Consider the following 262,604-nt stretch of genomic DNA (forward strand, 5'->3'; position numbering starts at 1 on the left):
ATTCATCTATTGAACTTTTTAAATTTCTGCTATCATATTTTGAATTTTTAAGAGCTCTTATTCTCTGGATGCTTCTTTTTATAGCTTACTCTTCTGTTTTCTTAGACACTAGACTTATGAGGTTTAGGATTTTCTTAACAGTTGTCTTTTGCTTTCTGCATTCTCAGCTTTCCCCTACTGTGGTTGGTTTGGTGGTTGGTGATGTATGTCTTCATCTTTCATATTAGAAGCTCCCCTCTGATGTCAAGTGATGCTTAGCTGTTTGTTCAGATTTAAGAGTAAAGGCACCAAAATGCTGATTTCAAGTCCTGAGTGTCTAGGTGGGGCTCATCTGCCACTGGTCTTCACAGTAGGGTGATCAGGTGCCCTGCTGTTTCACTGGGGCAATACTACATGTCAATAGGGCTTTTCTCTCTCTTGGCCTAGTCCTTTTCCCCAGAGAGGAAACTTCCATTCTTCCTTCCAGCGGATGTAAGCTTGTCTGCCATCATTCTGGCTGTCGGGTGGGAAGCTGTGTTGAGTGAGTGGGGGTTTACCACTCACAGACTTTCACTTTGTGCCCATTTTCAGTACAGTTCCCTGTTCCCAACTGTGTCTGGTAACTCTGAACCCAGAGCCCCTTGGTGTGAACTCCACATCTTCTTCCACTGGTCGGGGAAGGTAGTCTCCTGGTTGTGCAGGGCGGGAGTGGACCTCTGGGTGTCTCACTGCCCCTCAGAAGGACAGCCAAGATATACCTCCTATTTTCAGCCCCACCTTCTGTCCCCATCTTCAGGGGTACTCCAACTGGAATCCTGCAGCAAGGAACCCACTTGCTTCTTCTTATTGCACACCACCTCCCCTTTCAGTTTTAAATTTCAGCCTTCTCCGCTCTTTGAAATCAGTTACCACTGACTTTCCAGCTTCTAGAATTTTCTTGACATCTGTCATCTGTCCCTGTATCCTCTCCAGTTCTTTGTCCTTGTGGATATATGCTTTTTCAGTTGTAAGTTCTCTGCTAGCATTTTGAGGCTTTGGGGAGGATGTGGAAATAAATGTGTTTTCAATGTCACTCCCTGCCCACTCCCTCCACCCCCCATGTGGATGTAGTACCTGAGGGGAGGAGCACGGAAAACCACAGAGAGTCTGCAGGGCCTCACTTGGGTCTGCGGCAGACTTTGGTTGTCAGAGGCCTCCCTACGGCTGGCCGACTGTTGGACACAATATTCAGTTATGTGGTGAATAGAGAGGAATTCTCCATGTGTGTTTTCAGACCAGGGGCACTTTTGCAAAGAGCAGCAGAGAAAGGGGCTGCTGAACTGAAGAAAGGGATTCAGACTCAGCTGGAGCAAAGGTCCACTGGAAAATTATGGACGGCCAAGATCTGGATGAATCTCCCCCACCTCATGTTCCCTGTTAGGAGATTTCATTCCAGGGGAGGAAATACTGAGTGCTCCTGAGGAACAGCCCAGGAGAGCAGAGTCCACTAGCAGCCCCGGCTCAGACTCAAGGAGTACTGGTATGACTCCGGCACCTGAGGCCGGATCCCTGAAGTGGGAAAACAGCACATTTCTCATCCCCAGAGCACCTCCAAAGTCCAGAACCTGGTTAACAACACCAGCCACCTTGCTTCCCGAGTGAAGCAGATAGCCACAAACAGGAGAGCTTCGTCTCAGACAGGATGCTAACCTGCCCCTTGCATCTAGCAACCAAAGTCAGAGGGGGCAGAATCTGAAAGAGGAGAGTGCAGAGGGCTCTGTGGCCTGGGGTGGGGGGCACTTGTCTCAGAGACAGCTGAGTATTTCCCGGTGCAAATTCTGCAGATTCTTACGAGCGGATCCCAGGACATGGTGGAACTGCTCACCCTTGTCTTCTGGTTGTGAGTGCCCTGCAGTCACGCTGACAAGTGAAGAGAAGCCTGAAAGAGGTGGGAAAATGGGAGAAGGGCCTGGAAGAAGGAGCATGCTCTGGATTGTTTTCCAACACCACCAAGCAATTCTCCGATTCTCAGTGAACACTAACTGGGTGTTCCACACTTGAACTCAATTCTGACACTGTCTACCTAGAGAGAGCAGCAGATCCCACAGGCTAGAGGCTCAGTCCTATAACACGGGCCCCAATTCAGACACCATTTGTAAGTCCAGGTTGTCACCTGGACTTCTGACCAACTGACTATAAATTGGAGGTTTCCACAACCCCCTCCTCAGGTGTGATAATAGCTCATAAAGCTCAGGGAAACAGTTACTTACGTCTCCCAGTTTATTATAAAGGATGTGACAAAGGATACAGATGAACAGCCAGATGAACAGGTACACAGGGCCAAGTCAGGAAATGTCCCGAGGTCAGGAACTCCTGTCCCCATGGAGCTAGGGTTCAATACCCTCCTGGCACATGGATGTGTTCACCAACCCAGAAGCTCATCAAATCTTGTGGAAGAGTTTTTATGAAACTTAATCTGCAGTCCCCCCAGCCTTTCCTTAAATGGGTGGGCAGAGCTGAAAGTTCCAGTCCCATAATCAGTGGTCTTTCTGGTGAGGAGTTGACTAAGTAGGGGCCCCACCCTAAGTCACCTTATTAGCATAAACTCAGCTGTGATTAAAAAGCCTTGTTATAGGGGTGCCTGGGTGGCTCAGTCAGTGAATCATCTGCCTTCAGCTCAGGCCATGAGCCTGGAGTCCTGGGATCCAACACTTCGTGGGGCTCCCTGCTCAGTTGGGAGTCTGCTTCTCCCTCTCCCTTTGCCCTTCCCCCCACCCTGCTCATGCTCGTTCTCTCTCATGCTCACTCTCTCTCTCTCAAGTAAATAAATAAATAAAATCTTTTTTAAAAAAAGGGTCTTGTTATAAATAACAAAAGGTACTCCTCTCACTTAGGAAATTACAAGAGTTTTAAGAGCTCTGTGCAAGGAACTGCGGATGGAGACCAAATATATTTCTTATTGTAGCACACAGGCCGACCCTTCATCTGCGGTGATAGCTGCTTCTGCCTTCCACGGGGTGCCGTGACTCACATCAGTGAGGAAATTACTCTCCACACAACTCCCTGTATTTCATGCAGGTGGGTAAGGGAGGGACAGGAAAGGCTGGGCAGCAGACGCTGTTGGTGCTTTGCCCGGTGCCCTTCGGCCCCCTGGGCTGTGTTTTATGCAGGCTGGCTCACCCATGCTTTCTCTCCCCACGCCTGCACCTGCAGGTCTTGGTAGAGAGCCAGAGAATGTATGTGCCCCTAGGGCCAGTCGTCAGCCAGTGACTGACAAACGTAGGGCAATAGTCCTCCCACTCTCTGGCTCCCTGGTGGGGGCAATTTTAAGGTGTCCCCAGAGTTCCCATGAGGGACTGAGCCAGAGCTACCCTCCTTAGATGTTGCTTGCTGTCACATCTTTGCTTGGCCTCCTTTCCACATCCGACACCCCCCCACCCAGTTTTTTCTGGGAAAGCTTAAATAAATAATTTTCATATGAATCCTCTTCTCCAAGTCTGCTTCTGGAAACTCAAGCTAAGACAGTCTCATATTTCAGAGTCCTCTCTGGTTCTTTGCTACTAAAAATGGAAACACAGGGTAGCCCTTTGTTTACAAAGCACAGTGAGGATGCCACAGGTGTGAAAATGTAAACCCTAGATGAGGAAAGGGTGCAGAATTGTTTCTTCACATTGAAGGGAGAGAACTGGGCTTCTGAAGGGTGCCTGGCATGGTAAGGAGGACAGGAAGCTGGGAGCTTGAGGCGGAGCAAGGGCTGAGCAGTGGGGCAATATGAAACCTCTCTATTGCACCACGCCTTCCGAAAAGGCTCCTCACGCCCCCACCCCCCACCCCCGCCGTGGGTTTGATGTCTAGAGCAGGGGGAATCCAGTGAAAAGCCTTCAGTGCCGACCAGAAGAGCAGGATGGGAAGGCAAGGTGCTCCCGAAGCTGAACTCATTCTGTGGAAGCAGCAACCCTGAGCCAGAGAAGACTAAGGAAAACATAATCCACTAAATGTGCACTGCATCCCCCCCAATGTGTGCGCATATACATGAACACACGCCAGTCCCCCAAGAGGTGGAAAAGCATAAGTACCCCCTCCTCTGAGATCTGAATAATGCATAAAATTACAAACCTGAAGTAACTAAGGATAAGTTCTAAAATCATCCCAAGAATATACAAAGCCATCTTCAACATCAGGACAGCAATTCTCAGTGTAAATTTGTAAGTTGACTCCCAGGGCAAACAGGAATTCACAGAAGGTGGGGGATACAATCAGCACAAGCTAAGGCAGTGGGGGTATCTTAGAACATGACATCCTCCTCCCTCCTATGACCTGAGCCCCGTCCCTGCTGCTTCCAGTCCATGACAGAGCCAGGGCGGCCCTGCGACGTCCTCCCCTGCCCTGCTCACCCAGGGGCTCAGCAGCCTGTGCAGGTAGCCCTGCCCCCCCTCCGCTGGCCCTGCTGCCAGCCTCCTTCCTGCATGTCCAGGGTCTTCACAGTGGGCACCCTGAGGTCAGTGAGATCTAATGCAGTCAGGGAGCTGGGGACCTGCCTCTGAATCCATTCCCATCTCTGATTCTTTTCTCCTTCCAAGTCTGTATTCCACGAATGTTTATTCACCACATGCTACTGCCCAGGAACTGATACCTTTGTTCTTTCTATTCTCTTTCTATTTGTTTGTCTCTCTCCCTGACGCCATCCCTGCCTCTCTCCTCCTCCTTCCCCTCTTTCTATCTCGACCTGACTCCCTCTCCCTCTCCCTGTCTCCCTCCCAGTCCTGGTCTCTTTGAATTAAATTGTCCTGCATCTCCGGAGACAGATGACAGAACACAGTGGACAGCACCCACAGTAGCTGACACGTCACAAAACAGTTCGTGCTCACAAGTCCATTTTCTCGCTATTACGAACAACCGTGTAATGAACATGATTTTAGATCTTTATCTACATCTCTGATTAATTCCTTCAGGAGAGCTCCCTAGGTATAGTATTTTTAGGTTAAAGGGCACTGGCATTTTTAAGGCTTATGATATATTTGGAAAAAAATTTTTCAACAATACTGCCCATATAACTGGACTTTTTTTTTTTTTAGATTTTATTGATTGATTGATTGATTTACTGAGAGAGAGAGAGAGAGATAAATGGGGGAGAGGCAGAGGGACAGGGAGAATCTGAAGCGGACTCCATGCTGAGCCTGAAACCCAATGCAGGGCTCAATCTCCCGACCCTGAGATTATGACCTGAGCCGAAATCATGAGTCGGACGCTTCACTGACTGAGCCACCCAGGTGCCCCATAACTGGACTTCTTTAAATTCAATCTCAGATTTAAGATGGGGTCACACATGTTTTTCCAGGATCCCTGAAGACACTCACATTCTGAAATATCTCTGTAGATTGACTGGTTTGTAGAGGGCATGCCTAATCCTCATTCTGCAAATTTAAATACTTGTTTGTTGATTGGTCCAACACACCTATGTCAAACCTGTGCCAACTGCTGGTAATGACCCTGGACTCGATTCTGGTGATTTAGAACCCTGCCAAAATCACAGGTGACTCCTTCCTTCACACTAGGCTCAATTTTGGCATTTGATATTTTACAAATCAAAAGTAAGATGAGAATTTTCTCACAATGTGAGACAAAATGTCATAGGTCATTCTGCCACCTGTTTATTCCCTGCCCAGACGATAGTAAACAACATTCACCCACAATGCCTTCAGTCTCTGCTGGTCAACACCTCCTCTTTTTTTTAAACACGTAGACAGCATTGAATGCCCTAAAGTTTTTTTTAATAATTTTTTATCGTTATGTTAATCACCATACATTACATCATTAGTTTTTGATGTAGTGTTCCATGATTCATTGTTTGTGCATAACACCCAGTGCTCCACGCAGAATGTGCCCTCTTTAATACCCATCACCAGGCTAACCCATCCCCCCACGCTCCTCCCCTCTAGAACCCTCAGTTTGTTTTTCAGAGTCCATCGTCTCTCATGGTTCGTCTCCCCCTCCGACTTACTCCTCTTCATTCTTCCCCTCCTGCTATCTTCTTCTTTTTCTTTTTTCTTAACATATGTTGCATTATTTGTTTCAGAAGTACAGATCTGTGATTCAACAGTCTTGCACAATTCACAGCACTCACCATAGCACATACCCTCCCCAATGTCTATCACCCAGCCACCCCATCCCTCCCACCCCCCACCACTCCAGCAACCCTCAGTTGGTTTCCTGAGATTAAGAATTCCTCATATCAGTGCCCTAAAGTTTTTAATCACTGCTCGCTATAAACCGAATGTTTGTGTCACCCCCAAAATTCATGTGTTGAAACTCAATCCTGAATGTGATATTAGGAGGTAGGGCCTTGGGGTGATTATTTCATGAGGGTGGAGCCCTCATGAATGGGATTAGTGACCCTGATAAAAGAGACCACAGAGACTTCCCTCACCCTTTTCATCATGTGAGGACACAGGAGGGAGAAAGAGGGAGAGAAGCAGACTCCCCACTGAGCACAGTCCAACATGGGTCTCCATCCCACGACCCCAAGATCACGACCCAAGCTGAAATCAAGAGTCAGATGCTTAACCAACTGAGCCACCCGATTCCATGCATTTTGGACCTCCTTGGACCATTGGCTACCGCATTATCATGGTAAAAAACAGGCATACAAGAGACAAAGCCCAAAATGCAAGCACATTTTAAGCCTCTGCTCACATCCTATGTACTAATATCCCATTGGCCAAAGTAGGTCATATCACAGAAGCCCAAAGTCAAGGTGCAATAAAGTACATTGCATGGAGCTGTAGTGAAAAACTAATTATTTGCTGAATAATCATCTAACCTACCACAAGTTGGACCTTGGACAACCAAGGGATGTTGTTCTAGGGAGAAGTGGGAGGAGTGAGTGTTCCAAAAGAGGAACAACATCAGGAAGGGCAGAGAGACACAAGGATGTGTGGCACATGTAGGGAATTGCAGGTGGTTCGAAGGACAGAAGCCCAGGACACTAGTGAGAGATGTTGAGTGTGTGCAAAAAGCTGCGTCTGGAAAGAAAGACAGGAGCCAGTATCTCAGGATGGGAGGAAACCCAAAAGCTCTGGATAGATTTGAGCAAGGTAAGAGATCTGTCCTCCCTGTTGGATTTTCAGGGGACTCTTGCCTTGGCTCTTGAGGTCTCTACTTTCTGGCAGGAAAATCCCCTTCCATCACCCCTCTGTGCTCTCTACGGAACCAAAATTACCTTCACTTCACTATCCAAGTGAGGAACTGCATTAATTCTCCTTTTTCTCATCAGCTCCCATGCCCTGCATAGCATCTAGTAAATGTTTACTGGATGTACCCCCAAAAGTGTAAATGACTGGGAATTCTTCTCTCAAAATTATTTTTTTCTGAAAAAGGCATACTTATGGAAAGAATGTCACAAAATGGTGACTCTGAAAGATGCACTGCCTGTCAGCAGAAATAACCACCTTCACATCTTGATGATGGCCTTCCAGATTCTATACAATGGAATTACATAACTGGAAGCATACATTGTTATATTTAACCAGCTTTTTTATATCAGCTCAAAACATAACAACTCGAAACATAAACCTATCACATCCTTCTTAATGTCTGCATTGTGTTTTGTTGTATGGCTATGCCATTTATTCAATCTCTTAACTTTCACCGCTAGAAATAATACTCTGAAGATATCCTTTCAAATACATCTTTGCCCCCGCTCTAGTTAGTTGTCTAAGCTTAAATTGCTAGACGTAGAATAGTTTGTTCAAATGCATACCCACTTAACCTTTTCATACATGTCATTAAATTGCATGTCAGGATGGTTGTATCAACATGCAGTCCCATTTCACACACTTGACATTGCTGGATATTTTATATGTTGCTAATATGAACAATTTTATTTCATTGTTTTTATAATGGAACAATGACTTCTTTATTTCTTTGTGAAAAAATGTGTTTTTAAATTAGAACTCTCCCAGCTGAGCTAACAGCATATGTGAGGGGAGGACACAGATATTTTAGGAGAGAGGAATTATTAAGTTAGAAACAGAAATTAATCAATTAGAAAGTAAAAAATAAGTAGACTTGATAAATAAAACTAGAAACTGATTCTTTGAACAAGAGCTGGGGAAAAGAAGAAGGAAAGAAAAAAATAACTATCAAGTACAAGCAGAAAATAAGAGATAAAACATGCAAAACACGGTGCCAGATATAAGGAATAGGGTCTTTCCTTCTACATACAAAGAACTAAAATTTATTAGAAAATTCTATATTAAAGTTTATGTTAATGCCTGACAATTTATCAGAAATGGTTTTCCTTGAAAATATAAGTTCCTAAAATTGATTCTAAAGAGCCTATATACTAGAATTTATCAAAACCCATTGATAAAATGGAAAAATGTCTCCAAGCAGCAGAGCCCCAGATGGTTTTATGAATGACTTCTAGGAAATCTTATTTTAAATACCATTTCTATGTTATTTAAACTAGACATTTAAAGTAGCATAGGAAAAGATGTAATTTGTAATACAAAAATGCAATGCATTTTATAATACCGAAGACTAACTAGGCACTTACAGATATGAAAGTCTTAAATAAAATATTCGTAAGTTAAATTCAGCAGTGTATTAAAAGAATTGTGTACCTTGATCAAGTAGTGTTGATTCCAGGAAGAATGATTAAGAAATCTGTGTTGAATCAAGCATTCTGTAATACATCAGATGGTGAAGGGAAAAAAGCATATGATCATCTCAATATATGCCAAAAATGCATTAATTAAAGCACAGCATCTATTTCCAATAATGATGACAATAACAATGGTGATGACAATGATGATGATAAATACATTAGTAAGCAAAGAAGAGAAGGGCCAAGGATACTTTCTTTTTTAATCAGAAGCCACAAGCGGCAAACTTAATGGTAAAACATTAAACATTGGGAGTGTTTCAATTAAATGAGATGCTCACTGTAATTGCTATTAATCAAAATGTTTCTGAAGTCTCAGAGCAATGCCATTAGTGAAGAAAAGGGAAAAAAGGAATAGATTTAAAAAAAACAGCAAATTAAATATATGTTAAGAAAAAAAGAAGGTAGCAGGAGGGGAAGAATGAAGGGGAGCAAATCAGAGGGGGAGACGAACCATGAGAGACGATGGACTCTGAAAAACAAACTGAGGGTTCTAGAGGGGAGGGGGGTGGGGGGATGGGTTAGCCTGGTGATGGGTATTAAAGAGGGCACGTTCTGCGTGGAGCACTGGGTGTTATGCACAAACAATGAATCATGGAACACTACATCAAAAACTAATGCTGTAATGTATGGTGAGTAACATAACAATAAAAAATTAAAAAAAATAAATCCTTTGCCCATTAAAAAAATAAAATAAAAAATAAAAAATAAAAAATAAAAAAACAGCAAATTATCTTTAATCCCAGATTATATTCTTTTCTTCCTAGAAATTCCATGAAAACCAATTGAAAATATTATGGAAACTAATAAGAGATATCAATAAAGTGGGGTGTTTGTTTTGTTTGTTTTTGAGAGTGAGAGAAAGAGAGAGGATGCACACACACGAGCAAGTAGGGGGGGAGGGGCAGAGAGAGACAGAGAGTCTTAAGTAGGTTCCACACTCAGCTTGGAGCCCACTGCAGGTCTCAATCTCACAACCCTGAGATCATGACCTGAGCTGAAACCAAGAGTCAGACACTTAACCCACTGAGCCACCCAGGCTAAAAGTGGTTTAACATAAAAAATAAATAGACAAATCTACAACTTTCTTACATAATAACCATAACCAATTAGTAAGTATAATGGGGGAAAAAAGGAGATTCCAGTCATAATTGTAACAATAACTGTAGAATACCTCTGTATGACTATGATAAAAAAATATGACATATGAAGAAAATATATGACATATAAATAAAATATCCCTAAAGCAAAAACAAAAACCTAAAAAAGTTGGAGAGAGAGACCACGTTTTATTTTATGGAGTTAATGCAGTTTCAATTCAAATCCCTATGGGATTATTTTTGGAACTGAAAAGATTGATTCTAAAGTTGTCTGGAAGAAGGTATGCTTGAAGCCAAGAAATTTTGTGCGGGCTCTTAGCCACACAGAATAAAGACTACATTTCCCATTCTTCCTTGCAACTCAATGTGTTCATGTGACTAAGTTTTGACCAATGAAAGTGTTTTGTTGCTGCATCCAAAAACCTTTCTTTATAAATGGCTTACCTGCATCATTTGCCTTCTCTAACCCCTTTCCCTACCCTGCTGCTTGGAACATGATGATGTCTGAGGATGAGGATGTATAGGCTGAACCTTGAGAATGAAGGTCAGTCTAATAACAACATAGTGGAATGCTGGAAGGATCCTGGTTTCTAGAGGTTTGCATGAAAGAGAAAAACCACATCAGTTCCAGATTGCCTATATCTGGACCTTAACATGAACAAGAACAGACTATCTTATTTAAGCCACTGTTATTCAGGGTTTTCTTCATTCAAAGGTGAATCTAGCCCTATTATAATATTATAATAACCTTTCATATTTTCCCCATGCTTATATAATTGTATTCAGGTCTATATAAAGACATACATGCAAGTTTTATGTTGGTTTCTGTAATTGTTTTGTGGGAGAACACAACTTTCTTCATCTTGTTTTCCTAAGTCTATACAACCTTGTGAAATTTTCTCCACTTCAATTAGTATAGCTCTAATACATATTTTTTTAAGATTTATTTATTTATTTTGAGAGAGAGAGCACAAGTGGGAGGGGCAGAGGGAGAGGAAAAGAGAATCTCAAGCAGACCCCATGCCCAGCACAGAGCCCACAACCCCGAGATAACCACCCGAGCAGAAACCAAGGGACACCCAACCAATTGCACCACCCAGGTGCCCCTCTAATACGTATTTTTTTAAAGATTTTATTTATTTATTTGAGAGAGAGAGAGAATGAGAGATAGAAAGCACAAGAGGGAAGAGGGTCAGAGGGAGAAGCAGACTCCCCACTGAGCAGGAAGCCCGATGTGGGACTCGATCCTGGGACTCCAGGATCATGACCTGAGCCGAAGGCAGTCGCTTAACCAACTGAGCCACCCAGGCACCCACTAATACGTATTTTTTGATGGCTTTAAAAAAGTATCAAAATTTATTCCCTCATCCTCTCATTATTGGGCATTTGCTTTGTTTCTGATTTTTCTCTCACCGTTCACAATGAAGTACTTAATAAACATAGTTTCTTGTCTCCTAGGAGTAAGCCAACTGGATGAAGGGGTATGCATTTTAAATTTTAATAGATGTCACTAGATTACTTTCCAGAAAGACTGAAACACTTACTTTTCCATCAACAATGTATGAGAGCAGCATTTCTCAACATCACCAAAAGCAATAGTTCTTTTTTATTTTTTAGCAGTCTGGTGGATGTACAATGTTGTTACCTCAATTTGCTTCTCTTTCACTCTAATCAACATATCTGGTAATGTAAGGCTCCTCTCCCTTCTTTTCATAGTTTTCAGACAACAAGATGACTTAATCCAGTTTAATCAAAACCCTATGGGATTAAAAATGGAATTATAATAAATTGATATATAAATTTTGAGAAAATTAAATTTTTTTGTATCAAACTTTCCCATCCAAGAACATGCTAAAGCTTTTTATTGGGTTAGTTCTTTTATGTCTTTCAGTAAACTTCATAGTTTTTTATTTAGCTTTCCCTATGCCTTTCTTGTTAAATTTATTCTTAAATATTCTGTAGTTTTTGGAGCTATTATAAATAAAACATTTTCTCATTTACATTTTTAGGTATTTATTGGTAAAATAGAAAAATGCTATGTTTTTTGTATATTTATCTTATAACAAGACACCTTATCAAATTATCTTATTCATATAATTATATTTTTTTACTGGAACCTCTTATATTTTCATATTAAATAATAGCATTAGAAAAAAAGATAATTTTAGTTCTTATTTCCAGTTCTTATGTAAGTTATTTCGTTTTCTTTTTTGGCATTTTCTAGGACCTCCAATAACAAGATAAATAATAACAGGCCAAGTTTCATGGGTTTTTATTCCTCTCCTTTAATTGTTAGTGCTCCTGTACGTCTACCCTTTGTTGGACCACTTCACATCTTACTGAAGGGCAAGAATAATACTTGATTTGCCTGACACTCCATCTCTATCACCCAAAATAGGGCCAAGAACATACTATAAAAATGAAAAACATATATGTATTTCAAGAAGGAGAAAGTGGCCAAATGTTGAGTTCTGTTAAGATCAAATAAAATAGGAATTCAAAAGTGCTTTTTAGATTTAACAACAAGTTCATTGATGAACTTAGTGTTGGCATTTTAGTGGAAAGAGCGGAAACCACAGGACAGAAATTTTGGACAGCCTCTGAGAACATTTTGTGCAAACATTTGGGGGGCGGAGCTCTCCTAGTGCTTATGGGACACTGAAAACATTTCAGGATAGTGGAGCTCATGGTGCATATGGAGAGCTGGGAGCTGAGCAAAAACCATGCTAAGGACTTTGTGCTTCAACTTGGGGCCCATGGGTAGCTATGGAAGAATTTAAACTAAAGAGTCACACCATTAGAATTGCTTTTTAGAAAGATCATACTTTCTAAAGAAATAGAGTACTATCAGGGCGCCTGGGTGGCTCAGTCGTTAAGCATCTGCCTTCGGCTCAGGTCATGATCCCAGGGTCCTGGGATCGAGCCCTGCATTGGGCTCTCTACTCAGCGGGAAGCCTGCTTCTCCCTCTCTCACTCCCCCTGCTTGTGTTCCCTCTTTCACTGTCTCTCTCTCTGTGTCAAATAAATAAATAAAATCTTAAAAAAAAAAAAGAAATAGAGTACTATTTCCTGAATTTACCCATTCCTCTCCATCCTTATTTGCATTGCCTTTCCTTGGATCACCTTTCCCACTCCCTCCTCACATGTGGATTGCTGCAGTAACCTCCTGGTCTCTTTCCATCCATTCTTGTCATTCCTCTATTCATCACACCAGCCTCCAAGTTAATCCCTTTGTTTTGTCTTCTCTTTTTATTTTGTTTTTCAGACTAATCTTTTCTAGATTACAAATCTAATCATGTCATTCTTCTGCTTAAACTACATAATGGGATCAGTAAAGCACCGTCTTGGCTTCTATGGTTTCTAGCCTTCCCAGGTGAGTTCCCAAGGGCATCAACATCCATCTTTTGGTTGGTAGAATTTTTGTCTGGGGAATGACCTATTCTTGGGTCTCCTAGGAAGAAAGCCAGTTTCTGCTCTAGGAAAACAGAATTTGATGAAGATCCAGTGAACATCCTTTGAGGTTTTGGGTGCAGATTTCCTCAGAATTGTTTATTCTCCCATCCTGGAACCAGTTCAAATGGTGCTAAAAGCTGGTAATGGTGCTTATCCCATTCCTCTGCTGAATGTTCCCTATAGGAGCTCCTGATGTCTTCATGTCTGCTGGAATGACAGGATGAGTTCTCTGGAAATCTTCTGGTCTGTAGATCTGTGTCTGGAAAAGGAATCAGGAAGATTTGGATGGGGCTTGGGGAAGAGTTCTTCTTAGAAGACTTCACAATCAAAGCAATTCAAGACTAGGATTCAGTAATAATTATGGTGACAGCATGGCAGCAGGATTGTTTTCCTTCCATATCTTCCTCCCTTCCTCCTCAAAGCCTGGCACTTCCTGAGACCAAAATAGTAGAGGTAGTGAGACTTGATCAGATTCTGAATATGTTTGGAAATAGGGCTGATGGGATTTGCTAACAAATTGAATGTAGGGTGAAAGAAAAAGAGATGGATCCAGATGATTCCAAGGTGTTTGGTCTGAGCAATTGGAAGCAAGGAGTTGCTATTTATTGACATGGAGGAAGCTATAGGATGAGCAAGTTTTGAAGAGGTCTAGAATTTAATTTTCGACATGTTATATTTGAGATGCTATTAGATATCAAAGAAGGACATCAAGCAGGTAGTTGGGCATAAAAGCCAAGGGTTCTTCTCCAGGGAGAAGCCTGGATTGGAGATATAAATTTGGGAGTGTTTAAAGCCATCAGACTGGATGAGGTCACCAGGAAGTAAATGGAGATAAAGAGGGGGAACAAGGACAGAGCCTGGGGAAATCCAACATTTAGATAGGGAGATGAGGAAGAACCAATAAAGGAAACTAACAAAAAAACAGTCATTAAAGTAGAAGGAAAACTTAAAAAATGCAGTGTCATGGAAGCTAAGCATGGAAAATATTTCTAGGAGCACAGAATCATCAACTGCCAAATGCTGCAGATAAGTTGTATTAGTCCCAGTAGAAAAGACTGCTGTAATAGAGACATTGGAGACATCCCCATATCTCAGTGGCATGCGCAATATAAGTTTATTTCTCACCCACGTACAATATATTCAGCAGCAGAGGAGAAGGATAAAAGGAGGGGAGAAGCAGCTCTTTGCTCCATGAAAATATTCAGGGTCCATGTTGACAGAGGTTGAATTATTCAGCTTATGGTTTCAAGGGTACTCAGGGTGTCAATGTCCAGCCAGTAAATGGGGGTGAGAGATGAGAATGGTACACAGAAAGTGTAATGGTAAGCGTCTATCAAGAAATAGAGGGCACACTCAAGTTGGGTAGTTTTAGAAAGGTTGTTTTTTTTTTTAAAGATTTTATTTATTTGACAGAGAGAGAGAGCACGAGAGCAGGAACACAAGCAGGGGGAGTGGGAGAGGGAGAAGTAGGCTTCCTGCCAAGCAGGGAGCCCGATGTGGGGCTCGATCCCAGGACCCCGGGATCATGACCTGAGCTGAAGGCAGACGCTTAATGACTGAGCCACCGAGGCGCCCCTAGAAAGGTTTAATAAAGGGATTATTTATAAAGGTAGGAACAAGGGCAGGAAAACTGTAAAAGGATTTCCATAACCCTGAAATGATTGATAGTCATAGCTGTTACTACCCTAGACTTGAAGAGATGAGAAAAAGTAATGATTAGTGGGCGCCTGGGTGGCTCAGTCGGTTAAGCGACTGCCTTCGGCTCAGGTCATGATCCTGGAGTCCCAGGATCGAGTCCCGCATCGGGCTCCCTGCTCAGCGAGGAGCCTGCTTCTCCCTCTGACCCTCCCCCCTCTCATGTACTCTCTCTCTCTCTCTCATTCTCACTCGCTCAAAATAAATAAATAAATCTTAAAAAAAAAAAAAAAGTAATGATTAGTGAGCCAGGGGAACAAATTCCCTGACTTCCTTCCTCTCTGCCTCCAGTCTCCTACAGGTACCTCCCAGTGACTCAACCCAACCAGAAACAAGAAGGCTCATTAATAAAATCCCTAAGGCTAGGATCCTGAGGCCCAGAGCAGGATGGAGAAAGGTGAAGAGGTGATTTGGAGGAGCAGATATCCAGCATGGGCTCTCAGGCTTGGAAGGCACTATATCCCTTCCACCCACATTCCATTGGCCAGAACCCCATCCTATGGCCACCTCTAACTACAAATTAAGAAATCAAGTGCCCAAGAGGAGGAAGGAAAAGATTTGGTGAACAGCATACCCCTCTCTACCTCATGGCCACTGAGAATTGACCACTGGATTCAGCAATATGGAGGCAATTGGTGATCATGATAATCCAGTCTTGGTTAGAGCTGTGAGTGTGAAAGACTAATGGGAGTGGATGCAAGAGAGAATGGGAGAAGAATCGGAGACAGCAATTGCTAACAATTTCTTTCAGTCAGTTTTGCTGAAAAGGGAATCAAAGCAAAAAGGTAATAGCTGGAGGGTTGTGAGATCAAAGGGGTTTGCTTTGTTTTTCACAGTGAAGAAATAAAAGCATGTTTTATGCTGATGGGTATGTTCCAGGAGAGAGAAAAAATTGATGATGCAGGAAAGAGGGCAAATTGCTGGACTGATGTCCTTGAGGAAGCAAGAAAGGATGAGATTTAGCCATAAGCTGAAGGTTGGCCTTAGAAAAGAACCCAGGCAGTTCATCTATAGGAACAGTGAAGAAAGCAGAATGTATGGACAGAGTCCTGGTAAGGCAGAAATGTGGTGGGGAGCTTATTGAAGTTCCTTTCTAATCATTTGTATTTTCTCAGTGTAACAAGAGGGAAAGTTAGCTGAGAGTGAGTCTAGAGGAGGAATTTTGGGGGTTTAAACAGAAATGAGACAGTACAACATAGTTACCTAAGATGATGTGAGAAATGATACCTGGAAGTTAATCTTGCCAATGGAGATGGTCCAGTTTTCTCTGGGACAAGTGAAAGCCTCTGGCCCTGCCTTTCTCCACTCTGTCTGTAGACCTCTCCTTGTCCTAATCCAGCATCAGAATTGGATAATAAGTATATATATAGAGAGAGAGCACTTACCAGGTCCAAGCCCTGCTCTAAACACTTCACATGTATTTAGGCATAGTAATGCTATGCAGTAGGTATTCCTTTTTTTTTTTTAAGATTTATTTATTTATTCGAGAGAGAGAGAGTGAGGCAGTGGGAGAGGAAGGGAGAAACCCCAGCAGACTCTGCGCTCAGCACAGAGCCACACATGGGGCTCAATCTCATGACCCTGAGATCACTTCCTGAGCCGAAACCAAGAGTCAGACACTCAACCGACTGTGCCACCCAGTTGCCCCGATAGTAAGTACTACTGTTATCAACTCCCTTTCATAATAAGGAAACCCATGCACAAGGTAGGTAATACAGTAGATGCCTGAGCTGAATTCAACTCAGGCAGTCTGGTTCCAGGCTCTTGAATCCTAATTCTCTATACATACTAGATGTGTCAGAGATAATCACTAGAGGCGGCTGGTCTTGAGAGAAGGAAATAGAATTTTGAAAGGGCAAGGGGCTGCAGCCAGGTAGGTGGGGATGAGATGCTGTGCTTAGGAGAGGATTGGTAGGGACTTGCTGCTGGGAGACAGGCGGCCACATGGTGACCCAGGGAACCTGGGACGCATAGCCAGAGCCAATATCAGAAGTATAAGGACAAGGTGAATAGGCATGCATCAGTCAGCATAGAACGTTGATTTCATGTTTTTTTTTTAAAGATTTTATTTATTTATTTGAGAGAGAGAGAATGAGAGCCAGAGAGCACGAGAGGGAAGAGGGTCAGAGGGAGAAGCAGACTTCCTGCTGAGCAGGGAGCCCGATGTGGGACTCGATCCCGGGACTCCAGGATCATGACCTGAGCCAAAGGCAGTTGCTTAACCAACTGAGCCACCCAGGTACCCGATTTCATCTTGATGTAATGTCCCTTGGTTTCTGTGTGTTGCACTGGCTGACAGATCTGCTGTGTTTCCACCTTGGAGGGCATGGTGCTGTGGTGGGAGTAATAATGATGATGTGGTAAAATAGCTCCCAATCAATGCATGCTTCATCAGTGAACAATGAACTTCATGAAGACTTTTATCAGCAAAAAACTCCATCAATCAGAAAAGAACCAAACATTTTACTTACATTACATCATTTAATGTTTATAGTACCCTTGTGGGGTACATATTGTCATCCCCATTTTCAGATAAGGAAAGTGGGGCTCAGAGAGGTGGTATCTCTGTCCAAAGTTACATGGGTAACAAGGCCTGAATCCCAGCCTGTTAGAGTCAGAAGCCTGTGCTGCTACACGTACCAGCTGCCTCTCTATTTGGGGATGAAGCACCAGGAGCCTGAAGGAACCCTACAGGGCCCCGAGGGCCTCTGGGGCAGGGCCCCCCGGGTGAGAGGGACTCCCTTTAATGAAGGCAATTGAGAAACAATCCTCCTCTTTATTTGCCTGTAACAGGGGCTCAGAAAAGCTAATTATCTTCCTGTGAACCAGTTAACTATTCAATTTTCTCCATTTGGGTAATTAATTATCAGAGTCAAGTGCAGGATCCAACTAATTTTAGAAAGATGCAGCTGTAGGGTCATCTGGGGGACAAACTCAGCTGAGAAAGGAGGAAGCACAGGCAAGAGGCTCTCTCCGCTGTGGCTCAGAGGGAGACAGGGAGAGGGGCCTCAAGCTGGCTGGAGTGGAGGGCATGGGGAAGTGTACCTAAGGCAGGCTGGCTGGGATTCCCTCAGCACCAAAGAGCAGCAGAATCAGGGGCATGGGCCCAGGAGGGCAAAGCAGCTAACGCAGCTGCCAATATCACCTCATGGAAGAAACGGGGGCACTTCTTCCAACCCCCAGCTGCTCTGGGTCCTCTCTCCTTTTTGAGGGACCCATGGGATCTGTCACCCCCTCAGTCCTCACATTCTCACTTGGATCCAGCTTATAAAGATGTTAAGCCACAGAGAGAGAGAAATCTTAGTTCCCGTCTCTGGCTATCAACTCATGTTAACATTGCTAACATTGATCAGGAGCCGGGCATAGCTCATACCAGGGTGGTTTAGGTACAATGACTTTCCTGTACTACAGATGAGAAAACAGAGGCTCAGCAGTTTGTTCGGGATCTCATGGTTAGCATATGGCAGAAACTGGGATTTGAGCTCAACTCCCAAATCCATGCCCTCACCTTCTCTTAAAGTGACATGCCATATGTGCAATTTACTGAGCAGCACCATGGTAAGAACTGGAGTATTTGGGACAGCAAGGGTTGGAGGAGCACTTGGTTCACTAAACTGAGTCAACTGGTCAAGGATGTTCAAACCTTCAGCAAGCTCCTCAAGGGAAGGGACATTCCAGTTGCAAAAGCAGCAGGTCTAGAATTCTTGCCACTATGTGCCACTATGTGCCACCATGTGCTCGGGGGGGGCATCAAGAGAGAATGGAGAAGACCTGGCTAGAGAGTCTGTCTCTGGGGTCAGCTGCTGGGGGGTCAGGGTTGGGGTGAGGATGATGATGATGATAATTTTACTGAGCACTTACTATAGGCCAAGAACTATAATAATCACTTTTACTGGGTTGGTAGACTCATTTAATCCTTATGATGATCCATGAAGTGGTCATTCTTATCATTCCCATTGTACAGATAGATAAACTGAAACACCAAGTTCAGTTCCTTGCTCTTGGGTGAGGAAGCTGAATTAAAATCTGAGCAGTTTGTCCCCACCACTCCCCTCCCAGTCAACCAAGCCCTGGCAGAGTGTCAGAGAGAGCTGATAGGGAGGCCACCCCAAACCATGGACAGCTCCCCATGGTTGCAGAGCCATGTTCCTGGGACTGGTTCATGGTACCTTGTGACTACTACCAGTGTCTACCCTTTATGAAGAGCTCTGCTTTCTTGCAGAGGGGAATTCTCCTTGGACTGACCCTTAGGGACCAGGTGCTCTGGCTTGATTCAAGTCCCTGACAAGCCCTGTGGAGTTGGGTCCTGAGCCAGGAATATCCCTCCTCACTGTTGTGGAGACCCATCTTCTAAGATGCAAGAGTTTTCTCCATGGGGGGGCCAGTCAGAGAACTGCTCCCCACATCAGCCCAACAGTCATTTCTCCTGTCCAGCCCTGCTCTTTCTACATTTGCCATTACTTCCCACATCCCATTTCTATGGGAAAGCCAGTCCAATCTGCCTTAGCTTCTCCATCTGTGCTTCTGTCATCCCTGCAAAAGCCCAGGACCCAAACAGGACCTGCCCAGTTAGGTCTTCCTCATTTTGCCAGCTCTGATAGGCGTTGCCAAGTTCAAAGCCAGGCTCCCTGGCCCAAGCTGCCGGCCCAGAGCCCCAGCAGGTGCAGCATAGTTGCTAAGCAACATCTCCAGATCTCTGTGTGTTCCTGTCACATGATTATCGTTGCTAAGGAAACAAGTCCTCTGGCATCCCAGGACGCAGCAAGGCCTAGGCAGTGGTGTGTTACCTGAGGCCTAACAAAAATCTTCCTGTCCCATGTTCCTGACAAGTTCTGAGTCCCTAACTGCCATAGGGGACTACCAGGTTGATCCTTGCCTTTTACCCAGGCACCGGCTCTTAGAAGGGAATGTCCAAACTGCAGTCTTGGTCACTCACTGGGCATCCATGGAATCCAGTTCTTAGGGGTGGCCAGTATTAAGAGAGGCTTTTAAAGAAATATATTAATACACCAGGGTTCAGAAGATGATCTTATATCACCAATTCTCCCACTTCTATCCATAGATTCCACTGTAAAGGCAGAATTTGGGTTTGAATTGGAGGATGGGAAAGGTGAGGAGGAGTAGTGGAAAAGAGGGTTGCAGTGGGATTCCAGTACCATAGCAACAAGAGAACCAGAGAGGGTTTTCCCCAGTGTCACCTCCCCACACCTGCAGCTCAAACACCGCAGGTCAATGGATGCCATGTCATGGGATGTCACAGTCTTCCTGGAGGGCTTGCGTCCCTGGATTCTCCAGTCCAGACTTCTTGGAGTTCCCTCCCCAGGACTGGCCCAGAAATGAGATGGAAATGAGGAAATCTTTCTGAAGGACAAAAAGACAGAGAGATGGATGATAAGAGACAAAATATGAGAGAATTTGAGCACCAGTAAGAAGGTGCAACAAGGGATGTCTGGGCGGCTCAGTCAGTTAAATGTCTACCTTCAGCTCAGGTCAGGATCCTGGGGTCCTGGGGTGGAGTCCCGCAACGGGTGCCTTGCTCAGCGGGGAGCTTGCTTCTCCCTCTCACTCCACCTGCAACTCCCCCTGCTTCTTGTGCTTTCTCTCTCTCTCTGACAAATAAATAAATAAAATCTTAAAAAAAAAGAAGGTGCAACAATTGAATAATGGGAATTCCAAAAATAAAGAACAGAGAGAACAGATGGAAAAAAATTATCAAGAAATAATAGGGATGGGGCGCCTGGGTGGCTCAGTCGGTTAAGCGTCTCCCTTCGGCTCAGGTCATGATCCCAGGGTCCTGGGATCGAGCCCCGCATCGGCCTCCCTATTCCGCGGGAGGCCTGCTTCTCCCTCTCCCACTCCCCCTGCTTGTGTTCCCTCTCTCGCTGTGTCTCTCTCTGTCAAATAAATAAATAAAATCTTTAAAAAAATAAAAATTAAAAAAAGAAATAATAGGGATATATTGAAAATAACTGAAATATCCTGGAAAAGATAGGCATAAGTTTCCGGTTCAAAGATTCCAAAGAAGGGTCAAAAACAAACACTGAAAATATTTCTACCCTAAGTCACATTTTTGGGAAGTATCAGATTCCTGGTGACAAAGAGAAGATCCTAAAAGTTTCCAGACAGTAAAACAATTTGCATAGAAAATGATCAAAAATTTTTGATTATGATCAAAAATCATAATGGCATCAGACTTCTAAAGAAAAAAAGATAGAAGACCACGCAGCAATGTCCTCTAAAGATCCAAGGGAAATTATTCTATCCTTTCTATTATGGCTGTTTTCATTTCCAAGACCTCTTTTTGATCTAATCGATCCCCCTTTTAGAACACACCCTGTCCTTTTTCCAAGGGGGCAGCATCCAATCTTGTCTCCTCTATTTATTGTCTCAAATTCCTTCAAATTACAGCCGTTAGGTAGATAGTTTGTGTCTCTCTTTCACATTGGAGGCTTTCCTCAAATGTTTGAGGACATTTAGTGGTTGTTTGGATGGTTTGATTAGTTTTAGGTGTAGAAGTTTAGGTTGTCTGATCATATTTAAGAGTAAAGTACTAAGGGGAGCCTGGGTGGCTCAGTTGGTTAAGCGTCTGACTCTTGATCTCAAATCAGGTGTTGATCTCAGGGTCATGAGTTCAAGTCCCACATTGGGCTCCATGATGAGCATGGAGACTACTTAAAAAAAAAAAAAAAAGAGTAGGGAGTAGAATACTAAAAAGTACCAGTCAGAAGCTCTTTGTACTTGGCTTGGGCATGTGGTTTGTGAACATCTCTGTAAGGAGATCCCCTAGGGTCTCTTTGTTAGATCCTTCTTCTTAAGCTGGTAGGATTCCCCAGAGAGATGGATTGCCCACTTTTGCTTGGAGGGTATGATCCTGGCAACCAGCACTCTTGCTGCTGTGAGGGAAGAAAATGGTGGGAGTTTCAACATTCAGTATGCAAATTTACATCTAATTCCCCTGCTTTCAGCAGGGAAGACCCCTACCCTCAATTGTACCTGACATCCCCAAATCCAGAAGCCCTCTTTTACCTTATCCAGAAAATAAACCTTCTGCTGGGGTTATAGAGAACCAGGGGTCTTCGTCTTAGACTTTAAATCAATCTTCCTATGTAGCCCCATCCAGTGGTGTCTCCAGTCCCTGAGCTTTGGGGGTTTCTGCCATGAAAACAGGTTGCTGTTTCTTGTCTTTTCCCACAACCAGTTTAGGATTCAGATTTCTGGGTCTCCTAAGCTAGCCAGCATACATTCATCTGATTTCCAGCTTCTAAAATTTTATTGCTACTTGGGAATATTGTCTCCTCTCTCACCCTCTTTGTCTTTGTAGATCTAAACCTTTTCAAAATTCCTGCACTTATTACTTTAGTTGGGTTTTGGGAAAGAAGGTTAGTAATCCACTGCCCTTGTCCACACTGCCATCTTGAACCAGAAGTCTTGATGTTGATTAATAACTAGTATGAAAACATGTACATCCGGACCGGCTGGGTTTGAATGCAGGCTTTAGCCTCCTGACTCTTGCCTGTACTCGTTGCCTAACCATGGGTAAGTTATAGAAACGCTCTAGGTCTCAGTTTCCTCATCTGTAAAACAGGGATAATAATGGTACATACTTGTGGCACCTGGGTGGTGTAGTCGGTTAACAGTCTGATTCTTGGTTCCGGTCAGGTCATGATCTCAGGGTCCTGGGATCGAGCCCCTTGTCGGGGTCTGGGCTCAATGTGAAGTTGCTTGGGATTCTCTCTCCTCTCTCTCTCTGCCCCTCCCACCCATGCACTTTCTCTTTCTCTTTCTCAAATAAATAAATCTTAAAAAAATAATAATGGTACATACTTCACTTGACTGTTGTGAGCTCTAGAATAAGACATAGTAAACCATTCTATCAGAAATTGTTGTTGTTGTTGTTGTTATTACATTGTATTTACTATATGCCAGCACCTGTGGCAAGGGCAGTGGGTCTGGGGAAACTAAGATGAACATTCCATTTGAGCTTCCATTCTTTCCAGCCCCAAAACTGGTACGACCAGTTTTCCCACTCTGGTCTATACCATGTAAATACAGTACCTGTCCTAAGTAAATTACAAGCAGGTGGAAGTTCTAGTTGTGCAAATATAGCCGGTAACAATGTAAATAGAGTATTCAAATGAACTGGAGGCCAGCAATGGCTAGGCAGTTGCTTTCAAATATGGTTCCATTGCTTCTGTTTAAGTATAGTGGCCGCGGGCATCATTTCCCACACGACTCACTCACACATTTATTTCTGAGCATCCAAATCATGTCTGTTGCTTGTTTTGTAGGGCAAATGACACCATCTGGACAATGGAAACAGCAACACATGCTTGGGGCAGTGTCCGCCTCCCACCCCAATGGCTTAAGCAAAGTCTCCTCCCCCCTTTCATTGAGCTTCCTTTGAGTTTCCTTTCTTCTGGTCGGTTAGGCTTTCATCTCCTCTCTCTGCTCTCTGTCCCACAGAGCAGGCAGCAAACCTGCAGGTTCTGTGATCTTGCTGCTCAGCTTAAAACAAAAAACAAAAGCAAGAAAAAAAAACAAAAAAACAAACACAACCAACTCTGTTGCAGTTCCTCAACTTTCCCTTCTGGAAGGTATGAGCCATCAGCTTTTGTGAAAGTAGCTGCTACAAGGTCTGGAAATCTGGAGGAAAAACTGAAGAGGGAAAGAAAGACAGAGACCTGGGGAAGAAGAGCGAGGAAGGGCAGGAGGGAGGGAGGGAAGGAAGGAGGGAGACGGTAGGCCAGCCAGCCCCCAGGCTGAACGAGGGCTCCTCCTCGGAGAAACAGGGCTTCTTTACCACGAATGCATGGACCATCGAGCTGAAGATGGCTCGATGTTTTTTAAGTGATAGCAATTGGGCCAGTCCTGGAAGATGCAGTTATTCAGGCTATTTTTATCTAAATGCCTTACCACCCCCTCTGCTTTGAATGTTCTTCATCTGATAACCTGTATTTTGATGGCTCTTGCCCCTAACTTCAAACACAGAACTCCCATCCCCAGGCAAGAATTTCAGAGCAGATCATTCAGGGGCCCAGGGGTGTCTCACATTGTTTACAAGCCTGGGAGGTGACCCAGAAACATTGCAGATAGATTCTTCTTTGGCTCTAGCTACCCTCCCATGGGTACATCCTGGCTTCCTCCTGACACGGCCACCGATGCTGAGATGCCCTGGGGTAGCGGGAGCATTGTGCCGTGGGAGTGGTGGGAGCGGTGGGAGCGGTGGGAACCGTGGGAACCGTGGGAACCGTGGGAACCGATGGAAGCCCAGCAGCTGCACTATGCAGGAGGAAAGGGCTTTCTGAGCTCTCTAGCGCAGGAATCCTTCTAGGTTTCCCATTGATGTTTTCACTTTTCAGGGTTCAGAACTTCTTTCTCTCTTTTTCTCTCTCTCCTCACCCTATCTGAAGATTCAGATATGTATTCATTGGACACCGATCTCCTGTCTGAACTCAGAATTGCCTAGGATGAGGGCCTGGTTCACTAGGTCATCTTCTCTGGTTCCCTCATTGTTTAGGGTGAGTTTTCTCCCGGGAAGCCCCTCATAGCCTCTTGCCAATAGATGTCTGGCTGGCAAACCCAGCAGGTCTGTAGAGATATAACCAGATGTATCTTCACTCCATGCGAGGACAAGGTTTAGACCAAGCTGGCATCCTTGTTACCCTCTTAATCCCAGAAAATCCTTCACAGGCCCTTTCACGAACCTGTGCCTTCACCCACTGATTCCACTTGAAGAGTGAAGTTATGATTCTTCTATTAACCAGGGCCCTTGGATGCTTTGTCAGAGCTTGGCTTCTAGGTACAACCTACATGCTAAACAGCCCTGTGGTAATGAGTTCTGAGTACAAACAAAGCTGTTCCAACACACCCTAGGTGTTAACACAGTAGGTAGGCCTATCCTTGCCCTATGCTTTGGCCTCCTGTCTGGGAACCTGCCCCACCCCACCCCCATCTCATCCACCCCAGAATCAGTTGGTTTGAGGATTCCCCTGACAGGCCCCGAGTTATGTGGAAGCAGGCACCTGTCTTTGGCTCAAAGGAAGAACCAAGTCCAAATTCATCATGTGTTCCCAGCCAGTGTCTCCAGCTCTAGCCACTTTATCCTCAGGTTGGCCTCCATGTTGGTTCTTGGTTTCCTGGCTAGAGAGGAAGATTCTCTTGCTTCCTTTTAGGGCCACTTTTTCATGCCCTCTTCCTTATTTTTACTGTGGGCGCAGGGTGCAAATAACACAGCTCTGCACCCGCTCTCACTTTTGGGGGGGAAAGCTTCTCTGCCTGCATTGCATTGGCCTTGGGCTCTTGCTTCCCCCGCCCCCTGCCCCAGGGCCAATGATAAGCACTTAACTCACGCTGAGCCAGTTGGACCCTTTCCCTCCCCTCCTGGATTTTGAGTTTTGCGCAGAATGATCCAAGGACAGAAGTGATTACTGTGTAGTGCAGCTACTGCAACCAAGCTTCCTAAAGAGACTGCAAATTCCTCTTCCCTAGATCTCGAAGCTGCGGGTCTTTCCAAAAGCTAACTATTCAGCTTTTTTGTTTTTTTTTTTTAAACAATTCTCTGACTTTTCCTATAGTCTCCCAATAAATCCCATTTATACTTAAATTAGCCCAAGTCTGTATCTGTTGCTTGCTACCAGAGAACCCTACCGGATTCTACAGGGATGGCCCTTTCTCCATCCCCCACTGTGGCCTGCATGTCCTTTCCTCCTGTTCTCCAGGCTTCTGCCAGTGCCTCCCATGCTCAACCTAGCTGTAACCCAGCTGACAAGGGAGCCTGTGGGGTCAGCCCACTGTGACACAGAGCAAAGCGGGGGAAGGGCAGGATGCATTTGAGAGCAAACAGACCTTGGGCAGCACAGACTTTATCACTTACATTTGTTAAAGTATTATTTAACTTTTCAGACTAAATGAATTTAGCACTTAAATAGCACTTAAGTATTTAAGGTTCAGAATGTATGCACTATTTGATTTCTTATTGAGTTATCACAAAAAATAGGAAAGCCTTCTCTTCTAGAAAAATCTCTACATCTCAACCATGTTCTCAACATAATCCATGAACTTATTCCCTTTCTTTCCTGTTCATGTTGATGGCACTTTCCTTGACTCATAAGTTTATAGGATGAAGGGATACAGTACACCGCCCCCCCCATAGCAGTGGCCCAGCATCCCTACACCTTCAGGCCCTAGACATAGCCAGGACGCGGGGGTGGAAAAGCACATGTCTTTGGGATTCCCAAACAGAGCCGGTTCAGCCACTTGCTGCTGACAAAATGCAAAGGCAGAGAAATGAGTGGTAGTGAAACAAGAAAGGAATTTGTTTCAGTAAGGCCAACACCAGGAAGACAGTGGACTAATGTCTCAAAGACTGCAAAGTGCCAAAAATACTTCCAGGTTTATATAAGGAAAATGTGGGGCAAAGGTTGGTGAGTACGAGCAGGTGGGCAGTGAAGGTCAAGCCCATCATTGTCTTGGGGTCAGTCCTGCAGGGTCTTGCTGGCTCTGGGCAGTCCTTCTTCCTTGAGGGGGTAGTTTCAGTTCCCATCAGGGGACGCTTTCCCCGTAGAGTCTTTTGCCTGAGTTAATTGATAAGCTGGAAAGAAGACACTTCATCAATTAGAAAGTTCGAGGTCAAAATGGATGTGGTAGAAGGACGCCTGGCTGGCTCAGTTGGTGGAGCATGAAGATCTTGATCTCTGGGTAGTGAGTTTGAGCCCCATGTTGGGCGTAGAGATTACTTAAAAAATTTTTTTAAAAAGTCTTAAAAAAAATAAAGAGGTGGTTGAAGTCCTCTTTCATGGAAAAGTCAGAGAACAGGGCAGTTTCTACTGAAGACTGAGTAACTCGGATCACTCAGTCTCCCCCCTCATCCCCCCTCCCAGGCTCCTCCGTGCTTATTTCCCAGCTGCTGTAAGACAGGCTGGCCTCACATCTGAACCCCGAGAAACGGGAGTGGCACAATGACATGACAGCAGCACAGTGACAAAACAGGATTCTTTTCCTTACATAAGGAGCCATTAGCATGTGTATCAACATCTTGTTAGGTGATTTGTTTTAGTTTTATGATTTTAACTATAAAAGCAATATAAGCATGTGGTGTGAGCCCTCAGTTTTATCAGCCTGTGCTGTCTTACATTGAGTTTCCGGCATTCTGGACTAGCTTACGTAATTCTGGGAAAGAGGTCTGGGGCAGCGATCACGCTCAGTCTCCCTAAAAGCAGAGCTGGCCGTCCTCCCTGCAGTCATAAGGAAGTGGCGAGGCTGGGAACTGGAGAGGGAAGGGAAGACATCAGGATGGCCACAGAGTGAGCCCTCGGCGTTTATCACATAAATGTTTAATGGCAGAGTCAAGGGCAGAGACCGGGCCAGGGTCTGGGCCATGGGACTTCCCAGGGCCCCAGCATCCTGCGCTCAGGTGTTGCAGCTGCTCTGTGGAGGGACTGCTCAGTCTCCACCTGTAGTCTCTCAGGAGGGGTAGATGTGCTTCCCTGGAAACCTCTTATAATGAACTTCCCAGTGGAATTCTCCACCTGGACCTTCCAGAGATGCCTAAAACGATGTGTCAACACATGAATTTGTTCCTCTCTGTGCCAAACCTCCCACCTTTCCTATCTCGGGCGATGGAACTCCCCCCCCCACCCCCAGCCATTCATCTGTCTGTATGAGGAACCAGGACATCATCCTTGATACCTTGCTCCCCTACCAGCATCTAATTTATTCTATCTCCCAAACGTCCCGTGAATCTGGTCACTTCTCTCCACCTCTGCAGCCCATCACTACGGTTCAGACCACCACAGGTTATTTTATATTTAATGTTATTTAATGGCCACCTCCTGACTGATGGTCTTGCACAGAATGGTCATGCCTTCACTCACTTCCCAAGTGTTTACCCAGCATCTCCTGTGTTTTGGTGCCAGTGATACAATGGTAAGCCCAACAAAGTCCTTATCCATGGAACTACCATCCTTACAGAAGTCAGTTGTCCTTCCTAAAGCACAAATGTCATCATGTCTGTCTTCAACTTAAAATATATCAATGGCATCCCACTGCCCTCAGTATAAAATCCCAACTCTCTATTACTCCTTCCTCTCCAGCAAATCTCAGCCCACGGTCTGCTTTGCCTGTCTTCCTAGACATGTGGAGTCAATTTCAATTACTTAAAGGCACCAAGCCTTTGCATATTCTGGGACCTCCTTTCCTCCCTCGTCTCTTTGCCTGGCTAACAGCTACTCACCCTTCAGGTCCCAGCTTGACGCTCTCTTGGCCAGGGTTGCCAACTGGGATGAGTTAAGTCATGTTGGGGATGATGGAATTTGGAGGATGCCCAGGATTCCCTGAGACCTGAAACCCATCCTGCCACAACCGCTACTGCTCATTCCTTCTTCCGGAGACTTTGAAAGAAACATGTGCCCAGAGAACAAAGCCAGACAAATGCACACTTTCTTTCTCTGAGGTTCTGACCTCTCGTTGTGCTCGACTGAACAATGTGGAAGATTGCTTTGACCTGGGCTGGAGGGAGACTTAACTGACCTCAAAAGAGAACATGTGCTGGTTTGGGCCGCTCTGCATCTGAGTGCTCCTTCTGTTTGGAGGAATCCAGAGCCTGGCACATTGGAGGCATTTGTCCAGGGGCAGCAGCAATGACTTATTTGGATGGTCCCTGTAGTAGGCTCTTACCTGGCTTTTCTGAGGCCAGTTTTCCAGCCTTCCTATCAGTTCTCCGAGCTACTTGATATCCTTCCAACAAATCCCTTTTCCTTTAGGGTCCCTAGGTACGGTCTCAACTGTTAGAGACCAGAAACCTCGAAGGTTTTAATATCTTTTTTATTCTATCCTCACCATGGGGTGCATCCTCACTCCCCACTCCACTGGTGCAAAATGGCGAAGCCCAAGACAAATATACTGAGCAGGATAGGGATTCTAAGTTCCACAGCTCATCTTGACTTATCCACCCACTCCAGGTTTCCCTTGATGGGCTGGAAACACAGATCCTAAGTGAGAACAAACCTAAGCCATTTCCCTTCTCAAGCACTTGGGAGGAGAAGAAGGAGAATATCAGAAAATTGCTAATCATAAAGGAGGGAGATTCATCCTTCGCCCTGTGGCTCAGTTAGCATCCTGGCCCTTGGCCCATGCATACTGGCATGCCTCCTGCTTGGAGGCAGAGCCAGGGAGAGAGAAGCTTGCACCTCTCCCTGGAGTCCAGCAGCTGTGGATGAACAGAAAATGCTTGTTGTCTTTCCAGGTATCCCATGGTTTCCCAAGAAATGGGCACCGTTGCTTCCCGCCTTTGTCACTCACCATGCTTGTGATTTAATGCTTTTCTATCTCCACTTTTATCTCATGGCTTCTCCCTCTGGTGAGTGTATTGATTTCTCTTACCCCTCCCAAGCATTTACTCTCACTGGGTCACAGCTTCACACCAGGCACCCCTGTCTGCCTGCCCCATGGCCTCTTCTGCCTGGTGACTCTGCACCTCATTGCTTCTGCTCCCTGCCTCTTCTCTGTGTTTCTCTCAACCTACAGGCCGCTCTGCTGTCTGGGTTTATCTCTTAGATCCAAGCGTCCCAAAGATGGTGTGATTAGATCTGTAGGTCACTCCTCATTGAGAGGGCCCTGCCCAAGGCCACGAGTCTCTGGTCACCTGGCTCAGGGAGACAAAGCTAATGGATTCCACTCCAACCCAACATTTCAGACTCAACTTGTACAAACCTAAGCATATCAACTTTACTCCCCCTTCATTGTTTCTTCTGTGTGCCCGAACTGAGTGCATGTTCTACTGTTTTGCTGTAGCAATCTGGTCTTCAAAATGAAGTCCTCCCTATATGCTAGTCCTCCAGATTCATTTCTCTCCACTCCTTCTGCACCACAACTGTCTGAACGTCTCAATATGTAATTCTTGAGATGAAATCAGTTCTTCCTACCCTCTGGCCAATGCTCTTTCCTTTCAACCACACTCCACACAAGGGGGCTTTGTTTGGACTTCTCTGTCTCTACTTGTATCTTCTTTTCTCTACAGGAGCCCAATCTGGAATGCTTTAACATCCTCCTCTACGGGACCATGAACCCTTCTGGGCAGAAATGATCTAGTGATCTTTGGGGCTTGCCCGGAGTGGATATCTGTGAGTATTAAAGACCAACTTGGCAATGACTTTCAAACATACTTCCCCTAGAGATCAGGACACACAGTCCCCCATCCCCTGGTTCAGCAGCTCATTTTGAGGAGGTGTGCAAAAATGAGGGTCCTGGCAACAGCCTGGTGGGTGCCAAGACTGCTGTGGTGTGAATGGATCTCTAGGCTTTGGCCCTGAGAGCACTTCCCTCCAAAGAATGGCAAGCGCAGAGAGGACACAGCTGTGATCTAGGTGGTCCTTTGCCTGGCCTGCCACTGTAGGCTGCCTGGCTGCTTTAAGTGCCTCTCTGGGGGATGAGCTCATTTCTTCTCGCTCTGTTGCTTTTGCTCGTGTTGCTGCAGGACTCCTAGTCCAGGAGTGACTCAGCTGATTTGCCTCTTGACATACTTGAAGTGGTATAGAGGAGGAGCAGAATGGTAGGGGGTCAAGCTGGAAGCAAATTTTGAACCTTATAGTCATGAGGAGGCCTGGCCTCATGCCCATAAGACCATGGAGAGGGCCAGGAGGGCTAGAGCCTGGTCCTGAACTTAACCTGGGAGAACGGCCAGGGCTGGGGTAACTCAGCCAGCTCGGGAAGGACTTAAGAGGTTGCATATTCTCACTAAAGCCCAGGCTCTGAGACTGTCCCACCAAGCAGGCAGAACTCGTGGTGCAAGGGCCCCTGACAGGTAGTACCACGTAAGAGGTCTATCAGGCCCTCACAGTAAGATGGAGACAGGAACTAATCTTCATAGAATGTTGGGGAAAGAAGGAAGCAGATTACTCAAAGCAGCAAATCAGAGTGAGATCTAAGGCAGGAACCAGCCCTGTGAGTCTGGGCATAGGCTGGGTGGGGAGGAGAGACCTCGGGATCAGGAGCCTTATCATTCATTCCCCACCCTGTGCTGAACCCTGGGGATGCAGAGATGACTGAGCAGGGTTCCTGCCCTGCTCAGTAAAGTTGACATGCTTAGGTTTGTACAAGTTCAGTCTGAAATGTTGGGTTGGAGTGGAACCCATTAGCTTTGTCTCCCTGAGCCAGGTGACCAGAGACTCGTGGCCTTGGGCAGGGCCCTCTCAATGAGGAGCGAATCCCGGTTTGAATTTGGTGGAGAGCCCAGACATATAACAAACTACAGTAACACTCGGTCAAAGCTATGGCAGAGGTCAGCACAGGGGCTGTGGAGCACAGAGAAGAAGGACTAACTCTACCTTTTCGGAAAGAGGGTCTAGCGATCCTTCGTAGCAGAGGGAGTATCTGAGGTCCTTCAAAATGGAGGGGAAGTCTGAGGGTCCTTCCTAGTAGAGGGGAGAAACTGGAAGGTCCTTCACGCTGGAAGGGATGGTCTGGCGGACCTAGAGGTGAGTTCGTACTTGAAGGATGTAAAAGTATTTACTAGGTGGAAAAGAGATGGCTGCGTATTGGCATGAGGTATGTCACAGCCAAACCTGTTGGGCACTACAGGTCATTAGATGGGACTGGTACACCAGGTGCATATGAGGATGTGACAGCAGATGTTGTAGATGTTGATGAGAAGCTGAAGAAAGGGCTGCCCTCCTGGTTATGATTCTGGTGATCCCACCTACTAGTCATATGGATTCTCACCCCACAGCTCTACCATCTGACTCAATCAAGTTACAAATCTTCCTCTTAAAGGAGGGGAGATAGGTGATAGCTTGCTCCTGTTTAGTATGAGTTCCTTTCTTCTTTTAAGCATAGGAATCTGACTTGGCTTGGCCTCAGGGGAACAGGGAAACTGAGGCAAGAAGGGAAAGGAAATTGCAATTCAGTGGGCACTCAGGTGTCCAGGACTCATCCCCAAACATGGAACATGCTAGAAAAAGGACAGTATGACTAATGTTAGCCTACCTATTACTTCTGACCTATTTTTGTTGCTTCAAGAATGAGCTGGGGCTATCTAGCCCTGCAGCTGGGTCCCCAGATGTTGTAGCAAGTCAGAGATTAAGTGATGGTCAGAAGAGCCTGAAGACTTCTGAAAAGGCACTTGCATGATGAGAGGAAAGAGCATGGCTTTAGGTTCGAGTTCAAATAGTCCTTCCTAGCTATATGTCTTTGAGCAAGTTACCCAGTCTCTCTGAGCCACTGGTTCCTCAGCTGTGAAATAGGGATTACAGCACCTATTTCCTAGGATTGTTGTGAGGGTAAATGAGATAATTTATATGAAAGAATCTGGCACACAGAGAGTATTCTGCTTCTCCTCATGACCCTGTCTCAAGAAGCCCAAGGAAGGGAGAAAGCTTTATTCAACATGTATAAAGGGTTAACACCTGAAAAAAATATATATAAAGAGCTCTTTTAAATCAATAAGAGAATGGATACTCCAATAAAAATATAGGCAAAAGATAGAAGCAACTAATAAAATAATGCATTTTAATGGCTATTAACCATATAAAAATATAATACCATGTACATATAAATATACAGCCATATATACACACTTCATTAACCAAAAAAGGCAAATGGGAAAAAAAAGAAAAAAGGCAAATAATAACAATAAGAAAATATCATTTCCACTTAGCTTGACAATGTTTATCAACTATTTACTCATAAACACAGTGTGCTGGGGTGCCTGGGCTCAGTCGTTAAGCATCTGCCTTCGGCTCAGGTCATGATCCCGGGGTCCTGGGATCGAGCCCCACGTCGGGCTCTCTGCTCAGTGGGAAGCCTGCTTCTCCCTCTCCCACTCCCCCTGCTTGTGTTCCCTCTCTCGCTCACTCTCTCTCTTTCTGTCAAATAAATAAATAAATAAAATCTTAAAAATAAATAAATAAACACAGTGTGCTTCCATTCATAATTTATAAACTACTTGTATTCTTTTTATGTGGACTACCTAGTCATACCTTTTGCCTATTTTTCTGATGTAGCATTGTTCTTTTCCTTATTGGTTCATAAAAGCTCTTTATATATTAGATTTTAACCTTTTGATTACCATATATGTTACCATACTTTTCTAGTCTGTCATTTGTCTTTTGACTCGTTTATGGTATTTTGGCTGTGCAGAAGTTTAAAAATCGTTAAATGGTCAAAATCATTAATGAATGTTTCCTTGTTAGCTCGGCAAAGAGGATAAAGTTTCACAATACACAGCATGGGAAAGGCTATCCCTAATATGCGATTGTTGGCTTAAGTAGCATGGACTGCAACCACTTTACATTTAGATCTTTTATGTCTCACTGCTCTGATTGATATTTTCTCATTATGTAGTGTTCCTATGTAGACTTGTCTTCCAACATAGATGTGAGCCCAGGGAGAAAATACACTGATCACACAGACTTGAGTATTCTAGTCTTCTCAAAGTTGCCTATCTCATTGAAAATTAATCGACTGTGATCAGGGCACCTGGGTGGCTCAGTCAGTTAACCATCTGACATTTGATCTCAGCTCAGGTCTTGATCTCAGGGTCTTGAGTTCAAGCCCAGTGTGGAGTCACTTAAAAAAAAAAAAAAGAAAATTAATTGACTGTGATCTGGTTTATACATTGGTCTAATGAGTTTTGTTGGTGTGAGTCTGCCCTAATCTCAGTGCTGACAAAATCAGGTCCCTAAGCTATATGTAAGTCCAAAAGTTGGACTCTAGGTTGTGTTAATTCATCCAGAACTTTCTGAGAAATGTCAGTCTCACCACTTTTTCTTGGAGATAATCCCCAACATTTCCATAGCTATGCAAGTATCTTTCTCAATATAAGTGGTAGAGGTGAAGGTGCCAGAAACCCTGTAACTAATAATAATTAATAATCATACCTACCCCCTAATTAAGTATTTTTTAGGTGCCTGGCACTGTTCTTGGTATGTGTAACAGACTATTTAACAGCTACAACATTCCAACATAACATAAACAACATTAATTTCTGACTTACAGGTGAATAAAAAGGGGCCCAGAGAGACAGAGTAACTTGATCGAAGTTACTAAGTCAGAAAGTGGTGCTGCCAGTATTTGAACCCTGGACTGTCTGCTTTCCTCTGTGCTTGTGTTTGTCATAGTTGATTATGATCCTGTCTTGAAATCTCCCTTTAGCTTAGAGATCCTCACTGTTACCTAATTATTCCACTAACTATACCAAAAATAAATTGATAACATTTTTCGCCACTAATTTCTTCATTTCTTTCTGAATTTTCAAATCTCCAGCACTTACAGACACATCTGAGCACCCTGTGGGTAACACATAGGGAACTCCTGCCAAATCCCTCTTCCCGGGAAGTATGGGCATCCATTCTTCCACTATCATCATGGCTGCTGTGTCAGATTTAGAATATAAAGGGTTTCTTGTGCATTGTCTTCCAGCCAGAAGAAGCAGCCATAGGCTGACACATTCCATATGAGGCCGTGGGCCTCCAGGAAAATGTCTTTCTCTTAGTGTTTTTTTTTAAAGTATTGATTTAGCTCTTTATTTTCTGACTGAATATAGACCTTTACCAGTTCCAGGTGGCTTAGTAATGTTCAGATAACTAAAATGGACCAGTCTATAAATGAATTGAGTTATTCGGAAGATATAAAAATACTGTGCAATTTTGTTTTATGTAGTGCTATTTTTATGAGAGTTAGAAAACGTTCTGTAGACAGAACAGTGGAAAACAGAAAGGGAGACAGCATTGTGCCACAGGAAGAAACAAGAGAGAGAAACCTGGAAAGAAAGAAGGGAAATTAATAATTGATTATCACTTACTATTGCCAGTCACCGTGCTAGATCCATCCTTTAGATATCATCTTGTTTAATCTCTACAGCTACTCTGGAACATAGATTTATTGCATCCATTTCATGGATTAGCAAACAGGCTCAGAAAGGTTAAGTAACTTGCTCAAGGGCACACAGCTAGTTCATGCAGAGCTGGGGTTTGAGTGCAGTTCTCTCAGACCCTTGGTGTGCTGGGTACAGAAAGGAAGAATAGATCACAAAACTCAAACTGAAGCCTAGCAGGGAACTGAGGCGATCAAAGTGAAACTGACAGGGGCCCGGAGAAAAGGATGATCACAGTGACAGAGGAGTTTGTGCTAGCTGTTAGTAAGTGCTGTGGTCTCTGAGTCTGAGTCCTGCCCACTTGGAGCAGGGCAGGAGCAGGTGGCTGGAGTGGGTCCCGGTGGAGGTGAGGATGGCTGGAGGGCCTCACCCAGTCAGAGAGCCTGCTGGTTCCAGCACAGCTGAGAGTCTGAGTTAAGGCAAAGAGATGGTTGGGTTGGGCCTGAGACAGGGACCCTGGTCTCTCTAGGATGGTGGGGACACTGGGTTCAAGGGGATGGCTCCTCCCTTTTGGAGGAGCTCTCTCCTTGTCAAAGTCTTACATCAGTAAATCGAGACTTAGTCACCATGGTATCAGTAATGCCCCAGCAACCCATCAAGATCTTTCCTGATGATTTGAGTGAGAAAGCCACGGGAAGCTTTCAATGCATTCAAAAAAACACTTACAAAAAGCACACTTTCTATTGCCAGACATGACTTAAATGATGGGGACCAAATGGTATGCCAAAATACTTTGATCCCTGCTCTTTAGAGCTAGAGTCTGGTGGGGGGAGACAGACACTAATCACATGATCATATATCAAATTCGTGTAAAACTGAAATTTTAACAAGTACTTATTATGAAAGGTACACAATACTATAAGGTATGGCTTCCCTGAGAAAGCAATGCCTGTGCTGTGATGCAGGGAATAAGTAGAGTTAATTACCTGAAGGAAGAGTATTATATTCCAGATAAAGGAATCATTAAGTGCAAAGTTCCCTTGTTTTAAATGGTTCATCCTGGAGGAGGGAGGCTTAGTGCATGATCAGGGCTTTGCACACATTTTACATTCTATCTGGATGTCTCTTTTCCTAACTGGAAACTTCCCTAAGGGTCAACAAGTCCACATTTCAGGGTGAACTTCATGCTTCTGTTTTTAAACATTATATACTTTTCGTTTATTTATGCATATGTGCAAGTACCCATCTATCCAGTCAGATCTCCAACCAAGTATCTATTTATCTGTTCATTCATTACCTATTCATATATCCATTTAATCATCCATCATACCAATTATCAATCCGTGTGTCTGTCTACTCATCCACCAGACTACCATCCATCAGTCCATATATCTATACATCTACACACATTTTATCTCTCCATGTGTTTATATATCCATTTACCTATCATCCACCTACCTATTCATCCAGCCATTTACCCACACATATCCATCTATTCATTTAACCATTCATGTATCCATTTATTCATTTGTCCCTCTGCAACATAATAAGAGATATGTTTCGTCTCTAACCCCAGTTCCTGACACAGAGCTCTGAAAACCCTTATAATTTCCTGAGTGATGGGGGTGATAGAATTGTCTTTCAGAGAGGTCCCAAATCCCTTGGAATTTGCTGGGTGATGAGATTACCATTTGTTCTAATGATGTGACTCTTGGTGGGCTCCTGAATAGCTTCAGGATGGGGACTTGTCACCAGATAGATCAAGCCATAATTGGAAGCTTGAAACTTTTGGCCTCACCTCTCCCCATTTTCTGAGGAGAGGAGAGGGGCTGGAGATTGAGTTAATAATTAATCATGCCTATATGATGAAACTTCCATAAAAATCCCTAAAGCATGAGGTTTATTTTTTTATTTTTTATTTTTTAAAGATTTTATTTATTTATTTATTTGACAGAGAGAGAGACTCAACGAGAGAGGGAACACAAGCAGGGGAGTGGGAGAGGGAGAAGGAGAAGCAGGCTTCCTGCTGAGCAGGGAGCCCAATGTGGGGCTCCAACCCAGGACCCTGAGATCATGACCTGAGCCGAAGGCACACGCTTAACGACTGAGCCACCCAGGCCCCAAGGTTTAGACAGGCTCTGGGTTGGTGAATCCATCCATGTACTGAGAGGGTGGACACCCCGACCACCACAGGAACAGAAGCTTCTGTGCTTGAGAACCTTCCAGAACTTGCCCTATGTTCCTCTTCATCTGGCTATTCATTTGTATCCTTTACCAACTGGTAAATGTAGGTAAAGCATTTCCCTGAGTTTTATAAGCCATTATAGCAAATTCTCCAACCTGAGGAGGGGGTTGTGGGAAGCTCCAATTTATAGCTAAGTTGGACAGGAGTGTGGGTAGCCTGGGAACCCACTACTTGTGATTGGTGTCTGAAGTGGGGGGGAAGTCTTGTGGGGATAAGCCCTTAACTTGTGGGATCTGGGCTAACTTCAGGTAGTGTCAGAATTGTTTAATATGAGGAAAAACTGCAGACATTTGGTGTCAGAAGTGTAATGAGTGGAGAAACAAGTCTTCTTTTACCTTCCTTCCAACCAACCAACCATTTATTTATGTATCCATTCACCCATTCTTCCACTCATTCATCCATCCATCCATCTGTGTATTCATCCATTTATCCATTCATTTAATCATCCAAGTATTCATCCATCTTCCATCCATTTATTTACCCACTGATGTATTCATCCATTTCTATTGCTGCTGTGACCAATTACCACAATCTTAGTGGCTTAAAACAACACAGACCATCTTATACAGATTGTCTCCAACTTATGATGGTTCAACTTAAGATTTTCCGATTTTACAATGGTGCAAAAGCAATATGCATTCAGTAGAAACCATACTTTGAATTGTGAATTTTGATCTTTTCCTGGCTAGCCATATGTTTTACTATCCTCTCTCATGATGCTGGGTAGCAGCAGTGAGCACAGCTCCCTGTCAGCTGGGTATAACAACCAATGCACTTACAACCACTCTGCACCCATACAACCATTCTGTTTTTCACTTTCAGTACAAATTCATAAATTCCATGAGATATTCAACATTTATTATAAAATAGGCTTTGTGTTAGATGGTTTTGCCCAACTGTAAGCTAATGTAAGTGTTCTGAGCATGTTTAAGGTAGAAGAGGCTAAGCTATGATGTTCAGTAGGTTAGGTGTATTAAATGCATTTTTGACCTAGGGTATTTTCAACTTAACAATGGGTTTATCAAGATGTAACCCCATTCTAAGTTAAGGAAGATCTGTAGTTCTAGAATTCAGAATTCCAAAATGGGTCTTAAGGGGTTAAAATTAAATTGTTGGTAGAGTTGTAGTCCTTTTGGGAGAGTTGGTTTTCTTATCTTTTCCAGCTGCTAGAGTCCACCAGCTTTCCTGATCTATTGTCTCCTTCCTCCAAGTTTAAAACCAGCATGTACAGGGCGCCTGGGTGGTTCAGTTGGTTAAGCGACTGCCTTCAGCTCGGGTCATGATCTTGGAGTCCCGGGATCGAGTCCCACATCGGGCTCCCTGCTCAGTGGGGGGTCTGCTTCTCCCTCTGACCCTCTTCCCTCTCGTGCTCTCTGTCTCTCATCCCCTCTCTCTCAAATAAATAAATAAAATCTTAAAAAAAATAAAACCAGCATGTACATGCGCCTTCAAATTTTCAAATCTTCAGAGTTTAAAATCACTACCTATGTGCATCTTCAAATCTCTCTCTGATTGTGTCCCTTCTGCCTTCCTCTTATAAAGATACTTGTGATTACATTGGGTCCATCCAGATAATCCAGGATAATCTTCCTATTTCAAAGTCAGTTGATTAGCTAATTTAATTCCCCCTTGCCATGTAATCTAAGATATTCACAGATCTTTAGGAATTAAGACATAGACATTTTGGGGGCCATTATTCTGTTTACCATACCATTCATCCTTTTATGCTTTAATCTGTCCAGTTTATTCATTAGTTCATCTTTGTGTTCATCTACCAATCCATTAATTTGGTCATCCATTCACTCATCTATTTATGTACCTATGTATCTATGTATCTGTCTATCATTTATCAAGCTCCCCATCCATCCATCCAACCATCAAATTGTCCATTTATTTATCCATTCATCCAACCAGTCATTACTTGCTCACCACCCATTCATCTGTCATATCAGCAATCCATCCTAATTTCATTATTTCCATTTATCCATTCAATGTCCATTCATCTACCAACAATTCATGCATCAATTTATCCACCTATCTAACCATCCATCTAATCATTCATGAGCTACCCTTATCTACCTTGCCTCTGACCTTTTAATTAACTAAATAGTACCCTTTCAAGACCCCAAACACACGTGCGCACATACACACATACACCAAAATTTGGACCTAATGACCAAAACAGGTCATCCTACCTGGTAATTTATTCTCAACCACCTCTTTTTCTGATCCTAACTCCAAATGACTTGGAGTTCCTGGATCCTAAGACTCTCTCAGTTTTGCATGTAGTAATTTGTACTGGCTGCATGCCAGTGGGTCTTCCTGTAATCTTAGTTTATGGAACCCTGCCTGTGTTGACTCTGTGTTGACCCTGATCTGCCCTTCTCCTGGTTATGCCCAGAAGGAGTGAAGAGAATAAGCAAACCTGCCGTATGTGAGTGTGTGCATTGGGAAGGTTCTGGATTAGAGCTGTGTGTCTCAACGTTTTTTCTGCTCTACTATCCCTGCTCCCGATAAGGAGGTTTGAATGAAAGTTATACTCTTCACAGTCTAGGTTGATTTTTTTCCCCAACAAGGAAGTAAGACAAAGAGTACTGAAAAAACTTGTAATATGATGGTCAAAAAAGGATTTTGAGGGGCGCCTGGGTGGCTCGGTTGATTGAGTGTCCAACTCTTGATTTCAGCTCAGGTCATGATCTTGGGGTTGTGGGGTTGAGCCCCGTGTTGGGCTCCATGCTCAGTGCGGAGTCTGCTTCTCTCCCTCTCTGCCCTCCCCCTGCTCATGCTCTCTTTCTTTCTAAAATAAATAAATAAATCTTAAAAAATTTTTTTGAAAATATGAAGAAAAGTCATTTAAACATCTCAAAAATTGCCATTAGATAAGGACAAACTAAATAAATATGGTGCACTTTATTTTTAACAAGTTTTGTTTCCCTCTCAGACTTTTCTCCCGAAGATACTACGAGTAAGGTGAGAAAGCACGTATTACTGAACATAGTGGCAATAACTGCCACATCACCACTCATTCACAAATGCCATCATAATTTACAGTTGTCAGACTGGTGATGGTCTCTCACCACTGGCTGAGCCACAGATAAGGTAGACTGTGGGCTGTGTGACATTCCCAGCACTCAGCTAAAATACCACCCCCTGCTGTGTTGCTCAGGAGAGCACTTTGGAATACAAATAAATAGGAGTGACACTATTATAAGAATACCCACTCCCATTTATTTGTTTTCTAAAAGGTATTTCATTAGAGACAAGACACTTGCCACGTACCTCGTCATTGACCCTGTCAAGGCACAACCACTAAGGACCACTACTGAATGACTGCCAGATTCCTATAGAGTTTTAAGGTAAAAAATCCATGATGGGCACAAGTTTAAACTGGAATGAAACTGTTTGAGCAAATCTTGGTAGACCAGCTCCTGTCCCACAGATACCATGAATTCGTTGAGTGAGCAGAAGTGCTGGTATGTCTTCATGGAGCTCAAAACTGGCCCTTTGGGGGCACAGTCTACACTTTTTCAAAACCATTCAAGGAAGACTTAATGGAAATGTGCTATCAGAGCTTTAGCCAAAAGAATATTTCAGAAATGAATGAAGAGGGGCAGTGCTCTAGCAATTCTCTATGACTGACTGGCAGTCTGGTCTGGGAAGATATCACTTCTTAGCAGTTAGGAGATTCTAGGGCCCTGAATCAAAAGATTTTGAAGGCACTGGCATTCCAACACTGGGACGTCACTGGTTTATGAATAGGAGCTCTGGCCATCACCAAGACGTGTGCAAATTATACATAAAGTGTTTATAGTTTAATGTCTCGTATAAAACACTACTTGAAATCCTCAATAATAATTCTTAGGTTTATGCCAAAGCTCTTTCACATGCTACACCTCATTTGATCCTTACAACAACTCTGAGAAATTGCCTAGACAGGGTATATCCGCATTTTACAGATAATCTAGAAAGTCGATGTCCAGAGATGGCAAACAGTTTTCACACTGCGAGCCGTTCCTAGTTGGAGCTGTTGAGGACAGGAGGGGACAGACAATATAAGGATGCCTACCATGCTTTTCCTCAGCAAAAACATGGAAACTGATTAAATTTAAAAACTGTAGTGCTTTCTTCCTGGAGGGTAAAACAGTGCCGCTTCTTTTATTGTTAGTTTGCAGGTGGTCGTCTCTGAGTTGGTCAGTTACGCTGATGGTAGAATTGTGTTCATAAGGACAAGGATGCCACCACAAGTTGAGGCTTGGTGAAGAGCCTCAGCTTAAGCACGTTTTTACCGCTGAAATTATCTGTCACTGCAGGAAAGTACACTGCTGAGTGAGAATGAAGGATTTGTGAAACTGTTTCAGGGTAGGGTGACTGGTGTTTAAAAAAAAAATCCTGCCCAAGAACATGTGAGGTGTGACTTTTTATAAATCATAGTTACTAAAAGTGAGCACAGTCATATGTATAAACTCAGATTAAAAAAGAAATAAAAACAGTAGTAGTGTTAGACATGCATGAGAGAGCTCTGCAGCACTTTAAGAGTTAAATCAGTCAGATTATATCGTAAGGGACAGAAGCCATATATTACCAGAACTCACTTTAAAAGACAAAAGGTGGCTCAGGTCATGATTTCAGGGCCCTGGGAGCCCCGCATCAGGCTCCCTGCTCAATGGGGAGCCTGCTTCTCCCTCTGCCCATCCTCCTCCCCCCGCCTGTGCTCTCTCTCTCTCTCTCTCTGTGTCAAATAAATAAATAAAATCTTAAAAAAAAATGATTAAAAAAAAAAAGACAAAAGTTCCTTCAGGCCAAAGGCAAGAAGAACGGAGATCGACTTCAGTCGAATCAGTGGAATTAGTATGTTTCAAAAAAGTGAGTCAACAGAAGGGGGAAGGTCTACAAAGGGCAGGGGGAAATGAGGGCCAGAGGAAAGGCTGTACTAATGGAGTAATTAACAATTTGTTGAGCAGTTTTCATGTGCCAAGTAGTTTGAATGAATCATTTAATCCATACAACAACCCTGTGATCGGAATCAAAAAAACTTCACTGGTGGTAAATCTGGGATTTGAACAAGATCTGTTGGCCTCCAAAGCCTGTGGGCTTAACTAGTCTTACCCAGTTTTGTCCCGGGAAAGGGTGCTTTTGGCAGGCCAGGGCACTGCCATTGGCTACACACATTCTTTTATTTCTTCTTTGGAAGTTACTTCCACACACCATGGGTCACTGTTGGGGATCTCCTCAGTGGCAAGCCACAGACACATGATTTTTGAGCTATAAGGGAGAAGAGACTTGACATTGTCCCCTCTCCTTTTACAGATGAAATCTGGAACTTTCTTTCTGCAAACCGCCACGAACACCTCTCCCTCCAGCTCTGGGGACTAAGGTCCTTGGCCCAGGAGGGGAATTCCATTTTTGGCAGTGAGATGTGATTCTAAAGGAATGCGGTTGATTTTATGTGACTTGTGTTATTCCCGGTCTAATCAGAAAACAAAAAACTCCGAGAGGTTAAAACATAAGGACTTTACTTGACATACAGGCCCAGGACCAGCACACCTATAAACAGCCTTGGAATTGTGTGCAAGCGCAGCATTATTGGAAATAAGCACACGGCCTCCTAGGATATTACTTTGAAAGACAAAATTCATTGGGGTGAGAAGTCTTGGCATACTTCAGCTTTCCTGACCTTGACTGAGGCAGATCCTTCCAGCATAGGTTCTCATGGCACCATGTGCCACTCCTTTATGGCACTTAACACTGCTGTGATGTTACATTTGTTGGCACAATGATTTGACTAATGCCTGTCTCTTCCATAGACTGCACACGCTCCACAAGGGCTGAATTTGTGTTGCATTTTCTTCATCGTTGTATCCCTGGCACCTAACACAATGCTGTGAAAGTCAGAGCTAGGCATTCAGTAAATTTTCTTTCAGTGAATGTCTTCCCTTTTAAACATCAATCTCCTTAAGTATCTTCCCAAGAGAAATGAAAACATATGTCCACACAAAGACTTGTATGTGAAAGTTCCTAGTTCCTAGTGAATAAACAAAAGGTGACATATCCATACAATGGAATACCATTCAGCAATAAAAAAAGAACAATGCATTCTACAACCTGGATAAACCACAAAGATATTATATTAAGTGAAATAAGCCAGACACAAAAGACTACATATTATACTATTCCATATGTGTGAAATTTCTAGAAAAGGAAAAATTACAAAGAAGAAAGCAGTTCCATGGTTGCCTGGGCCTGGAGGGTGGGAGTAGGGATTGTCTGTATATGGGAAGAAAGGAACTTTTGGAGGCGATGGAAATGTTCTAAAATTGGATTGTGATGATAGTTGCACAACTGTATAAATTTTCTAAAAATCATCAAACTGTACATTTGCAGTGGTGAACTGTATGGCATGTGAATTATGCCTCAATAAAGCTGTTAATGTTTAAAAAAAATCCTATCTCCTTAGTCATTTTATCCCAACTTATGTTCTATGGAATATTATCTCTGTGGGGCATTGTGCCAGAGACTACTAGTTGAGTCTCTCGACTCTTTAGTGAGAGAACCTCAATTTTTTCTAAAAGATTTTATTTATCTATGATAGAGAGAGCACAAGTGGTGGAGAGGGGCAGAGAGAGAGGGAGAAGCAGGCTCCCCACTCCATCCCAGGACCATGGGATCATGACCTGAGACAAAGGCAGACGCTTAACTGACTGAGCCACCTAGGCTCCCCAAGAATCTCAATTTTCCTTCCAAGGAAATATGGACCGGAACTCCAGCAGACATCTTGGACCTTGGAAATGAAAGCAAAGATGGTGGAGCAAAAATATTAAAGCTTGGATTCCTGACAATCCCATAGAACTGCTATGCCCTTCTTGAACTGCCTGCTTCCCATATTTTTTTATGCAGAACAAAAATAAATTTCAATTTTATTATGCCTTTTTTTCTGTTATATGTAGCCAAATCGAATCCCAATACCAGTTTTAATAGGTATTAAATGAAAAGAGGGTTCTGTGGTCAAATAATTTCGAGAATTATTAAAGTTTAACCAGTTTCACTAATGCAAGACCGCTCAGTTTTTAATATGCTAATGAGCAATGGCAACCTCTAAGATGGGCTAGAGTATGCACAATTTCCTAAATCAACTTGACCCCAAAACCTCTTTTTTTTTTAATCTTTTATTTTTTTTAAATAGGCTCCATGTCCAACATGGGACTCGAACTCAAAACCCCAAGATCAAGAGTTGCATGCTCTACCAGCCAGCTGAGCTAGCCAGGTGACCCCTGAAACTTATTTTTATCGGATCATCTCATGGGATGAGGGGCAATGGGAAATGTTGCCTTAAAAAATTTACATTTTTGCTTCTTCCTTTCTAATTCATACTTCTTCTAGGCTGATCTTTTTTTTTTTTTAAGATTTTATTTATTTATTTGACAGAGAGAGAGAGAGAGTGAGAGCAGGAACACAAGCAGGGGGAGTGGGAGAGGGAGAAGCAGGCTTCCCGCCGAGCAGGGAGCCCGATGTGGGGCTCGATCCCAGGACCCTGGGATCATGACCTGAGCCAAAGGCAGACGCTTAACCACTGAGCCACCCAGGTGCCCCTAGGCTGATCTTTTTTAAAAATAAAGTTGATGATATAACATACCTGTTTAAAATCCTTGAACAATTCCTATAGGATAAAGTTCAAACTCCTTTATGTAATGAATAAGACCTTTTGTGATTTGGCCCTTGCCTTCTCTCTAGCCTCACCCTAGCAATCTCCTTTTCACATCACAAACAATTTGCACTGTTGAGAACTATGCATGTTCTCCCTGGTCTCTTTGACTCTGAACATGCTACACCACTGTGAGTGGAACACTTTTCTACTTGCCACCTTGACTGGTATTCCACCTCTGATCCTTTAAGACCAGGCTGACATATTAACTCCATTCATGCTTTGAGCAATTCCTTCTATGTATCAGGCAACACTCTAGTACTTGGGTTCCAAAGCCAAATAAACATAATCCCTGCCCTGGAGGGATATCAGATCAAATGAAGTTAGACAAGTACTGTATTAGTCAGAGTCTGCTAATGGCCATAACAAACACTCCTCCCATTTCAGTGACTTGGCATTAAGACAGTTCATTTCTCACTCTCGGCACGGTCCATTGCGGGTAAGCACAGGGGTTCTGCTCCACGCAGTCAGTCAGGGACCCTGGCTCATTCCATTGCTACTTTTGGGGGCCTCTAAGTCCTCCACTGGATATTTTTGCATCTGGCCAGCAGATGAGGAAAGGACAAGAGTTTGGAGGCTCATATAGGAGGTTTTGGGCAATGCCTAGAAATGAGATATATCTATCACTTCTGTCCAGATTCCATTATCCAGAATTTAGTCATGTGGGCCTATCTGATTACTGATAAATGTGGTTTTGCTATGAGCCTAGGACGAATATGAAATGGGCTGGTGCAAACAGCCTTTTCTGTGACACAGATATATAAACAAGAACAATAAAGAAGCTCAGGGGCTAATGGAGGAAACAGACAAGTCAACAGAGGCAGGAAGGCAAGAAAGAACATGGTCAGGCAGGATGTAACCTGTATTTATGGAGTTACTATCAGAAAGTTCTAGAACTGCTGGGAGCCTTTCTGTGGCTCCCCTTCAGAGCTCCTAAGAATTGCTCTTCTAGGGCCCTCTGTAAATATGGACATACTATACAGCCCAGAAAGTTGTGCATCCTTGCTGTCACCTCCGAAACAGACCTTTAGGGCCTCTTAGTGCCAACCATCTCTTGTCCCAGCAGCTGCTATGGTGTCCAGCTCTGCATGGGCTCCATTTGACTTCACGAGCTGTATCCTGATAAATCTTTGCCTCATGACCCTGCTGTAAGCCTCTTTTTAAAAAAAAAAAAAAAGATCTTATTTATTTATTTGAGAGAGAGAGAGAGAGAGAGAGAGCACGAGAGGGGGTTGGGTCAGAGGGAGAAGCAGACTCCCTGCTGAGCAGGGAGCCCAATGCGGGACTTGATCCCGGGACTCCAGGATCATGACCTGAGCTGAAGGCAGTCGCTTAACCAACTGAGCCACCCAGGCGCCCTGCTGTAAGCCTCTTAACACTGAGTTTGGGGACACCACAAAGCCCCACTTGGCACCTGTGCATGAACAACTGAAGTGGATCTTTATCCCATGGGAGGTGAGCTGGTGGACAAATTTCCTTCCTTTTCCTCTCCCATAGGCTATGCTATGCTTCGTGTCATGTGGCTTCTCAGAGGATAATCCCTTGAGCTGAAGCCCTCAGCACATAGTAGAAGCCAGATGAAGTAGGGGCCAGATACCATCCTGGTATCGGTTCTTCTCACCTTCCTACCTTCTCCTTTTGCCTCCCGCTTCTGCGCTATAGAATCAAGCTCTGTGTCCTAGAGGCTAAGACATCCCCGCGGATGATTACAGCTAAAAGACACTTAGCGGTCTCAGTTTCCCCTCCAGTGCCTATCTGCAGGTCCCTGGATGCTGGAGAAGTAGTTTTCTTTCCCTTTCTGAAGATTTATTTATTTATTTAAGTAATCTCTACACTCAACATGGGGCTCGAACTCATGCCCCCGAGATCAAAAGTTGCATGCTCTACTGATTGAACCAGCCAGGTACCCCACTGCATAAGTGTTTTAAGGGTCAGATTCCACTAACCCTGTTCAGTTCTGCAGACCTGACTCTATGAAGGTCAAGCCCACTGCCTCTCCTGAGTGTAGCCTCCAGACCTTTCCTTTGCTTGTACCTGTACCATTCATTTGTGGATCAGTTGTGTACTCCTATTGATTTCTTGTTTGGTAACATAACATCTGTATCTCTGTTTGACTTCTTATGTGCTGCAGACTGTTCTCAAGTTTAAGAACAGGAATTACTGTCTGATAAGTTTGTTTCCTTCCTGCTCTGCACCTCTCACTGCTGTCTTTTGCTTCTGTGCCTTGGCATATGCATGTTGCTCCCTCTGTCTGGAGCTCCATTCTTCCCCAAATCATTTATGTTTTTCCCAAATGTTGTGAGTGAGGGACATGATTTTGTAAAGGGAGGGCCACTTAACTCCCATGTAGGACTCACCAAGTCCGTCTCTGATATAACTCTGTGCCCAGCCCCTTTTCAGAAACTAAAGTGCAGAGACCTGAGCCCCATCAGCACTCTTGAGAGTTTTAGACCCTTGATCCTATGTTGGACTGAAGGGGTTGTGGCCACCAATTGCCTGGTCCTGCCTCAGCCTCTGCAGCAGCTGGTTAAGGAGGGCAAGCATGCTGTCCGTCTGAGACAAGGGGAACAAGCATCTCTCTCCATACTCACGCGCCAACAGCTTGGCAGGATTGGAGATCCTCAGGACCAATATGTAAATTTCCATCTTGATCCCAACTAGATTAGGAGCTTCCTGAGGACAGGGATATTGTCTGCCTTTCTGTCTAGAACAGTATCTGGAACACAGTTGGTGCTTAATAAATATATTTTCTTTTTAACGAAGGAAGAAGAGGAAGCTCTTCTGACCATGAGGCATCTTGGCCAGCCTTGAGTCAAATGAGAGAAGTGTACACAAGTGAGGTAGACAGGGGGCAGAGGGCTGCTTTCTCCGTATTTTCAAACTGGAGAAATCTCTGGTGTCTCTGGTGTCTGCCAAAAAGTCAAGAAAGTGGTCCTCAGAAAGGAGATAGGGTCGCAGGATGAAAACCACAGGAACACTGGGGCTTCAAAGAAACTAAAAATATCCTCTCTCTGGGGATACAGTAAGGCTTGGCTATGTCATTACAGCTATTCCTGACAAAGTCAAGCCATGTTCATCTTAAATGTATCCAACAAACTGCTCTTGGAATCACCAGGACTCAGATCATTCCTACTTTGAGGTAAAATGAGCCTCTACAGTCAGAATCTGCCATTTTTTTTAGTGGGTGCTAAAGAAACACCCACAATAGGGCACACAGGGAGGGAGGGGGACAGCTGACTATCACCACGTGGGGAGGAGGCCAGTAACGGGATGGCATAGCTTACTGGGCTAGGCAGGTGGATAACTCTCCCTCCCTTGCTCCATATGTTTTCTTTATAGCATTTTTCACTACCTGCCCCTTGTATTTATTTATTGTCTTTCTTTCCCCTCAGCATGCCTATTCCACGAGTGCCAGGCCTTTGTCCTATTGACTGCTGTATCCCCTCTCTTACATCAGTGCCTGGCCTTTACTGGGTATTCAAAAATTAGCTGCTAACGAACGAATTAAAGAATATTAAACAATTAGTTGAATCTCAGCCATATGCTGGGCCCTGTCCTTGAGGATGCTACTAGGATGGTGGGGGAGAGAGGCCTGAACATAAATACACCATAGCTCGACACCTGATTTTTCCGAGGTATATCAAGGCGCCGCAGGATCCCCGGGGCTGAAAACTCCTGGGGAGTACGGGGGCATTGGGAAGAAGCCCGTCGTGTGCCAGGAGTGCCAGGGAGCCCGGCGGAGCAGCAGGAGATGCGGCTGGAGCCACAGAATGAAGCTCCCTGGCTCTTTGCTTGGCTTCTCGGCATCTTTTCCTGACCTGCGGGACCCTTGCCTCTCCTCGCTTCTGTCGGCGGGACCTTGGCCCAAGCAGCATCTCTCTCTGTCGCGGGACCCCAGCCACATCCTCTCGCACCCTGGGAGACGCCAGCCCCGGGTCTTCCAGCTCGCTAGCCTGCTACCTGCGAGACCTCCACCTGCGGGGGGAACTCCTCCACTACCACGCGCACTCCAGGTCCCCGCCCCCTGCCTGCGGTCTGCGGCGTGCAGGACCCCGCCCCGCCCCCTCGGCCCGCAGGACCCCGGCCCCGCCCCGCCCCCTGGCCCCGCCGCTCTGTCCCGGGGGGCGGGGCCGCGCGCAGCGGCGTCTCCAAGGCGGGGGGCGCGAGGCAGGGGGCGGGGCGGCACCGGCACCAGCCAATCAGCGCCGCGATCACATCCATGCAAATACGAGCACAATGGAGCGAGCCCATCACTCGCCCCTGCAAGCAAGCTTGAAATGGGCTTCCGCCTGAGCGGCAGCCAGGATGACCAATGACTCTGTGTTTTGGGCTGGCGAAGCCCAATGGCGTTGCAGGGAAGGTGGGCCCGAGCTGGGTTAGGGTGTCCTTGCAGGGTGTCTGAGCTAAACTTCACCAAATAATAGCTGTTTGTATTTTGGCTGCTGCAGGAGCCATTTTAGGTAAGTTCTTCTCTTAACTTTTTATTTTCCTCCCTGGCCTCCGCTGGCCGGCCTTGTCCGCGGGTCCCTGGCCCCGCCCCGCCGGCTGGGCTGGGGTGCCCCTATGAATGGAGCTGGGATGAGGGGCTGCGGCGGCGCCGAGGCCCGGCCGGGGTCCGAGCGGGGCCGGCGGCGGGCGGCCTGGCGGAGGGCAGGCGGCGGCCTGAGGCCTGAGGAGAGGAGCCGGCCTCCGCCGCGCCCCGCTCCCGCTCGCGCTCAGGCCGCGCTCGGGCCGCGCTCGGGCCAGGCAGCTGTCCTTGGGAGTGCGCCGCTGCGGGCCGCGCGGAGGGGCGGGGGTCCCGGCAGCCCCCGGCCCCTGGCCTGGCGGGCAGGGGCGGGGCGTGCGGAGGCCCCCCCCCCGGGGCGGGCCGTAGAGGGACCCCCGGGCGGGCCGGGCTGCGCAGCGCGCGCGGCGGGGGTGACCGCTATTCCGCCGCCGCCCCCGCAGAGAAGTTGCTCTATTGGCGTCCTGCGTCTGTTTGCAGGGGTGGAGGAGGGTGGGCTGGTGCCAGGCTGCTGCTCCAGGAGGGGGCGGGGGCCCCGGCGCGTCCTCGGAGCGCGCTCCCCCTCCGCCCCCTTCTTACGCACTAGCGCGCACTCGCCCCGAAAATTGGAACCCTGGAGGTGTCCACCAGCCCCGCAGCCAAGTTTTGTGCATTATTAGATTGCATGCTTGAGCTTAAAAAAAAAAAAGTAATCTGTCCCCTTTAGGGTATTTATTTTCTTCACTGTCAAGAAGTAACGGGAGTCTTTTGCTCCCAAATTTCCAGGGACATGCTTGTCAGATGTGCAGAGGGTTGGCAGCTACTTGGTTTTTAAAAAGACGCTATTAGGAAATCCCCTCACTAGTGAGATAATTGAAATTTGAGTTTGTTTGCAGCTTCAGTTTTATTTGATCCAATTAAAAATACATAAGCAGGCACTTGTATTTGTGTACATAAAGTATTCCTAGTTCCAGTTATGACTGATGTGACTGTGGTTTCGGTAGTGTGGGATCTAATAAGGCAATATAATTCAATTTTCAACTTGTAAGCCCGTGTTCTCCAAATTAGGGTTTATGGACCATTAGTAATCTGGCGAAGGTTTCTAGTGAATCCTTGGCATCTCCAGGCATCTCTGGAACTGTTGTATGTGCCTTACTCCCCACCCCTTCGAAACTGCTCATTTCTGGTGTAACAGATCCACGAACAGAGAAGATACACATTTTAAAATTTTTTATAATTTTCAGAACGTCTGCAGTATTGCCTGAGATTCAATTATTGTTTCTCAAATGGCATATTGGAATACAATCCCGCTAGGCCCTCCGTTTTGACATACTTTATGGGGATATGCCTGGGGTACTTAGAAAAGCCCTGGTAGAGACCACAGTACTGTGCTCCCAAGGCTAATTGTGAGCAGCCTTTCTTATTGGAGATCCGTAGTCACTGACTGTGCACTATACAGTAGTTTGTTGCTAAGCTAAATTGGTAGATCATGTTGGCAACTTTGTGGCATTCTGGCAGGACAAAGAAGATTTGAGATCTATGTATGAAAAACTGATTAGGCACGAATCTTCAAGTACCATGCTTTATGCCAGCCAGAACAGGTGGTTTCATATAAGCAATGCGTGACTGTAACGGAAGGCCTGGGAAAATGGGGAGCGGTAAATGATTAATTTTGGACTTCTTTCTGTCCCAGGGCAGATCTCCTAGATGAATTGTGATGGATTATTTAAACTTTTTTCTTCATTCATGGACTACTATTAAGAGCTAACCTTTACCACTTTTTTTTTCCTTTTTGCTAACTTTGGAATCTCCTTTATAGTAACCAGAATATGATACTGTTTTTGCTGTAGTCTGGCCATGACAGAATAAATCTAGATCTGTTGTGAAATTATTTGTGTCTCCTAGTGCTATTACAGTAGGCCTGGAGTCACATCTTTTATACTGCAGTTATTTCTTTGCTTTTTCTTTTTCTTTTTTATATTTTATTTATTTATTTTTTAAAGATTTTATTTATTTATTTGACCGGGAGAGACAATACGAGAGAGGGAACACAAGCAGGGGGAGTGGGAGAGGGAGAAGCAGGGAGCCCGATGCGGGGGTTCGATCCCAGGACCCTGGGAGCAGGACCTGAGCAAAGGGCAGTCGCTTAACTACTGAGCCACCCAGGCACCCGTCTTTGCTTTTTTTTTTTTTTTTGACATTTAGCTTTTCTGTTGTTACAGCGTTTAGTCGTTCAATGTGATCACTTTTACCACAACTTTTTAATATTCTCTATCCTTATAATTATTTTTATAATTTATTGATATAGTTGGAAGTTCTCTGAACTAATCAGTATATTCATGCCAACCACAAAAGAAGTTGAAAGACCAGTTTGGAGTGAAATGGGAGAGCCACAAGTTATACTGCTGTATTTCTGGATGATCCTGTGGCAGTTAGTTTTTTATATTTACTGATTTACTCTTCTTATAACTATTTCAAATACCAAAGAAGATCTCAGGCAGAATCATCTCTCTTCAGGAACCAAATCTCATTTGTGATTTTTGCCATTATGTTACAGAAAACTTACCAGAAACAGCAGACGTTTGGGCCACTGTGTCGTAGAGATCTCTATGATTTATAGAAGTTTCAAACAAGTTTTTTGGTTTTCTTGGGAGCATGGCGTTGCCCCAAGCAGAGATTGTGGTTATGTCTTCCTGTGTTAAACCATGAGGAGAAAGGGTTCCATGCTCTCAGGCTTGATTCTCACTGTAGGGGCCTACGTTTTTCAGTTTTCATGGAAAGACCTTGTATTAGTAGTGGCCAGATGGAGTCAAACTTGTTCTGAATCCTTCTGAACAGGTTAGAGGATTCAAGGATTCTGCCTGCAAAAATATTTTCAGTATGTGACAATGACTGCATGTAAATCAACTGAGGAGACTAGGTTTTCACTCCCTTCCATCCCTCTTGTCTTCCTGCCCCCCCAGTATAGCAAGGTTAGAAATAGTTTTTATTTTTTTAAGATTTTATTTATCTATTTGAGAGAGAGGGAGAGAGCACAGAGGGAGAGTGAGAGGAAGAAGCAGACTCCCCACTGATCAAGAAGCCCGATGCGGGGCTCCATCCCAAGACCCTGAGATCATGACCTGAGCCAGAGGCAGACGCTTAACTGACTGAGCCACGCAGGTGCCCTGAAATAGAATTATTTTTAATAAATATTTGGTGGTTCACTTTATACTTCATTCCTCAATCAGAGCTTTAGTTTAATTCAGGTGAAAAGCTGCAGTGAATTCCATGGGACTGCCTGCATTCTCCTGTACCAGGTTATTATATTGAAAACTCTTTGAAATACATAAAATAATAGCTAGGGCTTAGATATCTGTTTCCTAGAGAACAGGTTTGGGTTTTTTTTCCCCCAGTAGAATGTGACATACTTGTGAGACAAGCGAAAAGAACTAGCATTGAAATACCTGGTGTGTGTCCAGCACTCAGCCAGGCATTGGGGATGCAGAGATGAAAAAATGTCTCCCATTTTCGTGGTCACTCCATGAGGCTGGACCGAAGCTGAGAGGTGAGGTAGCTTATTTAAGGCCATAAAGCTAGTAAATGTTGGAGTCAGAATTTGAACCCAGATCATCTGGATTCAAAGCACATATTCTTTTCACCAACTACCCTTTAAAGATTTCTTTAAAAGCTGGAGTGTGCTGTCATGTTTTAGTGGTATGGGTCTAAGTTAACTGACCTAAGTTGTTCTACACACTCGTCTATTTTTCCTTCTTCATTTCAAGAATTTGTCACTGAAGAGGCAAATTAGAATACAGTAAGGGCACCCTTAACCCCTCCCCCGCCTTGTCTCCACAGTGTAGGAGAGGTCCTTGTAGGGCACTTAAGAGTTCAGCCTAGCCTGGTACTAATAGCCATGAAGTGCAGCGGGAGAATGCAGTCACTTTTTCCTTGCCAAAATGTTCTTTTCTTTAGTTCATTTTGTGGAGGCGTTGATACCCTCTTGAGAAATTCTGTTACTTCCATAAAAGTCCTGAAGGTAGTAAAATGGAGTTATTTTAAAATATCCATCCCTGTTCCCATTTCTGAACTAAATTATTTGCATAAAATCCAGAGAAAAATGTTTTCTTTTTGCTTGTAGTACCTGTATTCTTTGGTTTTTATAGTGTGTAATAGTGATTCTTTACTTCCTCCCATACTTACTCTTTTTGTCTTTTGCCATCATTGAGACCTTTAGAATCTTTGATAATGTATATGACATTAATAGTTCCTATTCTGAGGAATCTTTTTTTTTTTAAGTTGATGAACCTTTTTTCTTTATAGTCATAATGGAGGACTTTAAATTTTTAGCAAGGGAGAAAACCTGATATTTCAATAGATTCTGTGGTGCTTTTATCCACTAGCTATTTCAGAAGACTTAACCTACTAAGACAGTATTTGAAAATTTTGGGAAAACTAGGAAGTAGAATTTTAAGATAACTTCAGGACATAAATCAAAATATAAGTTGGGTTTGAATTTTCTAAAAAAGTAAAGGGAGATTTCTGTTTTTCTACTCCTTTATTAAAGATTCTTGTAGGGACTATCACTGATCTAATTTTATGGATCAAATATATTATTTTATCAGTAAATTTTAAATATATTTTGAAATTTCTTCCACATTATGTGACCAAAGTATTTTATTTTTGGAATCTCTATACTTTTTTTTTTTTTTAAGATTAGAGAGAGAGAGCGCGCATGCACGTGGGGTGAGGGGTTTGGGCGCAAAAGGGAGAGAATCCCAAGCAGACTCCCTACTGAGCAGGGAGCCCAACACAGCTCCATCTCACAACCCTGAAATCATACCCTGAGCCAAAATCAAGAGTCAGTTGCTCAGTCAGCTGAGCCACCCAGGCACCCCTGGAATCTCTATACTTTTAATTTTTTTAAATTTAATTAATTATTTTTTTAAAAAGGATTTTATTTGTTTATTTGATACACAAGCTGGGTGAGCGGGAGAGGGAGATGCAGGCTTTCCGCTGAGCAGGGAGCCCAACAAGGGCTTGATCCCAGGATCCTGGGATCATGATCTGAGCCTAAGGCAGATGCTTAACTGACTGAGCCACCCAGGCGCCCCTCTATACTTTTTAATTGTAAGATTGTCTTTATATAGAAGGTCAGGCTTCAGGTTAAAAAAACGTCTAACTACTGTGGTAACCTTGGCCTTTAGTTCCTACCTGTTTAGGTTGAGGCTTTTTGTCCTGGGATTCATGGACCCCTTGGTGTGCTCTGGTCTGTGAACTCCCCAAAATAGTATACAAAATTTTGTTTGTGCACGTTTATGGAAAGTGAATCCATTCTTTTTATGATTCTCCAAGGGATCTGTGACTCCCACCCTCCTTTCCTCTACCCCCCATGTTTTCCCATCCCCCCTTCTCCTCCCCACCATCTCTTCCCACCCACAGGCAAGAACAGTATTAAAGGTCATTGATTTAGGTCATTTCAAAAACATTTGTTTTGTATGAGCAAAATCTTTTCCTGGAGGCTGACTTTGTTGGGCCTTTTTTGCCCTTTAGGAGGTACTGTGGTCTCAGTCTGGATCAGTTAGTTGGCCTGGGTATGGTGAAGTACTTCTGCATCACACCGGGCAGCATCTAGGCAAAGGGTTATCCCCAGAATCCTTCCCTGCCTTATGTTTATACTTGGGAAGCTGTTCCATACCCTTGCTTGTGCGCACTGATAAAAGAGTAAGGGTTGGAGCAGGAACCATGAGGGCAATTGCAAAACAGTCTTACAGGGTTCTGGGCCTCTCTGCCTCAACCATCTGCCTCTGCAAATGGGACTGGAGGGGTGGCCATGGCAAAAGCTCCTGACATTTTCTTGCTTTGAATACTTCTTACTCATTCTGTTACAGCTTCATTCAATATGTTAGGAGGAAAAGGGTTTTTTCCCTAACATTGTAAAGAGGAACAATTAAAAAATCCCTCCATTTTTATATTCCCCAGACTTTGTATGTGGTACCTTGCAACTTTTCTGTTAATGTTAATTTCAGGTTGAATTTTTTTCTTAATGTCTGTTTGAGCATGTGAGCTTATTTTACAGATAACATGCATATATGTCAAGTTCTGTTAAACCAGATGTTACCATAGGAAAAAGAGAATCAAATGTTAAAATTCTCAGAGCCTTGTTTTGTAATTTGCTTAAGTAAAAGCCAAGCAAATTGGTAAAACAAAATTCTAGAGTGACAAGAAAATTCTAAAAGTAGTCTCTAGGAAGTGGCCAAACTTGAGAAATCCTGGAAATTTTCTCATAGAAGTTCATTTGTTGAGCCAGACCAGAAGTTGAATAGAAGAAAAATCCATTTCTTTGGTTTGGTATGTAGCTGGAGGAAAACACATTAAGCTTGAGGCAGTTTGGTGAAGGGCATTGACTCCTATGAAGGGATTCTGTTTTGTTGTTCCTTCCTGTAAGTGTATGTGAGCAAAGAAGTGTGCTTGGACTGTTCACTTTGGGTTCAAGGAAGCCATCAGTATTCTAAGAAATTCTTTGAAAGATTATGTCCAGTAAGCTAGCGCAAATCATAGATTTTATTTACTGAAAAATTTTATATAATTTAACACAAAGACGTTATTCATGTTCATTTGTATATTCTGGCGTGACAACTCTTATGAAGTTAGCAGTCTAAATTCAACTGTAGGTTAGCCTGAAGAATTCAAGGCACCATCCTTGTTGACCATGTGGCAGAGTGAGAGATAATTGTTAAAATGTGAAATAAGCTCTCCTAGATCAAGGCTACTCATAGTATCCAGATCTGTGCAGGTCTGTGGACTATTTGTTACCTGTCTGTGATGAAGTAAGTATAGAACTTGAAACATGTCAATGTTTTTACAGCATTTTTTGTAAAATTGATTTGCCTGTTGAGTCTAATAATAAAAAAATGTGAGTTTATAGTATAGTGTTTGTTTTTTTTCTGGTAATTCGTTTTTCAGGTATTTTATAAAAGTATTAGTCCATGACGGATTGAGAAATAACAAAAAGTGTTTTGGTTTTTTTTTAAGATTTTATTTTTAAGTAATCTCTGCACCCACCGTGGGGCTCAAACCTACAACCCTGAGATCAAGAGTCGCACACTTGGGGCTTCTGGGTGGCTCAGTTGGTTAAGCCTCTGCCTTACGCTCTGTTCATGGTCCTAGAGTCCGGCCTCCCTGCTCAGCGGGGAGTCTGCTTCTCCCTCTCCCTCTGCCTCCCCCCACCACCCCAGTTCGTGTACTCTCTCTTGCTCGCTCACACACTCTCTTTCTCTCTCTCAAATAAATAAATAAATAAAATCTAAAAAAAAAGGAGTCACATGCTTTGCTGACTTGAGCCAGCCAGGCAACCCCAAAAAGTAGTTCTCAACCCTGGGCAGCACTACTTAAGGTGATAGGTAACATCACCATTATCTTGCAGCTTGTTTAGAAGTGAACATTTTGGGGCCCCATTCCAGACCGACTGAAATAAATGACTTGGGTTGGGGACCCAGTAATCTTTGTTTAGCAAGCTATAATGATGATTTTTGTGCACATTTAAATTTAAGAAGCGTTGTCAGCACGGTCCAGTAGAAGTTTGTGCTATGATGAAAAATATCTTATATATGTGCAGGACCTACTAGTCATACATGTGGCTTTTGAGCCCTTAAAATGTGGCTGGTATGACTGAGGAGAAGAATTTTAAATTTTATTTAATATTAGTTAATTTACATTTAGTCACATAGTGGCACTGGCATTTGACACCACAAGTCTAGATCCTTTAGGGTCCCCCTTTTAGGGTGGGGGCAACAAAAGTGGCTTTTCCCCCCTCATTTAGAAAATACAGGATAAGACAAGACTATCCTATAGCTTTAAATGAGACTGAGCAAACCATAGAATAAAAGTTGGCACTTGCCCATTTATATTTACCTCTTTTTATCTAAAAGTTGATGTTAAGAAAATAGTAGGGTCAGAGAATAAATTTAGATCTGTGTCACAAAAGGTTTCGCAAACAGCAAGGTAGCTGTTTTAGTGAGGCCTTGTGACCCTTCATGGCTGTGACTAACATGCATGATGTCTTGCAGTATGACTTCTGAAGCTTTTGTCTTTTCCTATAAAGATTTAAGCTTTTAAGCAGAATACTGTAGTTTTCCAGTTCTCAATAGAAAGCACTGATCATTGGGAGTTCTCATTACTTTACACTGGTTAATGGGGGAGATTTTTCCTATGTAACATATTGATGGTTTATCACCTTACTTAGAAGATGGTTTTTCTTTCTATAAAGGTAATCTTTGTTTTCAGTAATATTCACCAAGACTCCCTTGAAAAATTGAGCCTTGTCTTCTGTCCCCTTCCAATATATTTAAAAATTGATTTGTTAAAAGGATTTCTTTTATTCATTCAGGGTTGTATATGCTTCCCTGCCTCCATCCCCATCTACTTGTACTTCATATTTAAACCCCTAAAAATCAAGGATAGCATTGACTCTAATATATTGATCAGTATCCACTGCAGGATTGGAGATTATTTTGTGATTGACAGTAGAAAGAAACATAGCTATAAAAGTAAATAAAGATGCACATGTAGAATCATAGCTTTTTAAAGTGCTGTCCAGACACAGAGAGTCTTTTCTAATTGCACCATAATTTTATTGAATATATTTGCCAGGTTTTAGGTTTTCAGGCAGGAGATTGTTAGTCATCTAGGCAATGACTCTCGAAGCATGCAAGACAGTAGGGGTGTCCCATGTTGTTTATACACTCATCATAGATTCCTTAAAGATCATGGATAGGGCTGCAGGAATAGCACAATTTTTAATGTAGCAGTGTCTGTTGGCTTTGTTTATGGCATGAATTAATGTATTGTCTTCCATTGTTTTTCGTTAAAAAACAGCACCATTTCCCATTTTACTGTAGGGACAGTCTTACGTTCTCAGAGTGAGTGAAGATGTCCTCCTGGCAGGGGCCTCTGTTTAGCTGAAAATGACACAAGTATCACTGATCTGGGGGCCTAACATGTTGCAACATGCTGCTTTGGGCTCTTTTGTTTGACTTTGTTCAAAGAGTTTCAAGTTCTTGATCTCTAGGTACACATTTGGATTACTGCTTTGGAGTCTTCTTTCTTTCTTTCTTCTTTAGAGAGATAGTGCACATGAGTGGGGGCAGGGAGGGTGTGGGGAAGAGGAGCCCAGGCAGAGGGTGGGTGAGAGAGAATCTCAGGATCTCAGGCAGGCTCCATCCCAGTGGAAAGCCGGACATGGGGCTCAATCTCACAACCCTGAGATCATGACCTGAGTCGAAATCAAGAGTTGGATTCTTAACCGACTGAGCCACCCAGGCGCCCCTGCTTTGGAGTCTTAAGGAATTGAAAAACCTAGTCTGTTGGTACTGAGATCTGATAGTTAACAGACCCCAAGTTTAAAATGTTTGTCAGTTCCTTGCTTCAAGTTTGTTCCCATCACTGTCACTAGTTCCCAGAGCTGGGGCTGGAATTTTGTATGAAATGTTACTAAAAGACTGATTTCATAAGCCATGGCTAAATACCAGTCTCCTTATTTACACATAATAGTCCTCCTCTGTCCACTCTTATCCACTGTAATGCAGCATTTCATGCTAGCAGGGCTCTCCCTGGGCACTGACTTTCCCTAGGTTCACTCTTGAACTGAGCTTTGTTGCTACCGTTAGAGCTGTGGTTATTTCCAGTTTAAGCTTTAAGTGTTATCAGGGCTTACATAATTCAGCATCTCAGCTAGATTCTTCTAAACCAAAGCCTCCTTCTGGCTTCTCAGGATTGAAGAAGAGTAGTGTTGGAAGGGACTTTGGAGGCCCTCTAGTCCAATTTCATCGTCTTATGGATGACAGAAAGGATATCTAGTCATGTAAATATTTTGTGAGACCATAGAGCTGGCCTATGGCCAAGTTAGGCTTAGAATTCAATTCTCATTTTACTAAATAGGTCTCTTTCCCTGACTGATGGTTAAGGTCCTAAAAACCTCTGGGGGAGAATTCCCTGAATGGGCACCTGGGTGGCTCAGTCGTTAAGCGTCTGCCTTCGGCTCAGGTCATGATCCCAGGGTCCTGGGATCGAGTCCCACAACGGGCTCCCCGCTCTGCAGGAAGTCTGCTTCTCCCTCTCCCACTCCCCCTGCTTGTGTTCCTGCTCTCGCTATGTCTCTCTCTGTCAAATAAATAAAAATAATAAAAAAATCTTAAAAAAAAAAAAAAAAGAAAAAAATTCCCTGAAGAACTTACAGGGATGGGGCGCCTGGGTGGCTCAGTTGTTAAGCATCTGCCTTCGGCCCAGGTCATGATCTCAGGATCCTGGGATCAAGCCCCACATCGGGCTCCCTGCTCTGCGGGAAGCCTGCTTCTCCCTCTCCCACTCCCCCTGCTTGTGTTCCCTCTCTCGCTGTGTCTCTCTCCGTCAAATAAATAAATAAAATCTTTAAAAAAACCCCCAAAACTTACAGGGATAATATGGGGAAGTTGTGTTCTGAGATTAGAAGTGAATTTGTGAAAGGCTGAATAATTTTTTTAATGTTCTCAAAATAAAGATATCAATGAAATGTTACATGTCTTAAATGAATAAGGACGAATGGTACTATTTTGGTAACTCTTGTTTACTATGTCTTATTTACTGGAAACATTTTGGCATGTCCCTCCCTTTTATATCGTGGTAAAAGGCTTGTGGTACTATTTTGGTAACTCTTGTGTACTATTTTTTGCTTACTAGAGACTTTTTGGTATATCTCTCCATTATATCATTGTGAAATCCTTTGTAAATTTACCTTTGGGTTATTGCAAATAACGTGGATGATGTTTTTTTTTCCCCACATCTGCATACTCATTCAGCTTTTCAATAACTTAGTGTTCTTAGAATAGGTTTTTCCCAGACCCCTCAATTACTGTAATCATATAGCAGCTGCCAATCATTGAGCACTTACTGCGTGCCAGGTATGGTGCTAGGCTCTTTCATAGTGTGGTGGTTGTTAGAGCTGCTCACTGATTCTCTTTTTTTTTTTTCTTTTCTTTTGGGTACATGGTAGGATAGCACTTCTCTGTCACCTTGAAGTTGAGCATGGCTGTGTGACTTGCTTTGGATATTGAAATTTGAGTGCAGGTGATGTGAGACACTGCTAGGCAAATATCCCTTTTTTTCTGAAAGGAATCTGAAGTGGTTACATAATGTAAGCAGTAAAGCCTATGCTTTAAACCAGTGAGTTTTTTAAATGGAGTTTTGACTGTAACATAAACCAAACCATCCTGATGAATATAAATATACGTGGATTCTCATCATTGATCCTCATGGCTAAGTGCTGATATTAGCCCATTTTACAGTTGAGGAAATGGAGACAAAGTAAATTATATTTACTTCTCTAGCAGATCTGGTAGCCCAGGCATTTTGAGCCCTACATTCTTTCTTTCCTTTTCTTTCCTTTTTTCCCCCCAAAGATTTACTTATTTATTTGAGAGAGGGAGGGAGAGCATGTGAGCGGGGCGGGAGTCAGAGGGAGAGGGGGAGAATCCTCAAGCAGACTCCCCTCTAAGCATGGAGCCCGATGTGGGGCTCTATCCCAGGACCCTGACTGAGATCAGAACCTGAGCTGAAATCAAGAGCCAGATGCTTAACCGCCTGAGCCACCCAAGGACCCTGAGCTCTACATTCTTAAGCACTACTTAAGTTTGCTGCCATTCTGTATGCTGTACCAACTCAGTACCCATAACTTCATATCAGAGCTTATGTTTACTTCTCTGTTCCATCCCTTCCTACCGATGCTCCTGAAATTCCAGGTCCAAGGGTCTCTTACCAGCATTTATCTTTCCCAGTGTTGGGCTGCAGAAGCCTCCATTCCTTTTTTGTCGTCTGTTACCTACTTTTTCTGCCTTCTAGAATTCCATCTTTTCCTGTGACGGGGTTAGTTCCTTGCCTTAGATATTCTTGCATCTCTGAAGTTTTCAGAGTAAATTTCTCAGAAGGCCACATTCGGCTGTATGAGTAGGAGGCTGCCCAGCAGTCAGAAGGGCTTTGCAGTGTAGTGGTTAAGGGCATGGCTCTGCAGCCAGACCACCTGTTTGAATCCTAGCTCTGCCACTTACTGGCTGTGTGACCCTCCCTATTCCTCAGTTTCCTCATGTGTATAATAACACCTCTCTCATATAGTCCTTTTGAGGATTAAGTGAGTTAATTTATGTAAAGCCTTGGAATAATGCCTGGCACATTGTAAGCATTGGATATTACGATTTTAAAGAATCAGGCATCATAGGGCCAAGATGAGTGGAGATAAGTCATTACTGATCTTAATCTTTCTGATGTTAAGATATGAAAGGTTTAATGCCACTCTTAATTTAATTTTTCCTTTTCTTTAACAGGGATTGCTGAGCAACTCTACAGGGCACTCTGCTCTGGGGGGGAAATGACCTAGAGCTTGCCCTCAAAGAATTTATAGTAAAGGGGAGATAAGATATACATAAATACCTGTATACAGATAATTATGCTATTGCCAGGTAGTCTATAAATCTATAAAAAGTGTTCTTGAGTTCAGAGAAGGGGGAGGTAGGAAATCAGAGAAGGCTTTGAGTTGGGGCATTTATCCGGTTTGGAAGGGTAGGCAGGATTTGGATGTGGATACTGGGTGTGGTAGGGAGGAAATCGCCAGGTGAAAGGAAGCATTAGATCAGAGGCCTATAATAAACATGTTCGTTCATCCATTCAGCAAATACGTAGTGAACATTCACTATGTGCTAGGTATTGATGTAAGCGCTGGGGATGCCGCAGTAAACAAAACAAAATTCCTGCTCTTAGGGAGCTGTGTTACAGTATTTGAATATACAGAGCCCTAATGTATCAAGCGGTGATAGGGACTAAGAAGAGTGTAACGACAGAATAGATTTCTCTAACTAAGAACAGTACGATTCATTTCTTACGTTTTCCTTAGGGTATCTTGAGGAAACCCAAAGCCGAGCTAAATGGCTTTTTCGTTACACCAGGCCATATCTGTGCTGTTTTCCATGCTCATAGTTCTCTGTTCTTTGTTCTTGGCCTATCTAGGTATTTTTCTTCCTTTGAGACTTAGTTCAAGTCCCAGTGTCTTCATGGGGCTATCCCCCTCTGTATCTGCCAGAAGCACCCTCTTTCCTTTCTGTACTTCTGGTGTCAGTTTTGGCCTAGATAACTAATTTGTCATTTCCTATTTTTTTTTAAAGATTTTATTTATTTATTTGACAGAGAGCACGAGCAGGGGGAGCGGGAGAAGGAGAAGCAGGCTCCCTGCGTTGCTCAATCCCAGGATCCTGGGATCACGACCTGAGCCGAAGGCAGACGCTTAACCGACTGAGCCACCCAGGCGCCCCTGGCATTTCCTATTGAACTGCCTTTGTCTTTTCTCATATTGTTCGTCGTTTATTCCACAAGTATGTGATGCCCATTTATTTAGTAAACAATTTATTGGACTTTCATTTTGTTTCAGCCATGACTGGGCACTGGGAACTTGAAGATAAATGCACATGGTCTGTGCCCTTGAGGAGTGCACAGTCTGTTGGAAGGAGAGAAATGTAAACTGCTACTACAAACATCATGATAAATGTCAAATTAGAGCTGTGTCCAGAGTTTTGTTGGAATGCAAGAAGAGGGAGCAACCATCTACCCAGGGGAGTTGTTTAAGAATTTTAAAAGGAAGAAACTTTTAAATTGGTTCTTGAAAGTTGATTTGGAATTTAACAGTCAGGGACTGGGATTGGTGTCTGTGAGTGTGGAGAGCCTTTTATGCATGGGACGTATCCTGTGAGGGCATGAAGGGGAGTGGTGAGTTCACTGTAGCTGGAGTGTAGTGCAGGGTTGTGGATTTGTGGTGGGTGATAAGCCTGGAGGAGTAGATTGGAGACGTTGAAAGGCTTTGAAAATGATGTAAGGAGTTGAGATTTGTGTGGGCAGTGAAGAATCATCAGAGGTTTTATGGCCAGAGAGTAGTTTGTATTCTATACTTGGGCAGCAGAGGTTGGTTTCGATCAGTGGTGCTCAAATTTTCCTGCACATGAGAATTACTGGAGAGCTTTAGAGAAGACCAGTGCGTAGGCCACACACAGTAAAATCTTTGTCTGGAGGAGGGACCCAGTTGGGTTTTTGATAACTTCCCGGGTGATTCTAGTGTGCCACCCAAGTTTGAGAACCTGCGGTTCGAGAGGTCTGATGACAAGTCAGTAAATGAGGAGGCTGTTGCAGTGGCCTGCCTAGGAACGAAGTCTTTGAATTGAGGAATGGAGACAAGGGAAGACTGAGCCAACCATGTTATTTTTCTTCAATTTTCTCTGTGTTTGTTTTCAACAAAATTGCGGCCCCCAGGGGTGCAGAGTCCAGTCTTTGTGCTTTGAATTCCTCAGAGATTTGTATATAGTAGATTCTCAATAAATATTTGCCTTGATTAAAGTTCGTTTTCTTTTGTTCAAGTACTCAGAGTTGAGTACTTAGGGCATTTTTATTTCATTTGCTTCTTTCCTTTTTGTTATTAAATAGAAATTCCTTTAGGGATGCAAGTGGATGGAAATGAAACTTTTTGGTCAGTTTTACTTCCTCATAATTCCAATTAAAGATTTAGGAAGTTAAAATTCAATAATTCAACAATGAGTCTGCATATGGATTTGGTTTATCCATATGATCTTTCCTTAGTAGTACAAATGAGTAAGTTTGCCTTTAACTCTTGTCATTTGTGTAAAACCCATCAATGGTGATACATCATTTACTTAAAGAATCCCCAGAAAGTATCTAGATTCTTAAAGTATTTTTTTGTAGAGTTTTATTTATTTAAGTATTCTCTACACCCAGCGTGGGGCTTGAACTCATGACCCTGAGATCAAGAGTTGCACGCTCCACTGATTGAGCCAGCCAGGCAAAATTCTTAAAGTATTGTTAAGGTTTATCTCCCACAACAACATGTGGAAAGTGAGCCTTAACACTAGATTCTGTTAATGTGTGTAACTCAGGAATTTATCCATGTGGTATAGAATCTGACTTGCCTGTGCACCTGAAATAATTTTTCTTTGCCAAATATATTTGTTTCTGAATAGGGATAGTATTTAAAAAGTGCTGTGAATCATTTTTATGTCAACTCTTCATTCTCTATTCTAAGACAGGGTAATTGGAACATACAGAAATTAAAAACTTTTTTTAAACTTGACGCTGTTTATACCTCCCCTCCGGCATTTGGTATCTTGGAAAACATCAAACCTACAGAAAGTTATAGGAATGGTACCATTAACATCCATCTTCCTTTTACCTAGCCCTCCTACCGATGAAATTTTAATACTGCAAATATATAGTGTATCTGTGTATGTCTGTATCACACATGAACAAGTAAGATATTTTAACCCTCAAGAACCACTTTTCGTCCACTTGGAGTGATAATGCCCCACTGAAAATGCATGTTTTAACCTAGACTAGAGGCAATCTAATGCCTAGAAACAAAGCAGCCCGAAGAGTCGGCTTGCCAACTTTACTGTCCACAGAGAATTTACCTTAGGCTCGCATCTGGCTGCTGAAATTAGAGTTTTATAATCCTGTTGTGACCACGACTCACAGTAATAACAACACAATATATTGTGCCCAGTGTATACATATATGTAATTCAAAGGTTTTAATACTCAGTATTTATTCTTACTACTTGTGATGCACTGTATCCACTGTATTCTTTTAAAGATAGTTTTATTAAGATAATTTACATACCATAAAGTCACCTGTTTTTATTCTGTAAAATTTTTTAAAAGATTTTATTTACTTATTTATTTAGAGAGCGAGCAAGCAAGGGGCGGGGGGAGGAGCAGAGGGAGAGGGACAAGCAGGTTCGCGTTGAGTGCAGGGCTTGCTAATACAACCCTGAGATCATGACCTGAGCTGAAATCAAGAGTCAGGTGCTTAACCAACCAAGCCACCCAGGCGTGCCTATTCTGTAAAATTTTTTAATTTAAAAAGAAATGCTGGTTGTGATCCGCTGACTCGCAAAAGCCTGACAGCCAGCAGGAAGAGCAATGCCAAGGTGTAGCTGGTCTAGAGACCACGTACATCTACCAGACAGGCAAGAAGAAAGGGGTGGTCAGAGTCCTGAAACACTGTGCTCACAGTAGTCGTTGGACTTTGTTTCAGTAAGTGCCCTTGAACTTGACCAGGCTGGCACTTTTACTCCTTGGTATGGGATGAAGGCTGGAGAGCTCATGGCAGGGAAGGGCTGCAGAGTTTTTTAAGCCCACAGGTAAAACTGCTCTGGTGGCAACCATGGCTTGCTTCTCAGGAAGGTGACATGGGCAACTTCCTTCTTTGATTTGTGTGCCAGCACCCCCTGCCCCACTTAAAAGAAAGAAAGGAAGGAAGAGAGGTTGGGATGGTAGGGGGGAAGGTTGATTTAACATTAGATAGTAGAGCCTGAAATTCTTGTAATCCTCATTATTTAGTGGGTTTATGCATAAGAATAATTGAGGGAGTGACTGTAAGTATCTGTGTATTTGATTAATTTGCTGTCATTAATATGCTAAGAGAGTATAGAGCACTGAGGAAATGAAAAAGGAAACTATCAGGTTTTTTTTTTAATTTAATTTAATTTTATTATGTTAGTCACCATACAATACATCATTAGTTTTTGATGTAGTGTTCCACGATTCATTGTTTGTGTATAACACCCAGTGCTCCACGCAGAACGTGCCCTCCTTAATACCCATCACTGGGCTAACCCATCTCCCCACCCTCCCTTCTAAAACCCTCAGTTTTTTTCTTGGAGTCCATAGTCTCTCATGGTTCGTCTCTCCCTCCGATTTTCCCCCCTTCATTTTTCCCTTCCTTCTCCTAATGTCCTCCATGCTATTTCTTATGTTCCACAAATAAGTGAAACCATATGATAATTGACTTTCTCTGCTTTTATTAGGAGAACGGAAGAGGAGAGGGTGTAAAGAATGAGGTGCAGCTTTGCTCTGTTGGGGTGTATTCACGGTCAGAGGGAAGCCCTGCATATAGCTACAGGGTATCAGCTGTGCAAACATGGACGCCAGTGCTAGAAAGGCCAAGAAAGTAGATTTTGCCCATCTAATTTTGGCCCCAGTGCCAGGCAAGGCAGGAATATGATAGGACCAAATAAAGCTGAGGCATCCCATCCCAGAGAGCAGAATAATTAGAGCAAACTTTTATTGAGTCCTTACTATATGCTAAGGTACTAATCATTTTTATTTTCTCTCATTTAATCCTTTAAAACAGTATGAGGTTATAGATAACCTGTTACTCCCTCATTTTACTAATGAGGAAACTGAGGCACAGGGAGGTAAAGAAACTAGTTCAGGGTCACATGGTTACTTGTTCTTACATGTCATAGAAATACGCAGGGCACTGGAGACCCTGCCTTGAAGTGAGTGAACCCACTGCTTCTCGGGCCATGTCTGCTGTGCCATACCTCTTTTCAGGAGCATGGCGGATCCCATGATCTTCATTTAAGTCATTTAATCTCCAGGTTGCCACCCTGAAGTTCATTCTTAGAGGCTGGTGACCACAATACTAAAAATAACATTGTCCTAGACAATATTTATAGTTTTTTCACTCCCTCTTGAGTACAGACTGTGCCTTATCTGGGAAATACCACTTATTTTAGGACTTTAGAGTTAGACATTTAAATGGTAAGGCTTGTCCAATTTGGTAGTCATATTTCAAGTCAGTTCAGCAGGCATTTACATGCTTCCTAAGTGCCCTGCAATAGACTCGATGCTGGGGGTAATAAATGTGGTCACAGTGTAGTAGGGGAAATAGACAAGACCAGTATTTGAGTTGCAGTGAAACTAAGTAAGTAGAACAGAGAGAGGAACATGGAGGAGGGTAAGGAGATTAGGAAGAACTTCCCAGAGGAGTTAACATGCAAGTTGGGTTTTGAAGGATAATTAGGAGTTTGTCAGGTAGGTAGACAATTGCAGAATAATTAAGTGAAAATTGCTGGAGAGATGGACAGAAGCTCCCTTCTGATATTATTGCCAATGTTCTAGATTTTTAATGCAGTAGAAAGAACTTCCAATTGTAAAATTCCCTTTTTTCCTCTAGTGTCTTGAAATGCCATTGGAATCCCAGCCTTCAGCAGCAGTGCGGTACATCTGGGGGTTATGCTTTGGGCCCCTTGTAAGAAGGAAAGATGCTACCCAAGTAGCACATGCAGACATCCTGCAACTTTGGACAGAAGCAAGTGTCCTTGTTTGAGGGGCTGATGGTGTTCCCTGTACCCTAGCTCTAACCAAGGCTTTGATGGCAGTTGCTTGGTGAACCTTTTCTTCTCTCTTTTTAAAAAGATTTATTTATTTTAGGGAGAGAGTGAGAGTGTGTGTGAGAGAATGCGAGAGCATGGTGGGGAGAGGGAGAGGGAGAAACTCACGCAGACTCCTTGCTGACTGTGGAGCCCGAGGTGGGGCTTGATCCCACGACCAAAAGATCATAACCTGAGCCAAAACCAAGAGTTGGTTGCTTAACCAGCTGCGCCACCCAGGTGCCCTGAGATTTTTCTTTTTTTATGTGAAAATAGTTGATTAATTGTTGTTACTCAGAAGGAATTTAGTCATTCAGCCACAAATGTTTTTTTTTTTGAGCGCTGAGTTTTTGGGGATGGAGGGTAGATGAAGACCATACGTAGAATTTGGGTCTTTGGACTATAACATTATTCAGTAAAGTGTACAGATCTCAAGTGTACTGCTTGGTGGATTTTTACATGTGAATATATCTGTGTAACTACAACATTCAGATCAAGATAGAGAACATTTCTAGCACCCCAGAAGTTTTTCTCATGGCCCTTTTCTAATAATACTTATGCCCCCTCAACCCTCCCCAGCATTATTCTGATGTCTTTTGCCAAAAATTACTTTTGCCTCTTCTTGAACTTTTAAGTGGAATCACAGAGGATGTACTGTTTTGTATCTGGCTTCTTTCACTCATCCTTATGATTGTGAAATTCACCTACCTTGTTTGGGAGCATTGGTTATTTACCAGTCACCCTGCGAGGAAGAGGCCTAGAATAATCACATGTGATTGGTGCCATTGAGTGCTAGCATTCATTTATTCAGTGGACATTTCCAAGTGCCACATAGCGGGTGCTTTGCAAGGGCCTGGCAACCAAAGTTATGTAAGTGCTTGCCATCAAGGGGCTTTCAGTCTAGTGAATGGGATGGGTACTTATGTAATTATGAGAATGAAGAATTGGTCGCCTTTTAGGGGTGAAAGTGGTTTTTGAAAGACTTTATAGAGGAGGTGAAATTTCTGGTGGTCAAAGGATTACTAGGAGTTTTCCAGGTGATCAAAAGGTGATAGCACAGGTGTAGATGTATGAGCAGCATGGTGTCTTCAGAGTCTTTTGACTTTAGGTTGATCCAGAGGTGTAAGAATGCCAAAAATATCACTTTGGGAAGACATTTTGAGGAAACCATTGGTGTATAAATTTGACCTCCATCTTAGGCTGGGGCCATGGGAGATGACCACTCTAGGGAATGGTTGTAAATGTGTCATTGTGGAGAAGACAGGGAATGGAAGTGAAATTTGGTGATTGCTGTAGCTAAGGAGAAACTTCAAGCAGTGCTTTACTCTTGATGTTGAGGAAGACTTAAATAAGGTTAGCTGAAACTACAGAGATCCTTATAATGAATGTGGTATCTTTTCAATAATTGAGATGACTTGAGATGTCCCATAAAGCCATCAAAAATTCCCTGAGGTGGGTGGCTGGGTGGCTTAGTCAGTTACGCATCTGACTCTCGGTTTTGGCTCAGGTCATGATCTCATGTGTCATGAAAACGAGGCCAGGGATCGCATGCAGCCTGATTGAGCCCTGTGCTCAGTGGCGTCTGCTTGAAGATTCTCTCCCTCTGCGCCTCGCCCCACTCGCGCCTGCTCCAATAAATAAATAAATCTTTTTAAAAAATTCCCTGAGGGTGGATTTAGATGCATCGTCTGCCCTCCGTCATGGGATTTTGCGGCAAAATGTGTTCCAGGTGTGTTCCCTGTTATATCGGTTTGCTGGGGCTACCATAACAAAATACCCTGACTGGGTGGCTTTCACAGATATTAATTTTGTCACGATTCTGGAGGCTAGAAGTCCAAGATCAAGGTGGCAGGTTTCGTTTCCTCTGAAGGCCCTCCTTGGCTTGCAGCCCTCCTCCTCACTTTTCTCTGTGCTATGTCCTAATCTCTTCTTAAAAAGGAGACCAGCCATATTGGATTAGGGCCCACTCCAGTGACCCCATTTTAACTTAATTACTTATTTAATGGCCCTGTCTTCAAATATAGTCACATTCTGACGTACTGGGAGTTAGGGCTTCAGTGGAGGGGGTTACACAATTCATTTCATAACACCGATGTTTCAGAAGTTGCCGTAACGTTGTTGGGCTGTGCAAGGGTTGTCACCTGAGAAGAGTGGGGTGGGAGGTGGGCAAGGATAATACCAAGAAAAGCAGGCTGTAGACCAGCCTGGTGTAGCCCCTCTGAGGGCTGGACTTGCTCTTCAGTGGCCATCTCTTGAGTTCATGGCGGCTCATCTGCACACACAGGCCTGTGAGCCTTGGCTGTTATGTCTAACACCATTAAGACTGTAGTATTTTATCAACTAATAAAGGGTAAAAATAAGGACTAGGAAGAGAAGAACCTAAACTGTGAAGACCAGGTGGACATCACAAGATAGTTTCATAGCTTTCATAACTCTTTTTTTGTGTTTGTTTTTTAAGATTTTCTGTATTGGGGGCGCCTGGGTGGCTCGGATGGTTAAGTGTCTGCCTTCGGCTCAGGTCGTGATCCCAGGGTCCTGGGATCAAGCCCCGCATTGGGCTCCTTGCTCGACAGGGAGCCTGCTTTTCCCTCTCCTTCTGCTGCTCCTCCTGCTTGTGCTCTCTTGCTCTCTCTGTCAAATAAATACATAAAATCTTTAAAAAAAAAGATTTTATGTATTTATTTGAGAGAGCATGCATGTGAGCATGAGCGGGGGGGAGTGGCAAAGGGAGAGGGAGAAGCAGGCTCCCCACTGAGCACGGAGCCTGTCCTGGGGCACCATCCCAGGACCTTGCAGCCATGACCTGAGCCAAAGGCAGACGCTTAACTGACTCAGCCACCCAGGCGCCCACTTACTTTCATAACTCGTAATAACCTGTGTCTGTGCTGAACAAATCATATCCCTCTGATCTGCCACCTAACCATTTTCTTTGATTAGGCTGGCATTAAACAGCCTTGGCATTCTCCTTATCAAAACGTTTGAAGACCAGAGAGTTGTTTCTAAATCAGATCACCTCAGTCTTCCTCCTCCTGGGGGCCGGAAATTGTAGAAGGTTTTTATTTTGAATTTTCTCTTGTGGTGGCCACTGAGAGGGTGGTGGGTGGCGATTTTTCTTTCTGTTGATGAAGTCTCTTGAAAGTGCTTTTAGAGGGACACCTGGGTGGCTCATTTGGTTAAGCGGCTGCCTTCCGCTCAGGTCGTGATCCCAGGGTCCTAGGACTGAGTCCCACTCTTGTTTTTGCTCTGCGGGGAGCCTGCTTCTCCCTCTGCCTGCTGCTCCCCATGCTTGTGCTTACTGTGTCTTTCTCTCCCTCTCTCTCTGACAAATAAATAAATAAAATCTTTAAAAAAAAAAAAAAGAAAGAAAGTGCTTTTAGAGAGTCACGCCTTAAATTTGTCAATTTGGAGACAGAACTCTTATTTGGACTGCTTTTGTTGTAATCTGCATTGGAATTCTGCGGTAGCAGATGAGGCTTGTTACGTACCTGATAACTGGAAGTTTTTGGTTTTCAAGGTAATGGTGTTTATTATAATGGTATTATAATGGTCTATGTCCTAGAGTCGCTGTTTGAAGACCCTTTTCCAGAGTTAGATCTTTAAAACTTCTAGGCTATTAAGAGAACTCATACAGAGTTGAATGAGATGTGTTCACTCACACCCACTCATATTAGACCTAGGGTGATGTGAGGCAGGGATCTTGGGAAGTCCTGGCATACCCCAGATGTTTTCATCCTGCATCCCTGTTAATGCCAGTGCAGTTCCATTGCCTTTCTGTTCCATCCTTTAGTGGTGGGCTGCTTGACTGTGAATTCCATTTTCCCAGGATGGTCTGGGTCAGGAGTAAGCATTTAAAAATCTTTGAACAACAGTCAAAGGTAGTGTGCATTGTGGCTCGAATTTGTTTATATTAATGGAATATTTGTGTTGTCTTTGACTGACTTAGCTGTTTACTGAGGAACGAGGTTCTTTTAACAGATTTTATGGAGTCATTGTTTAACCAACTGAGCCACCCAGGCACCCTTTATGGAGTCATTGTTGATTCATTTAACAAGGAGTAAGTTCATTGTTTGAAATGGGTCATAGTTCAAAAGTGTACCTAGCATTTTAGTTACTTTTGAAGAAACAGGACTGTTCTTAAAACTTTCTCTCTTTAAGCCAGTAAACAGTGTTTCTTATACCCCCAGCAAATTAAATGTTTTAACTTTTCAATTTTTTATATTTTGTTTTCTTTCTCTCTTCTACCATTTCATTCTACTCTAATCTTAGATTTGACTCTGTCCACTCTTTTTTTCTTTTTGTGGTTTGTGACATTTTTCTTTTTTACAAATTAGGTCCATAATACTATTCTAGAAAAGTGTTTTTTAACCATAAAAGTGCTGATGGTACTCAAAAGCTCAGGTTATAGAAAATCTGGGGCCACTGGATGGACAGCAGACTGACTTGAAATTCTGTGTACCTTGGTAGAGTGGTGTGCATGTTCTATTGGCATCTTCCATCTGTGGAAATCCTTGAGCATTTGCTGCCATATTTTCTAGCCGTGTCTCAACTTTCTTAAGAGGTTTTTGTTTTTTTTTTTTTAACCCCCCCCTTTAATTAGAAATATTTCAACAAAACAATTCAGATGTTTTCTGACCTCTTAAAGGGGAGAAGGGAGAGATGGAATCCATAGGTTACATTGCACTGGGGATTAGGAGCTCCCAGTGTAGCCTGTCAGTGCTCCTAGAGAATTTTCTTAATCCTTGTGTTTTAGTTAGATCCTTTTAATTGCAAGGAACAGAGATTTAGGCCAAGTTAGAAAAGTGGTGTGAAACGGTGTAGTAGATTGAGTCATTGGCCCCACTTATTCACTCTTCTGTAGTAGTATTTTACATTCATACCCTTGCCATAATTCGTGGATGGAATTATATCCCTATCCCTTGATTTTAGGGTTGGCTGTATGACTTGCTTTTGCCCAATGGCATGTTAGTAGACATGAAAGCACCAGGTTTGCAGCAGGTCTGTGTTGATAGGCTTGTCCTCTCATGCCTTTGCCATCACCAGGAGAACAACCCTGAGTAGCTATAGCCTCTTCAGCGTAGACCTCAGAGTGAGACAGTAGAACAGGGCCACCCCAGCAGACCCGTAGTTTAAAGCAGAGTCAACCCAACTCACATGCCTGAGATTAAAGTTAAATGCTTATTGTTTTATGCTACCAAGATTTTGTGGTCTGTTGTTGTGCAGCATTATTTTGGCAATAGATGACTAATACAGTCATCCTGCTGGATCCAGGACAGCTCCAGGGTCTTTAGTGACCATCTCTCTTGGATGGTCTCTCCTAGTACTTTACCATTTACAGGACTCCCAGTGAATCTGCCCCACTCTTCTCTTCCCACCCACTGGCTTCCTCATTCTACCTTACTGCTTTTCTTTACTTTATAGTTTCTGTTTACGTATATGTTATGTTCTCTCTTAATTTTCCCATGACCAAGGTCCCTCTGGCTCCTCCAGGGTCTCAGTCTCATGATTTCTCAACTTCTACTCCTATTGCTTAATACCTTATTCTTTAGATTTCAGATTTGAGAGGAAATCAGTTTTGCCTTGTAGGGTTTTTCCCTACCCCAGAAATGTCATGTCCTCACTTGTTGGCCTCTTTAGGAATTGGCTGCCCTTGGGTTAGGGGTCTGCCTCTGGTCCAGTTAGATGTGTCTGGGGGTATGTTGCGAGGAGGAATGTGTCTGAAATATGTAGGCACCTAGTACTTGCCTTACTAACAGAGGCTGTGAATGTGTGGAAGACTTAGTGATAAGATAAATCTTTTATCCAGTGTTGTATGTCATCTGGGGATTTTAGTGAGTGTTAAAGCTTGTCAGTTCCTGGGCTCATCAATTCACCCGAGGGGAAGCTTTTAACTTGGCTCTTGAAAGCTTTTAATTTTCTGGGGCTGCATTCCATTTTTCAGTTTCCTAGTTCTAAGATATCAACCTTATAGCATGAATTCTCAGGATGAATTTAAGGGAAATGTGAGAAAAGAGATCATCTACTGGAAAAAGCTGACTCATGCGAAACCTTACAGAGTTGAGAAGCAAATAAGTCCACCTATTCTGAAGTTCTGAATTTGCTGGTTCTTGAAGCTTTTTTGTAGATTCTTTGGGATTTTCTCCATTGATAGTTATGTCAAGTGCAAATAAAGACAATTTTATTTCTTCTTGTTTAATCTGTATACCTTCTTTTTCTTATCTTATTGCATTGGCTAGGACACTGGTATGATGTTGAATAGATGTGATGAGATTAGACATCCTTGCTTTGTTCCTGAGTTTAGGGGAAATGATACAGTTCCATTTACTGTAGGTTTTTTCATCAGTGCCTTTTATGCGGGTGAGGAAGTTCCCTTTTATTCTGAGTTTGCTGAGAGTTTTTATCAAAAGTGGATGTCAGATTTTGTCAGATATTTTTTGTGTTATCTGTTGAGATGATCCTGTAAGTTTTTTTCTTTAGCCTATTGATACAGTGAATTACATTAATTGATTTTTGAATGTTGAATCCTTCTTGTAGAACACGATAAATCCCACTTGGTCTTGATGTAGTATCCTTTTCATCTATTGCTGTATTCAATTCATGCTAGTATTTTGTTAAGAATTTTAATGTCTTTGTTTTGATTTTTATGTTTGCCTTGTTTCTTGTATTACTAGATTTGGTGTCAGTGTAATGTGGCCTCATAAAATGAGATAGGAGGGGTTCCCTCCTCTTGTGTTTTCTGGAAGAGTATATGTAAAATCGGTGTAATTTCTTCTTAAATATTTAATAAAGTTCACCACTGAAACTTTCTGGGCCTAGAGTTTTCTTTGTTCAGAGGTTTTTTGTTTTTGCCTTTTTTTTTTAAGATTTTATTTCAGAGAGAGAGCAAGCGCGAGTGGGGTGGAGGGGCAAAGGGAGAGGGAAAAACAGACTCTCCCTTGAGCAGGGAACCCAACGCAGGGACCCTGAGATCATGACCTGGGCCAAAGGCAGATGCTTAACCGACTGAGCCACCCAGGTGCCCCTGTTGAATGGTTTTTAACTGTAAATTCAATATCTTTAATAGATGAAGGGCTATTTAGATTCTCTATTTCTTCTTAAGTGAGTTTTGCTAGTTTGTGTCTTTTGAGGAACTTATCTGATTGATCTAAGTTATGCACATGTATAGGCATAAAGTTAATATCCTTTTTTCTTTTTTTTTTTTTTTTTTTTGATTAGAGGGGGAGGGGAGAGTATCTGAAGCAGGCTCCACGCCCAGCATGGAGCCCAACACCAGGCTCGGTCTCACAACCCTGAGATCATGACCTGAGCCAAAATCAAGAGTCGGACACTTAACCAACTGAGCCCCCCCGATGTGCCAAACATTATTATCCTTTTAATGTATGTAGGCTTCCTAGAGATGTCTCCTTTTTGAGTCTTGATATTGGTAATTTGTGTCTTTTGTCTTTTTTCGTGATCATTCTGGTTAGAGGTTTATCAATTTTATTGATCTTTTTTAAAGACCTGGCTTTTGGTTTCACTAATTTTTCTCTTATTTTTTTTGTTCTCAGTTTCATTGATTTTCATTTTCTATTATTTCTTTCCTTTTACTTGCTTTGGATTTACCTTGGTCTCCCTTTTTAGTTTCTTAAGGTAGAAGTTTAATTTGTCAGAGGGCTTTTTCTTCTTTTATAATAATTTTTTAATGCTATAAACATTCCTCTATGCACTGCTTCAGCTGCATTCCATAAATTTTCACATATTATATTTTGATGTTCCTTCAATTCAAAATATTTTCTAATTTCCCTTGTTACTTCCTTTTTTACCCAGGGTGGTTTAGAAGTGTGTTTTATTTCCAAATATTTGTGGACTTTTCCAGATATCTTCTTATTAATGATTTCAAATTTAATTACTTTGTGGTCAGAGAATATACTTTGGTGTAATTTCAGTTCTTTTAAAGTTGTTGAGATTTGTTTTATGGCCAAGAACATAGAGTATATTGGTGAATGTCCCATGTGCACTTGAAAAGATTGTATATTAAAAAAATATATATTCTGCTCTTACAGGGTGGAGTATTCTCTAAATGTTAATTAGGTCAAGTTGGTTGATAGCGTTATCTGTATCTTCTATATGCTTACAAGTTTTTTGTCCACTCGTTTTATGGATTATTGAAAGAGGAGTGTCAACTTTCATATATATATATAATTGTATGTTAGGTATTTTATTTATTATATGTTATATATATTTCCTTTGAGTTTTCAGTTTTTGCTTCATGTGTTTTGAAGTTCTGCTGTCAGAGGCATATAAATTAAGGATTGTTATGTTTTCTTCATGAATTAACCCCTTTATCATTATGTGAATGGCTTTCTTTGTCTCTTTTAATATCCCGTCTGAAGTCTACTTTGATGTTAATGCAGTGTCTCTGGCTTTCTTTTGATTAATATTTGCACGGAATGTCTTTTTCCATCAGTTTACTTTTAATCTATCTATGTCTTTAAAGTGGGTTTCTGGGGCACCTGGGTGACTTCAGTCCGTTAAGCATCTGACTCTTGATTTGGGCTCAGGTCATGATCTCAGGGTTGTGAGATTGAGCCCCATGTTGGGCTCTGCACTCAGTGGGGAGTCTGCTTGAGATTCTCTCACCCCCTCTCTGCCCCTGCCCCTGTCTCTCTCTCTCTCTCTCTCAAATTAATACATAAATCTTCAAAAAAAATAAAGTGGGGTTTATGGAAAGCATGTAACTGGGTCTTGTGTTAATCTGTGCCTTTTAATTGGGGTGTTTAAACCATTTACATTTAACATCATTATTGATATGTTTGGAATTAAATCTATCATCTTGCTAGTTGATTTCTGTTTGCCCCATCTGACCTGTACCCCCTTTCTTCTCTTTATTCCTCCTTTCAGATTGAGGGTTTTTATTTATATTTATTTATTTATTAATTTTTTCCCCTTAGATTGAGGGTTTTTAAAATTTCATTTTATCTTTACTATCGGTGTATTCGTTATACCTCTTTAAAAAAGATTTAGTGGTAACCCTAGGGTTTACAATATTCATCATGGTCTCACTTCACATCATATACTAATTCATATTTCACTGACAGCATAAGATCCTCACAACACAGTATACTTCTGGAGTGTGATATTGTTGTCATACGTTTTAATTTGACATATTTTATAAATCCACAATACACTTAATATTTTTGCTTTGACATTTATTTTTTAGAATGATTAAAAATGTGGAAAAAAGGCCATTAAAAAAAAGATATATTTATTTATTTGAGGGGCAGGCAGAGGGAGTGGGAGAGAATCTTAAGCAAACTCCCTGCTGAGCAGGGAGCTGATATGGGTCTCCATCCCAAGACTCGAGATCATGACCTGAGACAAATCCAAAAGTCGGATGCTCAACCTACTGAGCCAGCCAGGCGCCCCTGGAAAAAGGGCGTTTTATATTTACTTCCCTTTTTATCATTTCTGGAACTGTTAACTTCTTTTTGTAGATCCTTATTTTTGTCTGGTATCATATGCCTTCTACTTGAAGAACTTCCTTCACCATTTCTTGTAGGGCAGGTGTGCAGATACTGGATTACCTCAGCTTTTGTTTGTCTGAAAAGCCATTGTTTTGCCTTCATTTTTGACATATTTTTGCTGACTATAGAATTCTGGGTCATGAAGGCCCCCTTCCCCTTTAATAATTAAAAGATTTCATTCTAAGGGCACCTGGCTGGCTCAGTCGGAAGAGCATGCGACTCTCTCTTGATCTTGGGATTATGAGTTCAAGCCCCACATTGGGTGTAGAGATTATTGAAAAAAATAAACTTAAAAAAATAGTTTAAGAGATTTCACTCCATTATCTTCTGGATTGTATAAATTCTGATGACTGGTCTGCTGAAAATGTAATTTTCTTCTTCAGAAGGTAATGTCTTTTCCCTCTGGCTGTAATTAAGATATTCACTTTGACTTTTAGCAGTTTAACTATGAAGTTTCCAGCTGTGTGTTGTTTTTTTTTTATGTTTATTTAGTTGCTTATTTGTTTATATTTGTCGGTAGGGTTCTCTAAGCTTCTTGGATCAGTGGTTTGATGACTTTAATTTTGGAAAGTTCTCAGCCACTTTTTCTTCAAATGTCCTTTCTGCCTTGTGTTCTTCCTCCCCTTTCTGGGACTCCAGTTACATGTATATGATCTCATTTGATCATATCTGAAAGCTCTTCAATATTCTTTCTTTTGTGCACATGCCCCCTACACACTTCTTTTCTCTCTGTGTTACAGTTTGGGTGATTTCTAGTGATTTATCTCCAAGTTCATTGATTCCTTCCTTGATTATGTTGAGTGTTAGGGTGAGCCCAACAAATTTTTCATCTCTGATAACTTAAGAAAAATGGCATCTCTTTTTGACTCTTTTGTACATAATCTGTCTTTCTGTTGAAATTTACAGTCTGTTCATGCATATTGTCTATTAAATTAACTTATTAATCATTGTTATTTTATTTTTTTAAAGATTTTATTTATTTATTTGACAGAGAAAGACGGTGAGAGAGGGAACACAAGCAGGGGGAGTGGGAGAGGGAGAAGCAGGCCTCCTGCCGAGCAGAGAGCCCGACGTGGGTCTTGATCTCAGGACCCTGGGATCATGACCTGAGCCGAAGACAGAGGCTTAACGACTGAGCCACCCAGGTGCCCACATTGTTGTTTTAAACTCCCTTAGTTATAGCATCTGGGTCATCTCTCAGCCTGGTTCTCTTGATTGCTTTGTCTCCTCCCTCCCGTCCTCCTTGCTTTTTGTGTATCTTGTGATTTTTGATCAACTGCCGGACATTAGTGTTAAGAGACTGAGGTGGACATTAAATATTGTTGTTGAGACTTCTTTTACATTAGGGGTAGGCTTTAGGGGAGAGAAATTGCCACATTTGTATGTATAGAATATTCAGGACCTGTTCCAGGACTAGGAACTTTATTTTTTTCAGTTAATGTAGAATTTTGCATTTTTATATCTTTTTCCTTTTATAGCATCCATTGGAGTTATCTTGTCAGGACTTCCCCTTGTAATTGCTTTCTCCTTTATTTTGGCTTGCACTGTATTTGAAATTCTTCCTTAGTTCTGTTGTTTTCCATACAAAGTGATATTTGTTAGCAAGTTTGTCTTCTCACTAGACTATAACTTCTTAAAAGTAGGCAGAGTGTCTTATTTATATTTGGATCTCTGTGGCCTTTTAACTACATTTTATATGTAAATCTTTTTCTGGTTAGAATTGAAATTATCGAGGGGCTCCTGGGTGGCTCAGCCAGTTAAGTGTCCAATTCTTCATTTTGGCTCAGGTCATGATCTGAGGATCATGAGATCGAACCCCACATTGGCTCCATGCTCACTGTGGAGTCTGCTTGAAATCCTCTACCTCTCCCTCTCCCTTACTCATGCGCATGCACATGCACTCCATCTCTCTCTCAAATAAAATAAATAAAATGTAAAAAAAAATAATGCAATAAATACTAGTTGGTGCATTCCAGTTTAATTATTATTAACAGTGCATGTGAGAAAGGCAAATCCAATTTTAAGTTCTTAGAAGCTAAGTTCTTTCAGCAGGAGGACTTTTAATATTGTAAAACCATCTGTCACAGTGTGGATAAATATAACCACTTCTGTATTAATTAAGGAAATAACCTTTGGCATGAGTATTTACAGTAGAAAGGGAACAGAACTGAGTAGTTTCTACCTTACTAGCAATAATATATTCTTGTACCTTCTCTTTTATCCTAGGGACAATGTGCCCTATTCCTAGGGGAATAAGATGAATACAGAAATAGATTTCCCAGATCAGCCTTCCCTGGGACCAAAGGCACTTTATCTTATAGCTCATTTTCAGTTATATATTAAAACTATATTCATCTTTAGGTATTATTTATTGTTTGTTTTTACAGTGTCTTCTTCTTTACCACCATTATTGATCAAATTATGTTCAAATAGATATATAAAGCCCAGGGAGAATCATAGAAAGGTGATGGTAGCCTGGTGAGAGTTATTAAAAATATTTGGCAGACAGCTATTGGGAAAATATTGTTAAGGCTGGTATGGTACAATATTCTGGACTCACGGTTTTCCTTGCCTAACAAGAAGGGGTATAAAACACAGTTGTGGATCAAAGAGGATTATTCTTTGGGTACCCTTGGTGCCTATATCACTGAATCCCTTTATTAGGTTAGTAGTTTCCACATTTAGACAGTATCCTCTTCTGTAAATGCAGTACACTACTATATATGGGACAAGGATAATTATTCATATATTTTTCAAGTTTTGGAAGGAAATAGGTGATATATTTGACCCACAGATACGGTATAATTAGGTAATGTTTTAACTACTCTGATAGCAAGTGTGAGGTGATACTAACACAACATAAACAGTGTTACAAGGAATGGGAGTGGGGAAGGGATTGGAGGAAGGGTGACTGAAATAACTTCTAACCACAGTGAATTTTTTTATAATACCAAATACTATTTTTTGAATTTGGAAAACAATATTTATTTATATGAATGTTGGAGAAACTAAAAAGTATAAAGAGACTAACTGCCATTAAAAAATATGTTTGACCCTGAACAGTGCTAGAGTTAGGGGCCCCGACTCCTGAACATGCAAAAATCCATATATAACTTTTGACTCCCCAAAGACTTAACCAGTAATGGCCTACATTGACTGGAAGCCTTACCGATAAGTCAATTAACGTGTTTTATGTGTTACATGTGTTACATACTGTATTCTTACAATGAAGTGAGAGAAAAGAAGATGTAACTAAGAAAATCACAAAGAAGAGAAAATATGTTTACAGTACTGAACTGTATTTATTGAAAAAGATATGTGTACATGTGGACCCACACGGTTCAAACCCGTGTTGTTCAAAGGTCGACTGTATGTATGTTTTGGTAGTTTCCTTGGACAATTTTTCTGAGTGAAGAGGCTGAAGAGTACATTTTGGTTTCAAGACATCTCCACACCTTGGTAATGGAACATTGCCTAATGGAAAGCACACCCCCACGGGAATATTGTAGAATTTCTGCTGACAAAAGAAATCTGCCCAAAGTATCTCACATATTGTCTTTAGAGGCCACTACTGTCAGCCTTTTTTGTGTTTGTTTTACATATAGGCTTTCTGCAAGTTTTCATGCCTCATGGATGGATGGTGGCCAGACTTAGATTTCGTTATGAATTCCTGTTCTTTCTTTCCCGTAACCTTTGAAAAATGTTTTATTATGGAAAATTTCAAATGTACACACAAGTAGAATAATACAACAAATTCTCATACCATTCTTAATTTGTGTGTCCCTTCTCACTTTCTTTTTGACTTGTTTTAAAGAAAATCTCAGACAGCCTGTTATTTCATCTATAACTATTTTAGTGTTTATATCTATTGGATATGGACTTTATAGAAAAGCACATTATCGTACTCAACAAATTTCTTAAAACCTAATTCCTTAATATTGTCTAATACTGAATCTCTTCCCTTGATTTTTCTCAAAAATGTCTTTTTACAAAAAAAAAATTAAAAAAAATGTCTTTTTACAGTTGACTCTTTGAATCAGGTCCAAATAAGTTCCACCTAATGCATTTCATTGATATATCTCTTTAATCTTTTTAAATCTATAATACACTTTTTTTTTTTTTTGCTTATGCCATTTATTTATCGAAGAAACTGGGTTGTTCCCCTCCCCCACATTATGGATTTTGCTGACTGTGTCCTTGTGTTGTATAACATGTTATTCTTTTTCCATATTACCTGTAAACAGGTAGTTAGATTTGGGGACTTAACTATTTTTACAATCATTCATATTTTTTATTATTCATACGTAGGGTATTAAACTTCCTTTCACATTTGAAGACCACATTTGATTGTCCTACTTTGTATACTAAGATTGATTGGTGGGCTCATGTTGGCCTAGCCCTTTGTTGTCCAGTGTTTTTCCCCCATTTGACCAACGAAATCCATGGGCTAACATTGTGACAGCCTACAGATTTCCAGGTCTGTTCACCTTCCAGCTAATGGTTTTAATTCATTTAATTCATTGCTGATTATGGCCTGCATCATTTATTTCACTATTGTTAACATTTTAAGAAGACTTGAAAAACTTGTAGAAAAGGAAAGGAAAATTTTTGATTAAGAACTTTAGAAAAAAACTGCAAATAAACTCTGAGGTATCTGGAAAATTAATTTATGCAAAGTATTTTTTTCTCTGATTATGGTTAATAAAAGAAATGTCATGTAGAAAAGAATGTTTAAAAGTTGTGTGTTTAGCTAAATTTACTACTAAGTAAATTTGTTTTTGAATAAGTTGTCCTTAAAAGGTTTTATGGGAACAGATTTTAAGTTAGATTCCTGCTTTTGGATTATTATGCATTTGTGAAATATTTTTATCTACATTGGGCTTTGCTGCAAGGATAATAAAATTCTGAGATTACTTTGTTTGGGGATTATGGGTCATGAATCCACATAGGTCATTTGAATCCATGTAGGTCATTTCTTCTCACTGTTGTGGTCACATTTTTTTTTGGTAGGTCTACCTAGAAGACTGTTCTTTATAAAGTACTTTCTGTGTGTCAGAGACACACTGTACTATTTAGTTTGTGTATACTAATTTATTTAATCTCTACATGATTATCATCCCTGTTTTACATATGAGGAAGATGAAGCAGAGAAATTAAGTGATTTGCCCTGGTCATACAACTAATGAATGGCAAGAGCCCAGATTTGGACCTAGATAGTTTGGTTGTAGAATTTATGCTCTTCTATAGCAGAAGGACAGAATGGATTAGGTAGTGTCTCTGTTACTAGAAAAATATTTCAAGTGTATGGTTCTCTGCTAGTGCTGGAGGATAATCTATTTGTATCCATATGTAAATAATCTACATATATGTGTATTTTGTTTGCTTGTTTGTGTATATATATAGAGAGAGGTAACACTTAATGTCCACATGGAGGCACAAATATGTAGAGTTTTCCCTTTTAAGAAGGTCTTTTTTTTTTTTAATGTTATGTTAGTTACCATACAGTACATCATTAGTTTTTGATGTAGTGTTCCATGATTCATTGTTTGCCTATAACACCCAGTGTTCCATGCAATACTTTCCCTCCTTAATACCCATCATCGGGCCAACCCATCCCACCACCTCACTCCCCTCTAAAAACCCTCAGTTTGTTTTAGGAAGGTCTTTCTGACTCTAAGGCCTTTATTGAATCTCTTAACTTCAGATGGAGGTGGAAACAGCCCCCTGACTCTAATTATCATCTTGGGTAGAGGGACTTAGGAGGTCAGAATAGATGGCAAGGTCACAAGGGAAACCTAGCAGACAGCTTCAGGTCACAGTCAGATTCACACAGGATGCTACTTAGGCCTTTGGACCCTTTTTGCCTTGAAGTTCAAGTTGCTTGCTCTCTAACCATCCATCCAGATCTTACCTACACATTTCAGGTTATTTTTGGAGCAGGAAGCCACATAGCTAGTATTCAATACCATAGAAATAGTTTTTCAAATTCTCTAAATCATAATTAAATAGCAGTCATAGGTATCAATTATAGAACCAAGCAGGAGGCACTATGTAGACTGTCTTGTCCCAAGTTTATCTTTGGTCTCTGCTAAGTGATTTTTTTTCTTAAATTGAGGTAATGTGCCTCATATTTTAACAGATTTCAGTAATTTTGTTCACATCTTTTTCTGTCCATCATTCTGTTTTTACTTTAGCAAGTGAATTTATTTCTGCCCGATGTCATTTCAGATGGGAACAATAAATAATTTGAGTGTCATGTTCTTTCACAAGAAAATTTCTACCTTTCTTTAGGTTTTTATGTTTGAACTGTGCTTTTTTGTGTGTTAGTCTGATAAGAGGTTAATCTGGATAAGAAAATGTCTAGATCCTCAAGAATCTGAATGTTGTAAAAATCTGATGGTTTGAACAGTTGGATATCATTGACAGGGATGTGTTACACAGAACTAATGAGGAAGCTTCCTCAGGTCAGGAGCCAAAAGAGATGGATTTATCTAGTGTCTTTCAGTCTGTGTTTGAAGCTTCAAGCAGTTATGTGCCAGTGTACTTAATAGGAAAGGCCTCAAGGGACTGATTCTCTAGGTATATGAGAGAGGATGGGCTTAAAGACATGTTTCTTAATTTTATTTATTCTGTTTACAGATTCAAATGTTGACATTGTATATAATTTTGGTAATCGTTGCATCAGTAATTTTCCCCAAATATAGAGAATTTCTTAAAGTACTTAGTATATTTTAGTAAGGATGTTCATGCCTTCTAAAACAGACATTTCCTGAATCATCTTCTTGACTTCAATGCAGCCCTTCCTTTTTAGTAAGTTTTTCTTGCGGGGAGGAGGGAGAATTTATTACCCAGTTTCTTATTCCCTAGAGAATGGAAAACTCAGTAAAATAGAGAACATAGTAATGTTTTTGCAGGATTCACTTTCCATATTTATATTTCCAAGTATAAAGCAATAGGATGATTTCATTATCCTCAAGTACAGGTAGGACCTGTGCTGGCAAATTAAAGCTTCCAGATCATCTTTGAGAATGAAAAAATAACCTGATGCTCTGGGCATGTGACTGGGGCAGAACACACCACCAGATGTTCCTATATACTCTCACCAGCAACCACGCGTAGGAGCAAGAACAAACAAAAGCACTGTACTCTTGAACCGGAAAAGACAAGCTCCCTTCCTCCTGCAGGATTTTACTTTACCCTCCAGTGCCCTCTACTGACCAAGCTTAACATCATGCTCTGTCAAGGAGAAATGCTTCAAGAGCTCTGTCTCTATCACAGAGCAGGTACTGAAGGGTGAATTTGGAGTTGAGAGGCAATATATTGATAACTAGTACCGAAGCCAGATACAATTACTATATAATTCCAAGATAATTCCACTTTTATAAGGTACAGAAACAAGGAAACTATACTGTTAGAAGTCAGGCTAGTGGTTAACCTTGGTGAAAAGTAGTAGTGACCAGAAAAGAGCATGGGTGGGCCTTTCGTGGTACTAATAATGTTCTTTTTCTGGATGTGGATGCTGGTTATGTGGGTGTGTTCAGTTTGTGCAGGGTAGTTTTTTTTTCTAAGTGCATATTCTACTTCAACAGAAGTTAAAATGTGGTATAGTTTGATTTTAAAAGTAAAAGCTTAAAAGGAAGATCCAGTCTAGAATAGGGGAAATGAAAAATAATCCTGGGTATCTCACCCTTTTCTTATTTTTAAAAACTGGTTTGAGGGTTGTACATCTTTTTTTTTTTTAAGATTTTATTTATCTGAGATACTTATTTATCTGAGAGAGAGAGAGAGCAGGGGAGGGGCAGAGGGAGAAGCAGACTCCCTGCTGAGCGGGGAGCCCCACTTGGGGCTTGATCCCAGGATTCTGGGATCATGACCTGAGCCGAAGGCAGACACAACCAACCAACCGAGCCACCCAGGAGCCCCAAGAGTTGTACATCTTAAAGTCGAAAAACAGGTGTCTAATTCATTCAGCAAAAATATTCATTGCCAGGCTACCTTTCTTTTCATTTGGGATCAAATTGTTAATAACTGAGGCCACCTGTAGAGCAGCTGCTACTTCCTTTTGTTGCCATTCTTCTTACCAAGTCTTTGAACAGCAGTTACATATTTTTTTAATGGCATTTCAGATACAGTGTAAATAAAATATCACTGTTCTCTGTAAGCATTATCTTTGCTTTTATCTTTGTCATGATATGCCCTTCTTGTAGCCACTGACAAATCACCAGATCCCTTTTTTCCTGGCTGAGAGATTTGGAAGCCCACAATGGTAACTTCCGTGTAGGGGTTAATGACAATGGGAACCATAGATGGTTGGTTCAGGAATTGGTGGTGATAGGACAGACTCAGTGTGTGGCTTTTAAAAGCTCTAAACAGAAGCAGCTTAGTACTGTGGTTTGTTCAGGAGTAGTAACGGTGCAGAATGGAAGGAATCCACAAGTTGGGAGTCAGACCTGGATCCAGGAGGTGGATATGGAATCTAGATGGGAGTCACATTCCCAGAAAGCAGAGGTTGCTAAGAAACTCTGGCAGTGGATAGAACTTAGGGTGAATTTTAAAGTGGAGCTAGCTGTTTAAAGCCCAATTGTTATTAAATCAAATTAAAGTGAATAATGGTAATAGAATTGGTATTACCAACTTTTCTGTACAGAGCTTTATGTCTCCACATTAATAGGATAGGAGATTGTTTCCATGCTTTGAATGGCTGGTTATACTCTTACCTAGTGGGGCTTTGACCAGGGTAAGAGTCACCACAAACATGTAACAGAAGGCTGAGAACCTAGAGTGATTCCCTTGCAAAAATTGTTACCTTATATTTCTTGATTTTAAGGCATTTGAGGGTAAAAGAATAAAATAGTGTGAATGGTGAAACTAACCAGTGGGTCTTTCATTTATAAATTCAGTACATGTATTTATCCAACCTATATGTAGGTATTTACTGTATCATAGGCCCTGTCCTAGGCGTTGGCAACTCAAAGGTGAATCTGATGCAGTCCCTAGGCCCTCTGGAGGATTATTATTTTGTCTTCTTCTCTTTGAGGGCTGCCTTTATTATACTTGTCTGTGACATACAGCTTTGTCACCAATTCCTTTAGGATTCTATTGAGCCTTTAAGATCTGATACTTGTATTTCATATCCAGCCAAATGAGTTTCCTGACTTTTATTTACTTCATTTTATTACTAGTCTGGGCTTATACTATGCCACTAATCAAGGGCTTCATTTGCAAATTTAGCATCTTAAGGAAAGGGTACCCATGATTGAAGGTATGGATCTCATTGTGCACATGTACTCCAGACTGGCAGTTTGGAAATTTTCTGTCCTCCAAACTGGTCATCTGTATGTAGAACAGTCTGAAATCACATCACTACAGCTGGTACTCAGTGCTGATGATGGAAGGGAGCATCAGAATGGTAATAAAATATGATGTAATATAAGCACGAGATGACGGGTATTAAGAAGTTTGTATTCCAAAACGGTTGTCCTTTGATCTGAGGATTGATACTATTTGCCAAGTAAACTAACAGGCTTTTCTCTGCAGTTTTCTTATTCATTCTATCATGATTCTGACATCTCAGACCAGTCTTCCTAAAGCAGTGCCACTGTTTTATGTACAGGTAAGTAATTACTTAGGTGTTAGGTGCTAGAAGTCAGTAGTTTTAACAGTGTGATGTTTGCTAATATGTTAATTTAAAATAGGTGACTACATCTATACCAATTTGTAGTTAGGTGAACCACACCTAATGTAGATGGTGTTAACAGATTTTAGTCTATTGGCTTAAATTTGCCTAAAATTGACTATTCTGCTTATTGCCCGCAGTTTCTGCTCTTCGTACCCTACTGCCAGATTTGGAGAACCAGGCAAGAGATTCCTGTTGCCAGCCACCCACCACGCCATTCAGCCAGTGTTGTCTGTGTTTGCTTTTGCCAGAACTTTTTACATATGTGTCAGTAACACAGCATCTTGCTTTCCATATCCCCCCCGCAGAGTGGTTCTGCATTTATCACAGCACTCTTCCTTTTTAGATTTTGGGGAAGGGGGAATTGAGGGTGGGAGAGGATTGGAGAACTGTTTCATCTTGTAAAAAGTCATAAAATCCTTCTCAATTTCTATTAAATTCCTAGATCCTAAGGGAAGGGCAGGAGATGCCAGAGTTGAACAGCTTTTAGGGACTGAAGTCGCTGTGGACTCCATCAGGGTGCAGCCTCCTCCTGGTTTTGCAGCTGGCGATTTCATGTAGGATGTGCAAGTTAGGTGTCAGGATTTTTACCTTAAAACTGGAACGTAAGGAAGTTTATGTCAGATTCAGAATCCATTATTTGTCTTGTCTTTATATGACAGAAAAAAGCTCTTTGGAAACATCTTGGCACTTTATTTTACTTGAACACAGCAGAGTTGTAGAAGTAGTGGGAAAGCCCATCTTTTTAGTGTTAGGAATTCCAAAAATGTAGGTGATAGATGTTTACAGATTGTAGATTGGTTTGCACTTGGGCTGGCTCTTCTGTTTCCTGTAGAATAAAGAATGCTGAGCCTGGATGATCATAAATATGTGATTTTCTTTTATTATTTTTCCCAAAGTAAAAACTCTGCTGAGGATTGTCTGTATTATAATTCTGTTAACATGTTTACTTTGTTTCCCTGCTGTCTTGGATAGCTACCAGATAGACTTTATGCCTTACTATAAATTATTCCAAAACAATTTTGTGTAACAATTCAGGATTCAGATGGAAGGCATTATGAAAATAGACAAAGAATTTAAACAGAATTACTTACAGTTATATATCCCTGAAGATTTTATCTATGTTTATCATAAGAATTACTTCATGAAATAGTTTGTTCCCTTGTTTGTAATGTTATCTGAAGGGTCCATCCATCTTTAAAAATGTGCTTAGCAGGTCTTCTTGACAGTTTTATCAAGCTGTTTTAATTGCTTCCTCTTCACCGGTGGATGGATCAAAACCATCCTCTGCTGTAGCCTGCTTTTTTTTTTTCTTTTGCCATACGGGCTTTCTTTTTTTCCTTTTCTAGACTGTTGTACTTTATCTATGGAATATCCGTCTAACCTCTGCCCACTGTCTGAGTACCCCAAATAGAACATCTCCAAATCCCGACCTCTCACTTACGCTATTTTCATTTGCCTTTCATTTGCTCAAGGCAGCTCGATGTAGTGCTGAGAGCCGAGTCGGAATCCCAGAAATCCAATTCTTGTGCTTTGGAATAATTGTGAGCCTTTGGGCAATCACACTCCTCTGACCCTTAGTTTCCTTATCTTAAGATAAAAGGATTGCATTGCCTGAGCTTTAAATTCCCTCCCTGTTCCTTCAAACTTAGCCTGTCCAAAATAGAACTCATCCATCTCCTCTCCCAAAAGGTGGTTTTTGTCACTGTTCTGCAAATGAAGAAACTGAGACCCAGGGAGATTGAATAAATTGCACAAATCATACAATCCTTGTGTTCAGAACTTAGATATCTTCACTCCCTGGTCTACGGGTATTACTTTCCCCCCACAAAAAGGCATTAAAGTGTGACAAGTCAAAAGATCTTATGTTACTTGGTGAGGCCTGTTGAGAGTGAATGTGGAGTATTATTTGTTAAGCCCTTTGTCTTCCCCCATAAGGTTATAGCTTGAATTTTCAGGGCTCTGAACCTTGAGCTCTACTGTCAGGAGATTGGTTTCTTCAATCCTGTGTTCACTGGTGGGATCATTCCTGATCTGGGTCAGTTGACATGATAGCATATGGTCTAATGATAAAAAAGTACAGTCAGGTTTGACTTTGCAGTGTGATATTTGATATAGCTCTGGTAATGCCTGGCTTTCTTCTACTACTGACCTTAATAGTGATTCTTATTAAGCAAGTTGATTTTCATCACCAGATTAGGAATTAAAATGATTTTCTCTGATTGAAGAGAGCATTTTGAGATAAGTCAGTGATTCATAGAAAACAACGCAGGTTTTAAAATGAGGTACTTACTGGGGCATCTGGGTGCCTTTGGTTAAGTGTTTGAGTCTTGGTTTCAGCTCAGGTCATGCTCATAGGATGGAGCCCTGCATCAGGCTACCCTGTCAGGGCGGAGTCCGCTGGAGAGTCTCTCTCCCTCCCCCTCTGCACCTCCTCTCTTTCTCCCCACTGCCCCTGTCCCTCCGCATGCATGGGTTCTCTCTCTCTTTCTCAAATAAATAAAATCTTAAAAAAAAATTAAAAAAATTTATGAGGTACTTACTATCTGTAGGAAGAAAACTTACACAAAAAAAGATTTTCTTAGCACAATACACTTCATGGCTTAGCTGTGAATTAGATATTGATTTAATAAATAATGCTGATAATAAGTATATTGGGAAGCTAAGACTTCATCTTCCATAACAAGAAGTTATCTGTTTTTGTAAGTAAAGTTTTTTTGGAACACAGCCAGACCCATTCATTTGCATATTGTCTGTGGCTATTTTTGTGCTGCAGTGGCAGAATTGATTTGTTGCAACAGAGATTATATGGCTTGCAGAATGTAAAATATTTAGTATCTGGCCTTTAAAAATATTTGCCACCTCGTATTCCATAGGACGAAGCCAATAGAATAATGTTTAAACTATATTTTTCTTAAGATTTATTTATTTATTTATTTGAGAGAGAGAACATGAACAGGAGGGAGAGAGAATCTCAAGCAAACTGTGCTGAGCGCTGAGCCTGATGGGGCTCGATCTCATGACCCTGAGATCATGACCTGAGCTGAAATCAAGAGTTGGACGCTTAACCGACTGAGCCACCCAGGTGCTCCTAGAATAATGTTTAAAATTGGAAAAATCAGGGCACTTGGGTGGCTCAGTCAGTTATAAGCATCTGCTTTCAGTTCGGGTCACGATCCCAGGGTTCTGGGCTCGGGCCCCACATCAGCCTTCCTGCTCAATGGGGAGCCTGCTTCTCCCTCTCCCGCTCCCCCTGCTTGTGCTCGCTCTCTTTCTCTCTGATAGATAAATCTTTTAAAAATAAATAAATAAATAAATAATCTAATAGTGGTATCAGCATATTTTGCAGAAATATTATGGAAAGGAGTAGAAGGAATGGCTAAAGCTCAAATGATTTCTTCTGGGAAGAGTGAATCAGGAATGGGGATGAGTGGAGTCAGGGGAATACTACTTTTTTTTTTTTAAGATTTTACTTATTTATTTGAGAGAGAGTGAGAGAGAGTGTGTACAAGCTGGGGGAGTGGCAGAGGGAGAGGGGGGAGTGGCAGAGGGAGAGGGAGATCAGGCTTCCCACTGAACAGGGAGCCTGATGTGGGGCCCGATCCCAGGACCCTGGGATCGTGACCTGAGCTGAAGGCAGACGCTTAACTGACTGAGCCACCCAGGCACCCAGATGTTTTATTTTCAAGTAATCTGTACACCCAAAGTGGGACTTGAACTTAACAACCCTGAGATCAAGAGTCACATGCTCTACCGACTGAGCCAGCCAGTTCTCCAGGAATACTACTTTTTTGTGTTAAGCTTTAAGTTATTGAATTCTTTTTTTAAAAAGATTTTATTTATCTATTTTAGAGGGAGAGAGTGCGCCCGCACACGTGGTGGAAGGGGTAGAGGGAGAGAGAGAGAGAGAATCTCAAGCAGACTCCCCATTCAGCGTGGAGCCCAACCCAAGGCTTGATCATTATAATAACCTTGAGATTGTGACCTGAGCTGAAACCAAGAGTGGAACACTTAACCCACTGAGCCACCCAGGTGCCTCGAGATTATTGAATTCTTAAGCTAAGTACTTGTATTACTTTGAAAAAGTATGCATGAAGAATACTGAGAAATTTGATTGGACTGGGAGAACAGAATAAATAGGAAAGGAAAAAAAGAGCCCACCAATTATGATGAAGAAAGCAAGAACTCAAAGCCTTTCCTTTAGTTTTTCCATTTACTCACTCATTCCATAGATAATCATTCGGAAGTCCAAATAGTAAGCTTGATGTGACAGAACAGAGTTCCTTCCCAGAGGATGCTTAGGCACTTAATAGCTGATGGCACCCGCAGACAGGGAAAACAGGAAGGGATGACATCATGGTGATATAGTTACTATAATTTAGTGCATTTCACAAGATGTTTTCAGGGTTTAGGGAAGTAAGGTTAGACATCCCCAAGAACGTGATACCAGAGCGGAGTTTTGGAGGATGAGACTGGAGAGGAAGGGCAGTGGAAGGATTTTCCAGTTGGAGATGGAGGCATAGCCTGAACAAAGAGCTGAGCAAACAGGGCTGGCTTCAGAACGTGCAAGCGTTCAGAATAGTTGGATGAATGCGGGAAGATAATGTCAGAGCGGGAGATGAGGACCAGGGGTCAGATTGCTTATGCAGGGCCCTTTGCTGTGAGGAATTTGTATTTCTTTCTGAAGACACTACAGAGATACGATCTAATTTTCTTTACGCTTTAGGAAAACATACTCTTGGTGCAATGAGGGATGGGATGAAGGTAGGAGGCATGAAGAATAAAGGCACTTATTAGGAGGCTATTTCAAGTTAAAAAAAAAAAAAGCTGAAAGAGTGGGAATAAATTAAAGTGGACTGGGGAAGAACCAAGGGATTCAGGAATTTTGAAGGAGTTAGGGAAAGGGAAGGAGTTAAGGATGACTGAATTCTGGGCTGGGAGGCAGATTGTAGGGACATTAGCTTCTGATGGGGGGGTATAGGAGCGGGTGTATATGTGTGTAAAGGTAGTACAGAGTTTGATTTGGAAAGAGTTGCGAGTTTTTTGTGCAATCTGTGGAACACCTACTTGGAACTGGCCAGGATATGGTTGGCTGTGTCCATGTGGAAGTCAGGAGGGCTTGGATTTGGGAATGTACAGTGGTAATGGTGTAGAGAGATGAAGTTTAGGAACAGAATAGAGAACTCAGCAAGCCAGTTACTAGCTAGTAACGGTGTTGAACCCTGGGGACACTGACATTTAATAGGCCTTATAATAGGAGAAGCTAGGGAGGAAGCTGAGCTTTGGAAGCCTGCAATCAGAGGGAAATCAGCAGAGCATGCCCTCCAAGAAACCAGTAAGGTGAGAATTTTAAGAGGAGGAAATGGTCCATGGTTTAAAATGCTGCAAGACAGAGTCTAAAAATGCCCATTGGATTTGCCTCCTAGGGAGTCATCGCTAAGACCAGCTTAGGGAAGTCATATGGGAAGAGAAGATACAGGTGTGTGGGGGATTTGTTAGTATAGTTACTACTCTAGGATCAAGTTTATCCTGTCTCTTTGTCAAGGAGAGAACTGTAGAAAGAGAGGATTAGTGATAAGGAACAGAAATGATTCTTCCATTCAGCAAACGTTTATTGAGCACCTGTTACAAGCCAAGTGCTTGCTGTTCCAGACTCGGAGTACAGCATGAACAAAACAAGGCTCACATTTGTGTGCATGTGTGCACATTGTCTCACGGGTAATACATTTATAATCAACTAGACATAATGTCAGGTAGTAACTAACAAGTTCCGGAAAGAAAACTAAAGTAGGGTACTAAGATAGAGAGTCAGGGGATGGGGGCAGTGGTGTGTTTCCTATGGAGTGGTTAGGGAGGACGTCAGTGACAAGGTGACATTTGAGGAGAGAGACCTGAATTAAATGAGGAAGGACAAACTGCTCTGGAATCCAGAGTCTGAGCTCAGGCGAGAAGTGGGAGAGGATGGATCCCACGTACTGAGGGAAGCGTTAGTTGTCCTCAAGAGAGAGCCACCTTGCTCTGACGCTGGAGGGAAGCCCATAAGGGCAGGCAACACCAGTGGCTGCCGTGTAACTCGTGTTCACTGTGTGACGCACACTAGAGATTCTCATCCCTTTTAATCTTCCTGAGTCCCTATGAGGTAAGGATTGTCACCATTTTACAGGTGACAAAATAAAACTGGAAGAGGTTTTACCTGGCTCATCATGAGTAGAGCCTGGATTTACACTACTTTTTGGCACTTCACACTCTTGCTGTCGATTGCTCCAAGCCTAGTGACAGACAGATAAGTGTGTGCAGTTTGTGGAGGGTGGCAAAGTTGTGACGTGAGAAATTGAAGGGTGTCTCACCCATTGGACCCTCTTTGAGCTCCCTGGGTAAGGGGTGCTTGGACAGGGCTGTAAGGAAGGTGGCATTACCCAAGACCTGTCTGCCTTTTTCATAAACTCTTCCCAAGTGAGTCGTTGCCCATGCTCCGTTCCTTTCCGTTCTAAAATCCCACAGTGGGATTGCCTTATTTGCACTTGTGGTTGTCAAAGTGGTTCTTAGGAACTAGTCTCAGGGCTGAGGGTGGGCATAATTAGATTGTAAAAATACATATTCACTGTGGAAACTTTGAGGTGTATCTGATTTTTAAAGTTGCTTCCCATGCACTCTTTGCTCCAAAGGGCCTGATAGAGTTCAAGGGCTGGGAGCCTGTTACAGCAAAGGTCCTTGTTCTTCCTGCCATCAAATGTGTCTTGTGCTGTCCTTGTGAATATAAAGGACTGTGGTAGCAGTGTGCTGTATGTGCACTTGTCTGTGTCAAAACACATGTTCTTGAAATGAAATAGACCCCTGGGACTGAGCAAGGATTGTTGGGATGGCAGAATCTCAAGGTATAGTAAATATAAATAATTTGAATGAATGATAGAATAGCGTGTACCTGATGTTTTTTTTTTTTTTTCAAGTGTCCGTAACACAGCACAAAGGAACTTGGAAATGGCACAGTCCCTCTTGCAGAGTTTTTGAACTGGAGAGAGATAGTAATAAAACAAAGTAGCTTTCAAAATGTTACTGCTGAAACCTGGCACCCATTTTTCTTTCTTTCTTTATTTTTTTAAGATTTTATTTATTTATTTGACAGAGACACAGTGAAGAGAGGGAACACAAGCAGGGGGATTGGGAGAGGGAGAAGCAGGCTTCCCGCTGAGTGGGGAGCCCGATGCGGGGCTTGATCCCAGGACGCTGGGATCATGACCTGAGCTGAAGGCAGATGCTTAACGACTGAGCCACCCAGGCGCCCCCTGGCACCCATTTTCCTTAACAGAAGCATTGTTAGTTGGGTGAGTGTAAGAAGGAATGGGAATTTTTATATTTGCTTTTTACATTATTAGCAACTTATCTCGTGAAGGTAATTAAATGCTACGTTCATACATAAGCACTGAAACAGTGAGGAAAGCAGGAGTCCCACCAGTTTTCTTATAATTCAGAACTCATACGCATCCCCCCCCCCATTGACGAATTTCCTGGTTTGCACACACAGGTGTTTTGGAATATGTCTGTATTCTCTAATTAAGTTGTGGGACCCTGAAGTTACTTTGTTCTTTATTGAGCCCAAAGGCTCTAATCACAGCTTTTGAGTTATGGCAGCACAACAACAGAAGCTGTAAAGCCATGTCTAGTATTTTGCAGAAGTACATGCTTTGGGTTATATTTGTCCATCCATTCCTGCTACATAAAACTTAGCCTTGCAAAAAGATTACATAGTTTTAATTTTATATTTTTTAAATGTGTGCCATAAAAGGGAGGTAAAAAAGTAGAGGTAACTTGAGGGAGTGCTTTGTAAATTATTAGATATTATTTGGAGAACTAAAAGTCAGTAAATGCTTATTGAACACCTACTGATGTTGTTGATGGTATCTGCCATTTTGTAGGGTGGCGACATGCTGGTGTGTAGCGATCCATCAGGGGGCTGTAAATGATTGCACAGTAATAATGTGAGGTTTGTCAAAGCTCGCTTCTAGTGAATGAGAGCAATTATTCTTTTTTCTTGTAAAGATTTTATTTATTTACTTGACAAAGAGACAGTGAGAGAGGGAACACAGGTGGGGGAGTGGGAGAGGGAGAAGCAGGCTTCCCGCTGAGCGGGGAGCCCGATGTGGGGCTCGATCCCAGGACCCTGGGATCATGACCGGAGCCGAAGGCAGACGCTTAACGACTGAGCCACCCAGGCGCCCCGAGAGCAATTATTCTTACAGAGTAACATCATTCCCACTCAGATTTCACACCCACATTCTCTCTCTCTTTTTTAGAGGATGGGTTGGGGTTACTTCTGCAGCATGAATATCCGTAAAGGTGCCGGTAGTAGTATCTTATCTGTGAACAAACCGGCGGTGGGGAGATTTGGTTTAGAGTCCTTCACCACCTCTTTTTCTCCAAGCTTTCTCTTTGCTGGGTAATCCAATTCAAGCCATACTTGGGTGAGCCCACCTCTTCCCTAGTCTTTCCAGCTTGTGCTCTTCCTGCCTCTCTGATGTGCTCAGGTCCTGTGATGACACAGGCCCGACAGCTGGTGGACCTGTGATCCTTGTGGTCTCCTCCATTGCCTGGGCTCCGCTGTGATAGGCACGTTCACACTGCCCACCTCCTCCTTGGGCTTCCTCCATTGCCCAGCTTTATTTCCTATGGGCGGATTTCTTGCGATGTATTCCTTAAAGTGGAATTGGCAGATAAAAGGACTCAACAGTTTATAGATCTAGTGGCACCTTGCCCGAGTGCTCTTCAGAAAGCTTGAAACAATTAGGGAAGTGCCATTAGCAATGATAAATTGGACCTGTTTTCCGCATGTTCCTGGCAGTGCTGTGGCCCTGCTTATGTGCATGCTAGTTTGTCATATTTAATCAGAAACTGTTCTTTGAAGGCTCTACTGCATTGTACTTATTCTTTAGATATTAAAAAATAATTTTTATTGGCATTGGTGGGGTTTTCTGTATTTTTTTAAATGATTGATTTTCATTTTGTTGGGCAGAATTTTGAGTACTTGTGTCCAATTATTGATAATATTCCTTTTTTATTAGCTGGAATTTATTTTTCCAGCTTCTTTCTTCATTTCAGAATGTGTGGCCATTTGTGATGGCTGAGAATGTTGGTTTTCTAGGGTCTGATAATTTGAAGTTGACAGATAAGGGAGATAAACTTGTACTAACATAATTTACCTAGAACTGATATTCATCATATTAGGGGTAAAATTCTTTTAACTGCCCTGATTAAGAGCGCTTACCATTTCTCTGGAATTCATGGTTTTCTTGAAGTGAATACTTGTTCCATCAAATGCTGATCCTCACAACAATTCTTAGAATCATCATTTCCAAAGACAATCTCTTCAGTAAATGGTGCTGGGAAAATCGGACAGCTGTATACAGAAGAATGAAACTCGACCATTCTCTAACACCATACACGAAGATAAACTCAACATGGATGAAAGACCTCAATGTGAGACAGGAATCCATCAAAATCCTAGAGGAGAACATAGGCAGTAACCTCTTCGACATTGGCCACAGCAACTTCTTTCAAGATACATCTCCAAAGGCAAGTGAAACAAAAGCAAAAATGAACTTTTGGGACTTCATCAAGATAAAAGGCTTCTGCACAGCAAAGGAAACAGTCAGCAAAACAAAGAGGCAACCCACAGAATGGAAGAAGATATTTGCAAATGACACTACAGACAAAGGGCTGATATGCAAGATCTATAAAGAACTTCTCCAACTCAACACCGAAAAAACAAATAAGTCAAAAAATGGGCAGAAGACACAAACAGACACTTCTCCAAAGAAGACATACAAATGGCTAACAGACACATGAAAGAATGCTCATCCTCATTAGCCATCAGGGAAATTCAAATCAAAACCACATTGAGATACCACCTTACACCAGTTAGAATGGTAAAAATTCACAAGGCAAGAAACAACAAATGTTGGAGAGGTTGTGGAGAAAGGGGAACTCTTCTACACTGTTAGCAGAAATGCAAGTTGGTACAGCCACTTTGGGAAAACAGTGTGGAGGTTCCTCAAAAAATTAAAAATAGAGCTACCCTATGACCCAGCAACTGCACTACTGGGTATTTACCCCAAAGACATAGATATAGTGAAAAGAAGGGCCATATGCACCCCAATGTTCACAGCAGCAATGTCCACAATAGCCAAACTGTGGAAAGAGCCGAGATGCCCTTCAACAGATGAATGGATAAAGAAGATGTGGTCCATATATGCAGTGGAATATTACTCAGCCGTCAGAAAGGATGAATACCCAAGTTTTACATCAACATGGATGGGACTGGAGGAGATGATGCTAAGTGAAATAAGTCAAGCAGAGAAAGTCAATTATCATATGGTTTCACTTATTTGTCGAACATAAGGAATAGCATGGAGGACATTAGGAGAAGGAAGGGAAAAATGAAGGGGGGTTGGAATCAGAGGGAGAGATGAACCATGAGAGACTATGGACTCTGAGAAACAAACTGAGAGGGGAGGGGGGATGGGGGATGGGTTAGCCCAGTGATGGGTATTAAGGAGGGCATGTACTGCATGGAGCACTGGGTGTTACACGAAAACAGTGAATCATGGATCACTACATCAAAAACTAATGATGTACTGTATGGTGACTAACAAAACAAAACAAAACAAAATAAAGTAATCATCATTTCCTAGCTTTCCCTTTTCCTGATTTGGCCGATTCTTCTCTGCTGTCTTCCCTTTCTCCCTGACTCTGCCCACTTTGCAGCTTGTTAGCTCCTTGGATGCAATTTTGTTTGTGAACAGCAATGTCCTCGTAGCATTTTATGGTTCTTCTTACAGGAAATCCCTCTGACTCTTGGAGGAAAAAACCTAAGTGGACAGACATTAAACTGATACACTGTAATTGTGGCCCCCAGAATGCTTGGAATCACAAATCCTTCATTTTTCTCAGTTTGCATCAAACATCATGAACTCACTTAAAAAACAATCCATCACACTTGAATCTTAAAGTTCTGCTTACTGCCTACACATCATGTTCATTGGGATATAAGAAAAAATTATGAACATAAGGATAATTATGTGCCTCCAGGATGGTTTCCTGAGGGAGTGGTGTTCTGTAGCTCTGTGGGATGTCCAGGAAATCAGAGTACACAATAAACACGAGGCAGTGTCTACATCGGGCTAGAACTGGAAGCTGATATTCTGGGATCCCTCCCTTGTTTTTATATGAGGAAGGTGAGAGCTTTAGACCTGAGGTAGTACTACTAGTTAGTGATTCAGGCAGCCCCACATTCCGGATTTCTTAGACTAGGGTTCTTCCTGGTTCCTGGGATGCCCCAAAGCACTTCTGGACCTCTAGAGCCAGGCTCTTATTGCTGTGGTGCTCAAAAGTCATTTACGAGAAAAAGTTCAGTGTCATCATGGGCGTTATGGTTGGGGCAGAGATGGGGGCTTAAATCTGGGTACAGTAAAATCAGTCATTCCAGATATTGGAATAGAACTTATTTTGTCAAATAACATATGCACATGGTTTAAAACATCAAATAATATAAGGGGGGGCATATGATGAAATGCAGGACTGACCTGTCCTGTCTCACACCAGCTTCCCTCTCTGGCCTTCAAGAGAACTACTTTTAACTCTCTGAGCTCTCCCTTTTTTTTTTTTTTTTTTTTTTTACTCTTTATATATTTCTATTTCTTGATTTATCAGTTGTGACATGATTTATTGACTTCCTTCCAGAAGAAATGAAGACTTATTTTTACCTCCTCTCTTCCATTCCTCTCAGTGTAGGCACATCATTATTTTAGGTTTCTCTTTTAGTTTACTTTGTAATTTAATACACCAGCATGTTTTATAACTTATTTTATCTTCAAAGATAGTGTCTTTTTGACTCCACCCATCTGAAGCAATACATTAGGGTTCAGGATAGGGTTAGGTAGGGTTAAGACCATACTCTGGGAAGGATGCCTGGGTGGCTCAGTCGGTTAAGTGTCTGCCTTTGCCTCAGGTCATGATCTCAGGGTCCTGGGATTGAGTCCCACATCAGACTCCTTGCTCAGCGGGGAGCCTGCTTCTCCCTCTGCCTGCCACTTCCCCTACTTGTGTTCTCTCTCTCTCTCTCTCTGTCAAATAAATAAATAGAATCTTAAAAAAAAAAAAAAAGACCATACTCTGGGGGCTGGCTATTGACTGTTGCATGATTGTAAATGTTCTGTAGAAGCAACCTCTATTCTGTGTTTTCCTCATGTGTCATTTAATCCTGAGGTGACCTTAAATGTTTTATTTTGGATTTTACCATAATCTTTGCCCCCCCCTTTTTTTATGTTTTACAGGTATAAGTATCTTCCTTCAATAGATGATAATGAAAATACAAAAGAAAGAGAAGCAGGTAAGTGGCCACATATCTAAGCGAATGCACCCAGCGGATGCTCCCTGGTGCTCCTTCACCACGAACAGTTGCTGGCACTTAGGGCGTGTCTCTCAGCCTCTGTCATTACCCTGCTGCTGCTTTTCCCCGTTCTCCACACGGACACCGACAGCTCTGTTCTGAATGACCTGACCTGTACTTATGATCAGCTCAGCTCCATATAGGAATAAGTGTAATGAAAACTGTAAGTCAAAATATTACTCAAAATTAGCTGTGTGGAAGAGAAATCTTTCTTCCCCTGGAACAGCTTTCCGAGATGTGGTCAATTCTTTATAGTTTATGTATTTATCATTTTGGATGTTTGGTTAATTTAAAAGCATTCTCATTTAGAAAATTCATGCTCATAATGACCTGGGGAAGTTTCCTCCTAGACAAAATAGTGGACTGATTGGAAGGATGTGAACACCAACTATTTGGCATTTGATTTCTTGAAGGGGAGGAGAACTGATAAAAACATTTGGCCTGCGTGACCCATCCTGCCAAAATCTTTTCCTTGGTTGATACTTCTGTGTTCAGATGGCTCCATATTCAAAGGAACCCAGAGACCCCGACCAATGTGGCTCAGGGAGGAGAGAAGGGGGACCTGCTTCCGTCTCTTGGAAACAGGCTATCTTTGATGGGCTGGTTTTCCTTTTACAGAATTGAATGACAGTCCGGAAACTGGGGATATCTGAGCCACTGCCCTTCACTGAGACCCTATGCAAAGAGGTTGGGTGGGATCAGCCACTTTGCTCTCTGCTTCTAGGGAGCAGTGCCTAGTCAGATAAAGGGTGACCTAGGGATATGGTTACAAGGATTATTCTCTGTTCTGTCCTAGTGGATAGGTCCTTGTGAAACCAAAACAGATTGTTTTGGGAAATAATTGACTCATCTGCTGCCAGTTCTTAACAGGAAGAGCCATGACTAAACACTCTCCCCACACTGATTTCTTTCTATCCTGGCTCTCTAGCGTCATCAGCTGGTAGACAACTACAGCAAATGCAGTTCCATCTGCCAGGAATTTATCCTTTGGAGATACTAAGAGAAGTGTCAACTGGGTGAACAAAGGTTTTCACTGCTGCTTTGTTTATAGCAGCAAATATGGAAAGGAACCTATGTGTCCATCAAAAAGGGACTATTTATATCATAGCATATCCACCTAGTGGCATATTAAAATCTGTTAAAAAGAACACATTACTAAAGAGAACCCCAGGCCTTCAGAACTGTCATCATTTATGATACATGGGCAGGTTTATATTTCTTAAAACATTCTGCATATTTAATGTTTTAAACATTCTTTAAGGTAAGCTTTTATTTTAGTAAAAACACTTTTTTTTTTTTTTTTTTTAAGTAATCTGAACACCCATCGTGGGGCTTGAACTCACGACTCCTAGATCAAGAGTCTCATGCTTGACCAACTAAGCCAGCCAGGTGCCCCTCTCACGAAGAAAACTCTTTACCAGAATTACACCACCGTGAATTTACATTTCTTTCTCTTGAGATTTTACTGGTTCATATTAAGACCTTAGTCTGTCAGCCAGCTATTGCACAGCCTCAGTTAAGTGAGTTTTCGTTTAGACTGTAATATTGACGAACAGGGTGGGGTTTCTCCTTAAAAGTTAGTATTAGCTATGGTAGGGGAGCAAGTTAATTAAGTGGAGTCACTTTCAGGAGGAGTTGTTCCTGCTTCTCTTCCAGGTATAGGTCATAGACCATACTGATGACTGAACTGCAGGGCATGAAAATAGAAACTTATATTCATGCCAAAGCAATCCATAGGTACCAGGATTGAGCGTATGTGTAGAGTTCATTGCCTGACGGAGATTTTGGTAGAATAGGATTGAAACTACCACATCACTGTGTAATTTTGGACAAGCTCAGCCTGTTTTTCTATCACTTGAATGGGAGCAATCATACATTTTTCACGAGGTAACTGGATTAAATGGGGTAGCTTATCAAGTACTTGGCATTCAGTGTGTCAGTGGCAAGGAAATCATCCAGTAGAATGAGAAAATTATGATGATCAGACTTTGTCCTTACCCTTACCGTGTTTCTGAGGTGTTAGAAGTAACAGCAAATAAAATGCCCATGCTTTAAAAACCCTCATTCCTATGAATTCATTTTTCCTCTTCTCTGGAGGAGGAAAACATGTAAAATGTGTTCCGATCTTGAAAAATCCTCATTTCCTTGTCTAAAATTTTATCAAGGTAAATTAAACTGAGATGAAAGATTTTACAAGTTAATCAGAACTTAGTAACAAATAATCATACTTCTTATTAACTAGAAAGGGCATACCAGGAGTAGTGTGTCGAGGACAAAGGATTTAGAGATTGACTGTGTTGCCTAAAGACATGTTGCAAGAAAAATAGACTTTAATAAAACATTTAAAAATGAGTCACTCGGGTGCTTTTATCTATATAAAAAAATAAACAACTTCTACTAAGAAATATATACATTGCAATCCCTAAGAAGGCTAAACAGTATTAGGCAGAAGAACATTTTGCTAGAGAAACAAAATGTGCACTCTCATCCCTGAAAACCGTTGTAGCACTCCTGATGTGTAGTACAGCCAGAACTTCTTCGCAAGGTGAAGATCTGTAGTTCACGTTAGTGGTAACAAACCTATGGTAAGGAAGTACTGATTTTTATTCATCCCAGCTCCTTGCATGATACTGAGAGAAGTACAAAATATGGTTAATGTTATTTGATATATGATATGGATAAGAGGGTTTTGGTGCACATATCCAATGTAGAGGAGAGTTCATGAGCACGAGTACAACAGGAATAGGTAATACTATGAGTAGGATTAAAACCTGGAGCCGTGACCAGGAGGGTAACCCAGACTTGCAGTAATTAGGAGAGAACCTTCTCGCCAAACCCCATAACCAGAAGTCAGATCAGTAGAGGCCCTCATTCTGAGACTTCTAGAAAATGAAACGGTGCGGCGGGAAGCGTTTTCTTCAGATATATGGTGGGAATCTCAAAGACCTTCGGATTATTAGACCCTGTTTCCTTTTCTAGAGTGAATATGGATATAATTTATTTACTAAACAAATATTTGTTGAGTTTTTCCAGCTGTTTTCCAGTTATTCATTAAAAAATATTTGAGGGTCTGCTTGGGGCCAGCTACAAAATTGACAAAAAGTTAGGTTTTCTTTTCTTAAGAAAGTTTAGTCTGGTTACAAACAGGCGGTTACAGTAGGGGTGGCATAGGTCTCAAAAGAGTCAGGGTTCTGCATTGAGGGTGGAGGAGTGATGCTTTGGAACTGGAGAGTATGGAGGTTTGGGGCATGTCAGCCCCACCAGAGAATCTGAGAATGTTTTATTTATTCATTTGACAGAGAGGGAGAGAGCGAGCGAGCACAAGCAGGGGGAAAGGCAGGCAGAGGGAGAGCGTTAGGGAGAAGCAAGATGGATCCCTGCTGAGCAGGGAGCCTGATGCATTACTTGATCCCAGGACCCTGAGATCATGACCTGAGTCGAAGGCAGACGCTTAACTGACTGAGCCACCCAGGCTCCCCCCGAGAGTGTTTTAAAGAGATGGTGTCTTCTGGGTAGAGCCAGGTTTAGTTAGGTTGTTTCTGAGGATCCAGGAGGAAAGCTTGGGAGGAAAGAGAGTAGTAGTATATGGTTGGGTTGGGGAAGGTGAAGTATATGATAGTAAAGGAGAGTGGAAAGGCCTGGAGTGTGGAGTGCTAAATTTTGAGTGGTGACCAAAGATAACCTAAGATAAGAGGCATGGTGGATTGGGGTGCCTGGGTGGCTCAGTTGGGTAAGCATCTAATTTTTGATTTTGGCTCAGGCCATGGTCTGCAGCTCATGAGATCAAGCCCTGCATTGGTCTCTGCACTCAGTGCAGAGTCTGCTTGAGATTCTCTCTCCCTTCTGTCCCTCCCCCCTAACCCCTGCTCGCACTCTCTCTCTAAATAAATAAAATCTTAAAAAAAAAAAAATGAAGCATGGTGGATTTAGCTGGCCATCAGATTCCCAAATGAATTGGTCCCAGCTGTGCTGTACTGGGGGAAGGTGAGAACTCCCATCCCTAAGATGGTGTGTACCACCAATATAGATCACCAAATAATAACCCACAGTAGTGAAAGAGGACCAGAATAGTGAAAGAGGAATAGCAAAGTTGATCATATGGATGAATAAATAATTCAATTTTTAGACTTTTCAGCGTCACACTGCAGAGGGTCTTAAGAGTTAATACCAGTCAGACCTTCCATTTGGCAGTCATTGGAAGGCCTTTTCAACATGCCTAAAGAGGGAGTGTTAGTAAATTGCTTAGCAGGACCAAGATTTTAAACAGCCTCACCCTGGAGTCATGTTTCAAAAGGACTTAAAATGGACCTTACCCAAATTCTCCCTCCTCTGAAGAAAGAAAAGAAATCTGAGCATTGAATGCTTTTCTCTATCTTTTGACGTACCTTGACAGATTTTTTTGTTGTCCTGATTCGTTCTGTGTTCTGAAACATACTTGAGAAGCCTGAACACGATGAGGATGGTAAAAGGACGTTGACTCATTTTATGTGAAGTGTGATGGATGAAACTAGGATTATGTAGCCTAGAGAAGGGAAGGTTTAAAAGCATCCTGTGAAGAAAAGAAATTACATGTATCTGTTGCTGGACCCGTGGATGTGAATGGTCACATGGGAAGCATTACTGGAGGGCAGGCAAGGTACTTATAAAGTATTGTTTTCTCTCTCCTTACCCTTCCTTGTCTGCATCTAAATTTAATAATCTACCTGACCCCAGTTTTTGTTACTGCCTGGAATTAACAAGGTTTAGATTGACTTTGCAGATCTGGAGAAGTTAAATCTCTGAGACTCTTGAAATATCATAAGAGAAAAGTGCCCCCCACTCCCTGGTTTTAAATGCAAAAATGTGATAATAGAGGTGGGGACTAAGAATGACAGATTCTAGGACTTTGACAGGAAGGAGTTTGAAGTTTGCAAATCTGTCCACCACTCTTCAGTCTTAATTTACCAGGTTCTCAGCAGCATTTGATGCCTGTAATCATTCTGTCTTGAAGTGCTCTCATCTTCTGGCTTCTGTGATACCACACTTTCCTACTTTTTTCCCTACTACATCACTGACCTGATTCCTCTTTCTCACCCTCTTCTGTAGGTTCTTCCTCTGGGGACCCTTAATATTAGTGCTTGTCAGGTTTTGGTCCTGTTCTTCTTCCCTCTTTGTCCATTCTTCCTGGGCAGTCTGATTCATTCTTGTAGAAATGTCTTTCAGAAGGGGTGCCTGGGTGGCTCAGACAGTTAAGTGTCTGCCTTCAGCTCAGGTCATGATCCCAGAGTCCTGGAATTGAGCCCCGACATCAGGCTCGCTGCTAGGCAGGGAGTCTGCTTCTCCCTCTCCCTCTGTCCCTGCTCATGCTCTCTCTGTCTCTCTCCCCGCCTCCTCATAAATAAATAAATAAACAAACAAGCAAACAAATAAATAAAATCTTTTAAAAAAACAAGGGAAAGAAATATCTTTTGGAAAGTATGCCCAAGAGCCTCTTGGACACCTCTACCTACATTATCCTTAGATGCCTTGAAACTGACCTCTCCTCCTCCTGGTGCTAACCGCCTCTGACTACATGAGGAGCCACATCAGGGTCAGAACGCTTGCTCTGTCATCCAGAGCACAGGACTCCTGGGTAAAGAGGGATTGAATATTCTAAATGGAGGAGGGAACACTAAAGGGACACACACACAGTTGGCCATTGTTCCTGGGTCTTGCTCACCCAGCACAGCTTGCTTGCCAAATGACTGAGCCCAGTACAATGGCAATAAGAAAGGCGAGGAAATGTGGGTTTTCACTTTTAGTCTATCCCATGGTCAGATAACTGTAGGAAATATTCTTTCAGAAGAAAGTGAAGGTGAAAGAATAAGACAATCCTAATTTTAGTTGGAAAATAACTTTTACCACCTGAAAATGTCTGCTTCAGGGGCGCCTGGGTGGCTCAGTTGTTAAGCGTCTGCCTTCGGCTCAGATCATGATCCCAGGGTCCTGGGATCGAGCCCTGCATCGGGCTCCCTGCTCGGCAGGAAGCCTGCTTCTCCCTCTCCCACTCCCCCTGCTTGTGTTCCTGCTTTCGCTGTGTCTCTCTCTGTCAAATAAATGAAAGTCTTAAAAAAAAAAAAAGAAAATGTCTGCTTCACCTGAAAATGTCTGCAAATAGACATTTTCATTTATATTTCATATTATTCATATTATTTCATTAATAGTGGATCTTATTTTCATTTTTATCATTTGGACTTTAAAAAAAGTCAGAAGGTTTCAGATTTAGATAAGCTATTCTACTCATTTTTATTTTTTTTATTTTAAAGATTTTATTTATTTATTTGACAGACAGAGACAGCGAGAGAGGGAACACAAGCAGGGGGAGTGGGAGAGGGAGAAGCAGGCTTCCCGCCGAGCAGGGAGCCCAATGCGGGGCTCCATCCCAGGACCCTGGGATCATGATCTGAGCTGAAGGCAGACGCTTAACGACTGAGCCACCCAGGCGCCCTCTACTCATTTTTATGTTGAGCTAATTTCTTGACCTTAAGTAAGTCTAAGCATAGAACATTTTCATCTTCCTGCTGGAGAAAATGGAAGACTGTGAGGCAGACAGCAGGAGGAGCTGGGCCTTGCTCACCACGGGGCCAAAGATGCACCGAAGCGCTTTGGGATGGAGGGCGTGTGGGGGACCTTTCCGACCTGAGGGCGACAAGCATTCTCTTTTCCCAGCACTCAGTCAAATGTGATCGTGGTGCTGGTGCCTCTCATATTCTACCTTTGATTCCTGAATCATAGTAATTTGGAGGAGTATGAATTGCCTGGCAAAAAAGCTTTTCCTGTTCATTATTAAAGTCTTTAAGATTTTTCTATTACATCTATGTGAAAATATTTTTATTACAAGTATTGCAAAAGTAATATCCTTGATACTAAAAATGTAGATGTCTATGTAGAAAAACAACCAAATTTGCACAGCCTCAGGTGATGACTGCTAACTTCTTGTCGATTTTCTTCCAGTCTTTCTTCTATACACAGGAATTTGTTGTCAGTTTTGTTTACATGTACACTTTTATAGACTTTTTTCTGTTTTTCAAATTGAAAATACTTATTTCATTCAATAACCGTATGAGTTTTACCATAAGCCACAAAGATTGGGGAATACCTCAGTCACTGCCTTCTGAAGCTTACATTCTAGTCATGGGAGACATGGAAACAAATAATAACTTTCAGAAAGTTACAAAGAAAGAAGTGAATGTTACCTACAGTCCTATCACCCAGACATAATGATGGTTAACATCTGGTATGTGTCCTAAATTTATTTTAAAAAACTAGTGTTGAAAAATAGCATTTTTAAAAAACAAAAATAAGATTAGACCATAGATTTTTTTTCCACTTTCCAGTATGTTGTGGACTTTTTTTTTATGTTAACTAAAGCTTTGTAATTAATAATAATAATAATATGTAATACAATACAAAAATATAACAATGGCTGCATGATACTCTTCCCATATAATGGATGTGCTATTAATTTAAACATTTTACTAAAGGTTGACAAATAGATTATTTAGTTTTTTTCCCCTCTATTAGAAATTGTGTATCAGATATTCTAAGCCTTTGGAGAACGTAAATGTTTCCTTAATTTCTGTTGTAAGAGAGAAATCACTCAGTTTAAAAGCATATCCGTAAATAAAATTTTGGTATTGTTGCTATACTCCCCTACAAAAGGCTTTTTAATAGTTGATGGAGCTGTCAGCAATGTCCGAGAGGACCATTTTCAATCTATCCTTATATTGGATTTTTAAAAATTGAGATATAATTCACATTCTGTAAATTCTATTATACTTTTAAGTTGTGCAGTTCAGTGGTTTTTAGTATAGTCACAAGATTGTATAAAGATCACCACTATTTGATTCCAGAACATTTTCATCACCCCCAAAAGAAACTATATGCCCATTAGCAGGCACTCCTCATTTCCTCTTCCCTCAGGCCCAGGCAACCACTAATTTACTTCTCTCTATGGATATGCCTATTCCGGGCATTTCCTATAAATGGAATTATACAATATGTAGTCTTTCGTACCTGGCTTCTTTCACTTAGCATAATGTTTTCGAGGTCTATCCATTTGGTACCATGGGTGATTTTCTTAATTAGAGTCTGTTTTGACTTTCAAGTACTTTCCTTGGACGTCCCTCTGTTTGGGAACCATTGACCTAGGCCATCATCGCTCCATTAGTTCTTAATGGAGGTCAGTCCTCTACAACTGACCCAGATCCAGTTTATCTGGATTCATATCTTTAAGTGTCTTTTCTGGGAATATCATAGGTTGCTAATTTTGAGTCAGAGAAGTGGGTTTTATTGCTAACAGTGCGGTTTATGAGCGAGTGTTTTTGAGTGTTTTTATCAGTTGGCCTCTCTATTTCATCCTGTGTTCTAGGTGCTTGTCTCTGTTTAGTAAATTGTCAATATAATGTAAAATATTGCTGGTACTGTAGTCCACCATCGCCATTCTGTTCCCTTCAGGACCATTTTCAAAGTGGTGATTTACTGTCCTTCTTGGTAGAGGCTGAAAACAGTCTATTAAGGCTCTTTGCCTCTTCTCCATTGATCTTGAGACACATGGAAGAAATATTTTTTGTCACATTTTTTAATCATCAGCAGATATCTTTTCCAAGCCCTCCAACAAGATGCCTTAAAAATAAAAACATTTCTGGTGGATTATTGACTTTGGGGATTTAATTTTATTTTTTCAATACTAATATCTTCCTCTTGGGATACTTCTCCCTTTTTAACATTGACTAATTGTGTTGCATTTCTTGGGGTTCCCTTCTTCCTGTAGGACGTCCCCGCTCTGCCACTCTTTAGGAATATAATCTTTTTTTTTTTTTAAGATTTTATTTATGTATTTGAGAGAGTGAGAATGAGAGAGAGAGAGAGCGAACACATGAGAGGGGGGAGGGTCAGAGGGAGAAGCAGACTCCCCGCTGAGCAGGGAGCCCGATGCGGGACTCGATCCCAGGACTCCAGGATCGTGACCCGAGCCGAAGGCAGTCGCTTAACCACCTGAGCCACCCAGGCGCCCTAGGAATATAATCTTTTTTAAAAAATATTTTATTAATATATATAGAGAGTGAGAGCACAAGCAGGGGGAGCAGCAGGCAGAGGGAGAAGCAGACACCTCACTGAGCAGGGAGCCTGATGTGGGACTCGATCCCAGGACCCTGAGATATGACCTGAGCCGAAGGCAGATGCCTAACCGACTGAGCCACCCAGGCATCCCAACTTTTTTTTTTTTTTTAAAGATTTTATTTAATTAATAGAGAAATCACAAGCAGGGAGGGGAAGAGGGGCAGAGGCAGAAGGAGAAGCAGACCCCCCACTGAGCAGGGAGCTTGACTTGGGGCTTGATGCAGGGCTTCATCCCAGGACCCTGAGATCATGACCTGAGCCAAAGGCAAACCTTAACTGACTGAGCCACCCAGGCGCCCCGGAATATAACCTTTTGACAAGTTGCTTCATCTCTCTGACCTGGCTATCTTATCTGTAAAATTGGGGGTAGAGCAGATAACTATTTGTGATTCCTCAGAGTAGAATTGCTGGGATGTCAGGTAGTTACATGCTTACATTTATAAAGAACTACCTAACTTTTTCCCAAAATGGTTGTATAGGCCAAGTCCATTTAACATTTCTAACCAAGTCCAATCACGCTGGTCTCGTGGCCGAGCAATTGTTATGGTTTCCTGGGATGTATGTGATAAAGCGCTCAGTGAAGTGAGCACTAGCTTTTGGCCAGAAGGTCCAGATCCAAGTTCCTCCACTCACTAAGGGTGTGTCTGTGGTTACATCACCTAACATCAGTAATCTTCTGTTTCTTCCTATGCAAAATAGGTGTCTTTACACTAACCTTTCAGGATTGTTGTAAAGATTAGAGATATCAAGAAGCATGCTTTGCATAATTCTGAGTATATCCATATGATAATATGTCCAATATGTGTTAGCTGTTGCTATTGTTACTGCCTAGTGATTGCATATCCAGTTTCTACCACCTGCCTCCATCTGCCTCCACTTTGGAGGGCCCTAGCCTTCAAAAGATAGACCTTGAAATGAGATATGAGTTGAAAATAGGGTCCCACTTTTATCTACAGAGAGCTGCCTTGGTGGAATTAGGTCTTGAATATGTTGTCTTTGAAAGCCTCTTTAATAAACTAACTTGTATCTCTTGCTTTTTTAGTGTGTCCACCTTTGCATGCTAAGCAAAAACTTGTTTCCTGAGGGTCAAGTGTCCCTTGCACAGAATTCATTAATATCCCAGGGATGGCTGTGTACTCTCAGGTTCCGAGCTTCACCGGGGTACCTATTACTGCACTCTTGGGTTTCTTGTTGCCTTGTTTTTTCTTTATCTCTTCTTTTTTTCTTTTTACTGTGGTAAAAGATGTAGCATAAAATTTACCATCTCGAGCAGTTTCTTGTATTTGATTTTAAATTCCTTTTAAGTTTGCTTAGCTTCTCCTTTTCCTAAGCCATCCTAAGTACTGAATCAGCAATGAGGTAGTCAAACTGAATTGTTTTCCTTTCTTTCTTTCTTTCTTTCTTTTTTTTTTTTTTTCTTTTTTTCTTTCTTTTTCTTTCTTTCTTTCTTTCTCTCTCTCTTTCTCTCTTTCTTTCTCTCTTTCTTTCTTTCTTTCCTTTCTTTTCTTTCTTTCTTTCTTTCTTTCTTTCTTTCTTTCTTTCTTTCTTTCTTTCGTGAGTGCTGCCAGAATGACCAATTCTTTCTGGACTTAGACTTGTTTATGGCACTGGACTTTATTTATGATAAAGCTCCAAAAAAAATCCTTCTTTTCTTTCATCTTTTTCTCCTGGGATTCTCATTGTTATGTTTGGGAGTATTGGACTAGGGAAGGGAGCTGGGAAACACAGAAAGGGAAACATGCAGCTGAATTTTGTACTCTATCACTCCCAGGGTGGGCCAGGAAGTCTGAGCACAGATTGGGTAACCGGAACACTGGAAGGAAGCCACGCCACCTAGGCAAGTGTCTGTGCCCTTTAGCATACACCAAGCCTCTTGTTAGGGGAGCAGACTAGTCACAAATGGTGCTGTTCCTAAGCCATCATGCAAAGATGATTGGAGCTGACTTCCTGGAAAGCCTGCTTGTCCCTCCCAGGCTCTCCTTAAATTATTTCTTTGTTCCCACCCCAGGAGAGTATGCTGTTGCCTGAAACCAGCACCCACGTTATCGGATTATTGCCAACCTTAGCTTGGTTATAAAACGACAGATGTACTCTGTGATACCAGACCTGAAAGTCTGAGATGTGACTTCTTCCAAAGGGATGTTTCCAGAAAGTGGTCACCTTGGGAAGCTGCACCTTTATTTAATGGTGCTCAAAAACAGCTTCAGAACTTCCTTTTTAGGAAGATGCCTTCAGCTTCTGTGACACATTTTCTTCTAATGGCGTCTATCACAATAAAGCTTTCTCTTATATGGGCAGGGTTTTTTGTTGTTGTTGTTTTGTTTTTGCAAGTGGTCAAAGGTTATTTGGTGCTGTGTCTGGGGGCTTAGATGATCATACAGAGGACCACCACTTTTAGTTAAAAAAAAAGATGTAGTTTTGAATGATTCAGGTTTTCTTGTTGAAAACCAAACCAGCTGAATGTTGATGCAGCTTGAGGATATGTGAGAACAAAGATTTGGGGAGATCAACACCATGCTGAGTTTGCCCCTGTGTCCTTGCCATCCGGTGATACCACTTTTACTTATGAGCACATTTGAGCAGAACTTTCATGCACTTGCATGAGAAATGCCATTCTGGGGTTAGAATCGTGTGCCTAGGGTCTAAAAGTATCTTGTGGGACATCATTGTTGTCGCCTGTTCTAGACATGGGATTCCTAAGGTGTTTCAGATTTTGGCACATAACAGGGAAATCCTTTAGAGTGGTAGGGTTTGTTTTTTTTTTTTTAAACATATGAATTTTTTATATGCTAACAGTGGCTTGGTGCGGGTCCACAAAGGCAAAGGCAAGCAAATAAAGTGTGTCCCGGTTGCCACTATCTCCCCAAGACCTAGCCCACGAAGAACTAACACACTGTAGGAAATCAGTAAATGTTGAACACGTACATGCATTCAGACGTTATAGCACTTTAGAATGAAGAATGCAATGGGGAAAAGTAATGTGCTTGTTTCTCTCTCTTTTACAGTTGTCAAATTTAAAAGTTCTGAATCACTCGCCAATGTCTGATGCCTCTGTCAATTTTGACTACAAATCCCCCTCCCCGTTTGACCGTAGCACTGATCAGGAAGAGAAAATTGAAGATGTTGCCAGTCACTGTCTGCCTCAGAAGGCCCTGTATGCTGCTGAGGAGGAAGCTGAGACCCTTTTCCCTCGGAAAATGACATCCCATAATGGAATGGAGGACAGTGGAGGGGGAGGCACGGGAGTAAAGAAGAAAAGGAAGAAAAAGGATGTAGGGGAGCCAGAGGGCACAGCGAAGGGAAGCAGGGACAGGGAGCCCAAGCCAAAGAGGAAGCGAGAACCTAGAGAGCCAAAGGAACCCCGGAAGGCCAAGGAGCCCAAGAGGGCCAAGGAGCCCAAGGAGCCTAAGCAGAAGGATGGAGCCAAGAAAGCGCGCAAGCCCCGGGAGGCCTCAGGCACCAAAGAGGCCAAAGAGAAGAGGAGCAGCGCTGACTCTGGAGCCAGGACGAAGTCCAAGAAGGCCAGGTGCGTCTCTAACCCTCTCCCCGCCCCGGCACACTTGGCTCTGCCTACAAAGAATGGCTTGCCTTTGGCCTTACTCCAGCCCCTAGACATAACTCTACTTCTTTCATCCAAAATGAACCACTTTCTCACCTCCTGATGAGAGAAAGATAACCTCAATACTGGCCCTGCCACTTCTTACCATTCCTTTTGGATTAAGAAGAATTAAAATACATTCGCACGCATAGGGTGTAAGGGAAGGTACGTCAGAGGTGTGACCCAGGGAGGTTTGGGGGACAGCAGCAGTGTGGAGTGGCAGAGGGGCAGCTGTCAGGACGGTGCCCGGTCCCGGGAATCAGTGCGTGGGCAGTCTGGGAGAGCTGTGGGTCTGCACACACCAAAGAGCACTCCCCAGCTTCCCTCGGCCACAAGCTCTCTAGTGTGGGGTCACTCCTTGTCTGTTTCTCTCATTCAGCCTCTGACACAGTGCCTGACTGTGCTCAGGAGTGCTGTAATGCTCAGGAGGGGATACGAAATGCTCAGGAGGGGATACGTAAATGAGACCAGTAGAGACCACAGTAGAGAGCTCGGAGGGCATGGGTACAGATTCACCACAGAGTGGGTGGCATTAAGGGTCCTGGCTAGAGATCCTGTCAGCATCCAGATGTACTCTTCATTCAGGAAACTCTGTATTTGTCATCGTGTTCAAATGGAATGTTTTTCATTTTGTTTCTTCCTAAATTCTTGGTACAGAACATTTAAACTTTCTGAGCAAATGCAAAGAAAAAAATATAACCTCTATAGAGTTAAAAGGAACTTAAGGAATTTAAGTTTCTAAAACCTCAGTGCAGAGGCAGAATGTAGAGCAGGAGATTGATGTGAGTGCTGACATAAAGTAATGAGATTGTCAGACCTGTGTGGGGTCAGGCATGGAGGAAGTAAGTTTTAAAGAGAAGAAAGCATTTTGGATCGTTTATGCTATGACTCAGAATTTACTATATAGTTTGTTCATTTTCAAAAGGATTTTGTTGGGACCAGATGGATAATTTCATAATCCAAGTTAAAACTGCCTTATAATATTCAGTCCCTTCTGCCTGGCAGGGGATTTCATCTTTTGTCTATAGAGGCTTGGGGTGTGGGGTGATCCTAGGAATGTAGTTTACAGGCAGTGGACCTAAAGTATCCTATAGAAGGTCAAGAAAGGTAGGTAAAAATCAGGATTCTCACTAAAAAGAAACTTAGGGGCTCTGTTTCTTAGTGAACCTAGTGAGTATACTCGGATCTCTGATGTGTATGTGACGTAGCAGAGTGTCTGTCTTCCGCTATAACTTTCATCTCCAAGTTACTTTGGAGAAGCTTAAGTGGTTCTTCAGGGTAATAACACATGTGAGGGAGAACCAGATGTGAGCTAGTGGGGTGACTTTCAGAAAACAAAGAGGAATCGCCGAGGATAGTGTTTTAGAATTAAGGTAATTGGAGGAGAGTTTTCACAGCTCTACTAAGGATTTTGGTTTGTTTGTAGAAGGTATTAGAAAGCCATAGGTATCTGAGCTCACTAGCACTGGCCTCTGGCACTTACCTGCTTAAAGCATTTCACATTTACTTTGTGTGAGCTATGAAACAAGGAGATGAGCATACAGACGTTGCCATAAGTTCCATTGGGGGGCCACGAGGAGGCATTTCACAAAACAACTTAAGATGTCCTGTATATGTGTAGCAATACTAAGGGAACCTGTCTGTGATCTAAGTAGGCTGTATACAATGTAAGTGAGCCAGAGAAGTGCTTGGTAGTGTTTTCAAGGGCTGCTAACTTCTGGCAGCGGAAGACACCCTTTGAGAGGATACTGGCAGAGCTGGTTATCTCTTCAGCAATGTGGGCAAGTTCCATGAGGCTTTCTCTCTTGATATTGGGGCGATGTAAAATGGACTTGTAACATGATAGAATTCTATGTAGCTTGGTAGGGTTTTGCACTGGTGAGCCTTTCATTTCTTGTCCTTTATATATTTAGTAAATTGCTTTGGTTCCTTTAAAGATCCCACTGGTCCAACAGAAGCAGTTTTAGTTATGAAAGGACATTAATTGAAAAAAAATGTTGGCAATTGAGTCTCAGTTTTTTGTGCTTCTTGATTTACTGTCTTACAGATTGGCTCAAGTACATGTTTTGATGAGAGTAGTTACTGATCAGACCTGGATATTGGTAGTTGCAGATCATTCACTGAGCACTTGGATTATCGTGGGAGCTCCATAATTGATTTAAGGCTTCCAGTCTTTTCCACCTTCGGTCCATCTTGTCAGCTTCCACTGGTAAATCTTTCGGAAGCACCGTTATTATCTTATTTCTATTTGTAGTTGGAAAAGGTGGTGAATCAAATGCCTTCATCCTCTCTTCCTTCCAGATCAGTTTGGAAATAGTCAACAGAGATGGAGGTGCAGTTTTCAGCTTTCTTATTATAAACCGGGCTTGAAGAACCTCCACCAGCTTGTGGCTGGAATTGGGCTGCTTGTTACTCCCTCAGTTGAGTTTACTTGCCCCCCACCCCCCGCCAGAACTGTAGGCACTGAAGCCTGGAGCACACGCGGGGCTGTGTCTGCTCTGTTCCTTTTCCCAGTCTCTCCACGTGGGAGGAGTTTGAAGAAGGGCTGAAAATCTTGCGCCAGTATTATTCCCTCCTGGGGAGTAAAATGTTGGCGGGGGGGGGGAGGGGACCGGGAAATGAGATTTCTTCTAACAGTTTATGCCTGTTGTGAAACTTCTGATTGTTCCTTCTGCTTCCAAGACAAAATCCAGACTCCTTTCTGTTATTTATACACTTTGGGGTCTGACCCTTGCCCCACTTCCAGTGACAGTGGACCTCCCCAGCTGGACTGATGTCACTGGCCCTTAAAGGCACTTGACTTGTTTCTCCTGGATTGCTCTTGCTCTTCCTCCCAACATGATGCCCTTGTCCTTTTCCTAGGACCCCAAGTCCTTTCCATTTCCAGATCTGGGTGCAAGTCCCCTTTCTCCATAGAACTTCCCCAAACCAGTGTGCTGGCATGTCCCCTCTTCCATAGCACTTGGAGCCTTGCTCTGCATTGTAAATCAGAGATTTTTTCCCTGGAAAGACTGAAGGAGAGCTAGTCTGACTTGTACTGTAGCCAGGAAGAGGGAGACCCACTGAGAAGTGACTTTTGTACAGGGGTGTGTCGTAAACTCAGACCTCCTGATCCCCAGTCTTGTACATTCCCCTCTGCAGAAGGTGCGTGTAGTCATAAACTGTCATTGTCATGTGTGTATGACTTGTCTCATCAACATCAGTTAAGTGTCTGAGGTCGGGACCACTGTGCTTTGTGTCTTTTATGCTCTTGGAGGTCAGTCACCAGAGAGGTTTGTCAGGTTGTTCAACACATTAATAAGAGTGTCTCTCTATTTATACATTATAATATATAATTTGTACACTTTGCATATTTATATATTATATATAATTTTTGTATTTGTATACTACGTATTTGTATATTATATCATATGTATGTAATTTGTTTTCCTAGAACAAATGGGTAGAGCTCTTCTCCCTGAAAATAAAACCCATATAAGATATAATAACTCCCATTATTTTTTTCCATTGTTAAATAATAGTAGGTGGTGTCTCAGTTTTAACTAAAGAAATGAACTTTTTTTTTTAAAGATTTTATTTATTTATTTGACAGAGAGAGACAGCGAGAGAGGGAACACAAGCAGGGGGAGTGGGAGAGGGAGAAGCAGGCTTCCCACGGAGCAGGGAGCCCGATGTGGGACTCGATCCCAGGACCCTGGGATCATGACCTGAGCCGAAGGCAGACACTTAACGACTGAGCCACCAGGCACCCCTAAAGAAATGAGCATTTTAAAAATAACTTGTCTAAGGCACAAAAACTAATGGGCAGCACTGTTGGGATTGGACTCCGGGCTCCCACTTTCTTCTCCCACAGCTTTGCACTTGTTTATGCATCAGTAGGGAATGTTGGGAATGGAAAGTGGTGGGGAGATTCCAGTATTGGAGAAATTGTTTTTTTACTTGTAGGAAATGGCCCTTGTTCTGTAGAATTTCAATTTGCACACTCCACAGTGTCTTCTAATCCTCTAAAGACTATAAGGTGGCTCCAGCTTTTTCCTGTGCTGCTTCTCTTGCACTTGAGGCAGCAAGCAGATAATCTAACTTGTCTCCTCTTCTAAACAGGCGACCGAGCCTAACAGATTTTCCTTTTCAAGGATGACATCAATAGTGATGAATATTCATTTACTGCCTAAGGGATAAAAGTCCAAAATGCCCAAGTAAGAGAAGCGAGAAGCTTTTTTTTTTTTAAACTATCATCTCTTCCTTTCCCTTAAAATTATCTTGGAGCTTAATTCACTTCTTTATTGTTTAAAATGTAGCAAGAAAGCTCTTCCAGGAGCCAAGTTAGGCTGTCATTTCCCTGACTCTGATATGTAAATTTCACTTAGTATAGATTAATTGCTTTTATAGTTTTTTAATTATAGTACCTTTTCCCAACGAGGAAGGGGCCACTGAGATAAGAAGACATACAGACAAAGATACACATGCACATGTACATCCAAACATATACGCAGACCTATCCATATGTAGATACACAGGGCCTGTATGGCTGCAGCAAGGGGGATCAGAAAGGTAGGCAGGTGTCAAGTCTGATCCTGGGGGGCCATATAATGTTGATAGGGCTTTGGGAAAATGCTTTGGTATTAGGAAAGCACCTTGGCACTTCGTTAGGGAGGCCAAATAAATTTTTCACTAAGGAACCTTAAAAGATGTAATGGAGGGCGCCTGGGTGGCTCAGTTGGTTAAGCGACTGCCTTCGGCTCAGGTCGTGATCCTGGAGTCCCGGGATCGAGTCCGACATCAGCAGGGAGCCCGCTTCTCCCTCTGACCCTCTTCCCTCTTGTGCTTTCTGTCTCTCATTCTCTCTCTCTCAAATAAATAAATAAAATCTTTTAAAAAAAAAAGATGTAATAGATTCTGTCCTCAACAACAGTTTTAGGATCAAATGCTTCTATGTGCCTATGAATTTCATATTTTTCTTTCTTGAAATAAAATTTAGTAAATGTTAGCTTCATGGCATTAAAGCATGGTTTGATGAGCAGGAAAGATGACCCATTCCAGTGTGTGTGAGGCCATCTGGTGTTCTTACTACACATCTAGGGAGGAGTGCCTGAGGAGTAGATTGATGGCCTTTTAGGCTGCACTCTTAAATCAGGAGCTGAACATTTTGATTGAGCTGGAGGTTGTTTTTTGTAAGCCAGGGTCTTGAGTGTTGGTGTTCATTTTGTTGAAGGCAGAGCATAAGCTTTGGCATTTCCACGCATGTCAGAATGGTTTATATTCTCTCTCTTGAAAGTCAAGAAACTGATCGGTTGGGGGCACCTGGGTGACTCAGTCAGTTAAGCATCTGCCTTCGGCTCAGGTCATGGTCCCAGGGTCCTGGGATTGAGCCCCTCGTTGGGCTCCCTGCTCAGGGGGGCAGTCTGGGGAGTCTGGTTCTCCTCCATCTGCCTGTCCAAGAGAGAGCTCATGGTCTCTCTTGCTCTCTCTCAAATAAATAAATAAAATCTTAAGAAAGAAAGAAAGAGAGAGAGAGAGAAAGAGAGAAAGAAAGAAAAGAAAGAAAAGAAAGAAAGAACGAAACTGATCACTGAACTAGCCTAAGTGGAGGAACATCTACTTGGATCTCTGATGCTCAGACTTTGCTGTGCCTAAGGAATCACCTGGACAACTTGTTAGAAAAGTAGATTCCAGACTACATCCCCAGAGAGGGTGATTTATTAGGTCTGAGGTAGACCCAGGAATCTGCAAATTCAAAAGCTTGCCAGATAATTAAAGTATACTTGGTTCTTAGACCATCCTTTGAGAAACAGAAAAAGATCACTGGGAAAATGGAGCATATTTACATTTTTATATTTAACATCCAAATAGAGGAAAAGAGATGAATGGTGTAGTGAGCCCTATGAAGTAATAAATATGTATTGGTTTCTGCTCTGGTTCCTGGCACAGAGCTCCTAAAACCCTTGTACGTTCCTGAGTGATAAGAATACCAGTCTCATCTCTTATTCTAATATTTGGTCTTTGACCCGTCCTTGACACAGTACTCCTGAAACCGTCTGGAGCTGGGCTTAGGCTCAAGAGTGTGTTGGCATTGTTTCCGCTGGGGGATTTGTTTTTATATTCTGACCAATTATTAGAAGGAAGAAGACAAATGTGAAGACATACAAGTTCTGAGTAGAGACCTGTGCTTGAAACCCACTGGGTTTTATTTGAAGTAGGGAGGAAATGTGAATGACAATGGCAGAGACCCACTTCTGAAGCTTTGGATAAGTCTCCATTCCTATTTTTCTAGGAGCACCTGGAGTGCTTATTACTCTGTAATCCCCAGGGCTTTTTAGGTTAGGCTTGGGTACATAGTGGGCTTTTACTGATTCTGAAAGGAAACACTTACTAAATACTAATGCTTGATGAATACCTGCTTCTTTCTTTTTTCAGCATATTTTTAGTGCCTCTTGTGTTCTTTGCTTTATTTATGAGTACTTTTGGTGGGAGTGGGATAGTGGAGGAAGGAAGGTGTCATAGAACTGTCATCTGGATTCCTCCCTATCTCAGAGGAGCTTTACGAGTTAGAGAAACAGTCTTGCGAGTGTTCCAAAAATAGGCAAAAATATAAACAAGCGAAAGAACCTAGTATAACTATGTACAGAATAACTGAAAGGATTTGCGGATTAAGAGTGTTTCAGTTGTGGTCCGGAGAGTCAGTCCCTTGGAAGTGGTGAGTACTGAGCCAGGTATTAAAGGAATTAGTAGATAAGAAAAGACTTAAAGCAAAAAGACCAAAAGACATTTAAATAAATGTTCTGGGGGCCAGAGGGCTTCCAGTTTTGGTTTTTTTTCCCTGTATTTACTTTTATTTGCATTTATTTTATGGCCATAAGTTTTTGTTTCTTCTGGGATATCTTTTTCTTCTGTGCAACCTCCTCTCCTGGTTTAGGAGCAGTCTGCTTTTTTTCAGTAAGGATCATCTCAGTGTCCAGGGAGAGCTCGTGTACGAGTTAATCCAACCATGAACTGTGTAAATTCTGCGCTGCATCTTGGGGCCTTTGTTCACCTGGGTGTGCTCCATGGCCAGAGTCTGCATCTAAACCCTGCACATTTTTAAGCCTGTGGGGTAAAAATTCAGCACTCTTTGTGGGCCCCCGACCCCGTGTACAGCCCCGCTCTTTGGCCTGGGCACGCCTACCAGCTCCACCATTGTAGTGCTGGATCGGCCCCCAACTGCTTCTGTACAGCGCGGCCGTCAGATACTTGGGGCTTTTCGGATCTGTGTACCCTTGATGGCCTGGGCAGTTTCACGTGTGTTCTTAAAGGGAACACGAAGATTTGAACCTCTTGATTTGCATGATTTTGTAGGGTTTTCTGGGTCAGGTGAATAGCAAATCACTTTCAGAGTTGGTGGGGGTGGGGGTGCTACTAGTTTTAAGATGGCCACGAGTATACTTTTATTTTCACTTCCTAACCAAATGATAGCGAAATGACCGGAAGGACAGAGGGGAATAAATCTTTAAAGATGGGAGATGTTGTGAATTTCTGGGCAAGGAACGTCACTGTATCATGCTGGTGGATAAATGCTGTGGGGGGATCCTGACATGCAGGAGCTCTTTGTAGCCGAGATAGAAATGCTTCTTCCTGGGAAAGGGATGGAAGGCAGGCCAGAAGTGGAGGTGACTGATGAAGGGACTGTCTATAGGATGAGTGGTCGTATGGCTTGTCAGCTCCAGGCCAAAATCAGGTAGTTACTCTAAAGAAATTGAGCAGTTTGCCCTGGGGCTCCCATGTGGAGGGACTTAGGGGGGCTAGTTGCTCTGACTTTCCCTGCCAGTACCCTAAAAGGGGCAAGAGGGGCAGCTCCCTGTGTGTGCAGAGTTCTAGGCCAGGCTTCTCATTCTGAGAAGAGAATGGCTGAGGCTTGGTCTCACCCACCTATATTATCAACCTCATTTATTTTATTTTATTTAAAGATTTTATTTATTTATTTGACAGAGAGAGACACAGTGAGAGAGGGAACACAAGCAGGGGGAGTGGGAGAGGGAGAAGCAGCCTTCCCTCGGAGCAGGGAGTCCGATGTGGGGCTCGATCCCAGGACCCTGGGATCATGACTGGAGCCGAAGGCAGACGCTTAACGACTGAGCCACCCAGGCGCCCTTCAACCTCATTCATTTTAAACAAGAGCAATCCACCAAAGATCATGTTCTGGGAGTAGAGGTAGTTCCTGGCCTGTACCCCCAGCCATGTGCATATCTGTGAAGGCAGTAACTGGCATCATATGCTGTTTTCAGTTCTGAATTTGGGAATTACAGCAACTCCCTGTGGCAATAACTGATTTTTCCTGCTGACTTTGATGGATATTTTGTAAGGTTTAATTTAGAAATGGGATGATGAGTTGTTTAGAAATAATGGGGTTTGATGGATAAAAATTTTTAATACCTGGAATCTATGGGGGCAGAGTAATAAATAACTCCTAGTAGAACAGTGTTGTGACACATACCAGATCTTTCTCCTCATACTCAGATCCAGTGCTCAGTTTCTAACTCTCAGTTCTACCAAAGAAACCTAGAGGTTGGGGACTGGAGATAAGGCTGGGAGGAAAGTTTGAGAAAGTCTTGTCTATCTAGTGCTTTCATGTAATTTTCTGTAAGTAGCTACTGTAATGTAATTTCCTATTCAGAGGGCCTCCAAGTTGCTTCTTTTCCTAATACAAGTTGCAGAAAGTAAAGATGTAGAAAACCTTGGCGGATGAAGCTGTATAGAAGACAGCCGGAGAGCTTTGGGGTGAGGCCTCCTCATCAACTCTTGTTAGTTAACATCAGATAGTCGTCCTGCATGTGTGGTAGCATTTATGTATTGCAGGTGTCTTGCGTGTCATAAATATGTAATAGATTATGCTTTCTCTAAATTTAGTAGATATATGTTTTATTGTAAAATCAAGTTTGACTAAAAATAAGTGCTTTGAGCCTCAAAAATCTTGTTTGCCATTTTTCTTTCTGTCCTTGCAAGTTAGTTTGTTCTAACTCTGAAACCTAGAAAAGATTATAAAAATGAAATTGCTTTGATCCAGCCCCAAGTGCCATTAAGTGGTGAGAGTATTGGGTCTTTGTATTATACAGAACTCCCTTGGTTACAAGTGACATAAACCCAACTTGAATTAAGTTAAAAAAAAAAAAAGGTAACAAAGCGTTCACTGATGTGAAGAATCAGAACTGGGAAGTGTAGTTGAGGATTCTGCCAGTGCTGTTTGCCTCCAGCCCCCTCCTGTATCTTTCTGGGTGTCAGCTCCATCCTTTGCAGCTGCTTTTCTTCTGGAGGTTGAATTGTGGCTGCCTGCAATTATGGGCTCACAGCTTAACAACCTTATGATGTAGGAGGAAAGAGATTCGTTTTCCTACCCAAACCTGCCAAAAATTAATTTTTTTTTTTTTTTGGAGGGTCTCCGAAGTTGGCCTGGCTGGGTCATGGGTCCATCCCTGGAGCAATCACTGTGGTAAAAAGAATAGGACCGTAAGCGCAGCCTGACCTGCCCACTCTCGTCTGGGAGGTCCACAGTGGTTATCAGCAAAAAAGTGCTGGACACACGCAGTAGCCACTTCAGGCATGGGATAGGTGTATATCAAAATAAATATTTATGTTTTTTCTTGAACCATTTGAGAATAAGGTGCGTATATCATGACTTTTTATCCCTAGGTACTCCCCTGAGTCTTTCTTAAGAGTAGGGCCATTTTTGGGGCGCCTGGGTGGCTCAGTCGTTAAGCGTCTGCCTTCGGCTCAGGTCATGATCCCAGGGTCCTGGGATCGAGCCCCACATCGGGCTCCCTGCTCCGTGGGAAGCCTGCTTCTCCCTCTCCCGCTCCCCCTGCCTGTATTCCCTCTCTCACTGTCTCTGTCTGTCAAATAAATAAATAAAATCTTTAAAAAAACAAAAAAAGAGTAGGGCCATTTTCTTATCTAACCATTGCCTAGTTACTGCTTTTGTACTTGCAACTTATTAGCAGTCTGTGGGGAGACACTTTAAGATCATGCAAAAATCCTGTTCATCTTCACATTGTTCTCCCTAGATTTAGCATTCCTTGGTGGTTCTGGACGGTACTCATCTTTCCTAATAGTGGTTACAAAATGATTTTCCAACTCCACCTTTCCTCTGCATTTATGGTTTGGGCTCTTTAGTAAGCAAGAGCCCTCCCTTCTCCCTTATTTATTCATTATTTATCCATATTGGTATGGATCCCTATTGTTCTCAGCTTCTATAATTATATGATTACTGTCCTCAGTTACCTTGGTGCTCAGATGGTTCCAGTTTTGACCAACAATAGCTCTTCAGGTTAACTCCTATGTCTTTTTGCCATGCTGCCTTCATTTTTTTTTGAGCACTCCCTTTCTGACATAGCAAGAATGTTTCCTGCTCATCTCATATCTTCCCTACCTCAGCCTTGGAATCAGCTATTTCTGTAAGGAACTTTGGTTTTAGAAACCAAGATGTGAGTGCTGGGTGGGGCATCTTCACTTTTTGGCTCTTTCAGTTGTCAAAGCAAGGGGGTAAATACACATACAAGTGCACACATATGTACACACACCTATATGCACACATGCATAATATATCCATAATACATGTATGCGCATTTATATGCATGTATTCATATATATACTTATTTTAGAAAACCTGAATCCAAGCTGATACCTCCAAGTTAGATGCCATATTGTCATCCCCTTTTATCTTCCTTGCCTTACAGCATTTCATATTTACATCTTCCCTCTTCCTCAGTGAGAACCCCGGCTCCTCACATCAACACATCAACACATTTACTCATTTGCTAAATCCTATATCACATCTAAAATGGCTTCAAAATTGCTTCACCCATATGCCTACCAAAAAGTTCAGGATTTTTTCACTGCTCCACAAGCTGAAAGTATATAGTCAAATACAGTTGACCCTTGAACAACACAGGTTTGAACTGCATGGGTCCACTTATATGCAGATTTTTTCCAATAAATACAGTATAGTACTGTAAATGTATTTTCTCTTCCTTAAAATTTTATTAGTAACATTTTTTTCTAGCTCACTTCATTTTAAGAATATAGTATATAATACATAAAACATACAAAATATGTGTTAATTGACTGTTTATGTTATCACTAAGGCTTCTGGTCAGTAGTAGGCTACTAGTAGTTAAGTTTTTGAAGAGTCAAATGTTATACAGAGGTTTTTGATTGTACAGGGAGTCAGTGCCCCAACCCCTGTATTGCTCAGGGGTCAACTCTACTATGTTCATAAATTAATGAGATTTCCCCCTTGTATTCAATGTGGGGGTACAGGGGGACATACTTGATTGATTTGTTTAAGCTTGTTTTCACCTTTTTAAATTTTTTATTATGTAGAACTTAAACATGCTTCCAAAAATCAAATCTTTATAAAAAGATACTTTCAGAGAAGTCATTCATTTCCCAAAACCCTTCCAACCCATTCCCCTCACTTATCCATTATGGATAATCATTGTTTTTTGGTACGTTCTTCCTGTAATTCTTTTTATTTTATTTTTATTTTTTTTAAGATTTTATTTATTTGCCAGAGAGAGAGCACAAGCAGGGGGAGTGGCAGGCAGAAGGAGGAGAAGGCTCCCCGCTGAGCAGGGAGCCCGATGTGGGGCTCAATCCCAGGACCCTGGGATTGTGACCTGAGCTGAAGGCAGATGCTTAACTGACTGAGCCACTCAGGCATCCTTATTTCTTTTCTTTTCTCTCTCTTTTTTTTTTTTTTAGAGGGAGAGGGAGAGAATCTTTTTTTTTTTTTTTAAAGATTTATTTATTTTAGAGAGGGAGCAAACATGGCAGGGAGGGGCAGAGGGAGAGAATCCTTAAGCTGAGCATGGAGACTGGCACAGGGCTCCATCCCAGGACCCTGAGATCATGACCTGTTCCGAAATCAAAGGTCAGCTGCTTAACAGACTGAGCCACCCAGGTGCCCTGGGAGAGAGAGAATCTTAAGCAGGCTCCACATCCAGCATGAAGCCCAGTGTGGGGCTCACTCTCACAACCCTGAGATCATGACCTGAGCTGAAATCAAGTTGGACACTTAACTGACTGAGCCACCCAGGTGCCCCTCTTTTTAAAATATAAATAGATATATTTTTCTTATTTTCCCTTTATCCTTCCATAAAAAGTAGCATTATACACCATTTTACACTTAGCTTTTCACACTTAGCAGTGTATCTCAGAAATCATTCCACATCAGTGTGTAGGATTCTTAATTGTTTTTACAGCTGCACAGTACTCTACTTTAGGTATCTGAATTTGTTCACTTTTGTTTCTTTAGGTAGTTTCTATTAATTTACAATTACTAAACAATGCTGCAGTGAGTAACCTCACTCGTGTATATTTTCATATCATTGGAGGTGTATCTTTAGAGTATATTCCTATAAATGGAATTGCTAGATCAAAGGGTATCTACATATGTAGTTTTGTTACATATTATTTGACCACTATTTTTGAAGAACCTGGGTTTCAGAGAGCAAACAAGCATCCATGGACCAAATCCATCTGTAGGTAGAGCAGTTTGGAGGTTAAATGTCTTCATTTGATAAAACTCTCAAGCATAAAATTTTCAAAAGTTATTCCAAAGAGGGAGAAAACATACTTCATCTAATCTTCCTAGAGAATGAATTCGGTGATATTTTCTTGTGTCCTATTTGAATATCCCATTTATAAGCTTACAAAGAATCTTTTCTTCCTGATACTTGTCTTTATCAGAAAAGTTCAAGAATTTTTGGAACTCAAAATTGATTCTGTTGCCAAAGGTAACCTACAGAAGATCACTTTGAAGATTTCCCAGCTAGAGTATCTTCTTACCCACAGATAAGCAAGCAGGTTTCACCAGTCATTTTCCTGTTTTACCAACATATTTGAGAAGGTGTTCCCTCTACTCCACTCCTAGCTTCTGGCTAGGAAAATCTAGTAGTGTCCCAGCTTGACTTTGGAATGCCTCAGTAACTCTTCCTTACACTCATTACTTAATGTGATTTTGGAAAATGGAAGGCAAATACAAAATATGTAAAGTCTTGTAGTAAAGATTTGTATTTTGAGAAAGTTTTATTCCTTAATCATGGCTTGAGCTTGGTTTAGTTTTGAGTTTGAGTGTGAGTTGAGTAGTTCTGAGTATATATATATATATAAATATATACATATGATGAAGATTAAACATATAGACCAAGTGTTCTAATATAATGAAGTTATATTTAGTAGATAGATAAATTGATTTCAGTTGTTGGGAGAAAGGATTTCAGATTTTATGGAAGATTAAACAGGGCCCTGAACATGTGCTTATTATGGTGACTCTTTGTATATTAATCAGCTATCTTTAAATTTGTGTCCAAAAAATTAAGCACAAACCTTCTTTTGTTGAGAGATCCATTTAAAAAACTGTCAACAATTATGGGTTTGTAGATTTATTTTTCTGTATTTGGGTCATTGGAATATTTTGTTGCTAATTCTTTTGGTCATTATTTTGAGATTCAAATAACATTAAAGGAGATTTAAAGTTTTTACATTCATTAAAAGGGAGACTAGGGTTTTAAAAAAAGACAGAAAACACAATATGGTGTTAAAAGCAACAGGCTGCGGGTCACATGAGCTGAGTGTGGGCCTCTGCTGCTGACTTTGGGACCTTTCCTGCTTTTAAACCTGTCTCTTCATCTGGAATATGAGGTTCATTTACCTGCCGACTCCCTCATGAGACTGTTGTTGTTAACAGTGAAATGAGACACGGAACACACAAGTGCTTTATAGAACATAAATTGCTATACAGTTTTCTTATGAGGAGCTATATAACATGACATAAATATTCCCATGGAAATTTAGAATCTTTATAAACCTGTGTCTCCTGTTCTGAACTGATAAGTAAAACCTTTGTTTTTTCCTCCGTGTTTGAGAATACAAGTCCCTTATTGAAATTTATAATCCTCCAAAATGGCAAGACCCCTTGAATTTCATTTCCTCAGGTTGAACCAAAATAATTTTCATAAAGAACTTTCCCGGTAGGTAGGCAAGCCGGTCTTCAGCCTGGAAAATCGAGGATGTACTGTTTGTGCTGACCTGATTGAGGGTCCATGAGTAGTGAAGGGTGTTCAAGAGAGAGGCAGGCTGATTTCAGCAGTCAGCATGGATTGGTATTCCTGACAAAAGTTCATCATGCTGGGTCTCCCATCTCTAACAAGGCCATCTGTTTCTCTCTCTTCCCCGACACCTGATAGAAAATGCTAGTGATTTTGGCTCCTTCCTCATCTTCCGTATTCTGTCCCTTGCTCACACTTACCGGTTGTATTTCTGCTGGACCTTTTAAATGATTTTCACCTTTGAGTTTTCTTGATTATATTTAGCCTGGGTCTTCATTTCCTCTTGCCTGAGCTTCCCATCTGGCCTTTGTCACACAGAATGAAGTCAAAACTCTCTGGCTTGGTATATGCCAATTTCTTTGCAGCTCCATTACTTAGTGCTTCTGTTCACTTGCCCTGTCATCCAGCCATGCAGACTGTCCTTTAATAGATGTGTGCTTAACACACTCTTCCATTCCCCAAGAATGCCAGGGTGGCTAAGAGCATGCCTGGGTTCAAATCCTTTCTTCACCATTTACTAGCCATATTACCGTGGACATCTAACTGAACCTTACTGTGCTTCCTGACAAGATGAGGAGAGGAATAGCGTCTGCTTTGTAAGATTGGTGTGAAGACTAGATGAGGTAATTTGTGTGAGAGACTCAGAGAGCTGTGCCTGTGTGTAACGAGTGCTATATAACTAGTAGCTATAATTACTACTACTACTGTTAAAATTGCTGCTCCGTGGACATCCCTGCTCAGTTGCCTTTTCCCAGATTTCCCTAATGATGAGTGATCTTGATACATCCATCTATTCAATAAGCGTTTATTGGATGCTTACTATGTATAAAGCATAAAACTGGTCACTGTGAGGAGTACAAACCTTAATCAAGTACATACTGCCCTCTAGGAACTTAAGAGTCTAGTAGGAGAGATCAGAAACATATAAAATATTTATCCACTTGTTTGTGGAGCAACTACACAGGATCCTCCCTCCGTGTAGTTCTGAGACTGTGATGTCATATTTAATGACTAACTTTGGTGAAAGATCAGAGTTTGAGTACCTTCAGCAAAGCACAGCTGAGGTGCTTTGGGAATATGGAAAAGAGATTTTATCAGCTAGGAGGGTCAGGAAAAGCTTTTTAGGGGCACCTGGGTGGCTCAGTTGGTTAAGCCTCTGCCTTCGGCTCAGGTCACTATCCCAGGGTCCTGGGATCGAGCCCCATATCGGGCTCCCCGCCCAGCGGAGAGCCTGCTTCTCTCTCTCCCTCTGCTGCTCCCCCTGCTTGTGTGCTTGCTTGCGCGCTCTCTCTCTCTCTCTCTCTCTTTCTGTGTCAAATAAATAAGTAAAATCTTAAAAAAAAAGAAAGAAAAAAGCTTTTTAGAGGTGTTGCCATCTTAGCAGGGCATGCAGGATGGATAGACTTTGCCTGTCTTCTCTCTCAGGAGGCATTCAACTACTGCCCTGGGCTATGGCTCTAGGTGGCCTGTAGGGTTTTCAGAATTGTAACCTCCTCGAGGGCAGGGACAGTATTGTTTTCATTTCTGAGTTCCTAGAACTTGACTCTGAGTCTTATGTAGACCTTTTTCAGTAGAGGATGGTGACAGATTAGGGAAATGTCTCTTCTCATGTAACTTAAAGGGAGATTAAAATTTATTGATTCTCAGGATCTTAATATCTAGCAATTAAAGTTACTAAAGAAGACATATAAACTGAAAGTGAGGTTTTTGGAGATGTTCATATTATTTTATTTCTTACCACATTAATCATAGCCAAAAGAGTCATGATAGGGTATAAAAAAGTGAACTCTGCATCAAGCCATGTAGGTATTTCTTCCCATATTTCTGTGTAGTTCTGGGAAGAAACTCTTGTAGATTCCCCTTTAAAGCCTACCCCGGGACAAGAGTTCCAGGATGTGATACTGTAAGTTTCATCACGTGAGGACTTAGTTTTAAAAACTGCCCAAGAGTTTTAATTCTGAATTTCTCCTTGTAGCAAGGAGCAAGGACCAACCCCAGTGGAGAGAAAGAAGAAAGGAAAGAGGAAAAGTGAAACCACAGTGGAAAGTTTAGAGCTGGATCAGGGCCTGCCGAATTCATCCCTGCGGAGTCCTGAGGAGTCCACTGAGTCTGCAGACAGCCAGGTACAGCTGTGACCGGGAGCCCTACTGGAGGTTATGGCTGCCACACAGATCTCGCTGACGTGGGTTCTGTTGCCCTTCTCTCTCCATCTCCAGGCCACACCCCTTGTGCACAGACGCGGGCTGGGCTTTCACTGTTGGGGGCGTTGAGCACCGAAGACCACAGACTTTTTCCCATAACATCCTGATCCTTATACTAATGATCTCCCAAGGTTTTTTTTAGTGGTGTTTGCTTCCTTCTTGGGAAGTAGCATGGTATCAGGCTGCAGAAAGGATGAATATGGAAAACAGAATTGTGGGGCACTCTAGGTAAGGCTTGGGGGGCCTGACTTGCCATGTAGGTAATGCTTTTAGGGCTCAGAGTGCTAGGCCAGTCTGCACAAGGACATTTTCATAATCCCAGATACTGGAAAAGTCAGGGATGTATGTATTAATTTTGCCAGAATAGTTAAGGAAGTTTGGCTAAACATGGAAACAAGGAGTTGCCCACCTGAATGAGATTTCTAAAACTATGCCTAAGTGAGCCCATGACTGACTGGTAGGAATTTCCTCCCTCCATCAAGGCATCCTGTCTTGGATAGGGGTTCTGATATTTGAAAGTGCTGTTCCTCGGATATCCACAACATTTTATCTGGGTTATGCTGCTGCAACGGGGCCATGTAACATCATCCAGCTACCGCACCCTCAAGTATCCTCTGAACCCTCATAGATGGTCTTCGTTGTAGGAAAGTGTCAGCTTCTGATGTCACGGTGGTAATAAGTAGTAGTGTCTGGGGTGTCAGAGCAGAGACCCCCTCACTGCCTGTGAACTCAGGCTTGTGGCTGTCAGGTGTCCTGATGGGCCGAGCAGCGGGCATGGCGGGTTGATGGGAGTTGGCAGGGGTTTGAGTGTTTCCAGGATGGTGATCTGTACATGGGATTGGGGGGGCAGGTTTTCATGTGGAATCCCTCAGGTAAAATTAAATGTTCTAGAGGTGACCTGGTGAAGAAACACAGTGGGAACACAGAGAGAAACCCAGGACGTATGCTTTAAAAAATAAGGGAGGTAGTGTTTGGTTTTGGTTTTTGCTCTTTAAGGTTGAAGTATTGGAGAGACAACCAGCTGGGGAATGGTTCCCAGAAGTGTTTCTGCTGCTTGGATATGATGTGTACATGAGACGAACCATGTCCTCTTCTGTTTGAGGAAAGCCAGTGGGCTGCTTTGTTGTAGAATGTTTTCTCGCTACAAGGTCACAAGTTACTTAATTATAGATGAGTCCTCAGAGGGTGACTCATGAATCTTGTTTTGTCACGCTTAAGATGTCTCCTTGCATTTCAAGGAGTGGTATGAGATTCTCTAAGTCTTAATAAAATTGATATTAGTTTTTAAAGAAATATATGGTAAGTATGGTGAATTCGACTAAAACCAAAACAATTCTATCTCCCTAAAGTCAGAGCTTCCAACTATGCTGGAAGGGATCTGAAAGATGATGGAGTTTACTTCCCATCCCTGTTTTACTGGAATAGAAATTGATTCCAGAAAGAAGAAAAAAAGTCACTCTCATTGATGAACAAAACACTCAGAATCTTACTGGATTCTGAGACTAGATATACCTTCTTCTCAGGGGATCTTGGCAATTTGGAACCTCTCCCTCAGTTAGATGTCATTTTGAGTGCATTTAATTCTTAAAAGAGTTGTGTTTAAGGGAGATTTCTTGTGTAAAGTAGGAAAGGCCTCCCATGCATGTTAGTGAATGTAGTTGAGTGTATTCTTTCCCGTGCAAGCTTTTGCCTTTGACTCACAGAGCGTCTCTCTGATGGGTATGTTTGCCCTGCAGAAACGACGCTCAGGACGGCAGGTGAAGCGCAGAAAATACAACGAGGACCTGGACTTCAAAGTGGTAGATGACGATGGGGAAACAATCGCTGTTCTCGGGGCTGGCCGGACATCTGCCCTCTCGGCTTCTACGCTGGCTTGGCAGGCAGAGGTACGGCCTTTGGATTGGGGTGCTGGCCTTGGCTGGACAGTCATTTTGGCCCCATTTAAAAGGGGGTTGGCACCTGAGTAGCTCAGTCAGTTAAGCGTCTGACCCTTGATTTTGGCTCAGGTCATGATCTCAGGGTAGTGAAGTGTGGCACTGGGTGTGGAGCTTGCTTAAGATTCTCTCTCTCCTTCTCCCTCTGCCCCTTTCCTACCACTCTTCCTCCAAAAAAAAGAATGTGCTAGATATAGTGACTACACAGAATGGGAAGTGGACAGGAAAGGGGGGAGGTCAGGATTTTAGGAGAGGCATTTCCAACATGAACTAAAGCCCACAGCCTGCATGGTACTGCGGGTTTTGGTGTGATAGACAGACAAGCTCAGCTGGACGTTGGGGTCTGATCTGAGGAGTGGTGGGAGATGAGCCCTGAGTGGTAGGAAGAGTCATATTATGCAGGGCCTAGATACTAGCTAAAGTATTTGGCTTTTATACTGCAGATCAAATGGTAGGGGGGAGGGGGCACTGAGGTCAGAGTTCAAGCAGAGAAGAAACAGGATGGCCCTATTTGCACTTTAGGGATTTCCATTGGCAGCAGTTTCAAGGAGGAAGAGGGACCTGATATCCAGACGCTAGAAGGAAGAGAGGTAAATGTTGAAAAGGTCTGTGCCAAGGAGCTGACAGAGAAGACATTAGAAGCAAAAGAAGAAACAGGCTGTGCATACTGGAGGGGCATCCTTGCCAGCAGCACATTCTGGGACACAGCCTGGCTGTTGTTACGGAGTCAGTGTCGCTGACTTGGCAGAATTCACACTCTGCATGTGTGGCAGAGCACAAATACCTGTCCTTCCTCCTGGGCACAAGGATGGCTTACTGAAGCCGATAATACTTTATCTTTTTAAACCACCTTGCCTCCAGCTTAAAGCATTTTCATATAATTTCACATACCCTTTCACTCTATGTTTGCATGGAAAGGAGCTAGGAGCAGGGGTCATTGTCCCTATTCTAGCAATCAAGAAACAGGCACAGAACTATCCAGGTCATGGGTGACCAGTGGCTAGCATGTCAGAGTTGATTTTAGGGCTCTCTGCCAAGAGTTATCCAAGCACTGAACACAACACTTAATAGGACTAGTAATTTGACGTACTGTCAGTGCAGTACTCTTCACACAGATAGTTAAGAGTAGTCCTTGCAAGACTGCTAGGAGGCGCTAGGATTATATTGCTCCAGAATGGGTTTTCCTTCCTTGGAGATGTTCTGGTTGGTTTGGTCATTAAAACACTACAAGGGAATTTGTTTTCTCCTGGTAGTCATTTAGCCCGCCATTAACCACATTTCAGCTGTTGTTATGACTTCTTTCCTGGTACCTGAATGGCAGCATTAGCTGATCTGACAGAAATAATTCAGGAAATTTTATGTATCTTAACAAGGCTCTTTTTATCCTCTTCAGGGTATAACAAAGAGAGCTAATCTATGGTGAAACATAGAATTTGCATTTGCATTAATTATGCCCCAAAAATTGGTCCTAAACTTAGGCAGAAAGAGGCCTGATCCCGTGGTTGGGCGAGCACGGGGGTCTGGCCCCTGTGGCCCAGGCCTGGCCCAGCAGGCAGGGCAGATAGAGAGCCTGCAGGGCATTGAGTGGGCCCCCACTCCGAGCTCTACAGAGCCCCTAGCTGCTGCACTCCCGCTCCACTTGCATCTGGTTTACGTTTGGGGCTTCCTGGTGAGGTTTGAACAGAGATTTCCCAGGCTGATGCATAGTCTGAAAGCCACGAATCTCATCTAGGATTCCAGACAATCCTCAGTGCCCAGTGGCATAGAAAAGCAGTTGAAGAAGATGAGGCTTTTTCTTGTGTCCTCCCGAGGCCTTTTGAATGGGTGTCCGCCTGCTCGCTGCCTTTGGCTTGGGGCAGAGAAGGGTGTGGAGTCACCACGAGAAAGGCCCTGCTGCTCCCTCGTTGCGTTTCTGTGCAGTGTCTTATCAGCATGCTCTGCCTGGTTCTGTGGCTCCTGGCCCCTGGCCCAGCCCCAAATTGCAACCTCAGCATTGTTACCTAGTGGTGAGTTGCTAAAAACATCTTTACACATGATTCACTGGAGCCCAGGACTGACATGGTAGCACAGCCCTGCTTTGGAGTCTAGAGGACAGTCCCCAGACTGGGATATGGGATTCTGGGGCAGGAAATAAGTTTCCATCCTGACTGTGACTCTTTGCTTTCTTAGTCTTTGTCAAACGTATGTTGGTGCCTGGAACAGAGACAAACTTTTGCAGTTGTTGCACATTTACAGGGTATAGATTTTTACAAGGCTATCTCAGTTCCCGCCTTCTGCAGTTTGTGCAGCTTACGTGATTCTGCCTTCTAGAACGGAGGACTGTAATTTGAATGAGGCTTCAATGCCCTGTGCCATCCCTGTGCCTCACTCAGTGTCTTTGCAGCCAGCCCTCTGTTGTCTGGCCTTTTGCTGTGCCTGTCAGGCTGAGCCCAGTTGTTTCCTTCCCCAGGAATCCCCCAGCTCCCCCGAGCTGTGGGGGGAGTGCCCCTGCTTTGTGCTCTAAGGTGGTTGCTTCTTAACTCCTATATTAAATCAAAATTCCTGCCTGATTTTTTTTTTTTTTTAAGTAGGCTCCACACCTAGCATGGAGCCCAACACAGGGCTTGAACTCACCACCCTGAGATTAAGACCTGAGCTGAGATCAAGAGTTGGACGCTTAACCGACTGAGCCACACAGGGCCCCCCTCCCCGCCTGTTTTTTTAAAAAACGTGGCCACACACTATCTGTTTACCCCCATTTATTTCCCCTCTTCATTCTGTGTAATGCTTTTACTCTGCTAAGACTGTTTACTTAGTATTCCGTATATGCATCCTGTTTTCCTGTGGACTCATTCTTTCATCCTTTGGGTTCACTTCAGCTTTCCTTCCTGCTTGTTGTCTTCTTATGAGCCATCATTCCTTAGGGCCCAACTAAAACCTCCCCTGTTCTGTGAAATCCAAGCTATTCTTGCTTTCTGCACTCTTGTTGGACTTTGGGTTACTGTCACACCACTTAGAATTTAGCCTGGGACGTTTCTAAGAAGAATGCTTTATTTTGCTTTCCCTGCATGAATGTAAGCCCCTGAGACTGGCCATCTCGCTTGATGCTACTTTTGCATCCTCCGTGACACTCAGTAAATACTTGGTGATTTGAAAAGCGGTTTGCTTCTTGTTAGAGCCTCTCCCATGTGCCTACCTAAATAGAAATAAATCAGGTGGTTGGTTGAGGTTGGGGGCAACTTGGGTTGAAAATGTTTGAAATTTTCCCTAAGAAAAAAAAAGTTTAAATTATATGAGTCTCTGACATGAAAGAGAATGAATTAAAATGGCCTTCTTTGAAGGATAATTTGAGAAAATTCCAAGTAGCTGAGAACAGATGGTTGTTATGGAAGTTGTGTTTGGCAAGCAGATTTAGTTTATATCTGTGTGTATCTGTATACACTGAGTGTTTATACACATATGATCATGCTTATGCACAATCTCTGTTTAGAAAAGTCCTGATTTTCTAGTTTCCTTCCTACTTTGATGTGTATTTTGGAAATGCTACTCCCTTTTCCTTTTATTAGGATAGGGCAAAACCTGCTCTCAGTATTTTCATGATAACCACTGATTTTTTTTTTTTAACACTAGTGTTCATCCCCCTTTCTTTAACCAGTGCCAAAAGATAAATTGAAATTTTATCCCAAATTCCTTAATTTTTTACTAGAAAATATGGCGAAGAATGTTTGTAGCCTTCTGTCTTTTTATTACTCAGAGTAAAGTTCTGTCCTTTCTTGTTCACATGTTAATCTTTCCTTGGATTTGGCTGGTCTTGCCTAAAAACTCTGAATAGCCATCAGAATCCTACCAGTCTTTTTCTATTCTTCATGGTAGACAGGAATAAGAGTGTTCGAAACAATCTGGTAGTGAGGAAGAGGTCATTGTTCCTTTCAGTATGTGTGTGTACACGTATGAATGCTCCCTGGCTAGTCTGGGTTATACAGACTTGAGAGTAGGTAGGAAAGGTAGTCAGCAATTATGAGAGTTTAATGCCGGTTAACAGAGATCTAACGCGGTGCCCTGTCTTCTGTGTTCCCATAGCACTTGCTTTATGCTATTACAACCATATTGTATTGCAAAATCTCATTTATTCAAAAATACTTATTGAGCACCTGCTACATGCCACGGACTGTTTTGTGCTGGAGATAATCTCAAGGAGAAAAAGAGACAAGAATCCCCGCTCTCACAGAGGGAACCAAGCAAATGGAGGAGGAAGCCTGTGAAACCATAAACCATGCACGTGCTGTCTCCCTCACATTTGCTGCATTTTGAACCTTGTGGGATAGAAGGCCAAAGGGTGAAGCTCAGAGCTTCCAAAGGGTGGCAATAACAAGGTAGAGGCTGGGAGTAAAACAAAAATATAATAAAATTGTGTAGCTTTTCATGATGGTAAGTCCTATGGAAAAAAATCAGAAGAGGAGTGATGTGGAATTGATGAAAGAGGGTTGCAGTTTTAAATAGGGTGGTCCTTTTTGGCCTCACAAAGGTAACATTTGAGCAAAGAATTGAAGGAAGTAAAGGAGCGAGGGAGTCATGAGGGAGAGAAGAGCATTTCAGGCAGAGAGAATAGCCTGTGCAAAGTGTCTGGGGTAGACACAGGCTGCCAGTGTATGTGAGGAAAACACAGGGAGACCTAAGAGGTAACAGGAGGTGGGAGGCTCGGTGAGATCCAGCAGAGTTTGTAGGCCTTTGAAAGATCCTTGGCTTTACTCTGACTTAAGAGAGAAGCCTTTTAAGCAGTTAAAGCAAAAGAGGGACATAATAAAAAGGGCCATTCTGAATGTTGTATTGCAAATAGACTAGTTGAGCGGGAATGGTAGCAGGGAGACTAGTTAGAAGGTTTTTGGGAATAATCTGGGTAAGAAATGAAGGTGGTTTAGACCAGGGTAGAAGCAGTATTGGTGGTGAGAAATTGCTGGATTCTGGATATATTTTGAAGATGGAGCCAACATGATTTCTTGGCTAATCAGACATGGTATGGGGAAAGAAAAGAGGAATCAAAGATTACACCAAGAGGGGCACCTGGGTGGCTCAGTCCGTTGGGCAGCTGCCTTAGGCTCAGGTCATGATCCCGAGGTCCTGGGATTGAGCCACATGTCAGGATCCCTGCTCAGCTGGGAGTCTGCTTCTCCCACTCCCTCCCCCTGCTTGTGCTCTTTCTCTCTCTCAAATAACTAAAATCTTAAAAAAAAAAAAAAAAAAAAAGAATTACACCAAGATTTTTGGTTTGAACACCAAAAAGGACGGAGTTCCCTGTCACTCAGATGGGAGAAAACTGCAGGTGGAATGAGTAGGGGTGGGAGGTTGGCTAGGCTAGCAGGACTTTACTTATAGACATCTTAAATGTGAAATACTTCTGAGGTAATCAAGTGGAGATGGCAAGTAGCGAGTAGATACATGAGTGTGTGAATTGAGGGGAGGTTCTAAGCTGGATACGTAAACTTGGCTGTTGTCACGATGTAGCCCATATTTAAAACCACTTGACTGGACAAGATCAGCAGGAAAATGAGTATAGATAGAAAAGAGTAAAAAGTAGTCTCTAGGGAGCTCCAGAAATTAGAGTTGATATGGGAGGATTCCGACTTCCAGGGAAGATACAGTAGGTCGTAGCAGGGTAACACTCACTACAAGGAAAAAAAAACCCCATAAATTGCAAAGAATATATTTTTAAAGACATCTGATATCTGTGGAAGCAACAAGAATTAGATGAACTAAAATTCCAGACAGCAGAGAGCTATTCCTAGATGAGCCAACAATTGTAGACTGTTTCTTCTCTGGAAACATTCCTCAATTTTGGGCATGGGTTGAGGATCAGGATTGGTGCAAACAGACTATTCTGGGTAGAAGAGAAACCATCTGACCCTGCTGGTGATGGAGTATACAGGGCTGGTGAGATGATTGGAAACTAGAGGAATCCCTGAAGCAAGGGACTTTCCCCAGAAGACGTGTTGAATTCTGGAGTAGCCCAAGAAGTTTGTCCAGAAGGCAGATTTCAATCTGTGTACCGTGAGACTGTATTTAGAGGGAAAATCTCACTAAAGGGATGGGCCTACTATAGAAAAACGGACTCTCCCTTAAGAGAGATTTTTAACCTGCTTGGGATTGAAGACTCCAGGGCTCAGGAGTAAGAAGATCTGCCAGACTCGAGCAGATTCATGCTCAAGAAACAGGGTAAAACAAGAGATGGACTGAATTTTAACGGTAACACAGGCCTGACCCAATTCAGTCTCTGATTGGACTTAAGGGACCACCCCCTCTCATAGTTTGTCTAAGAGAAAATAGGAAACAGTTGTGGAAAGTATTGTTTGGAGCTGCTGTGGTTCCTCTATTCATAAGATCTACCATAAGTAAAAAACTACTGGACTTTTGAAAAGGCAGGAAAAAATGTGACTAAAAAGCAAGAGAATATAATACAAGCAGACCCTAGATGATCCAGATATTGGAGTTAGCAGAAAAGAACTTTAGAATAACTATGATTGATATGTGAAAGAAAATAAAAGAAGTTGGGCAACAGAGTTTTAAAGTGACGAATTCCAGAGAAATGTATCTGGTAAAGAGCATCAAATCAACAGTCTAGAACTGAAAATTCTAGTTTAAAAACTTAGAACACAGTGGATGACTTTAAAAGCAGATTAGATACAGCAGAACATAAGATTGGTGACTTTGAAGACAGTCAATAGAAAATGTTTAACCTGAGGCATAGAGAGAAAACAGAATGCAAAGAACAGAACAAAGCATAAGAAACAATTGGGGTGCAGTGAAAAGGTGTAATGTATATCTGATTAGATCCTAGGCATGGAGGAGAGATGGGGGCAGAGGAGTGTTTGAAGATAAAATTAATGGCCAAGACCCCCCCCCCCAAGTGATGGGGGGGGTATCAACCAATAGATTCAACATCAGGTATAACTCCCATGCAGGAAAAATACAAAAGTGAAGACCATACTCAGGCATATCTGAAACTAGAAAACTGAAGACTGAAAAACCACTAAATAAAAACTGAGCACTAATATTGTATTAAATGGTATGATATTGAATACTTTCCTCCTGAATTTGGGAATAAGAAAAAAATTCCACTATTATCATTATATTCAGAAATGCACTGCAGGTCCTGGCTACTGCAGTAAGGAAAATGAAGAAATAAAAAGTTTAAAGATTGGAAAGGAAGAAGTAAGATTCATTATTTGTAGATGACATGACCGTATATAGAAAATTCAACAGAATTGGCAAACCATTAGCCTTAAGAAATGTGGATTTAGCTAAATTTTTGGATACAAAGGCAATATACAAAACCATCTTTTATTTCTATAAACTAGCAACATGAAACCAGGAAAGGAAAACTGTAAAATGTCATTTGTAATATCATCAAACATATTAGATATCCTAGAATAACTCAAAAGATACACAGGCCCTCTCTATATGAAAAACATTGCTGAAAGAAATGAAAGGAGACCTAAATAAATGGAACGATACATAACGTTCAGGTATTCAGTATTGTTAAGATGTTGGTAATTCAGTCCTAATCAAAGTGTAAGCAGGGTGTTTTTTGATAGAAGTTGATAACAGAAACACAAAAGACCTAGAATAGCCAAGGCAGTCTTTAAAAAAAACTAAGTTATAATGCAGACTTATAATCAAGCTACAGTAATGAAGACATGGTAGTGTTGCCAGAAGAACAAGTAGACCAATGGAACAAAACGGGAACACTGCTCAGCAGGGCTCCTACTAGCCACATGTGGCTATGGAGCACTTGAAATACGGCTAGTCTGAATTCAGATGTGTTTTAAGTGTGAAGTACACTTTGGATTTTAAAGACTTAGTATGTAAAAAGAATATAAAGTATTTCATTAATAATTTTACATTGATTCCATAGTGAAATGATAAGTTTTTAGATATATTGGCTTAAGTAAAATATATTTATTAAAATTAATTTCATCTGTTTTTACTTAATGTGGCTACAAGAAAATTTTAAATTACTTTATGTGGCTTAATGAATGACCGTGGTAGCAGCAAAAGGTTCTTTAAACAGGACACAAGAATACGTAAGAGAAAAGATTGGTAAGGTAGATTATGTAGAACTCTGTTCATCAAAAGACAAATTTACAGAATCAAAAGGCAGATCATAGACTGATAAATAATACTTGTAATCTATATAACTGGCAGGAGTTTTATTCAGAAGTGTGTAAAGAACTCTTGCAAATTAAAAAAAAAAAGGACACTTCTTTTAAAATAGGCAAATGACTTGAGCAGGACCTTCACAGAGAGGTTGCCTTCATTGCCAATAAGCATATGAAAAGGTGCTCAGCATCTTTAGTTATCAGGGAGATGTGAATTAGAGAGATAATACTACATGTCCATGAGAATGGCTAAAATTTTAAAGACAATATCAAGTCAGCTGGAACTCCTCCCATACATTGCTGATGGGTGTAAAAATTGTTACAGTCACTTTGGAAAAAATTTTGACAATATTCATTAAAACTAAATGTATAACCTACCTCATAACCTAGTAATTCCACTTTTATGTATATATCCAAGATAAATGAGTACATTTGTCCCCCAAAAGACATACAATTTATTTTTATTTATTTATTTATTTATTTATTTATTTATTTATTTGAGAGAGAGAATGAGAGAGCGAGAGCGCATGAGAGGGGGTTGGGGCAGAGGGAGAAGCAGACTCCCTGCCGAGCAGGGAGCCCGATGTGGGACTTGATCCCGGGACTCCAGGATCGTGACCTGAGCCGAAGGCAGTTGCTTAACCAACTGAGCCACCCAGGCGCCCAGACATACAATTTATATGAACGTTGGAAGCAAACCAAATATTCCTCAACAGTAGAATGGATAAATAAATGGTAGTATATTTATGCAACAAAATACTATGCAGAAATACAGAAGAATGAACTACATACTATATAATTACATTTACATGAAGTTTAGTGATAGGCAAAACTAATCAATGGTAGTAGAAGTCTGAATAGTGGTTACTTCCAATGGGGGCACGAGTCTTCCAGAATGTCAGAAATGTTAGGTAACTTGATCTGGGTGGTTATTTATACAAGTGTATACGTGTATATGTAAAAATTCATCGATTGTACACTTGAGATCTCTACATACTGTATGTATGCCTTAGCTTAATAACTTTTGAAGTATTATGTTAGCATGTCTGGTAGTTCCTTGCTGATGAAGACTATAGCTCATCTATTTCTGTAAGACCAGTGAATAAACATAAAAGACACTCAATAAATAATGTGGAAGAAATTTAGGAAGGAAATTAAACAGGAAGTTAGGAAGGAAGTTGTTCATTAATCTGCTTTCTCTTAACCTAACACCTGTTCTTTGCTCACGGCCGATTTGCCACAGTCGGAGCTCTGTTGGCTGCAAGGTTGGGGTAGTGATCTTCCAGCTTAAGAAAGTACACCTAGTTCTGGCTTTTGCTGTTAGCCATCCTGACAGATAGATCCGAGTGTCTGGAGAAGGGGGAGACTTTTTGATTAAGTGATGTAGATTAAGAATAATAACCATTTTCAGTCTGTGATGCTGGTGAGTTTGATGCTTTATTCCCTCATGTGTCTCCTCTCTTTCCCTCTTGCTTGTATTTAGCATTCAGGGTGACAAGCATTTCTTGTCACCCACTGCTGCTGGGCCTCTTCAAGGTATTAGCTATACCAGTGGATAAAACAAATAGGAATTTCTGCCCTTAGAAGGTTTATACTGTAATGGGGGAAGACAGACAACAGTCAGCTGCCTTCTTCCCCTTTCCTTACTTGTGCTTAAGAATCAAGCAGAATGGGGCGCCTGGGTGACTCAGTTGGTTAAGCGTCCAACTCTTGATTTTGGCTCAGGTCATGATCTCATGGTCATGATATTGAGCCCCATGTTGGGCTCTGAGCTGAGCTGAAGCCTGTTTGGGATTCTCTCCCTCTCCCTCTGCCCCTCCCCCCACACCTACTCCCACCTCCTTTCCACCCCCCACCCCCGCTCATGCACAGGTGTACGCGCTCTCTCTCTCAAAAAACGAAACAAACAAAACTTGAGCAGAAAAACAAAAGCTTAGTCTGTCTTCCCATCCCTTCTTCCTACTATATGGTAGGCACAGTTCATTTGTCTTCTTGTTGAGCAGTGGGAAGAGACTCTTGTCACTTTGGATTAACTTAGGCATGGCACCTAGCACAATGCCATGTGTCTAGGGGAATGTAATAAATATTTGTAACCTTTGGGAGCATCTGTCAACGCCTGCTGATCTCCATACTTCTTTTCTGCCATCTGCCCTCCTCATCTTTTTTTTTTTTTTTCCTTTCCTCTATTACTTTTCTAGGGGAAAGTTTGATTTAGGATCTAAGAAAATATGTTTTCTGTGATGGTACAGCTCTGGGACAGCTGAGCCCTAGAATGGGTAGGACTGAAGACAGTGAGATATGGCATCAGAACTTATGTTCTGATCAGGACCCCAAGTTATTTTGGGAGTTAGGGCTATCGTGATGAGTGTTCTTCTCGTATACTGTTCTACTAGATCTGACAAGGTCATGTGGTGCACAGGATACCTCTGAAATAGAATGGCTCAAATAAAGTCCTAGAAAGAATGTCAAACGCAAGAGTGTTCTGACTCAACACACTCTTTTTAAGTTTGTCATTGTTTAATCAAATACTCTGTAGAAAGAGATTTCATGGCGCTCAGGAGCCTAGAAATGTTGATGTGTATCTGGGATAGAAAGGAAGAAATTAATTTGTTTTCAGTTAGGATTTATAGTCAAAGGATGATCAGTGAAACAACCATTTCCAGCCACAGAGGGGAAAGATGGTATCATTTAGTAGAGAATAGTTAATACCTTGCATTTGCATAGTGCTTACTGTTCCAAAAATATTTTCACATACCATTTTATCCTCCCAGTAACCCAGTGAGGTAAGTATTTTTAACTCCTATTTTAATAGATACGGGAACTAAGAGGTGTTAATTGACTTATCCAAAGTCAGTAGCAGGTAGGTGTTAGAATTAGGACTCTCTGATTCCAAGGCCCCCAGACTCCTGTATGTTATACCTTTCTGCAAATTTTATGCTACAGCATGTAGGCAGGTTTGGCAGAAAAGGGAAGTCCTAGGACCAATTTTAGTGATACTAAAGACAGATCTGAAATTAAGAGTCTGAAAAGCAGAGTAACTTCTCTGCTCTTGTGGAAGGGGAACATGTTAGGGTTGTGCCCAGAAGTTAGAATGTGTGTAATCTTTTGATCACTCCGTGGACTGATAGGAGGGAGGCCTCAGCGCTCATAGGTGATTCTTATAGAATTATTTCTTGGATTCTGTGGTGCCAGTAATTTTCTTTTTAACTTTTCTGTCTCCAGGAGCCTCCAGAAGATGATGCAAACATCATTGAGAAGATCCTGGCGTCTAAGACCGTCCAGGAGGTCGGTGGCTCATGTACCGGCTTTTCTATCACTAGCACAGGTTATACCCTCTGTGAAGAGATACTTGACTAGAGAACCTGGAGTGGTCGTGACTGGCCAGAGTGGAGCTAGGCAACAACATTGTCTGGCTAGTCAGTACTTATTTTTACCCCCATGGAAGATTTTAGATCATAAAATTCTTAAATATTTGAGAGTAGAGCCCCAGATAATTTTTTTCCTCCATAGTGATCCCAGCAAAAGGTATTTGTCCTTTAGTTGCTGTAGCCCGTGGAAGGTCCTCAGGGGGCCAAAAAGAAGACATGGAAAGAGTCCTATTGAAAATCTCTGGGGAGTTTTCTTTAGACATGTCAGGGCCATTGTAGGGACCCTCTAGAGAGCATGCCTGGGGTGAAGGGTATGTGTGCTGGTGAGAACACATTTTTACCTTCAAGTATTTATGAGAGCAAACTTCCTTAGTTTGAGAGTGAACAGCACTGACATTTCAGGGTGGTGGTTTGGGGGCATGCCAGAGACCCAGGTTTTCACTTGCACGGCAGGTTCTGGTCCTGACAGCTCTCAGAGCCCTGGGCCGGTTTGGGTTTCTCAGCTGAGTGCTGTCCCAGCCTGGACCCTGGAAGGACACCAGGAGGATCATTTTCTTTTTTACCTTCTAGCTAGCTGTGGATTCATCCTTTGGGAAAGCTGCTCAGTAGCTGTCAGGAAAAGAACTGGGAACATCCTCAAGAAATCTGTACTAAATCTCCTCAAGAAATCTGTACTAAAACCAACAGGGGTGTTGATTTACCTGTTTTCTTGTGCTGCATAAGGGTGATCTGAGGGGTCTGGCCTGTTAACTGCTTGCTATTGGTTACAGGTTCACCCAGGAGAGCCCCCATTCGACTTGGAGCTATTCTACGTTAAGTATAGAAATTTGTACGTCTTTTTTTTTTTTTTTTGTATTATTTGTGTTTGGATTTATATGAATAAAATTTCCTTTCTCTCATCTCATCATCTTCTGTATTTTCCAAGAATGGCCCCTGAGGCCTGTCCCACAATCTCAGTTGACTCAAGTTCACCTTAGACAGTGGTGCTCACCTTTGGCTGCACAGTCACCAGGGAAGCCCTTGCTCCACTCAGGACCAGCTGACTCAGACCCTGGGAGTCGATCCCAAGGATCGGTGCTTTATTAAAAACTCCCTGTGCCATTCTCATTTGCACCCAGGTTGGAGAAGCACGGTCCTATAGCTCTTGAAGTTTTCCTTCTTCCTTTGCTACGTGCCCACTTGCCCTGATGTGTATGAATGATAACCCGCCTACGCCTGCCCTCCCCTCTGCTCTCAGGCAGGTCCTGTAGAAGCTGCAGGGGGACTGGTCATTTGGAATCGCAGCACTGTTTCATTGTCTGTTTGTGCCCTTAGCACAAGGCCCTCCTCAGCCCAGTCTCTAGCAGTTTCACTACAGACCGCTACCTCTGAGTTAGATGGTCACCCTGTTTACTGAAATACTTAAAGCTCAATGATTTGATAGTTTGCACTTGTCTCACAATTTGTGTGTCTTTGGATAGTTCCTACTTACATTGTAAATGGGCCACAATGGAAGAGCTGGAAAAGGATCCTCGCATCGCACAGAAGATCAAGCGATTTAGGAATAAACAAGCCCAGATGAAGCACATTTTTACTGAGGTGAAGCAATATTTACCAACTAACTTGACCACTGCTTTTCTTGCAGTATTAAATGCTGAGTTTAAGTTTCGTAAAATCGAAGTCCTGTGCAGATCCATTGCTCAAGTCACATTGCTAAATGTGCACTGATTTGCAGCAAAACCAGTCCAGATTTAAGCCAAAGAGAAAAAATAATCCACCAAGTTAAAAGGATTGAGCCTTACAAACTGACAACTCATAAGAATGTGCATCTTGGTCAGAATATCTATAAATAGCTAGGGCAAGAGAAATGTGCACAAAACTCTTTCATTCCCTCCTCCCCCCCAAAACAGAAATCCAAAAAGACATAAACTTCGAATGTAAAAAATAAAAACTATTATTAAATATATTAGAGTGTAAAATATTAGGGAGTAAATAAGGAAATTTATATAAGCTTGGGTATTTCTAAGTATGGTACCTACGGTGAGAGGAAAAATTGATGGATTTGGACATTAAACAAATCTATAGTGTCTGTATATTAGAAAATACTACTAAACAAATCTTAAATAATTAGGAAATATGTGTATTACATACATATACGTATTTCGTAAAAAATATATAACTTATACACATACATATATGTGTGGCATACATTCTTCTTATCCGGTATTGGAACCTTCCCGTTTATATTCATACACACATACACGCACATGACAAATAATTTTAATGATAAGGAATGCTTATTAATCATATAAAAATGTGGTCACTTTCATAGTAGTTAAAAAATGCAAACTAAAATAGGAATTTTCTGGTTTTTATTTACCAAATATTTGAAGGTTTTAAAAATAATTATTACTCATTGCTGGTGAGAGTGTAGGGCAGAGACAGTCTTGTATCTAGCAGGTGGGAACATAACCTAGTACAACCTGTCAGAAGAACAGAATGGCAGCAGACGTGAAATGTCTCAAAATGTTCACATCCTTTGTCCAGCAGTTCTAATTCTGCCATGAATTTTAAGGAAACTGTTGAGTCTTTGTACAGAATTTGCTATGATATGATATTCATTCGTTAATATTGGTGAAAAATTGCAAACACACAGATGATAGACATTTGTTAAATTATGTGTACAACCCATAGAGCACAATACTGTGCTCTAGTAAAAGTGATGTTGGAGAATAGTTGTTAATGACAGAGAAAGAGGCTATAGTGCTGTATGTCAGCCTCTTACAGTGTCGGGGGCAATTCCGTTTTGGGGAGTGTAGGAGAAAAGAGGCACCATAATCGCGGATAATGTCTTGAATATACGTGAAAATGCTGATGTCATTTTTTCTGGTTGATGGGATCATGGTGACTTTTTCTTTTCTGGATAGCCTGTAGTTTTAAAATTTTATACCAATAACTTAAAAGAAGTCATAAAAATTATTCTTAAAATGTAGTTGCAAGCACTAGTCCTCAAGAGTGCACTCAGATGCCATCAAACTATAGTACATTGCTGCAGTACTTAACCAACTCATTCTTCATGTTGTGTGCTTTCTCCTCAAGTGACAAAAAATTACTCTAGGATAATGTCAGTAAGCATTCTTCTCATCCCGGGATGGGGTCCTTCATCTCTAGTCTTAGTGTTTGGCCCCAGCCCTCTCCAGGATTGTTTTAAAGAATGTGAGAACTGTTTCGCGTGGCATTGTTATTGTCATAGAGAACTGGGAAAGAAGACAAGTAGAATTCTTGGAAGACTGTCTTGAGGCCACACTGGATACTCTCCCTCTGTTCTTGGAACATTTTATTTGCACCTCTATTTTAGCAAGTATTTGCAGTGTAGGAACTTGTTTATATGTCTCTTTCTTCCATTTTAAGCCCTATGAGACAAACAGGGACATGTCTTCTTGTATTTCTGTCCCTGGTACCAGGAACAGGGTCAGTGCTCGGTAATTATTTAGCTGCCCCCTGGTGAGGGATGGAGTTTGCCTTATATTCTTCGCTTGCTCCAGACCCTTCAGCGACTCACATTTTCTTGAAGTAAAGTCCACAGCCCTTCATATAGCGTACAAAGCCCCATGTGTCTGTTTTCTGCTTTATTCCCAAGGGAGTGATTTTTACTGGGCTGGGAATAGAGAGCCGAAGCTATGTTCCAGTGTATAGAAAAAATGTACCAGGAGCGCATAACTCTTGTGGGAAGGAAACACTTTTGAAAAGATTGGAGGACATTCTGAGATTGAGGAGGAGGAAGAGTGGGGAGTAGTTCCTGTAATACTGTCTTCGGTCTTGACCTGTTCAGCATTTTTATTAATGACTTGGATAAATAATATGAGATCGATAATAACTTAGTTTTGGATAGAGCTTCTTCAAATCCATTATTTCCGGCTGCTTGATGAGGTAGCCAGGGGCACTGTGGAAAAGGCAACAGTCTCGAGAGGCAGAGGCTTCCCTCCCTCTGCAGGGGCAGAGCCCTTTTGACCACAACTTGGACTCCTGGAAACCACACCTGATGCTGGAAGAATAGATGACAAAGTCAAAGTTCAGGTTTACTGGACAGGCTAGGATGAATGAAATAGAATGACAATTAAATGTATGTGATGTCACACATTTGTAGTTTTTAAATCTTTATAACTTCGGAGTAGGGAGAAATGACTGACTAGCAGTTCTAGGGAGAAAAGATAGTGCCCGTTAAATGACAAGTTTCCTGTTGGTCAGGAGGAGGGTGTGCAGCTGCTTAAGAAGTAACAGTAATCTTAGAACATTCCTGAGTGTTCTGTTCATTTGAGTATCAGGTTCGGGGGGACTTGGACCTGAAGTGCAGCTGCAGGAGGACTCTAACTTGGGTAAAAAGGAAGCACAGCTGAGTGCTTGTCAGCAGACATGGAAACTGGACTGCATGGTGCTAGGAGCCTAGGCTCTGGAGCCAACCTGCCAGGCTGCAGGTTCTGCTCCTGCCCCCTGCCCCCACCCCACCACCCCTTTCCCCCCTCCCCCCGGCACCACCACCACACACACACACACACACACACACACACACACACACACACATCCACTTGCATAAGCGCCTTCAGATCCAGTATCCTCCTCTGTCTAAAGCGGAACTCCTAATAGTATCAGCCTCACAGAACACCTGTGAGGATTAAATGACACAGGGTTTACAGAAGTGCTTAGCACAGTGAGTGGCCCATGGCCACTATTCATAAGTGCTAGCTCTCTGCATCACGAAAGGATCTGGAAACTTGGGGCCCCAAGAACAGTCAAACACCTTGAATAGTTTCACCCAGATCGGGTGGAATTTGTTGAAGAGCCAGCATAGAAGGAGAATGAACTTCGTTATTGCTACTGTGAAGGAAGCAGTCATACCAGTGAACCCCAGTTACAGGAAAGAAACTAAGCTATAATTTAATATAATAAAGATAAAGATCATGATGCTACCACTGAGCAGACAGAGGTAAAACTGTCTTGGCAGTGGATCAGGTCTTAGAGGGCAGTAAATTCCCAAACAGGGAATAATGGAATCTGAGGGAGGGTTGCCAGGGGTGTTATAAAAAGCATTCCTGTGTTGAAGATGAAACTAGATATCCCTAAAGTGCCTTCCAACCAAAGGGGCAATAAGAACATTCTAGCCGTCTGGGAGGAGAGCTTCTGGGTAAGAAAGACCTGGGTAACGTTCCAGTTCACACAGCTCTGTGGCTTTGGTCACATTACTTATTTAACCTGTCTGAGTCAGTTTCCTCATCTGTAAAGTGATTACTCTATCTAGTCCATAAAGTAATTTTGAGACTTAAGCACTTAGCATTACTCCAGACACAGGTTAAATATTTCCAAATGATGCTTATTATTTCATAAGTACACTTTTTTGGAAAGCATAATGTACATGAAGGTAAACAAATCCTAAGGGTACAGCTCAGTGAATTTTTACAAAGTAAACACACCTGTGTAGCCACCACTTAGATCAGGACATAGAACATTATCAGTCCCCCAGAAGCTCCCCTCATGCCTCCTTCCAATGTTTGCTACTATTGTTGGTATATAGAAGAAAAAGAAACTAATTCTGAGTTTCCAAGGGTTATCTTTGGAACAAAAAGCAGTAAGAAAAAGGGAATCCTTGTGCTGAGTTTTGTGCAGTACTATAATGACCATTAGGAGAGTCTTACTCTGGCCGTGGTGTAACCTATAAATTCAGTCATGGAGAGCAGGATTTGGGGACAGTGAAGAAATGTCTGTGCTGTGACTTTGGTTTTGAGGGGAGGGGGACACTTTCTAACTGTTCTCCTTTGTTTGCACTAGCCTGATGAAGACTTGTTCAACCCGGACTATGTAGAAGTTGATCGAGTCCTGGAGGTGGCCCACACCAAAGATGCAGAAACAGGAGAGGTGGGTGTTTTGTCATTTTGACTCCCCTAAAGAGCCTTCCCTTCTTACTACATATTTTGCTTGTTTTGTTAACATGTGGTCTTTGTTTTAAAGGCATTTGTGTGTGATAGTCATTAGTCATTGTGGGTTTTTCAGAGGTTGGCCGGAGTATGATTGACTCCTTTAATCTAGTAGAACATAAACTCCTCTCCTGTTTCCCACCAGGAAGTGACACATTACCTGGTGAAGTGGTGCTCACTGCCTTATGAAGAAAGCACGTGGGAGCTAGAGGAAGACGTAGATCCTGCAAAAGTTAAAGAATTTGAGTCTCTTCAAATTCTCCCTGAAATTAAGCATGTGGTAATGTATCCCTGTTGGGCACCTGTTGTATCATGTTAACTTTATGACCTTGGCAATCCTGGACGTCTGTGGGTCTGTGCTCAGAAGTGGTCCTTGTTGGTGTCTTACCTTTGGCCACTCTCCATTGAACTTGCAGTTCTGTATGTTTTTCTCCCCAAATCAGACTTTGCTAGCATTCTGTTCAACATTAGGTCTAGGCTCTATTTTGATGTGTGTGACATTTAAGAACCTTGAGTAGGAGCTTTATTTCTTCGTATATGGTGCTGTATGGAGTCAGTAAGATAGAACGTGTAAGAAGTGCCTGGCATGGGAAAGAAGCTCAGTAAATTGTTAGTATCTTTCTTGTTTCTTACTACCTCTTGCCCCATCAGTGATCTTTTTTCTTTGTTTTTATCCTCTGCCTTTACTCAACTGGAATATTCTTAAGGGGAAGAACTATCTTCTATCTGTAGATCCCTGGACTTCACCGAGAGGACATAGATTTTCAAAATATATTTAATCAGTTTGTTTTTCTGATTCTGGATTATTCCGCCCGAGCTGCATAAATGTCCCAGGGTACCTGACAAGTAGTTGTATATAGAGGGACAATAATTAAAAGGATGTAGAATTAGAAGAGCCTGATTAAGATGTGACTCACTTGGGAAGAGAATCAGAGTTGTTGAATATGGCTATAGACTGGAATGATAAGTTTCTGTTTTTTAAAAAGTCACCACATTTATATGAAAAACTCTTATCCAATTCCTTATTATTTATTTGTAGTTGTTTTTATATCCCTGGAAAGTCAGAACTTAGGAGACAAGAGCTTGACATTGAACTTAGATCTCTGTCAGAGTCTACTCAAAAGCAGTGGGTTTTTTTGGCATATGAAGTATATGGAGGAAGCGTGAGGTGCAGAACTGTGATTAGAAATCTACATAGTTTTTAATAGTGTTTTGTCTACATGACTGGTTAATAAATTTCTCTTTCAACCCTCTCCTACAACTGTTGTCTGCTGTTAATTCATCAGTCATTGTTAAACATCTGCTGTTGGCTGACTCTTGAGTGACATACAATAAGAAAGAGGGTGCACACCCAGCCCCCAGGAGCTCTCAGGTTAACAGGGTAGACGTGTGTGCGTGGACACACATGGACATGTGGCACAAGGCAGGGGCAAACTGGTGTGGGGCAGAGAGTAGAGAGCATGTCCATTCTGAAGCTAACTGTAAGTTAGTGTCTCCGACTAATCAGGATTCTTACTCTCTCAGCCTGAATCCCACTTATTTCCTCAGACTGCATGCATTTGGCAAGAATATGAATTCTCAGGTGTTTTCAGGCAATTTCCCTTTTCCTTTACGTCTTTGCTATTGCGATGCTGCTGTTTTCATTGCTCAGTGAACCATGGTATTATTTCACACTTGTCTCTTCATTTCTGATTTATTTGTTCTCACATTTAAAATGCACATTTTGAAATTTTATCTCAAAAATTCTGAATTGGAATGGTAGCTCACAACATAACTAAAGCTGTCTTTTTATGTGTTAAGAAAAGGACCAGCTCCAAACGAAAGTTTACCTGAATAATTTTTTAAAGGGATCTTACTCTGGGATTTGAAGTTGATGAATAGGACATTCTATACCTGAAAGCTTTTTGGTAAAAATTAGTTACATATAGGTAAAATACAGAATTTTGAGAAAGCAAGAAGTGACATTGTCCGTGATGATTGTGCAAAGCAGGAGCAGTCTTTTAATAGGCTGGAGCCATCATGGAGACTCTGAGAATCACTTCTCCTCCTTCAAGTTAACTAAGTAGCCATTGAAGGCTGTGGAGCCCTGGGGTATGTTGTTTCCTGCAGTCTATACCACTTAGGAGTCAACCAGAAACTTCCAGCTGATTTCAGGTCTTATGCTCAGATGGCTGAAATTCTGGCCAGTAGGTGATGTTCAACTAAACCCTTTAGCACTGGGGATGGAGGGAAGGCTGGATTGACTGGATCGGAGCGTGATGCCTCTGCTTTTGGAGTGCAACCAAGGCAGCAAAGTAGAAATCTGCAGTGAAATTCCATCCTCCGGTACTTAACAGTGCTGAGAGTAAGCCATGTAAGTCACTAGAGGAACATTTCAGAAAGTCTCCCCACAGGATCTAGTAAAGTAGGGGAGCATGTCCGATTAAAGGGGTAAGTGGACTTCGGGGGATCCACGTTGACTGGTTCCTGTAGGTTAAGAAGAATGTCATTTTTTTAAGGGAACAGAGCAAGAGGGTTTATATAGGAATATCTTTGCTTAAAACCTTTTTCTTTAAAGTCACTGTTTTCTTACATACTAAATTATTTTCTCCCTTATTTTAAAAGCACCTATATCTGTACATTAGTAATAATACACTAGTAATAATTTTCAACAGAGTCCTATTTTAAAGGGCTTAGCCTAATTGCAGCTGTAGTAATTTTGTAGGTAAGCTGTGATGTGTATTTTTCTGAAAGATCATGGACAAATTTCACTTATTTACCTCCAAATATCAATGATGTAATTGGGGGGTATGTTGTTAATTTCACATGCAAGTGGTTTAGTTTTAGTTAATAACGTATTTCAAGTATAAACTATATTGTAGTAACTCCAAAGTAGAATTACCAAAGACTAAAACTGTTCAAAAAAGTTACAGTCTCAAAATTCTCATTTGTAACTGTAAGCTATAGCTAGGAATGTTTTAACTTTTAAGACTATAAACTGTTAATTTAGGGGCTCAATTTGCTATAAGCAAAATAACCAAGTCTATGTCCAAATAATATAAAGCCTAAATAAATAGAATTTTTGGATGGGAAGTCCCCACACCTAAAGATTTAAATCTTCTCCTGCTTAATTGAAATCTCAATGGGATTTTAAGAGAACTTGACAAATTGATTCTAAAGTTATACAGAATAGTGAATAAGGTAGAGTAGATGAGACATTTTTGAAAAATAATTCCCTAATCAGATAAAAGGATATAATAATTTAAAAATTGGATTTTATTGCAGTGCTAGACAGTCAAGTGGAACAGAATGAAGAATCTAAATAGAGCTCCATGGATATATTGAAATTTAGTATGTGATAAATATGGCATTTCCTATCAGTAGGGAAAAGATCAATTATATTTGGAAATCAGTATTTTATATGGGAAAATATGTTTATGGGATATTTAAGAAATTTACAGTTTTGATTTTACAGGCTTTTTGCCTTATACTGATTCTAGGAAGTAATCAGCAAAATATTTGACCCACTGTACTTTCCTGAGCTGATGCTACATGCACAAAGAAATAACAAAAATTATCTGTAGAAGCCAAAACACCTGACTACTATTGGTTTGCAGGGAGATGGAAGTGTAAGTGAGAGTGGCATCCAGGAGTCTGGGTAAAACAGTACCAAGATTGTAGGTGGGTCTGTTTCTCTTCTTCATTAATTACTTGCAAATTTTATAGAGATGTTCTTAGTTTGGTGAAAGCTAGAAAATATAGGGGCTTGCCTTATATCAGAGGTGTGTGTGTGTGTGTGTGTGTGTGTGTGTGTGTGTGTGTGTGTGTACACACACCTTACTCAGATCATAGTAACTGCAGCTTGAAGCCAGCCAGCTTTAGTACAGTGTTTTGAGATTTGCCACCTTTCCCATTCTTATCCTGTATCCCTATTTGTGTTACGCTCCTCAAACATCATTCTCTGTATTTTGTTCTGTCTGCCTTCCTCCACCAGGAGAGGCCTGCTTCAGACTCCTGGCAGAAACTGGAGAAGTCTCGAGAGTATAAGAACAGTAACCAGCTCCGGGAGTACCAGCTAGAGGGGATGAACTGGCTTCTTTTTAACTGGTATAACAGGTGAGGAACCAGAACCAGGGTTGTCTTCAAGGACAGTTATCCCCCCAAGTGTTTGTATTGGAGTTAAACTGTCGCCTGAGCCTGCTTAGAACAGCAGTAGCTAGCAAGGTGGTGAGAGAGGGGAACATAGCTGCAGGTTTAGGGTAGTAATCTTTGTATATGAGGCATGCCAAGACTCCACGTCAGGTGATTCTCCAACCACAAGGAATGATTTTAGACATTGTTGACTTTATGCTTCTTTTTTCTTTGCCATTCTAGCCAAAAGGTTAGGCCCAACCTAGATGAAACAAAATCTGAAAGATCGTTCTAAGTCTTTAGCAAAAATTGGCTCTAAAAGGAAACATCTGAATTGTAGCCCCAACTCTGCTACTTATTTGTGAGCCCTGGATATTCTAGGCTGGGGCTGTACCACTCGGTTTTGGACTCTTCATACTTTAGTTGCCATCAGAATCTAGATGAAACAAATGAAATTTGAGATTTTTGTAACATTCTAGAGTATAGCCCTGGTATGGATTCTGAAGACAGCAGGCTGTAGTGGAGAACACACAAGATGGGGCCCTGGTGACCTGTGTCCAGGCATAGTCTGTGCCACTTATTCACAGAGCCACTTGGACCAGAAAGCTCCCCTAAGCTTTCCAGTGCCCACCTGTGCAGCAAGGAGCGAGACTGACTCGGGCCACACCCTTCCAAGTGCCCCAGCTCTGTGCAGTCTGGAATTCTGGATCACCGGGACAGACCAACATTTTTACTCTGATAAGAAATTTATTGTGTGGGTTAAAAGTTCACCCTCAATGACACAAATAATGGACAGTGAAAGTCATGTTACTTATCTTTTTATTTTTGCCTTGGCTTCCATGAAGTTTGTCAGGTACAGAAATTGGCTTAGGTTTGAGGCATATTTTTTTTCTCCTTGTGTCTCACTGTTATTTTTTTTTTAAAGGTTTTTGTGTGTGTGTGTGTGTGTGTGTGTGTGTGTGTGTTTAAGATTTTATTTATTTGAGAGAGAGAGAATGAGAGACAGAGAGCACAAGAGGGAAGAGGGTCAGAGGGAGAAGCAGACTCCCCGCTGAGCAGGGAGCCCGATGCAGGACTCGATCCCGGGACTCCAGGATCATGACCTGAGCCGAAGGCAGCCGCTCAACCAACTGAGCCACCCAGGCGCCCCAGTCTCACTGTTATTTTAATTTTTAGTATTTTCAGTTTATAGTGTATGGACCTCTTTCCTGTATTTTCTCTCAAGTTGCCATAATTCCTTTTCGGAAGTAGGCAGGGTGTGAATCATAAGAATAAAAACATGCCTCAGTTGCATCTCTGGAAAATGCCAGTAAGGCCCTTCACTGATGACCTTACAGGTCACGGTGTGCTTCCGAAGTATCTTTTGAGTTATACCCAACCTCTACCACTTTCCTGTATTGATGATGAATTATCTGTATTTCTTACTCTCTGCAGAAAAAACTGTATTTTGGCTGATGAGATGGGCCTCGGGAAAACCATCCAGTCCATCACATTTCTCTCTGAGATATTCCTCCGGGGAATCCACGGCCCATTCCTCATCATCGCCCCACTCTCCACCATCACGAACTGGGAGCGGGAGTTCCGGACGTGGACAGAGATGAATGCCATTGTGTATCATGGCAGCCAGATCAGCAGGCAGATGATCCAGCAGTACGAGATGGTGTACAGAGACGCACAGGTGAGCCTTGCATAGGTCTCAGAGATCTGGTGACGGCCTGATGTCATCATTCAGAACAGCCTTTCTGTCACTTGCCCTCAGGAGTTTTAATGCCCTGCACCTTGGGTTACCGTTGACTGATTTTGTAGAGTCTTCTGTTTTTTGAGGCAGACTTCTTGCTTCTCCTTGGTAGTTTAGTTTGTGATAAAACATAGGATTTGTAGGGCATGTTTTCCACTCTCTGAAATATGCCAGAGGCTCTATCCTTTGTAGGATACTGAAAGCTTGGCTTCTTGGTTGGCTTATGAAGTTGCTTTGATATGCAGAAGACTTTATCTGACTTGTTATATGGCTCAGTAAAAAAAGTGAGTGGAAGAATTAGTGTACAGAGGATGGATTCCTAGGGAGTTTGGAGAGGAGGTTAACACATTTGATAGAGGAGGATAAAGGGAAGACAGGATTTAACTTGTTAAAAGCACAATAGACTGTGGGGGTTTTGGGGGTTTTGTTACTTACAGTCACTTTACTGAGTATGCTTGTAAGCTTGTCCTGGCCACTGGTTTTCATAATCAAACAAGGTGAAAATTAAATGACTCCAACCAGAGGAAAGCCAGTGCTCCTCCCCCAGGCATTTCATTAACAGCAAAAGGAGACACTTGGAAGAAATTTAAGATGTGCTCGAACATGATGCAGCTCTGCTCTTTAATGGCAACACTAAGAGAGGTAAAGCACAAAGATGTGTCCTGCCCGGTAGCTCTTCTCCCGGGTGAATCAGGAGCAGGGCTTTGAACCTGTGCTAGAACCCCAGGTCCAAGGTGAAATTAACCATATCTGAAAAGGAGCAAAGAAGGTCTCCTTGGGTATTCAGGCTCTGCGTGGTTGAGACCAGTCCTGGCTGGGAACGTGTGAATCAATACCCATCTGCTTTCCTTATGATGGCAATTAATAAATAAAAAAGCTTCCTTGCTGTGTCTTCCGTATTTGCTCGTATGTCTCACCATTGTGAGGGCCCGTGTCTCTTACTTCTGTTTATCGATGTAATGAGGTCTCTCTCTTGTCTAAATAGCTGGTTCATCCTTATATTCTCTTTTCCCAAATGAGGAAGTACCATGCTTACTGGCTTCTCTTACCTAGGCCCTACCATTTTACGGCGCTGCCTCCTCTGCTCCTGCTGGGAACGCGTCAGCTGTATTCTGTAGTCATGACATAAAGCTTCACCTTCCGTTGTGTCACCCTCAGGGAAACCCCCTTTCAGGAGTCTTCAAGTTCCATGTTGTCATCACAACGTTTGAGATGATACTGGCAGACTGCCCAGAGCTGAAAAAGATTCACTGGAGCTGTGTGATAATTGACGAAGCCCACAGATTGAAGAACAGGAACTGCAAACTTCTGGAGGGTCTAAAGCTCATGGCCCTGGTGAGAGCTAGCAAGCTCTTTACATTGACACCGGTTCCATCTACTCACTGTGGAAGCATTCTGTAGCCATTCTGCATGTAGCTTACTTGTGCATGGTCTGTTTATTCTGAGTTTTCTTTTTGCCATCTATATATCTCTGATAGTGCAGGAATCAGAACGGTTTTTGTTACAAACTGAGTCAACAATTTGACCTTTCCACAAATAGATTTCCAAGGGGACCCAGGGTAGTCTTAAATACCATGAAATTTGTGACCTGGAAACGTAAGGTGTTTCGGCTTGTTTCCAAGACCTTGAATAATCTGGTACCAGGGATGACAGCCTTGGCACAGTGCCCAGTACGTAGAGGGTAGTAATAATGAATGAATGGATGGATGTTGCTTGCACTAACGTGAAATTGCCGCTGGAATCAGTGATGTGAAAGGAACGTTGATCTATTAGTCGACCGTACCCGCCCTGAAACAGCAGCATCCTATCTTTTCATAAAAGCAAAACCGAGTTGCCCCAAAGCGAGCACAGAATGCCCTGGCTTCAAAAGCATACTGTTTTGGTGGCTCACCACTGCTTATCATGTACTATTAACTTGTGCAGGAACACAAAGTGCTGCTCACTGGGACACCCTTGCAGAACTCTGTGGAGGAGCTCTTCAGCTTGTTGAATTTTCTGGAGCCATCACAGTTTCCTTCAGAGACTGCTTTCTTAGAGGAATTTGGAGATCTGAAAACAGAGGAACAGGTAAACAGGGGCCTGAAGGACTGAGGAGACGATGTGTTGATTACCTTTACCATCAAGGACAGAACAAGTCGTTGTGGGGACAGGCATTAGCAAGTTCTCACATCCTTGCTAAAATGAGCATTAACTCCTTTATTTAACTTGTTTGTCTTTGTTGAGGAGGGTAAATTGATTATTAGGAGTTCCTTTTACTCCGGAGGTATAAATGAATCAGTATCCACAATAATCCTGTGTTAGCGTGTCAGGCCTCTTGTCTTCGTTGATCTCACATGTGAGGTCAGTGATTCTGTTCCACCCTGAACTCCGGAGTGCGGAGCCTTCCTCTGCTTTCTTCATCCTTCCTCCTTCCTCCTACGTAATCGGCAACACGTTCCCAGGCTCAACCTCTTGAGTACAACAAACTACACAGGTAGTGAGGAAAAGAAGGCGGTCATGTACTAGAATAGTTGGTAAGTCCAGTTTTGTCCAAATCAACCAGGTTTCCCGGTTTTGAAAGATCTAGTCATGAGTCTAGCTTATTGGACTAAAAGCTAATTCAGAACAGCCAACAGTAGTAAGTATGTATGGTGGATAGAAATCTTGACTAGAAATTACAGAAATAAGCCAGGCAAGTTTAAATGCCATAAGAGGAACAAATAATAGAATTGAGGATTTTAGAAGAGAGAAGGTCACCTCTGTTTGGGAATCAGAAAAGCCTTCATGGAGAGAGAATAATTTGGAAATGGACTTTGCAAGGTGGGTACATTTTTAGTCGTGGAGAGAGAAAAGATGGTGACTCCTTTGCACAGGAGAAAAAACACCTGGCATAATCAGCCATGGAATTTATTCAGGTGTAGGGAATCATCTGGTTGAGCTGGGAACCGCGTTGATGAATTGTGCAGGATGAGGCCAGAGGGGTAAGGGTTATATGGTGGGAAGGTCTTGGAAGATGGCTTGAAGAATTTGGGAGGTATTAGGGAAGCAATGCAAGGCTTTGATTGCAGGAATGACATAATTAGTTCTGTTAAATTAACCTAGCAATGGTGTGAGAGTGGACTGGGGCAGAGAATTGGGGGACTGACAAGGTTTGGGAATTTCACTAACATGTCAGGAGTATACACTGTGGTTCAAGTCAGTTTGTTTCTACTTCTTTGGCAAGTCAGACTTTCAGGGCAGTGAAGAATCAAACTTCATTCCACTTCTCTACGTTTGCAGTACCTATTGATCTTTCAAAAGCCAGCTCCCAACCTTCTCTTCATTTTTGGACCATTAGCAAGGTGTCCTCTTCTCCTGTTGCACTTATTTTGTGGTATGCATTTTTTCTTCTTCCTAGACAATGACCTCCCTGAGGACAAGGTCCACCTCTTCTCCAAAGTTGTGTTTGTTGTATTGACCAGCACAGTGTCTGGCATGTAGTATACTAAATGATTCAAGGTATGAACCAAGTGAAGGGCAAAGCTGAACCCAGCATATGGCAGATTGGCATTTGTCCATATCTTTAATAATTATCTAGTTGTGTCTTTTCTCTTTGGGATCTTATGTAGTCATTCCTAGTCCACTTGGGAGATAGATTCCCAAGTATCATGGTTGGTAAAATCAAGGTCCCATGAATGGGTTAGATTTAGGATTGGGGTTAATTAGGAGAAAACCATAAAAATGGCATCAAATGTGTATGTTTTGAATCATAGGAAATAAAAGTTCCAGAACACATCAGCTTCCAAAGTGAAGCATATTCATCATTGTTTAAAATATGCTTTGATAACGCTACTAATCACTGTCTGTAAGTCACTTTATATTTTTTTCAGGAAGCATTGACACTGCACACAACTTATTTATGCAGAATGTACCATCTTTTAAAACTTTTTTTTTTTTTAAGATTTTATCTATTTGAGAGAGAAAGCACAGGCAGGGGGGCGGGGCAGTGGGAGAGGGAGAAGCAGACTCCCTGCTGAGCAAGGAGCTCAACATGGGGCTCAATCCCAGGACATCTGGACCATGACCTGAGCCGAAGGCAGACGCTTCACTGATTGAGCCACCCAGGCACCCTGAAACATTTTTGAACAGCCCTTTATGACTTGAAACTCAATCTTTTGCAATTACCCTTCCTTATTTTATTTTCCCACCAGGATTAATCTTATTCGTATCCTGTCATAGCTCAGGGTTAGGTCAGGTGCCTTGATTTTGAATCCCTTTTCTGTCGTTGTCTTCTTGGGAGAGGGAGCAGTCACCTTGCCAGTGCAGTCAGATGAGTAGAGATCTGCTGTCCAGATTCGGGCTGTTAGGAGAAGAACAGACAAATCATAGCAAAGACTACTGTCAGCTCAGAGTACCCCTGATGTGACAGCCTGCGTGATGGCATGGGAGACATCATCTTAGAACATTAACTCTCTACATGCTTCTACTCCAAGCGTGTTTGCTGGCGTTACTTAGAAGCTGTATGAGGGGTCTGCTTCCAGACTGCCTCTACTTCTTTTTTTTTTTTTTTTTTAACCTGAGATATGATTGACATAGAACTTTAGTTTCAGGTGTGTGTGGTAATGGTTCAATGTAAGTACATATTATAAAACGATCACCATACTAAGTCTAGTTAGCATCTGTCACACACAGAGCTATAGTTTTTTTCTCTAGTGATGAGAACTTCTAAGATCTCCTCTCTTAGCAGCTTTCACATATACAGTATTATTTTTTTTTTTCAAATATACAGTATTATTCACTGTTGTCAGTATGTCCTAAATTATATATCCGGGACTTATTTTATAACTGAAAGTTTTCACCCCATTTGAACCCCCTTCACACATTTCGCCTACCCCCAAATCGCTTCTACTTTTTACTTTGTTCTCTCAGCATCTAAGTCTCCCCTTTGTAGTGTGTCACTTGTCTCTCCTCACATAGCTGAAGTTGTCCTCAGGTCATTGCTGCACATGCGTGCATGGTGGAGTGAGAGGGATTTGTTTTTGCCATCCTAGAGAGCAGGTACTATCTTTTATATCTTTCTCCCTTTATCTCTTGTAAGGTTGCCACCTAGGTTCTCAGTGACTACTTGGGAATTAAAACCAGATCCCTTTTTTCCTTGAGGTCCAATTATAAACTCCCCATGTTCAGGAATTAGTCATGATCTTTCATTCAGTCTACTCCCACAGTACTGTGATGAGGTGCTCAGGAGAGTGTAGTGAAGGTTGGACTACCCCAGTAATCAATCATTAAAATCAGATATAAGTAGGTGAACAGGTCTCATTTCCCCGGACAGGTGAAGAAACTGCAATCTATCCTAAAACCCATGATGCTTCGGCGGCTGAAAGATGATGTGGAAAAGAACCTTGCTCCCAAACAAGAGACGATCATTGAAGTAGAGCTGACCAATATCCAGAAAAAGTACTACCGTGCCATCCTGGAGAAGAACTTTTCCTTCCTGACCAAGGGGGCAAATCAACACAACATGCCCAATCTCATCAACACCATGATGGAGCTGAGAAAGTGCTGTAACCATCCCTACCTGATCAATGGTGAGTTTGGGAAGCAGGGAGCAACTCGGGCCTGCCATGGCTTCTGCCAAAAGCTAATGATGACCAACAGTCCTATGTATTGAGTTACATTAAATGGGAGGATGTATGTATGCTCACCTTTTTATGATGTATGAAACTGAGGCTCAGAGAGGTTGGTGGATCTGGGTAAGCCATCTAGTAGTGAGTGCACAGAGCTAAGTTCTCTACCAACTCTGCCATCAGAAGGTGGGCAGCACTCTTCAGTCTGCTGCCCTTTATTTACCGGTAGTCTGGCCATACCGTGCCCTTCGGGACAGGGAATTGTATTACTTAGCTGAATAAATGATCATGATGCAATCCGCAGGTAAATTAACAGTTAATTGTACTGACCAGAGAACACATCAGAAGCTTTTTTACAATAAAATTTTCTGATAAAATTTTAAATCAAAATGTGGCTTGGATTTGCTAATAGCTAGTTTTTATGATGTCAAGAGGTGTGTCTTTTTGTCACATTTCTATGGAGGTTTGTTTACTTGAATGAGTCAGCTTGGTATCTAAAGCTCTTTCTCTACTTGGTGAGGTCTCCCAGCAAAGCAGAGCCCCTCTGTTCTCTGCACAGTGGCCGTGCTTCCGCTGCAGAGCCCTCTGCTGAGGGCACAGACCGGCTGTGCACACACAGCGTTGCCTCACTGGACTGTTGGTCCAGATCTATGAGTTCACTTCATTTTTTTTAGGATCTGTAAAGCAGGGAGCCCTCAGAGTTTGTTCGAGGAATAGTTTTGTTCCATTCCTTTCCAGGGGCAGAGGAGAAAATTCTGGAAGATTTCCGGAAAACCCACAGCCCTGATGCCCCCGACTTTCAGCTGCAGGCCATGATTCAAGCAGCGGGGAAGCTGGTGCTGATTGATAAACTGCTCCCTAAGCTGATTGCAGGTGGTCACAAAGTACTCATCTTCTCCCAGATGGTGCGCTGTCTCGATATCCTGGAAGATTATCTCATCCAGAGAAGGTGAGAACTTGTCTCAGAGCTGTGCATCAGACGCTGCAGGCAGTTCTTTTTTGGGTACCTTTTTAATTCATCTAAAAATTATGCTTTAACAACAACAAAGCATTCAAACATGGAGAAAAGTAATCTCCTAAAGATTGATTGAAATTCAGAGTTAAATCCTGTGACCAAGTAGGCCCAATTTTAACTGCCTAAAGTTAATTTCACAGGCTATGATGTAGAGCCCTTGCTTTGCTTAAAAAGGAAATGCTACATGTTTATATTATCTTTAGTTGTAAGAAACAGAATTCAAAAGCATTAGAGAAGGTTAAGAAAACAATGATTTGCTTTTCTTTTTTTTCCCTTAATAATGATGGAGAAATACATCCTGGAAAGCATCACTATATCAAGTTGCTAAAAGAGTATAAGCTGACAGCTCACAAAAAAAGAATTGGGGATACTTTATGTCCTTTCTCAGCAAACCCTCTAAGGTTTTATGATACTCTAGCTATGGCATTCCAGTCTATTTTCTTGTTCATACTCCTATAATTCCTTGAGCCTAAGTTCCATCACTCACGCAGGTGAAAAGTCTGTGGTGTTATGTTATATGGGTTGTTTGGATTCTGTGTGGGCACTACATTTGTTACTTATAGTGGACCTTATGTTTCCAGTCACTGGACTACATCAACGATCCAAAGATGATAAATGGATTTTTAAGAATTTATGCAATGGTAAAAGACTTTTCAAGGTCATAGAAGCTATTAGTTTAAGCATTGCTAAGTTTAAAGGAAAGCTTTGGTTTCATAAAGTAATCATAGCAAATCACAGTTGTCTTAAATATTCTGATCCTTGAAAATTCTGTTTGCTATTGTAACATATAATTTATAGAAGGAATATTAAAAGAAGTGACAGATTCAACTATGGGATATGCTGACATTTAATGTTACATAAATAATTCTCCAAAATCAAATTAGACAATAAAAAAATTTCTCAGAGTCCTATAGTGGAGGTCTTTAGGTAGAGAATTCTTGACTTATATTAATTTTTTCTTTGAGGAAGGTATAGTGAGTATATCAAAACTAGTTAAAGCAGTTTCATGTTTTATAAATTCACTATAGATTAGGAACCCATTGCCAGAACACTTGTTCTTATAAATACGTTATCTGATTCTTCAAAATATATACAACTACTAGTTTGCAGTTTTTGTTTTTTAAAGAACCCCCCAAAATGAGTAGCAGTATAATTAGCAGACCTTTACTAAGTACAGATGTCTCTGTTTAGCTCCTTTTTCTTCTATTTGTCCTTCTCATCTATTGCTCATTTTGTTGTCAAATTATTTAAATATTAAATTTCTCTTGAAAATACAGATAAAAATAACCCCACCACTGGCTCCAAGCTCCCACTCATACTCAGGGGGTTGTCTTTTTCATTTTGTGCATATAGACAGTTGTGTTGTCCATTTGTTTATATTTCTACATTCTACTTTGTAGTTCACCTTTTTATTTAATATATCATGATTTTTTTTAAACTTATTTTCTACACCATAATTTTGATGATACTCTGCCTCATAGGTTGTTCTCAGTTTTTCAGGATTTTAAGGAACTCTGTAGTAATCCCTTTAGGGTCATTGTGAATGTTTCCAGTTATTTCCTTGGGATAAATTTTTATGTACAATTTTAAAAGCACTTGATACTTATTTCCAAAACACCCTCTAGAAAGATGTTACTTTTATACCTTTCAGCAGTGCTCCCCCCCATACTCTGATCAGTAATGTTTTTGCCACTTAATCTTAGCTAATCCAATGAGCCAAAATTACGGTCTTTTGTTTTAAGTTGTATTTCTGAGTAATAATGAGGGTAAATATTTTTCATATATTTTAGCTGTTTATAGTTTTGTGTGCGTGAACTGCTTATTCATGTTCTTCCTCCATTTTCTGTTGCTCTTTGCCTTTTTATTATAAGAATGATTTGTTTACTTCCCCAGTGTGTGTTTTTTTTTTTTTGACTTTTTGTTTATGGGTATGGGTTTTGTTTGTTTATCTTATTTTTAGAAGTTTCAAGTTTTGTAATAGTCAAAACTCACATCTTCAAACTCTTAAAACAGCTTTCAATAAACGTAAATGCTTATATATGGTTAAAGTTAAATGCTTAAACTAATAGGCTTAAAAAGGCTTCCCCTATCTCTCAACAACACACTCATATAAATATTCTTAAGTATTTTCTTTACACTTTTTTTGTAAACCCAAACCCAGCTGCATCCAACAGGGTTCTTCTGGCCTTAATACCATTGTTACTTTTCTCTTTTTAATATAGTTTTTATTTCCAGCAAAGTTATACACGCACTTTTTTTTTTTTTTAAGATTTTATTTATTTGACAGAGACAGAGCGAGAGAGGGAACACAAGCAGGGGGAGTGGGAGAGGGAAGAAGCAGGCTTCCCGCTGAGCAGGGAGCCCGATGTGGGGCTCAATCCCAGGATGCTGGGATCATGAACTGAGCCACCCAGGCGTCCCCACACGCACATATTTTAAAGAGCCAAACTATTTTGTTAGACTTTCAAAAAAGTGCCTTCCCTGATAGCATCCTTCTCACCCAGCCCCAATTTTCCCAGCCTCAGAAACTATTACTTTAAACTCTCTTTATGCTGTTATTTTGAGTATTTATAGCTATACCTAAAAAATGTTAGTAGTTGTAATTTCTTGATGATTTTTAGTTTTAGGTGTTACCTGTTCCCACTGTGGATGATGAGCATTTGTCTTCTCTCATCGCCCCTCATCACCGCCACATGACTTAACGCCAGTGCTAAGTGACAGCCCAGCCATCTAGTATGCTGTTGACAGTTTTTTCCTCCCACAGTTTTTAGTTTCCCTGAAACTAAAAATTATCTTTTTATTTGATTGCCTATTTTTCTATTTCCTTAGTATAATTTCAGCTCCAAAACGTACCCTGGTTGGCTAAATCTCCTCTTTTTTGCAGTCAGGCGCATCCGCTGCATCTGCTCGGGGCCGCCTTCCGGCCAGTTGCCCTTCCCTCCTGGTACACTCCGCCACCTGTGCTCTCCCTGCCTTCATCACATGACAGGTGTCTTCCCTTTCCTCCTGAATGAAATCTCCTTGGTGGATCCCATGGACAGCTTCAGGGAGCTTCTGAGGAAGGGTGGATGATAAGTGAATGTGGACACTCCCTGGAATGTTTTCAGTCTGCTCTCATTCTTGAGTAACTGTTTGGGTTTGGAATTCTAGGTTAGAAATAATTTCCCCACAGAATTTTGAGGGTTTGGTCCCCTGTCTTCTAGTTTCCATGGTTGCTGCTTAGAAGCTCAAAGGCCTTGTGCTTCCTGGTCTGTGTATGTGACATGTTTTTTTTTGTTCAGAAGCTTTGATTTATCTTCTTTGTCCCAGTGCTGTGGAATTACACACTGAACTGTACTTTGTATGGGGTCCGTGGAACCGGATACTGAGCGGGTCTTTCTCATCTGAAATCTGTGTTCCTTCAGTTCTGGGGAATTTGTATTTTATGTTCCATTTTAAAACTTCTTGTTCTGTTTCCTCTTTGTGGAACTCCTGTTACTTATATGCCAGACCTTCTGGACAGGTCACCTGATTTTCTTCCCTTTCCATCTCACTATGTTTTGCTACACCTCTGGTGGGATTCTTTCTCGTACTCTGCCCTCCCACTTTAGCCCCTAGGTTTTCATTATGTAATTATATTTTCAATTTCCTAGAACGTTTTCTTCTCTAATTTTTCAATTTTTGTAGCATTCAACTGGTTGTTTTATAGGTGCATTGTCTGCCTTTCTGAGATGAATCATTATAGAGGTGGTTTTTGTTTTCTCCCAGTCAGATTTTTTTCTTTTTGCTCGTTTGTATCCCTTTCACGTTAGAACTCTAGCTTGGCCTTTTTTCTCCTTTTAGCACTTTAAATGTTACTCCACTGTGTTCTGGCCCCATGGTTTCTGACAAGATCTGCAGTCATTTATGTCCCTCTTTCCCCTGTATGTAATGTGTTGTTTTACTAAGATTTTATTTTAGTTTTTGATTTTCAGCGGTTTGCGATGTGTGGCGTTCATCCTGTGCAGATTTCATTGAGCTTCTTAAGTTTGTACGTGTTTGTCTTTCATTCAGCTTTGAAGTGCTGGGTCAGCATTCCTTCAGTCTCTCTTTCCTCTTGCCCCATTCTTCTATTTCTTTGTGAGACTCCAGGCACCTGTGTGTTTGACCTTCTTGTGTTGTTCCACTTTCCATAGGCTCTGTTCTTTTATTTGTCTCAGTGTGTTTTTTTTCTTTTGTCTTTTGTTTTATATGTCTTCCGGCACTGACTCTTTTCTCAGTCATTTCCGCCGAGCTTATAACTATGCCCATTCAGTGCTTTCCATATTTTAGAGACTGTGTTCGAGTTCTAAGCTTTCCACGTGATTCTTACTTTTGTGTTCCTTTGCTGTGATTGCCTGTCTTGTCTTTATTACATACATTCCTTCACTGAGCCTAATTGTAATAGCTGCTTTAATTGTAACATTTTAGATGTGACACCTGTTGATTGCCTTTTCCCGTAATAATGGGTCACATGTCTCCTGTTTCTTCACACAGTTTTGTTGCCTAATTTTGGGGTTTCCCTTGAACATTGTGAATATTTTGTTGTGGAGATTCAGGATTCTGTTCTGTTGCTGTGAAGATGGCGAGTTTTATTTGGAGGCAGTTAACTGGCTGGGAGTCCGAATGCGCTTCCTGTCAGTGTCTGGTCAGCAGCAGTGGTGGGCTGAGCTGAGGCTGCCTCCGGGCTCCCCAAGCATGTGTGATTGGAGAGGTCAGCCAGTCTCCAGCAGAGTCTTGCGCCAGAGCCTTGTGTCTCTGCTTTCTGTAGATCCCCCTCACCCTCTGGCAGTCCTGGTTGCCCCACACTCCTACCTCTGGTGCCTCTGGTCTGAAAGACAGGGGCTTTTTATCCGAGTTCTAGCTGCCTGTACCTCTGCTGCCGACACGGTGGCTTCGCCTCAGGCCAAAACTGCGAGTTTCTGTTCCTCTCCAAAATCTGCCTTCTTGCCTCAACTCTCCAGGGCCCTCAGATCGGTTTTTCTCTTCATTCGTGGGTTTTTTATTTTGTGTTTTGTATTTTGTCCATTTTCTGGTGGCTACTTGCTGCTGGAGGGTTGGTGTGTGAGGGCCTTCCCAGTCTGTACCAGAAGCAGAGCCTCGGTGACTCAGATGCTGTGTGTGAACGCTGTCCGTTTAGTTACACCGTCTCATTGGGGAACGTCCAATGTCTGTACTTCAGGGTGTCTCTCTTCCTCTCTTCTGCCTAAAGGGTGGGAATTTGATTGTACTGGGAGCCAACTGGGGGGAAGGGCTAGAGAGAAGTAACCGTGGTTGGTATCTCCTGGGGTAGAGCGCAGTAGTGTTTTACCCGCTTTGAGGCTGGAGTCGGTGATCTGTAGGCTGATACTTTCCCAGATATTCAGCCAGTTCCTCTGTTTTAGACTCTGCATCCCCATTTTCAGGGTTACCTGGTGCCCCCAATGCCTGATCCCTTTGGATATTCTGCAGTATTGAGTTTTCTTTTTCTTTCTTTCTTTCTTTCCTTCTTTCTTTCTTTCTTTCTTTCTTTCTTTCTTTCTTTCTTTCTTTCTTTCTTTCTTTCCTTCTTTCTTTCTTTCTTTCTTTCTTCTTTCCTTCTTTCTATTTCTTTCTTCCTTCCTTCCTTCCTTCCTTCCTTCCTTCCTTCCTTCCTTCCTTTCTTTTCTTTTCTTTTCTTTTCCTTTTTTTTAAAGTAGGCTTCATGCCCAGCGTGGAGCCCAGCACAGGGCTTGAACTCACGACCCTGAGATCAAGAGTCGGATGCTTAACCAACTGAGCCACCCAAGCACCCCTTGAATTAAGTTTTTTCTCACCTGAGAATCTTTAACTGGATTTCTTTGATTTTTTTTTTTAATTTTACATTTGAATCTTTAGTCTTTCTGTAATTTTGGTCAATGGTATATAATGGGGATCTAATTTATTTCCAAATGTGTCTAATTTTTTATTCATTAAATAGTACATCTTTTCCTCCATTCATATAAAACACTGTCTATAAAATATACTTACTATCTGTGCTGGTGTGTGTTTAATCTTTGTATTCTTTTGATCAGTATTTCTATTCCTTTGTTCATGTATTATTTTAGATAAACTTCAGAATTATTCTTTTTTAATCTATCCCTGACTACAGTCCCTGACTACAGAAAAAAATAATATATAAGTGTATGTGTATATACACACATTATGCATATTTGTATTTATACATACATATCCATTTGTTGGGATTTTGATTGGCTTTTTCACATTTACTAAGACAGGATTGATACCTTTGTAAAACTGAAGAACCTGATACTCACTGTAGGTTTTCAGGTCTTTCATATACACTGTTGATTCAGTAAATATTTATGAAGTGCCTGCCTTGTGCTAAAACCTTGTAGGTGTTAAGGGACATGGTGAACCAACCTACATGGCACCTAGAGTCATGTTGCCAAGTTCTGCCTATTTCTTACTCTGAGCCTAAGCCTAAGTATTCTGTATGTGTATGGCTATTGTGAATGGGGTTTTTTTGTTTACTTCTTTTTTTTTTTAAGATTTTATTTATTTATTTGACAGAGAGAGACAAAGCGAGAGAAAGAGCACAAGCAGGGGGAGTGGGAGAGGGAGAAGCAGGCTTCCCGCGGAGCAGGGAGCCCGATGTGGGGCTCGATCCCAGGACCCTGGGACCATGACCTGAGCCAAAGGCAGATGCTTAACCATCTGAGCCACCTAGGCACCCTATTTGTTTAATTCTTTATGTTTTCCAGCTAGTTACTGCTGAGAGATGAGAAAGCTTTTCATTTCCCTTCGGGCCTTCTGAGGTCAGCATTTCCTGTTGTGCCCAAAACGCGTCACCGCCCTCCTCCCCAAAACAAAGCACTCAGGTTTTCCAGGCTGCCACCTGCTTCTTGTTGAAATTTGACAGTGACTGAGAATTACAGTTTGATGAGCCACATAAACTCCCAGGGACTTTGTTCAAAATATAGTTGATGCAGAGGGTTAATTACTGCACCGATGTGTGGTGTGGAAAATTTTTTGATGTCTGATTTCTTCATTCAGACTTACTAGCCCTCAAGATTTTCTTTGTTCTCTGAGCCTCGTTGTCTCCCCAGCTGTCGGTTTGGTTTTGTTCCCGCTTAATTTCATGCTATATTCTCATACAGGGGTGAGGGCAAAGCCAAGGGATTTGGCTCAGAAAGGAGGGGGTGAGGAACAGCTTAAAAGAACTCACGTAATGGGATGGATTTTTAGTTTTGTGTTCTTTGAGAGCACTCCCTCAAAACTGAACAAGTGATAGAAATGAGAATTAATGTTTCAGTCATCTTGCACAATTTCTCAAACTGTTTTTATATCATAGCTGGCAAAACACTATAATTGTATGGGAATTTTCTCCCTGGGGGACAGTTGAGCTCTAGCTTTGCTATTTATTGATTTCTCCTCCTCCTCAGAGTTGTGCTAATTCCCTGCCTCCCTCGATCCATGGGCGTCTTGCTCTCCTCTGATGGCTGGGGTGTCCTCTGTGCCTTCAGCGTTGATTGTTCACATGTGTGACAGGGGCGGTGGTGACAACTCCTGTTTAATTGAATCTCAACCTTGTCCCTTGACTCCAAATCCTGTGCTGCTTGCATCCCATCACCTACACGCCCAAACTTCTGAGTACCCAGGACAGACCTCAGTGCGCTGGTTTATCAAAACCATGTTGGTGCCTATAGTTTCTTCCAGCTTCCACTAGAGTTATCAACATTCTAAATTTGACACCAGTAGTTGTCTCTTATTTATCTTTAATTTTCTCTTTTAAGTGTTCACGGCAGTCTTTCTACCCTCCTGCATTGAAGTGTAGGGTACAATATGAAGGCCATACAGCAAACTGGTTAAGAATGTGGACTTGGAGTCAAATGGGTCTCAGTTCAACTCACTCACCTGCTCAGTGACTGAGCAAGTTAGTTTGTTTGTGGGGGTTTTGTTTTTGTTTTTGAAGTTTCCTTGAATGTATAATGGGGATGACAATAAAACCAGTCTTTAGGATTATCATGAGACGTAAATGGGATGGTGCATATCAAGCATGTATCACAGTGCCTGGCACAGAGCTTGACTCCTAAGAGCTTGCTGCTAATATTACTGCTGTGGCTGTTATTAATGATAATGACCATTATATCTAATTGCCTTTTGGTTTTATAGAATCCAGACATACAACCCTTTGCTTTTATCTTATGACACAGTCTCATCGTAGTCTGCCTTTCTAAGTCACCACCTCCTGTTTTATTTACTGCTGTAGTCCCATGTATTATGCTTAAGTTTATTACATTAAAAAAGAAGAAAAAGGGAAAATCTACACCTGTAATTCCAGGTATTGATGCGCTGTGGCTTTGTCAAAGGAAGACAGTGTTTTCAGACTTGGTTTTTTTTTGCTTTGTACGTGTCCCTTTTGAGCCTGAGTTGGTCTGGTTTCTCTATATGTTATTTCCTTGGATGGTTTCTTTACATGGATTTTCCTTTTCCTCGAGGAAGTCAGAGTCCTTGAGGAAATCCAATTGCCACACTCCGTTTTCTAGAGCCAGAGTCATCTACCCCTCGAGTGTCTATCCTTATTCTCTTACCAGTTATTTATCTGAGGTTTTAAAGATCCGATTTCCCAAACTGTGGGCTACTGATGAGGTTTGTGTCAGGATCCATGTTCCTGGCTGCTGTTGGGTCCAGGGCGACTTGGTCCTTTTGTCACAAGGTTCCTTTTAGTTCTACTTTACCAACCAGTTCCTGCTTGGCGGTCAGAATTGGGCCCAGGGTAATATCCCCTTGTGAATTTATTCATTGTTAGGGTAAGTAAGAAAAGAGTAAGATGTCAGCAGCTGTCCACATTGCTACTGTGTTTTAATTCTGTATTAATCACATGATTCCATCATGAAGATACCCTCTGCGTACTTTAATTGAATGGACAGCTAGTAATATGCTCTCCTTCCTTTTACCCTATCCCCTACCGTGCTTTTCACCCTTGTTTCCACACAGGTATGTGCCTTCTTAATGATAGTCAGCTTCACTTCCCCATTTTATCCCCCTCTAAAAAGTCCTCAGTTGTTGTCCCCCTGCCCCCGACACAGCTCAGAAACCTTCCTGTGGTTTCCGTGCGTGGCAGTGTGCTGCCTGGGAGAACCGATGGGCCGGAAATGACCAGCCCAGGTGCGCAAGGCCTGCCTGCCAGTACAGTCTGCTTACCATTTTCAGGGTACCCCAGAGCAGCTACACACTGATTGGAACTTTGATTCCTTGTTAAGATCACTACTTAAAGTAGATGTTTGAGGCTCTTACTTGCTTTTCCTGGTCTTATGATTAGATTTGGTGCAAGTGAAACCGGGGAATACTGGAGAATAAGTTGCTCAGGCTGTGGGGATTGATATTTTATGTTTACAGTTCTTCTGGTCCTTAGTTTGTGGCTGATATTTTTGTTTTGGTTTGGTTTTTGTTTGCTTGTTTTGGGGGGTACGTTTTGCAGTGCAGTCTTAGGCATCTGCCCTGCTGCCTATATGGACGGGAGGGATTCCTCACAGACTGCTCTCAGTTGGTCCAAATTTAGAAGTGAGGGATATAAGGCTGCGGGTCAACAGCTTCCTGCGTTGTTTGCTGCTCTCCATTGAAGTATGATTAACACCTGGGCTTTCGTTCATTTGGGTCCCCTCAGATACACCTATGAGCGAATTGATGGGCGAGTACGGGGAAACCTGCGCCAGGCAGCCATCGACCGGTTCTGTAAGCCAGACTCAGACCGCTTTGTCTTTCTTCTGTGCACCAGAGCGGGAGGCCTGGGCATCAATCTCACAGCCGCCGATACCTGCATCATATTTGATTCAGACTGGAACCCACAAAATGACTTGCAGGTAACCACTAGGATCATTGCTGTTTGCCTTAGCTGCCCCTGCATCTGAGAACATCACAATGGGGCCCGGCTTGCTGTAGGGTGTCTGCCTGGCTCGTGCTGTGCTGTCAGCTGGACGGCAGGCTTAGGGCCTCGGGCAGGGGTCAACCGAATGAAAAGTCATGTCGACCTTTCCCACTAATCAGGGAGTGGTTCTTTCTTTTTGCTTTAAACCAGATGGTTTTTCGCAGTGGTGGCCTCCAGATAGAGACTAGAACTATTTATTTTTATTATCCAACATAAAGAAAAATATTAAGCTTAACTAGTTCTCTAATTTTTGATAATACAGAGGGATTCAGGCATTTTCACTGGTTGGTTTCTTAGATGGTCATATGTCATGTATAGTAAAGGAGATAACACAAAATTCCATTGTGTGGCCAGGGTGACAGGCACCCTCCCTAGTTCATTTGCTCTCGACTTAATGCTACATGTTAGAGTGTATATTTGCCCAATTGAATGAATTTGTGGACATATTTTTTAGTTTGAACCAAATTAAATAATGGGTGGCCTTAAAAGATTATTGTAAAGATTGGAGTTATTACAGTTTTAAAAATAAGCATAAATAAGCAAGAAAATGACAGAGGTAACCGTTCTCTGGGTCAGAATCCTTCATCAACCCTGCTTCAAAGTAAAAACAATGGCATTCTGGCCACATTGGACAGTACGTCAGCCAAAAAGATTCTGACTTGTCAAGAATACCATTTCTAGATGTACATCCATTTTCATGAATGATAAACTTTGCCCTAAGTATATATTGTATCGTGGGATATTTGCCAATATTAGGATTGCAAGTATGTAGTGGGGAGGATGGTGGGTAGCTCAAAACCTTTTTCATGATACAGTGATTGATAAAAGCAGTGTAGAGGCTTCTGTGTCACAAACCTGAAGGAGGCCGCCCTGCGAGGGACAGCAAGCCAGCAGAGGAGCTTACACCACTTCCCACGGTCGTTCTGCTTTGCCTTTTTCACTTAATGAGTTTCCAAGCAAGATTTTTTTTTGAAGAAAGCAGCCCACTAGTTGAAAAAATGGCATTTTAAATTATTGGTGACAACTGGTTACAGTTCAGGGGGGAAATCATTTGTGAAACTGTGTGGCCCTGTGTTCAACGTCCAGCTTCAGAGAAAATCAGTGGACACGACTAGTTTCCCATCAGGCCTCTCTACTGGTGAAGGGATGTTTGGGTCAAAGGTGAGTTGCTAGATATAATGAATAATGTGCTTGACACTGGCATAAAAATAAGCAAAAACTAGTATTTGATTAGGGAAATAGCAAGAACCTAACTAGGATAGTGATATAGATCAAGTGATGGGAAGCTAGCGCCTGTTGGCTAGCCGGCTTGAAGTACTTTTATTGGACTACAGCCACACCCACCCATAATACATAATATCTCTGGTGCTGTTGTGTTACAGTGGCAGGGTTGAGTATCACAACAGAGACCATAGCCCACAACATCTAAAATATCTACTATTGTAGCAGAAGTTTGCTGACCCTGATGCAGATGATCCCTTAAGTCCTTGCCAACTGTGAAGTTCTGTGCTCCTTTGCAGTGCTCACCTGACTATGAGCCTTGGTACCCAGGAGAATGATGGTGTGAGAAGCTGAGATTGGCTGGCCAATTTGAGCCCATGATGGCAAGGCACGCCTGGAGGAATTTCTAGGAGGGAAATTGGAAGCATGTGGCCAGCATTTGGAGGCAGGTCATGGTCAAGACAAGGATTTGGGGATCACCATGCTTCACCTAGGTGAAATCCTGGACATGACCAGTTGCGAATAGGTGCCCATGCCAAGAGATGGAACTAGCAAGAATGAGAGTGGTGGAGCCTGGGGGGGAAGGTGAAGTCGTCTGAGGGGATTGATTTGTATGCACAGCAGCCAGAGAGGGTGGACGGGGCTCTCTGGAATTGGGGTCTGGGGAGAAGGGAGAAGCTTTGGAAAAGCTGTTTTAAATGTCCACTGCTGGGGAGCTGGCAAGAGATGAATAAAAGGAATAGCAGCAAAGTCAAATGGAAATTGGACCATGTGAGGCTTTTAGTCTGCTGAGTCAGTTTCTGAACTTGCTGTAATGCTTGGCCTCAGTGGAGAAACAAAGACCACCAGCACTTCGGGCCATCCAGGGTGGGAACTTGGACCAAGGATGTGGCAGAAGGTAAATGAGTGAGGGCGGCAGTGGCAGTCCCGGGTCCAAGTTAGAGTGAAAATTCCTCAATTTGTGGGCCCCCAGACTGGCCACTGGGTCTTCTAGATCTACTACTCTGCTTTGTTTTTGTTGTTTTTGTTGTTATTTTTATGTAAAAGTTTGGTAACTTAGAGGGAACTGTTCTTTATTTTTTGAAATGTCTGCCAGGCTGGGTAGAAATGAAAGAATTGGGAAGAATAACGTTAGGGCAAGGAAATCAGATCACTGCAGTTTGTGGGGGTGGGATTGGTGGGCTGTGAAGACGACATGGCAGAGAAAGGAGAGTGCAGTTCTGAGTCGCCCACAGAGATGGACCAAAGTTGTGTCCTTGCTTGGTGTGGGGAGGAGTGGGGGGCTGGAGGCTGCCCGCAGAACAGTGCACACTCGGTACGCACGCCCCCGCTGCCACGTGGCCTTGTGCTATGTGCTATAAATGTGATGTGGGGGGAGAGTCTGGACATTGGGACCCTGAGACCATTGTGTGGTTCCCAGGACCGCAGCTGAGTTCGGCCGTGAACATCAGTCAAATGCATTCCTGACCCTAACAGTAGAAAACTTAACCAGACCGTTGCCTGGCACCGTCCTTGCTAGTTACATCATGTTAACTTACACATAGTCATTCACACATATGTACGTAATCTAGTATTTTTTGTAAAATATGAAAATTTTTTGTAAAAAGTGAAAGCTTTCAGTCATCTGTAGTCCTTTATGGTTATTGAAGAACCACAATTCCTGCTCTGATAGAGGATGATTGTATTTCTTTTGGAGGATGGCCTTGGCACAGACCATTGATCTGTGTGTGGATGGAGATGTGTTTTGCCTGATATAAATATCAGGACCACAGAAAAAAGAATCTCATTATGAACAGGGTCTTATGCCCTACCCTAGTAGGACTTCAGCATGGCTCCAGAGGTCTGAGTTCAGATGATAGAAAATGTGTTCATTCTGGCCTCAAAGAGCTTGGAAAGATCTGGGGCAGTCCATGGTTATCTCCAGGCAGGCCAGCATGGGGAAGCAGTGCCAGTGCTGGGGAGTGTTTCTTGACTGATTGAAGGCAGACCCTCTCAGAGCCTTGAAAGCGAAGCCAACCTGATTAGGGGAGGCTGGGCTCAGCTAAGTGGGCCTGAGTCCCTGAGGCAGGTCTGCAGACAAACCAGCTTCCATGGCTGGAGAACATAGCTCCTTTCTCTGGGAAGTCAGCTGAAAGTCAGAGAGCACTGTTACCTTTTCTGGTGTTTATTATTATTTATTATTATTATTATTAAACACTTATTCATCGTTTTCTTCTGATCATGTGGCTGGGGTTTTCTATGCTTTGGGGACAGAATTAGGCTTAGGAATCCCTAGAGATGTCTTTTTAAATCTAGGTCTTCATAAAATAAATGACATCAGGTGTCATATGCTATTTCCTTTGGTCTTGTTAGAGCCTGAGGACTCCAGTAAATTCTATCCCTCTCCCTTGCCTAGATCTGAACCATTTAAGAAGTAGACACAGAAGTACAATGGAGGATCAAAAGATGAGCTTTAGGGATGCCTGGGTGGCTCATTCGGTTAAGGGTCTGACTCTTGATTTCGGCTCAGGTCGTGGCCATCTCAGGGTAATGAGATCGATCAAGCCCCGAGTCAGGCTCCACGCTCAGCGCAGAGTCTACTTGAGATTCTCTCTCCAAAATAAATAAATAAATAAATAAAATTCGTAAAACAAACAAAAAAAGATGAACTTTAATCAGTTGTGAAGGTGGATTAGATGACACAGCTTGACCTGTAGCCAGAATGAGGCCCCCTCAGACTCCTGTACTCACACACCCTCCCCCCAAGGTTGACCTGACCCACAGAGACCTGCTGGCAGTCGTCCGCGGAGCAGGCCTGCCCCAGCAGGGCTGCCAGTGATAGAAGAGTGTCTGCACCCCTCAAGAGAGGAGGGGACTGGGCGAGTCCACAGGAGCTGAGGTCAGGTTTCACTGATTGGTCAGTCTCGTCGTTTGGAATACAGACGAGGAGAGGGAGGGTGGAGAGGAGACCCTCCCTCTGAAAGCACGAGGATGGGGAGCCAGGACTCTTGCTCTAGTCTCTACTCTGTGAGCCCGGCAGCACTTCCCTTTTCCAAAACAGTGAAGTTCATTAGGATCCAGGATAGGAGCCAGGCACTACTTAGGGATAGAGAATAAAGTGGCACCGAAGGACTGCACCCATCTCGGAGGTAAACCAACTCAAGGTCCCTTTAACAGGCACATCTTATCTAGAGGTATCAGGTAAATGCCACATCCTCTCTTGGGCCTTGAGTGTGCCTGTGTTAGCTTTAGTGCATGCAAGGAAATAGAGAGTGTAAGTTCACCCTTTCTCACCTTCATTCGGGAGGCACAGCTGTGAGCCAGTCCTGGTACATCAGGTTTCCCAGAGCACCAAGGTTAAGAAGTGGCAGAGGGTATTGGCAGTAGCCTGAGAATGAAAATGAGCAGTGAAAAGCGGGTTTCTTTGCTTCTGGTTTGCAGGAGGCCAGTGGTGCCGCTAGCTCGGAGGACAGAGAGAGGCCTGGTGGGAGTAGCAGGGTACCACACTTCCCCTCACAGAGGCCGCCAGCACCTTCTCGTTACCCTATGACACCTCACATGCTCCTCAGGGAGGTTTTGCTCTTTCAGGCCAGAGTTCCTGAGGGTCGGACAGGGCTCGGGGTCACCCTGGTTGGGCCACACAGTTCCTTGTCCCTCCTGTTGGTAAGGTCCCTGGAGGGAGGGCTTAGAAAGCATGGGAGCAGGGCTACGGACAGAGGGCACAGCCACAGGGGAGTGCGACAGCATTGGGAAGGGAGAGGGGATCCAGCCTGAGGAGCCAGAGCCCCTTCCAAGGTGTGTTCCCAGGGTCCTGAGGCACTGCTGCAGGAAAGGAGAGGTAGTAGTCTCCTCGGCCTCTTCTCCCGCTGCCACACGCTTGTGGCACGGACTCCCAATAGTGTGTAGGCCCCGACCTCGGAGGGCTGGGCTCCGCCGGCTTCATCTGTCTCTGTTGGAAGAAAGTTGGGAATTTGTGAACGTTCCGTGACGTGGTCCATTTACTCAGTATTTGCCGAACACTGGGATGTGCAGGGTGCTGTTCAGAGGGCTGGAGACACAGCAGTGAGCGAGACCGGTGGTTAGTGCTCTTGTGGAGCTTTCATTTTAGTGGGTTGACAAGGAAAACTGAATGAGGTAGTTGCAGATCGCATCCTAGTTACAAAGAAGTTAAACAGACTCAGAGGATAAGAATGGTGGCAGTTGGTGCCCTGTCCTAGAGTGTGGTCTGGGAATCTTTAAAAAGGTGACGTCTCAGCAGAGACCTAAGTGAGGGGCAGGATCTCAAATCTGATTTTGGAAGGAAGAATGTTCCAGACCAAGGGAACACAGGTGGGAATGAGCATAGGTGGCACTCCTGAGGCAGCTGGGATGGGCACTTACTGTGCATCGGCCGCAAAGAAAGTAAGTCCTGCCTCTCTTCCAATGTCCTCTCCTTTTCACTCTCCACGTCTTGTTTGGCTGCCCCGAAGCACCCTTTTCCCACGCTACTAACTCTTCTCTTCTTCCTGTACTCAGCCAGCTCCTGACTGACTTATTGACACATTTATTGAGCTCTAGACAGCAGGCCAAGCCCTGGGGAGACAACAGTGCTCAGGACTTTGGTTTGGGTGATAAACTGAGTCACACAGTAGAAATAGAGTGAGCAGGTATCTGTGTTATTTCCCAAAAATGTTTACATTTTGAGACGGGATGATACCTTTCCCAAAGGAACAAATTTGGAGCCAGAAACTTCCTTTTCCAAAACAGGCCTGCAAAGGAGATAGTTAAGGGAGGGCAGCATCCAGCACATCCTGATTCCTACTGCAGGGTGAGCCCCTGAGTCCTCTTTTGCGCAAGTAGTTGGTTGGTGGATGCAGACTTTTAGAGTGCCAGGAGAGATGTAAAATTGCTGGGCCTGAAATAAAATATTCAGGCAAAGAAGGTGGGCTGGGAAGCTATACCAGCACGCTGGGTTGGGCTCAAGGGGGACTCGAGGCGGTTGTTTTTGTCTTCTCTGAGATGCGGATTTTCACTTAGGACCAAAGAGCATTGTAAAGTATTAAAGAAAACGTATTTTTGAAATGTAAGTAGTGATTCGAAAAAGTAGATAAGGGTCAAGAGAAGAGTCAACGTTATGCTTGGTTCTTTGTACTGCTAGTTAATTTTTATGTGATCATACAAGGTTGTGCCAAATTCTGGATTTGAAACTGTCAATAGTTAAGTGGAGGGCTGGTATCAATTTGAAATCTGTCACTATCTTTCAATTAAGCTTCTCCCCGGGACTTCTTCCCATTGCAGTCACTGGGATCTGTGCCTGGTTGTTTGTTTGTTTTTAATTTTCTGAATGTCACTCCTTGTTTCTTCTAGGCCTGTCTGTGTTCACCTCAAATGTATTGAAAAGTAAAGAACAAACCCTGAGCCTGCACATCATGCGGGAGGGCACGAGAGCTCTAGGATTTTCCCATGGTGCTCCCCGCCCCCTCCTTGGGGCCTACTCTAGAGGTTCTATATTTCTGCCTTTGCTGAGGATCTTGTTTGGACTTCATCTCAGTCACTGCCCTAGTTCTGAGTGTTTCTCCATTTGCCACGTTGTTTTGTGTGTGAGTTCTGATTAAGGAAATAAGGACTGTCATTGAGATTTAACTGTAAAAGGATGAGTATCTTAAATGCGACAGGACTCATCCTGTTATCTTTCAGGTAAGTCATCTTGGGAGAGCACGTGTCTATCTTCTGGGTCATTTAGCTGCTTGTGACAGTGTCCCCGCCCCCACCCCCCGAAACAGGTTTGTTATTCTCCATTAACGAGAAGCCTGGAGGTGGGTAGTCCAAGGTGAGGTGGCTTTATGGTGTCATCAGAGTCCCAGATTCCTTCTGTCTTTCTGCTCCACCATCCTCAGGGAATGTGATTTATATCCTCTTTGTTCCAAGATGGATACTTGCGACCCTAGGCAGGGAAGATAAGGAAGGAAGGTGTGATGCGTTCTCAGGAGAGCAGAACTTTTCCAGATATCCCCAGTAGACTTCTGCTGCATCTCATTGTCCAGACTGTATTCCCTCGTCATCCCTGGGAGGCTGGAGATGGTTTCAGGTGGACACATTACTGCCCTCTACAAGTATCAGGGTTCTGGGAGTGAGGAATAAGGGGACTGTCGATACCAGGAAGGTAATTAACAGTGTCTGCAGTGCTCCTGTATTGGACCTTTGCTCAGAACATTTCTTAAACTCCCTCTTGTAATTTACCTTCAACATCAGATGAGCCAGAGAAAGAAAATCGGGGTCAGTGCTTGTGGCCACATATTAATAGTGCTTTCTAGGTTCCCTAAACCATATTAGTTACCTTGATCACTTTCTTTGTTTACCAATTATCCACCAAATAATCTACTGCCACTGAAGATACTGAAAGGAGATGTGGCAACTAATTGTAGCCAAAGGCTCAACAACTTAGTTGTCTAGCAATAGAAGACTGATTGACTAAGCCATGGTGTTTTCAACTTTGATAAAAGAATGAGGAATGTCTCTATATATTGCTACGAGTCATCTCTTGAGTATATTGTTGGGTGGGGGGGAAAAATAAGGTGGAAAAGCTGTGTGTGTCTCTTGTCTCTTCCTGCCCTGCCCCCCAAATGAAAGATAAAACAAACAAAAAACACTTTATTCTTAAATTATTACCTATAGGGGGAATGAGAGAACAGGGTGGAAGTGGGAGGGATAAAAGCTGCTTTTTTCATGCATGCCTTTTTGTATATTTGACTGTGGAACCACCCGAAGTATTTTATAACATTATAAAACAAAATTAATTGTTAAAAACATTTTATTCTCTGGAGTGTCTGGGTGGCTCAGTCAGTTAAGCACCCGACTCTTGATCTCAGCTCAGGTCTTGATCTTAGGGTCGTGAGTTCAGACCTCATGTTGGGTTCCACGCTGGGTGTGGAGACTACTTTAAAAAAAAATAATAATGTTAAAAACTTTTCCGAAATAATTTTAAACTTAAAAAAAGTTGCAGAATATTGCAGAGTTCCAGGACCCTTCACCTAACTTTCCTTAATGTTAACATTTCCTATAACTGTAGTCTAATTATAGAAACCAGGACATTAACATTGACACAATAATCTATAGACCTTATTCATATGCCTTCAGTTTAAAATTTTCTTTTTCTGGTCAGGGATCCATTGCATGTTCTCATATTTCCTTTAGAAATCCTGACTCCTTAGCCTCCTTCGGTTTCAGCAGAGCCTGTCTTTCCTTATCTTTCATGACCTTGACACTTTTGAAGGGTACTGACCCGCTGCTATCTTTCAGTTTGGGTCTACCTGATGTTTTCTCATGATCAGATTTGCGGTTATGCATTCAGCAAGAATATCATAGAAGTGATGTTATGTGCTCCGCAGTGCATCATTTCAGGGAGTACATGGATTAATACATCTTACTGCTTGTGATGTTAACCTTGATTACTCGGTCGAGGTGGTGTCTGCCAGGCTTCTTCACTGTAAAGTAACTATTTTATTTTTACCTTTAAACTCAATCGGTATCTTGGGAGGAGATATCTTGAGACTATAAATACCCTGTTTCTCACCATACTTTGGCCTGTTAATTTTAGCATCCATTAATGGTTCTTGCCTTCAACAATTACTACCATGGGGTTTGGCTTCTCGTAATTTTCTGTTTCAGTCATTTCCTATACACTTATTAATTGGAATTCTACTGTAGAGAACAGCTTCTTTCTCCCCATTTATTTCTTTATACCAGTATTGACTCGTTTTATTTATGGGTTATAGTCTCTTGCTCTCATTACTTATTTTGTTGTTCACACTTGGTCATTAGGAGGTCCTTCAGGTTGGCTCCTGTGTCCTTTTGACATGCTCCCATCAGTTTTTGAGCACTTCCTTTCTGGCACCACAAGGTGTTCAGGTTCATGTTGCATTTTTCCTGCCACAGCCATAGAATTGACAGTTCTTCCAAGGATCCCTGGTTCCTTTTATTCAGGAATGGCATTTAGGGGCACCTGTGTGACTCAGTTCATTAAGCGTCTGACTCAGGTCATGATCTCAGGGTCCTAGGATCGAGCCCCATGTCGGGATGGGTGTCCTGCTCAGTGGGGAGTCTGCTTGTCTCCCTACCCCTGCTCATTGTCTCTCTCTCGCTCAACTAAATAAATCTTAAAAAAAAAAAAAAACGAATGGCATTTAGCCACCAATATCTGGCTACTAGGAGTGCCCATTGCTGCTAGAGTACTATGGCTTCTAGACTATCTGAGCAGACAGAGCTAGGAAATGTATGTATGTATGTGTACTTGGCACAAGCGCTCAGTGCATCTATACTTTTCCATATCTGCCCACCCACAGTGAGTTGCTGATTCCAATCCAACAACACAGGATTCACTCCAGCTTTCCCCTCTTCCTTCTTTTTAACTCATTTCTCTGGCTGTGGGAAGTTTCAGTCTCATGGTAACACAGCATATTTACTCATTTGTTCAATCCTAGTATGTACATAAAGTCATCGCAGAATTTCTAACCCATATTCTGTGAAACATAAATAAATTTACCAGCATATGATATTGGACTGTAGTAGTGGGTTGGTTTTTTGTTTGTCATTAGTCTTGCAATATATAATCAAAATACCATTTTCCAAAGTTACTTGGTTTGGTTTTCTTCTTTCCCACTCCCTTCATTATGGTTAGATTAATGTGGGGGGAAAAAAATCAATCCCTAAAATGCAAAAGCAAAATGAAACCATTGAATCTAGCTGTATATCAAGTGGACAGTGTAACCCCAAGGGAGAGATTATTTCAAATGTTTGTATTTAATATTTTTGACATTTTCATTTTGATATCATTTCAGTTTGCAATTCCAATATAGCCTTTATCCAGATTCACCAACTGTTTACATTTTGCCCCATTTACTTTATCATTTTGCCTTCTATCTCCCCTACCTCTCTGAGTACCTACATAGACTTAAACACATGTGTACACACACCACTTTTGTCTGAACCATTTGCGAGTAAGTTGTCCCCAAGTCCTTTAGTGTGTAAGTGCAAAGACATTCTCTCCTATAACCACAGTTTAGTTCTCAGAATCAGGAAATAAGAAAACGGTCTTCAGTCCACAGTCCATATTCAGATTTATCATTTATTTCAGCCTCCTTCATAGCCCCTCTTCCCCCCCAATCTGAAATCCATCCAGTCCAGGAGCACCCATCGCCTTACTGCCCATTTCTCTTTAGTCTTGAGTCAGAAGAGTCCCTCAGTCTTTCTTTTACAACCTTATGTTTTTAAGGGGTATAGGCCAGTCGTACAGATCATCCCTCAGTCTGTGTTTGTATTTCCTCAGGATTGAATTCAGGCTTAGTAATACCAGTGAAGTGATATATCGTTCTCAATATATCACCATTACGAGAGACATGATGTCTGTTTGTGTGATAATAGGTACTTGGGTATCTTGGTTAAGGGCGATCTGCCGGATGTCTCCACTATAAAGTTGCTGTTTTTCCCTTTGAAATTAATAAGCAGTTTTGGAGAGGTACTTTGAGACTGTGTAAGTAAATATTCCTCATCAGTGTTTCACCCACTGGTTTTAGTTGCCATTGATTGTTTTTGCCTGAATCAGTCAGCACTGTGATGGTTGCAAAGGAGTGATTTTCTAAGCTTTGTTACTTGAACTCTGTTAGTCGTATCCTACTATAAGAAAGAGTTTTCCTTTTTTCTCCCCTTTGTTGTTGTCATTATGTACTCATGGGTTCTTTTTTCATTCAGTGGGTTATATTCCACTACTATATTTATTTTGATATTCAGATCATCCTGGATATAGCCAGCCAGTGGTAAACCTCTTCAAGTTGGTGGTGTTATTTGGGTATGTCTCCATCCTTCCTTGCGCACTTCCTTACATTCTGGCACAATAATATGTTTGTGGCTCATCCTGTACTTTTTCTGCCCCGCCCCCCGGCCCCCCCCCCCCAGCCCTGGGATCAACTATTTCTCTAACATGCCTTGCTTTTGTCCTAATGGAGAATATATTTAGAAACCAAGATCTGAGAGTGAGTTATGGCCTTTGCTACTGGGATACTGTTGTTTCTAGGCCCATTCGGTGGACATAGCTAGAATACATACACACAGAGAATATAAATGCACATAGATAACATGCATTCATTTGTATTATATATGTACACATGTATAATAAACCTGTAAATATACATGTATCCATATCTGTTTCTATACCTATATGTATGTGTATGTTTGTATTCACACAGGCACATACCTAACCACGAGTTAATACTGAAACTTCTAAATCCATTCTAATACCACAGTTATTCTAGTTTTTTCTTTATAGATTTGTAACTTCCTTCTTCAACAGTGAAAACCCTAACTTCTTTTTTTTAATTTAATTTTATTATATTATGCTAATCAGCATACATTACATCATTAGTTTTTGCTGTAGTGTTCCATGATTCATTGTTTGCATATAACACCCAGTGCTCCATTCATTACGTGCCCTCTTTAATACCCATCACCAGGCTAACCCGTTCCCCCACCCCCTCCCCTCTAGAACCCTCAGTTTGTTTCTCAGAGTCCATAGTCTCTCATGAAAACCCTAACTTCTGTTTCCCTCAGTATATTTATGCATTTCCTCAATCCTATATTACGTAGAAAATAGTTTCAAATTTTCTAACCCTACCACTGTGTATTTAAAACACTGTAATATGAGTGTACATACTTAGTGGGATATAACCCCGTGAGAGGAGGAAAACAGAAATCTTGCATTGTTTTTAGTTATGTTTTGGGGGGGATCATAATGATACAGTTTTTCTGAAACTATTACATAAATTGTGAGATAAATCAAATGAATAATGATATTGGTGTGGTTGAGAATTGAGCTTTTTGACATGGTTAAAAAGAGATACAGGTGTGTGGTTGGTAACGTTAAAATCCCATACTTTTAAGTTTAAATTACAAATAATGGTATGATCTCATGATGTATTTTGTCTTATGTATGCACATGATTGTATACACTATACACACACACGTACACACATACACACATAAACACTTCTGAATCGGCCTAGAAACAATGACCTACCTAATAGCAACAAGCGCCTCTAGAGCATCCAGACTCCCACTGAAAGAAACCAGGACTCCCAGGAAAAAAATGGCTGAATCTAGGTCTGGGCAGGAAAGTCTTACATGGAACAGTAGGAACGGTAGGAACATGGAACATGTCATACCAGAAAGCAAACATGAATAGACCTATCCATATCTATTTCTTTCTGTGTATATGTGTACTTACCCCCCCCCCCATAACCATGAGCTCATATGGATACCTCCAAATCCATTTTTAACACCAGAGTTTATTCTCATCTTGCTCCTTTCTATATTCGACTGGATCATGTCAAAAGAATTCAGGAGCCAACTTGAAATTTCCCACAGGAAAAAGAATAACAACAATGGGATAAAACATAGGACATATATTTAAATGCATAACCTCACTGTGTTCTTTAAAAAATAAATAGAAAAGTCTTCATTGGTCACTTTTGGAGGATGTTATTTTGGAAACTGATTTAAGTGAAGAGAAAGAAGGGGCACCTGGGTGGCTTAGCCAGTTACATGTCCAACTCTTGGTTTCAGCTCAGGTCCTGATCTCGTGGCTCATGGGATGGAGCCCTACTTTGGGCTCTGCACTCAGCGGGAGTCTGGATGGTTATTCTTTCCCTTTGCCCCTTTCCCCGCTCATGCGCTCTCTCACTCTCTGTCTTTAAAATAAATAAATAAATCTTTAAAAAATAAAGAGAAAGAATTAGGCATTTAGTTGTCTTTTCTACAAGAACTGAACATCAGGGTAACCAAAAAATTGAGAGGGATTGTAACCTTTAATGAAATAGTGGATCTAGCCAATGATTATCACTCACAGAAAGACAACCAGACCTCATATGCCTCCTGATGGAAATTCAAACACCACCAAGAAACACACTTGCCAGAAATCAAATCTTAACCTGATCAAGTCTCAAGATACAGCTCCCAGTTTAGAGGAAATACAGGGAACAGAGGAACTTGTTCAGTGACACAGCCAGAATGCAGGTGGCAAAGTGTGGAGCGTTAGAAACTAGGGGACAGAAACCTGGTCTCTCCAACCAAAAAGTTGCATTTGAGGGGCTCCTGGGTGGCCCAGTCAGTTGAGCATCTGACTCTTGATTTCGGCTCAGGTCATGATCTCAGGGTCATGAGATCAAGCCCCGAATCGGGCTCCCTACTCAGTGCAGAGTCAGCTTGTCCCTCTCCCTCTGCTCCTGCCCCCTCTTGCACTCTCTCTGTGTCAAATAAATAAAATCTTTTTTTAAAAAGTTGCATTTGAAAAAGGGAGAGGTCAAAAAGCAAGGAGTATCTATAGATTGAAAGAGACTTGAGACATATTAACCCGCTACAACATAGGGGCCCTATTTACATCCTGATCAAACAAGCAAACTTACTATGTGTGTGAGATAAGCAGGGAAATTGGGACACTGACGAGATGGTTCATACCAAGTGTTCATGTTTTAAAGTGTGGCAATGGCAAAGACAAGAGTGCTTGTCTTTCGAATTATACATTAAATACATAAAGATGAAACCTTAGGATGCCTAGGATTTGCTTCATAATAGTCTTAGAGGGTAGGGGCGTAGTAGAGATGAAAAACGATTGTCCATAAGTACTTTACTATTGTCTATGTGTGAAAATTTCTTTCTAGTAAAATGAAAAAGTGGTGTTGCCAGCTCTGAGGCATGTGCCCAGAGAGCAGGACAGCATCCTGGGAATGAGTGCCTAGGCTCAGACCGCAAGCTGGGGAGGGTAGGAAGCCATGTCCTTCTCACTTTATCTCAGCATATGGTAGTCACTCAGTAAATGATGGTGTGAAGAGATGAGTGAGTTTGAAGGGGCAGCCGACATCTGGGTGAATTTTGTTCCAAAATTGGGCCCATGACTCATAACTGTGAGAGCTGGCCACTCACACCACATGGTATTTAAGCACTTCCCTGTTGCTTGGGCTGCTGCCATAATATTTGATGACATGATATATATGACCTTCCTTCCTTCGCAGGCTCAGGCCCGATGTCACCGGATAGGCCAGAGCAAGGCCGTGAAGGTGTATCGCCTCATTACTCGGAACTCCTACGAGCGGGAAATGTTTGACAAGGCCAGCCTAAAGCTGGGCCTGGACAAAGCTGTTCTTCAGGACATAAACCGAAAGGGCAGCACCAATGGAGTGAGTATGACAGTACCTGCCTGGGGTCCCCAAGAAGCACTCCTCACACAGCCTGGGCCCCTCTGGAGTCTTCCTTCTTACAGCTGTTTTAAGATTCACTTTCACTAAATTGAGTCAGGTTGCACGTCTTTGTTGAGTCATTCCCCACAGCAGAGGATCATTCAGGGTCAGGTCTCTGCATTTTACAGATGCATAAAGGAAGTCTGTAGGCACAGTTATAGGGTAGGATTGCCCGGCATGCAGTAACGTTTTAGTAAGCAGAGTTTTTAACAGTGCCCATTAGAAGTCAGTAGATCTTAACACTTTAACACTCTAAATATCTATTGTCACCATGCCTTATCTTGTACTCCAGACTTTGAACTTCCTCAGGGTATAAGGGAACCTATTTTATCTGTATCACCCATGGACCTTACCAGTACTTGGCATATTAAAGATGTTCAGTGCATGATGGTCAGTGGAAAAAATGAATGAATAAATTAGCAGCTTGCAGTATGGCAGTTAAAAAATCTTTTTCCCCCTCCACAGGGATGAAAAATTGCAGCTAAGATTCCTAAATCGTATTAAATTATAGGCCAACAAAGCAGAGTATCTCCTTAATCTCTGGACTCAGGGCATCAAAGGTTGGGAATTAAAACCTTCTAAATGAGTTGTCTTCAGTCCAGATGTTCTGTATCCTCTGAGATATGCATATGTTGCTAAGCATAATACTTTAAGTTACCAGTGCTGGGAGTCATGGAATTCCTTCTTGAAAATGATAGAAAGAGAACCAGATTCTTAATTACAACCAGGAAAGGGTGTTTTGAACTCCCATTTCCTGTTTTCAACAAGCAGTTGAGAAGATCACACTTGGCACAGGATCCTTTCTTTAGTTGAGAAATGACATCATTTCCAATATTCATGTATTTATTTAATAACGAATAAATCATCATTCTTTAGCTCATTTAATACATCTGGAGGTTTTTAAAGATACAGACTCAAACTAAAACATTAAATATATCCTCTTTAGTGGTGCATAGTTTAAATACCTTGTGACATTTGATAGTAACCAATGTCCTGAGGAATGTTAGGGCCGCTGGGTCATGTGCTGGCTTTTCTTCCAGAGCTCCCCATAGGGGATTATCTGCCTGCCCTCCCCATAGTTTTCTTGAGTGTCTTTATCTGGGCTTTAATTTTCTAAAACTTGTAGCCCATATCTTTATTTTTCTGACATGTGCAGTTAGTGGAGGAAGTGTGCACTGAATCATGAGAGCCAGATTTGAGGCTGTTTTTCTCCTGTGCATTTTCCACTTTGTGAGTAGCCTTTGGTGACCTGTCCAGGTACAACAGCTCTCAAAAATGGAGGTAGAGGACTTGCTCCGGAAAGGTGCTTATGGAGCCTTAATGGATGAGGAAGATGAAGGCTCCAAGTTCTGTGAAGAAGACATAGACCAGATTCTGCAGAGAAGAACCCACACCATCACCATCCAGTCCGAAGGGAAAGGGTCTACTTTCGCCAAGGTATGGCACCTTTCCTCCAGAGTCCGTGTTGGAGTGGGAGCAGAAAGAAAACTATTCTTTGATCTTCACTGGCCAGGCTTTGTTTTCTCTATATGCAAACCGCTGAGATTGTCTACACCTCTGTTTTGTGTGAGACTAAATTCTGAGTAATGAGCCAGAAGCGCTATAGAAAGAAAACACCACTCCTGAATTTTGGGAGCTGATCGTCAGCAGACAGGACAGACAACTTTGGTTTACAGCTTGCACTGTTCACTGTTCACAAAGACTGCTCTGACATCTTTGAGTGGTCATCTGGATTTCTTTCTAGAGCACTCCTTGACCACTGTCCAAGCCCTGAAATTCCAATGAATGTTCCATTCCTCAAACTGAAGCAAGTGTTTTTGCTCATTTCATGAGAAAAGAGATGTTAGTCTAGATTCCCAGCTGCTAGTCTCGGTACCCCTTTCCTCTGCCATTCAGCTCACTGGATTTTGGATTCAACTAATGAGACCACTTATCAGATCACTTTCAGGTGTCCCTGACCACAGGCTCTGGGAGCTTTGTGGCCTGTTTGGTTGACTTATGTAGGACTTCTTCAGTAGAACATCCTGTGCGTTATGGGTGCCGCTCATCTCATTACACCTTGAACTGCCCAGCTCAGTGCCTTTCCTATACTGGACATTTGGAAAGTGGTGAGCTGAAAGAAAAAATTCCATCTAGGGAAGTTGGAAGAAGTAACCCTTTTGCAGGGAACTAGACATCAAGTGACACATTGCCATTGTGTTCCAGGGGCTTTCTTCCTGCTTCCAAGTTTCAGTTCCAAAAAATGACCTATACATTGAAATTGTAATTTCCTTACCCAATCTTTAGAAAAGAACAGTCTTGAGATTTTTACATTCATTTGGGAGGCTCTGTTAGGGGTTTTGGTTTCAAATGCAGTTAGAGAACATACTTGAGATTCTGGGATATTTGAAATAACATAGGTGGTATTACCAGTTTGTACTGTGTTCAGATGCAGTTTATTGACTTTCATCATCTCCACAGGCTAGCTTTGTGGCTTCAGGAAACAGGACAGATATTTCCTTAGATGACCCAAACTTTTGGCAGAAATGGGCTAAAATAGCTGAATTGGACACTGAAGCAAAGAATGAAAAGGTACGGTACTGAGAATGTTCTATTCCATCGCAATTTCTCTGTGTCTCATAGGACCATAAGTTCCCACACAGCTCAAGTCATTATTCACTCCTGAGCCTTCGTTCATAAGTGAGCTGCTATAGGCAACATACTTAAAATACGCCTGACACATAGACAGAGCTTGATAAATGTTCGCTCTTGTAATTTCAGAATGACCTAATGGGACATGCAGTTTGCTGGGCACCCGGGAAATTTGACAGAGGCAGTTAGAACTGGGACTGGCCAGAGGCGCCTGGGTGGCTCAGTCAGTTAAGCGTCTGCCTTCGGCTCAGGTCATGATCCCAGGGTCCTGGGATCGAGCCCCACATCGGGCTCCCTGCTCAGCGGGAAGCCTGCTTCTCCCTCTCCCGCTCCCCCTGCTCATGTTCCCTCTCTCACTGTGTCTCTCTCTGTCAAATAAATAAATAAAATCTTTTTAAAAAAAAAAATAAAAATAAATAAAATAAAAAAAAAGAACTGGGACTGACCACACATAGGTCAAGTTCAGCCCTCTGACCCAAGCCAGCATCCCATCCTTGGCATGTGACTGTTTTACCTCTGCTTCAGTACTTCCTATGAAAAAGACTTTGCCTGTGACAGATACTCCAGAGGAGACAAAGCAGCATGAGGGGCTTTGTTGGTCTCCCCTCCATTCTTTCAGTATCTTGAGTTCTTCTATTTCTGAACATGAGAAAGAGAATAGCCCTGGAACGAAACCAGAGTCTGGTGTCAGTCCGCCTCCGACTGTGTGCCTCTGGGCAAGGCAGTTGACCCCACCGAGATAAGTGAGCAAGACATGGGACAAAAGGTGGTGGTGACGCCCCCTCGCAGAGTTGGCGATATTTGTGAATACACCTCCCTAGCCTGTGGGGAGGCACCCCTTAAGTGTTCATCTCATCCCCTCCCTCCATCCCTGGCCCTGTCACCTCACGCCAGGATGCACACACATCACCTTCTACTTGTCTTCCCTGGTGGCTGTTGAACCCCTGTGGATGCACGAGCGCAGGGGACAGCCCCTGCGCATCGCTAGCTGATTCAGTAACCAGCGCCCAGCCTTAACGCTTCTGTGGGATCACCAGAGCTTGCCCAGTCCACCCTCTTCTCTCCTGTAGGAAGAGCCTGAAGTCCCTTGAGTAACCTGTTTAGTAAAACCTGTTTTACAAGGTCACAATCAAGGAGTGACCCTGTGTGCCGGGCAGTGGGCAAGGGCGGGGAGAAAAAACTCTTGTCCTAGAGACCTTGAGAACCTTGAGAAGCAGCTGGAGCGTGCAAGGCAGGGAGCAAGGGGACTGACGCAGGAGGAACACCACCGTGTATCGGGGCTACGCGGACAAGTATTTAGGAGCTGAGCTGAGCTTCGGGAAGAGGTATGGGGGGGAAGGAAAAGGAGCAGGAGCTTATGGGGACTGTTTTTTTTTTAATTTTTATTTATTTATTGAGAGAGAGAGAGAGAGAATGGTAGAGAGAGAGCACAAGAGGGAAGAAGGTCAGAGGGAGAGGCAGACTCCCCGCGGAGCAGGGAGCCCGATGCAGGACTCGATCCCGGGACTCCAGGATCACGACCTGAGCCGAAGGCAGTCGCCCAACCAACTGAGCCACCCAGGCACCCGCTTCTGGGGACTATTAAAGAGGCAACGGTTCTGGCAGGGGAACTGCCAGAATGAGCAGAGGATCCTGGGCTGGGGATCATGTCTTCAGCGAAAGACAAAAGGTTAGCAGTTAGTGCTCATGGAAGACATGAGAGAGTAAAGAAGCAAGGAATGTGTGTGTCTTCAGAAAGTTGCTGAGCAGATGGATTTGTCCAACTCCTCCTGTCTCTAGAGCGCGGGCTGCCTCTGCATGCTGGGCAACAGCTGGGGTGTGCCACTCCAGCCTTTCTTGGCAAGAGCGGACCGCCGCTCTGGGCACCGGGAGGCCTTGCTCACCATACCTGCTCTGCTAGCAGGACTGCAGAAACAGCAGATGGTGGTGGACAGCGCTGGGGGCTTGGGGGAGCATGTCATCTCCAGTGAGTCTCCAAGAATCCCCTCTGCTTGTCGTGGTCATGGGCGGTGTACTGGGAAGGGCCTTTCCTGCTGGAGGATGAGGCCGCGTGTGGTTTTCTACCGGATGTGTCCTCATGACCCAGGACGAGCCACAGGACATACGTGTGCATTGTGATGGGGGTAGAGCAAAGAGGGTTCTCTCCCCAACCGACCTCTCTGTTTCTAGGAGAGCTTAGTGATCGACCGGCCTCGAGTGAGAAAGCAGACCAAACACTACAATTCCTTTGAGGAGGATGAGCTCATGGAGTTCTCTGAGCTAGACAGTGACTCAGATGAAAGGCCCACGAGGTCCAGACGCCTCAATGACAAAACCAGGCGCTACCTCCGAGCTGAGTGCTTCCGGGTGGAGAAGAACCTGCTCATCTTTGGGTGGGTATTGGCTTTGCCTGCGTGTTACTGTTTTCCAGTCCCTGAGATTTGTCCAGTTTGTCTCTCCAGTCACCTCTACGAGCTCTGGGCTGATGGAGGGTCTGTTAGAGCAGGAGAGAACTGTGCTTTTTGCCCACGGCCCCCTCAGTCATTGTATGCTCTGCTGCCGTATTGTAGATGTGCCATGGTTTTCTCGTGTGCTTGTCCCAGCAAATCTCTGTTACTAATTTGCTGCCTGGTACTGATTTCCTGCTCCTCCACCACCACCCCGCCCCCCGCCCCCCGGGACGTATAAGGAATCCGCGCAACAGATGTTACAGTTAGGGCATGATTTGTGCAGGGCTCTGGTTCTGGTAGAAGTAGAAGGTTTAGCTTCTGAGAGCTCACCATTGCTTTTGAACACTGCAGCTGGACTGTCTTAATTCCAAATTTATTCCCTGCTCTAAATAGTTTCATCCCTCCCTTGTTAACATTCTGGTGGCTATAGGAAGCTCTCAATGTTCAGGTCACCTTAGTGACATTTGGTGTGCTACAGCATGTGGTCCTTGGAGGCCTTTGAGGGCTAAGCCCTGAGGGCGATTAGTAGACCCGACAGAGGATGAGAAGCACTCTTGGCTCCTGTTTGTCCTGCAGTGTTGAGGGCATGTATGGCCCTTCCTCCCTCCAACGCCCTTCTGTATTTCCACTCTCAGCTGGGGCCGGTGGAAGGACATCCTGACTCATGGGCGATTCAAGTGGCATCTGAACGAGAAGGACATGGAGATGATTTGCCGGGCCCTGCTGGTGTACTGTGTCAAGCATTACAAGGGGGACGAGAAGATCAAGAGTTTCATTTGGGAACTGATCACACCTACCAAAGATGGGCAGGCCCAGACCCTCCAGAACCACTCAGGTGAGCGGTGGCAGGGCCGTGCCCGAGAAGTGGGAGCTCCTGTATGCTTCCATCCTTCCGCCTGTGTTGCCCCAGGTTGCTGTGCTTTGGGAGACTTCCCTTTCTCAGATACATTGGAGCATGTTAGCTGTGGGAGAGGAAGATGATTGCTTCAGTCCTCCCTCAGCATCATCCAACGTTACCTATACCATCTGGTAGAAGTACAGTGGGGCCCTCTTGAGGTTTCCCACGTGCCCGTCCTGTGCACTGACCTGAGCGTCACAGGGTTCCTTCTTTGAACCGGGGTCACACCATGTGCGCTGTGGTTTTTCTTTTGCATTTCACTGTTCTGTCCCATTCCTACCTGTCTGTGCCTTTTCTTGTGCTGTGCTTCTCCTTCCCTGTGCTTGGCCGTAGCCCACCTTCATGTTTCAGGTTGAGTGTGCCTTTTTTCCTGGCCAGGTTGTAAGTTCCCCAAGGGGCACAGGGGATGTTCTTGATCTGCCTGGGTAAATTCCTGCTGCCTGACTGAACGCTGCTGGAGTTGACCGAGCTGGGGCCCAGGCATTTCTCCTCACTATTGGCACCGCTTGGTGGACCAAGGAGTGGGGTCTGTCATCCAGGCCACCACGCACAGCCTGGCTGCCTCTTTGCAACCCCAGCCCAGCTCTGTTCTGCTCCCCCATGTTTAAGCTGCCTAGGCTCATTCATCTACCTGCCTTTCTGCTACAGGGTTGTCTGCTCCAGTCCCCAGAGGGAGGAAGGGGAAGAAGACAAAGAACCAGCTGCTGCTCCCAGAGTTAAAGAATGCAGACTGGCTGGCCACCTGCAACCCTGAGGTGGTCCTCCATGATGACGGCTATAAGAAACACCTCAAACAGCACTGCAATAAGTGAGTGGGCCCCTCCCCATCCCTGGTGGCAGCTCTACTCAGACTGTCCAGACTCCTGGGATCCCCGTGGGGCTGTGGGACACTCCCTGATGCTCCTGACCACCATGCAGGGTCTGGAAAGGCAGGATGGTGTGGTCTAAGCTGGGACAGGATCCCTTCACCTAAAGCCTATTTCACTCCTTTAGCAACATCTCTCCCCCCAGAACCTGGATTCTCTACTAATGCAGCCTGTACCCCTGAGGGTTTTTCTGACTTGACTCTCTAAATCCATTTAGGACACTGGTGATTTCATTGTTCTCTGTCCTTCTGCCCCTGAGGTCACATTAGGGAAAGCAGAAGACTAATGGCCACTGCTCTCAGCCTCCCCTCTCCCCCATGCCAAGTTGCTTCCTCTCCTGATGCACTGTTGCTGCTCATGGCTTCCAGGTATTTGACAGACATGCATTTGAGACGTATCTCATACGTCTAGGCCCTAGGCTAGCACCGTGCAGAGGGAGGGATGCAAGGGACACAGTGACAGAAGATGAAACTGCTCTTGTTTGAGTTTGGGGAGGTGGGGCACCCAACCACCAAGCAGTGATGAGCTGCCCCTGCATACTTGCGTCACAGTACGGGGGATCTATGAGAACTTAAAGGGCCCTTGGAGACCCCTCCCCCCAATCCAGCTTCCTAGGCCTAGGGTGAGCTCCCCAGCACTCCTGCTCAGCACTGAGCAGGCCTCTGCTGCCACACCTCTGGTTATAACCATAGAATTTAAGTGATAAGTAAGAGTTCGTTAATTTCTAAATTAGTATGTTTTGATAGGCTTTTCCTTCCTCCCTGTGACATCATCTCATGGTCCTGTGGTTGTTGTTGGGTTGTATTCTTTTATGGATGAAGTCTAATCCTTTCCCTTCATCTCTCCAAACCTTTAAAGAGAGGCCTTATGTCCAAAACTGTAATAAAACCTGCACAGAAGTACAGGCTCTTTGGGAGAGAGAATCCAAGGGCACGTGCTTAATGGTAGAACCTGCCTGGGGCAGGACCTGGTAGCATGCTCCATGTGACTGACTCAGAGTCACCACAGAGGGGACATGCAGAGGAGACAGCCTCAGTAAGAGTACTCACAGGAGACTGCGCACTGCAAACTAAATGAAGATTCTCTTGTACTTCAAGCAGCCATCCTTCTTGAACAAGTGAGACATGTGGTAAAAAAAAAAAAAAAATAACATTTGAGGAGAAAAATTAATCTGGCAACAGCAAGATGGAATAGGTCAACCTAGAGCTGAATGGCCATCTAGGAGAGTTCTGTCTTAATTTAAGTATTGACCATGAGGACCTAGAGAAGGGTGCTGACTAGAGAGTTGGGGAGAAAGGGTCAACTGTGAGACATGACCAAGGAATAATGCGTAACGGGTGATGAGGAATACATACGCAGCTAACTCCATGATTGTGAGTCTCACCAGCTAGGAGGCTAACGGTGCTTGGGCCAGGACAGAATCAAAAGCCTTCTATTCACTGAAAGACGCAGAGCAAAACGAAGGACTCGGGTTTTGCCCTGCTGAGTTACAGCAGCAGTATTTGGCTATTCCGTTCACAACTGCACATGTGGGTGTGGAGTGCTGAAAATAGGCTGAGCTGGAGAGGTTGACATAGAACTTCCCTTGACACCTGCAGAGATGATCACAGATGCTGACCAGAACCATTTCGGACCTTTGAGAAAGGGCTGAACATTTCTAACCACCCCCCCACCAAGACTTTTCCTGAGTGCATGCCTGACGCTGGGAATTGAGGGATGCAGTAAGGGGCGCCTGGCGTGCGACCTTGATCTCGGGGTTGTGAGTTTAAGCCCCACATTGGGTATAGATTACTTAAAAAAAAAAAAAAAAAAAAGAATGCAGTAAAGCATTTCTCTGAGTTCAGAAATGCTGACTATTATTTATTATCCTGAATCTTATGGAGACTGCTATTCTCTTTAGTTCTGGCTCAGGAAGAGCCAGAGACTCCGAGCCAACAGGGACTTGCAGCTCTTCCCACTCAGCATGGGAGTTCTATGGGCAGTCCCCTGACAGGGAATCTTCAGCCTGTGCTTGAGCCTTCGTGCTGAGGGGAGCTTACCATTTCTCAGCAGGGCTCATTTAATTACCAGATGATTCTAATTAATTGTCCTTCTGTATATTGAATCTAAAATCTGCTTCCTTGTAACTTCCACCCATTGATCTTGAGTCCTGGTTCTGCCCTGAGGCACTTTGGAAAACAGGCAGACTTTTCAGCCAAACTGGACTGTGAGCTTTTAGAATTGTAGGCTCTGTTAGCAAATGTATTGCCATTCCAATATCAGATAAAGGTTAAGGCAGGCTGTGTGGTCAGAACTGCGTGGATTTAAATCCCAGCCCTCTTGCCTATCAGCAGGTGCATTACTTAACCTCTTTGTGCCTTCTTTCTTTCACCTAGAAAATGAAGATGATAATAGTCCCATCTCTTAGCGCTGCTATTTGGATTAAGGGAGCTAACATGCTGCCAGTAGTAAGTGCTCAAAGCATTGTTCAGTAGTAGTAGTAGTATCGTATTTAGGGATAGGAACTTGTCATCAAAAGAACTTTAAAAATTTTTAAAAATAACTGCTTCAGATCCAAGCTATAAGTCAGGAGAGTGGTCATCCATTTTGGGGGTGGGAGTAGTGACTGGAAGGGGACCCAGGGAGCCTTCTACTGACATGTTCTGCTTCCTGATTGGGATCCTGGATTCACAGGTGTGTTCAGTTTGTGGAAATTCATCAAGCTGTACGTTTTTCTCCTGGAAATATAGTTCATATCAACAAAATGTTGTGGAGTTTGTTTTTTTTTTTTTTCAAGAAAGAGATAAGGGAAAGAGGAATAATGCCACCGAAATATTAATGGGTTTTGTTTGACTAAAGTAAGGGTATCACAGATCTACTCCAGTTCTCCTTCCCTTTGAGTTTAGATGTCAACTGGGATTATCCTCTCATTCAGGGAGGGTTGCCCCATCTGTCCTCTGAGTTGATTTGCTTCTCATTTGGGGAAAAGTGAATACTACTCAGTTTAAATTCTATTCCCTCATGCTGTAGATATTTCCAAGTACCAACACATCTCTGTTTAGAGAAATAGAGACAGCTCTATCTTTCATTTTCAGGAAAGCCTTCTTCCAATTGGGCTAGATCTAACCAGGCAGGAATTCCATACCTAAGGCCTCCTCGTTCCATTTCTTACTGAGGAGGCAAGCGGCTACTGTCAGCACGGTAGAAAGATCAGTGACTGTTGTAAATTCTTAGAGTTGTTGTTGTCTGAGCTTTAAAAAAACAAATCTCAAAATTATTTGAGTTGATTTACAGCTGAGGTAAGGAATGGCATACCAGAAAAATAAGTGCGTTTTTTCCATTCTGAAAATTCTCACTTGTATTTTGCCACCTACTACTTGAGCCCACGGTGGCACTTTATGTGTTTTTAAAAAATTGTCAAAAAAAACACCTTTCCTCCCACCTCCAGTTCCTATTTCCCCCTCGAGAGGCAACCACTGCTAACCTGGTTCTTCCAGATATTCTGGGCATGGACCGATCAGCTTAGGTGAATGTACAGCCTCCTTTTATCTTCCCTAAAATAACACATATTTTACATACTATTTGTGCTCTGTGCTCTCTTTCTGTTTTTAAAATAACTTAAATGGAGGTCAGTTCCTGTGTATGTAAATGGGCCTTTATTTTTAATAGTTGGCCTTTACTCTTTCCTGGTTTTGAACAAGTTACAAGTCCTCTTCGAAACCTATTGGCAGCTCTGCTGCACATATGAAGCATCTCCTTGACCATGGTAGACTTCTCCGTGCCTACCCTTACCTTCACCGTGTGTCTGCGTACATTGAGCCTTCCCCAGCCCTCGACCCCTGGTCCTCTTCTGTACAGTGATTCTTTTCTGGTTGGGCTCATTTCACAATTAGATGCTGTAGGCTTCTCAAGAACAGAGCTAAATCGCTTGCTTCCGTCATGTGCCTCACAGTACCCAGTGTGGTGCAGAGCATACAGTAGTTGCCCAACAAATACTTGCTTAATTGCCTTGTCTCGAACGTGTTTGGTGCCTGCCCTTGGAGCTAGAGTGTGCTCCGTGCAGAATCCAGGGAACTGAGCACCTCAGGAGAGACGACTTGATTATATTCTGGCAATATTGCCATGAAGAAGACTCCTAGAATATCCATTTTAACTGTGTGCAAGTGAAACTGAAAACAGCACCATTCAACATGACCTACTCTTCAGTAAATTAGTAAACTTTAACCAGCCTCTTGGAGGGCAGCGCTGCCCCAGAGGTCATTGTGGGAGGGTTGAGTACTCTTTTATAGACCAGGAGGAACAGTGTTTCTGCTGCCGCCCATGGCTAACAGGGTGACCTAACAGATGATGGTGAGATATGTTTTTCTGTGTAAATCACAGTAGCATCTGTCATCAGTACCTTGGCTTTTGTTTTCCTAGTGCTTTCTCATATATCACTTCACGTCACTAATAACATGGGAACGCCCAGAATTTCCCTGTATCCACTTGGGGGTGGCAACTTACAGGCGGCTCGTGGTTCTGATACCTTTACATTAATGTGTTCACCTTTCACAGGGTACTTTTGCGAGTCCGGATGCTGTACTACCTAAAAGCTGAAATACTGGGAGAGGCAGCTGAGAAAGCGTTTGAAGGAACCCCTGCCAGGTAAACCACACCAACTGGAGCTCTCAGAGCTCAGTGCTAAAGAGCTGCCACATGGTGCCTGTTCGTGGAGATGGACGAAGCTGCCTGTGCTTCTGGAGGCCTGTGTTCACACCCAGCCCAGGGTCAGTTACCTACACAGTAGAGCGGGCAGGTCCCCTACACATGAAATGAAGGAGAAATCCATTTCTCTACGGCACAGCTTTTGGTGAGGTTTTGAGTTAGTTTGCTTTTCCAGATGGTGGTGTAACATTGGTTTGAACAGTCATTTCTCTGCCTTAACTAGTCGTTGTGGGATGAGTATTCATCCTCTGCTATGTTTGGTCCGACAGGTGTGCCCTGGGCGTTTTGCTCAGAATCGCACTCTTGGCCGTTGTGCCCTTCCACATTTGAGCAGTTCTCTGTATTTGCTAATCATACTAGTCATACCTGGTGCCCTGTTTGATTGTTTGCACCTTAGTTTTGTAAATTAGTGTTTCCAAAGCTGTAGAATCCTGTGGGAATCTCCCAAGATTTCAGAGAATGAGGCCACCATGCTCCCAGTTACCAACCACTTGATGAAGCCAGACAGCCTCCTTCACCCCCAGACATGCTGTTTGCTCTAGTCCTGTACAATGCCTGTCATTCCCGGAGAAAACCAGAAGGAATGGTATTTCAGCTTTGCTTTGAGATTACCTGTGGCCATGGTTTCTTCTTCCTCTTTCTGTCTTTCTTTTTTTTTTTTAAAGATTTTATTTATTTATTTGACAGAGAGAGACATAGTGAGAGAGGGAACACAAGCAGCGGGAGAGGGAGAGGGAGGAGCGAACTCCCTGCTGAGCAGGGAGCCGACGCAGGGCTTGATCCCAGGACTCAGGGATCATGACCTGAGCCTAAGGCAGACGCTTAATGACTGAGCCACCCAGGCACCCCTTTCCTCTTTCTTTCCATTGGACAGTGCTAATGGCTTTAGCGGTGATGGGGGCGGGGCGGGGGGGGCATTAAAGAAGGAGAGAGGTAAAGGGCATTAACCATCCTACCCATGGGGCAATTTGTAATCAGGAGCAACCATTACAATGATCATTATTACTTGATAACGTTGTCTGTAGTTGCTATAGTCATTTGTAATGGGTATAGGGAGGTTGAGTGTTTTGGTAAGGAGGTTCAATTTATGAATCGGAAAAATGCAGCAGAATTCAACCTGATCTGGCAGAAGTAATCTTCCTGAACTTTCTCATCCCGCTCTGCTTTCTTAGAACGTGTAGATGGAAGGAGCTAGATAGAACACAGTCCATTACCCATGCCCTTCCTTCCTTTCCTCTGCTCTCCTCAATCTTGGCTGTCAGTGGCCCTTATTGTGCATGAGGAATGAATAGCATTTCATCCCAGAAAAGTCATTTAGCTCCCGGCAGCACCCTGGCAGAGCAGTGGGCCCTACAGTGGAGCCAGAAAGGGAGCACTGGCTGGAATGGTAGGGCCATGGACCACTATTCCCAGAGAGGGAGCTGGGCCTGGGGAGGGGCAGTTAGGCATGTGTCACAAGAAGAATAGCCTGATGGAAGAAGGAACTTCAGATGCTACAGAGGAGCCATCCCAGACAGCTGGGAACTGGGAGAGAGGAGCCATCAGGTGGATTTTTCTCCCCAGACCCAAAGCCTTCAAAGAGTAAGGACTGCTCAGACAAATGAAGACAGTGAGCTAAGGGTCCATGTGAGCTTTCAGAACATGGACAGAGTTCAGTGAGGGGCTGATGGTACAGGCCTGCTAGTCCTATAGGCCTCCTCCTTAGGGCAAGTTATGTCCGTCCCTTTGGCCAGGAGCAGTGCAGTTGGTGATGAGTTTTGACCCAGCAAACCGCTGCCACCTACTGTAGAACCTTTCCTCTGAAAAGCTGTCTTCATACCCCAGCATGTACCGGTACTGACTGTCTTGTTCTCAAGCACTGCTTGAGATCTCTACATGTTGAACCAGGATGATCTGGGGACTTTTCAGCATTTGATTCTGTATGAATTTGACCATGTTGAAGATGTTCTACCTTCAGTTGACCAATATATTGATGGCTTTTGCTGTGGTTTTCAAGATGGATATCTACATTTTACATGTGGACCCCAAAGCCCTACCCAGACTTACTGATGGGTTCTCTAAGAGGTGCTTCCGGGTTCTGTTTCAGTCAGTCTGAGGTAAAGCCTGGAAATCAAGTACATATGTGGAAATAGTTCACTGGTGGAGGGTGATAGAAAGTCCTGCTTAGGAAACCGTGGCCCACAGCCTCCTAAGTCCTTGTAACTTCAGCCTCTTAGCATGCGACTAGGGATGTGGCTTAATACCAGGGTTCAGCCAGTAGTTCTTGCATTGTTGTATGTCTGTGTTGAAGGAACTCTGAGTCTACGCCCTTCCTTCCACAGGGAGCTAGAAGTGCCTCTGCCTGACATTGACTATGTGGAGATCCCAGTGGATTGGTGGGACGCGGAGGCCGATAAGTCCCTTCTGATAGGCGTGTTCAAACATGGTGTGTATTTCAGTGAATGCTCTGTCTTTTCTGAGAAACTCCATAACCTGCCGCACATCTCTGGTAGAAAGTAGCCTCACGTCTGTCCTCTCAGATGAATGTGTGAGTCATGAAAATGCGGTGAATGTTCATAATATCAGTGAGGAGCTTTACAAGGGCTGCTATGGTTACAAAGAGCCTGTCCACGCTGTCGGGCCTTGGACGGCCTCACTCTTCTTCACTCTCAGAGTCCCAGTGCCTGGCCTAGTGCCTGGCACACAGTAGACACGTAGCATTTCTTGAGTGAAGGAACAAATAGGGAAAATGTTAGGTTTTAGCATTTCATGTGTATGTAGAATTCTAAGATCATTCTAGACAATCTACATATTCCTAGTGTGTATCTTTTTGCCCCATTGGTATAAAAATTTAAGAATACGAAATGGTATGAACTTTTTTTAAAAAATGTGGTAACCAAGAGTCCAGGGGACTGAGAGAGGTTTTGAATAGCTTGGGAAAACTGAAATAAGTACCCCCTTTCTTCACTTCTGGCACTGTCCTAAGCACCTGCCCTTGCCGTCAGCCAGCGGTCAAGGTGAATAATGGAGGCGCCACAGGATAGTCACTGTAATGTACCTAGTGGATACTGTCCCTGCCTGGTGAATTAACTGAAATCTTAAACTGGAGAACAGGATTCAAAGTAGAAAGAGTTGGTCATACCAGACTTTCACTGTCAGCTCTGCCACTTAGTAAATTTAAGACCTTGAGCAAATCATAAATTCTCTGACCAGTTTCCTCGCCTGTACCATGAGGATAGTATCGAAACAGCCTACCTGGAGTGTTGTTCGAAGATTCAATGAGACCACATATGTAGACTGCCTAGGGCAGGGCTAGGCAGTAGATAGAAGCGGAGGAGGTGTTTAGTGCTGTTTTGCTGTTACTTACTGCTCTCCCTTTGGAAAGTTAACTTTCTCAGATATGTCTAATCAGTAGAATTAAACATTTGGAGGCCAACCAGTCACGTTTACGTAACAACTAGGCCTGTACTTATTTTAACAAGGAATCCCCTCAACACTTGGATTCTGGTGTTACAGTGGGAGGTCCAGTGCTCCCCAAAGCCCTTTGTCAAACTGTTGGGGTTAGGATGAGCAGTGCTATCCATTAGAGCTACCTGTGATGATGGAGGAAATGTCCTATCTCTGCACTGTCCACTATGGAATCCACCGGCCACATGTGACTATTGAATACTTGAGATATGATTGGTACATCCAAGCAACTATATTTCTAATTTTATGCAATTTTAATGAATTGAAATTAAATAATCACATGTGGTTCCTCTTTTGGACAGTGCAGGGCTAGAACTCAGCTCTGAAGTGGTAAGAAGAAACACATGACTTCTCTGTTAAGCACAAGGAACCATAGTGCAACCAAAACTTGGTTTAATCTAATTTGGGAAAGAACCCAGAGATAAGTTGCTAGAAGCAGCAAAATTCAGAGCATCTGAACTTGTGGAAGAAAGTCCATTGGCCCTGTGTCTCATTTCAGTGGTAGTTTTAGGGCACATGGCCACATCCTTCGTGGAGAGAACGTGATGTAGAAAGGGAACACAACATGAAGTCCCGTCAGTATGGCAGACAGAATCTACATGCTTCCCCTCCGTCCCTCCGCTGACTGAGCACACACACACCACAGACATACAGAAAGCCTGGGTGGGTTAGGACTCTAATGTGAAACTACCTAGCTGCACATGAAACAAATAAAGGAAAATCCCCGAATGAAGAGGTCACTTAAAGCCAGAGCTGAAAGCTCACTGATAGGACAGCAAGCCAGAGAGACTGGGTTTTTAATGCCCACACAGAAAATGGAAACAAGCCCCTCCAGGAAAGGAGGGCAAGAGAAGACTCTTTGGCCCAGGGAAGCAGAGATAGAAGAACATACTCCTGAGAAATAGATGGAGACGTGAGAGAGAAGATGAGGTGGAAGAGAGAAGGCGGTTGCCATGTAAAGCAGGATGTGCCAGGCAAGTACTAACAACAACCAGAAACAAAACACATACGACCCATAAGACCATATGGCGAAGTCCATATCCTACAAAAGGTCTTTAAGGAAAGAAGGATAGTTTGGGATAAAGAGGGTCTTTATACAGTGATGATGGGTGTAATTCATCAGGAAGATATGGCTAAGAGTGTGGCCTCAGAATATGTCAGAGGACAGAACTCTAAGGGAGCTCAAGACCCCTTCGCTCCTAAGAAAGGCAAGTTAACACTGGCACCAAACTTATTAGCTTTTTCATCCCTGAGCAAGGTTTAGGGTAGTAGGATTAAGCAATTGATCTCTCTTAGTCTTATATTAGGAATGTTCAAGGGTCAACCAGATGGTGTCTAAGGTCACTTCCATATCCAAAACTCCTCTCCTCTATGAAGCAGTTTGGGAGGGTATGAGTTAATCATTCCTAAGTGTTTTCCTGAGTACACCCATGAGGTCTTAAGATGATGCATCACCCATTGCATTCAGATTTCCCCAGATTGCCAGTTGAGGTGAACTCAGTAGTCAGAGTCAGGGCTGAGAGCATGTGCCTGATGCCTGAAGTGGCTGATTGTGGCATATGATGACTTCAGACACACTATAAAAGTATACCCAGTGCTAGGGGACTGGACCTAAACCACACATGCACACCCAGCTCACTGTTGCACAGAACCAGCCCTGTTTAGTTGGATGTTAACATTGGATCTACCCAGACTGCATTGGACAGATCCCTGTGGCTGGCTTCATGGACTCATCCTCCTTGGAGTCTTCCAGAATCCAGATCAGATCCTCCCCCTGACTGGATGCTGCCCATCAGACATTCCATGAGCGTAGGCTTAGACCCGTCCTCATTTAGGTAACACACCTGACCACACCTGTGTAACTTAGCCCACACAACAGGTCTTACCAGGTGATAGTCAAGCTCCCAGATATCCAGCAGCTGGTAGAGATATGACATTTTCAGAAAGCCAAGCTATCTGGTGTTCACGTTTCAGGAATTCGTGTCAGGAAGCCCTCTGCCTCGCCTCCATCCTATGGAGGCCTAAGTATGAGCTGTGCTGCTGCCACCATTTTCTTTGTGAAGAAACACAGCCATCCATTGTCTGAAGTTCTGTGGCTCCTGCAGGCCACCCCAGACATATCCTGCCACAGCCCTACTTAGATCAGAAGGGTAGAGCCAAGGTTCTGTCTCCGAGCTGACCCTGTGGGAGAATTGCCTGTACCTTTGGTGGTTTGCAGCAAGAAGGGCCCATAGCAAACGTATTCCGAATGATGCTCTTGATAGCTCTCTGGCGCATTAACTGACTATGACCCCTAAGGCAGCTTGGATTTATGCAATTTTTATTAAGATACGAAGCTGCGTATTTTTGTTGACATTCTTAGAAAGGGGCTTCTAGACTGAAGAGGCAAGCAGCCCACGCCCCTCAAGGGCTGTCATCTACTATGTGTTTATTGGCATTGCTCTTAGAACTCCTACAACTTGCAGGGCAATTGTTGGGGTTTTCTAGGGGACTGAATCAGTCACTCTTCCTTGCCTCCAGCTTCATAGCTCAGTGAGAAATAAGAATGCAGAATCTGTCTATAGACTTCAGACCACCACAAGACAAGAGAAAGTCTGCAGAGTAGAAGCGTAGCCAGGTAGTAGGCTGCCGGAAGAACCTTGTCAAGCACAGAGCACCTGAGGGCCGGACACATGGACAGTGAGCCTCCCTCAGGAGGAAAGGGCTGGTGGGGAAAGCTTTCAGCCTCTCACCTATCAGGTGAAGCACCCCTCTTTTCATGGGGAGCAGAACGTGGAGATAGCAGGAATTTCCTCAAGGCAGCAGGAACATTGAGGACATTTCTGTTTTGCAGAGAACTGGGGTAGAACACGGGGAGAAGGCGCGAATGGCTCTTTCTATTTCTACAATGATTATTGGAAGAGAATCTGGGCAAAACTGACTCATCCAATCTTCTGTTGTGCGTGTATGGTGTTAGGCCCCACACTAGATACTGAATGTGTAATGATGAGAAAAAAACTTTTCCTAAGGAGCCTACCATCTCATGAGAGAGACTGACCATAATCAAATAATCGCCCTAAGGAACAGCGAATAAAGAGCATAAGGCATCACAGTCTCCTGCCGTATGCCTCATGTGGGCAGCATCTGTCATTGAGATAGCAGAAGAGTTCCTTTGGATTAAAAGATAAAGTACTTGCAGCTGCTCAGAGAGAGAGTACCAGCTGCTGCCTACAGGGTGGAGGACAGAACTACATCCACAGTGCTAATGGAACAAAAACCAACAAGGTAGCACAATATCCAACAAAGTAAAATCAAGTCTGTTGTTAGCACCCATGCTGGTTCCCCATCACCTGTGACAGGCCCTCTCTATGCATACTACAGAGCTGGGAATGGACCTTGTTTCCTGGGAGCAGCGTGGAAAGGGTTTTGACCATCTTGAAAGCATTTCCCCCAAGATAGTTTGCTATAACAATAGATTTGGATCTTTTCTGCGACCAAATCCTGTCTCGTTATCAAATTACATTCGACTCAATTAAAAAAAAAATTCTCATGCCTGGGATTATCAAAGTGAAAGTGATGTTATTTCATTGTTTTGGCTCCCTTTCAAGGGTCTCTTCTGAGTCAAATATGCTCATTCTCTGTTTGACTTTGGGGATGTGGTGAGGGGTAATTCCAAAGCCCTGGCCAGTGGATTAGTATTTCATACTGAGTTGGTGAATATGGAGGCAATAAATCATTTTTAATCTGATTAACAAGCCTGATTATCCCCTGCATCCATCGCTTGGTTCAATTTCTGTTTCTAAGACAAGGGATAAAATCGGACTATCAGAAAACAAAGCCCATCCAGGAGGTAACAAGGTGTCCAGAGTTTGGGGTTGAGAGGAAGAAGTTGCAAAACCAACTTGCCTGATTCCCTTTGCTGTCCAAGAGAAGTAAACAAGTGAGCATTATTGCATCTATACCTTGTCTCTTCACAGACACAGAATATTTACATCAGCTTTTATTTTTGGTCAAACACTCATTAGGCATCTACTTTAGCTCAAGGATCTTCCTCGGATAGGAAATCTTATAGGATTCAATTAATCTTAGTGTTTTTGATTGCTTTATTTTTCACTTAATAAGGAAAACAAAATGATTGTGCAGGGCCCAGGGTCGATTTTGTGAGTTCTGACATGACTTCTGACATTTCTCATTATCCCTGAGCAGGGTATGAGAGGTACAATGCCATGCGAGCAGACCCGGCACTTTGCTTCTTGGAGAAAGTCGGGATGCCAGATGAGAAGTCCCTTTCTGCAGAACAGGGTGTTACGGATGGGACCTCAGACATCCCTGACAGGTGAGCCATCTGTGATATGACATGTTACGCCGTGAATCTCTGACCCCCTCCGTGGATACCCAGCGTTCTCATGGTCTCTCCCTCACAGCCCAGCATCTCCCTTCAGTCTTGCCATGCTGGAACCACTCTCCAAAGTCACTGCATTAGTTACATCCTGTTATGCCTCAGGCCTTTTCCTTGACTTCTAAGCTCTTTGAACCAAACACCAGTTCCTGTACTTCATGGGTTCCTCAAGCTGCCCACCATCCTACCCTCCTCATGTCTTGTCTGGTCAGAGGATTCTTGAGGAAGAATTCAGACCTCTCACACTTGGCGGAAAGCTAAGAGGCACTGCAAGTACAGGCAGGCACTGCAAGTACAGGCTTCATGACCTTGAAATGCGTCAGATGAAATTCTGGCATTAAGAATGCATTATCCATACATAAGGTGAATTTAGGAGCCACTGCTTGATGGCTGTGGCATCTAGACCTTGTTTATGGGTTGTGTGCAAAAAAGTATAGAAACATCTCCTCTGGCTGAGTTTTACTTACTGTTGGCATAACCCCCAAATGTGTAAATTCTTTGGAAAGCTAAATAAGCGTCCAGAAACTGTGGTGCTCCAATACACACGCACACACACACGCACACACGGAAAACATTATATGTATCTCTTAGCTTGGGTTTGGTAAGCTTTGAACTGATCTTCTCCCCAAAAGTAGCAGATACTGCTTTGCATTGCCTAGGGCTGTGGCCAGGCCTCGCCAGGAGGGCCTGCACTGCCAGGAGCTCCTAACCACCTGCTAAGGCCAAGAAAAGGTTGAAATGCATTTTCCATCCGTCCTTAACCCGTGATGAGCACTTTAGCTACCATAACACTCTCTGCTCCAGAGAGAAATTTCCTCCGTGGAGACTCATTTGGAGAGATGTTAACAGAAGCCCAAGTGAGTGGGCATGCTAATGGTAGATGTGGGGGAAACGCTATGTGGGTAAGGTACCTGAACGTGGTGGAAAGCTTATATTTTTGTCGAGCGTCTGTTCTTTCTGTGGTTAAGCAGTGAGAGGTAGTTAAGGTAGGAGAGATTCTACTGCCTCCAGGACCTGAGCAGCATTCGATGAGAATATTTGAGACAGGAACACTCCAAAGTCAATGTAAGACAAATCATGGAAAAGATCGGCATCAGCAGTAGTTAAGCTGACAAGACAGAAGACTTTAGGCAGCTAAGCTCCAGGTGGGTGTCTGTTGATAAAGAGGGCACAATGTCCTTCCTTCCTAGCAGTAGCAGCCCTGCTCCCTCCTGAGGAAGTGACTGCCACCAAATAAAGGATTCTGCCTGAAGCTCCACCCCACTGTGGGGGAAAGGGGGCCTGAGGCACTTCGGGACTCAACTAGATTTGCACAGGCCTCAGTCTCTGGAGTCTGTTCTTTTATTAAAGGCCCATGTTCCAGTAACTCTCGGTGGGCAGTAATGACCTTGTTTGTGACAGTATCACTGTCAGATAGCTGGCCTCTGAACTTGTCTGAGTAGATCATCTCATGCTGAAGTCTCAGTTGAGTGGAGGTCCTTGCCCGTAGAAGTTATGACACTGGTAGAAACCAAGATTTTGAGGCCTGTGGGCAAAGGGATCCACTAATTTTCCTTTCGGTCAATGATTTAGGGGGTTTTCTTGCAAGCATTCTGGTTGCAAAATAGCTCCTAGGTGGCGTGTGACGCTTTTTATTTTACTTTTATTCAGAGGCAACATGGATAAAGAAGACAACACTGAAGACAAGTTAGATGGCCTGCAGAAGCAAATGGTGAGTCACATGTGCTGTGTTGGTAATCCACACGATCTCAGTGTCGAGAAACTCCCCATCTTGGCAGTGAGCTCGGGGCGCTTGATTGCAGTCCTGCAATTGCATTGCATTTTGCCCAGCATTTTAGTGTAAAGTTTATCAACATACAGACTGCATTGCACTTTTATTCTAGTGAAAGTTTTGATTTTAATATAACTGTAGATTTTAGAGGCATTATAAGATACAATACAGAGTGATTCCGTGTACCTTTTTATCCAGTTTTCCCCCATGGGAACATCTTGCGAAACTGTAGTACAGTATCACAGCCAGGACGCTGACATTGTTAGAGTCAAGACATAGGCCGTTTCTGTGACCACAGAGATCCATCGTGTTGCCCTCTATAGCCATAGCCCCTTCCCTCCTGCCTTTACCTCCTTTGTAAATGGTGGCAACCACTAACCTGTTCTCCATGTCTATAATTTGTTATTTTAAGATTATTTCTTAAGATATGAACTAAGAATTTAAGACTATATATATTATTAAATGGAATCATAACAATAAGGGGCCCTTGGGGATTAGCTTTTGTTGCTCAGCATAATTCCCTGTAGGCTGCTGCAGGTTGTTTTCTGTAACAGTAATGCCTCCCTTTCGTTGCTGTGTGGCAGTCCTTGGTGTGGATGTCCGGGTTTGTTTTACCGTTCATTCACGGGCAGGATACGTGCACTGTCTCCGGTTTCTGACTATTATAAATACCTCTATAAACATTTGCATACAGGTTTTTGCATGACTATACATTCCCGTTTCTGTGGGATAAATGTCCATAAGTACAGTTGCTGGGTGATAAGGTTACTACATGTTTAGTTTAGTTTTTTTTTTTTTAAACTGCCAAGCTGTTTGCAGCATGGCCATACCCCTTCACATGGCCACCAGCCCCGTAGGAGCGGTCCGCTTTCTCCTCATCTTTTGTTAGCTTTTGGTGTTGTCACCACTGTAATTGAGCCATTCTGATAGGTGTATAGTGATATCTAGTTGAAGTTTTAATTTACATTTCCCTAATAGCTAATGGTGTTTAACATCTTTTTATAGGTTTAATCGCCATCTGTAAGCCTGTTCAGTGAAATGTTTCTTCCTGTCTTTTGCCCATTTTCTAATTGCATTGTTTGTTTCTTTGTTTTCCTGTTGGTATTTGAGAGTTCTTTATATATTCCAGATACCAGTCTTTTGTCAGATATGTGGTTGGCAAGTATTTTCTCCAACCTATAGTTTGTCTTTTTATCCTATTCACATTGTCTTTCACAGAATAAAAGTTTTTAATTTTGAGGAAGTTCAGCTTACCAATTTTTCTCTTTATGGGTCGTGCTTTTGGTTTTAAGTGTAAGAATTCTGCTTATCTGTGGATCTCAAAGGTTTTCTTCTGTGTTTCCTACTAAAAGTTTCTTAGTTTAACAGGTAAGTCTGTGGTCCATGTTAAGTTAGTTTTCATATAAATAGAGTTAGATTCAGGTTCTTTTTTCAACCTGTTGCTTTGCAATTGCTCTAGAACCATTCGTTTTAAAGAGCTCTCTTTTCTACATTGTATTGTTTTTGCACCTTTGTCAAAATATCAGTTGAGCGTATTTGTGTGGATCTGTTTCTGGGTTCTCGATTCTGTTCCATTGTTCTATTTGTCTACTCCTCTGCCAGTAGCATGTAGTATCAATTATTGTAGCTATATCATAAATCTTAAAATTGCATAAACTGATTCCTCCCACTTCTTTTTCAAAATTGTTTCAGCTTTTCTTGTTCCTTTGCCTTTCCATATAAATTTTAGAATACTCTTATCTGTATCTACAAAAGTTCTTGCTGGGATCTTGCTAGGAATTGCATTAAACCCATATATCACTTTGAGGAGAATTGACCTTTTACTATATTGAATCTTACTATATATCTCTCCATTGATTTCGATCTCTGATTTCTTTCATCACTATTTTATAGTTTTTCAGAGAACAATTTCTGTACATGTTTGTAGATTTACATTGAAGTATTTCATTTCCTTTGATGTGATTGTAAATGGGATATTTATGTTTATCTTGTATCATGCAAACTTGGTCAATACAATTTAAATTTAAGGTGTTTTGTGATTTTCTACGTCAACAACCCTGTGGTCTGCGAATGGGGTAGTGTTATTTCTTCTTTTCTGATCTATGTGCCTTGTATTTCTCTTTCTTGCCGTATTACACTGTCTGAAACTTCTGGGATTGTGTTGAATGAATGCTGAGAGCAGACATTCTTGCCGTGTTCCTGATACTAGGAGGAAGACATTTAGTCTTTCATCGTTAAGTATAATGCTAGGTCTAGGTTTTTTGGAGGTGATCTTTATCAAATATGAGGCATTCCCCTGTATTCCTAGTTTTCTGAGAATTTTTATCATGAATAGATGTTGAATTTTGTCAAATGCATTTTTTGTACTGATTAGTATGATCATGTGATTTTTCTTATTTAGCTCTTAGTATGGTAGATTACATTGATTGATTTTCAAATATTGAATCAGCTTTGCATCCCTGGATAAACTGGGATAAATGCTGCTCCGTCATGGTGCATATGATTCTTATTGTTAAATTCGTTCCAATTTTAGTATATGTGCTGCCGAAGCGAGCGCTCTTACTGTTAAATTCTACTTGCTGATACTTTGTTAAGGATTTTTGCATCTATATTCATGAGGGTATTGGTCTATAGTTGTCTTTCAGTATACTATATCTGCTTTTGATATCAGGGTAATGTTAGCTTTATAAGTGAATTGGATGTTCCCTCCAACTGTTTTCTAATAGAGGCTATTTAGAATTGGTATTAATTTTTTTTAATGTTTTGTAGAAGTCTCCCGTGAAATTTTGAGGGAGTTTTAAAATTATGAATCCAACTCTCTATTTTATATTGAATAAGTTGTAACAGTTTGTGTTTTTTAAGGAATTTGGTCTGTTTCATCTAGGTTGTCAAATTTGTGTGTTATTCATTGTATTTTTTTATCCTTTTGAATTGTAGTGCTGTTCCCTTTTTCATTCCTGATACTGGTAATTTGTGTTTTCTCTTTTTCTTTATCTGTCTTACTAGAGATTTGTCTATATCTTCTTAAATAATCAGCTTTTTGTTTCAGCTCTTTGTCTTCTCTTTCAAATTTCATTGATTTTGGGGCACCTGGTGACTCGGTTGATCATCTGCCTTCAGCTTGGGTCATGATCCCAGGGTCCTGGGATCAAGCCCCATGTCAGGCTCCCTGCTCAGCGGGGAGCCGGCTTCTCCCTCTCCCTCTGCCCCTCCCCCATGCTCATGCTCTCTCACACTCCCTCTATCAAATAAATAAATAAAATCTTAAAAAAATAAAAAAATTTCATTGATTTGTCTTCTTTATTACTCCCTTCCTTCTGCTTGCCCTGGTTTTATGTTCCTTTTCTTTTTCTAGATTTTTGGAGTGGAGCTTAAATTACCATTTTGAGACTTTCCTGTTTGTTTAATGTATGCATTCATTGCTATAAATTTCCCTCTCAGCATTATTTTAACTATGTCCCACAAATTTTGCTATGTTGTATTTTCATTTTCATTCAATTTAATGTATTTTTTAAAAATTTTTCTTGAGACTTCCTCTTTGATCCATGGATCATTAGACATGTATTATTTAGTTTCCAAGTGTTTGGAGATTTTCCTATTTTCTCTTTTTTACTTCTAGTTTGATTCTATTGTGTTCAAAGAACAAACTATTATTTCAGTTGTTTTAAATTTGTTAAGGTTTGTTTTATGGCCCAGGACATGGTCTGTCTTGGTGTATGTTCCATGGGCACTTGAAAAACAATGTGTATTATGCTGTTGTTGGGTGCACTTATGTTGACATAATTGCATAAATGTCAGTTAGATCATGTTGGTTGATAGTGTTGTTGAGTTCTTCTGTATCCTTGCTGATTTTCTGTCTGGTTGTTTCATTAGTTGCTGAGAGAGGAGTATTGAAGTCTCCATTATAATTATCAATTTGTCTGTTTCTCCTTTCATTTGTATCAGTTTTTGCTTCACAGATTTTGCAGCCCTCTTGTTTGGTGCAGACATATTTTGGTTTGTCTTCTTAGGTAAATTGACTCTGCTATCATTATGTAACGTCCATCTCTACCTCTGATAGTTGGCTCTGCTCTGAAGTGTATTTTATCTGACATTAATATAGCTACTCCTGATTTCCTTTGATTAATGTTTGCATCTTACAACTTTTTCCATTCTTTTACTTTCAGCCTACTATTATTGTTATACTTGAAGTGAGTGTCCTGTAGACAACATAGAGTTGAGTCATACTTTTTAATGCATTATTCTAATCTCTGTCATTGAGTTGGTGTATTCAGCCCTTAATACTTAATATAATTATTCAGACAGTAAGACTTCAGTCCGATATTTTATTTTATTATTTTCTCTGATTTTTGATTCTCTGTTTTCTTTTTTTCTGCCTTTCTCTGGGTTACTTGAACACTTTTATGATTGCTTTTTTATTTATCTCTTATCTATTTTGGTTTTTTAACAGCTTTTTGATGGCTCTTCTAGATATTTTATTGTATATACACTAAGTATCACAGCCACTGGTATGATCATTCACCAATTCAAGTAGAGTGTAGAAACCTTACTACGAGTTTTGTTTCTTACCCTCCCCCCATTTTCAATATAGTGATCCTAAGTATTTCTTCCACATACATTTAGAACAATATCAGACAATGTTACAACTTTTGCTGCAACTGTCAGTATAATTTAGAAAATTGAAGAGGAGAAGGAGAGTCTGTGGTATTTAGTTGTATTTTGTTTACTGGATTCCTTCTTCTTTATGGTGTTCCAAGGTTTCTTCTTTCCGTTTAGAGAAATTCCTTCAGCCATTCTTTTAGGGTAGGTCCAGTTGACCTCTCTCTTAGCTTTTCTTTGCGAATGAGAATTTCTTTAGCCATTCTTTTAGGGTAGGTCCAGTTGACATTTCTCTTAGCTTTTCTTTGCGAATGAGAATTCCTTTAGCCATTCTTGTAGGGTAGGTCCAGTTGACGTTTCTCTTAGCTTTTCTTTGAGAATGTCTTAATATCCCCTTCATTCCTGAAGAATATTTGCACTGGATATAGGACTCTGGGTTGACAGTTCTTTTCTTTCAGCTCTTGAAAAATGTGCCACTTTCTTCTGGCCTCTGTGGTTTCTGATGAGAAAGTTGCTGTCATTCAAGTTGTTTTTCCCCTATAGGTAAGGCATCATTTCTCTCTTGCTGCTTTCAGGATTTTTTTCTTTGTCTTTAGTTTTCGGAAGTATAACCATGATTTTTTGTGTATGGATTTCTTTGACTTCATCCTTTTTGGGATTTTCTCCACTTCTTGAATCTGTAGGTTTAAAACGTCTTTTGCCAAATTTGGAGAGTTTTCAGCTATCATTTCTTCAAGCCCTTTCTTTTCTCCCTTCCTCTGATGATATGAACATTAGAACTTTTGTTACAGGGATGCCTGGATGGCTCGGTCAGTTAAACATCTGCCTTCAGTTCAGGTCATGATCCTAGGGTCCTGGGATTGAGCCCTGCATTGGGCTCCCTGCTCAGAGGGAAGCCTGCTTCTCCCTCTCCCTCTGTGTGCTCACTTTCTCTTTCTCTCGCTCTAATAAATAAATAAATAAATAAATAAATAAATAAATAAATCTTAAAAAAAAAAAAAACCCTTTGTTACAGTCCCACAGGTCCCTAATGCCCTATTTATTTTTTTTAAATCTATTTTTCTGTTTTTCACATCGGGTACTTTATATTTTTGTGTCTTTGAGTTCCCTGATTTTTTTCTTTTTCTTCTGCATTCTGCTGTGAGACTGTCCATTGAGATTGAGTTGTTGTTTGTTTTGTGTTTTGCTTTTTAGGGTTCTTTTTTGTGTATTTTTCAAATCTAAAATTTCTTTTTGGTTCTTCTTTGGATCTTTGTTTCTTTGCAGAGATTTTGTTTTTTCATTTGTGGTGAGCATGTTCAGCATTGCTCATTTGATGACTGCTTTAAATTCTTATGTCAAATTCTAAGATTTCTGTCATCTCGGTGGTAGCGTTTATTCTTTTTCATTTAGGTTTGAGATCTTCCTGTTTCTTGGTATGATATGGTAAGATTTTTCACTGAAATCTGGACATTTTGGTATTATATTGTAAGACTCGGGATCTTATTTAAAAGTTCTGTTTTAGCTGACTACCTCTGACTCCTCTCTTGAGGGGAGCGGGGTAGGGGACGGGTACGACCTTGTTGCTACCAGGTAGGAATAGAAGTTCACGTTCCCAGCCAGCCCCCAATGAAACCTGAGGGCGATGTTTCTTATTATTGCTGGACAGGAGTGGAAGTCCAGCTCTGCCCATGGTCTTTGCTAACACCGTGGGTGGGTGGGGATGGGGACCTCATTACTCCTTCTCACAGATGAAAGTCCCAGCTCCCTACTTGGCTTTTTGACATCACCCCAGCAGGGGCAGGAGGTGTCCTATTACCACCTGGTGAAGGTGGAAGCCAAGATTCTCTACCTGGCCTTTGCTGGCATGGATGTGTTGAGCCAGTTTTTTGTGTTCTTGGGCTGGAGGATAGTGGGTGTTGTCTTAACATTTTGTATATTCCTAACCTGCTTTTTTCCTGGTCCTTTGCTAAAGAGAGCAGGCTTTTCTTGGGGCTTTTTTTTTTTTTTTTTTTTTTTTGTCTGTACCCTTTGGCATTTCCAGGTAACCAGCTTCTTTCCCTCCAAATATATAAGGTCAAAAAGAAAACTGTGGAACTCACCACTGACATTCCTTGGGTCCCAAAGTCCCTAGTTGGTTTGCCTTCTCTCACCTTTCAGAGTTTTCTTATGTTTGTTTCATATATAATGTCCAGGGGTCTTAATAGTGCTTAGAGTGAGGAATAGGGAAACATGCATTTTCTCAGAAGCAGAAGTCTGCATTGCATTTTACAGATGAGTTTCTGGGGCTTTGCATAAGCAGACTGAAACCTTACCAGGGCCCCAGCACCATTTGACCACACATGTTCTCTGGCTTTGAGTTATAGAGCAAATGAATCTGGTAGAATTTCATGGATTCTGAATCCCAGAGGTTACTGTACAGTTGTCCCCAACTGAGTCCACTGCCAGGATAATCTCTCATCTTCTCTTCATCACCACCCAAAAGTTATCATTTCTTTTCTTTTGGTTCTAGTTGGGAGAATGTGTGGTATTTACTTTGGCTCCCATCAGCTCTGATTCCTATAACAGTAACAATGACATCACTTCCCCAAAGTAGGAAATAATAATCAAAGATATGTTTCCATAACTCCCCACGATTTGAGAAGCAGTGGATTGAAGCAGATCAGCATGAAACTTCTGACCCTGACCCAAAGGAAGTTGGGTTCTGATGTCAACAATTGAAGTCCAGGTTCTGCCGTTCCAGTCCCTAGCTTATCCTGTTACTCCTTTTGTCTGGAATTTGGGATGTATCATTACATAGAAGCAGTTCAAGTACCAGAGAAATGCAAGTCATACCTTATACTTAATGGAACTTTACTTTTTCCAAAGCACTTTTTCCATTTGTTGCCATCGATCCTCACCTCGGCTGAGTATAGTAGGCACTTCTGATGTTCCTGCCCTCATTGGAAGGCTGCGGACACTTAGGTCCGGCTCTACCAGGTCTACCAGGATAGAGTTCAGACTAGATATTTTCTAGATATTCTTGTATTATGTTCTCTAATCAAGTGTTGTTTTCACAGCCTGTAAAGTAGAAAGGATTTCAGCTGCACACACATGCTGCTTCTATGGAAAGGCGGCCGCAGCCGGCCCGGCTCTGAAAGCTGTTCGCCGTCAGGTTTATACACTTAGCTGATCCGTTTTTGATCTTGGAGAGATCTGGGCACCGAAGGGGTTGTGGCAGAATTGTAAAATAACTGAAGTTTCTGTACAGTAGGGTTAAACTTCTCTGGAACTACATTTTATTCACTTATGAAATTAATGCCTGTATTATTTATTTTGCTTTTGAAATCCCTAAAACCTGGGCTATAGGATATAATCAAAAGCAGATAGAATGGGGCGTGGCTTCTCCCAGATTTTGAGGTGGACAGATTATAAATAGATTAAGCTTGACTTCTGGTCCATGTGCTAAAATAACAGATGTAGAGGAACAGCCAACATCTGAACCCAGTCTGCTGTCCCACCCCTGCTTCCCTCCCATCCCATACCTCCTGCCCCAACCCCAGAGACACTGGTTGGGTATTTCCTTTTCCCAGTTCTGTTCACAGGCAGATCAATTGGATGGGGCTAAAGATGCCCAGAGAGCCTATATCGTCTGTAACTAGGACTTCCTCTGAATTAAACACACTTGGGCACAGACAGGGGATGGTTAGTCTGTTAGATTGGCACAATCCCAGTATTGCAAGGAGCCCTAACACATGTCTGAGTGGTCTCTGAATGTTCTATCCCCTCTGCAGCCTTGCCATCAGAGGTCATTCCAGGTAGGTTTAGGTAATTCCGGGAGTCCATGGGGAGAAGAAAAAAAAATGTGGTGGCTTCCAAGGAAACTCCTTATACTGTCCCAGAAATCTGACTCCTGGTTGGTTCCCTTTAGTTTTCTTCTGGTGCTGCAAAGAACAAAACTGTTCTTTCTCTCTTCTCTGATAGGATTTTAAATTCTTGAGGCCAGCTAGCTACCTTCATGTCTTTAAATGTCTCTTCAGGTGAAGGGCCCCTAGTTCCTCTGCCTTTCTTTATATTGCATTGTCTCCAGACCCTCGCTGTTCTGGCGCCTTCCAGAGCACACAATAGCTATTGTCCTCTTATTTTTTTTTTTTTAATAGCTATTGTCCTCTTAAAATGTGTGGGTCGGAGAATCAGAATGTCAGAGTTAGAGGGGACATTTGAGATGATCTAGTTTACTCCCTTTCCCCACATTCTCTCTGTTTTAATACCAATAGAACTTTGATTGGTAAACAGTTACAGATTTCACATGCAGCTGGAGTCAGTGAATATGCAGAGACTTCCTAGAGCAGTTAGAAAGTTTACTTGTGTTTGGAATGTTCTGGAACCTCGAATTGTAAACAAAATCTCTCTGTATCAAGCCTCATATGATACAGGGAAAGTGACAGCTCTTTTAACTGAAATAGTGATAAGTAGTGGCCCACTAATGCAGTCACATCTCGTCAGCGTGTCTTGTCCTTGCTCTGCAGCTCTACCTGCTACAGGTGCTCTCTGAAACAGAAGGTCTGGAAATGGAAGATGAAGTCATAGCCAGAGTGAGCTTGGGAAAACTCTCGTGAGAAACTTAATGCCTAAAATGGTCCAAATCCCATCGTAAGAAAAATTCAATTAGGAAGTGAACAATTACTCTATTCTTACAAGTTCAGAGTTTGAGGGTTCTCTAAACTCAAATAGTAATAGTTGAATATGGAGTACTTCCAAGCTAACAAAGCATGTTTCCCCTTCAGTTAGGTGTTATTCTTATCCCATTCTAGAGAGGGGAAGCTGAATTAGTTTTCATCAGCTTCAAAAAAAAGTCCTACTGGCTAGAGGACACAAGAGTTGTGTCTCCCCTACTCAATCTTTTTCTACACCCTGCGATCTTTCCCTATTAAAATCCTTGAGTTACGTTAATGACATTTGATGTGTATCTACTTTCTACATGAAGTTTATGCGAGAGTAGAATGCTTGGTTTTCTCCCCCACGAAATGAAAGCCACAGTGGGATCTTTTTAATTCTGCCTCTGTACATCCTGTTACCTCTCACAGAGAGCTCTTAACTTCTCCTGGCCAACTCCTCTTTGTGTCCTTCAATAGGAAGCTCAAAAGTCACCTCGTGGATGTCTTTCCCCCTATTTGATTTGGGTCTGGCAGAGTTGGTGACTCTGTCTTATTTTCCCACTGTGTTTAGGAGCACTAATCACACAGCATGGCCAGTATTTTTCAGCATGTCTCTCATGACCACCAGACTATGGGCTCTGGAAAGACAAGGGTTCCATTTTTTCCTGGCACTCAGGGAATACTTGTTTGCTCAATATAAGAGGACAGCTCTTTGCCTGTTGTGTTGATCCTAGGGTCTCGTTAGAGCACAGAAGAAATTCTCTGGGTCTGCAGATCCCACTGGGTCTGTGCTGCTGCCGCCACCACCTTCATCACATCAAGACCAAATAGGGCAGGCAGCCAGGTCCGAAGGGGCTGGCCACAAACAAGGGAGCCTGCACCTTCTGTTTTCAGTAACCGGGAGTCTGTGCATGCCACTACCCCAGCGGAGAAGTGACGTGTTTGGACTTAGTTAATGAACACTGCTCTGGATTCGGCATCCTGTGTGCCCCACCTGCCGGAGGCAGTACTGCCTAATGGTTAGAGCTCCTCCTCTGAAGTCAGATCTTCTGGGTTTTGTGTTTTGTTTTGTCTTTTTAATTTATTTATTTTGAGGTAGTGTTCCATGATTCATTGTTTGTGTATAACACCCAGTGCTTCATGCAGTACGTGCCCTCTTTAATACCCATCACCAGACTAACCCATCCCCCCACCCCCTCCCCTCTAGAACCCTCAGATCTTCTAGGTTTTAATTCCACCTTCACCACTTAATAACTATGTATGATCTTAGGTGAGATGATCATCCTCCCCATTCCAGTTTCCTCCTGTCAAAACGGAATAATGAATAAATGATGAGTAAGTAGAAACAGCATCGAAAGCACTCGGTGTAGTATCTGGCAGCTCGCTGACCCGGGTCCCAGGAGACCTCTGTGGTTGCTGTTGCCGTCCCCTGCGTCCTAAAGCCTGCCTTACAGCACACCACGCAGGTGAAAGATGGGACCGGGGAGGGGCTACGTGGTAGTTGGGACTGTTCATTAGCATTCCCGTAGTCCCTGCCACCATTTGTGAGGCATTTGCTTCAGGCCAGCATTTGGTTAAACACTCGACAAAATCGACTCCTTTGTGCCCCACAATCACCCTATAAAGTATTATTACCTCCGTTTTGCAAATGAAGAAATGAGCTTGAGAGATTGAAACAGCTTGCCCACGGCCAAAGAGCCACAGACCTGTCAGACTGTAAACCACTGCACGCTCCAGATGTGGAAATCGTACAGTATAACCAGTTTCCTTTGTGTTGTTTGTATTGTTGTTGTGTTTTCAGTTTCCTTTGTTTTGCGGTTCTTGTGGTCAGCACTCTCTCGAGCCTTCACACTGAAACGACAGATTCACACCTCTAAGATGAATGCTTCTTTGAGATCGATTCACAGTCTGAGAGAGCAGATGTTGAAATACTAAACGTTAAACTGTGTACGTCAGACACAGGGCTTTCCGTGTGCTTCCTGTGACCCCGGCCTGCCACTGCAGCCACACGTAACACACGCACTTTGCATCAGTTATTAGCTAAGATTATGACATCTTTTCCACTTGGGCTATTGATGAGCCGAGTCTTCTCCATTCTGTCATTTCCAGAGAGAGGAGGTGCCTCCAAGAGAGTGCAGGATATACAGAAAGGCACTTGCCGATACCAGAATCTTGCCATACTCGTGTTGTTACTATGCACCAACAGAAACTTCCCCAGAAGGAAAACTTGCAGGTCATGCATGTCTGCCTCACACAAAGCTGGGAGTCACCATGTGGATCTGGGGTGTGGGGATGCCCAAGTTAGCCACCCATCAACATAATGAGCATGGTAGCTCTGGCACCTCACTCCTACATTTTGTAGGCTGTAGGATGTTTCTCTGCCTGGAAGTGTCTATAATTATAAGTTTCAGTGTTCAAAGGATCTTTGTGGATATTGTGAGGATACTCAAAAATATTCTTGGGGGCAGGAAAGGATACAGGGCGTGGTTGGTAGTTTTTTGCTTATTTTGTAACCACCCAAGTAGTGGGGGAGGATGAGGTGGCATATTTAAGTCCCACCCTAAAATGGCACAGTAGATGAGCCTGAGGTTGCCATCTCTTCACTTAGATGGCAAGAAACCGTTTGGGACAAGGAAGAGATTGAACTGGTGTTCTCCAATTCTAAATATGTTTCACTCTCCAAAACAAAGCTTCAGCCCAGACTCTTGTTTTGCCCTTTTTTGGATGGTTGGAGTGGTTGAAAGTGTAGGCTGTCATCATCAGACTACTGTGTTTGAAACCCAGCTGTGTGACCTTGAGCAAGTTACAGAACCTCTCCAGGGCTTGTTTTCTGCATCTGTAAAATGAGGAGAGTCATAGTTTTACCTCATGAAGCAGTTCTGAGAACTAAAGGAGATTAGCCATGTAAAGGGTTTCACATGATCCTCCGTGATGTTAGCTATTACCACTATTTTGTAAGAGAGAAAATGTGCCCCTGCTCTCTGCCTTTTCACAGTTTTCTTTTTCAGCCTCTTCCATCGTATTAGGGACCTAAGAGAATGGTTAGAATTTTGACTATTGCCAGTCATAGGTGTCACTCCGTTCCTACTGAACCTAGATCCCTGGTCTGTGCTGTGTGCACTCTTCCAGGAGGCAGCAAACATTTCCTGTAAAGGACCAGATAGTGAATCTGTTGCATATTCTTCTCCCTCTCCCACTTCCCGTTTTCTTCTTCCCCTTCCTCTTCTTTTTCTTCTTCCCTTCAAAGGTGTAAAAACTCTTCTTAGCTTGAGGGCCACACAAAAACAGTCTGCAGACCACGGACTGCTGACCCTTACTCTGATCTGACCCTCCCTAACATGGCCAAAGTCTCCAGTACTGGGGTTATTCTCTTCCATCATTGAGGTCAAAAGATGCTAATCAAAAAGACAGTAAGTTTTCATGTTAAAAATGGGGTCCAGCTGAAAAATAGCACTCTCTCTTCTCCCACCCCCAAACTCTCCCACACACCATATATAAAGAACTTCCAGAGTTCCCTACTGAGACCAAGAAAGGGTTTGTAAAGAATCCATTAGAGGCAGTTTGACAAACGCTCCAACTTGGATAAGCTCTGTGCCTGTGAAATTACTCCAGATTCACTTGGAGCCTCAGTTGTGATTTTAATTTTAAATTCCTGGGGGTTTTGCGCCATCAGGTCTCATGTCTGGAGCAGTCACGTTTTAGGACAAGAGCATCTATTGCTGTGAAGTAAGCTAACCGTAATGAACATGAACATCATACTTTTTCCACAGCAAAAAAGAAAAAAGAAAGCAAAATGCAGGCACAACCTTTGTGAAATGACAGTATTAAATTGCAAGAGATGATGGTAACGCAAATATTTAAATTCACAACTAAAATAGTGCTTGTAAAATGTAATTGCCAGGGAGAGCATGCCAGCTCATCGTTCTTTCAGCTAATTCTCTGCAGACAGAATCATTCATACAGTCCTAGTTAAAAATGCTTATTTTAAATAAACTGCTTTCTGGTTCTTTTAAAACTGCACAAGTAAGTTTTATTGACCGGGGACGATTTAGGTCTTTGAGGTGTCCGTGGGCAGGAGAGAGCTCCTGCTGTATGGGGGCTGTCTGAGCTGGTTTGTCTTGGGCTGCAGCTTTACTGATGGCATGGCTTCCTTTCTCCCTAGGAGAGTTCCCGTGATGGAGGTGATGGCATTTTTGGTGAAAAGAAGGATGACAGCCAGGCAGGTGAGACTGTGTCCTTCTGAAGGCAAAGAAAAGTAAGGTCCCAGTTTGTAGTTATCCTGGAGTTCACATGTAATAAATATGCGCTTTTTTAAGGAGGCTCTTTTAAAAAGCCCAGTTGACTTTCATCAGACTCTCTTGGAGTCACACATGGAGCTTGAATGGGGCTCTGGCAGGCTTCCGCCACCTGTCGTTGAAATTCAGAAGTGAGATCAGTGATATCTGAGGTCAGGATGGAGTCAGGGAGAGGAAAAGGAATTGTGGTTTCATTGATTTATTATTTATTTAATTCATTTGGTGGGAGAGACGTTAGGGAGGATTGGTTTGATGTGGTTTGGGTTTTTTTTGCTTAGTTTTTTCTGAATTTGAACTTAACGTAAGTCTTTGGCAGTTGGAAGACCCAGCTACACAGAAGCCCATAGTTGTAGATGGAGAAGGCCACAGAGGGCCTGCTCGTTCCCATGCCTTAGAGCAAGGTCCCTGAATTGGTTCTGCCCCCGTGGACAGACATATTTGTACGTGAGAGATGACAGAGCCAACCACAACCGAAAGCTGTTTCTAAAGCAGAATTGCAGCCCTTCCAGCTCTGCCTTGCTCCTGAGCCGATTGATCAGGTCCTTGAGTCAGCTGTGTTCTTATTTAAACAAAACAACAAAAATAGCCACCTTTGTTTTGATTCTGTTTGTAAATACTAATATCCTCACTGATGTTTGAAGCCCAGGATGGCTCCGACCCAGACAAATCACCCTGGCCAGTTTCATCTGCTCTCACGGCTCGCCTCAGACGTCTGGTCACCGTGTACCAGCGCTGTAACCGCAAAGAACTCTGCCGACCGGAAATTCTGGGACCAGGTAACCAAGGATACTGGGTCCAGGAAGAGATGTTCAGGAGAACCTCAGAAATGGATCTCATCAACAAGGAAGCTCAAAAGAGGTAAAAGTCAGTGACCCAAAGGGCATATGGAGCTGCCGACGAGTAAAGGTGACAAGGGAATGCTGATAGCTAGAGACCAAGTGCATTAAATGTTCTCGTTGTCAAGTTAGGTGGTCTCCAGAATTAATTCAGTCCAGCCTCCAGTGATGGTATTGTCGTGCTGGCTGGGGAGTTGATGAGATCTAGGAAACCCTCTTGTTCACAATTCCCAGACTTCTGTGATTTTCCAACTTGACCCTCTTCCTTAAGTTGGACCCCAATCCCTAGAAATGTGATTTAAAATTAGCATATATCAGACCATGTTCTTCTACCAGTCCTTATCAAGCCTTTGAAAACAGGAAGTACTATAAAATGCCAGCCCAGAAGGAGGGGGATACACCAAAAATGGCCACAGAAGGCCAACACAGGCTAGGAATGATGCCACCAGAAAAAAATCAATAGAGTTGTAGTTCTTTGAGTCTTTCCATCCATCCTTCTGATGTAACATCCAGTGAATGAAAAGAATACCAAGTAGAAAAAATAGCAAATCCACTTCTGTGTACGCCTTCTGACTTTATGAAATTTGGTAATTCAGGGAAAATATGTCTCTCATCTTTCACAGCTCCAAAGAGAAGAACTCGAGCCCTTCTCCCCTGCTTCTCAGTCCTCCACTGAGCCCCTCACCCTACTCCTGGCCTGACTCCTTTAGAAGGCTGTCCTCATGCTGCGGACAGAAAGACTATGGGCAGGGTGTAATAATCCAACCACCTTCCATCATTATCTTAACCCTACAGGATGTAGAGGCTGGAGAACCTTAGTGTCCTAGATATGGGCTACCCGCCTAAATAAAACCTGGAAGAAAGTCAACGTGAAATAGGGGTCGGGGGAGTTGTGTGGCTGGGGGAGTCACTTCCCTTCTCTGGACCAATCTCCTCATCAGGAAAAGAAAGGGGGTGAATTTCAGGTCCCTCCAGGATTCTGATTCTGTGTTGTCATATGGGGGGCAAAATCAGGAAAAATATTTAAGCATACAGAGTATTTTAAGATCTTCATCTCCCATCAGCAGAAACAAACAAGGGAATCTCTAAAATTAATGAATCAGGAGACAGCAGGTCTGCACACATGACTTAGAAATAGATAAATACCGGAAGAAAAAGTTGAGAGATTTGAAAGTGGTGGTAGGATAATAGGCTGTTTTCATTATAAGCCTCTCAGCCCAATTTAACTTAAATAAAAGTAATTAAATAGGTAAACCAGGCCCACCTGCTTTCTTGACTCCATGGACTCTCCTAGTAGGTGCTCAGTAAGTAGTTTTTGGCTTTTTTTTTTTTCTCTTAAGGGAAAACAGCTCACTCTCCCTTTCTGATTAAATCCCAAGGTGGACTAGGAGAGAGCAAGCCGACTTCTATAGAGCAGTGTCCTCCTTCGGGGTTGTTTATGATCAAGAAAAGAAAACTTTTGACTGGACACAGTTCCGCATCATTTCCCGTTTGGACAAGAAGTCGGATGAGAGCCTGGAGCACTACTTCTATAGTTTTGTGGCCATGTGCCGGAATGTCTGTCGTCTGCCCACATGGAAGGATAGCGGTAAGAAAGTTCTCTGTCCCTCTGTCCCCAGTGCCACAGGGAAGGGGCGTGTTTGTTTCCAAGGTACGGAATCACTTCAGGTAATCTTGATTGTAAGAGTAGAGTCTACCTGAAGAATTCAGGTAAAGACAAGTGGGTTTTCACAAATTCATGGACTGCTCATTGGGTCCACCCCTCATAAAGTGAAATCTCTATCCCAAAACGATGCAACGTCAACAAAAATTGAAATTCAGATTAACACCTCACAGAGGAGAAGCTACTGTTAATTACCTTCTCCAGCGTATTGTTAAGTCTCAGAGATTTATTCTGTGGTGAACTTTGCTCCCTCCTTAGATTATATCTTAGGAACTTTTAACTATTTTCTCGTGTATTGACTTGTAACTATAGAAAGTAAGTGGCTGTCTTTTAAACATGCCCTGATCCAGTAGAGACCCCTTCTGAGAAATTGCTTCCTGGTTGAGACGCTGCAGCTTCCTCTTTGTCCCTCGCCCGCCTCACACTTTGTAGATAAACTAGATGTGGCTCATCTGACTATATTGTAGAAAGGCTAAAACAAACATGGAGTCCACCCAGTGTGGGTCCTGGGCTGAGAGCAGCATGCCCCCGTGTGACATGGTTAGGGTGTTTTCATTAAAACCAGGGAGCTGGATAGATTGTAAGGAGCTGGGCCTTGCAGTCCCACTGACAAGACCTGGCCTCCAATCCTGGTTCTGCCACCTTGAGCAAGTTGGCATATCTGAGCCTCCTTCTTCATCCTTTAAACGGGGATAATGATGCTACAGCCTAGCATTGTGAGCGCTCAGTGACGTGTGTACGGTACTTCAGGTAGAGGGCACAGTACACGCTTACTGAATGAACGCTTACCTTCTAGAACCGAAGTTTTCGTGCTCCTCTTTCACCCTCACTGGGTCTGGCCTTGTTTCATAGAAACCTTCCATTCTCGTAGCTTTTCGTGGTGTCAGGGGCACATGCACCTCAGACTGTGTGCTGGGGAACCAGGGAGCTAAGCTGTTAGACCAGAGACCCAGGGGCTCAGGTGGGTGGCAGGTGTCCTGGGGCTGCCTTCAGTGATAGGCTCTGTGTTGGCCTTTCCAGGTCCCCCAGATCCCAGCATCTACGTGGAACCCATCACTGAGGAACGGGCCGCGAGAACTCTGTACCGTATTGAACTGCTGCGGAAGGTCCGAGAGCAAGTGCTGAGGTGTCCGCAGCTGCACGAGCGCCTCCAGCTCTGCAGGCCCAGCCTCTACCTCCCAGTCTGGTGGGAGTGTGGGAAGCATGATCGAGACCTGCTCGTCGGCACTGCCAAACATGGGCTGAACCGCACTGACTATTACATCATGGCCGACCCCCAGCTGTCCTTCCTGGACGCCTACAGAAACTATGCCCAACATAAGAGAACGGACACCCAGGCACCAGAAAGTCTCTGTTGCCTTTACCAGACCAGCTCCAGACTATACGAATCTCTCACATACACTCAGATGAGCAGGACTTCAGAGCCCCTTGAAAATGAGCCTGAGAATCTAGTGAAAATAGAAGGTAGAGATGATCATCCTGCTGCACCTGCGGGCAGTTTATCTGACATGCCTTGTGAAAACTTTATTTCTAAAGTTCACGATGTCATTTCCATCCCCCATGATGAACGTCTGCTGCCTGAGTCCTTGGAGGGCATGATGTATGGTAAGAAGGCCCTGAGTCGGGAGCCAGGCTCCTTTCAGGAGAGCCCAACTACCAGGACAGAACTCAGAAGGGATGCTCTGGCCGTCTCGGCCAGCGAGGACGGGAATTGGCAGCCTGGTGGCTGCGAAGCAGAAACACCTGCAGGCCCCTCTTTTATGGACAGCTTAGAAGCAGGAGTCGCTCAGATGAACATCAAAAATGGAAAACATCTGTTGCTGTCTCTTTCGAGGGAAGGGGAGCTCTGCAGTGACACAGGGCAGAGACCTGACAGCATTGGGCAGCTAGAAGCCAAACGCTTAGCTTCCCCTTCCTTGGATCAAGGAAAGGAAAGTGGGTTTGTAGATATGTGCAATCTTAGTGTCTGTGACTCCAGAAGAAGCCTGTCATCAGATCAGCAATTAATTGATTTATTAGAAAACCAAAGCTTAGAAAGGAAATTGGTTTTGAGTCAGGACCACAGCGATGAGGAGGAGGAAGAGGAGAGTGTAGGCACGGCCGCAGGCCTGAGGCAAAGGCCCGAGGTTGTGCATCTAGCTGAGCCCACTGCTGATGCCCTGAGGGAAAGGAGCCGAGGCTTCCATGGGGAGGAGGCCGCGGGCCAGAGCCCTGGACCGCAGGGGGCGTTTCCTCAAGCAGCCTGTCTGTGTCACTGCAAGCACGCGGAGGGGTGGACACGCGGCCTCGAGGATGCGGAGTTTGAAGTGGAGAAACCCAAGGGTTATAACCCAGACACGTACAAAAGTAAAACCAATAGTATCACAGTGGAGGCGGAGCCCCCTGCCCCTCCGGCAGAGCCCGGTCAGGGGAAGCACGCGCTGTTAAAAGAGCCGTGGAAGGACAGTGCAGAGGGGAGAAAAGGTCTCCCTGTGTATCCGGAAGCCAGTGAGCTCAAGTCCGAAGACATGGATTTTGAGAGTAAAGATGATTATGACAGAGATGGGAACGGCCATGCTCAAGGTACAGTCTGGGGTCTGTGGTATTTTGGGTGAGCCAGTCCTCACGTGGCGGGGTGGGGCACGCAGCTTCTGAGTCACACCTGCCCACGCTCCCTGTGGTTTAAGACCAGAGGTCACAGGCCTTGTCTGAGAGTGAGACAAGAGCTTAACTCTGATCATTCCAGAACATTGAGGATGATTATAAACAATTGTAGCACCTTTGCCGAATTAGCCGTGTGATTTGGGCAGGGCTTATATGCTTCTTTATGGTAGATGCTACATGTGGTGTCGAGGGGAAGGAACTTGTTCTTCCACTAGGCGAAGTCCTTCAAACCGGTTAAAGTAGAAAAGCCTGGGAATGTCAAGAACCTGCAGTTTTCTATAGGGGGGAGTTAATTGTTCAGAAACTCCACAAAAATACAAATAAATGTGATCTTTATTAAGGTGAGAAAAGATAGTGCTGTTTATTCTTGTCATTGTCCAAACCTTGTGATTCAATGTTGGTGCATTTGGTTTAGATTCATTTTAATAACAGGAGTAAAAATAACAAAATTATAAGTAACTCAAAAATACAAATACATTTGAGCTTTTTAAAAAGGGAAGTCTTAGATAAGGCTTTAGGTTAGGAGGACTTTTTAAATGTTAAGAGTCTAAGTGACTCAGCTATATCCCCTTGAAGGGATATAAATACATTGATTGGAGATTCTGAGCAACAAGAAATGGTTTTTAACTTTTTAACTGTTGTTTTTACTTCTTCAGACCCGAGAGGGCATTTTAGAGTGAACAAAAATCATTCTATTTATCCTTGTTATTGTCCAAAAAACCCCACAAAAGACAAAATCCCTGTTTGTGTCTGGCCTAATGCTGGGTGAGGTACTCAGGGATTTAGACAGACACAGCCTTCTCCTTCTGCAACAGTGACTTTTACATCACAGAGGGAAAGACGGAGGGGAGCTTACCTAAGCTTCCCTGCATGATCTAGCTTCCCTTTTATTATAAGCTCCCTCACCTTTGATTTCAGTCATTGTGATTAGTGACTCCCTTGAGACGGGTTCCAGACTCAAGTTAAAATTTACACGCTAGCTAGGATAATGACAGAGAGGCTACTGAAAGTAGTTTAATCGCCTTGTAGCCCCAGCTGACCCAGGGGGAGCCCATCTCTGACCTTGTCCGTCCTCAGCCTAGGCCACAAAGGATTGTTGCCGTGTGTTAGATTATAAAACCCCCGTTGATTTTTGAGCCTTGTTGTGGGGGAAATCACCAAATAGTCTATGGAAGTCCAGGCAGTGAAATGAGTGCAGAGTGTAGAAGAATATGGCTTTAGAGGAGGAACATCTGTCCATCAGCGCCCTGAGCAGTGTCAGCTTGCTGAGCTTCGGTGAGCGGCGCACACGGTCATGGGCAGGCCCCCTTGTGCCAGCGCTTTTCAGAACGCTTTTGCAGACCTCAGAGGGGGTCCTCCACACACAGGAGACATGGAACAGGTGGGGCAGAGGAGGTCGGTCTGTTTCTGCACCTGGAAGTCTACTGTCAAGGAGCAGTAATTGGTACAACTGTCAGGGCCAGCCCCCAGATCTCCTGGCTCTTTGTCCAGGGTTTTCTCTCACACATCATTACTTTTTCTTAAAACTCAAATCCAGCCTCTCTGCTTGAAACCTTTCAGTGATGTTCCCCGTCGGAGGGAGAGTAAAATTCGAATTTTCTATCATGACCTACAGAATTGAGCATTACCTAAATGATTCTGCCCTATACTGTCATCTTCGTACTTTCCCCCTGGCAGTGTCTAGTCCCTCAGCACGTCCAGAGCAACCATTGTCTTCCTCTCTCGGTGTTCTCTCCTTCGAGAAGCCCTCCCTTCCACCAGCTCTTACTCCCTATCATGACAGCTTGTTTCTTTTTATAGCACTCGCCACTGTATATAGTTGTATTTTTTGTTTTTAAGATTTTATTTATTTTTTGACAGAGACAGACAGTGAAAGAGGGAACACAAGCAGGGGGAGTGGGAGAGGGAGAAGCAGGCTTCCCACGGAGCAGGGAGCCTGATGCGGGGCTTGATCCCAGGACCCTGGGATCATGGCCTGAGCCGAAGGCAGACGCTTAACGACTGAGCCACCCAGGTGCCCCTCTAGTTATATTCATTTATTATCACTGTTTTCTTGTCTTTCCCCCATGAAACCGTTAGAGTCTGAGGGTCAGGGCCACATCTGTCTTGTATATCCTTGAATCCACTAACCTAGCAAGGTCCTGTTCATGGTGGGAGGTCCCTGCAGCTCCTAGACTTGGTGCACAGTCACAAGTGAAATCTCCACATTTCAAAGGATCGACATTCCTTGTCATTTCACAAGAAAGGAGGCTCACCACTTTTCCTGCACTGGACGTTTTGCTACCCTTTGTTCATTCCCTGTCATTCCCTCCCTTAGCGGTAAGTGGGTCTTTAAAGATCCATTTCACATTGATAATAAACTTTCACCACTGAAACGTAAAAGAATGAGTCGCATTTCCATTTCTTTCCATTGATGAAGTAATCTAAATGTTCTAGGTTTGTCATTTTTGACATGAAGCAGGTCTATTTTACCTTTGTTGTAAGTTTCAGGACTTTTCATCCATCATCGTTAACATCAGCATCTTGCTGTGTTACATTTCAAAGACTGCCTTCAAATGTATGAGTATTATAATGTTCAGTTTCCTCTTGTCAGCTACACCGCATGTACAAGCCTCTCGGTGCTCATTCCGCTCTCATTCTTGGGTACACAGGACAACCTCCTCTTTTCTTTTGTTGTTTTTGTTGGTGTGTGGATGCAGAATTATCACATGACTTGCATGGATAGCCCTAGAGAAAGGATCTGCATTTATGGCTTAACTGATAGGGTTCTTCTGGAAATAGCGTGCTAATTAATGTTCAATTTCAAATAAGTTAGCACAGAATGGGCTAATTTTTTGAAAAGACAGATCAGGTGTCTTCATCATTCAGATCATTATAGACTCCCAAGTACCGGATTAATTTTTTAAACCCTTCTTTGCAGATTACCCAGGGAAATATTCTGAAGAGGAGAGCAAAAGCTCAACATCAGGCATTGCAGGAGACCTTGGGGACGACCTGCAGGAGGCTCGGGCTCCCACCATTGCTCAGCTGCTCCAGGAGAAGACCCTCTTTTCCTTCTCCGAGTGGCCAAAGGTACTCCCCAGAGCATGCATTCTCTACCCAAAGCATTCTCAGCTTGTGGAGTATTTGAGTATGAGCTCAGAGAAATGTCTAATATCCTGAAAAGGTATTAGTAATGTCACATATGAACATTAAAGAAATACACACTCGACCATAAGATAAAACTGTCTTCGTATTTAAAGCTCCGTGGCTTTAATTTTAATTTTCATTGTCCAGACCATAGAACTTATTTTAAGACTTGTAAAGTGAGTACATCTGAGTGCTTTTTTTCTAATCAACCCCTTCTGGTTAGAAAACGTGACATGTGATCTCTAGGGACTTTGATAATTTGGGTAGCTTGGTGCTTACTCCTCAGAGCATTTGGTCTTTTTTATAGGATCGCGTGATAATCAACCGCCTGGATAATATCTGCCATGTGGTGTTAAAGGGGAAGTGGCCGTCGGGCCAGCAGTACGAGCCCTCGGGCACCCTGCCCCCGCCAGTGTTAAGCAGCAGTGCTGGTTCTCGGGGGAGCCTTTCGGAGCCAGAAGTGACCGAACTTGGCTTCAGCAGTAGTGCAGCATTGGTGGCCCCGATCCAGAAGGTGAGGCCCCGAGCGCCGCATCGGCTGTGACACAAGCAGTGAACAATGCTTTGCACTTCTCAGTTGAGTCATTTCATTCAGCAAATACTTACTGAGTGGATAGGGGTTTTTTTCTTTTTTTCTCTCTTTCCTTCTTTCTTTCTCTCTTTCTGCTTTTGGTTTTTCTCTTTGGTTTTTTTTTTCTTTTCTTTTCTTTCTGTAAAGTCACTGGTATTAATTGAAGAATTTAGATTTTATCCTGTAGGCAGCAGGGAGGTACTAAAATTTTGGAGCAGGGAAGTGCATGATGAAAGCAGGGTTTTACAGCTCGGCTGGGGTGGTGGGCAGGTTCTTGGGAGAGGAGGGTCAAGAAAGAAGAGGGCCAGAGGCTGGGAGGCCAAGTGGGGATCTGATGAAGAGATGAGGTCCTAGACCAGGTTAGTGGCAGAGGGGGTACAAACAAAGGGAAAGGGGCGGATGTTGGCAGGCATGACCTGATGACTAATATACATACTAGGAGACGGAGGCGTGAATGGATCAGTGTGTTCCATACTTGGAAGACCGTGAGAATGATGGCAGCTGATAGAAATTAGGGAAATCAGGGAATGGGTTTTATAAACTCAGGCTCATAACTCAAGTTTAATCTGAGGTACATTGTTAGCACACTGCCTTTTTTTAATTTTCCAATGGATTCTGATGTACATCTGAGGTTGATTCCCTGGATTACAGTCTTGCAACTCCAGGGGTACTTTGTGGACCAGCAGCGTTAGCAGCACATGGAAACCTGTTAGGCATACAGAATCTCAGGCCCACTGAAGTGGAATTGACATTTTAAGAAGCTATCCAGGTGAGGGTGCCTGGGTGGCTCAGTCAGTTAAACATCTGCCTTCAGCTCAGGTCATGATCCCAGGGTCCTGGGATGGAGCCCCACATTGGGCTCCCCACTCAGCGGGAAGCCTGCTTCTCCCTCTGCCTCTGCCTGCCCATCACTCATGCTCTTCCTCTCTCTCAAGTAAATAAAATGTTTTAAAAAACAAACTATCCAGGTTATTTGGTGCTAAAGTTTGAGAATGCTTGAGTGGAAAAACGTCTAAGAATTGATTAGGAATCCTGCCAGGCCCGAGGAAGTCAGGCCTGGAGAAGGAGCTGCCATTCAGCCACAAAAGTGGCATTCAAACCTCCATGTGTGTGTTTGCAGGAGACCTTCCTGGCTCCAGTATTCACAAAGGATGACCAGAAGCACAGACGTCCCTACGAGTTTGAGGTGGAGAGGGATGCAAAGGCCCGGAGCCTGGAACAGTTCTCTGCCACCCACGGGCACCCCCCCATCGTCCTCAATGGCTGGCACGGGGAATCCGCAATAGATCTCTCCTGCACGTCAGAGGGGTCCCCGGGAGCCACGTCTCCTTTCCCAGTGAGCGCCAGCACCCCTAAGGTCGGGGCTATCGGTTCACTTCAAGGAGCCCTTGGCATGGACTTGTCTGGGATTCTGCAAGCTGGCCTAATCCATCCAGTGACGGGACAGATTGTCAATGGAAGCCTCAGAAGAGATGACGCTGCCACAAGGAGGCGGAGGGGGAGACGGAAACATGTTGAAGGAGGGATGGACCTCATCTTTTTGAAGGAGCAGACACTTCAGGCAGGAATCTTGGTGGGTATATGAGACCATTAGGTAAAAACCTTGACCTTTCCACTCTGAGTAATAAACCCTTCCTCAGACACACGATTTTTTAATCTGTGGCTCTTTTATCCCTATTTCAAATGTCCTACTTAGTTTCTCTTGTCATAAGTTGCCCTCAGTCTTTTCTAGAAACAAGTTTAATCCATTACAGGCCCTTCACCTGCATGCAACCTGAAGATATGAGCCAGGGGTCTTGCCAAATAGAAACAGCCCAGACCCTCCAGTGTTTCGGAAGAGCTGCTAGTGATTGAGTAAAGCAAAACATCAGGTTTGAGTTTGTGGCAGTGGCACTCCAGGTTAGCAGGTTTTTCAGGAGCTGGGGTTCAGGAGAAGGAACAGGGGTCAGGATCCTGAATGTTGATCCTGGCTCTGCGACTTGACCTTCTGGGCTCCGTGGGGCATGCCACCGTACCTCACCGTCCTCCTCCATGAAGCGGGCCTGTAGCATCTCCCCCAGAGGGCTTCACCAGCATCACGCCAAGACACCCTCAACCCAGAGGAGGTCATTGTAAACAGCAGACAAGGCTAGAAGCTGTATGCCAGGCCAAGAGAGATACCCTTAGACTTCGCTTCATGTGTCGAAGACAACTGACTTGCCTTTGTGTGTTGGTTTTTCTCATTTATTGAATTTCAAGCTCCAAAACAGGAATCACATTTCATGATTTCTTATGTTAAAAGGAATAATAATGACCAGTATTCATTGAGTGCTTGACATGTGCCAGGCACTGTGTTCAGGTTTTAGTGTGACCTATTTGATCTTCACAACTCTATGAAGGTGTTGTTACTACTCCAATTTTATAGATGAGGAAACTGAGGCTAACAAGTATTGAATAATTTGCCCAAGATTATCCAGTAAAGTGGCAGGTCAAGGAACCAAACGAAAGACTTTGTTCGCTGGCACCTAAGAGCTTTATTATTAAGTTCTGTTGTTTGGTATATTTTAAAAGTTTTGTCTTCCTCTTAGACTTTCTATATAATTTGGGAGGCTGAAGTGACAGGTTCTTTCCCTTCCCAATCCTGCAAGCTTTTAAGACAGTTGTCTCATTTTTTGGAAGTGCAAAGCCATAGTTCTCTGTAGTGATCATAGAGTATTTTTAAAAATGTATTATGCAAACATTTATTTAGCACCACGTTGTACTTTGTAGACCCCATTATAGGCATTGGGAATACAGAGATGAGTAAGACAGGCATTCCACCTATAGAGGGAGAAACAGGTAAGTATATTGCAGTGTGGCATTTCCTGGTATTGGAAAAATCTGTGAACGGTGCGGGGGCGGGGGGCAGTGTGCAGGAAGTAGAGTGGCCTGGAACTGTCAGTGACGGTGACAAAGGAGGTAACACAACCTGAGCAGACAAGATGGAATTAAAGGTCACCAAGTAGACAAGAAGGGGAGAGGAGCATCAGGTAGAGGGAATGCCAACACATGCAGGAGCCCATGTGTGGGTCAGTAGTGTGAAGGATTCTTTATTTTTTAAAGATTTCATTTATTTATTTGACAGAGAGAGACATAGCGAGAGAGGGAACACAAGCAGGGGGAGTGGGAGAGGGAGAAGCAGGGAGCCCGATGCGGGGCTCGATCCCAGGACTCTGGGATCACAACCTGAGCTGAAGGAGACACCCAACGACTGAGCCACCCAGGCGCCCCTAGTGTGAAGGATTCTTACTCAAGTACCCCAGCATAGTAATACTCAGGTGGAAACAGATGGGAAGGTACAGAGAATACGTTTTCCTTTCAGAAACTGGTTTTCATTCTGTCATGCTTAACTGCACATACTTGTTTCTCTTCCGTCCAGGAAGTCCATGAAGACCCAGGGCAGGCCCCCCCGAACACCTCACACCCTGAAGGGCCAGTGGCTGCCACTTCAGCCCCCGAGCCAGACCCAGCAGCCGGCAGCCAGGCGGAGAAAGCCATTCCCAGCAAGAGTCTGCTTGACTGGCTGAGGCAGCAGGCTGACTACTCCTTAGAGGTTCCTGGTTTTGGAGCAGTAAGTATTGTTGGTGCTACCTGACGCTGCCATTTCCTTCCTGCTGACTTGCTGCTGTGTTTGCTAAGGAGTGTGCTCGGGGAGGCCAGGAAATTTGACAGAGATCTGCATCAACGGAGAACATCATTTTCAAGTTGGGGTTTTTGTCTTTAAGTTTAAATTGTGATGAAGTTCTCTAGTAACAGAAATCACAGCCCATGTCAGAATGCTGTGCCAAGTCATGTAAAATCTTAATGAAGACAGGACTTGCCTAAGCTCAGCCCCCCTTTTCCCCCCGAATTACCACACAAGATCCAAAGTGCACAGAGAAATCTGTAGTTTGCATAAACACTGCCACTTCGGGAACGTGTTCCTGTGTATTCTCTCCAAGTTAATACATTACCACCTTGTAGGGAAGGGCATCTGTTCCTAGTTTTGAGTTACAGCTTTGCCACTCTTCCTGCAAGTCCTCTTACTGCCTTTGCCCGGGATCCTTCAGGTTAGAAATCTGTAGGAGAGGGCTCCTGAGCACTGATGTCTCTTCTTGGTGTTTCTTTTCTCATGTGCTCACCTACCCCACCACCATCTTTGTCCTGGGTACATCTAACTAATAAGATGTGGAGGTAGAGAGCTCAGAAGAAGAGGAGGAGAACGGATTCACAGATGCACACCCTCCAAAGAGAGACAAAGCCTGCCGGATAGGTGGCAGCAGAGAGAGAATCTGGGGAATGAGGGGGAGGAGAAAGCCAGGGAGTAAGCAGTGCGCTGAGAGACCGCTGGGCCAGCACCGGTCTGACCCAAGGGGCCCACACAGTCTGTTCTCCACCTTGCTGCAGGAATGCCATTGTTTAAAGAAAACCTAGGTGAGTGCCCGGTAGCTCTTTCCTTCGTCAGCCTAACCTGACGGGGTCCTGTACGGAGGGCCATTAATGAGAGAAAAGCAAAACTAGCTGAAAAGCACCACCCTCATCAGAAGAATCTGTGACAGGATGTTTTGTAATGTTGGTTTCCATTTGCCTCCTAGAATTTTTCAGACAAACCAAAGCAGAGGAGGCCACGCTGTAAGGAACCTGGAAAATTAGACGTCAACTCCCTGAGTGGGGAAGAGAGGGTTCCCGCTGTCCCCAAGGAGCCAGGACTAAGGGTAAGGAAGAGGGATGTGTCCCAGTGAAGCCAAGCCTTGCAGACTCAGGGAAAGCTCCAGCTGGGAAGTGGGGAGCCAGGCGATGTCTTCTCAGAGGCCAGAGGACGGCACGGGAAGTTGATAAGGAGCAGTAACTGGTACTGGGGCCTCTTGAGCAGCAGTAGGACTTCCCGTGGTCATTTGTTTTCAACCTTTACCACCAAAACTTCTGGTTTAAATTTGTACTTAAACCATTTCCAAAACCGGATATCCGCCGCCCACCCCCCATCCCCTTACAGCGTAGAGAGTTCAGGGAAATATACCTTAACCCCTATCAGGAGTCTGTTTCTAGAGTTAACAGATGTCATTATTGGAAATTTCCATTTAAGACATTTCCTCCTAGTCCATCCTCACTGGCAATGAAAAACAGCTGACTCCAAGCACTGCCCTTCTTCTCATATAGAGTCCTGAGCCTGGAAGAGACTTCAAAAGACATCTGTGAAATAGTTGCAGTCCAACGCATCTGAGTTAATTATAGTTCACAGAGGAGGACAGATTTGGAATAGAAAAGTCATAACCTCTAGGGGGCAGTAATAACATTTCAACCTGAAAATGTGTCAGGCTTGGGCAAATTATACGTAAATGTGCTTTTAACCTGCTAAAAGTGCGTCCTCCCCCAACAGGGAGCCTCTGAAGAGCTTCATGAGCATCTGTTCTTCTCGGGTTGCCCCCCCAAATGTACAGGCTTTCCTGAATGCCTTCTCTTCGAGGCTCTGCCAGCTGCAGATTTCCTTGGGTGTGAATCCCCCTCTTAGTGGGACTGCCTGGATGTGATTTCTTTTTCAGCTCCAGAAGACCACCCACCCTAGTCATTTCCTCCTTTTGCAGAAGAAAGTTGTAAATGTTTTCAAGGAGTCTGTGACTGATGTTGTCACCTAGTGGATTGTTCTAGCAGCTCTGCAGACAAAACTGCTCTCCCTCAGCCCCATCCCCCACCAGAGCCACTCCAGGAATGGGGCCGGGACCCCGTCCCAAGGTTGGCTGCTTGTTAGAAAGCTCATCACATTGGGAAAGCTGCCCTTTTGCCCCTCTCTTGCTTTATTGTCAGAGAGTGTCTCTACCACCCCTTTTCCTAGACCCGCTTGTGCTGTGCACACTGATGCGGCTGTGGTCCTTAGCCCAACTGACTCTCTCTGGCCCTCAGGCCGCCACCCCACCTTCTCCCCGCGTTGCCGCACACGGTGTCATTTAAAAGTCATCCAGGAGAGACTCCGGTCCTTGCTTTGTTGTAGCCTCTGAGCTCTTGCTGCAGAGACATGTCAGAAAACCCACATGGTTTCCTCCTCCTTTCTGCATGTCTAACAATTTCCCTCATGTTCTCTGGAAATTAATGTTCACTCCCCTACAGACGCTGAGCCCTTGCCAGAAAACCCATTTCTGAGCTGTTCTTGCAAGCCAGCCCTTTACCAGAGATGCACTTTCCCTCCTTTGTTAAATAAACACAGTCCCTGCCTCAGAGGCCCTTGTCGTGCAGTAAGGCAAGACGGGGAAGCCCTCGTCCACCCGGCCCTCAGGGCTGCCCGGCCTCCCCGGTGGGGAAGAGCCAGCACGGCCCAGACCGTAGCACTCGGCTTGGTGCCAGGAGGACCCGGCTCCCACAGCTCCTGCTGGGACAGGAGCCCTCTCGGGTATGCTGCACTCGTTCCCCCGTGGAGACACCCCCCACCCCAGCCCCACCCCCGCTTCTGGAAGCAGATTCGGATCCTTCCCTCAGCCCCTTCTGCTGTGTGTGCTGGGGCTCAGCTGGGTGAGCTCCATGGGCTAGAGTGAGGCTGTGGGATTCAGCTTCCGGGACAGCCAGTACATAGTGGTTGCTCATGAGATGTGTGTGGGCACGTGCACATGTAGATGGAAGTTATATTTGTTTCATAGATGTGTGTGTAGGTTTTTTTGTTTGTTTCTTGCTGAGCCACTGTACAGTAACTTGCAGAGATGACCCGTCACCCCTAAATACTTCAGCGTGTGCCTCCTAAGAATATTTTCCTACATAACTATTACCATTATCACACATGGGAATATTAACAACATTTAATATTTAGTCCACATTCAGATTTCCCCAGCTGTCCAAAAAAATGTCTTTTTTTTTTTTTTTAAGATTTTATTCATTTACTTGAGAGAGTGAGCGAGTGAGAGAGAAAGCATGAGAAGGGGGGGGGGGAGCAGAGGGAGAAGCAGCTCCAAGCCTGACATGGGGCTCAATCCTGGGGCTCCAGGATCATGACCCAAGCCAAAGGCAGATGCTCAACAGACTGAGCCACTCAGGTGCCCCCCCCCCCAAAATGTCTTTTAGAAAAGCTAATTTTTGCTTTATTTTGTGTTTAGGAGTTTTGACTTTGTTACCACACACATCTCCTTCTTTGGTTATTAGGTCTCTCTTCACTCAGTGAATGTTTGTTGGCTAAATCTCCTAGCCTCCCTGGGAAGAGTAGGGAAGTTTTGGTCACCACCTTCTTCTCTACCTCTACCCAGGAGTTAAGTTTGAGAGCTGGAATCCACAGGCTTTGGAACAAATGCTCCCGTGTATTGGTGAAGATGTCTTCTTGAGTTGGAATGCCCATGTAATCATCTGGAAACGCAGACTTGCCTCCAGTGTTGCTTACCTTCGGACTCTCCTTTTCCGTGCTCTCCTTGCCCTCTCCCCAGGCTTCCCCTGGAAGAGGAAGCAGGTTTGCTCTCAGGGTATAATTACCAGGAGGGAGAGCTGCCAGACCCCAACTTGGCCGCTGTGTGTGGTCGCTGAGCTGCTGGGAGGGGCACCTGATGGGGTGGGCAGCAGCTGAGCGGCTAGAGGGCTCTTGCTCCCACAGGAAGCGGTAAGATCAGGCTTCCTCTGCCAGCACCCGTCTTGGCGTTGCTGTAGATGAGGAGCTATTCTCTTTACCCCCCGGGACCTTTCCGCTGCTGCTCTTCCAATCTGAATGCCTCCTTGGCCGGTTCCCGGTTCTGAGAGGGCTCAGCACTCTCTACATCAGAGGCTCACCATAAGGGCAGGAGAGGGATGCTTCTGGACATCCTGATACCTGAGGAGTATGTCGAAGATTCCTGCGGGATGCAGGCTGGTCTTGATAAGCGATCTAGCACTAGATGCCCTGATGAACTCAAAGTATGTTAAAGAACATCTGATTTATAGCAAGTTGTTTGAAAAGAAGATAGAGGCATTGTTCATCAAGCCCTGGGTTTGCTTCCCAACAGAAAGACTTCTAGGCACACCCTCCCCACTGGAGAGTTATGAAGGAACTTTGTGGGTATAAAGGAAAAAGACGCACCCCGGCATCTTTCCCTGGCTCTTGGCTGTGGGTGGGCTACAGGGAAGAGGTGTTGGAAATGCCCAGTGGTCCTGTTGGGGCTCCCCTGGCCGGGGCCCTCGGCTGAGGTGGTGTGCATTAGAAGTTCTGCTTTTAATCTGGCCCCAGTCCATCAAGCCCTACTCTCTCTTCAGAAATAGGAACCAGGCAGGAAGTGCTCCCGAAGTGATCATCCCCAGAGCCAGAGTAAGCGGCTGCCCCGAGAAGAGCAGGCACCATCCCTTGTGGTGTGGTGCGACACAGGGTCTGCTCTTCCCTGCCCAGCTGTGCCCCGGGGCAGATCCCTCCTTCTCTCACTTTGTGAGAAAGGATGGGCACAAAACATGACAGAATCACGTCCCTCCAGTCTGCTATTCTAAACCAAGGCTTTTTGAGAAGAGTTTTCTTAGAGTCGACCATCATAAAGCTTTTTGCCCATGATCTGGTTTTTCTTGAATATTCTTTAGAACATTGAAGGACAGATAGCTTCAAAAATGACACTATTCTTGGGGACTTGGGAACATTCAAATACACGTTTTTCATGTGTCTACAAATCTCTAAATTCTTTCTAAGATGGCTGTGATGGTTGTACTGGCTCCCCAGGGTTGGTGGGACCGCTAATTGAGATAATGCAGATGGCCCTTAGCATCGGCCTGGCCCAGGGTAAAAGCACACTGAGTGCTGCTGTCATTGCTTTCCCCGCCGCCCCCTCTGTGGTGGCCACCATACTGCCCAGGCTGCCGCGGACGTGGGCCCCATGCTTCCCTTCCCAGCTGCCACCCAGCGTGCGCTCACGGAGAGCCTGAACCCATGTTACCCACCAGCCCCATCCTAGCGCTGCCCCTCCGAGCAGAGATGTGTTGGATTCTAGGGATCTGACTTCTTCAACAGTTAGGGAGAAGGGAGGCCGTGAGCTGAGTGGAGATGCCAGAGCTCCTGGATTAAAGTCCAGAGTGGGAGTCCTTAGGAAGGGTGTGAAGAGCCTTCTTACCTGTTCTCAGGCTTGGCTGCCTGTCTCAGCCCTTAAGTATCTGTGGACTCCCGGACTTCCTGTCTCCTTAGCACTCCGGCCCTAATAAAAGTGTTTTTCTGGCCCTTCTGCTGTGTCTTGGTGTGACCTGCACCTGCCTTCTGGCTCCAAGTATGCTCCGTTAAGGACTGCAGCTGGGTCCCTGTGTCTGAGCCTCAGAGTAAGCTGGTGGCGGCTCAGCTGCGTCTTGCCGCTCGCATCCCCGCTCTCCGCTCCAGACTTGCGGGGAGGGAAGGCGTTGATACAAACGGCGGAGAATCCTGAAAAGGCAGCAGACGCAGCTGTAGGGAAGCGTGGGCTCCCGCGTCAGCAGCGCCGGGAGCCTCACTGCTGGGCCCTCCGGCCTCCTGCTTCTGTGCGGGGGCCCGTCCCCGTTTCCACATTCCAGCCCCGATGGGGACGTGCATCCCCAGTGCAAACCCAGGGTTACGGATCCCCCGTGGCAACTCTGAACATCCTGGGCCTCATCATTTTTGTGATCAAAGGGAAGGTGGTAGAATAACACCAGCTTTGTAACAGGAACCATGAGGAGGAGAGAGGACTTCAGGGATCCACAGGGAAGGGCTTTTTCTTTATGGTCCTCTGTACAAAGAAGACCGAGAGTGCACAACAGCAGCAGTTAGGAGAGTGCGCCTCCCACGCTCTGGGCACATACCTCCTTGATGAGCCGAATGACAGCAGGGAGGAGTGGAGGGCCTCGGAAAGGAGAGGGGGCGGGGCTTTCGGGCACAGTCCCGAGAGAAGTCACTGCCTTTCTCTGGGGAAAACGTTTCTCCTGATAGATTATTCATGCCATTTTGGAAGCAGATTCAGAGTTAGAGACATTGTGATTGCAGCGGTGGTTTCATTCTCTCCCCGCAAGCAGGCGGTAAGCTCTGGCGGAGCAGGCTCTGGTGCGTCCTCGTGGCCCCACAGGGCTCGTGAGCCACAGGCACCAGGGAAGGAGCGAGTAGGCTGCAGCAAGCCCACTGCCAGGCTGGCGCGCTCCCTCCGCCCTGCGGCCTGCGGCTCCCTGATGCCTGATGCCGGGAAGCGGCAGGCTCCCAGACTCTAGCGAGCCGTCCGCGGAGGTGGGGGTGCAGTGTGCACATGCGCGATGCCAGTGACCCGCCTGCCGGCCTGGCTGTGCGCCCCAGGCGCAGTCACAGTTCAGGCCGCGTGGCGGTTAGCCCTGGAGGTCTTAGCCCTGTTGGGCCCTCCCACCACCTGCTTCTGTGCAGGGGCCCGTCCTGGGAAAGGGACAGGCGGGAAAACGGGCGCAACACAGCCCTCTAATGAGAGCAAGACTAGATGGTCTCCCTTGAGGGAACCCAGCACGTCACTTATGATGATGCATTTCCCCAGCACCGTTCGGGAGTGCCCTTTTCCCCATGGCGCGCAGTAGGCCCCCTGTTCCTGTTCGGTGTCTGAGTGGTTGTCCTCCAGGAGCTGAGGACCCAGAGGGAGTGAGGTGCTCACAGTTACCAGCCTCCCTTCCACCGAGCACTTCTTCCTGTGGACCGGGTAAGGTCTTGCACACTTCGTTTTCGGTAACTGCCAGATAGGTGTCGTGGTCCTTTCCAACCAGAGCTCTGAGAGGCTAACTGATGGGGCTCAAGTCCCATAGCTAGTTATGGGGTCAGGACCAAGATTCAGGTCCCACTGCTGCAAAGCCGTGTCTCCCAGCTTCCGTTGAAAACCTTCCCGTGTCTCGAGGAAGATGAATGCTCGGTTTGGTCAAGGGTTCACAGCCACAAGTCTCAACTAAGACGTGGGTGTCCTTAGCAGGGATCTAGCTCCCAGCGCTCTGACAAGTTTCTCCAGGACGGATGCCGCCTGCATGTGGTGGTTGGTGGCTCTCGGCCTCCGAGAGAGCGACTTCAGACGGTCAGGTGAGAGCCGGCAAGGCAGGTAGGCAGGGGGCCCCCCGCTCAGGACCTTCGTGTGGCAGGGATAGGATGGGCCAGTGCAGAAGCCTGGTCTTCCTCCCCAGCCCATCACCTGCCATCCAGTAACCTTCGGCCTCTTGTGTTTCTTTGTCCTTTTTCAGGGGTTTCTCCCAGAAAACAAGTTCAATCACACCCTGGCGGAGCCTGTTCTTCGAGATGCAGGCCCCCGCAGAAGGGGGCGGCGGCCCCGGAGCGAGCTCCTGAAGGCTCCTGCCATCGCGGCGGACTCTCCCTCGGGGATGGGGCCACTGTTCATGAACGGACTGATCGCTGGGATGGACCTGGTAGGGCTCCAGAACATGAGAAACATGCCAGGCATCCCCCTCACGGGCCTGGTGGGGCTCCCGGCGGGCTTTGCTGCTGTGCCCGCAGGGGAAGAGTCTAGAAGCACCCTGAGCATGCTGCCCATGGTGCTGCCAGGAATGGCTGCGGTGCCGCAGATGTTTGGCCTCGGGGGCCTCCTCAATGCGCCCATGGCAACCACCTGCACCTCCACTGCTCCAGCGCCTCTGTCAAGCACAACAAAAAGTGGTCCATCGGCGCCCGAAAAGACTGTAGAGGACAAGCCAAGTAGCCATAATGTAAAATCGGACACGTTGGCTGAAGACAAGCCTGGTCCTGGTCCATTTTCTGATCAGTCCGAACCTGCAATAACCACCAATAGTCCTGTGGCTTTTAACCCATTTCTCATCCCAGGAGTGTCTCCTGGACTCATTTACCCATCCATGTTTCTCTCTCCTGGCATGGGCATGGCTCTGCCAGCAATGCAGCAGGCCAGACACTCTGAAGTGATAGGTCTGGAGAGCCAGAAGAGGAAGAAGAAGAAAACAAAAGGGGACAGCCTGAACCCCAACCCAGAGCCCGCTCCCGGGTCCGAAAAGGAGCCAGGCAGCGATCAGAACTGCCCCGAATCCAGGACCCCCGGGCCCCCGGATAGAGAACATGCGGCCCAGACCAGGGAAGGGGGCCTCAAAGACTCTAACAGTGACACCAATTAGAACTTTTTCATTTAAGAAATGATTGTGACTTGTAAGTTTCTTATCCCATAAAGGTTTGTTACTTCCTCACTTCACCTTCATAAGAACCTGTGTTTCCATAAGTAATATTACCTACCTAATTTTCTGAGAACTGTGGTCACAGATGTTAATAGTCGCAGGGTCTTGCCACTTCATTAGCTGAGTGTCGTCGACCTAGTGTAGGAGGCACCGAATTCTCATTCTGTTACCCAGTTGTTCATTCCAGCAGCCGTAGCTGATACAGTACTTGGTGACATGCCCCCCCCCCCCACTTCTCCAAGTTTCCCCCTTATTTGAGGAGGGACAATGGCAAAAGAAAGCTGTCTAGGGATTTACCGTCAAAGGGCCGAAGAACAGAGACCATGAGGAGCTCTTTTTTTCCATGAGCTGTGTTAAATGGGAAGCATGTAATGGGGAAACCAAAAAGCACAGAAAAAGGAAGTGCTGGTGCATATTTTTTAGTTCAAATATTTCCCTATTTTATCATGATGACTAAATGAGTAGTATAGACAGAAGTATATAACTAATGGTCGAAAATGCATATATATTCATTTCTTTATAAAACAAAACCTTACTGGTAGTAACAAGACATCCCCCTTCATGGTTTTTCAGACACGTGCAGCAAGAAGAAATACTGACTAGGCATTATTTTATACATGTATGTGCTCTCTCCCCCAAGTTAAAGGATCGCTCTCAGTATGAAAAAGCTTTACACACCCGGATTTCCCGCCGGCAGTGGGGGCGGGCGAGGGGCTCGCTCTCCATGGGGCCGCACGCTGCTCATGAGCACACGGCTGGCGCCTGCTCACCTCACCTCGTTCTCAAGAACCTCTCCAGCCGCTACCAGGGCCCTAACGGGTTCTTACCTTGTGCTTCCCTTCACCAAGAATAAGGCTCTTTCTGGAGCCCGGGAGAGTCTCATCACTCAACACTTTTACTCCTTGCTAGTCCCTTCGTCAGAATTATTTGAGGTTGTCAGAACATGTGTGTGCCACCTTTTATAAAACGACTGTGAACGTTTGTTTCTTCTCTCCGTTTTTTTCTCTCTTCGGTTTCCATTTTGCAGTTGGACCCAGATTCCAAATCAAGTTAGCCGAGACCGTTGCAAATTAACATCATTTTCCCTTCTTCCTCCCTCGGGAAGCCCCTGCCCGAGGGGCCCTCATCCCGCTTTCCGTCTTTTCCCACTTGTGTTCCATCCCTCCTGAGGGTCTTATTCTTTATCGACAGTTCACGCTCTGAGACTTGAAATAAGCTCATGGTTCAGGACTCTGGGGGCACAGGGCTGTGCAGGACCGTTGGAAATGTTGGAAGTGTTACTAGTACCAGTTTCACTTTGTGTTGTCACAATTTACTGTATTTTTTACTTTTTCTGTTACAGTTTTGCTAATTTATCAGAAGGTCCAAAAGTTTGACATAACTATTTCAGTTTGCATTATTTATTTATGATGCTTTTGTCATTGTCTTTTATACATTTGGGATTATAAATTATGTAAATGTTAAAAATGAGCATCTCAAGGAAGTCTGTTAAATTGTGACCGGAAAAAAAAAAATCGGTCAGATGTATTTTCAAACAGTGGAGTCCCGACGTCATGAATCAGATAAAAATCAGAAATTCTGTAACTGATCGTATGAGTATGAAGAAAGAATCCAGTGATTGAGCAAATCCTATTTAATGACATCTTTGTAGCATAGATGGTCTATAATGCTGACAACAGATTTCTTAGAAATGCTGCTCTCTATTTAACTAACATTTTGTTCAGTTTTGCCTCCAGTGGAAGCAGAAAGGGTTTTTTCAGCTGTTAAATCCTAAAAATCAATATAATTTATTTATGTAAAAAAAAATCACTCAATCGATATATTTTTGAACCTTTTAAGTACTAATTTTCTTTTTATCAAGTAGAAAAAAATGTATTTGCCCTAAATCCTTAAAATACAAATGCTATAAAAATTCATGTATCTTGAAAGCCTTACTGCAAATGAGTATTATAGACATCCAGCAGAGTCTGGGTTTCCCTTTGTTGTCGTTGTTGTTTTGTATGGAAGAGCTGCTTTCCCCAGGTTCCACTTAGAACCTCCAGTAGGTCACAGGGTTCAATATGGATTTGATTTAAAAACCCACCAGCATGCTAAATCCCTTGTTATATCTTACTGAACCTGTATGTTAACTCTCTGGGTATTTAGGCTTATATTTGACTGCTATTGTGTCCCTGTTTGCAAAATGAAAATGACACTCTGTGGATTATTTGCTCTGTAAGGCATAAGTGCTTCTTATGATTATTTTGACGTTTCCAAGAGCAAAAGCCAAATTTAAACTCTCTTCAGCAAACTTGAGCCTTTTCATCTAAATTCCATGTCACTCACAGCCATAACTTTCCTTGGTCATTCTTCACCCCGTGTCTCACATAATAAATTGTCTGTGGTCTTGATCCTGGATTTAAAAAAAAAAAAAAAAAACAATTTTAAAAGTCAAATTCAGTGGCACTTGGATGTCTCTTGCTGCCTGGGCTTTGTATGAATATATCCTATGCACACAGCAGTCCCCGATCCTTCCGAGGTGCCCAGTTTGTTCTGGACACACTGTTGGGAGCTTGTTAAATAATTCATTCATGGGAATGGATTGACCAGATCTCTTGACCTACCAGAACACCCGGTTAAGACACATGCCACAGAAGGGAGCACAACCAAGTACCTGCTTCCCAGACTTGGGGCCTGAACGCTCACAGCTGATGCCTCAACTGCGCCACTTTATTAAACCCTGTTCTAAAAGCCCCACCCACCCACCCAATCACACACATGGGACTTCGTGGCGGGGGGCCGGGTACCTCCGTGGGATCGGAACAGGCTCGAAAACACAGGGATGCCTCGGTAGCTGGAGTCCTTAAGGCTTGTTAAGGATTTGGTGGTCCTTAGCTTTGGGAAGCATGACTTCTGGAGCCCCAGAAGGACTGTGAAGTTATCAGTGAGGCTGGCAGGAGACCCACCAGTTTCGCCCTTGTCGGGTCCCTACTAGGTGCCTACCGCCAACAGATGGCGGCTGAATGGCGCGGAGGATCCCTGAGGCATTGTTCACTAAGACCTCAGAGTCCTCTGCTGCAGTGTTTCAAGTAAGGATGTACTACAGTCTTTCTAGATCTCCGGTCCAGATGTGTGGAGCCCTCATTCCGGGCAGAGTAATAATTTATGCAGAATGAGCAGTAGAGAGGCTTGGTTTCACTCTTGACCTCGGAGCCTGCCCCAGTAGATTCTGCCTCTGCGAGGGCAGAGGAGGGCAGTTAATTTAGTACGTTGGGCTGGTGTTGGCGGTGTTTTGTGTGTGTTTGCCGTAAGTGACCTCATTCGTCTTCAGAGGGTCTTGGTTGCTGAGTAGAGGGACGCTGGCCTCCAGGCTGCCAAATGAAAGCCAACAGAAGGCTGCAAGGCTATCTCAATCACAGAGGACAGAGCTGAGGCTAGAGCCCTCGGTCCCACCAGCCTGAGGTTGAACAGGCCAGCCTTTGTGATGCCCATCTGGGACCCCCCACCTCGGAGACCAGATGTGACTGAGTGACACTCGGAAAAATGGGCACCGGGGAAAACGGAACAGTTGTGCCACACCCTCTGGAAAACTTTATGCTTGATTCATTTATAGCGAATTCCTTAAAGTGTTTCTTGCAAGAATTACTGTTCATCCGCCTGGTCTGGAAACCAGAGAAGGATCTCTTTCTTGGCTCAGCAGTGGGGTTCACCGAGCCCAGTGACGAGCACCTTGGTTCCAGACCGTGGCTGCTCAGAACTTGGGCTCATGCTGCTCCTAGTGCAGGCTCAGCGGGGTCAGTGGGGTGAGCTGGGAAGTAAGGGAAAGGGCTGAACTAAGTACAGCCCCCGCGAGGAAGGTGTTCTGGGCGATCGGTTTGGACGTGACTGAAGCTGGGCCCTGTGGAGACTGTCCTGTTGTCAGTTCTGGCTCAGCCCTCGCCTGAGGATGAAGGGACTCCCAGAATGGAGAGAGGAGGCACAGGGGAGAGATGTGGACGTGGACGGGGGCCACGTCCCTACTTTCTCTTTCCTCATCTGTAGAGCAGGAAGAAGTCTAACTTGCACCTAAAGCGTTGTTGATGGGGTTGATGGCAATGACCAACATCCAGTGCTGAAAAGTAGGCTTGTACCTGAGTCGTGTGTCTTTGCTGATTTTGAGTCGCTGGTGAGGGGAGGAGCACCAGTCCCCTGGAAAAAGGGTAATCAAATCAAGGATAAGGAAGGTCTTGCTCCAAGCGCCCAGATCCTCCTGGATCTGTGGAGCCTCCTTGAGTATAGAGTTGCCAGATGGAGGGAGAAAAAAAAGACACCCAGTTAATTTTAATTTCAGATACCCTGATTTTCTTGGTATAAGTATATCCCATGCAGTATTGGGTACATACTTACTAAAAACTTTTATCTGGAGTTTGAATTTAACCAGCCATACTGTATTTTCTCCGATAACCTCCCTCAATGTAATAGTGCACATTTACTAGGCACTTCCTCGAGTTGGGGCTTAGTTCTAAGTGCTTTGTGGCCATATTCTCAACCCCTTCGATAATTCAAAAATCCCCAATTTACAGATGAGAGCACTGAGGCCCAGAGCGGTGGAGTATTCCAGTCACCCAGCCGGGACCTGGCAGAGCTGGGATTTGGGGACCCAGGAAGATTTCAGAGCCATTAGCTGAGCAGGGGATCGGGATCTAGTCTGAGGCCTGGAGCAAGCCACCCCTCTAAGGCCGCTCTGGGAAATAGGGTGAAAGGAATGATGAGCAGGGGAAGGGGCCATTCTGGTGCCAGCCACGCTGAGCCAGGTACCCCGGGGGAAGGGGTCTCTTTCCCATCCAGCTGCGCTAGCCTAGGGGCATTCTTGGAGTCTCATTTTTGGCTCCGACTCACCCGCCCAGGTGAGAGGGGCCACGTGAGAAGCAGCATCCAGTCTTAGAAAGAAGGGGCAGGGGGTGTGTAACTTCTCAGCCGGAAGGGCCAGAGGGAAGTCCGGGGCTGATTGGAAGGGCAACTCGCCAGTGACAGCAACCCATCTCTAAAGGCTGGCGCCAAATGTCTGCTACAAGGTTTGCGTAAGCAGGACCAGGAATCCCAACCGGGAGAGCTTTAATCCAGCTTGTGGTGTGTAGTCTGCTCACCCCTCGCCGCAGGGTGTCCATGGATTGCCCACCACCACTGCCCTGGGTGCAGCAGGACCCACCTGGGAAGGGGGAGGTGACAGAGCGCCCTGCCCACCGGGCCCCGGGCCGTGACCCTCCGCCCAGGGCGGCCTGCCTCCGGGCTGCCCATTCAGTTATGCCCACTGTGCTTGGCCTTGACCTGCAGGAGCTCATCCCACAGCATGTCCTCCACGTAAGGACAAGGCTCAGGCGGGCTGTCACCTGCCTTCAGCTGGAATTCAGAGGTGGGTCTGACAGCAGAAGCACAGGCCCGAGACTGGCCCAGCCTGCAGTCCACGGAGCACAGCCGTCATCTGTTTCTGCGTAGCCCACGGGCCGAGAGTGGACTTGACGCTTTTCAATAATGGAGAAATCAAAAGATGAAGGCTATTTCGTGACACATGAAAATCATACCAAATTCCAATTTCAGAGCCCGGAGCACAGCCACACCCATTCCTTTCTGTCCCATCTGTGGTGGCTTATTGAGAGTCGTCACAGAACCACCTGGCCTGCAAAGCCAAAGTATGTACTGTCTGGCCCTGCAGAGAAATCGCTGGCGGACCCGTGTCCTAGAGGGTCAGTTTTATTCGTAGATTCAGTGCAAAAACAGCCATTCAGAATATTATATTTATTTGAACATGGTTTTGCATAAATATGACTGATACAGTAGTTTGTAAGAGTGACATCTACTTTTTTTTTTTTAAAGATTTTTATTTATTTATTTGACAGAGAGAGACACAGCGAGAGAGGGAACACAAGCAGGGGGAGTGGGAGAGGGAGAAGCAGGCTTCCCGCGGAGCAGGGAGCCCGATGCGGGGCTCGATCCCAGGACCCCGGTATCATGACCTGAGCCGAAGGCACACGCTTAATTGACAGAGCCACCCAGGCATCCCAGTGACATCTACTTCTTTTTTTATTCTTTATTTATGTATTTATGTATTTATTTTTGTGACATCTACTTTTAAGATAAAACAGACTTCCAAGTAGCACTGGACTGAGGGCATGCCTCCTGAGGGGCCGCCTCCCCCTCGAGAGCACCAGGGGACAGATAAGAAGCTAGGCAGGTTTTAGAGAGAGGACCCAGAAAGGGCAGGAGGGGCAGAGTCAGAGAACACGGCCCGACAGACGCATGACATGGGTGTAAGGACCACAAGGCAACACCGCCCGTGCCTTGGGAAGGGGCCGTTGACACAGGCCTCAGCCGGTGGCTGTGAGCCGTCTACCTGCGGAGTGGCCAGAGCGGAGGCCTCCCGGGTAGACAGGCCTGGGGAGGAGCCCACGTTGGTCACGTTGCCACCTGGAGCCAGGCAACAGGAAGGCCGGACGTGGGAGCTCGGAGTGCAAGCAGCAGGGGCTGGGAGCCCCCTCCGTGACTCCTCCGGCCCAGGCTGACTTGCAGCCACATCTTGGAAGCAGAGTTGAGAAGAACACAGGAATGAGAGCAGTGGGACCAAGGCTGTGCAGGGACGAGTGAGTTTCCATCTCTCCCCCTCCCACACCTGTGACTAACAGGGCGGCAGACACACCTCGTCGGGCCCCAGCCCACGGCCAGCTGGACCTTCATTTGATCGACAGCTGATGGGTCCCGAACACTGCCCGGGGACCCCCAGCCTCTTCTGCCGTGCACCGAGCGAGGCGGGGCTTGGGGAGACAGATCAGACAGCATTCCACGGTTGGGGACCTCAGAGTCTGGTTGGGAGGACAGCACTGACCCAAAGAACCACCACATCTGCTAGACGTCACAGTCTCCCAGCAGCCAGTGGGCTTACGCACAGGGAGCCGGAAGGAGCCGGGATGGGCCGCCGTCGCTGTGTCCCAGCGGTCGTGGATGGCGGCAGAGGTGTGGGAGACCAGAGGGAGGAAGGGCCGACATTTTCAGGAAAGGAAGGTGGGCAGTCTGGCTAACTCCAGCCTAGTATGTTTGACATCAGCCTGAGTGGGCACCACTGTAGAAGGGGTTTTTTTTAGGATGTGCCAGGGGTTCATCAAGAACAAGTCAGGCCACACTCCCCTCCATCCCCTTTGGGTGGTTTTCACAGTGATGGGCAAAATGCAGAGCTGTGGGCCTGTTTGTCCCTGCCTGAATGGCCGTGCCCAGAGAGAACTGAGAACTGGTCTGTGTCCGTCTGAGGAGGCGTCCGTGGCCCATGGGCCCATTTCTGGAAAATATGGCAGTGTTTGTAGGCTCCCACACCAACCGGGCGAGGCAGATGACATACATGAGGGACACGGGCCAGAATGCAGGCAATAGGAAGGGGTGGGGATTCTGGAAACTAGAAACCTCTAGTTGGGCAACAGCCCAACGATGTCAGGCGGGAAGGTGGCTGTGTGTTCCCCAATACCCTGACTGGTTTGTTTGTTTTTTTCAACAGAGGATGGAAATTCAGATATTTAAAAACCCCTGATTTTTAAATGTATGCAGTCCGTTCGATTTTCAGAAAACAGAAGCCCCTAGGCAGACGAAGACCTGTGTGCAGGTTGGATCCAGTAACCAGAGCGCATGTTCGCTATGTGAGGACTGGGCACCGGGGGGGCTCCCCGTACGACCAGCGCTGACCTGCGGGATACAGATGGGGAGGCGTCTGAGGAGGTGACGTCCAGCCGGCGCTCAGAGCAGGACGCCAGCGAAGGCTCTGGAGTCGAGGTCAGGGCAGTGCCCACGGCCAGCAGGCCCCAGAGGGGAGAGCTCTCCACCCGGGGGACGTCCCCACGGGGGAGACGCTGGGCGCTTGCCAACAGCAGGTAGGAGGCCCGACTGAAGCAGCCTTGCAAAACCTCCTCAGTCTCCTTATCAGGCCCCGTGACGCTATGGTCTTGCTGGGTGTGTGTGCCTGTTGTACCCCCGCACCCCTCAGGATGACGCTTGGGCCTCCCCCTTCTCTATCCCCAGTGCATTTGGTCTCACCAAGAGTCCTCAGGGACTTCCAAAGAGTGGGTGACAGCACCTAGGGCCACCCGGCGGGTGTGAGTAGAGGGAGGCAGGGGGTGAGGGTGGTCCGGGTTGAGTAGGGCAGGCAGTGACTCAGGACGGCTGAGGTGTTAAGCCTCTTTCCTGGCTCTGACCAGGAGGAGGCCAGACCAGGAAAACTCTAGACACCGCTCCCACCCAACCCCCCTTACCCCCATCCCCACTCCAGCTCTGATCCAGGCTTTTCCATTCACAGATCCCAAACTTTCCAGGCCAGCAAAGAGCCAGAGGGACTGCCAAGGCCCGGGTGAATGCCTTTGGGGAGGCACACGTGCATGCCTGTTGGGTGGATCACAGGGGCCTGAGGAAGTCCCCAACCCCAGCTCTTGGGGCCCCTGGGGCCCCCAGGTTGGAGGATCCTCCTCCTCTGACTGAGTCAAACGTCCCTTGTCAAACGTCCCCATCAGGAAGCAGGATATATGTGTGTAAGGAAGAGGGCCTCGACCCTGGTAGTCCGAGTGTTGGTGTGCATCTGAGACAGGGACAGACGGAGAGGGGGTGGAGGACAGTGGCCTAGCAGCAGGTAGTCTTGCTGACTAAGCCCCTGCAGCCACTTCCTTCCCCCCCCCCCCCCCACAAGTTGGAGATAATTAGCATCCCATGGAGGAAGGGGACAGAGAGGGTACTCTCAGTGCACAACCCAGCACCCCAAGACAACCCCAGGGCACAGGGGCCATGTTCTACTGCCTGGACCCCACTGACCCAGCCCCCCACCCTTCCAGTGGAACTGGAAAGACAAAACATCCATCCGAAGTGGCACTTTCTCTGCAGAGTCAACTGGGGATGCACAATGTTCTCGAAACCGTGACCTTGTTGTTTTTAGTTTTCAGTTACTCCTGTCTCCTTGGTGCCACCACCCACCACCCGACCCCATCCCCACCCCGGTGCTAAGCTGGCCCGCCTGTGCTCATTTCTCAGAGATGAGATGTGGCAACAGGCAACGGGAATAAAGACTCTGCCTGGCTTCTGAGTTCCAAACGCAGTCCCTGGCCTGGACACATGACAGGTAAGAGCAAAGCTTCCCAGTACTGCCCCCCTGCCCCCCGCCCCCCTCCCCATTCTAGAGGAAGATTCCTGAAGGCAAGAGGAGAGGGGGCGCTGGGACTGAGGGGCAGTGGGGATTGGACAAAGGAACCAGCATCCTCAAGCACGTTCTGTCCGATTCCGGGACCCAGGAGCCTCCTGGAGCCGAATCCACACCACTGACATCTGGGAGCGCTTCTGGGCCCCTCTCCTGGGTGGCTCCGGCCTGCCCTTCCCCTAGGCTGTGGTACCTCCTTCTGCACGAGCTCACGTGTCCCCCACGGACAGCCACGGAGAGTGGCTGCCCTCAGTGCTTTGAACTTCACTCGGGATCAGATCTGACCCCATTGGACAACCCTCCTTCCAACGTCCTAGGGCCCCTGGGAACCCTGTGCCATTAGAGAGTGGTGCGCCCCCATTTCAGTGTGGGAGAGCGGGGCAGAAGCTCCCATCCCTGCGCTTCAGTGGGGCTGGGAGAAACCAGCCCAAGCCAGGTGGGTGCCGGGTAAAACCCACCCTAAGACATCAGCACGGTGCAGACGCTGACTTTCTGATTTGGAGTCTGGAGGCCTGGCAGGCCATGAGCTAGGGGCAGCCAGGCCTCGGAGCTTCCCTCTCAGGCTGTGAGAGACTGGCGACAGCACCCACCTCAGTGAAGGTGGACGAACCCAGGGTTACCCACAGAAGGCTTGCCACGGACCTGGCCAACAGGATGCCTGGAAGGGGCTCCGCTCCCTGAACAGTCTGGGCACATCTCCGGGCCTTAACTTCCCTGTGCTCAGCCCCCTCTGCCAGCCTGGGCATGAGACCCTGAGTTGCTATGTCCCTTCCTTGAGAGTGGGGTGTCCTCAGACCAAGCTCAACATCAGGACCTAGGGCCCCCTCTCTAGCTGAAACTCAGCAGACTGATGCTCCCGTTTCATCGTGGGGGTAGGAGCTGGGGTCCTGAGACCCCTCGTGAGGTCCCCACCTTCCTGTTGGGCTGTTCCCCACAAGCCTTTTTATAAAGAGTCGGCTGGGAGCCAGGGAACTTTTGGAAAGTACATGGGCCAACCAAGCTATACAAACCTGTCTTCCTCCCAGAGCTGAAAGGGGCCAGGTTGTTCCCAGACAAATGCAGAGGCGGGGGTGGAGGGGAGGGGAGGGGAGAAGGAAGGGGACTACTTTAGGAGGCCTTGCGCACTGGAGATCCACAGCCAGGGATGGGGCAGAGTGAGGAGGCACAGCCGGAGGCAGCAGGGTGGGGGGTCCGGGACCAGGTGTCTCCTGTAGACTCACACACGAGACCTACACACCCCCCAAAAGCACTTGGGTACGGACTCGGTTACACAGATACATAGGCCTGGAAACGTGTACAGGTGCCTGCTGGTGTATACAGAGATCCGTGCAGGTCCGTATCCCCGACAGGCCCACGCAGAGCTGTGGAGACGCGCTCACACGCACAGACCCACCCGGCACGTCTGCACGGGGAACACATGGCTGAAGATGCACACAAAGGACCCACAGAGAGAAACACCAAGCCAGAGCCGGGCGGCCGAGAGGGGGCTTGACCACCCTCACAACCCAGCTCCCTCGGACCCACACACCCATCCACCCGTGTGCATGGACGCGCGCACACACACACACAAACACGCACGCACACACACCCTGGGAGGGAACCACTTACTTCATAGGAACTTTTGGATGCCGGGCAGCACACAATCCAGACCTCGTGCTGGGAAAGAAAGCGCCTTTGTCTGCTGGGCCCGGGGCTGCAGCCCCCTCCAGGATGGGGGCCAGGCTGGTTCCTGGCTTCTGGGTAGGAAGGTGAGGCGGGGCCGGGGCTGGGGGGTGAGGGCGTCGGGGGCTCCGGCAGGCCCTGCCGTGACCCCCGGACACTGTCTTCTGCGGACTGCACAGTTGTGCCCGGCCCTGTGGCCTGGCCCTGTCCCCAGAGTGACCCGGAGCTCCATGCATGCCTTGGGCCAGCAGCCTCACTTTTTTTAGCAGAGTGAAAAAAGGTCAGACTCTGGAATTAGAAAGATGTGACATTGAATCCTGGCTCTGTCGCTAGCTGGGTGACTTTCAGAACATACGTGGCCTTTCTGAGCCCTGTGTTCATTCGAGCCCCCATGACAGCGCTCAAAGCCTGGATGGACGCACACTCTTTACTGAGCCCACAGTGGGCTCCTCTCTGAGCCGGGCTGTCCCCAGGCCTGGTCGAGCGGGTCGCACGCCCCGCTATCTCCTGCTGGGCCACAATGAGGAGGGGGGAGTCGAGACCCCATCCATCTGCCACCTCTGCAACATCCCTACTCCCTTTGGTCCCTTTCCTCCCTCAAGGTCCTTGCCCTGGTGCCCGGTGCCGGGGACCCCCCCCAGCCTCTCCCCTGCACCAGGCCCGGCCCACCCTTGGCTCCTTCAGAGCCCCATCCTCTGCTGGCCAAACCACGGAGAACAGTCCCATTTTCTAGCTCAAGAGGACTCAGTCTGGGAAGACCCTCCCGAGGTGACTTCTGCACCATCCCCAGACAGCTCCAGGACCGTTTCCAGTCATTCAGTCAACACATTTACCGAAGGCCTGCTGTGCATTAGACACGATTCCAGATGCTGGACATTCAGCAGGAAACCAGTAGACCAGAACCTCTGCCCGTGCGGGCTCCAGTCCCCGTTGCCACACCACACGCTGTTGGGGGGTCTCACACATCCTTAGACGTGGTTCCCGGCATCAGCATCCTGCAAGCACGGGCAGCACTTCCCTTATGGGGTCACCACAAAGCAACTCTTGTTGCTCTTTCTCCCCTTCCCCTTGGGTATCTCTCGAGGGCAGGGCAGGCCTGGTACAGCTCCTGGTATGAGGCCATGACTGCCAGACCCAGCAGTTGCTCTCAGAAGTTCAAGTGCATTCAGCCATCGCTGCCCCTCAGTGGGTTTCTTTCTTTTGCTCTTACTGTGACTTGGCGCTTCTCTTTTCATGTATTTCTCATAATTGCAAGACAGTCCAATAATTTGTATCCTTACTGTTAATAAAACTGTACTATTTTAGGAAATGCTTTGACCCTGAGGCTCCACCAAGCAAGGGTGGGGGGTGTCAGTTCAAGTGCTCGGCTCTGTCATTCACAGTAGGGTTCATTTGTGTCGGTCGTATTGCTTGCACGCCTGGTCCCTGCCAGACCTGGAGCAGTGCGGGGTGGGGGGTGGGGAATCCCATGGAGAGCCCTGTCTGGAGAGATCCAGAAGAAGAGTCCAGCAGGGGACAACAACAGGGAAGCAGAAAAGTGTAGTTCGGTGGCTAGAAGCCTGGGCAGGCACTGCGGGAGCCTGAGAGGAGTTCCTTGGGGCAGAGGCGGCTCAAAGATGGTTTGCGCAACAAGGGACATTTGAGCTGAGCTTTCAAAGAGCAGCTGGATTTTTTTTTTTTTTTTTTTTTTTTTTTGGGGGGAGGAGAGAGGGTGAGCCAGGCCGAGGGACCGGCATTTAGAAAAGTCATGGGAACGGGAAGTGTCTGATGTGTGTGAAGGAATGGGAAATGTTAGATGTGTCGGGGCGGGGTGTGTGTCAGGCTGGGCTGGAGAAACTGGCAGCGGATGGGACTGTCGGTGCCAGGGAGACTGGGGAACCCCTGCCACATGGAGCTGCCCCACTGGGCTACTGGCTCCCATTCTGAACCCTCTGGCTCAGCCCCGCCCACCCCACCTGCAGCCTGCCCTGGGAAACTCGGCTTTCAGTCGTGCTCCCATTCCCCTCTATCCTTGGCTTCGAAAAACAAAATTGTGGGCAGGAATTTTTGTAAGAGCTCTTTATATATAGAAATTCTTGATTCTTTGTTACAAAGCTATCTTGTCTTTCTCCTCTGTCTCTCTCTGCAGTTTAACCTTAGTTTTATTTTGTTTTGATGGAAAGGAGCCTTATACATTTTTGTTGTCTGATTCTCTCCATCTGTTCATTTGACGTTTTCTCAGAAAATTGTTGCTCATCGTAAAATTGTACAGGCGTTAGGATTCTTTATGGTTTAACTTCTAACATGCAAGTCTTTAAGCCATCTTAGGTTTACTTTGATGTGAGGCAGGAATCTAACTTTATTTTTTCCAAATTGTTAGCCAGTTGTCCAGTCCCCGTTCGGTGAGTAATCCATCATTTCCGCCCTGGTTTGTTTATTTTGTTCAAAATTCATTCCTCATCTTTTCGATTTTTAAAGTCATACCTGCAACCTAAACAAAAGAGAGAGAGAGAGAAGGTGAGGAAGAAGAAGAAAGAGAAGCAGAAGCACGATCAAGACAAGAAGAGAGGTGGGAATCCAGCTGTCCCAGGCCCGCTTCCCTGAGATAACAGCCACCAGCCACTTGTTCCATAACCTTTTATTGTTAGTGTTAGGACATTTATTAGGTTTCTCTTAAATACAGAGATGTACAAAGGGGAAAAACCTAAAAGGAATCAAGATCTCTAGAGAACACATCATTGACATAAAAATATGTTGACACTGAAAAAAAAAAATTAATACATGTCAGAAAAGTCAACAGTCCCGAAAAGAGAAAACATGAAAACCAAGCCCTCCTCCCTCACTGGCAAGTCCTTGTCCCCGAAGGGAACTGGTTGTCACTTCCCACTGACTTCGATCTGAAATGCATTTCTTTACCACATTCCACATCCAGGGCTGTAGATGGGCCGGTTTCTGGACTTCCAGTTTTCTGTGCCCTTTCCCTGTCTGCTGTGCTGGGGCTGGTCCCGTCAGTACGGGGGCCGGTCCTGCGGAAAGTGTTAAGAGTTTGACCCTGTGTTGTAGCAGCTTGCTGGGGGCAGTCCTACCTTCTGTGCTTCATTTGCCGAGAGGCCATGACGGTCTCTGTTCAGGCTGCTGGGACAAAGTCCCGCAGACGGGGTGGTGCAAAAACACAAGAAGTGTGTTTCTCACGGTTCTGGAGGCTGGAAGTCTGTGATCAGGGTGCCAGCACGGTTGGGCTCTGGACAGGGTCCTCCTCCAGGTGGCAGACTCCGGGCTGCCCGCTGGGTCCTCACGGGACAGAAGAGGGGCCAGAGCGCTCTGGGTCCCTTCCAACGAGGGCTCAAATCCCGTGCCTGCAGGCTCTGCCCTCTGACCTCATCACCTCCCAAAGGGCTCACCTCCTAATAAGGGGGTTAGGATTGCAGCATATGAATTTGGGGGAACACATTCGGTCCATAGCAATTATTAACTATACTTATTTTCCGTCTCAATTTTTCATTTTCAATAATTTGCAATTTCAATAATTCAATTTTTCATTTCATTTTCAATAATTTCCACTTATATTGTTTCCCCCCCCCCCAGTTTGATTGGAATTTTGTGGGACTCACATTATTTGTGTGGGTTAACTTGGGGATGATTACCTTCTTCACGGTAGTGAGTTTTTCTCTTGTGGATAGAGACGTGTGAGTGTGTGTGTGTGTGTGTGTGTGTGTGTCTTGTGACTACCTCCAGGTTGGGTGAGCTTTCTTGTCCGGGATCTTGGCCACCCCCCCTCAGGACACCTAAACCAGAATCCATCTCTTGTTATAGCTGCAGCCGCCCGAGAGGAGAGGGGTTGGGGGTCTGAGGCCCTGTCTTCTGGCACCCAAGGGCCAACAGGTACACGAGGGAGTGATGTGCTCAGCAAGGCTCCGGAGAGCCAAATTCACACCTCGGGAAGAGTAGCTACAGGGCCACAAACCAAGCCGCCGGCGGAGGTGGTGAGAGCCCTACCAGTGGTACTTTTCCAGTGTTCCTGGGGGAACGTGTCGCCGGTGCTGGCCAGGGGTTCCCTGGCTTGGTGGGAGAGTGGGGGAGTGCTGGGTTACAAGGGCCTGGTCCTTGCCCTGTGACCAAGGGAAAAGGCCCAAGGCTTCCCGGTATCTCCTCTGTGCCCTTTTCCCCTCTTCGCCCTCCCCCGTGACCCTGAGGGTGGAATGGTGTTGACCCGCTTTACCTCAGAGGACAGTGAAGCTCAGCAAAGCCAAGGGACCCAACCAGGGTCACGCAGAAGCTCCGGTGCACCTCAGATTCCAAGGCACTGCACCCCTCAGGCTGCGTTTCTGTGATTGTCCCCTGGGAGCCCTTATTCAGGGACAGGGCTGGCCAACGGGCAGCTGGATGCGCCACCCTCTCCATTCTCTGGTCAGGGCACAGCCGCTAGGCAGGTGAAGGGCCCAGTAGGCGGCGGGAAGGCACGGCCAGCTCCTCATCCATGCCTGGTTCTGCACGTACGTCTGTCTCTCCCGCACCCCCCCCCCGCCACCCCGGGCAGCTCTAGGCTTGGCTCGTGGTGTCCTCAGGGGGCCAATGGGCTTCTTGATTCCAGGCTGCACATCTGGAAGTTGACGCTATTAAAACAAACCCCATTATATAACAAATGGACATCTGGAACCCGTTAGCACTGAGTTTTTAGAAAAAGAAATTGTTTTGGATGTGCTCTCTCCTAAGAATGTGGCAAAGCGCCCTCACTCTGGCTGTCCAGGAACCCAGAGACCAGGCCAGCTCTCCTGGGCCCATTTGTCGAGGTGACTTGGGCCAGGCCAGAGGTGGGCCAGGGCAGAGGCAGGGACAGACTCCCTTAACCGGACCGGAGACTTCACTGTCTCCTGAGGGTCACGTGCTTAGAAGGCCCCTTTCCAATGTCATTCAAATATTTATTCAGTACCTGTGCACCTACTGTGTGCTGCCAACTCCTTACCATTCGTATGCCCACCCCCAACCCATCATGGCTTAATTACTCCATCGTAGCTTGAGAAAACAGAGCTCGGTCTGTCCTGGATCCTAAACAACAAAGCTTGAACAACTCTGCACCTCAGTTTCCTCTGACACCTTAACCGGTTTCTGGAACTCCCTAGGATCCTCAGACCTCTCTCTGAATTGTCTTCCTACCCTTCCTCCCAGACACAGGCATATGGGGACTAAAAACACCGGAGGTCACTGAGCTACCGATGACTTTGGCATGGGGTCGTGGTGCTTCTATGGGTGGACCTTGATCTAGCACCGAAGAGGCTTTATGAGAAATATCTGGCACATTTTGAAATGGAAATTAAAAAAATATATATATGTATATATATTTCCCCCAACATTTTATGATGAAAAATTTCAAACATACGGAAAAGTTGAAAGAACTGTACAGTGAACACCCATATAAACCCACCACCTGGTTTCTGCAATTGTCAACATGCTGTTGCATCTATCCATCTATTCACCCATCAATCAGTTCAAAAGCAATTTGCAGACATCCCTGTATTTCGCCCCTAAACACTGTGCATGCAAATCATTAACTAGAGTTCAATATTTGTTTCTGATTTTCTTTCAGGTGAAATTGACATACAATGAAACTTATGTTTTAAGTGTATTATTCCAGGAAGTCTGATACCTCCGTGACCACTACCCCCATCACCCGGTACAATTTACTATCAACCCCAGAAAGTTCATCACGCTCCTTCCTAGTCAGCGCCGCCTCCCCACCCCTCCCAGAGCCAACCACCGTTCTGGCTCTTTTCACCATACACTAGGTGGTATGGGATGAATAGAGTTCTCCCAAAATTCATACGTTCCCAGGGCCACAGAATGTGACTGTATTTGAAGACAGTTTTCCTTAAAGAGGTAAGTAAGCTAAAATGAGGTCATATGGGTGGGCCCTAATCCAGTATGACTGGTGTCCTCATAAGGAGATTGGGACACAGATATGCACACACATGGGAGGAAAGACCATGTGAAAACACAGGGAGAAGACAGCCTTCTACAAGCCCGCTGAGCCCTCAAGCCCAGACTTCTGGCCTCCAGAGCTGTGAGAAAGTAAGTTTCTATTGTTTAAGCCGCTTTGTGTCTGTGGTTGCTGTAGCAAACTAATAGGCCAGGTTTACCTTTTCCAGAATGTCATATAAATAAAATCGTACACTAGGTATTCTTTTTTTTTTAAAGTTTTTATTTATTTATTTGACAGAGAGAGACACAGCGAGAGAGGGAACACAAGCAGGGGGAGAGGGAGAGGGAGAAGCAGGCTTCGTGCGGAGCAGGGAGCTTGATGTGGGGCTGGATCCCAGGACCCTGGGACCATGACCTGAGCCGAAGGCAGAGGCTTAACGGCTGAGCCACCCAGGCGCCCCGTACACTAGGTATTCTTTTGTGTCTGGCTGAATTTGCCCAGCATGAGGCCTTTGGGATTCATCTGTGTTGCTACATGCATTAGTATTGTGTTCCTTTTTCATAGCCAAGTAGTATTCCGTGATATAAATATCCCACAGTTTAGCCAACGCAATTTATTTTTTAACAGGAGAATTGTTTCAGCACATTTCCCTCTAATGTATGTCTTTTGTGTCATCCCAGCGACAGAGCAGACAGCCAGCCCTACTCAGCAGGCAGCTTCAGAACTATACTCGAACGTCTAATCATCCTAAAGTGTACATAAGACACATTATACTTCCTGAAATGAGTTCTTAAACATCAGATTAAAGTAGTAGCACATTATTTTTATCTCAGCGGATGCAGGCAAATCCATGATGTCAGAGGGATCTCATCCACGGCTTTGGTTACAAATAACGTAGTGATTACACTGGCTTTGGTGTCAGGGGCTCTGGATCTGAGTCTCACTTGCTGTGTGATCTTGGGCAGGTCACTAAAACTCTCTGAGTCTCATTTTCTTCACCCAGGAAGTGAGGCTAACAATCCCTTCCCTAAGGGTTGCTTGAAGACTGAATGAACTCCTGAGCTCAGCGTGTTCCCAGCAGCTGGAGAAAGTGAGGACTCAGGAAGCATTCGCTGCTATGATTTGTCCCACTCGGCAGCCGTCAAACGCCAGAGCCTCTCTCGTGATAGGACAGCAAAAGTGGATTTCTAGGCCACAGAGAGTAGAGAATGAGCTTTCTGCCCTGCCTGGCGTGATAGCAGAGACCAAGGAGCGGGGCAGCCGAGATCAATTAGCCCGAAGCGATCCCAACAGAAGGGGTGTTGGGGTGGCTCATAAAACACTCTCTGAATTGAGGGATCCAAAGTCCTCCCAGGCTACACAAGTCCTGCACGTTTGACCATTTCTGTTTGTTATTTTGTTCCATCTGAATGGGGGGGGAAGTGCACTTTGTCACAATCACTTCTAAGAAAGGCTACATTTCAATCTCATAATCTAGGAACCCCTCCTTTATGATAGATACTAATTTAATACTTTTCCTCTAAGGAAGCTGAGGAAATGCCCAACCCGAATCACCACCACTCACTTTCTTTCAGAGTTCCTTCCTTCTGAAAGAAGTACTTTTCAACTTTGAAGTCCTCAGGAATTGTTTTTTGGCATAATTTATCCTCTCTGTCCCAAGCGGCTTTGAAATGTTCCTAATTTCTCTCAGATGATGATCTTTTTTGGATTTTAAAGACAAAGAAAGCATCTATAGTTTCACTTTGAAACTCTTCAGAAAAAAATTCCTAGGACACTTACCATGTGGTGAAGAAATTTAAAACACAAGATAAGTTCAAATTCGGGAACAGGGCTATCCGTTGGACCCACTAACAGCCACAGGACAGGGAGGGCCATTTACGACGATGGGCCGTGGCCTCCCAGCCTCCGAACATTGTTCCTCCCAGCCACGGGTGTTCTAGAGAAGTCACCTCACCTCCTGCACACTTCATCTGCACCCCACTTCCAAAGCCCTGGGAAGTTCCTTCAGGAGGTACACTGTGTCGTGCCAAGAACATAACAGAGGCCATTTGAGGTCTTTCCTTTCCTTACACAACTTCATTATTACCAGAACCAAAAGATGTGCCCAACTCTCAGACTCCCTTCAGTGCCACTCAGTGCGCCGTACCTTCCAGATGCATTGTCATAGACGTGGTAGCACATTCAACTCAATCCCACTTTACTGTCATTTTTTTTTTTTTTGCAGGTGTATTTTTACAACCCTGCATAAGGCCATCAGTCCCAGTTGGCTCATCAAAATCCATGAGGCCCAAGAACCTCTTTTTTTTAAAGATTTATTTATTTATTTATTTATTTGACAGAGAGAGAGAATGAGAGATAGAGAGCACGAGAGGGAAGAGGGTCAGGGGGAGAAGCAGACTCCCCGCTGAGCAGGGAGCCCGATGCGGGACTCGATCCCGGGACTCCAGGATCATGACCTGAGCCGAAAGCAGTCGCTTAACCAACTGAGCCACCCAGGCGCCCCAAGAACCTCTTTTTAATTAAACCTCCTGGAGGAGAGCTGCCCTCCCTGCTTCCCAACTCCAGGTGCGCTCCTACAGCAAGGCTCCATGCAGGGTGGGCAGGGCCCTAGACTGAGGGCGCTGGTTGCCTCCAGCCAGACAGGAGGCGCCGGCAGCAGAGAGCGTCTTGGGTGAGACTCAGATCTGCCTGGTTCCAGGGGAGAGAGCTTGGTGCAGGGAGCCGCCGGAGAGCTGGGGCCAGCAGCCGTGGGTGGTCTGGGAGGACGTGCAGAATCCTTCCCTGTCCCTTCTGAGGCACCTGCAGGCACAGCCAGCCTGTCCATTGGACCTGAGGCCCGGGGCGGTTAGAGCTGCAAGAATGCTTAGGGACAGACTTCCCTCTCAGCACAGCTTTGGCTGCGACCCCTAAGTTTCGGTACGTTGTGTTTTTGTTTTCGTTTGTCTCAGGATGTTCTTCAAATTCCCTTCTGATTTCCTGTTTGACCCAGTGGTTGTTCATGAGCGTACTAGCTCGTCTCCACATATTTGTGAATTTTCTCATTTCCTTACTGTTACTGATTTCTAGCTCCATTCCACTGTGCTTGGAAAAGATACTTGGAATGATTTCAGATGGATGGATAAAGAAAACGTGGTATATGTATATGCAATGGAGTATCACTCAGCCACGAGAAAGGAGGAAATCCTGCCATTTGCAACAACATGGACAACATCGGAGAGCATTGTGCTAAGGGAAATAAGCCGTAATACAATACGACTTCATGTACACGTGGAATCTAAAAAAAGTTGAACTCCTCAAAGCCCAGAGTAGAGCAGCACTTGCCAGGGGCTGGGGGGGCAGGGGGCGAGGCTGGTCACGGGGTACAAAGTTTTGGTTATACAGCACGGATGAGCCCTGCAGACCTGCCGTACAGCACGGTGGCCCTCGTTAACAATACTATATTGTATACTTGACACTGGCTGAGAGGGTCGATCCTGAGTGTTCTCACACAAAAAACCCACAAACAGCTGTGAAGAGAGGGATGTGTTCATCAGCCTGATTGCAGCGATCACCCCGTCACGACCAGAACATCACCTCGTGCACTTAAATTTGTACCATTCTTATCCGTCAATTATTCCTCAATAAGGCTGAGGAACGTGGAACTTAATAAGATGTATATGGACATTCTGGAGGGAAAAAAGGGCAAAGAGAAGAGATGGAGCACCGGAGGGAACTAGCAGTCAGGAGAAAGCCCGCAAACCGGTCAGAGCCTCGGGAGGAGACAGACCACAGACTCACACAATGGAACAAAGAAAACAATAAGGGCATTAAAAAAAAAAAAAAATTAGATGCAAAAGAAAATCCTTTCCTGAACAGGGAAGCACGATTTTAAATTTAACATGAACTAGAGGAGAGGATGGGGAGCTGGGAGCAGGTGAAAGAGATCACGTAAAACCCGAGGCAAAAATGGAAGAAGACAGAACTCGTGTGGAAGAAAACCAGAGCCTAGGAGGGCAGAGACCCAGGGGACATGATATGTGAAGCCTAAAAAGCCTACAAGGGGAGAGAAAACCCAGGAAACCGAGGAGAAGCAATAACTTTAAAACAAGAAAGAAAATTTGCCGTGGTTCAAAGGAAGACTCTGGTTTGCAAGGGCTCGTTGTGTTCCAGGCAGGAGTGATGGAAAAAAAGCAGACATCTAGGCACGGCCTGGGAAGAGTCCTGAATTCCATGATTAAAGGGAAAACTCTTACAAGCTTCTCGAGGGAGGGAATGCATTACATGGGAGGAAAAGAGAATCAAACGGAAACCACACATCTCCTTGGCAAAGCGAGAAAAGAGAAAAGCAGCCTATGCTGGCCAAGGTGCCCTTCGCCTCATGGGGACACAAAAGATGCCCGGCTCCAGGGAGGTTCCCTGGACAGGGGGAAACACCAGAGAAAGGAACCTAATCGGGCAATAATCAAATCCGACTGCAGACAAGGGAAATGAAGAAGAGGAAGCCGTCACCCGATAGTGAGCCGAGAGCCTACCAATTCATGTGTAGTTAGCTCCAAATGGGTAAGGAGAGATGAGATGGAGTTTGAGTTATAAACACCAAATAAGCTTTAAAAAAATTTTTTTTAAAAAAGAAGAGAGATGTAATAACACCGACTGATAGCTTGCAGCTAAAAGTGCTATTAAATAGAACTTCTTGAAATTCCAGAAAAGCCACGAAAAGGGAAGGTCAGCACGAGTGGAGGTCGACCTAGAGTGGAGCTTCCAGAATGGGAAGGGAAAAGAAGAATGACCAGCATCTATTGTCACTTGTTCCAATCATTTCTTTCTTTTTTTTTTAATTAAAAAAATCTTTTATTACGGAAACTTCTAAACACACGCTACAAGAGAGGGAACACCACAAGGAATCTCTGTGGACCCAAAGCTAAGGTTCATTACTCATTTTTTTCCCCAAAAAAAGCCAGGAAAACCTTGATTGTCTCAGAACTCTGTGACCTTTCAGTTTTTATTTTTCCTAGCAATTTACTTAGAATTCGCACACTTTTGTAGAGCTCAGCACTCGTCCTTACTGATGAAAAGGCTTTTTCTCCCTGAGTTCTTCCAATCTCCGGCAACCCCTGAATGATGCCTCCACAAAAAGACTGACGAGACATGCTCTCTTCCTGGTAAACTTTTTAGCTTTCCCACCGCTCATTTTTTTTTTATGGTCGACAAACTGGCAAAAGTCACAAAATGCAAAATCTCTCTCATTACCAAGACTCTGAAAAATCCTATCATTTGCACAGAACTTGTGTTTTTTGATGCGTTACATCGGCCAGCATTCACTCAGGAAGCGGCACCTGGCTCAGAATGGTAGCACGCCCTCCCGCACTGGGACTTGGGTGCCAGGTGTTAGTGATTCTGGAAAAGCACATACCATCACTTAATCAGCTGGGCAGCCTCGAGATTCCTGGGGAGTGGGGGTGGGGGGAATGACAACAGGCTGTATTTAAATAATCACAACTACTAAGAAAGAACCCACAGCCAACTTGGGCCAAGACCTTGGAAACTGAAGAGTAGGAGATGTTTGCCAGTACGGTGAGAAGCAAGCCGGGCAGGTGGGCAGGCTGGTGACACGGGCCAGGTGGGAAGGGCACAGGGAAACGCCAGTCGGGTTGTTCCCAAATATTTATGTTTTCCTCCGTTGTTTCTTTTCTTTCTCATTGAAAATGGGTGATTTTTTTTTTTTTAACGTTGCCGCAAGACAAAGAGGAGAGCCATGCTTTATAATATACGTAACCAGGTGAGGTAATTTTGGAAGGCCCTGTCATGCTTCTGCTGATCCTAAATTTCTTTTCGTGCAGGAAACTGGGTCCAGGAGCACCCAGTCCCTACTCCGCGCGGTCCTCCCCTCCCTCCCCCGATCTGCCCTTACAGCCCTGGATAAGCCCCGTGAGCCATGGTTTTGCCCCCACCTTCAGACTAGGGTGTCTCTGCCACAGACACTGTGGTCGAGCCTTGGCTCGACCTTGGGCTCCAATTTCTCCTTGGACTCCTCTAAGTACCCTTCCAACTCCACCCCACCTCTCCACCTCACCTGCCATGTGGCACCAGAGGCCCGGACCAGCAGGTGGGAGCCCTTTCTGCTTCCTGCCACCACCCCCCCCCCCGCCCCCGCCCCCTGCCACACCTGCAGGTGCTCAGCTTCCGCGCCCTTCCGGGCCATCCCCCTCCTCCCACCCCTCCTCCCTTGGGCCTAGGTTCCACCACCATCACC

The 262,604-nt window shown here is 43.9% G+C and overlaps 1 protein-coding gene across 4 annotated transcripts; it reads left to right on the top strand.

The window, feature by feature from the left end:
• Window positions 1-49,001: 49,001 nt before the first annotated feature.
• On the top strand, window positions 49,002-241,857 carry CHD6 (chromodomain helicase DNA binding protein 6). Of its 4 annotated transcripts, none has more exons than XM_073880412.1 (38): window positions 49,002-49,082; window positions 98,825-98,880; window positions 111,087-111,607; window positions 127,733-127,880; window positions 129,695-129,844; window positions 141,247-141,309; window positions 142,163-142,221; window positions 142,853-142,970; window positions 147,195-147,281; window positions 147,486-147,620; window positions 151,314-151,435; window positions 152,885-153,128; window positions 154,347-154,523; window positions 155,112-155,255; window positions 158,479-158,734; window positions 159,512-159,722; window positions 169,414-169,609; window positions 183,912-184,076; window positions 185,394-185,573; window positions 186,597-186,707; window positions 188,937-189,139; window positions 189,832-190,031; window positions 190,743-190,902; window positions 195,494-195,583; window positions 197,965-198,068; window positions 203,276-203,405; window positions 205,119-205,179; window positions 218,617-218,677; window positions 219,391-219,607; window positions 220,965-221,173; window positions 222,269-223,810; window positions 226,812-226,963; window positions 227,328-227,534; window positions 228,712-229,164; window positions 230,989-231,180; window positions 232,184-232,303; window positions 238,421-238,527; window positions 238,686-238,930. In XM_073880412.1, exons 2-38 carry the CDS (start codon window positions 98,848-98,850, stop codon window positions 238,786-238,788), a joined length of 7,431 nt encoding a protein of 2,476 aa, XP_073736513.1. In that variant the 5' UTR covers window positions 49,002-49,082; window positions 98,825-98,847; the 3' UTR covers window positions 238,789-238,930. The 4 variants fall into 4 exon arrangements, with proteins under 4 accessions (XP_073736513.1, XP_073736515.1, XP_025731198.2 ...); XM_073880414.1 differs by having other exon boundaries at window positions 238,424-238,527; XM_025875413.2 differs by lacking the exon at window positions 238,421-238,527 and having other exon boundaries at window positions 238,686-241,857.
• Window positions 241,858-262,604: the final 20,747 nt, after the last annotated feature.

Source organism: Callorhinus ursinus, unplaced genomic scaffold (assembly GCF_003265705.2).
Source record: "Callorhinus ursinus isolate GAN/ISIS: 27379988/994484 unplaced genomic scaffold, GSC_fseal_2.0 scaffold38, whole genome shotgun sequence".
Lineage (NCBI taxonomy): Eukaryota > Metazoa > Chordata > Mammalia > Carnivora > Otariidae > Callorhinus > Callorhinus ursinus.

Coding starts and splice junctions, on each gene's coding strand:
- CHD6 (XM_025875413.2), top strand. CDS start 98,848: ATGATAATGAAAATACAAAAGAAAGAGAAGCAG. Junction 154,524..155,111: donor GTCTAAAGCTCATGGCCCTG/GTGAGAGCTAGC, acceptor TAACTTGTGCAG/GAACACAAAGTGCTGCTCAC. Junction 203,406..205,118: donor ACCTCAGACATCCCTGACAG/GTGAGCCATCTG, acceptor ACTTTTATTCAG/AGGCAACATGGATAAAGAAG.